Below are 288,358 nucleotides of genomic sequence, written 5' to 3'. Positions count from 1 at the left end.
AAAGCACCTTTGGGACTTACAGAATTAGTAGATAATCCATACATTGTTTATCAAAAACACTGTAAGCATTTGTGAAAGTTTAAGAAGTAGAACTTTTTAAAGACGAAAGAAGAAAGTCTTCATTTTGTTCCTCTTATCTAGACTCTAATTTATATTGAAGTCAGGGGATTACCAATCTATATATATAAAAGCGAAATACCATGCACGCATCATCACAAAATCTCCAGAACCGTAAAGCCTGAAAACTTGAAATTTGGCACATATGTTCTTCTTGGCTTCTAGTGTTCACTAAGAAAGGATTTTTCAAAATGACCATCAGAACATATATTATTATTAACACACTCTGATCAGCCTTGGGATCCTACCTGTTCCACTATTGGTTCAGTAAACGCACACATGCATGTACCTAACATGCACACACAGCTTTCTACACACGAGCTGAGGCCTATAGCACCAATCAGCTGAGAGTATAAAGAAGAGAAAAGCTCAAGGGCAGGTGGGAAGGCTGATACTGCACTTTTCTGTTCTTTCTCCTCTCTGCTGATTGTTGGGGGCTTTTTTTTCTTCCTCTCAGCCAATCCTCGGAGGCTATTTTTACTACTGGTTTTGCCGAACCAGTCTGAACTGGTAGCATACCACCACTGGCTCTGATGCTAAGGAGTTCTACTCCATTTCCCCACCTGAAAAGAAATCTGTTCCAAATGCAAAACACAAGCAGAGGAGAGGAATTTCAGTTTCAGTTTTAATTTCACAGCACCAAGTAGCTTTAGTACAGAACAGTTGAGCTAAGCCACGCCCAGGCTCCTTGCTATCTCCTTCTTGCTCATACAGCAAATACTATTTCAGTTTCCAAGCAGCCCTCAACTCTCTCACACATTGACAGGATGCTAGCCAGATTAATACCAATGGATACTAGTAGGCAGAGGCAGATTTTTTTTCCTTATTTTCCTTCCCAAAAACTAAGCCCAACTACATAATTTTGTAGCGAAGCATGGGTATTGAGCTCATGATCTCATAAATGACTACAGTCCAAAAAACTTCTAGGGACTCACCATTGCATATAACATAGTAAACAACAATCAATTCAGATTTAATTATTTCATTTTGAGGTCACCTGCATGCTATAATGAATGAAAAGTTAAAGGAAAAAAACAATGTTTCAGGAAAAGAAAGTATTCCAAAGATATGTTTGATTTCATTTGGGGCAGGGCTCAAAGCTTCAAAAGGAAAGATTGACTATGATCTTGCTGACATCCAAAGCAAAATTCTGTAGAGGTTCTCTGCACCTCTCCAAGCAATAAGCAGTAAAAAAAAAATGCTATCATTTCCTTCTCAAAACCATTTTTTTATGGAGTTCAAATTTTTTGATGTGCACTTCAAATGCACACATAAGAAAGTATTTTTTCATTAATTCCAAGAAGCGATAAAAACATGATTACCTGGAACTGATCATACACAATTGGTGTCAGTTTTTCTTAAATTTTCTTAAATGATCACTGTTGTATATAGATATTTGCATACTCGCAATACTACATTCTGATTGGACAGGAGAGACAGCGATCCCGTCCGAACCAGCCGAAGACAAAGCTGCAACTGAATTGCGCAGGTCAAGTAGGAACCATAAAAGCCCCACCTATTTATGTGACTACGTAACGTAGGATGGACCAAACCAATTGGGGAGGGGTGTTGTATATAGATACTTGCTTACTCGTAATACTACATTTTGATTGGACTGCCATTGCCGCCTATTGATTGGTTACTTAACTACTGTTGCAATTGGTCCGCCTGACGGCGGGAAGTTTAAAGAACTGTCATTGGCTGCGAGCCACGAGCAGCCGCTATAAAAGAGGCTGCCATGGCTCCGGTTTTGTTGAAGTTACTGATAGCTAATAAAGAGCTGAATTCACATTGGTCTCGAGTCAGATCTTTCCCGCGACAGAACAATCACCTGTAATTGAAGGGAAAAGAGCTATAAACTTACTAGATGCTCTATAATAATTTAGAATTGTTTAAAATGTAACTGGCAAAATGGACTTCACAGGTAGCTGTCAGATTGGATTCCAAGATCCATTGTTCATCTTCCATAAGTAAAGAATTTGTATTGCTATGGAAAATTTAAAAAAAAAAGACTTATATAAAGTTTGTTGTAAAACTGTGCTGTGGTTATAGGTAATTTACAATTTCTTATCATCATTTCCCCTTAATCTGTTTAGCACTCACATTATCTTTTCATCACTATACTTGAATAAGATTTTCATTGTATAACCAGAACTTACAAATTATATTAAAATATATTACTACAAATTTGGATAACTTTAATTTTTATCTCTGATTGCCTGATGCTTCATAAGTCCTGTATCGGTTTAGACAGTGGTAAAGATACTCATTTTATTTTCAAAGAAACAGTCACAGAATACAGCACCCTAATTTTATTCAGATTTCACACTAGCCTTGTAATCATCATTGTTGTCTGTCGGAAGTTAAATCTTAATTGCATAACTTAAGTGATTAATGAAGGAATGAAACCAGTCTTGTTTTAGCTTGCTACCTGAATCAAGTAATTTGTTCTACAAGTATTTGTTCTTCTGTCCACTTAAATTATTTCTGAGGGAAAAACATGTTGCCAAGATGCATGGAATGATTATATATGTATGTTACATGTATCTTTGCCAGTTAGCATGCATATTTTTGCACCATACAAAAATGAAATTTAATAAAATCATAGAGAAGTAGTCCTTGATTAACAACCATTTAAAATTATTCTGGACTTTCAATCAATTTTCAAAGTGCTGATGTTCCACACCTCTGAGGTTACTTGATCACATTTTTGGCAGTTGGCAACTGGCACATATTGACACCTGTTTGCAATGGCACACAATCATGTGAAACAGTTTTTTGGCACTTTGGCATCCATTGGTGAAAATGGTTTGCTTAACAACTTCCTTGTTCACTTAACAACTGTTGTGTTCACTTAATGAATGCTACAAAACATATTTCAAAATTGGATGTGGTAATCCACTTAATGACCATCACAACTTATTTCTGTAATTCTGGGCTCAGTTGCAGTTGTAAGTAAAGGACTTGCTGTACCCAAAAAGTATATGGAAAAAAGGAAATAAAATCTAGCTGCCTGTACTGAATATATCCTGATTTCTCTGTTCTGAGTTGTATAAAGTATATATATTTAGACATTAGGAATTTATCCCACTGTATAAATAATACTATAAATGATGTTTTAACATACATATCATTGTTTTATCACATGCTGTAAAACATGACTGGCTGGGTTCCTTTATATGTATATGTTTTAATTTTTTAAAATTATAATTAAAATTATAATTTATATTGAAATCATAATTTAAATTTTAAATAAAAATTTAAACTTTAAAAAATTATAGAAAATGGAGTTCCTTATTGCAACTGCTTCTAGTTATAGGTGATTCCATTGTATATAAACTCTTGCTGCAAAGTCACACATATATGATATTGTTATCTAGTTTGGGTATTAAAATGTCAGCAAGAAAACACCAAGCTCAGAGAGCAACAAGAACCCTTCTCTCTCCCCCACTCTTTCTCTCTCTCACACACACAGAGTTTTTTGCTGTGGGATATGCATGCCTGAGCATTTTCTGTACATAAAATAAAGTGGGAGAAGAATGAATAAATGTTCTAATTAAAATAAATGTTCTTCTCATAAAATTGGATTATATTTTTTTCAGTGATAATTGAAATATCTGATACCATTGTGTAAATGGCTGGCCTGGTAATTTTTACACCTTTCAAGTGGGCCTTGAAAGTGTGAGAACCTTTTCCTTAAGATATCTGTCTTGTAATTAATAGAAGTGTTGTGCCATGCCACACAATAGGGCAATAAGAATTTTTGCTGGTCCAAGGGACTCCATTTTTTGCGTATAGATTTTGCCCACAATATTTTAATTTCAAATAGAATGCTTATGTGAACAGTAGAAAATGTACTCTCTGTATAAATGGTGAAAATAGGAAAAGCATATGCAGGTTGCTTCATCCAGTCACTCATATGCTGTGGGAGCTAGAGCAGTTCTCTTCTCTTTGACTTCCTAAGAACATAACTGAGCTTCACTTTGATTAGGTTTTCAACATCTTCTAGATTCAGAGCAAATACTTTTTTCTAGCAATTCTTGAAGCACAGATTAGACCATTTGACATACTTCAGTCCCACTAATCAAGATCTCAGTGGCATGCTTCCGTACAATATTACTGTGGACCACTATTTGTTTTATGTTCTGAATCTATCTGCTTTTCTTGAGCTTATACTGCGGTATTGAAAGTAGCCATAGCTGCTTCTTTATTATGCTCTAACCTAGCTCCAACCTCTTCGTTTATCAGAACCAATGAACTTGCAGCTCGAGACTGTTTAGCTGCAGGCAACCATTTGAACGGACTGATGTTTTTAAATATAGTCTATGTGCTATTTGGTTTATGGAGAAGAATGTGACCAGGTGGTAAACCTCCCAAGAGCCCCTAAAGAACAATTTGCCTCTGACAGCTCCCAAACCATTGACATTGGAAATGACATTGGAAATGACATTGTGTTTTAAAACTTTTATATCTCAAAGGAGTTTTTATGTATCATTGCTAGACCACTTCCCAGCATGTTTAGTGAAAAATGCATGAAATCTAGGTAAATTTCCTAAGCAGTTTCTTTATCACTTTTATTTGGTATTGAAAGAGAATATGCTTTGAAATGATATTTTTTGAAATGAAAAACAACTACTATTTCTTCAAAAAATATCTCAGGGGCTTGGAATGAAAGGATTAATATCAAAATTATAAGTGTTAAAACTATAATGCAAGCCTACATAACTGAAACTTTGAAAATATAACACAAGGCCTACCTGCTATGGGCACACTTAAAAGGAGCTCATTCTTGGCTTGATCCTATTTTGTTCCTGTTTCAGAAAACTGAAGATCTGTCTCTCCACTTTTTAGCATAAAAGCTAAAAATCAAATGTTATAATATTTCTAATTTTTATTCCAATAGACCAGCATTTTCAGAAATTTAGCAAATGATTACATTTCAACATATTCCAGCAAAACCAGGCAAGAGTTAACATTCTTTTATAATCTGCAATATTATAGAGCTCTCATCTTCATCTTTTCAACTGAATAATAAACAACACTGAAGAAAGCTAATCCATAATAATATGAAGCCAGACAGGTAGTTGGCATTCTCTAAAATGACCCAATATCCAATTTTGCAAATTTAAGTAGCTGTCAGAAAACCATCCTCAGTTTGAAGAATTTCTAGGTGTTAATATAAAACTGAGAAGGAAGAACAGGGACCTGTAAAATGCCAATTATGATTAGAACATGGACAGCAGATTGCATAATCATAATAGTCTTCGTTAAAATAAAATAGTTGCATTTATTCATTTATAGCAGGGTCTCCCAAACTTTGAGGTATACCTCTTTTAGGTAGATACAGACAGAATCCAGGGGAGTTATTAAGAAACTTTTAGTTACCTTATTAGTATTTATCCACCATTTATCCTCACCACATTCCTAAGAAGTCTGTAAGGGGCGTGCATAAATGCACAATCGTGCCTTCCATCCCTGTCCTATGGTCCCCAATTATTAGTTCCTATTTCTTATATTTAAACTTATGTTTATTATTTTATATTGTAAGCATTTGACAAAATAGAATAAATAAAAACATAATAAATTATTTTTATTATTTTTAGATTAAAGCAAACACAGAGAGGCATTTATACTTCCATTCATTCCTAAATATATTGATATGCAAATTTGTGAACTTGTGTATCATTAATAAATTATTTTCATTGGTGAAAATTTTGGTGAAAATATAAATAAATTTTTATTTGTTTATTCCAAAGTTTGGACTTTATAGAGTCATCTCAGCATGATGAGTTGAAAAAGCAGTCTAGATTACTGAAGTTGAATGAGCTGTATTTTTAATAGAATTTCTACGTTCTGTTATTTCCAGTGCTTGCTCTGAATTTTTTTCCTAATAACTGGAGCAGAAGAAATTGTACTTTACCGTAATGCATCCAAGGGAATACTTTTAAGATACCTTATGTATTCAACAAAATAAGAATGAGGAGAAATAGAAACCATACTTGTTTCCAGGAAGAAAACCTTGAAATATTATATTGAAATAATTGATATAAATTTTAACTCTTGACCATCTTAATATTTAAAGCATGTGTATATTTATTTGATTCAAGAAATCCACATGTTTTGTCTGCCTCATGTATTTTTTAAGATTTCCAACTTGCATGTACACAAAATCTGTTTCCATGCAGCTGTGAATGAAATGTCAGAGCTTATCATAAAATACATGATTTACAATGTAAACAATGAGAGCTCTCTACCATCGTCCTCTCTGAAATTAGCTAGTGAGGCAAGCTTTTTAACTAATTGATAAAAATTGTTTTGTTTCCCAACCAGAAGGCAAAAACATAGATGTCAATGTACTTCCAGATCCCTGTTCTGCTCCATTCTATCCTTCAGACATTTAACGCAGATATTTCTCTTGACATATACAAATATGTCAGCTAATAACGAGGGGAGACCAGAGGGAAGGGGAGACACGAGGGGTAAAAGCAACAGCAAAACTCTAAATAATTTTTTCTAAAACTAGGCCAGATTAAATAGAAACTAAATAGGAAAGTCCAGTTTCAATCTGCTGTCAATGTTCAATAATAGAAAATGGGCAAAACAAATATTAGGATCAAGAATCTTTTCTTTTAATCATTTTTTGGGGCAAGGAACCATCTAGTAAAGTAAAAAAAAAAGAGGTTATGTACTGCTGACATTCTCAGCCTAATTTCCAATACCCTATATAAAGAGGTTAGTTAAGATTGCTCATAAAAACTCCACATCCCTTTATTTTAGTTATAAAGAAATAAAAAAGTTCTGAAAAAGACAAGATTATAAAGGAAGGTATTTTCCCTTGCTTTTGGTTGTGATGCAATGTTGTGATACATATTTGTTGCTTACTTTGTCAGATTAAAAAAAATTGCTCATATCATCTGCAATTTTTTTAAAGGACAAAGGAAGGCTTTCACCAAATGCCTTACCCATTTCCAAATCTATTTGGGTAATCTGGAACTATATAGTATTTGGACTTTTAAAGTATTAGAAACCTGAATTTTGCTGCATTCATAGAAATAAGAAAGTGAGATCATCCGAATTCAATAATTCAGTGCTATAGGATGTATTATTGAAAATGGATTGCAAAGCAAGGCATGAATATATTACTGAGTACTTTTGATCTATCTGTATATTGTTGAGGGCAGTTTAAGATGACAAAAGATAATTCAGTGGAAGAAATTTATTCCAATTCCAATTTTCACAATGTTCAGGTGAATCAAAAAGAAATCCGTATAGATTTAGGTAGTCTACAAAATGTTCTGAAAATGATTAGGATATTGATCAGAAACAGATGAATAAATATTGTCTAATAGGCCTAAACATTAAGACAATGAGAGAAAATAGATTTGGAATAGAAATACCATGAGGAAATTTGTTGCAGCAGATCAGGTGAAAATAAGAGAAAGAGGAAAATTTGGTAATTTTCTCAGTATGAACACAGTGCAATAGAGAGAAACATAGAAGATATCCAGTCATGGTTGATTTATTGTTATCTAAAATCAGAATGTAGGAGAGTTTTGGCTATTTGACATTCTTTGATTTACAAACAAAATTGAACTAAATAGAAGTAAATATTTAAAATGATATCTTCATGTATCTGTTTAAAGAAACTAAGGGTTTTTATGCCTGTTCCTTTCTAGATGTGCTGAATTTAACTGCTAAAATTTTCGACTGGTATAACCAGTGGTTGGATATTCTGATAGCTGATCCAATATATCTGAAAAACACAACATTGGAGAGAACTGTTGTGAGAGTATGCACATACTTGTACATTTGATTGAAACATAATCAGATTTATACATGTATTGTGCTTAATGTTTTATATCTATTTGTTTTAATGCCTGAGATTATCTGATTCAAGGCTCATCACAGAAATTACAGTCTTTACAATATCTAAAGATGATATTGCCCATACCATATTTTTAAAATTGTGCCTTGAAGAAATAAATACTTTTCAAATGGCATCAGGGTATGTCCTAAATCTATATCCAATGACAACAGGGTCATTTACAACTCTAAAAAATTAGAACCTACACTAAAAGCATGGAATGATTTAAAGATAATGACAAACACCCATATTTTCAAGGAAAAGAAATATTGTTTAGTTTTATGAATGAATGAAAACAGAGGTGGGGAATGTTAAAAAAAAGTGTTCCTCCAGAAATATTATGTATATCAGAAAATAATAAATTATGGGTGATTATTATATGAAGACTAGGACATAAAGTATTCATATCCCATAGAAAGCAGTTTCTATGCAGAAACACCAATCATATGGACAATGCAGAATAGAGCTAGGGCTTGCAGAGCTAAGCTCAAAGTTATCAGTAAGGTGAAACAAATGAAGCTACTGTCATGCTACTGCCCTCTCCTGGGTTATCTGCAATGTAATATTGTCTTTGTTTCTCAAATAACAACCTATGAAAAATTTGTTCAACCATGTAGTTATTAAAAGATAATATTAAAATATATAACAATGACCTTACCCTACAGCTTCTTAACCTGATGGCCAAAAGGAATGAAAAAAGAACTTAAAATTACTTAGTGATATACAACTCTCAAATGGTTTTGTGACAAGGGTCAGCCATAGATAACAAAACTTTTTGGTCCGATCCAAGTATAGTACATAAAATCATACATTGCAATGTCCTACCTGCAAATGAATACTTCAGCTTCAACCATAACAATACAAGAGCACACAATAGATACAAACTCAAGGTAAACTGCACCAAACTTGATTGCAGGAAATACGACTTTAGCAACAGAGTGGTCAATGTCTAGAATACTCTACCTGTGGTTTCTTCCCCAAACCCCCAAAACTTTAACCTTAGACTGTCTACTATTGACCTCACCCCTTTCCTAAGAGGTGTGTAGGGGGCGTGCATAAGCACACCAACGTGCCTATTGTCCCTGTCCTATTCTTTCTTTTTATTTTCCTTATATGTATTCATTTCATATATCCATAACTATGTTTATACTTATACCTGTTATCTTATAATCCCTTGACAAAATAAAATAAATAAATAATAAATAAGTTTTATTAAAGGCCCATTTTTTCCGTCTATAGAGTTTTCGGCACACATATCTTGATCAGCACCTGTTTCCAAGCCTTTGCAAAAAAGAATGAAAAGAAAGAGTGCCATCTGTGTATCACTTTAAGCATTCAAAATCGTTTTAACTGTTTCAGTAGCTTAGATGTGTGTATGTCTGGGTATGTGTATGTTTGGGTGTCTGAATATCTCTGTGTGTTATTCTGCAGATTTGGACGTTTGCTTTCATGTTTAAGAAACAAGATTTCATTCTATCACTTCTAATTTGGTTTTTCAGTCCAGCTGAAAAATGCAAAATTTCTGGCATTTAAAAAAAAATTGTAGCCTCTGCTATACTATCTGTTGCAATGACTAAATTTACAGTACTTGTAGATATGTCATCACAATTAAAACAAACCTTTGGGGTTTTTCTGCATTTGATAATTGTCTTAAAATAAATATATCCATCTATTCAGAGAATATTTTTAAAATAACCAGGCATACACAATTTGTTACCCAAATGTACAGAAACATGTTGGAACATAATGGGTATAGTTTAGGTATGCATATATGTATGCTGGAAATGGAATGTGCTGGGTGGGATATACTAGAAATGTTTTTGTTTCTTCTCCTCTTTCTAGTTGAAGAAAGGTAGATACTTGTTAAATAATGGATTGCTGGACATTCTAAGGGTCCAGCAGTTTGAAGCCAAAGAGATTTGAGAACAGATTGGCAGTCAGGTTGTAGTATTCATCTATGCTTAAGGCACAAATGATCATATGTCCAGTTATCTGACTACTGCATACTTCTGGAGTAACTTTGAACTTTAGTGTTGTAGAATATGTTTGAGAATAACATGAATATCCAAGAAAACAAACCAATGGATTATTGAACAAATCATCACAGAGTTCTTGCTCAAGGCACAATTGACCAGGCTTAGATGATCTAACTTCAGAAACATTACATGAAGATTCAGGTTTCTGGAAAAAAAAATGCTGAGAAAGGTGGAGGGAAAGAGAAGAGGAAGAATGTCTCTGAGCTATCATGGAACACAGCATATATGCATGCAAATCCTATCTTTTTCCAACACATTTGAAGCAAAGTGCACATCTCAATGTATTTCCTTCTCTTCCTAATTATTGCTGCACAAGTCTGCTTTAAAAAAAAACCTTACAAAATCAGGAAACTCCATATATTTATCTCTCTCTCTCTCTCTCTCTCTCTCTCTCTCTCTATCTATATGTGTATGTTTTCTTAAGTTTTCACGGATATTTATATGTATGGCATTCAGCTTTGTTCGGATATTTTCCCACGTCATTATAGTTGTGCTTTTAATGTTGTAGTAACATTTCAGCAGAATCTTATCTGCCATCATCAGGCTTCTGTATAGTGTTCGTCTGTGAGTCAGACTTTCACAGCCGTTTCTGTTTTAAATTTGGTGCTAGCCTACGCTGTGCCAGATGAAGAATCAGGATGAAGAAAAAAACCATTCTGGCACAGCAGTAGGCTAGCACCAAATTTAAAACAGAAACGGCTATAAAAGTCTGACTCACAGACAAACACAATACAGAAGCCTGATGATGGCAGATGAGATTCTGCCGAAACTTTGCTACAACTTTAAAAGCACATACATATACATACCATACATATATACCATATATATATATATATATATATATATATATATATATATATATATATATATATATATATATATATATATATATATATATATATATATATGGATCTTTGGTTGTTCGGGTTTTCTCCCGCGTAAGATTCAAGTATCTAGGCAACGTTTCGATGAAGTCTCATTCATCATCTTCAGGCTTCTGTCTCCAGCTCTGTGCTTCTCAGAGTAATGTGAGATTGCAGCTGCTTCCTCCTTTTAACTGCCAGTGGGGGTGGGACTTGATTGGGTGGGGGCTTGGCTGTGTTCTGATTGGGTGGGGTGTGTTCTCATTGGTAGGGGTTTGGCTGTGTTCTGATTGGTTGGGGGTTATCCATGTTCTGATTGGTTGGAGGCGTGTTCTGTTCAGGTGGGGCTTGGTTGTGCTCAGGTTAGTCTTAGTTGCTGGGGATTTGAGCTGGTGAGTTGTGATCTTGCTGTTTGGCTTCGAGTTCGTGGTTGTGCTGCATCTTCATAGTGGGTGTCGGTTTGCTTCATGTATGGCTCGGAGGGGTTTGAAGTGGGTAGTGATGCAGCTGCAGTGCAGCTTCTGGTCCATGGTCGTGTCTCATCTTCTGAGTGGGTGTGAGTCTGTTTTCTACATGGAAGTGTGGTGGTGGCATCTTGTGTGGCTCTCATGGGTGTGGGTCTGGTGTCCTTCTTCATGTTAGGTACTGTCTATTCATGAGGGCGGGTTTCCAAATGGCTGGAAGGCGGGAGGTGTCATCTCGTTTGTTCATGCTGTGTGGGCGTTTTTCTATCTCTATGGCTTCTCTGATTATTCTGCTGTTGAAGTGTTCGGTTTTGGCGATGGTTCTGGTATTTTTAAAATCAATCTCATGTCCTGTGGCTTTGAGGTGTTGGACCAGGGAAGAGGTCGTTTCTTCTTTTTGATTGAGTTCTTATGTTCTTCAATGCGTGCACTTATTCTTCTGTTAGTTTGTCCAATGTATGTGGTAGGGCAGGCAGTGCAGGGGATTTCGTATACTCCTTGGTTTTCTAATTCGATTTTGTCTTTGGGGTTTCTTAGGATGGTGGATATTTTTCTGTTTGTGCAGAATGCTGTTTTGATGTTGTGTTTTTGGAGGATCTTGCTAATTTTGTCTGTAGTGCCTTTTATATATGGGAGGAGGGCTTTGCCGTTTTCTTGTTCTCTGTCTTGGATTTTGGTTGGGGTTTCTTTTTGGATTAGGTGGGTAATCTTCTTTCTTTGGAATCCATTGGCTGTAAGTACGTTGGTGAGAGTGTGTAGTTCGGTTTTTTGGTGTTGTTCATCGCTAAGCATTTTGTTCTGGAGATGAGTGTCTTGGCTACGGAATTGATCTGTGCTGGGTGGTGGTGTGAGAGTGCATGTAGATAGCAGTTAGTATGTGTTTTCTTCTGGTAGATGGTGTGTCCTAGGGAGCCATTGGGTCTTTGTATACCAAGACATCTAGGAAAGGAAGTTGATTGTTGGCTTCTGTTTCCATGGTGAATTGTATTTTGGGGTGTAGACTGTTGAGGTGTGTGAGGAACCCCCAACCAATCAGAACACAGCCAAACCCCCTACCAATGAGAACACACCCCCACCCAATCAGAACACAGCCAAGCCCCCACCCAATCAAGTCCCACCCGCACTGGCAGTTAAAAGGAGGAAGCAGCTGCAATCTCACATTACTCTGAGAAGCACAGAGCCGGAGACAGAAGCCTGAAGATGATGAATGAGACTTCATCGAAACGTTGCCTAGATACTTCGAATCTTACGCGGAGAAAACCCGAACAACCAAAGATCCACATACAAATACCCGAGAACCTCAGAAAACTATATATATATATATATATATATATATATATATATATATATATATATATATATATATATATATATATATATATAAGATTCTGCTGAAACGTCGCTACAACTTTAAAAGCACAACTACAATGACATGGGAAAATACCCAAACAATATATATATATATTTATTAGGTGACAGGCATGCTTGCATAAAAAGTAGGTAATGTTCTTCCTAATTTTTTATAGCTATATGATATCCCATAATAGTTTATTATGCAAATATGAAATGATACAAATAGTTGTGCAGTTAAGTTCATAAGAGGGTTTTGTTATATATGAGCGCTTAACAGACTGCCTTCATAAAAATATTTCACCATGTGATTTCTTTTGTGCTCACAACAGCAATGACAATGATCCTCTTCATTTATGTCCGCCTATTACTGTATTTTGTTTGAAGATGGGTGCCAAATTATTAGGTTATGTATTTCTTTCCTTTTATCCCCTTGGGCTTTTTCTATCCACAAGTTTCAATAGAAGAATTTGTGTGCCTTTTTATTCATTTACTTATATGAACAGCACTGCTGGAAGCCATTAAATTGTGGCACAAAAGGGCTTCAAGCAATCTTATATGTGCAAGATTTCCACTTCAAGCAGGTGGTTCTATACTCATAAGACATACATTACTCTGCTAAACAAATAATTCCCTCAACACTGTCCAACTATTTACAAAGTCTGCACTACTATTACTATTAACCTTTTCATCACTCCTTATCACCCATCCCCTCCCACTTGTGACTGTATCACTGTAACTTTGTCACTTGTATCCTTATGATTTATATTGACTGTTTCCAAGTATGATTTGATTGCTTATTGTACCCTATGACTATTATTAAATGTTGTACTTTTATGATTCTTGACTCTTGATGAATGTATCTTTTCTTTTACGTATACTGAGAGCATTTGCACCAAGACAAATTCCTTGTGTGTCCAATCCCACTTGGCCAATAAAAAAATTATATTCTATTCTATTCTACATAATATGAGGTGTATCTCAAAGTGCATCTCCTGCTTAACATAAAAAGCAGGGAGATCCTTATGAACACAATCTTGAGCATCTCAAAGGGAAGAGAAGCCAGCATTAAAAAGTAGTAAACAAATGAATATGAAATGAAAAGTATGCTGTGTTCCCCAAAGACTCTATCTATAAACATTATCCCAATATTTACAGAAATTACATCAAAGACAAGTCCTTTCTCATGAAAGTAATAAGACTTTACTTTAAATTGGAACTTACTAAATGTACAGAAAATAAAAAGTGAATATTGAAGTAATACAATCACGACAAACAGAATGCTGGCAAGGAAAAAGCTTTACATGGTTAATACAAAGGTTAGAGAAGAAAGTGAATAAAAATAAAACCTTGTTAGGCAATGCCTAATAACTGGAACATTACAAAAAGAAACTCTTGATTTTGGATGCGCAAAAGCAAGATATTTGAACGAATGCAGTCAAAGCCAGAACTGAAAAATCATCAAATAATTCAAAGTGAAGGTTATGCAATGAAGCAGAAGAAACAGTAAATCATAAAGTCATCTATTACGAGAAGATTGCGAAAACTGATTACAAACAATGTAACACAGTTGAAAAAATGTTTCACTGGAACACCTTTAAAAATTATCATGTATCAATAATGAAAATTTTATAAGTATTATCTTAATAGCATGTGAAATAAGTACAATTATTTGGTAGAGTGAACTTTCTTAAATGATGTTTTCCAAGCCTTGGCCATTGCTATGTTTTTTCATACCTGCCTACAAATTTGAAGAACCAATTCAATTGCGTCACATTGCTAGATTTTAAGCAGTTCAAAAAATACTGTAACATTTCTATTAATATTTTGTAGGACTCATTTAACTGAATGTCTGGTTCTTCTTCAATGATAAAATATTCTTGTGTATTATTTATTTGAGGAACCTTTTATTATCTTTGTTGTAGAGCGATGGTAAGGAAGAGGCAGAAGCCAGAGCGTACAACGAACAAGGCTTTATTGCAGAGAACAAAGGGTTGTTGCGTCTGCTTGCTAACTAGCAGACTAGCTGGCGACAACGGGGCTGGCTCTGCTCGACAGCCGGCTTTTATAGCCGACTGTCAAACGGAGCCAGCCAATGGGAGCGGCTGGTGTTCCCGCTCAAACAGCGGACCTGGTTGGGAACTCCAGCCAGTTCCGCAGACATAACAATCTTCTTGGGAATATCTGTGCCGCTTGTTTTCGGTATTCTTTGTCTATCTTGTTTTTATCACACTCATCTTTGAACAAGTTTACTGTTTGTGCAACAAAGTAGTAGAATACTTATCTAATTCAACAAAGAATAGCAAGAGGCTCACTATAATGTGATTAGAAATTTATTTCATACTTGATTTAATGTTTCTATGCATTGCTGTTTTATTTTAATTTGCAGACTGTAATAAAAGATATTTGATTTGGAAATAAAGCCAGGTAAATTTACATAAGAAAGAAAAAGACTAGGGAAAATTGCTTTAAAACCTGGATTTTTATGGAAGTTATTATAACACACTAATATGAGTTTGAGGGAGTCTTTCAGATTGGAGTTTTGACAAGAGAAAGATAGATGCTGTGAAATTCTATTCACCACTTTTGATGGTGCTTTATGGTAGTTTGCATAAAAAGTTCACAAACCTTCTCTCTTATGACAGATATTTTTACATCTCTAATCATAAATGATAGTATCATAACAGATTTATTTTATTGGCAATAATAGATAACTTCTTTTTCACTTCTTTATAAGTCTTCAAGATGTGTGAAGGGAGAAATACAGATTTTTATTGTTTTTATTTTAACCTTTGGAATTCTAAAAGTAAAGACTTACTAAGAATTGTTAAATGTTTAAAGTTCATATCTCTAAATTTATGTGGAATGGGAAAGAAATTTTAAAAAATCCAAGTGATTATATCCTCCCATCTGCTCTGACGTGAACTTTAAGACTTAATGAGAGAATCCCAAGGTGATGAATCTGTCAGTTTCCTTTTCTTGTATAAAATGAACAGAAAGTAAAGTTAATTTTTCATACTGACAGTCATTTGTGAAAAATAATTTGACCATGGAGAAAAAGAAGATTACTCCCATTCTCCAAAGAACATGGAAATCTTTTATGCATTCAGAGAATAGAATGATGAAGACCAGTGGTGGGATTCAGCCAGTTCACACCACTTCAGAAGAACCGGTTGTTAACTTTCTGAGCAGTTTGGTGAACTGGTTATTGGAAGAAATCATTAGGCAGAGAACCAGTTGTAAAATTATTTGAATCCCACCACTGATGAAAACCATACTGAAAAATACCTTTGTCTATGCCAATGCTTCTTGAACTATGGTGTTAGGACAGCTCATAGTTCCCACAAATAATCCTAGGGCTAGGTCAAATTATCTGCCAGCCTATTTTGAAAAATGCAATATTAAAATTCAATGCAATATTAAAATTCTATTAAAAATTCTTGAGAAGTGTTAGTAGCAGTAAAAGAATCAATTATAATGTTTAATATGGTAAATGTTGATAAATAAAATCCATAAAAATGAAAGTTATTTTGGGATTCCATACTTTTTACTGGAAAGGGACAGTGAGAATTTTTTTTAGAAAATAATGGGCTATGCCACTGCCATTATTTGCATGGTGGCAAAGTAATAAAAAAAGGGACATGATAGACAGGTGCAGAAAACTACGATTACTTTATATCTATTGACTTTAAGTTGCCTAGCATGTGGTTTTCAAGGAGTTCTTTTGTATTCTTTTGATAGCATAAGAAGTGTTTTGGCACTCATCTTGATACCATGAATGCGGTTACGGATATGATGTACTGAAAATTACTCTGCCTGTTTATATTTATTTAGGGGACATTTTCATTGCTGTTTACCACTTGCCATATTTGCCAATGATTCTTCTGGAAGAAGCGATGTGTTACCTTAGCCAGATAAACAAATGAAATGAAAAATTATTACAATATGGGAAATGCATATATAATCTGTATTTGTTACCCTGTAAATTATAGAAGCCTCGATTCTATTGCTAGAAGTAAAAGCCTGTAAAAGAGCTAATAGACAAGGGTTAAATGTTTTAGTCAAGGGATTCCTTAATACATTATCTGTAATTTTAGGATAATATTTGGCGTAATTTAAATATATTTGCTAGATAGTGTAATTACATCTTGCATTTTATATGCATATTTAAATTGGGGAAGATTACTAGCTTTCTCTTATTTTCTGATTTGAAGCTGAGCATTTTAGCTTATTTTCAAAGAGTATTTTTAGCTGGATAATTTTGTATCAGGTAGATATGATTCGTGTAAAGGATATATTTATTTTGGGGCTAGAAGATAAATAGTCATGGGAAATTACTTGGTTCACTGTAAAATCAAGACCAAGCTATTATGCTATATGTCTAGATTTATTGTGTGCCATGGTTTAACTATAATTCATCTAAAAATCATTGCTTGACTGAGTTCATATGTACTAAGACATAAGTCATGGTTTAGAAACCATAATATGGCCATGCTTACATATATATGTATGTAAAGGTAAAGGTTCCCCTCGCACATACATGCTAGTTGTTTCCAGCTCTAGGGGGCAGTGTATCCCAATTACAAAGCCAAAGAGCCAGCCCTCTCCAAAGATGTCTCCATGGCCATGTGGCCAGCATGACTAAATGCTGAAGGCACACGGAACGCTGTTACCTTCCCACCAAAGTGGTCCCTATTTTTCTACTTGCATTTTTACATACTTCAAACTTCTAGGTTGACAGAAGCTTGAACAAGTAACGGGAACTCACTCTGTTATACATTGCTACACTCTGTTATACATTCAAACCACCAAACTGCCTATCTTTCTGATCGACAAGCTCAGCGTCTTAGCCTCTGAGCCACTGCGCCCCCAATATGTGTGTGTGTGTGTGTGTGTGTGTGTGTGTTTTGTGCAAACCCAGCCTATAACTACTATTTTTAGAAGACCTACTCTCTCTTTCTCATACTCTCTCTGTCTCTTTGTGTCTTTTTTATCTCTCTCTCTCTTACTCTTTTCCACTATCTCCCCCTCTCTCTCCCTCTTTTCAAGGATATTCTTGCCAACTTTCCATATGTGTAACTAGAAATAGAATTTAATTTTTTGTTCATCCAAACATTGCTTTTCCTGAGCATTTTGCCTAGGTGTGCTTTCTATCTTTTGAATTATGCCCTAGAGTGATTCATAGCCTAGCAACTAAAGCTACATTAGAAAAAAATATGATAAAGTAGCATTTTAAAAATACATGGTTCCTTACAAGATGGATTGTCCTAAGTTTCAATGGCTGGAATTGGGCTGAAAGCCCTAGCAAAATTTTAAATTGGTGACTATGTCTCAGAACTGAAATCCTAGCCATATACAGAATATTTGCAGTAGTAAGATTTAAAAGTATGCTTTTAAGCTTGGTTATTGCTAGTATACTAGGTATTTCTTCCTTCTGATAGGCATCTATATTTAACTGCAATGATGCCAAAATGATTAAATAAATATTATTCTGTCACAAGGCAAACTACACCATTTCTTACTTGTCAAATGTAAGTAAATGGGTAGACTTTATATTACAACATTGTGCACTGTGCTTTTTACTCCCTACCCCACATCACAAATGTTCATGCTTGGTTGTTGTTGTTTTTTACTGCTGATGGATCCATTTTCATATTACAGTAGATGATTGAATTGTCCCATTATCAAAAAATATGGCTTACAATCACATATATGAAAAAACGGATTTGAAACATTCACTCACATGACAGATGGCTTATCTACCATCTTAGACCATTTCACAAAAGAAAAAACAGGTCTTTATGACTCTATAAATAGGGTTGCAGTCACCCAAGCCTGGGGAGGGGGGAAGCTTATTCAAAAGGATAGTCTCAGCAACAGAGAAGGAAAATTTCCTAGGTCCCTTGAGATAGGAGCTCTGATGTTGCAGTGGTTAGAATGCAGCCTGGCCACAGTCTGGAATTTGATCCTGACAGGTTGACTCTACTTCCAAAGTTGATAAAATGAAGACTCAAATTGTTAAGTGAAATAAGAATGAGATTGTAAATTGTACTCTGAGGAGGCCATTCAGACATATCTCTCAGGTATCTCAGAGCAGAGCCAGTGCAAGATACCTGCAATTTTCTCATGACAATTTCTCTGAAATTTGAAAGAAATTCCAAAACTAAATTCTTTCAGCAAATGGCGCAAAGAAAATTTCACAAGAACATCATTGCAGATCCATAGAATTTATAGATGAAAAATTCTAAACTTGGTAATTTTTGTGAAATACATAATTTTTGGACCTGGTGTGGCCCATGGCTGGAACAAGATGGCAAACAGGCTAAGTAAGATGTTAATTCATCACAATTAAGTTTATGTCTTCATCAGCCTCAGTTCTCAGTTTAAAAGTAAGTCTGAAAATGAAGACTAATACCTGTGGACTAGTCTTGATTACCAGATGCAGTAACTTACGAATTTCTGGTTATTTACTAAAATAAAATCCTTCCAGCTGAATCTTTTTCTTCTAGGCCAAATAAATAATTACAAGGATAATAATTTAAAATTGTTTCCAAAAAGAAGAGATAAATCTTTTAAATCATTCAAAGAGGGGATTTGCCAGGATGGAAAAATCTAAAATAACTGAGCTTTATTGATCAGTTATTTATCATACTGAATTTCCTTTCAATCTTTAAAAAGATAGAACTACTCACACTGAGCACACAATAACCATCAAATTAGTTTAGTGAAATTTCTAGCTGACTTTTATTTCTCCCTTGAAAAGAGAATTGTATTATACATAAAGCAGGCAAGCCATCTTTTCTGGTCTGAAGATATAGTGCCATGAAACTTTATCACTATAAATGGCTATTAAAAGTGCAACTTCTTCACTAGGCAGTAGTAAGTTCCTTATCTGCCTCCTTTTAACAATGTTAAAGTAACAGGAATTTTCCTTTTAAACTGGAACTCTTTTTTTGTTTAATGCTCCCACATGTAGGTTTGACAGTGAACTTCCCAGTTTATCCCACAGTCCTTGGTTTTTCTCATCATCCATCATTGAAATGGCTGCCCAGAATCATCCTGAATCATGAGATGGTCAGCAAATAAATGTGATAAATAAATAAATAAATATGATAAATAAATAAATATTAACTAGATCCAAACCTTTGTAGCATTTGTGATCAACTAAGGCAGTGATCATCAACTGATGGTCCACAGAAAATATTGGTGGTCCACAGAAAAAATATTTGCATATTTTATATTGCACTAAATAAAGAATCTTCAAACTACGCGCCCTGGGCCAGATAAGTGCAATGAACATTTGTGTTGCTGCAGAGAGCCTCCCCCTGCAGAGTCTTTTTCTGTGGGTCAGAGGGAGGCAGAAATTCCAAGAAGAGGTCTGCTTCAGTCTCCTGGTGTGGGGCTTTGGGTGAAGGCTGGAGGGAAGCGCCGCTGGTGGCAAAGAGCCAGAGGGCCTTGTTCCAATGAGACTGTAACTGGATGACCATCTCAGCCCACTGAGCCTCCAGGGGCCAGTTCCTGGCCTTGTACTCCTGCAGGTCTTCCATCTGCTTGGAAAGCCCATGCTCATAGTCTTCAATGAGGTACTTCTGCTGAGCCTCCTTCTTGGTCAGATTCAATTTGAACTGAGCCAGCTGTTTTGCCAACTCTTTCTCATGGTGTCTGCTTAGCTCCAACAATTGCTTCCTGTTGAGGTCCTAAGAAGCAGGCGAGCAGGCAAGGAGTGGCAGGGAGGGGAGAGGGGAGTAAAGGCCGGCAAGGCACTACTTGATGTGAATGACATTGAGTTGGCCACACCCACCCAGTCACATGACCACCTAGCCATGTCCACCCACCCAGTCAGTAGGCAGATCATATTAGTGGTCTGCAAGATTTTAAATTATGAATTTAGCAGTCCCTGAGGTCCAAAAGGTTGTTGACCCCTGAATTAAGGTATATTATGCCACCTGCAGATGCTGATTGAAGGAAAAAACTATTTTGAGATGTAAGGCATATACACTATATGTCTCACTTGTTTAGGTTCTCTAAATTCTCTAGAAGATATATCAAAATTATAGTTTTGTTTTGGCCTAGCTTAATAAGATTGAGCTTATTGAGTTTTTAAGGGGCATAACTCTCATGATGAAATTGAAATAGGATACAAACACCTTTTGAAGCATTTCACTAATCTTTAGACAGAAAAACTGAGTGAATGGCTTCTGTGATTTTCTCCGGAGGAAGGTAAAATTCTCCAACCATTTTTAAGTGCAAAGCTGCCCTTTAATAGTGCAGTGTTTCAACAGAAATAGTTCATAGGAAAAATTTCCCAATTAGGAAATTTTCATCAGACACTGTGAAGGGAAAAACAGACAGAGGACTAGCAGAGCGCATCCATGAACACCTACTAGCAGTCAGAAGACATGACAAAAATTTCTTAATTTCATCACACATGGACAAACTTAAGCATAGTTTCAACTGAAAAATGTGTTCCTCCTAAATCAAGCCAAGTCTAAAAATGGTAGACAATTCCTGAAAGCCTGGCACTCAGACAAATCAATCATCAACAGACAGAGAGATTTATTTTATTTATTTATTTTATTTATTTGTTAATCTCTTACAAGATAATAGGTATAAATATAAACACGAGTAAGAATACAGGAAATAGGTACGAATAAATGGGGATAATAGGACAGGGACGGTATGCACAATGGTGCACTTATGCATGCCCCTTACAGACCTCTTAGGAATGGGGTGAGGTCAATAATGGATAGTTTGAGGTTAAAGGAGTGGAGGGGTAGAGGATGTAACAACAGAGTCAGATAATGCATTCCAGGCATTGACCACTCTGTTGCTGAAGTCTTATTTCCTGCAGTCAAGTTTGAAGTGGTTTACATTGAGTTTCTATCTGTTTTGTGCTCTTGTATTGTTGTGGTTGAAGCTGAAGTAGTCATTGATATTGTAGAACATTGTAGCGAATAATTTTGTGTGCTATGCTGAAGTCTAACTGTAGGCGGCATAGTTCAAGGTTGTCCAAGCCCAAAATCTCAAGCCTGGGGATATAGGATATTCTGTTGTGAGTGGAGAGGAGAGGAGTATAGTACTCTTCTAGTGAAATACTTCTGGACTCACTCAATTGTATTAATGTCTGATATACAGTGAGGATTCCAGACTGAAGAGTTGTATTTGAGTATTGGGCTAGCAAAAGTTTTGTACGTTCTAGTTAGCAATTCGATATTTCCAGAGGAGAAGCTTTGTAAGATTAGATTTACAACTCTTAATGCCTTTTTGACAATGCTGTTAGAGTGAGCTATGGCACTTAGGTCATTTGCTTTGAGAATTCCAAGGTCCTTGACAGAGTGAGGATCATCAACAAGGTCATATCCACTGAGCTTGTATTTGATGCATTGATTTTTTTTACCAATGTGTAGGACAGAGCATTTGTTGGTCAAGATTTGGAGTTGCCAATTGTTTGACCATTCAGACACATAATCAAAGTCGCTTTGAAGGAGAGTAACATTGTCGGTGGTGTTGAATAGTTTTATGTCATCCGCAAAGAGGATGCAGTTGCTTATAAGGTGATCATAAAGGTCATTTATATAGAATATAAAGAGTGTGGGTCCTAGAATGCTGCCTTGGGGCACACTGCTGTTAACTGGAGCAGGGTTTGATATAGCAATCCCTATTTTTACTATTTGTTGCCTTTTTGACAGGAACGCAGTAATCAATTTATGAAGGGATCCAGAAATGCTGTAAAAGTTTAGTTTTAACAGTAGTTTTTCATGTACCACTGAATCAAAGGCTTTGCGGAAGTCTATGTAAATTGCATCTGTAGCTTTACCCTGGTCAAGTAGTGTAGTCCATATGTTTTTGCAGTGTAGGAGTTGAAGATTGCAGGACATTTTTCTCCTGAAACCAAATTGTTAGATTGTTTGACTCTAGGTGGAGGGTGGTGAATTGGTTAATGATTGATTCCATGGGTTTGCACGTGACACAACACAGTGAGATTGGTCTGTAGTTTTCAACCAGGCTGGGGTCACCTTTTTTGAAGATAGATATGACCATAGCTAAGGACCATAGGTTTGGTAAGGAGCTGGGTCTGAATGATATCTCATATATAATGCTTAGGAGTTCCGCTATGGCAGAGGAGAGCTTTTTAAAGAAGTATGCACATAATTCATCAGGTCCAGTAGATAGGGATGGTTTTAGATTATGTAGTGCCTTTTCTACATTATCTTTTGTAAAGTCAATATGTAGTAGGTCATTACAGTTAGTTGTACTAGGAAATGTGGGGCATGAACCATTGCTATTTACAAAGACTGATAAACAACATCTACCTACCACACAAAAGAAACAATAAAAAAGCCAAAAAGGAAACACAAACACTTCCTCATCAGCAATCAACACACTGATGGCCAGAGATTAACACCAAGATTAACATTAAACCAAGGATCAAGAAGTAAACAATACTCCAATCAAATAACTTCCAACTCAAACAAGGTATCAGTCTAATAGTCTAATCAAGGAAGCAACAAGACAAATCCCACCAAGACTGACAGGACAAACCATTAGTATATAAAAGGAGAGCAAACCCCTCTCCTTTCTAGCACTGATGATGTTACCTAGTTTTGTTATGAAATATCTGCAAGAAAACAACCAAACTCAGAGAGCATCAACACCTTCAGAGTTCAAACCTGAGGTACAAATATTCTCTTCCATCGGCAGAATTTCTTTTACCAAATTGAATAAGAGCTGATAGGAAATGGTGAAGGAAATTGTACAGCTTAGTGTCTATGTAGATTCTCAATCATCCAAGTCATGGTTTTATCAAGGTACTTTTCCAAAAGGCAACTGAATAACCGAAGAAGCTTCTTGGATAAAAAAAATGAAACATTTTTTTCTTTTCAAATTTAATTTAAATTAATTAAATTTAATTTTTTAATTTTATTAGCCTTTTATGTCTTTTAAAAACAAAAAGATAATCATTACATTAACAGTTCTGTGACATCAGTCTCATACAATTCTATCTTTTGTGCATATTTACAAATATATACAATTTGTGTAAATATATACATTTAATCTATAAATTGCTTATCATCTGTCTTAATTCAGTCCAGTTATACCATTTTCGCCAGATTTTGTAATATTCAGACTCACATAAAGACATCTCTTGTGACATTAAGGTCAGTTTGTCCATTTCAGCACATCATAATTTTTTGAATGATCAATTCATCAGGGGAAATACATTGTGCTTCCAGCATTGAGCGTAAGCTATTCTAGCAGCTGTTAAAATATGTAATACAATATATTTTATGTTTTTTCCATATTTCTTTTTAAATATCCTTAACAAGAATCATTCTGGTTCCAATTCTATTTTATCCTTAAGAATTTCTTGCAGCCAACAAAAGTTTATAAATTTTTATAATTTTCTTTTTCATCTGGACCTAATAACATTTTATCCAATTGTAGTAATTCTCAATATAATTCAAAATCTTTTATATCTTTTTTAATATCTATTTTGTAACTGGAGATACGCCCACCAATCAATATATATCCCTTTTTTTTGGAGATCCTGATTCCATTTTAACTTCCCTTGTGCATCTAAAACCTCTTTCTATTTTGTCATTTTGCATAGGTCCAGATTGTTAGGATGTGTCATAGCTTCCATCATAGATAGCTAAATTGGAATGAAAATGAAACATTTTCAAGGGAAAAAAATCCAAGGAAGTCCAGTTGCCTTTTGGAAAAGCACCCTTGGGTGTACTGCTTAGTCTGCACTGGGTGAAACAATGCTGACTATAACTGTGATTAAGTGTGATCCGTGAAGGAACACACACATCATTTGTGGTTTCCTAGTTTCTGTCTGGCTTGGTTGCTCTATCCATCTCTCAAAAATCCTTCAAGATGTATGAAAAGAGCAGCTACAAAATGATTTTTGTACAATCCAGAATTGCCAAGTAATTGAAGATTATTTCAATCATCTGTAAGACTTTTTCTGCCTTGCATCTTTTCTGTGTAACACCAAGTGAGGAGGATTTGTTTATTAGTTTACCCTTTGAAACACATAATACATACAAAATATTCAGTATCAATAATTCTTTACTATAACAGATTTATTCTTTTATTCACTTCACTAACCACTTTCTGTGACAATTCTAGGAAAGGCAGTTTGGTAAATAAAACTTGTTCACATTCACCCTACCTCAGTAAAAAAAAAAAACCTGTACTTTTTCAAAGTATGTCTGCATAAAGATCTCTAAATGTTTAAAATGAAAATTTAAACTGTTTTATCAATTTGAAATTAAAAAGTTAGAGGATAGAGGAAGGCAAATGTGTTTTGCTATTACTGAGAAATGGGCTTCCTCTTTATATTCTAAAATGCAGTTTTATGGGACTGTATAGATGTGAGATCCATCTGTTGGACAAGCGCTTTTTTTCCTAGTTCAGCATCTTCTGTGGTTAGTCTACTACCATTTAACCCATCCATTCATTGATCCATATGGCCGTCCATCTGTCCACAGAGGTCCAATGCAGAAATATTAAAGAATAACAAATTATTTTCTATATAAAACTTGATTACATTATAGGGCCTATTTAACTTTGAAATGAGATGTGAGGAATTAAAAGTCAGTGAACAGGGATCTAATACTTCACGTCATTTAATAAAACGAATATCTAGGTCAAGTGAGATATTCCCTTCTCTTCTGTGCAGTTTTTTTCTGTGACTATTTAATATTGCATCATTTTAGTCAATTATTTTTCAGATATGATAAATGATATTTCCAAAGATAGTAAACAAAATTTTAAATTGACAATATATGCATGAACAGTCTGAAAACTGAACAGATTATGGTTACAACAGCTCTAACAAAATTAACACAATGAACTAATTTTCTAGGCTTCCATAATACATTTAACCACAAACTAACCATGCTATCCTAATCAAAAACCTTAATCAAGGTAAATACTACCTTAGCATGTTATATGAATGCAACTGCTAGAACTTTACCAAACATGATTAAATATGTTGTGTGAATATAAAATTTAGAGTGTGTGAGACAGACAAACAGACAGATTACAGATAGATAGATAGATAGATAGATAGATAGATAGATAGATAGATAGATAGATAGATAGAATGGAGTGATGATAGGAAATGTTTTATAGGATTAATAACTAGAAAAACAAAGAATTAGAAACAAATAAGAAAAGATAAAAAATAAAAAGGAGTAAAATCAAGAGGAAGGAACAAGAAGAAAAATATCTAAACAATTTATAATCTTCTTTACAGCACTTACAAACATAATTATTACCATTTCCACCTTCCCAAATTATATATCATGGTTCCTTTCTTCCCATAAACAGCCCTTTTTAATCAGTAAATCTAGAGATCATGAGTTTATTTTTGTCCATTTTTAGCTAAAGTCCATAAACCATTTCCAGTCTTTTTATAAAAGTAGTAGATGTACCTTCCATTGGGTGGATTTTCCATTTCCTAAGATCTCATATTTTTCTGTAATAACTGTCAAGGCTTTGATTATAACAAACTGGTATATCACCAAAGAACTTTGACCCTTTGCAATCATTAGGGATCAAGTATTAGGAATCTATTAAAAGTAATAGATATCCAAACATTAGTCAGGTTTGGGGTTTTTTTTTATTTAGCAAGACCACTTTGTATTTCCAGTTGCAGAATTTACTTATTATTTTAGTATAGTTAAATTAACTTCAGCTTTCTTAATACTTTTTGTGCTCAGTATTTCAGTTTATGGTTGCAACAGTCTTTCCAATCTAATTTCATTTTTATTTCAGATCACAGGTGATAAAAAAAAAAATTAAGTTCATGGTGCAATGAAAACTAAACATGCAACATTGTGTGCAATACACATAAAAATCCAGACAGAGCTTTAATTTCACTATCATCATCACTATCTAGTTTTTGTTATTGAAACCTGTGAGCATCCTCGCTGCAAACATTATGATTAAATTTATTGGAGCCCTTGGTTATTTTTTAGCCTTTTCTACTTCTTAGGCAAACACATCTAGTTTTGATGACTGAACCTAGGAAGTGTATAGTTAATTCTGTTGACTGTATTATTATAATTTCAATAAGATAATCTCAGACCTTGATATGAACCTGACCTATTTTTATAACTCTGCATATTTATATATCTGATCTGTTTCCTTTGGCTGTGCCAAAACAGAAAAGAGAAAGAACAAACATTTAAATCAAGACATTCACAAGCCTATTCTTGTACTAATTCAAACTTGTAGTAAATACTGTAGGCATTAAATATACAATTCAAACCCATTCAATTTTGAAGCTTATGGATTAACATCAGCTATAATTTTATTACATCTATCTGATTTACACAAATTCTGATTCTTTTTACACACTCCCCAAATTTATATTCCCCATTTATGCTTTCATGATGAACAGAAGGTTTTACAGAGAAAATCCAGAAGATCTGATATGGTTCATTTAAAAAAATGGCTAACATCTTTGAGATATGAATAGAATTGCAAGTTCACAGTATAATCATTTTGAGGATCTAATCTAGGTTACCTGTTGTTATTTAAAAATCTAATTATCCAAACATATGTTATTATTAATTGATTCTATTAGCTTCTTGCTTTGTTTAAAGTGACTTTTTAATAAATGAGATTGAAATGGGGAAAGCTAAATCCAACTATTTAAGTAAGATATTAAATACTTGCTTTTTCTTATGCACATGTATTAATAAGGCCAGAGGTGGTATTCAGCAGGTTCTGACAGTTCTGGAGAACCAATAGCAGAAATTTTGAGTAGTTCAGAGAACCAGCAAACATTCACCTGGAAAAGAGCTTATCATATATTTATTCTGGTTTTCCATGTAACATACTCCTGAAAGCAACTTCCAACAGAAGTAAAGCAAACTATTTTAAAATAATGTTACAGTCAATCATTAAGACTGCATTGTAAAATATACACTGTACAAGTAAACCCTAGGCAACAGTATCTAGAACATCTCCGTTCACAGTCACAAAACTCAAAGACAGAATAATTACAGTTTGCTTTTATCTAGTAATTACTAATTACAACAAAATGCTCCTTAAGGCTCAGTCTAAAAAACAAAACATTTCTAAAATACATCATTCTGAAGTGAAGTCTACAACTATATGGTCTGTCTTGAAAAAAATGTCTGTTTTCATGCTTGGACAATCAAAGATAACCTTTTGGTGTATGTCGCTGTCATGTTCTGTAATGGAATGTGTGGGTGACTTTGGGGGATGAAAAAAAGAAATGCTGTCTAGGGAATGATCAAATGAGGGAAGAGTCCATAGTCACTTAACAGTCAGAAAAAAAAACTTAAGGAAGACCGGACCTAACTGATTAGGTAGTCAAAAGTGGTAGTGGAACTTTGTACCTTCAGATTTGCAAGGTTCTGTTAATGCAACCTTACAATAAAGTAGATTTTATGAAACATCTCATGTAATTTTGTTTCCTATCTGGCTTACCCTGGAGGGCTGACAACTCCATATTTAGGAGCACACAAGCATTTTTTTGTAAAAGGTAATATCATCAAAATAAAAAATTATCATTAAAAAGGGAACAGAAGTGTTCAGTGTGCTATATTATTTGGGAATACTGTGTGGGAATGACTGTAGGACACCTGAAGAACATCCCAAAGGAGCTTTTTCAAGAGGCAACTGGACTTTCCTGTTTTTCTTTGAAGACATTTCACTTCTCATCCAAGAAGCTTCTTCACCCTGACTGGTTGAAAAAACAGAAAGTCCAGTTGTCTCTTGAAAAAGCACTTTTGAGACAGCCATGACCTGGATCACAAGAATCTGAGGAAAAATCAAAGACTATCAATCTGTATGTAAAAGATAACTCAATCCACAGAAAGAGTAGGGAATTAGAAGCATTTCAGAACATATACTCTTCTAGTTTCTGGAAAATAAAAGGAGAGGATGAGAGAAATATTCAAAGGGCTAAGCAAATACAGCTCAGACTTCCCCATTTTCAAAGGCTGTTTTTAATTTGATGACATTCAAGTTGAAAATTGTATTGGAGGCAATAGAGCTAGAAAAGGGATTGTTTGGCTAGAATGAAAAATATATAACATGTATTAAGGCACATGAGGTCCAATCTGTTATACCACCCATGATATTTCTAAGGAATATTGTGATTCCTGGTGGTTGCTTCTACATTTGGCTGCTTCTATAATACTGCATTTCAGTACAAGTTGCTGTTCTGTCTTCCTCTTAGCAAAACTATATGAGCAGATTTCACTGGAGAAAGCAGTTTTTGATAGGAAGGGTTATATGTAAAAGGAAACCAGGCCACCAAAGAACATGATGGATGGGCACCATCAAAGCTGACACCACCCAGAATATAGAAAAACTCAAAGAAGCAGTGCAAGATTGAGATGTGGAGAGTCCTGGCCCACTGAATCACCAAGAATCAGACAGAGCAAATATTACCATTATCATCACAATTGCATGAATTGGAAAACCAGTATGGTCACTTCTGTTTAAATATGATTTCTTTTTAAAAGTTGTCTACTTGGAAAATAAAGAACCCAGATGAGAAGATTAGATGAACAGCAGATGGAACAGGTATAGAGTCTCTATATATCTTTCTTGTTATGGTGAGGTGATTCTTAATTTTTTTTAGTTGAATGATAGTTACTCTTGTAAATCATTATTTATTTCTTTTTTAATTTTAATTAGTAATTCTTAATATTAAGGAATGTTAATATTAATACTTAATATTACTTAATTATATCATTTAATATTTACTTAAATTTTATATCTTCTTTTGGCTTTTACTTTTGAAATTATTTTTTTATTCCTTTTCCTTTTTTTGTAATGATAAGTAGCCATTCTGTTGATTACTGATTATGATAAGCCTTCAAATACCAAAAATAATAGAAATTTATATCTTAATGATAAATTCTATAGTTCTTCTAAATTTCAAGTTATTTTCTGGGGATTTTCCTGCTGAACATTTTTGAATATTTAGTGTAAGAGCACTCAGTCTTCAGTCCTCTTTGTCACCACTATATTTTATTTTAATGTCTCCTTTTATTACCTGATGTCTACAAATCTACTGTTTACCCTGTTTCAATCATATCTGAAGCAAATCTTCTTGGATGACTTCTGACAGCATATCCAAACAATCTCTTAGAATAACAATGCTAAATAAATAGCATCATACACAGTCATTCTTACTCTCCCCTCTACCCATATCTCTGCTCTATCTAATCACATCAACAAGCTCTGTGGACAATGGCTTCATGAAAAATCAAGCTAAAAGCTCTAGAAGGGCAAAGTAAATACAGATCTTCAATGTTTCATATATGTTTGCCCGGGTGATTGAACTGAATGGCATATCTAGTGATTTGCGAATAAAAATGCTTGTCTGTTTTATTTGTCAGTTTGTTGATTCATAACAGCACACCAAAATCTAATGACCAAGGAGTGCCTTGGTTCTTACATTAGTAGAAGCTACTCATTTTGGAAAAGTAAGCAGGACTGAACTTGGATTTACCAAGAAATACAAAAATGGACTGGGAAAAGGCAATGTTAAACTCAATAGCAGCTATAGATTAGCTACAGTCTATAGAATTTGAAACCTTGACAAACTATTAAATACATTGTATTGTATTGTATTTTTATGTGATTTTTTTTCTTGAAATTTCTTGATATGGTAAAGCACATTTTCAGGTGTTTTTGATATTTTGTACAATGCAACTCAATGGTTATTGTTAAACAAAAGCCATAGGCAAGGGCACAGTTTTACAACTCTTCTAGAAGAGCCTAGAAGAGTTTTGCTAAATATGACACTGATAGATTACAAGTTCTTAAAATTTGTCAGCGATACCAAGGGATGAATGCTAAATTTATAAATTGGTGTGTAGAAGGTTTTCCTCTTGTTTAATGTGATAATTGGTGCATTCAGTCTTTATCTGGTGGCATAAATTTTTGTATCGGCTTTTGAAGTTGGCAACGTGATCAGATTTGTTTTTCTGCCAAAGTGATCTCTTTTTGGATTGAAGCTTCCTTATTGTTATGGGTAATCTGTTTTTTCTGGTTTTTGGAGTTGTTATTGGTACATATAGTTTGATGGCTCTTTTGAGTTCAAGTAAAAATATGTTGCCTTCAACAGTATTGCATCCAGTGAATAGAAATTGCCAATCAAGGGATGAGAGATTGTTGTATATAAGATCATAGTTGCCTTTTTTGAAGTTATAATTGAGGATTCCATTGTTGATTTTTGTGTGGACGTATGTTGAGACAAAAGTCAATCATGCTGTGGTCACTGTTGGAAAAGGGTTCTTTAATTTGTATTCTGTAAATTGAATTCAAACTATTGCAGAAGATGAGATCAAGACAGTTGTTAAGTCTAGTATTGTTGGTTACTAGTTGTTCCAGTCCCAGGTTTGTTACAGCATTGTAGAAGGTTGCATGTGTGGGTTCAGTTTTACATTCATTAAGGGTCCAGCTAATATGAGGTAGATTGAAGTTACCGAGAAAGATAAAAGTGTGTGGGCAGGATGTTGCCCATGTTAGTAGTGAATTTAGCTTGTTTACATGTCATAATCAGGGGCTCTGTAACATAGTAAGAATTGAAATGTGATATTTAAGGACAGTTCACAGATGATGGTCTCAGGAAGAGCAAGCTCTTGGGTAACGTGGATGTTTTTAGATGTAAGGACTTTTTATAGAAGATAGCAACACCACCTCCTCTATGGATTTCACGATCTGATCGGTAAACATGATAGTCTCTTACTGTGGTAATGGAGTCAGGGAGAGATGCATTGAGCCATGTTTCACAGACAAATATGATGTCGAATTTAGCCATATTTAGTAAGAGGAGAAATTCAGGTATTTTATTCACAAGGCTTCTTGCATTGAGTAGCTTACATTTAATGACAGTTGTAGTTGGAATTGAGGTAGTTAGGGGCATGCATGCCTAGTTTTGAGTGATGGTGGGTTGGATGAGGTAGGGTTGGATGTGGAGTTGTGGGTTGTGTGACTTACTTTTGATACAATCAGAGTGGTAGTCAATGTAGAGGTCTTTCTCTCCATTGTCTAGATGTCTTTTGAGTTCCTTTTGAGTTCACAGGAGCAGATTCTTTTCAATATGGATAAGTCTGGTCTTGAGTGAAGTTTTTTGTGGTTGGGATTGGTTTTTGCAATGGTGTTTATTGTATGAATGAATATGCCTTTGCTGGACTCATTTTTGCAAACAACTCCACAAAATTTTGGGGCCACCAAGCTATCATTGTATTTGGACTCAGGGCCATCTCTGGTTACTTCAATGATATCTTCAGGACAGATGTTTGTTGTATTTGAGTTGCTGATGATATTATGAACTTTGGTGTCATCTGATTCGTTGGTGTATTCAAGACCAAATAAGATGGCATTTGGACGTTTCTGATCACGTTCTATGGTGTCTCTGATGAGTAAGGAGATATCATTTGTGGAATTATTTGATAGGATAGTAATTATTTGTGGTTGTGGTTTGGTGGTTATTTTTGTTTGGAGTTGTGATTGTAGTTGAGGTAGTAGTTGTGGTAGTGGTTGTTGGGTTGGGATTTGATTTTGAGCTGATAGGTAGTCACTTATCAGAGCTGTATTTTTTTTCTCAAGAGAAATTAGGCTTTCTTGTATAATTGTTTCAAAACATGTTGCTAAGCATTTTTCTATTGAGAGCATGAGTGATTCTATGCTATCAACTTTGTCAGGCAAGGCACTTGCTTTGTTTAGCTTAGGAAAACATGATGGACATAGACAAGGGAAAGTATCTGATGCTTTTAGAAGATCAGCTAGGTCTTTGTTTAAGTTTAAGCAGGCAAGGTGGGCTTGATTGTCACATAGGTAGCATTTGATGTTATTTTCACTTTCATTGATGGTTTTAAGACATCTGAAGCATGTACAGGAGTCTGGGAGGTCATTGATAGAGATATTATTTTTTGTTGTTGTTTGGTTGTGGAGGATTTGGAGTTTCCGGAGTTTCTGGCTGGCATGGTCAATGACAATAGTACACTAAACAATTACAATAGCTTAATTAATGTGATAGGTAGACAGTTATTTAATGAATGTTGGTAATTAATAAATGTTACTTAATAAGTTAGAGAACAAATCAAAAGTAAGGTTACTTATTACTAAAAATCAATCAACTTATTACTAAGAATCAATCAATCAATAGACTAGATAATCAATGATACAGTATTAAATCTCTATCAGTTCAATGAATCAGTAAATAAGTGGTCATTTAACAATTAATTATTATACTATTATATGATAAATCAATTATTATAGACAAAGCATTATCTATAAATATTTGTCTTGAGGTACTGAAATAGTGGAGGTATATAGTATTGGAGGTTTGTGGTGTAAAGTTCCTTTGTTTTTCCTTAAAGCCACGTTTTTTGGTTTTTGTTTTGTTTTGTTTTTGTTTTAAAGAGGAAGTGTTGCTGTTTGATAGATTTGAATGGAGAAGATTTGAATGAGCTCACCAATCATCTACTTTGGAGTTTGGAGAGGATGAGATTTGGGTGGGGTTTAGTGGAGGTTGTCCAATCAGCTGAGTGGGAATTTAAATTCAGGCTGATTAATCAGTTGGGTTGTTTAAACGGAGCTGGATGATTTATATGGAGACTATCAATTCTCCGCGAGTCTCATTTGTTTTCCGCAATTGGTGGCCATTTAGAATTATTTCTGGTGATTTGATTTAAATGGAGACTGTAGACATCATTCCAGTTCTTCCATCATCGGAATTCACAATCAATCTGTTTCAAAAGGCAGTTTTCCTGAATAAAAACCTTCTTCACACCTCTTCTTCTTGTCTAGTTCCCCCCACCCTTTTTTTTCTCCTTTAATCATTCTTTTCTCAAGCTGCCATTTAACTTCCAGATTTAGAGGCTAAAAACATAAATTAAGCCGCTGCCACTTAATCTCAAGGAACATCTCTGAGCGAACTGGTTCACTCTGATGATCAGCAGTTGGACCCTCCCACACACTTGGGCTCTATACTGACTTTTATTTCCTGGTTCTGAAGCTCAGCTGCTTCGTGCGGCACAGCTGATTGCCACACATCAGCTGTTGAATACACAGGAAGAGTACAGGATTGCAGGAGAAAGTCAGTAGCAAACTCTCTGAACACGTGCGTGTGCATTTGGCACGCACACATGCAAAGTGCACACATACACAAATTGCACCCACCAAGTCATGCCCACAAAAATGCTGGATAAAAAAAAGTTGAATCCCACCAGAGGGAGAGCAGTGTTCCAATATCTAAGGAGCTGCCACAAAGAAGAGGGAGTCAAGCTATTCTTCAAAGCACCTCAGGACAGGAGAAGAAGCAATGGATGGAAACTAATCAAGGAGAAAAGCAACTTAGAACTAAGGAGAAATTTCCTGACAGTTAGAACAATTAATCCATGGAACAACTTGCTTCCAGAAGTTGTGAATGCTCCAACACTGGAAGATATCAGATAAGTGGTGTAGGGTTTCCTGCCTAAGCAGGGGGTTGGACTAGAAGACCTTCAAGATCCTTTCCAACTCTGTTATTCTATTCTATTCTAAAATGCAGTTTCATGTGTATTTCATAAGCTTTTTTGCATGTTAACACTTAAGTAATTCTTGGTAGTCATGCCTGGCATTTTATTCCTCTTGCAGTCAAACTGACTTGTATCATTGTAATAAATTCCACTCTGAAGGGGAAAAATGTAAAACAGGGAACTTCATCATATAATGCTGCTCACTCAGTGCAAATTTAAAAAAAGCAATTTCTTAATATAATAAACAGGCAATTGACTATGTCCATTTTCTTTCTGTGTGTGATTTTAAGACATAGCTAAATAGTTTTACAAAGTAAGCTACTGTATGCTCAGATGTAAAACCTATTAAAATAAGTGGACTTGATCCCTATTCAATAAAACAGAATAACAGAGTTGGAAGAGATCATAGTCCAACCCCCTGCTCAAGCAGAAGACCCTTTATTATTTCAGAAAAGTGGCTGTGCAGTCTCTTCTTAAAAGCCTCTAGTGATGGAATACCCACAGTTTATTGTTATCAAAGTCAGGAAATTACTCCTTCATTCTAGATTGCTTCTCTCCTTAAAGGTTTTACCTAATCTGTACCTGTACATTTGGTTTTCTTTCCAAAATGTAAACTTTATTTTTCTCAACACTGATTTTCATTTTGTTTGATAGAGTCCAGTGTTCAAGTCTGTTGAGATCCATCTGGATCTTGAGCCAGTCTTCTGAACTAATTCTTAATTAATTATTCTTGCCAGTTTAGTGTTATCTGCAAATTTGATGAGTTTTCTTTCCATTCCATCATCTAAATTGTCTGTGAATATATTGAAGACTACTGAGCCAAAAATTGAACCTTGGGTTACGCTACCATTACTTACTTACTTACTTACTTACTTACCCTACTGCTTCTTTTGTGTCAGAAGACATATAGACAACAGAATTGCAGCTTGAATTGGAAATTTAAATGAAATATTTTAAACTAATGTGTTAATCACTAGACTGAGGTCACTGATTGAAGATTATAATTAATTACAGGAAGCAAACATCATGAAATTTTAGAATTTTATTAAAACCTGGAAAAAATTAAGAGAATAACTTAACATGCACTTATTATGATTGTCATCTGCTGATAATTTTGTATAGTGTGAGTCAGAGGTGATATTCAGCAGGTTCTGACCAGTTCTGGAGAACTGGTAGCAGAAATTTTGAGTCGTTCGGAGAACTGGCAAATACCACCACTGACTGGAAATTTTACGGTATCCTTACCTTGCCACGCCCACCAAGCTATGCCCACAGAACCAGTAGTAAAAAAATTTGAATCCCACCACTGGTGTGACTCACAAGATAAATCTATTCTAAATATTGTTCTCTAAAACATCAGTAGTATTAGAAAACAGTTTTTAACCTGATATCATTTTTGGTGAAAATATACAATTATACTTCTCACCTTACAGTTCTCACTTCATTTATCTGCGACAGAGTTCGCCCTCATATTGTAGATCAAATTCTACATAATTTTTTATTTCATACAAGAAAAATTGAATGATATATTGATACAGTCTATATTAAAATGTATGTAATTATCTCCAATTGTTATGATGTATAGCAATTCCTCCTTTCTTAAAATAATTCTGACATTTATTTTTGAACAATGCTTATATCTTGAAGATTTGGGTCAAACCAAATGTTAAATCATATTAAATCACAGAGAACTCTGATTGGTATAAAAAAGATTCTGCCAGCTTCAGTGACCTCACATGTTGCATGGAAATCAACAGAGCATTGGTTGTCTGGTGCAGCTGTGTTGCCATGGTGATGCAATCATATGAGTATTCCATCTATGGAGGTAGGGGTAGCTCGGAAACCCCCTTGCAGGTCTGAAAATAGGAACGCAGTAAACAAATGACTCATCTGATTATGAAGGCAGAATTTGAGGTGCAGTCCTTTGACAGATTCAGTCACGCTGGTAATAACAAAGAAAAGATCCTTGTTTTGATACATAGAATTAGTTTACAGAGGGGTTTTTTTTAATGTAAAAAAGAATTCAAGATATCGGGTTTAGACAAAGGCTGAACGGCTGCATATAAGTGCCCCTTGGTGCACCCTGCAACATTTCACATTTCATTGGCCAAATTCCCAGCTGTGGGATTTTGATGATAAAGGATATTAAGCTCAAAACATGCTCAGTTCTGCTGCTAGCAAATCAGGCAGAGGAAAAAGATAGTGAGTCTTAGGTTTCTTAGATTAAAGCATTAATTCTTGTTTAACTCTTCATGTTCAGTGCTGTTTTCAAAGCTGTTTATTTATAGCACATATTTCACATTCCTAGTTCTAATGTATTAGGATAGAAACAGCATAGTTTTATGTAACTGAAATACTAATATATAAATTATGACAAAGTTGTATGAAATACACATCACTTCTTCAAACATACAATGCTATCCTTTGCTGGTCTGGATGATGATGATGATGATGCTGACAATGACGATGATGACTTATAAATCAGGAGGCAAAAGTAAATAAATTCCAGAAAGTATAGTTAATGTTGATCATATTCACAATGCCCTTCCAACATCTTTGATGTATTTACTTATTGAGCATTTCTGTCCTATTAGCAAGAGTTTTCTAGGTAATGTGCAAATGTTAGTGCTGTCTGAGTATAGTAGAAAAAGTAGATATTTATCATTGTACCTCTGTTCCATTAACACTCAACACTGCCATGAACTTCTGGCCATATCAGTGAAGAAAGTTAAGCTTCTGGAGGATGGGGGGGGAAGAGGGGGGAGGGGGGAAAGGAATGCTGCAGTTGAAGATGAAGGTGATAGCACTTACTCATTTGGGAAATAATGAAGAACAGGGAAAAGCAGCATGAAGAGAAATACAACAAACTCAGTATGAATGCCTGGTCCCATCTTTCTGGATGTCAATAGATTGGACTAAGATAGAGGAATGTGTCTGAGTTATTCAGATAGATATTCTTTGTAGAGAGCACCAAAACTGAACCTGATGAATGCTGACCTTTAAAAAAAAAACAGATCCAGTGTGTGAGACAGGATAGACAATTTTGGAAAGTTATCCTGGAAGAGAAAATTAACAAATTTTAATCTTCATGCACAGACACACAGCTGATTCTTAAAGACAGTGGAAAAACTTCACACTTTCTAAAAACAATAAAAGAATTGGAAAGAAAAGGTGTATATAGTTGCTCTTGTTTAAAATTATTGCTTCAACAACTGTTAGCTGTCTGGAAAACTCTTTAAGTCAAGGGTTTTCAATTTGACAGCTTTAAGATTTGTGGACTTTAACTTCCAGGATTCTTCCTCTAGTCATGTTAGCTCAGGAATTCTGGGAGTTGAAGTCCACAAGTCTTAAACTTGCCAAGTTTGAAGACCTTTGCTTTAAGCGGTGGAATGTACATTATTAGATTTATCCCATAGTCTGGTGCTGATTAAAGGATTCCAGGGTTAATGCTTTCTCAAAACCTGCCAGCTTATCCGGATTTTCTTCTATTAGGTCTTGTGGATTTTTAGCCACTGCTGACAAACACATCCCCAGAATATATTTTGTCCTCCCCTGCAAATCAAATGACACCACAGAATATTAATATCAACATTCCACAGGGTAAGGCATCTTCACGTAGAAAATGAATGGTTGAATGACCCATAAAGCATTTTCTTCCATCACTGTATATATTTCTGCTCCATTCAGATACTGGGCTACAAATAATTTCTTTCTAAAAATCAAACTGTGGAAATTGTGCTGAAATTTTTGGTTTTAAAAATATTATTCTGCATGTCCCAAATTAGGTTTTGGGGTTGTTGGTTTTTTTTAACAAAGTGGTTACCTCACAGACAGCATTTAACATAAAGCAGAATCCATAATAAAACCAAGGAAATTGCTTAAATTTTCCAGCAAGACAACCTAAATGAAAATAGAGAATTGTAGGCACTGTATATGATCTGAATATAGTGATTTTTCAGTATTGTTCCCACATACGAAAAATCAACTTCAGGGAATAGATAAATAATAACTCGCTTCAGGTAATAGATAAATAGACAAATTTTCTGACATTTATTACAGGAAATTCAAAGATACAAAAAGTCACCTGTTGCACCAAGAGTCAGTAAGCAGTGAGAGTTTTTATAAAATATAGACTAGGGGAAAAACACACTATGTGATGTATTTTCTTTCTTTCTAAAATGCAGAATGCTTATTGCACAATGAGTGAGATATGCAGGACACCTACTCTTTTTCATCACTCCATGTCAGAGGAAGCCTTGCAAATTGCTCTTGTTTTATTTCTTGCCTATTGGACATACGAGGTGGTGTCAATAAGCACTATTCTTCTCTCCAGAAGTACACCAATATGAAGCTGCAATGGAAGTTGTTTGATTATAAGCACAGTCAGTTTCAGCATGCTTTGCTTAATGACCAAGTTTCCAGTTCCTGTTTGGTCACTACATGACAACTACCTGTATTACTGTAGTGTAGCTGATAAATGTAGTTACATCTTTCTTGCTGTTCCGTCCTGATTATAGGAAAAAACAAGAATCTATAGTTTTATTAAAATTGTGTATATTACATAAAAGTAATATAAACTAGATCCAGTTCTTAGATTCTTTTGTTTCTCTTTTAAGTTTTCTTGAATATAGAAATTACTTTAACTAATATTGATTCAATAACTTATTATATCTCCAACTAATTTTTATTAGTATAAGTAACAATGCAAACAAAGGAGAAGTTTTAGCTAATATTAAAACAAAATTTGAAGGTTTTAGAAAATGAATTAAAAAATTACACTATATATCACAAGCTAATGGAAACCAACATTATAATTACAGTATGTTGTGCTTTTCTTACCTGGTCTCTCTGAAAAAAATTTTTAAGCAACTTGTAGTTGTTTAATTAAATAAGTAGTGTACCAAACACTAGATAAGATAAAATGGATCTGAGTGAAGCTCGGGAGTATATATATATTAATCTTCTGAAGGCTGGAGTTTAGATATTAGCTCATAAACCCATAATGAACTCTTCAGTTGCACAAGGAAACTAGAAAAAAATCCTTCTATTGAAATAAGTTTAATTGGAAAAAAAAATCCTAACAAAAATAAGCTATATATGAACTACACATATTTGCAAAGAATAACATTTACTCATAGCATTTTATATATACAAACTCAATCAAAGCTATTATAAGTGATTGGTCTAGTGAGTCTCAGTGATTTAAAAGTCATTCAGGATAGCTTCCTAACCATCACTTAACTTGGATTGTCATTCCCTCCTTGTGACAATTGTTATGAATAAATTAATATTTAAATCATTCAAAATTAAATCATTTTTAAACAGTTTTGCTTTTAGGAAAAAATATCAAAGAAAAGTAGGATCTGAACTCTGCTTTGTCTCCATTATCTGCTACTGTAATATTAGCTACTATTATATATAAGAGAGCTCCCTCTAGCTGGCATGCCATCACAGAGTTTGTGCTCAGCTTAGGAACTGAACAAAGAAAGGAACATATTAAAATGTAGTTATTCTACACATCATGAATGTCTAGCAAGATACAGTATATATTAGTGTATGCATGACAATTAAACTTACATGATAAGATAAAAAGTTTCCTTATCACGAATTGATCTACAGTTTTCTTCTAGCAGGCTATCTGGCACAGCTTGTCTTTCCATAAAAAGGGTACCCACTATTCAGGAGATACATTATCAAACTACTTATGCTTATGGCCTGAGACATGTCGCAGTGAGATAAGTGACACATTGTTCATTTATGAGTTAACATCCTGAGAATGAATTACTTGTGCCAAAAAATATTTAGAAGATTCTGTTTTATATAGCCTCATTTTTATAATAAAATAACATATTTAGGAGACTTTTATATCTAGATATTTTTGCTAAGGACTTTATTTTGGGAAAAGGATAATAATTACAAATAATAAAATACTGGTTGGACAAATATATCTAGCCACCACTAATGTTTTTTACTTACTTATTTCACTACCGAGCTAAAACTTTTCATTGCAGCAGTTATATTGTAGGGACCTTATAATGAACAATAAAACTGACAGTTATTTTTGTGTTGTTCCATTATAGGAAGCTCTCATGGATAAATTAACTACGTTAATCTATAGAATTAGTACTTTCAGGGATTTTTTTTGGTGGCAGCTATTTAGTAAGTGTCTTTAATTAAAACAAATAGAGTATGCAATCTCTATACTTTTCTCAGTAAAATTCAGATTTTATTTGAATGCAAAAATAGCTTTTCATTAAGGTCTTAATGAGAACACATAGTCTATTATTACTACTAGGAGTTTCGCTGGAAGCAGAAGTATAGTCAAATGTTTTTTAAAAGCTGTCTACTAATATTTTTATTATTTTTGTAGCTCCAGCAGGGAATGATCTATATGATATAAAATCCATTTGATCTTTCTTTCTTTCTTTCTTTCTTTCTTTCTTTCTTTCTTTCTTTCTTTCTTTCTTTCTTCAATAAATAAATAAATTTGTTTGCTGCCCATGTTGCTTTGAGACAACTCTGGGAAACTTGCAAACAGTAATATAACTATATAATAACATAACATAACATAACATAACATAACATAACATAACATAACATAACAAAGCATAACATCATACATAACAACATACATAACAACTCCACCACACACTTCCTAAATGAACAAGATATTTTTATTTCTTTATTTATTAAATTTATATGCTACCATTCTTGCTATCCAAAGTTATTCTGGGAGGCTTACAGTGTAATTAAAAACAGAAACATAAAAACAATTATAAATATTAATAGCATAGTTATTACAGCATTGAATAAGACTCAAAAAAATGCATGCACAAATCCGTTTTCAGCCATGGAAAGTCATTGGCTAATTAGGGCCAGCTCTTTTCTCTTAGTCAAATCTACCTTACGGGATACCTATTGTTCAAAAAAAAATGAAGGAGTTGTATCTTGATCTCCTGACCTTTAAATTGGAAAGCCTTTCCACAGAGGAAGAGTGCTGTAGTTCATGATTATTTTGTCAATTTCCATTTCCATTAAGATTAATAAGGAGGAAAAAGATTCATGGAAAGATATAAAAGAGTTTATCTGGGATTCCTATATTCAAGGTGTTTGGGTTTTTTTAATGAGAAATTGGAAGAAAGAGAAATAATTCCATAAACTATTTTTATACACACAAGGCTACAATAGTTGTAGACTGAATACAACACACTACATGCATACACTCTAAGCATTGAATACTACTTGAAAGAATATTTTGATTTATTAAGAAAAACAAACAAAACAAAGTATTGATGGAAATCTGGAGAGCCAAAAAATTGGAATACAGAACACAGAAAAAAAATATAGATGTATGAATATGGTTAGAAATAATGAGATAGTAGCAGTTGTTAATTATTTTACAGGTTTTGTGAGAAGTGCAACAATCATGTAAATATACCCTCTGCCATTCATCCCACCCCAATTCTCACTAATATTAAGCACCCAATTCTCACTAATATTAAGCATCTTAAGCAGTTGAGAGATCAGTGCCTATTCTTGGTGCATTTATTTGCTTATTCTACAGTACCTTTTAGCAGAAAAACATATTTTGTAACTTTAACATCTTTTGTATTTTTAACATCTCATAAGTGAAAGAGAATAAAACTAGGCTCGTTTTAAGCCTCAGGAGGTTCACTCATGTGTACTTTTATTTCAAAAGAAACTTTGGGATTAATATTTGAAGAATTATAGGTTGTTAAGCGTAATATCATGTGATTGCAATCTGCAATTTCCTTCAGCTTCTCAAATGACTTTGTTTGTTGGAAGTGGGCTGTGAAGCTCACAAATAGCATTCATGTGACAGTGAGATGCTGTGTTTGTTATAAATGTAACTGGTTTCCATCTTCCTGAATCACTATCATTCAACTTCAGGAACACTGAAAAAGGAGATTTATGATTGATCCTTGATTTGACTATAATTTCAAGGACCAACCATAAATCTCCTTTTTAAGAACTATTGTAATTTCAAACAGTTGCTGTAGGAGCAACTGATAAACAAGAACTACCTGGGTGCTTATTTGAACTCCTGAAGCAGCAGCATAATATCAGTCAAATAAATAAATGATAGGGCTTCTTTTTCTCTTTGAATCTGAATAACAGTTCAGCCACAATGAGTTTTTTAAATTCTTTTCAGTGATGCCATCCATGCTGTGAGGCAGCTCAGATTAGCAAGTTTTATAAATCCATTTTCATATAGATCTATAATAGAGGTTTTTATTTTTCTAACTCAAGATCTCAAACTCTATTATAGCATTGAAAAGAATCTGCTAAGTTTTTTTCATCAAGTTTTTTATTTTTTACAAATATATCAATAGGTGAACAGTGTGACACCTGAGTGTCATACATTTTGATACAAATAAAATAGTATTAATCATGTTTGTTTCATTTAACAAGCTTATATAATTCTAGTAATAATACACGTATTTTTATTAAATTATAATCTTTCATTATTTAGTCATTCAATATTTCAATGTGTCTTTTCTATGCCAATCACCTAATTCTAAGTGTCATACCTTTTAATACAAATAGAATATTATTAATCATATTTATTACTTTTAGCAAGCTTATATAATTCTAATAATAGTGCAAACATTTATGCTAAATTAAAATATTCTATCATTTCTTGTTCAACTTACAATCCTTCATTATTTGGTTATTCAATATTTCAATGTTATTTTTATGTCAGTCACCATATTTTACATGTCATACATTTTAATAAAAATAAAGTATTTTTAATCATATTTGTTACATTTAGCAAACATACACATATTTATATTGAATTATAGTCTTTCATTATTCATTTAACCAATAGTTTGATATATTATTTTTATGCCAGTCACCATATTATTTAAGTATAGTAAAACCTCAGGTGATGACTGTAATCTGTTCTGAGAGTTTGGTCGTCACCCAAAATGGGTTGTTACCGGAAGCGCATGCACCTAAAAAATGGTGCAGTGAGGAAGGACAAATCAGTGCAGAAGGGCAAATCGCCACAGCTGTGTTTGGTCACCACCTCAGCACCCATTCATGACCAGAGGTAAAAAAATTTGGTCATCACCCAATTTGGTCGTGAACGGAAGCATTTGCGACCAGAGGTTCTACCTGTATACTTAGTAATACCATCATTCAAATTCTAATTGCCCTTCTTATTATTACTTCTCCTTGTTATATAAAAATGTGTGTTTTATTAATCCCCCCTCTAGTTTCCATCCCTATTCTAACTTTGATTATGACACTACTGTATTTAAACATATCCCCATTCTAACCATCATCTCTTATTCGCTTTAAAGTTTTAATTGTTTGTTTCTTCTTGCCACCCAGATTCCTCTCTTGGATCTTTATTTCTCTCTGCTTCTACATCTTGGCTATTCATTTTACAGATTTCTCCCCGCCCTTCTCCATTTTCCAAAATATCTACTGCTGCCCTATCTATTGTCCCAATAAAATATCAACAAGTTGAAATACATTAATGACAGCAAAACAGCTGATTTATAGCCTACTCCAGAGTCTCATCCTGCATGGATAAGAACTTGGCCATTTCCCTTGGCATGCAAACAAAGCAATATATCTTGCCAATTAATCTGAGATAAAGTTTCTAGTAAAAACAATAAATGCTTGGGTCTCTCCCAAGTTTCTTTTTCTTTTTTAAAGGCAAAGTAAATCATCCACTACTGTAACATAGAAATCAACATGTTATAGCTCAGAAGATAGCATCAGCCTCGGTCAATATTGTTTTGCAAAAAGTCTCTCCCAAAGAAGATAAGAAAAATTCCTAGGAGGACTATTTCATCAAAAATGCACATGTGAAATAACTCCCCCCACACCTGAAATCTGTCAATTAAAATATGAATAAAGAAAACATTTGTATTGTGTGGATATTTAAAAATATCCCCAGGAAGGCAGGTAAGAGCTGCTCTTACAGTCACTTGAGAAATTCATTTCAATTGTATCTGATAAATAAAGAAAACCAAAACAAAATCCCCAAACAAAACAAAACAAAAAATCTATGAAGATGACACAGATACTGTAAATACTGAATGTTGAGAGACACGACCTAGGATGGGTGGTGAGCAGGCAGACACATAAATAAAAACACTTCATGCTAGAACATTTTGTTGCAGATCCCAAAATATTGCCTGATTTATAAAGTGACACTAAATAAAGCAAATTATTGTTAGGGTTGTAATATTTCAATTTTGGCTTTTAATACACTTTGCCTTTTTTATATATAATAGGCTTGATTTATGTGTTTTGCTCTGCTTGAAAAGTGAAATGTACTGGTAAGTGGCCAATCTTATCCACTGGAAGGCAGCAGAGATAAGCATCGCAGGTCCAGTCTGGAAAAATAATAATTTTCTTTGGAGTTTCTTTTCAACAATCGGGGTCCCTGTTGTGGAATACCAATGAAGTTGTACAGCTGGTCACTCTGTAAAGCCTATTAGAGAAGCTTCATTAGCTCTTTTGTCTGATTTCACTAGGGGCTAAGCAGCACTCATTCTATCTTTGTCACTATTAATGCTCGGTCTATACAATCTAAATATAGGGTCGTATAGATACACAGTTTAAGGCACAGCTGTGAAGTTACTGCTTACAAGCAAATGAAACAAAAAGAACAATTGAAAGGATCAGACATCCTGATAAAAGCTATTAGAGACTCAGATTGAATGTGATACAGTTTTTTCTCTCTTTCTTTTTTTAAACTTCTCACATGCCAATATATCATCAATGGATAAAACAGCTGAATGTGAGCTTTATTATCAAAGTAATAATTGGTTTTTTACTGCCAAATTTGTTTCCCTTTTTATTACAAATATGGACCACTAATTGTTGCAAGAATACTCTTTTGCAAAATGACTATTTCCCTTTTTATCCATTCTTGCACCCTTTTTCCAAAATTGGCTGAATTCAGCCATTACAATTGGGAGGTATATTATGAAATCTGTGTTTGTTAGTCAAGCAAACCTCCTCCACTTACATAGCCTGCAATGTGCATGTCATTTTACAGTTATTTAGATCACACAAATTATTTTATATGTAATTCTGTGATCTTTCACATTTACTATTAAATCTTGAGAGTATGTATGCTAATATGCTATAGGTAAGTATGCTAATGTTGAATCTGCATTAGAGAATGTATGATTTGTAGCTTTAAAACTTATATTGCACAACTTAGAATGATATACAGTATTATATATTTCTTCTGGATTGCTTTGTCATACATATTTTGTCAAAAAAAAAATCACATGTTGCTCACCTTTTTTATAGTGGCAAAATTATTTCACTTTGACTTTAGCTCCCTATTGCAACCTATTGATGAATCAGAGAACTACACATTTCAAGTTCTTTTCCAATAATTAGAAGGATGTTTAGACTCCATTGGATCTAAATTGAATTTAAATTATATTAAAAAAATAATCTTAAATCTCATTGATTTAATAATAATCAATGGTGTAGATTTAGCAGTAAATGATGGATTAGATATTGTGCTTTCTCTCACAATGTGAAGAAAAAACTTGTTTCCATTTGCTTACATTTAAGAAGCTGTATACAGATGTTCCAATAACAAACCACAACTAATGTCACTGTAGATTTTTATGTAACCATATTTCCAACATTTCTCCAAATAATAGTTATTGATAGAGTCCACTAGAGTCTGTCTTCCATCAAATATTTGTACAATAAACCATTTGCTTGTGAAGATACATTGCAAAGGAACATATATTGTTGATTTCTAGGACAGGATGGGTAACAAAAAAACTCTTCATTGTTAGTTCCGCAGTCATGGATCAATTGTATGTTTTCTTTCTACTTATAAACTGCTTTTCTATTGATGTGAGCAATATTATTCCTTGTAATCAGTGTTTAATGAAATTAAACAATATTAAGCTAAATGATTTTCTACCTGAAACATAATATATTTTTGTTATTTCCTTTTTTCTTGATCTGATTATGTTTCTACTTCATTTCTTTCCTTTTCTGCCCACTTTTCTCTGTTTTCTAGTAGCTAGAAGCAATAAAAAGTGTCATTTAAAGGATAAACATTAGCCCCCTTCAGATATTAATTTATCCAGAATGAATGTTCTAGTAGCACATGAGTACTCCATAAGTCTCACCCTCCATGGAAATCACACAAATGATACTAGTTTCTTGCAGACATTTTTCATTTAGTGTAACTACAAGAAAAATAAAGAAACCTCAGCACATGTTGCTCCATATGAGTCTGGCCTTAATAAGAAAAAAGCCAGTGAGGAGATACAGATAAGTATCTGGAACATTCATGTGTTAGATATTACCGCATAATAGCAATAGCACTTAGACTTATATACTGCTCCATAGTGTTTTACGGCCCTCTTTAAGCGGTTTACAAAGTCAGCATACCGCTACCAACAATCTTATTTTACCGAACTCAGAAGAATGGAAGGCTGAGCCAGTCAGGATCAATAACCTCCTAACTATATTTTTTTATTTCTTTCAGGTAAGCATGCTCATTGAAAAAATATAGCAAGATAGATTTTGCATAATGTAAATATATAATGTAATATAAAGTATAGCTACCTAGATTTTGCTGAAATAAACTTCTTGATAGTTACAAGGGCACAAAACAAAGAACTTTGTATATAACAAAAGAATCTACACAAATGGATTCTTTAGGCTGGTTTTCCCTAATGTAGAGATTTCTGAATAGAATTAATACCAACTCACAAAACTCCTACACAATATGCATTTGAAGATGCCATGATAGGCTGAAATCTCCCCAAAGAAGCAGTTCTCCCTTGGGAATTATCCATTTTCACCTTTCAATAAACAAATCTACTTTAAGTAATAAAATATTGAGCATGAACAAATCTAATATAATTCCCAAAGTACGACCATAACAGGGACTGGAATTATTGTTGCTAAGTAAGACAGTTGTTAAGTGAGTCATTTTTTACTTTATTTGACCATTTTTTCCATGGTTGTTAAGCAAATCACTGCAAGTCAAACAAATCCCATTGACCATGCTTGTTGGAAACTGGCTGGCAATGTCTCAAATAGCAAATGGGATCCTAGGATGTTGCAGCCATCATAAATATATGCCAGTTGCCAAGCGCCCAAATGTGGATCCTGTAATTGTGGGGTTGTGGGGTTGCTGCAACAGCCATAAATTCAAAGACTGGTTTTAAGTCACTTTTTTCAGTGCGGTTGTAACTTTGGATGGTCACTAAATGAATGGTTGTAAGTCCTATACAGTTAGTGATGATGAAACTTTTACACAAGCAGTCAAATAATGGTATCACCTTAGCTATGCAGGAAATCCTAAGCTCTCCTTTAATGCATGTGCAATCAAAGTTGCTTCACATTTGGTCTCATACAATGGGTAGAGTCTGGCTTAAATTAATCAACATAAACTAGCATTACTTAATTAAATAAAGACAACATGGTAGGAGGAAGGGGCATTTTATAGGCAATAGTTGCTGAACAGCATATTTTAATTCATATAATAGTGACTATGACATACATATAGGGGGCCAAGAAACAGCTGTTTTCTAATTAGGATTTTTAATTGTCCAAAGTATGGAAATAGTTTTCCCCCTTTTGTTTAACCTGTCTAATTCCCACAAGATGTCAATCTATTTTTATATATATGATTGTCTGATTTCCCTCATTGTATTTTATTCAACCAACGTTAAACAAACTATTCTTAAACAAAGACCTTTTTTGCTCCTTTTACATCATTAATGTATATTTTAAATATTCTTCATCAAGAATAGCTTTTAAAAAATATGTGACAAGAGTGTGACTACTGTTCTATTACTGCTAACAAAACATCTCGAATTATCTCTGAGTCTCTGTGGGTGTTGGTAGTCCTTCTCTCTTTTATGTTAGCAGCATATAAAAACTGTACAAAAATAATGATAGCAACCTGGAAGGAGTAGTGGGATACAGAGCACTCTCAATATAATCATTTTAACTAATCAGCATATTTCTCTTCTCAAGAGTCATATTCATATTTAAAGCTGTCAAAAGAAAATGACCAAGGAGGAGACTGTGTCAAATGACACCTTAAGGGCTATCCATCACCTGCTCCTGCTGAATTAAAGTGAGAACAATTGACTAATTTCACAGAGTGTGTGGTCCCCAAACACTTATGAAGATTACTACCAGGAGGAAGAAATGTATACAGCAGAAACATACTGAGAAAGGCACAGCGTACAAATTCTTTGGCACTACTCTGATACAGAGATTTATTTAAACATACAGTATTTAATCATTAATATCATCAATGGATGTGCCTGTGCCAGAGTCTACTGTTACAACTTTAATGTATTAAAAATCCACCAGGGAATGATTTTAAGCTGGAAAGTAACGCTTCGAAAACAAATGACATTGAGTATTAGTTTGTGGTAAGTATGCAAGGTGAGATGGTAAATATGCTGCCTACGTTTTAAAAAAATTAAATTTAGAATTAAGATTAAAGTTTACAGTTGTGCTGAAGAAATTAGTCTCCATCAAGCCAGGCCTTAGTGATTTCATAAACATAGCCATGCAGGTATTTTGGCCTTGCTTCCTTCTAGCATTATTTTTAATTTCTCACTCGAAATACAATCTTGATATTCTATTCAAATACTAACTAATCCATGATTAGATAAGTAGTCAGGGATAATGTCATTTCTTCAGAGGAGAATTAGATTGAAAAAAAGGAAAATATATAAGCAAAAATTTATGAAACATTTAAAAATATTCAAGATATTAACAAATGACTTTAGATACAGAAGCAATCTAGATACCTGGTTAAAATCACTGAATAATTAACTAATAAAATTCAATTCCCGTATATATTTACTGAGTCAAAAAGTATATTGAAAGTGCAAAAATGTCAATCACCTTAACGAGAATGAGAACGAGAATCAACAAATAAGAGCTTCACCACCATTTTGTTTCAAAATATGCCTGCCTTGGTTATCATAATGACCTTCCATCAAAAAAGATAAAATTTTTGTTCAGATGGATATACCTAAGTGAAAGGAACAGCATTATAAGACAAATTTACTTAGGAAATAGAACTCTGGCTTTGCAAAACAATGGATCCTATGCCAAAACAATGCAACAACTACTGGGAGAATTGTCAGTTGGACAGATGCTTATGCTTCTCTTCCCACACTCAAATGTCTGCCTACACAACACACCTCTCACCCCTCTCCCTCCTGACTGACTGTATTCTAGAAGATATATAGAATTAATGCTAATTCTATAGCATTACAGAATATCAGCTTTCATCCTTTGTATTTTGGGTTTCATTTTTCATCCCAGCAACTGCTGTCCATGAATATACAGGTGAAACTCAAAAAATTAGAATATTGTGCAAAAGTTCATTTATTTCAGTAATGCAACTTAAAAGGTGAAACTAATATATGAGATAGACTCATTACATGCAAAGCAAGTTAGTTCCAGCTGTGATGAGGCATAATTGAGATGATTATGGCTTACAGCTCATGAAAATCACAAATCCACAATCTCAGAAAATTAGAATATTGTGAAAAGGTTCAATCTTCTAGGCTCAAAGTGTCCCACTCTAATTAGCTAATTAAGCTATAACACCTGCAAAGGGTTTGTGAGCCTTTAAATGGTCTCTCAGTCTGGTTCAGTAGGAATCACAATCATGGGAAAGACTGCTGACCTGACAGTTGTGCAGAAAACCATCACTGACACCCTCCATAAGGAGGGAAAGCCTCAAAAGGTAATTGCAAAAGAAGTTGGATGTTCCCAAAGTGCTGTATCAAAGCACATTAATGGAAAGTTCTTTGGAAGGGAAAAGTGTGGAAGAAAAAGGTGCACAAGCAGCAAGGATGACCGCAGCCTGGGGAGGATTGTCAGGAAAAGGCCATTTAAAAGTGTTGGGACTTTCACAAGGAGTGGATTGAGGCTGGAGTCAGTGCATCAAGAGCCACCACACAGAGACGGATCCTGGACATGGGCTTCAAATGTCGTATTCCTCTTGTCAAGCCGCTCCTGAACAACAAACAACATCAGAAGCGTCTTACCTTGGCTAAAGAAAAAAAGAACTGGTATGTTGGTCAGTGATCCAAAGTCCTCTTTTCTGATGAGAGCAACTTTTGCATCTCATTTGGAAACCAAGGACCCAGAGTCTGGAGGAAGAATGGAGAGGCACACACTGCAAGATGCTTGAAGTCCAGTGTGAAGTTTCCACAGTCTGTGTTGATTTGGGGAGCCATGTCATCTGCTGGTGTTGGTCCACTGTGCTTCATTAAGTCCAGGGTCAACACAACCATCTACCAGGAGATTTTGGAGCACTTCATGCTTCCTTCCGCAGATGAGCTTTATGGGGATGCTGACTTCATTTTCTAGCAGGACTTGGCACCTGCCCACACTGCCAAGAGCACCAAAACCTGGTTCAATGACCGTGGGATTTCTGTGCTTGATTGGCCAGCCAACTCGCCTGACCTCGCCTGCATTGCCAAGAGAAAGATGAGCGACATGAGACTGAACAATGCAGAAGAGCTGAAGGCCGCTATTGAAGCATCCTGGTCTTCCATAACACCTCAGCATTGCCACAGGCTGATAGCTTCCATGCCATGCCGCATTGAGGCAGTAATTGCTGCAAAAGGGGCCCAAACCAAGTACTGAGTACAAATGCATGCTTATACTTTTCAGAGGTCCGATATTGTTCTATGTACAATCCTTGTTTTATTGATCGCATGTAATATTCTAATTTTCTGAGATTATGGATTAGGGGTTTTCATGAGCTATAAGTCATAATCATCTCAATTATGACAAATCACAGCTTGAACTATCTTGCTTTGCATGTAATGAGCCTATCTCATATATTCGTTTCACTTTTTAAGTTGCATTATTGAAATAAATGAATTATTGCATGATGTTCTAATTTTTTGAGTTTCACCTGTAAGACACATTTCACTGAAACATTATGATTTGGATCAAAAAGAAAAATATTTCTATGAGTAGGGGTTGTGCTCACAGATTAATTATTGAAATTATAAATTGTAAAAAAATAATTAGGGATGTGCATGTTTTAAAAAAAGTATTAGTAATGCTTTGGATGCTGTGTGAACAGTGCACCACTGTGTGCTTATTAAAAACCACATTTTTTTTTCAGGTTCCTGGATGAGTCTGGAAAAAATGCCATTATTTTAAATAATCCAGGTGATTCTTTAAGATGCAATACTTTAATGAATAAGGTTATTAAAACAGCACCATATTATTTCAAGCTGGTATAGAATCCTGAAAAAAAAATATGTGCATGTTTTGATTAACTGCAGAGAGATGCTGCATTCATGAGATATCTAAAGCACTTCAAAGCATACAGAGCCTTAACAAATCAGTAACAAATAATAAGCCTGATACAAGTATTAGATTTACTGAAAAAGTGTGAATATGCACAAAGAATAATAAAATTTGGGTTGCAAAGAACACTCTGCTACTTGTAAAATATTTACCTTTGTTGAGCTGACTAAATATCTTTTTAAGCCAAGTGCAATATTTTTCTCTCTGAGTTGTGTAACATATTTTTTTTTTAATCCTCAATACCCTGATATACCAGCCAATGAAACAGAAACAGTTCATCATGTTTCCCTATATTATAATTTCTATAGGGATATTTGTAATCATTATATCTTATCCCTGCTGTGATTAATACACAGGAAGAATGTTTAATTATTTTGTGAACTTCATTCTATTGCATATAAAACTATCACCCATATGGTAACAAATTTTATATTCTAAAAACAAATTAACAACTGAGGCAACTGTTGTTTTTTTTCTTTTTAATTATATTTTTATGTAGTTTATTGATCAATGATTGAAATATAATGACTTCTCCTATGAACATTTATATGAAAGCTAACTCATAATTAAACCAAAATTATAATTATAGAACTTCCAAATAAAAATCAAACCAAATATTCCTGCTAGCTTTTTAAAACTTTCATTTTATCACATTATCACCAAGATACAACAACCTTGTTTAGAATTATTTCTCAATCAAGCAATTTTTCTTTTACTTGATGAAAAAAATAAGGACTTTTTTCCTTTGGGGAAATTATGCAGATAATTTAAAACAAGTTTCTGATTATAATCTGACTAATATATACTCTTCTATTCTAGTTGAATCATTAATGAAATTAGCCACCAGAGGGAGTCAGGAGTACATTCAATCAAAAATTAATACATTTTTTTAAAGGCTAGCTGTAATTGATACATTTTCATCACTGGAAAATGTTCATGAGAAACAATTAGGAATAATAATATTGTGATAACTTATTTTTTTAGATAATTAGTATTTTTCTGTAATAACTTCATCAGGTCTCTTTAGAAACATTTCAAATAATAAAGAGGCATAAAATGATGGAAGTGACTAAGTTCACAATTAGTAAATCTTTAAAAAGAAACCATCTCCATCCTCTCTCTAAAAAGTATAGCTAGTTACGCCTTAAATAGTAAGGTTTTCAAGGCTATGGAAAATATGAAACATAAATATATTGTTCATAACTTGGGTTTATTTGCTTCTGGAAAAGGGAAGGAGGGAGGAAGGGAAGGAGGGCAAAACTTGGTTTCAGTGTTCTATGAATTATAGTCTTCTACAGTATATTCATATTTTTTTCATGTCTGCAGTAAAGAAATTTATCTAATTATCTAATAATAATGAATAGGAAATTTCTGCAGTTAGCTGGGTACTGAAGGCAAAACAGAATTTCTGAGTAAGAAATCTGACATGTCTTAATTCCATTGCACTGGTCTCATCCTCTTTTTTTTTTTAACCAAATTTTATTTTTAAAAACAATACACAAACAAACACAATGTAGAATATAATAACATAAGACATCTTTTCTAAAAAAAAAACAAATAAAACATCTTATTTAAAGACAGGATAATTCCAAATTATCACGTTTCCATACAAGCACAATTTAATATGTATATTTATCTTATCTGTTCAACTTCATATCTTTTCCCAACTTCTCTTTATTTTTCCCTTTCCTTCTATTCAATTATATTTCTTTTGCCTTGGATTGTATATATTCATTATATCCATCTGTCTTATTTACAATTTTGTTATTCTCTTCCAACATTCTTCTAGCGTTTTATTAATTCAAACATAGACAAACAAAACACAAAACATAAATACATAACACTTCTTTTTGGAAAGCGGCTTACCCCGGGTTACATCTTTTTGTACAGACATAAATCAAATTCATGCTCACTTAATATGCTATTTCATATCTTATTTAACATTCTATATTTTCTATATATTTTCTCTCTTCTATTCACTCTCTTAATTCTATTTTATTTATTTCATCTCAATTTAGATAATTATACTTGCATCTTTTGTCCGTTCTCTTTCAATTATCTATTTATCTTTACTTTCTAATACAATATTTCTCCTGTAATCACTGGTTGAAGTATGACAACATTTTATCTTTCCCCTAAATTTAACACTTAAAATAGTACATACTTTCCATACTGATTCTGCTTAGTACATTCTAAGTACTACATTTTAGAATAATAAAACAAAAAAAGAGAATTAAGTTTATAATATAGTAAAAACAATATTCCATAGGAAGTTAAACTCTATTGTTAAATCTTAAACATTTTTATACATTCCCTTTAATGCATTATTAACTCATATAATATTTCAGTTTTCTAACTCGATTTGCAAGGTTTCGGCAGTGGCAGGAATCCGCGATCATGCGCGGTTCCTGCTGCACTCGCTGCCGAAGTGCCTTCTATCCAGCTGGATCTGGAGGATATGGTTGCCCCATAGAGGCAACCGAAGATAGAGGAGATCCGGGTAGGGGCTTGGGGGTACCACAAATCCCCTCCTCAGCTGGCTAAACTCCTTTTTCCCAAGGCGGTGGAGTGGCAGTCAGCAACGGCCGCCACAAAGAAGCCTGCAGTCGGGTAAGATTGTGCAGGAGGAAGTCGGAAAAAGTGAAAGTTTTTGGCTGAACCGGGACAACAAGGAACCTTTAAACACCCTGGAAATCTAACTGCTTGAATGATACATTGTTTCCCAAGAAGACTGTAAAAGTGGCAGAAGAAAATTGAAAGGGAAAGTTATTTTCTCTCACTCTCCCTCCCCACGGAAATAGCAGATGGAAATCTGAAAAACCTGCTTGGGCACAGAAGGTAAATAAACTTGAAATTTAAAGCCAAGGGGATAAAAGATTTCTGAACATTGGAATTAAAAACTAATTTTTTTTTTGCTATAAGTGGGAGGGAAGAGGTAAAGAACTTATTTTAAGATTGTACTGAAGGAGATTGTTTGGAGTTTATAAGACCAGAAATAAATGGCAATAAGACTTCTAAAAAATTACTTTGGAACTGTGTAATTGAATTCTACCCCAGGAAGAGAAAATATAAAAAGAAGAAAGTGTTAAATGAAACAGTTTGTTCTGATTTGGATTGCTTTGTGACTTTGGGATTTTGGGGAACTATTTCTTGAAAGATTAAAAACATTTGGGTTGTTCTTTAAAAAAAATAGCATTATCTGTTGAAGAGTTGCAAATGGAATTTCAAATGCTAAAAGAAGAGGAACAAGAAGGCAAGGGCTCTTCTGGATCTATTTTTCAGTTTTTAGAAATGGCGATTTCTACCTACCAAGAAATACAACAAGAAGACTGGGATGAAGAAGAAGAAGAAGCCATCTTTAATGGACAAATAATCTTAGTTGAGAAAGAAAAGAGAAAGGGGGGAAAGAAAATGGAGAACTCAGAACTTAAAAAAGCAACCAAGAAAGGGAAAAATAAGATGAAAAATCGATACAATGTTAGAAAGCAACAGAAAAGAGAAATACAACAGAGAGGGAAGATTAAGAGAGTGGAGTTTGAGAGATGGGGGTGGGGCAAAAAGGCTAGAACTGATAAGAAAGGAAGGGAAAAAGAAAAGAGAAGTCATAAAGGTTTAAAACAACATGTTAAAAAACAGGTTTTTTTCAGAGACAAAGGGTAAAATATAATTTAAAAAAATGATTCTCCAAAAGTATATAAGACTGTATTGTAGATATTAGTATCTGGTCTCTACCTCTTGATTTTAGAATAGAATAGAATAGAATTCTTTATTGGCCAAGTGTGATTGGACACACAAGGAATTTGTCTTTGGTGCATAAGCTCTCAGTGTACATAAGAAAAAATAAAATACGTTCGTCAAGAATCATAAGATGCAACACTTATAGTCATGGGTTACTAAAAGGCAATCAAATCATACTAGGGAACAAATAAAACAATATAAACTGTAAAGATACAAGCAACACAGTTATAGTTATAAGTTGGAAGACATAGTAATAGGAAGGATGAGAAGAATAATAGTAATACAGTCTTCATAAATAGTTTGACAGTATTATGGGAATTAGTTATTTAGCAGAGTGATGGCATTCGGGGAAAAAACTATCCTTGTGTCTAGTTGTTCTGGTGTGCAGTGCTCTATAGCGTCGTTTTGAGGGTAGAAATTGAAACAATTTATGTCCAGAATGTGAGGGGTCTGTAGATATTTCCACAGCCCTCTTTTTGACTCATGCAGTATACAGATTCTCAATGGAAGGCAGGTTTGCAACAATGTTTTTTTTTTCCTGCAGTTCTAATTATTCATTGAAGTCTGTGTCTGTCTTGTTTGGTTGAAGAACCAAACCAGATAGCTATAGAGGTGCAGATGACAGACTCAATAATTCCTCTGTAGAACTGAATCAGCAGCTCCTTGGGCAGTTTGAGCTTCCTTAGTTGGCTCAGAAAGAACATTCTTTGTTGTGCTATTTTGATGACATTTTTGTTGTTAGATATCCATTTTAAGTCTTGAGATACGATAGAACCTAGAAACCTGAATGTCTCTACTGTTGATACTGGGTTGTCTAGTTTTGTAACAGGTGGTAGTATGGGAGGATTTTTTCTGAAATCTACCACCATTTCTATGGTTTTCAGTATATTTAGTTCAAGATTGTTCTGGTTGCACCAGAAGGTTAGTTGTCTAACCTCCTGTCTCTATGCAGATTCATTGCTGTCTCGAATGAGACCAATCGCTGTTTAAATCTTATATTATTGGAAGGAATAAAGTAATTTTCCCAGAGCACTTCAATCTATGTAAAATTTTACCATCTATCATTTTACATACAAGGGCCAATGACCTTGATTTATTTAAACACCTTTGTAGACATAATTTTATGAATGGTAGCCAGTTTACCATATATTTCTTCTTTATGTATTATATTTAGCTAGCAAGATACCTTATTGGCATTTATTGATTGATTGTTAAATTTAAAGTTAAATGTATTAAATTTATTTGCTGCCTATCTTGCCAAAGGGCTACTCTAGGCAGGTTACAACAATAAAAAAGAATAAATGAAAGAGATGTAAACAGAAGTAAAATAATGGAACAATAAACTTGACAATGACAAAGGAACACAATGGGAATAAATAGCAACAGCACTTTAGACTTAAATGCTCCACAGTGCTTTAGAGCCATCTCTAAGTGGTTTACAGAGTCAGCATATTGCCCCCAACAATCTTGGTCCTTATTTTACTGACCTCAGAAGGATGGAAGACTGAGTCAACCTGAGAATTGAAATGCCAAACATAAGATAACCAAAAAGAAATGATGAGTGGGGAGAAGAGAGCAAGGAGGAGAAGTAGAGTCTGCTCTCAAACCAGCAGTCATCTTCAGAATGCAACTTCCCCATTTGGTCACCAGGCCAACCAAAAGAAACAGGTCTTCAGGCTCTTGTGAAAAGGTAGACGATGCAGGCAGATTTTATTTATTTTATTTTAGTTATTTTATTTGGTTTGTCAATTGCTTACAAGATAATAGTATAAGTAAAAACATAGTTATGAATGTATAGATACATATAAGAAAAATAAAAAGAAACAATAGGACAGGGACAGTAGGCACATTGGTGTGTTTATGCACAACCCCTACAGACCTCTTAGGAAAGGGGTGAGGTCAATAGTAGACAGTCTAAGGTTAAAGTTTTGGGGGTTTGGGGAAGAAACCACAGAGTCGGGTAAAGTATTCCAGACATTGACCACTCTGTTGCGGAAGTCATATTTCCTGCAATCAAGTTTGGTGCAATTAACCTTGAGTTTGTATCTATTGTTTGCTTTTGCATTGTTATGGTTGAAGATGAAGTATTCATTGACATGTAGGACATTGCAATGTATGATTTTATATACTATACTTAGATCGGACCGAAGGCGGCATAGTTCTAGATTTTCTAGCTCTAGAATTTCAAGCCTGGTGGCATAAGGTATTCTGTAATGAGTAGAGGAGTGGAGAACTCTTCTTGTGAAAGATTTCTGGGCTTTCTCACCTGTGTTAATATCAGATACGTAATGTGGGTTCCAGACTGATGAGCTGTATTCGAGTATTGGTCTAGCAAATGTTTTGTATGCTCTAGTTCAGTGGTCGCCAACCAGTGGGCCGGGGACCACTGGTGATCCGCAAGAAAATTTTGGTGGTCCACAGAGAAATGTCACCCCAAAAGCACCCCCAAAAGCAATTAATCCAGGCTGCATGGGAACACAAGGCTTGCGTCATTTGCATTGCGAACAACACGAGGTAGTGAGGGGAGAGGGGAAAGGGCGGAGTGGAGGAACTTGCCCCACTTGCCCCATGCTCCTTGGCCTGGCCACTGGGCTGCTTCTTTCTGCTTCTTTCTTCTGCTTTTGGATGCACTCAAGGAAAACAGCAAAACTCTTCCTCCAGAAATGAGTCTTTGAGACCCTGCAATCCTGTTCCAAGAGGCTGTGTCAGCAAAGACTCATTTTTGACAGAGTTTGGGGGAGAGAAAGAAAGACTTCAGCTGCTTCTGCTGCTTTCCTTGCATGAAGCCAAAAGTCTCTCTCTCCCTCTGAGAATGGAGCTGGAGACGGTATCCTGCAATCCAAAATAAATAATGATTGGTCAGTAGGAAAACGGGGTGGGAAATTTTCCTGCAGACTTTTTGGGGGATTTTCCCAGGGTCTCTGTTCCGCGGGATTTAAAATTATGAGTTTGGTGGTCCCTGAGCTTTTAAAGGGTTGATGACTCCTGCTCTAGTTAGTAATGTAATATTACCAGAGAAAAAGCTATATAAGTTTAGGTTAACAACTCTTAATGCCTTTTTGGCTATGTAGTTACAATGGGCTCTAGCACTTAGATCATTAGAGATGAACACTCCAAGATCCTTGCCATGTGACCATTAAACCTTCTGGAATCAGCCATCTATAATTCACCTCTTTTTTAAGTAGGATTTTAGTCAGGAATCGGTATTCTCTTCTCATCTCTCTCACTCTTCTGGGCACTTGTGTCAGGACCACAATCTCTTTATCTTTATATTTCAATGTTTTCTCTCTTGCCACCTGCAATATATGTGTTTTAATGGCTTTCTTTGTAAATCTGATGTGAACTTCTCTTGGTAAGCTATTTCTCATTGCATATCTTGTGAAGACTCGAAAAACCTCATCTATTCCATCCATCATCTTCTCTTTGGTTATTTCCAGAGCTTCAGCCAAGATTTCTATCATTATCTCAGCTAAGTTTTGTCCCTTTTCTTCCTCTATGTTTTAAAATCTGAGATAAAATTCTGATCTATCCATCTCCCATCTTAGCATCCCACTATTATCTTGTTCAACCACTGTTAATCTGCCATCAATATCTCCAATCTTCTTATCTCTTTGTTTATCTTCTTCAATTTTTTTGAATTTCTCATCATACTTCATCATCATTTGTTGAATATTCTCCACCTTCTCATCAGTTTTTTCTATTCTCCTTTCAATATTCTCTGTTCTTGCTTGTATGCTTTGAATTTCTTGCATTATCATTTGCAATGTCACCTTTTCCTGTTTTTTTTCTATTGTAACATTGTCCGTATTAAGCATTGTCCTCCAGATGGTGAAGAGGAAGAAGTAGGAATTGAAGAACCAGCCGCTGTTAGTTTCCTGCTCATTTCAGACAATTCAAAATCTTCAGGTTCTTCTAGACCTTAATCCACTCATGAAATAACCAATTATAAATCCAAGTAAAAATAGTGGAAAAAAAGAAGTAAGATAGAGAAAAAAAAGATTTCTTCAGGTTCTTGTATACCTTAATCCAATCAATTAGTTAAATAGCAGTAACAGCTCAAAAAAGAAAAAGAAAAAAACCATAAACAGAGAAAGGAAAAAAAATTGTTAAATCTTGTAGAAGGTAGAAAAATAAAAAGTAAAAAACTAAAAAAAGAGGAATTTCTTCAGGTTCTTCAACACCTTAATCCAATTACAAAGTCTCAGGTATGAAAAAGTATACCAAAAAAAAAAAGGAAGCCACAAAAAAAATAAACCAATATGGAAGGTAAATAAAAAAATGCAGGAGAGGGAGAGAGAGAAAAAGAAAAAGCCTACTCCCTAAAAAAAGAAAAAAAAAAGAAGGAAAACGTTAATACTAAGACTCTTCCTTTAAAATAAAATGCAAAAATAAAAACAAGGCTCCAAAAGAAAAAAAGAAAGACAAAACCAGGTTCCAAAAGTCCAGAAATCCAAATAACGATTACAAATGATAAGCTGTTAAGGAGGAGGTGTGAGGAATAGCCCAACTTAAAAAACAGAAAAAGAACACACTGCACCTATTTAGTTATCAAAGGCTTTTGTTAATTTTATAGCTCTCTTCTCTAGAATCTTATCATCTTTTTTCTGTATACTTCAACACCAGACTTCAGCTACTGATAAAAACCCAGAAGAGCATCTGCAATAACACTCTCCCATGCTCTTCCCTCTATCTGATCAGACAGGCTCAGAGTCCTTGAAAAGAAGTCTTGAGTTCTTTCTCAGCTTTGCCTGGTCCAGAGAAAAAAAAAGAGAAACAACATTTCTAAGCCTCTAGTTGGCAGTGTTACAAAGTTTCCTCTGTTTTCACTTTCACCCTCCTTTTCCAAACAAATTATTATAAAAAAAATAATTAAAAAGGAAAAAGGGTTTAAGAAAAAAAAAAAAGGCTAAAAGGGGATCTCTAGCCTAAAATATTGTAAAGACAAAAAGGAGAAGAGACAAAAAAGAAAAATAAGGTAGAAAAAAAGACCAGTCCAGTTCAAAGTAAAAAATCGTATACAGAGTCCAACAACAAAAAGAAAAAATTAATTTGACTTTCCATTTAAAATCGCCACTGAATTACTTCTGTCTGAGATTTTACAGATTCTTTCTTTTCCTTAGGGTGTCCTTTTAAATCTTAAAGTAAAGAACAAATTCTCACCAAACTGGCACACTTTCTTTCTCTATCCTCTTCCATTTCGGAGCTGTCCCAACTTCAGCAGCTTTAATGGCTGCCTCTCTGCCACTGGCAAAAAGAGCTTCTCCTGGATCTACCAGACTTTGCATTATCCCTGGGATCGACAGGATGCACTCTTTACATTCACCATCTCTTTGGTTTAGATCCGTTTGGACCGTCCAGGAGCAAAGATATCGGCAGCGATCTCAGACCTCCAAGATCTCATGCCATATCGTTGTGACGCTAGCTCCGCCCCCTGACAGTTACAGAATTTGATAGGACGCTCCCAATTTTGTCCATTTGTTGTCTGTTTGACAGGAATGCTTCTATCCAGTTGTGCAGTTGTCCAGAGATACCATAAGATTTTAATTTTAGGAGTAGTTTGTCATGTACCACTGAATCACTTAATTACAGAAGTCTATGTAGATTGCATCTATTGCTTTGCCCTGATTGAGTTGTGTAGTCCATAATGTTTTTACAGTGTAAGAGTTGCAGATTACAGGATAGCTTTTTTCTGAAACCAAATTGTTTATTAGAGAGTAGGTTGTTTGTCTCTAAGTGGAGGATAATGGATTGGTTAATAATTGATTCCATGACTTTACAGGTGATGCAGCATAGATTGTAAAATAATTTTCAACTAGGCTGGGGTCTTCCTTTTTGAAGATGGGGATGGCCGTGGCTTAAGACCATAGTTTTGGCAAAAAGTTGGTCCTGAAAGATTTTTCAAAGATTATGCTTAGAGGTTCGACAATGGCAATGGATAGCTTTTTAAAGAAGTAGGCACATATTCCATCCGGTCCAATAGATAGAGATGGTTTTAGATTGTGTAGTGCTTTTTCAACATTGTCTTCTTTAAAATCAATATGTATTAGATCATTGTAGTTGTCTGTGGTTCAACTAGGAAATACTGGGTATGATCCATTGCTGTTTACAAATACTGAGCCAAAGAATGTGTTAAAGAGGTTGGTTTTAATGGTGTCATCATTGCAGTCTTTACCATTAGGTCCTTTCAGGGGTGGGATGGACCTTGAGTCTTTTAGTTTGTTGTTTACAAAATTGTAGAAAGCGCGGGTGGAATTGATGCGTAGAAGGTTTTCCTCTTGTTTAATGTGATAATTAGTGCATTCAGTCTTTATCTGGTGGCATAAATTTTTGTATCGGCTTTTGAAGTTGGCAATGTGACCAGATTTGTTTTTCTGCCAAAGTGATCTCTTTTTGTATTGAAGCTTCCTTATTGTTATGGGTAATCTGTTTTTTCTGGTTTTTGAAGTTGTTATTGGTACATATAGTTTGATGACTCTATTGACTTCAAGTAAAATTATGTTGTAATGGTCTTCAACAGTATTGCATCCAATGAATAGAAATTGCCAATCAAGGGATGAGAGATCGTTGTTTATAAGATCATAGTTGCCATTTTTGAAGTTATAATTGGGGATTCTGTCGTTGTGTTGATTTTCGTGTGTACGTATGTTGAGACAAAAGTCAATCATGCTATGGTCACTGTTGGAAAAGGGTTCTTTAATTTGTATTCTGTAAATTAAATTCAAACTATTGCAGAAGATGAAATCAAGGCAGTTGTTAAGTCTAGTATTGTTGGTTATCTTACTTTAGAACAAACTTGTGGCATCATGTTGCTATGACGTGACATTTCGTGATGTTTTCTCCTTTTGCAAAGTTGGGGTGGGCATGGCCTGTGCATGATACATCCAGCCTGCAGGCCACCAGTTTGATTCCCCTACTTTAGAGAATAAGATGTTCCAAAGGGTGAGTGCTGCAGCAGAGAAGGTTTTTCTAGATCTCAATAGTTCGGGCTCTTTGACCTCTTCTGGATCTGTAATACACCCACTCTGCCAGCACAAGCAGGATGGGTTTGTTTTAAGTGAGACAAGATGTTCCACCAAGTAGTCTGGACCGATGCCATTAAGGGCATTAATGGTCATAACTAACACCTTAAACTGCACTCAGAAGACCAATAATCAGTGAAGTTTCCACAGCAGAGGTGTAATATGGGCCATCCTAGGAGCCCCAAAGACTGCACTTGCTACTTCACTTTGCACCAGCTGGATCTTTCAAATAGATTTCAAGGGTAACTCCATGTAGAGCACATTGCAAAAGTCCAGTTGGGAGGTCTTTTGAGTACCTGAGTACCTTATATCCAGTAAAGGTCGCAGGTGGTGCACAAACCAGAGCTGTCCAAAAGCTCCCATATTCATACTTACCTCTTGCTCTTCAAGCCGGAGATGAGAATCCAGGAGAACACCTAGACTGTGAATTGAATCTGAAAAGAATAATGTCACCCCCTCCAGAACTAAGGATGACATATTTGGATAAAGGGAAATCAAGGAAGCCTAGGCAGAGTCCTGAAATCCTGTTGCAGTGTTGTCAGATCTACCCATGCCTACCTGCATTTCTTCAGCTGCTCTGTTTTCTCCTGGTGATGTGTGGAGGGAGGAAAAAGCCATATGATAAAAATCACTCAGGATACCTCACTAATCAGAACAACTTTAATGGTATGTGGGAATTACCTTGGGAGACCAGATCCAGATCCAGTCAAATGAAAGACTGATAACGTGCAGCTGAATAGTGTCAGGGCAAGAGACTCGGAAGAGACTCTCCCTAATTTCTCAGGGTATAAAAGGAGGCTCCTTCCCTTGTGCCAGGTGCTCTCTTTCCTGTTTCTCCATTGCACTGCAGCACAGCACCCAGGATCCACTTTGATATCGGGGGAAGTGGGGTAATTTAACCGATACATCTGAACCGGTGCGAACCAGCTGAATCCCACCCCTGGAACTCCTATAGCGATATCGTTGCCATGATAGCAGGGGTGGTTTTCTACCGGTTCTGTCCACCTCTGTAGAACTAGTAGCTCTGAAGAGCAGCAGACATAGAACCGGTTCTATGTCTGCTGATGTTTTTGCCCACCCACCCACCCGGGCTCTTACCTGACCTTTATTTCCTGATTTTTCAACTTCAGCTGCTGAACGAGGTACAGTGCAGTTAAAAAAGCAGGAAAAGAGGGCTGTTTCAAAGGCTGCTTCTCTGCATGAAGCGTGCTAATGATGATTTACAGGCGCGCAGCTCGCAGCTTGCAGGGAAGCACATCATAAATCACCGAACCTCATAAATTCTGAACCGGTAGTTAACCCTGTAATATCCCACCCCTGCATGATAGAAATATTATTCATGTACTACTATTGGTTTTCCTGATCCCTTTGGTTAACCAGAGCTTCAAAGGAAGCAAAAGCGACAGTGCAACAACAAAACATTCCATCTATCTTTTTAATATAAATGACAGAAAATAGAAACTGATAATGGTTCTGATACATGGAATGAGAACACATTGTTCCATTAGGAAAAGAGTACAGTCTTTCCTATGAAAAAGCATACCAAATGGTCTGATCACAGATGGCACTATCTGAACATTACGAACCAACATGTTCTACTTTGTGGTCACCTTTTCCATCTTTGGTATTATTCACAGAAGGCTCTTGCAAAAAAAGAAAAACTGGCAGATTTGTTAGAAGAATCAACAGAAGGAAGAAATTTTGTAGAAATTTTATTTTATTCATCAATTTATTTTAAGAATGCTGCATTTTTATGGAACGGATTCTTCTCCCACCAAGAGAGATTTAATTGAAAGAAGGAAAAGCTAACAATTATAACAATATCTTATATATAACGAACATGCATTTGGGGGAAAATGACTTTTATATATTAAGTGCAAGATCTTTCTCCTAGGTAGAAGGATATGAATAAATAAATAATAATAAATGTAGTCACTTCTGAGAAGTGGCTACAGTCATAATCTAAAGTCATTTTATGTAAGGTAGATGGCCATATAAACATAATAATAATACATTGACAAAATCACCAACAGTCAATTGCAAAGTAGTTTTACTTGGAATAGCTTACATCCCGCAACAATACATCACAAAACATTGGCCAATCTCAGGTCCTTGGGAACAACTCCATAGGTGGATAAAAATACCAAATCCAGTCTAAACACATCTGGCTGACAAGAAGTATAAATGTCAAACAATGTAAGAATGTTTAGCAAAGATATGGCAGTAGAATTTGGGCTAAAGAAATATGCTATAGTAGTGTAAAATTACAAATAGAAATTACAAATGGAATTGAAATGCTGAATGGCTCAATCATCAGGAGTCAACAGGATGAACCCTACAACTACCTGGGGATTTTACATGTAGGTTTACCATTAAGCACAGACAAGTTAGGTATATACTGTAATTAGATAATAATATGTCCAAAGGAAAAAATGCTAAAGACAAAATTTAATGGTGGAAACATCATTAATTTCTAAATACCTATAGTACAAAATAGTGCTGGAATTATTAACTGGTCACAAGCTGAACTGGATGATTTGGACAAAAACCAAGAAAATTATGACAATTTACTACACATTATATCCCTAAAGTGATATTCATATCTGCTCCTCAGAAATGGAGACAGAGGTTTACTTCAGGTCATATAAACTGATGAAGGAAAGTGTGCATTGGTTGATTATCTAAATGACAGTGAAGAACAAGCATTGATGGAAATTGAACTTTGGAACTTACTGATTGTACAGGAAACAAATATGAGTATCAAAATAATGTAATAAACCCACAAACAGAATACTGGCAATGAAAAGCACTACATGGTCCATTTTTACAAACGTTCAAGAAAAAGTGGATAAAGATAAGCTAGCACTGTCTTACACCTGGGGCATTACAAAAAGGAACCAGAATGCAATCAAGGCCAGAACTGGAAAAAAAAAATCATCAAATGATTCAGAGTGCAGATTGTGCAAAGAAGCAGAAGAAACAGGGGATGATATATTCAGCTCGTGCAAGAAGATTGCATAAACTGATTATAAACAATGTCAGTCACTAGCACAGTTGCCAAAGTGTGAATAAGTGATGTGGAAATGCTGGAGGATAGTATAGTAAAAGACAAATAATTGGAGAAAAGCAGAAAATGTCTGAAAATCAAATCAAATTGAAAGATTATGACATAAATCAGCCATGGTGGTCTCAGTGGTTATTGGCATACTTGGTGCCATACCAAAAAAATCTTGGACGGTACTTAGGAAATCTACACATTAATAACATTTCCATCTGACAATTGCAAACCACCACCTAGCTTTGATCTGCAAATACACAGTACTATGCCAATGCATCCTAGGAGGTTCTTGGAAGAACTTGCTGCATATGAAGACTGATACCAACTAAAGAACTGGCAACTGTTATTTCATATTGTTGTGAATATAATAATAGTATAACGGAAGACACCATTTAGAGCATTGAGTCAATCCGCTACTCAGTGCAGGAATTCATCCAAATTTAAAGGCCATGGCAAATAGTTGCCTAAGCTCTGCTTACATACATTCAATGTATCTCACTACTTCTGTGGGTAATTGGTTTGATTATCAGTTATTGTTTATAAAAACTGAAACTAAAAATCTAACACAAGCTAACATACTGGTTTTATTTGGTATGCTTTCTTTCTTTACATTCCTATATTTCTTCCCACCCCCCCCCCCCCCCGATAGCTTTTTATATAATTTCATTGATTTTGTATGGGAATGCCTTATTAAAGCCTTATCCAAGTACATGAATGCAATTACCGTATTTTTCAGAGTATAAGATGCTCTGAAGCATAAGACGCACCTAGTTTTGGGGGAGGAAAACAAGATAAAAAATGGAAAGGGCTGAAAACAGGATGCGGATGCTGAAAATGGGTCCCATTGAGGTGGCAATAGGCGATGGCAATCCCTGAAGCCCGAAAGAGCTGATCGTTGGGAGGCCGATCCTATTGACAATCAGCTGCTTGTGCTAATCAGGCTGTGCTGAAGCTGACCAGGCTGTTTGCTGTTTGCTGCAAGGAGACAAATTGCTGGGAGGCAGAGGCTGAAAGTGGGGGCTGGTGGGTGGGCAGGGCTTCAGCAACATTCTCTGTATAAGACGCATAGACTTTTAGGGGTGGGAAAAGTGTGTCTTTTCCAAAAAATATGGTATATAGCTACTCCTTGTGTTTCAGAACAAGCACAAAGCTTCTTAAGATCTGTCTTTCTGGACTTTTGAGCCTGAACTAGTACTTTTTCCAATGTACAAGTAGTCCATGACTTACGACCACAACTGAGCCCAAAATTTCCATTGCTAAGTGAGTTTTGCCCCACTTTATGATCCTTCTGGCTACAGCTGTTAAATGCATCAATGCAGTTGTTAAGTTAGTAACATGGTTGTTAAGTAAAACTGACTTCCCCATTGATTGATTAGAAAATCACAAAAGGTGATCATATGGATACTGCAACAATCATTAATACATGCCAGTTGCCAAGTTCTGATCACATGACTCTGAAAATGCTGCAATGATTCTAAAGTGTGAATAAATGGTCATAAGATGTCCTATGGTCACTAAACAAATGGTTACGTTGAAAATTATAGGGGAAATATTCTTGGAAACAACGGTGGGATCCCAGGGAAAGACTACCCTGCCATTTAAAGCAGAATGGGCTTTCTCTCTTTTCTTCATTAAATTTATTAGCATTATTACTAAATGGAAAAATGAGTTTGGTGTAGTGGTTAAGACATCAGAATAGAAACTAGGACACCATGAATTCCAGACAGAGTTCTAGTCATTGCACAAAGCCAGCTGAGTGACCCAGGGCCAGTGACTCCCTCTGAGTTTAGGAAGGAGGCAATGGCAAATCACTTCCAAAAAAAATCTTGCCAAGAGAATTGCAGGGACTTGTCCAGGCAGTTATCTCAATTCAACACTGACTGGAAGTTGCACTTGATAATGGTGATGATGTTATCCACTCAGTTGTGTCTGATTCTTGGCGATTCCATGGGTCAGGTCTCTGCACATCTTCCAATCTTGCACTATTTTGGAAGGCACACATACACACTATATGGGGCGGGGGAGAGACCACCGGATTGAGAAAAAAAGTGAGAAAACAGGATTAATGCCAGCAGAGATCCTGATTTTTGCCAACATTTTGCCAACTGGAAAATAAGAGCTTGGTCTGGAAACAGCCAGAAGAATGCTTCGACACTGAAGCTCAGCACAGACCACAGCAGATTACAGGCTGGGTGGGCGCCATCTGTCCCCTGTGGCACATTAGAAGTGCTGAAATGAGGCCGAAGGAGGAGGGCGAGCAAACAGCATGGTGTTGAAAGAACAGCCTATTACAGTACTCGCTCGATATGTGGCAGTTAGGAAAATGCATTTTGAAACGGCGAGGGCTCCTGGTTCGCCTGCCTACGATTTTGGCGCACGGCCCCGTTGACTTTGACGAACGCCCCCCACCCCCACCTCTCCCTGATCGCTTGAGATGGCGATGGTAACGGAATTCAGCCTCTTCGCAGCCCCAAACCCAGCCTTCTGCAAGACCTGCGGGAAGGCTCCGGATGTCGTTCAACCAAAGCCGCTCTCGGGGCTCTCTCCGGAGCGACTCGCCGCCTGTTGCTGCTGCTGCTTCTTCCGTCGCGGTCGGGACTTCTCGAACGGCTTCTCGCCTCCACATCTCCCCACCCCCACCCCCACGCGCCCCTTTGACAACCCCATCCGTGCCTTTGCGGGGGTGGTGGGCTATCATGCTGGGCTGGGGAAAAATGTGAAAGCCCCAGGTTCCGCTTCCTGACAGAGTCTCGCCTTCAGTCACCCGCTAAGGGAAGGTTGGCTCTCCCGCCCGCCTGCCTCAGGCGCAGATGGCCGGGGAGAAGACGCGGAGGTTCACCCGGAGCTTGCTGAGACCGAGCATGGCAACTGAGGTTCGCCAGAGCACCGCTGCTGTCACCGCCACTACCACGAGCAGCGCCAATCGCAGCCGCTTCCACAAGAGGGTGAGTTCAGCTCTTCTCTTCCGGGCAGCGAGGAAAAGGCGCGAAGAAGCGTCCAAACGAATCCGTCGCGACTCCGCAGTTAGGGAGGGAGGGGAGATTAAGGTCCCTCGGGCAATTGCCCCTTCTTGGGGCGAGGTCGCAAGGTTGTGGGATGGTCGCTTTGAACGGGGAGGATTGCGGGGTGGAGAGAGGGCCGTTGACAGAAGACCGCTTTCTCCAGTACTGTCCAGAAAGCGGGGCTAGCAACTGGCAGGCAGGTTTTATTTCCAGATCTCGCCGGACACCAGCAGAGAATTGAGCTTAGAGGGTTTGTGTAGAAAACCGATGCTCCCACTGCTGGGCTATGTCTGCAATCCAGAGGTGTAAGGCACATCCCTCTGATGATGGGAAGGCATTTCCTTCACTCATCTTCCTGTGATTTTCAGCAATGCCAACAACTGAGCCTGGTTGTTGAATTATTATTGTATGATTATTGAATATATTTTAAATATGCACATGTGCACAGCACACACAGAGAGAGACACAGACACACACGCGCACACACACACACATCAAAAACACAGAATTAGCCAGGATGTTTTTAACAGGAGGAAAAATGAGGAAGGTGCCATTCTGTGGTCAACAGTCTTGACTTGCTCAAAAATGAGCAATGCACTGCAATCCAATCTTAGGTATGTTTTCGTAGAAGTTGTGCAGAAGGAACTTCCTAGTTGCCAGTTGAGGTGGTGAATTCACCTTGGCTGGATGTTTGCATTTAAGAGTAGAGAGCAATCTGTTGGAGAACCTTTAGTTTGGGTTCATGCTTTGGGCTGGAAGTTGCCAAAATAAGCCTCCCACGTCAGTCATCCTTCATTGTCACACACACACACTTGCAAGGCCTCAGTCATCATTGTTCTTTCTTTCTGTTTTGCTTTTGTAACATCATACTTCTTTTCAGCAGCATCCTCTGCATTGGAGAAAACAAACAAAAATAAACTTGATGAATTTAATTATATTACATATAGTATGACATAATAAATATCTACTGTCAACTTTTTATGGTTCACTTCATTATTAAGCGGGCAATACCATAAAAATATTCATGATAATATTTTTTTTGGCATTAAGGTACAACAAGATTTGTCATATAAATGATTCATTAGCCGTCCAATGCCATTTACCTTATTTTATCCCAGTATAATTGCTTTCTAGGATAACAGAAAACAGAGTTCGAAGGGACCTTGGAGGTCTTCTAGTCCAACCCCCAGCTCAGTCAGGAAACTCTATAGCATTTCAGACAAATGGTTGTCCAATCTCTTCTTAAAAACTTTCAGTTTTGAAACATTCACAAATTCTGGAGGCAAGTCATTCCACTGATTAATTGTTTTCTTGGGAAATTTCTCCTTAGTTCTAAGTTGATTCTCTCCTTGATTAGTTTCTATCCATTGCTCCTTGTCCTGTCTTCAGGTGCTTTGGAGAATAGCTTGACTCCCTCTTCTTTGTGGCAACCCCTTAGATATTGGAACACTGCTATCATGTCACCTGTAGTCCTTCTTTTCACTAAACTAGACATACCCAATTCCAGAAATTTTTTTTATATGTTTTAACCTCCAGTCCCCTAATCAGGTTCCATTGTGGTTTTCCCCGTTTTTTATCATTCATCTTTTTCTTCCAGTTATAACCCTTGGAAGTAGGGTTTTAAAATGATAAGCAATATGCTGAATGGTTTTTTTTTTCCATATTGTAAGATGAAGAAGAATTAGCAACGCAAAAACAAAATTACTGTTGTTTGCTAAGCATTCTAGAATTCACTGGTCATAACCAATAACCTTGAACTTGAACAACTTAAGGTATTTAAATATCTTGAAATTGCCTTTTGGGCCTCCAATGAGAGAAGTGCTCATTTATGTAATCCAAATAACCTTTAGTAATTGGAATATTAGGGTAACCTATTTATCCCTGTTACCTTAAAACTATTATCTGCAAAGTATGCTCTCAGTTTTTTTACAATGTACAGTCAACATTTTAAAGAATTATCTTCCAAATTCCAGTTCAGTGCTTCAAAGGTATAAGCTTGAAATACTGTAAGCCTGGAATAATTAAGCTTCACTCCAATACTTGTTTGTTTGCTGGGTTGTTTTCCTTATTGTTTAAAATTAATATTGACTCTTCTGACAGTAGAAGATCATTTCAATGCCAAATGGAAAGCTAAATTCTTATGGATTTCTCTTGGAAAATCTCTCTGTGGTACACACAGGCCAAAATCGTGTCCTGGTCATAGAAAAATAATTAGATCAGTCTCATATGCCCAGAAACATATTTCTAAGAAGTGATTTTTTTTTCCTGTTTAAACCTGTAAGGTTTTGAAAGTCTGACAGTCTTGCCATCAACTGTTTTAGAAGGTAGACATAAGAAAACATTGTATAACACCTGTATGTATCATGTGGCTTAGGAGCTATAGATACTTTGCCTGTATTCTTCTAAATTATGGGATTTATTGAGAGTTTAAAGGTCATTGTATTTATCTTCATATAGTAAAATATTCAGAGTATACTGATGTCTTTTATATGCAAATTATTTTTTTCAACCAATCACATGTCAACCCACTGTAGGTCACTAGGTTTCAGTAGACTCTTAAAAATAGCGGGATTTGGCATTTAATTATTTCACTCACTGATGAGATAAGAAATATCAGCTGATGGAGAGAACAGATTCTGTTGAAATATACTTCCTGCTAAGGAAGTTTATGTTTCTCCCTTGACTTTATACAGGAGTTTTATATTTAGAGTGTCAGTATGATCAATATCATCCTCTTTATAGTTTAACATTGAATGTTTAGTTTTAAAGCTGCTTTAGTTTTGAAGAAGGTTCATAGTTTTAGGTTAATAGTGCTTGGTCTCAATATTTATATTTAGGAAGTCAATTAAAGTATTGCTTGCTGATTTGTATTTATTTTGCTAGTTTGCCTGTTCTATTTTATGCTGCTCAATTCAACAGAAAGACTGAATGACTTTTCAAAAGAGTTTTCAGGAGAGCTAAGAGATACAGTGAATGCTTTCAGTTTTTGCATGGCTTAAAACTTTCATTTGCCCCTTAAAACTCATTTACCCAATTATGGGATCATTAGCAAGTTGTTTACAGCCCAGATCATACCTTTTACAGTGCTGCCTTATGGAATCACTTTCCATCCCCATTAGAGAACACATTTCTCTTTCACTGCTGAAATGGACTCAGCCTGTGCACATAAAGAACTGATATTATATTCTTACAGGTATCTTCAAAGAAATATTATACTCTTACAAAGATCTTCAGAGCTCTAGCTAGTTTTGGAACATTCTCAACCCAACTCCTTCTAAAACAACAAGTTGACTGACACAGTGAGTTTGTGTCAGAAATTTCTTAGTATAATCCATTCTGTCCCCTTTGAAAACAGAAATAGTTTATTAGCCACCCTAAGAAAATTGATGCTTTTGCATTTGAGACCTAATTTTCAATGAACAGCTGAACCACACATTTCAAAAGCTGCATTTTTGTGTAGTTGCAAATTTACAGGATGTTAAATGTTTAAAAAGAAGGAAATTAAAATTACGATGGGGGGGAATCTTTTAGTTGTAGTTTTATATACGGGTAGTCTTCAACTTACGAACACAATTGAGCCCAACATATATGTTGTTAAGTGTGACATTTGTTAAGTGAGCTTTGCTCACTTTATGATTTCTTGCCACAGTTGTTAAGTGAATCACTGCAGTTGTTAAGTTAGTAATGCGGTTGTTACTGAATTGTGGTGGCGCAATGGTTAGAATGCAGCATTGCAGGCTAATTCTGCTTACTGCCGGCTGCCAGCACTTTATCAGTTCAACTCTCAATGGCTCAAGGTTGACTCAGCCTTCCATCCTTCCAAGGTCGGTAAAATGAGGGCTCAGATTGTTGGAGGAAATATGCTGACTCTGTAAACCATTTGGGGAAGGCTGTAAAGCACTGTGAAGCAGTATATAAGTGCTATTGCTATTGTTAAGTAAATCTGGATTCTCTAATGACTTTGCTTGTCAGAAGGTGATCACATGATCCCTGGACATTGCAACTATCATAAATATGAACTAGATGCCAAGCATCCAAATTTTTATCATTGACCATGGGAATGCTGCAATGCTAATATGTGTGAAAAACAGTCATAAGTCATTTTTTTCAGTGCCCTTGTAACTTTGAACAGTCAATGAAAGAACTGTTATAAGTCAAGGATGACCTGTACACAGCTTTCCTTCTACGTGTGATAAAGATAGACTGTTACAGACTGGAAAGCTAGCAACTGCAAACTGATGAAAGAAGAAAAGGATTCAATAGAACTTTGTTTACATTCTGTATTGTACTTTGTGGCAAAGTGGGAGTAGGGAGTTAGGGAGCTAACAGATTTAAATAAATAAATAAACAAGCAAATATAAAGAATCTGGCAGGCCACCAGATGGCACTGATCTCCTTCTAATGAGAAAAAAGTTGCTTTAAAAGATTTCCTTTAAACATTTACTCCAAACTGATAGCAAAATATAATGCCTTAAAATGTGCAGGGAAAACAATGACACAGAGAATAGATATATCTCCACTTAGTGTGGTTTCTAGTTAGACATTTACATCTTTCTTCACAACTAACAGATCCGTGAATCAGACTTTCCTTTTGATTCAATTTGCCTGCATTAGTTTCTCTTTTTCTAGAAATTTGACTTGTGCTGAAAGGATACTGCTTTCGATTCTTTGCTCTGTACAGTTTCTTACTTGCACAGTTCTGCTTTCCATTTTCAGAGGAAACAGTAGAGGGTAAATCTATCTTTCTCTACATGCCACAGCAAGCATCTTTCTCACATAAAAAAGTGAATTCAAATATTGCAAAATCTGAGTCTGACTGACATGAGAAACTGGGAAGGGCTTGTTTGATGAAGGGAACGAAGGAGAGCCTTCACAACACCTCCAGAAGGTTCACTCTAAATGGCGTGAATAAGCTTCAGGTGGGATATGCAGCTCAGTATAAATAAGCATAGAACGATGTACACAGAAAAGCCAGCAGTATATTAATGGGATCTGAGGGGAACAAACATCTTACACCTTAATGGGATATACAGAGAGTCCTTGACTTACGACCACAATTGAGCCCAAAATTTATATTGCTAAGTGAAGCATTTGTGAAGTAAATTTTGCCCCATTTCACAAATTTTCTTGCCACAGCTGTTATGTGAATCACTGCAGTTGATAAGTTAGCAACCTGGTTGTTAAGTGAATCTGGCTTCCCTTTGATTTTACTTGTCAGAAAGTTGTAAAAGGTGATCTCATGACCTTGAAGCACAGCAATGGTCATAAGTATGAACCAGTTGCCAAGCATCTGAATTTTGATCACATGATCTTGGGGATGTTTCGAAGGTTGTAATTGTAAAAAATGGTCATAAATCACTTTTTCCAGTGTCGTCGTAACTTTGAATGGTCATTAAATGAACTGTAGTAAGGACTACTGTATTGCAACTGCTTTAAACTGTTAAAGACAAGTGCTATGTTGATGTTGTTACATGTTGCAAAGCACTGTTTGGTATCAAATCAGAAGTACATAGCCAAACTGTTTATTATCTTTAGTATATTAGTGTATCTTTTCATGTGACAACACTGAAGAAATGACATTTGGCTACAATGAAACATAGTGAGTATACAGCTTGTATAACAGTGTAAATGTGCTGTCACCTCAAAATATCGCAATACATAGCCATTAATGTCTAAACTGCTGGCAACAAAAGTGAGTACACCCCGAGTGATAATGTCCAAATGGGGCCCAAAGTGCCAATATTTTGGGTGGCCACCATTATTTTCCAGCACTGCCTTAATCCTCATGGACATAGAGTTCACCAGAGCTTCACAGGTTGCCACTGGAGTCCTGTTCTACTCTCCATGACGATGTCATGGAGCTGGTAGATGTTAGAGACCTTGCGCACCTCCACCTTCCGTTTCAGGATGCCCCACAGATGCTCAACAGGGTTTAGGTCTGGAGACATGCTTGGCCAGTCCATCACTTTTACCCTCAGCTTCTTTAGCAAGGCAGTGGTCATTTTGGAGGTGTGTTTGGGGTCATTATCAGGTTGGAATACTGCCCAGTCCCTGGAGGGAGGGGAATCATGCTCTGCTTTCGTATGTCACAGTACATGTTGGCATTCATGATTCCTTCAATGAACTGTAGCTTCCCAGTACTGGTAGCACTCATGCAGCCCCAGACCATGACATTCCCACCACCATACTTGACTGTAGGCAAAATACACTTGTCTTTGTACTCATCTGGTTGTTGCCACAGACACTTGACACCATCTGAACCAAATAAGTTTATCTTGGTCATATCGGACCATAGGACATGATTCCAGAAATCCTTGTCCTTAGTCTGCTTGTTTGCAGAAAACCATTTGTGGGCTTTCTTGTGCATCATCTTTAGAAGAGGCCTCCTTCTGGGACAACAGCCCTGCAGACCAATTTGATGCAGCATGAAGCATATGGTCTGAGCACTGACAGGCTAACCCCTCCCCCACTCCTTCAACCTCTGCAGCATACTGACAGCACTCATACTTCTATTTTCCAAAGCCAACCTCTGGATATTACGCTGAGCATGGGCACTTAACTTCTTTGGTCAACCATAGCGAGGCCTGTTCTGAGTGGAACCTGTCCTGTTAAACTGATGTATGGTCTTGGCCATCATGCTGCAGCTCAGTTTCAGGGTCTTGGCAATTTTCTTATAGCCTAGGCCATGTTTATGAAGAGTAACAATTCACTTTTTTCAGATCATCAGAGAGTTCATTGCCATGAGGTGCTATGTTGAACTTCCAGTGGCCAGTATGAGAGAGTGAGAGCAATAACACCAAATTTACCACACCTGCTCCCCATTCATACCAGAGACCTTATAACACTAACAAATCACATGACACCAGAGAGAGAAAAGGACTACTTGGGCCTCATTTGGACTTTATTACTTAGGGGTGTACTCACTTTTTTTGCCAGCAGTTTAGATATTACTGGCTGTGTGTTGTGTTATTTTGAGGTGACAGCACATTTACACTGTTAAACAAGCTGTATACTCACTACTTTACATTGTACCAAGTGTCATTTCTTCAGTGTTGTCACATGAAAAGATATACTTAATTATTTACAAAATGTGAGGGGGTATACTCACTTCTGTGATATACTAGTGTATATATAACTTCTGGATTTTGGAACCAAACATCAAAACTACCAACTAGAAGCAAGAATGTACTTTCCGTAAATTCCCTAGCTTTTCAACTCAGTCAGTTAGTTCTCTCTGTTTTATCCTGGACTCTTTATTCTACAGTTAAATTTATTTTTCAAAGGAATAAAAGACATGAGTGAGGAAACAAACAAATCAGTCTAAATATTAAAACATAACAAATGTAGGGAAAAGGAGAAATTATTACAGGAAAGAGAATAAAAAAAGATCTGGAACAGAAAGAAACAATCAAAAAAGATCTCAGTGTACTGTGAGTGTGTGGACAGATGACTAATGTCTGCATCTCTGGGTTATTCTGGATTCCAAAATTCCTTTCACATTTTGATTTGGGTAGTTTCTATATATTGCTTTACAAATGTGTGACATTTTAAGTAGATATGCTTTGCCCTTTGGTTTACACACATTCAGAATAGTTTCAGACCTGTTTAAATGTCAGAAAAGCATCAAAATGATCCTGCTGTCCTTCAGTTTTTTATTCTTCTGCTAGAAAAGCAAAACCTGAGAAAACCAAAAAGAGAACGACTTGCAGTGGTAAGAGAGGAGATTGACAAATTATTCTGTGCAATAACCTGAGCTAGCTGAAATTTAATTTTGTTCTAAGAACCATTGAGGGACAGGATGCTATCCCAAACCATGGCATAATATAACAAGCTATTATGCTGCTGTATTGAGTTTCATAAAATGTTATGGTTCAAAGGAACTATCAACACAAGAAATGAGAGGGAATCACTTAACATTTTGATCTTTATGTAGTGTGTAATACTGCTGACTATACCAGGGATGCTCTTTCACCTACACTGGCAGCCAGTACATTTCAATCCATGCTGCAACCTAATATGTTTTGTGCTAAAGCAGGCCATTTAGAATATCAGTTGGGGATCAGAATGGCTATGTAGCTTCCACCGTCTTTCAATAGAGACATACAAATTTCAGGAGTGCATAGCATTGTTTCAACAATACTGCTTAAATTTCTAGACCACCAATTGGCTATTTTTCATCATTAGCAGATTCCCCTGCTCCATTAGGGTAAATGAACTGGCTAGGGATTTTGTATCACAGCCAAATTTCCATTTTTTTCCAAAGGGATACTGTAGCTTTTATTTTATTTAACAGAATCAGTTTCCTTGATGCAAGTTAGCAGCATATTTATTGGTATCCTGGACAGACTATTTACTTTGATTTATATGCTGCATCAAACCTAGGATTATGCAGACAAATTAGTCAAGTTCTAAAGCCATGTTCTTAATCAATAGTTGTAAGACAATAGCAAACAGTCTTTCTGTTATTGTTATTTTATTTATATATTTAAGCTCCCAAGAGCTGTGTGAAGGTTGACCTCTAGAATATTCGCTTCCTTTTGTCCACGTATTTTTTGGATATATTTTGAAGGTATGTTATACCTGTTTGATTCTTATCACCCATTTTGGCTTTACAGCAACTATTGGTTTGTACTAAATTTCACCTCTACAGTTTGGCCATAAGTTTCCTGCGCTTTTGTTAATGCAAAGTTTAGTTTCAAAAGACATGTATTCAAAAGAAAGGAGAATACAAAACTAGTTTATCAGCAACATTGTTTTCTCAACAAATCATCACAAACAAGAACTCAAAAGAGAATCATTTCCTAAAAGATGTTTGCAGATGAACATGAGTGAATTGATAGTACAAAATATGGTTTAAAGATGCTGAATTGTACAACTGGAGAAAAAACTGCTTTGAAATAAATGTTTTTGGATGGCAACTTTTGCTCTCCTTGTAGTAATCCATTAGGAGAATGAATTGTCCTTTTCTGTCATCAGGGATGAGATGCTTAAGTTTGTATGAGTGGTTTGCAAATTCTCCCATGATTTATATAGCCGTTTAAAATATTATAAGTGAATAGATAATTGTTCACTTATTTAATAGCACAAGTGTCTTTTCTATATTTTAAATATTTAAATAATTTAATATTTTGATGGAGATAAGGGAACAATTATCTATAATAATTCCTTGTTTCATTTCTACTGAAATATGATTGTATTCAACTGTCCATAACATACAGAAACTTATACTGTTTCATAAACCCAATATTTAAAAATAATTAATTGCGAAGTTTGTCTTCATCAGAAGTTATGGGCCTCCAATCAATTATTACTTGATTTTGTTTTTATTAGTATTCCTGTCAAATTATTTGTAAGCTCTAATTAGATGAAATACTGAAAGTATATTGTCTGCTTTTTGGATATAGATGAATTTGTCGGACAGGACACTAAAATATAAGAGAAGCACCAGCTTGAAGAGTAGGTAATTAACTAGGTTGGATTCAAATTGAATGCCATACAGACTGAAAAATAATTGTGTTTTTATCGTACAGTTGGAATCTAATTGGCTTTTCTTAGTAGAACAGTTTATAGAATAGAATAAAATTCTTTATTGGCCAGGTGTGATTGAACACACAAGGAATTTGTCTTGGTGCAAATGCTCTGGGTATATTAAAGAAAAGATACATTCATCAAGAGTCAAGAATTATAAGGTACAACACTTAATAATAGTCATAGAGTACAATAAGCAATCAAATCATACTGGAGTTAATATAAATCATAAGGATACAAGCGACAAAGTTACAGTCATACAATCACAAGTGGGAGGGGCTGGGTATTAAGGAGTGATGAGATTAATAGTAATAGTAGTACAGACTTTGTAAATAGTTGGACAGTTTTGAGTGAATTATTTGTTTAGCAGAGTGATGGCATTCAGGAAAAAACTGTCCTTGTGCCTAGTTGTTCTAGTGTGCAGTGCTCTATCGCGTCATTTTGAGGGTAGGAGTTGAAACAGTTTATGTCCAGGATGTGAGGGTCTGTAAATATTTTCACAGCTCTCTTTTTGACTCGTGTAGTATACAAGTCCTCGATTGAAGCCAGGTTGCTAGTAATCGTTTTTCCTGCAGTCCTAATTATCGTCTGAAGTCTGTGTCTGTCCTGTTGGGTTTCAGAAACAAACCGGACAGTTATAGAGGTGCAGATGACAGACTCAATAATTCCTCCATAGAACTGTATCAGCAGCTCTTTGGGCAGTTTGAGCAGAAAGAACATTCTTCCTTGTACTTTTTGGATGACGTTTTTGATGTAAGGTGTCCATTTTAGGTCTTGTGATATGATAGAACCTAGAAATTTGAAGGTCTCTACTGTTGATACTGTGTTGTCTAGTATTGTAAGAGGTGGTAGTATGGGAGGTTTCTCCTAAAGTCTACCACCATTTCTATGGTTTTGAGTGTGTTCTGTTCCAGATTGTTCTGTTTACACCACGAGGCAAGTTGTACAACCAACTGTCTGTATGTGGATTATCACTTTACTTAGTGGTAGATAACTTTCTTATAAACTTCAGTTAAGCCCTTTTTTTTATGATAATAGCTTTATAGAGTTTTAGGTTTCATTGTTAGCCCTTCAGGGGAAATCCAAACAAGCATAATAGTGAATACTAGCTCTGTATTTATTATAAGATTATGCCAAGAGAATCTTATAAGTGTGAAAAACTTATAAGTTTTTCCTCTCCTCTCATTCTTTGAAAATGAAGAATACCTTCTGAAAATTTTCCCACCCATCCCCTTCCTTCTGGGAATAACTTTTACCTGATAGCTGTCCAGTCTCAGCTCTTTCTCTTATCTCTCAAGGTCATTCGTATATACCATTACATTTATAGTTGGGTTTACATATTTACACTTAGTCATCATTAGTAACTTGACTCATACATTATAGTAAGATATAACTTGACATTGTATGACATGTGTAGTTGAAGCTAAATAAATTGCTCGCTGTGTATGAATCTAGTCATTATCTGATTTATACCTCCTCATGTTCAGGACTTAATGTTCAAACTACCATACAATTGTACTCATTTCACATGCTCAAAATTCTGCAAGGGAGGCTATAGCAATATGTGAACAGAAAACAACCAGAAGTATAAGCTGGGTTTTAAAGAGGTAGAGGAACTAGAGATCAAAGTGCCAATATTTGCTGGGTTGTGGAAAAAGCAAGTGAGTTACATAGTCTGCTCATTGACTATGCTATAGCTTTTGATTAGGTAGATCAGGGGTCCCCAACCACCGGGCCGTGGACCGGTACTGGTCCGTGAACATTTTCTACCGGGCCGCCGGTTTGCTGGGTGCCGCCATCTTGTTTTGATGAGAAAGTGCTTCCGGTGAGCTTTTCCGGTTGGAAAGCGGTGTTTGGATCCTGAAGGAATCCTCGCGCCTTAGTTTCATCGAAGGGGGGGCGGCTTCGAACAAAACTAAGGCGTGAGAATTCTTTCAGCACCCAAGGCAAGGCGAGCTGAGCGACCGTCCCGAAGCCGTCCCGAAGCTGACAAAGGTACAAAGGAGGAGTTGAAGGAGGCAGGGAGAAGCAGGGGATGGCTGGCTGGCCGGTCGCTTGGCTCGCCTTGCCATGCATGCTGATGCCGGTACCGGGCCACAGATCATTTTGTGATGCCGGTACCGGGCCATGGCACAAAAAAGGTTGGGGGCTGCTGAGGTAGATCACAATAGACTGTGGCAAATTCTTCAACAGATGGGGAACAGGCCACTTTCCTGTCTCCTGAGAAACCTCTATGTGGGTTAAGAAGCAGCAATTAGAACACGACAAGGAACAATTGGTTCAAAATAGGAGTATTACAAGGCTGTATATTGTCACCCTGGTTAATTAACTTATATGCAGAGTAGTTCATGCAAAATGCCAGTCTTGATGAACCTCCATCTGGAATTAAGATTTCATGAGTAATATCAAGAACTTCAGATACATAGGTGATATCATTCTAATGGCAGAAAGTGAAGAGAAACTAAAAAGCCTGATGAGGGTGAAGAGGAACTAAGAAGCCTGATAAGGGTAAAAGAGGAGTGTGCAAAAATTGGCTTGAAATTCAACATTAAAAAAACGAAATCATGGCATCCAGTCCCATCACTTACTGGCAAACAGAAGGGGAAGACATGGAGGTAGTGACAAATTTTATTTCCTTGTTCTCCAAGATCACTGCAGGTGGTGACTGTAGCTCTGAAATTAAAAGATGCTTTGCTCCTTGAGATGAAAGCTATGGCACAACTAGAGAGCATATTAAAAAGCAGAGAAATAAGCTTGCCAACAAGGTCCAAATGGTCAAAGCTATGGTTTTCCCAGTAGAAATGTATGGCTATGAGTGTTGAACCATAAGGAAGGCCGAACGCTGAAGAATTGATGCTTTAAAACTATGGTGTTAGAGAAGACTCTTGAGAGTCCCTTGGACAATAAGGAAATCAAATCTTTTAATCCTAAAGAAAATCAACCCTATTGTTCCTTGGAAGGACATATACTGCAGCTGAAGTTCAAATATTTTGGCCACCAAATGAGAAGAGGTCTCATTGGAAACAAACTGACGTTGGGAAAGATTGAAGGCAAAAGGAGAAAGGGACAGCAGAGGATGAGATGGTTACGTAGTATCACCAGTGGACATGAGTTTGGGCAGACACAGGGGAAGCAATGGAGGATGGAATTGCAACTTAGTGAACAGCAATGACAACAACAATATTCAAGCCTTGGATAGTGATGTTTAACATATATCTAACAGGATCATATTTACGATGGTGCAATAAATAAACAAAATCACAGTACAAAGATAAACTGCTTGATTTGCCGCTGCTTGTTAATTCTATTTGATTGAGTGATGTTGGCAATAATGTACTTAATAAATAGTTTGAATTCCCCCTTCACTGTTTGATTTAAAGGAAATCATACAATAGTGCCTACAGTATATTGTTACAGTAGCTGAATATCATACAAACCTAAAAGTTGGCTTGCTTGATTTTAGTTTAACATGACTGGCTACTCTGGTCATTGTATTTTGTAAGCCTTGATTTTTGGCTTATTGGATTATATCAGTTCAGCATAGTATGATGCATTCATCAAGCCAATGTTTAGTGACAGTTTCTCAATCAGCAGTTGGTTTGTTTCACGCAAACAAAAAACTTAGTCAGAGAATAATTATGACCTTATTCTCACAGAAATACCACTTTACTTTTATTCTGAATTGTGCAATTTCAGATTTCTGGTAAGCATTCAGATGATAGTCACAAAGGTACTTTTTCCATTTTTCCATTCAGGTGATTCACTGTTTCATCTGCTAAAATGTTATTTCCCTATATATGCAGAGCTGACAGGTTTTTCTCACTGATAATTACAAGCTGTTTTTATGTGAAAGTCAACATTTGCAGCTCAGCCTAGTAAAGCAGAGAACTTTATTGTCTTGCTTTTGTGGAAGTAGATCTGTACTTTTCTTCCCTAATATTTAAATATGAATAAAAACTGGCTCAGATAGCACTATGAATTGAAGAAATAATATAATACAATGCCGTGGCAAACTAGAAAATAAATAATAATCAGACTGGCCTTTAACAAGGCTGTTAGCCACAAGGAAATTATAATGGTGATAATTCTGTTAATTACAAATGTATTGATATATTATGTTTTTTTTAAAAAAAGGTTTATTTCAATGGTGATAATTTTACCTCTGTCATTTTAAAAAACTATGTGAGTTTTATTATTTGTTGTCATTGGTCACCTTGAGAGCTATTAGATGTGAAATGCATTTTGTGCAGAGGACAAAAATCTATAAGTCCATAGTGTGGACTTCATTTTATAATTTATTTACCTAATCTATATAGATGCTTATTTCACAAGTGACTCTGGGCAATGTATAAGAAGACTAAACAATAACTATCTAAACTCATTACAAAATTAAAGCATTAAAAGCTATAAAAACAGATGGTAATAGTAATTGCATTATCTCACAAGTTCACCTGTCCCCTAAGATCTCCGGGCCTGCTGGTGTAACAGCAGAAAAGGTTCACTGCCTAGGTTCTGTGGAGTGTACCTCCCTAAATGACAGGACTGTGACATACCCATTCTGTCCAATATAGTGAGATGGGTCGATGAAATTGGGGAAAGGCAGTCGCTCAAAGAACCCAGTTCCATGCCATGTAGGACTTCAACACTAGGACTTTGAATTGGACCCAAAAACAAGTGGACTGGTAACCAAGTGCAGCTTATACAGCAGAAGTGTAACATGTGCTTTAAAATAGAGTCAAACATCAATGTGAAATTTGCTTCTGTGAAAATGCTATTTTTGGGTAAAACTATTGTCAAATGCTATCCTCCTCTGGTTTATAATGTATAGACAGTGGGTTTTTTCCAAATTATTATTTATTACAATTTCAGGTTATCATATCATTTAATTCTCTAATACTTACATATATCTTTGGAATTTGCAATTAACAAGATATTACGTGCCACTTGTAGTTTTCTTATCTTTTATAATTTTGGCATTGAATTACATTATACACTTCTATGGCTCAGTCAAATAGCTTGCTTAATATTTCTTCATACTTAAAAAAGACTGGAAGAAAATACGAGCATGAATGATTTTGACATGTTGACCTATATAAATGATGAAGATGAAATCATGCAGGTAGCTTATCAGCATTTCTGGGGAGAAAACAAGCAAACCAACCAAATCTTTCTTCTAACTAGGAGCAATCAGTATCATGATAACCTGCAGAATGAAAAGTGATAAGCAAGGAAACATTTCTGTGTATTGCTTTGTGTTTTCCCCCCACTTTGGTCCTTTATGCTTCTGTTTAAGAGTGGTATTTAAATATGTTTCCTAAAAAAAATCTGCATCTATATTCCTAATGAGAAGAGTAAAAAAACAATTCTGGTTTATATAAATGAGTAAAATTGGAATTTTCTGACACAAGCATAGATGCAAATGAGCAGTTTCTTAAAACACTAACTAGTTGGAGATTATCTATTACTGTTACAAGCTTTACTTCAAAAGTTTTTTTTTTAATAGTGGTGATGGTACGTTTTAAAAAACACACTTCCGGTGGCAGGACAGGGACGTCCAGAGGTGGAGAAGCCCAGCTGGGGCTTTCGAACACCTCTTCTCGCGTTTGGAGGGATCCCCAGTGGATACACGAAACCGTAGAGCTTCGTGTCAGAATAGAGGACCCCGGGTTGCTGTTTGGGGAAGGCAACTCCCCAGCAACGAAGGAAGAGCCTCTGAGACCAGCGATTGAGCCAGCTGCCAGCTAATGGCGGCTCCAAAGTCCGGTCTGCCACTGAACTGACGAAGCAAAAAGTGACAGTCTGAAGGGTCTGAGCGGAAAAGGGCAGAAGGATTACAAAGCCGTGAGAGTGATCGGTCCGATTCTCCCTGTTTCATTGTGAGTAACAGGGGGAAGCTGGAGACAAGCGGCTAGAAAAGCAGTTTGAAAAGTGAATGGGGGATAAACGCGTTTAGAGTGGCTCGACACTCAGAGTGAAAGTATGGATTGGAGCGTTGCTGAGGAGAGAAAAAGGCGGTGGGAATTTAAGAAACTCGGAAGTGGATTGCCATCCAGGATCAGTGCTTGAGAAGGCTGGAAGACTAGGAGAGGATTTTGGATTTTGGCTGTGAAGGAGGGCAGAGCGAGAGGTGGAGAGCCGGAAAACGTCGCACTGACTTTTATATGCAAGATCCTTTCCTCTTAGCATTATTGTCTACAAAACTGATTTTTAAAGTGATTAATCTGAGGCGGATACCCAAAGTGACGGTGGATTGACGGTTGCTGGCAGAGGGGAGAAGAGGAGGGAAGAAGAAGGAGGAGACAGACGGAAGCCTGGCCAAGACTGATCGCTGATCAGCAATTAGTCAGCACTTCCTCCCCCTGCTTCCTTGGTGCGCCCAGGAGGAGAGACTAAAAGACTAAACGCCAGCCCTAACTCAGACTTGTTTTTCTATGGAACTAATCCTACAGATACGTGCTTAGTGATTTCCTATAATTGGAAAGACCCCTTTCCTCTGGCACTCTTTCTCTCTCCCTTTCTCTCTGGTCTTTCTTTTTTTTTTTTATAATAGTTAAAAATACAAGTATAAAGTATAAAGCCAAACTGCTTGTTACAGGTATTAGGGTTTACAGATTAGACTCTCTTGGATATATAAAAATCTTAAGGACTGTTAATAGGGTTGTCTCAGATAGAATGGAATCTTAAATATTTATATATACTATAGGACAAAAGTATATATAGAGTGAGAAATTCTAGAGTTGGTTGTATGCTTTAAACAAGTATGATTTACTAGGGGTAAAATACAATTAACTCTGGTATTTGAATTTAATATAGAGAATAATACATAATACATAATATTTGATTTCATTCTATTGTATAGCACCTATTGTATAGTATTGTATAGTAACTGATAACACTCTATTGAATTGGAATTTAATTTGCCTGAATGATAGATTGGGCCAAAGAAAGAGAGCTAAAAGTATCTGGGGTGTAAGCATAGCAAATAGATTTGTAATCACACTTAAAGGGCTATTACATCGAATGGTGATTTGGGATAATATTCTTAACATTGTCCAATTGCAAAAACAAATCTTAGCAGAGATGACTTCCACAACAACCACGGCCCTGAAAACAGGAAGGAAGAACAATCAGACCTTGTTGACAACTCTGGCATCTGCCTCCCCAACAACGCAGAAAACTATAGAAGAGACCTTGAAAGGAGAAAAACAACCGACTGTTACGAATGCCAACTTACAAGTGACATTATTATCCCTGCAAGAATCAATGCAAGAATCGATGTCTAGAATGCAGGAGATTATGATTAGGAATCATAATGAGACCAGAGCAGATATTAGCGAACTGCAGGAAGAAATGGGTAAATTAAAAGAGGAGATGAGAGCAGATATACAGAGAGTTGAAGATAGGGTTGGGACAATGCAATTGGTCATGGAAAGAACTGAATTAAAAATAAAAGAAATAGAGAACAGGACGGAACAAGTGGAGAGGAACCTAGAAAGGACTGAGGAAGATTTCAAAAATGTTAATAAAGAAATGGAAGATTCCTTGGTCCAACTTGAGATGGACAGAGCAGCTGCATACTTAAGGTTCCAAAATGTGGAGGAATCCAAAAATGAAGAATTAGAACAATTAATGGCAGGTTTGTTGGCTGAACTAGTAGAAAAAGAGAAAGATGAATTACTCAAGGAATTTGATGAAATCTATAGGGTGAATACCAGCTATGCAAGGCGTCACAATTGCCCAAGGGAGATCCATATCCGTTTTCAAGAAGATGCATGAGAGACCTAATATATAGAAAGGCCAGAGATGAGAGAATATTATATAAGGGCAAAGAGATTATAATTCTTAAGCAGATTCCAAGTAAAGTGAGGGCCATGAGGCAAGAATATAAATTTTTAGCTAATTACTTAAATAAAAATGAAATCTCATTTAAATGGCTAATCCCAGAAGGGATGCTAATATCGTGGAAGGAAGAAAAATTAAAATAGACTCAATTGAACAAGCACAAAACTTCCTAGAACAGCTAACAACCACGGAGGATCAACTCACTAGGGAGAAAATCCAAAGAAATATGCAGGAGGATCGTAACCGCCATAGGAACAAAGAAGAAGGATTTGTCCAAATTCAAGGGAAAGACAACTTACATCGAGAAAGAGAAGAAACAACTCCATATCAACCACAAGAAGAGAGCCGAGAGTTACGAGACAAAAAGCGAGGCAGACTTAAGTAATGGACGAAGGAAAGAAAATTCTTTCCATTAATATAAACGGCCTAAATTCAAGAGCTAAAAGGAAAAGGACTCTAACCAAACTAATAAAACAAAATGTTGATATAATTTGCATAAAAGAAACACACGTTAGGAAAAGTGAGGAGAAATTCCTAGAGTGTCTGAAACTGGGAAAATTATTTACAGCACCAGCAGATAAACACAAAAAGAAAGGCATCGCAATCTATGTGAGAGATGACTTAAAAGCGGAGTTAATCTGGGCGGACCCTGAAGGAAGAACGCTGGTAGTACAAATCTCGATTAATGGCATTACACTCTTACTGGTAGTAATCTATGCCCCAAATGATGATCAAGGTAAATTTTTTAAACATCTCCATCAAAAATAACAGAATTCAGAAAATGGTAATATTATTCTGATTGGCGATTTTAACTCTATTGCTGACTACCGGAAGGATCATAGTAATAGGAGTAAGAACAAAAAAAGGAATAGAGAATTTTCTAAGCCATGTAAGGATATGTTGAATGAAATGAATTTGGTAGATATCTGGAGAAAATTAAATCCCAAAAAGAACAGTTTACTTATTATTCTAACCCGCACAAAATTTGGACAAGAATAGATATGGCTTGGATAAACGGTGAATTGATTAATGAAATCAAAGATAGCGAAATCTTACCAAATGACTGGGCTGACCACAATCCAATTCAAATAACCTGGAGAGGTAGAGGAAAACCAAAGAAAAGATGGACTTTTAACACTCATTTAACAAAAGAAGAAGAATATATTAATAAACTGAAAGAAGAACTGAACTTCTTCTTAAAGGAAAATAATAATGATCTAACTTGAAACAAAATATATGGGACACATTTAAGGCATTTATAAGAGGAATAACAATCTCTTACAATGCTATGAGAAATAAAAGAAAGTATGCCCAACAAAGTAATCTACAACAAGAAATTAAAGATTTAGAAATCCAATTACAAAAGAACCCCAAAAACCAAAGAATACAGAACCAGTTAATAACAACTAAACACAAATTAAATTTACTGGAACAAGAAAAATTGGAGATTAGTCTGAAAATGACTAAACAAATCTACTTTGAGCATGCAAACAAACCAGGGAGATGGTTAGCCCACAAACTTAAGAAAACGAAAGAAAAAGATTGATACACCAATTAATGGATGAGGGGGCAATATGCAGGAAGAGATAGAGAAGAAAAAAGAGATTACTTTTAATTACTTCGAGAAATTATACAAAAAGAAGAAGTCTCTGAGGATAAAATAATGAAATACCTGGAGGAAGCGAATGATAAAGCAATTGGAGAGGAAGAGATAGAATTATTAAATCAAAAAATAACATGGTCCGAACTGAAGTCAGCAATAGAGAAGCAAAGTAACAATAAAGCACCTGGACCGGATGGGATACCGGTAGAACTTACAAAATTATCATAGAACAAATTGGACCACTGATGCTGGATGTTTTTAATGAGGTACTCTTAGCAGCCAAGATGCCGGACTCGTGGAGGGGAGCCTTAATTCGCTGATCCCGAAGGAGGACCTAGACCACAGACTTATTAATAATTATAGACCAATTTCGCTCCTGAATGCAGATTACAAATTATTCTCTTCTATAATAGCTAATAGATTAAAACAGGTTTTAAACACTTATATCCATGAAGATCAAAATGGATTTCTCCCATTTCGACAAATTAAGAATAATTTAAGAACAGTGATAGACATTTCAGAATACTATGAAGCCCACCCGGAAAAACAATTTGCATTTATGTTCTTGGATGCTGAAAAAGCATTCGACAATTTAAATTGGCATTTCTTAATTCAAAAATATATAATATGAATCTTGGCACCAGATTTGAAAATGTCATCACAACAATTTACCACACTCAACAGGCAAACATTCTAATAAATGGGAACAAACTGGCCCGATAAAAATAGAAAAGGGGTAAGACAGGGTTGCCCTCTCTCCCTCTGCTTTTCATATTCGCCCTAGAATCTCTTCTGACGTACATTAGGCAAAATTTGAGAATTAGAGGTCTGAGGATCAAATCAGAAGAATATAAACTACAGGCTTTCGCTGATGATTTGGTTTTTTTCTGGAGGAGCCTATAGAAAAAGGACACAACTTATTAGAAGAACTAGAACGATTTGGAGAAGTCGCATGGATTTAAAATAAACAGGGAAAAACAAAATTAATGACTAAAAATTTAACAGGAGACCAGAATAAAAGCTAGAGACAACAATGGGAATACAGGTGACAAAAAAATTAAATACTTAGGAATTTGGCTAACTCCACAAAGTAAATCGTTAAAAGAAAATAATTATGACAAACTTCTTCAACAATCTAAGAAAGACTTGGATTTCTGGAGCAAGTTACAACTTTCCTTATTGGGCAGGATTGCTTTGATTAAGATGAATATTCTGCCAAAATTTCTATATTTATTCCAGACAATTCCAATCAAACTAAATAAAAATTTTTTTATGGAACTAAACAAGATAACATTGAATTTCATTTGGCAGGGGAAAAAAGCTAGGATTAACGTAAAAGCCCTACAAGATTTGAAAAGCAGAGGAGGGTTAGCCTTGCCAAACTGGGAAATATACCATACGGCAGCCACCTTACTATGGATAAAGGATTGGGTAAACCTAACCAACAAAAGAACACTAGTATTAGAAGGCACGATATGCAGAAAGGATGGCATGCCTTTCTGTGGGAATCAGGAAACCCAGGCAATCATATTTCCATAGGCATCTTATTAGGACGCTTTATTAACTAATTGGAAAAAAAGTACGTAAAAACTTTATCTAAAAATACCGATTTGGCTGTCTCCAATGGAAGCGATAGTACACCCTAATAATTTGGATATAACCAAAATGATTAAGTATGAAAATTTATTAGACCTACAAGGAAAGTTAAAAACACGACAAGAATCACAAGAACGAGGATTTATAATTGATCAGTGGGTGTACCTTCAAATTCATAGTAAATACAAACAAGACATTAAAGAATTTGGAATCTACAATAAATTACAGACTCTAGACAAAATTCTATTAGGACCAAGTAAAAAAAATATATCTAAATTTTACAAATATTTATTAGAAACAGAACTGGAACAAGAAATTGTCAAGGGAAATATGATTGCGTGGAGCAGAAATGTGGGTCGGAGCATTACCTAGCAGAATGGGAAAAGGTCTGGAACAGGAACATTAAGATCACGAAATCAGCAGCTTATAAAGAAAACTTATATAAAATGTTTTATAGATGGCACCTGCCTCCTTCGAGATTGGCCAAGATGCACCCCAACACGAGCCCCAAGTGTTGGAAATGTCAAAACATAGAAGGTACCTTCTTCCACATGTGGTGGTCATGCAAGGAAACCCAGAAGTATTGGCAAAAATTAGGCACTGGCTAGAGGAAATAACCATGGAACAGATTGAGTACAAACCGAGTCCTTCCTTCTAGGAATTTTTGATAAACGAATATCCAAAAAATCAAAGTATATTACAATCCATATCTTAACATGCCAGACTGGCATTTGCCCAGTGCTGGAAACTACCTTCCATCCCCACTGAACTTATGGTCATTCAGAAAATTTTACAATGTGCAGAAATGGACAATCTAACCCAAGCATTAAAAATAAAGAATCTTCAATTTATTCTAGCAATTGGAATCCTTTGTATATTTGGCTTAATCAAAGATAGTTCACCGCTAAGAAGACTAAGGCCGACGATAGCTTTGAAGAAGAAAAGACCTTACTGACAGTCACAAAATATGGTTTTATTATAATTGTCTTTCCTACCTTTGTTTTCCCCACTTTTCCCCCTTCTCTTCCCTTTCCCTCTTTCCTCTCTCAAACTTTCCTTTCTTTCCCTCTTGGCTTACGCCAAGACTGGTGCGTCTCTTTGTTGTATATAATTTATAGCTGTGTTGTTGTCTTTTTTTTAAAAAAAGTAAAATTAATAAAGTTTATTTAAAAAAAAAAACCCTTTTATTACAATGAGTTATAAAAGAAATTCTTAATAAAAAAAGATTTCAGTTCTCTTGAAGAGCAACACCTTTCTGAGCCCAGCTCAGAAACAATTGTTTAATCACCTACTTCATATCATTTTATTCTATCTGAGAGCAATATAGAAAGGAGAAGGAGGCTTCACAAAGAATGATATTAGACAGGTTGGTCTTTTAGCAAAATCATTCCTAAATTATCCTAATTAGAAGTCACCTATTGTGAAGTCACCTCTTCGCATTCTACTTCACTGCCAACTATATCCTGGTTTACTGCCTGAATATGAATATTAAATCTTGGGTTGAATCTGTGTTCATTCAGTAACATCTACAATACATTGCTGGTTTACATAAGTGTCAGAAGTATTTTTATATAAAAGAATTTGGCTGGCCAAATTAAATCCTTTCTGATAATTCTTACTAAAAGGCATCTTTTGTTAAATTATCATAGGTATTTCACTAGAAGTTTTTTCAAATTAAGTATTTAATTAGTCAATAAGATTAAGCCAAAGAGTTACGTATTTAACTAAACAAAGTTAACACATGATAAAAATCCTCCCCCCAGGGAAAATAAATTTGTATCTTTTACCATAAGCCTTTAGTGATCCTCTGCATTCTTGCACTCTATTTTATTATTATTATGGTTTGTTGCACAGTCAGCCAGATGTTCAGACTAGACCTGGGAGTGGAATAGGCAGATATGAATGTTTGATGGTATTATTGTTACTCTGGATGAATTATGGATATTGTCTATTCTTGTTCTTTAAGATTCAATTTTATGAAGGTAGAATGTCCTAAACTAAATTAAGTGCTTATTCTGTAATTTTCTTGTTATTAATAAATGTTATATTTAATCTCATTTGCTGTATATTTGCTAGTCAGCAAGCCCAGCATAAAAACATCCAAGCTAGTCACTTTTTAAACTTTGCTCAGTTAGCACTTGCTAGTTAGTGCTTTCTAAACGAAAACATCTGCAGTGTGCTCAATTCTTTATTGGTCAAGTGTGGTTGGACACACAAGGAATTTGTCGGTGCAAATACTCTCAGTATACATAAAAGAAAAGATACATTTGTCAAGAATCATAAGGTGTAACACTTAATGATAGTCATAGGGTACAATAAGCAATCAAATCATACCAGGAAACAGTCCATATATTATAAATCATAAGGATACATGCAACAAAGTTGTGGTCATACAGTCCCAAGTGGGAGGGGGTGGGTGATAAGGAGTGATGAGAAGATTAACAGTAATAGTGGTGCAGACTTTGTAATAGTTGAAAAGTGTTGAGGGAATTATTTATTTAGCAGAGTGATGGCTTTTGGGGAAAAACTGTCCTCATGTGTGCAGTGCTCTATAGCATCGTTTTGAGGGTACTAAGGAAAATATTATTTCTCTGAGTTCCCAGATTGGAAGAATATATTACTTTCAGATTAACAGTCTGATACAACATACTGCTTCACACAATCCATGCATTCAAGATCTTTCTGTCTATGTTATAGGTTATTAAAAAAAATGCCTTTGACCTTGCATTGTACATTAGCATATAATCCTATTACACTGTTCCAACTTGCTAACTATTTGCAATTAATTTTTAAAGTAGAAGCTGAACGTAAATAAATAGGTGGAAAAAGGACTCATTTCATATGAACAAATCCACAGCTTGGTATTTGGTATGGTCTTTGAAAAGCCTGCAGTGTACACTTATACCTGAAATGATTTTTTTCAACACTTTCCCCACATCAATTAGAGAAAATACAATGCAAAAAATACAATAAAAGCTTATTCCCAGCTTATTCACAATGGAGCTCCAGCTGTGCAATATGTGATTTGCTACTGATCGAAGCAGCGCTCTTGCATTATGTAAATTCTCAGAACAGGGAGATACAGATGTTACATTCTGTCATTGTTCTTGTCTACAGGATTACTTTTCATGTTGTTTTTATAGGTACATAGGTTTCCAGTCACATGATTTGGTTAGTCTCCACCCTTCGAGGAAAGACAAATTGTTTATGTGGCCAGAAATTGTTTGATACGTTTTGTGCAGTGTTAATTTTCAGTTTTGAAAAAATCCTCAATGCATTGTTGCAATAATAAGAAATCATTGGTTTATATTCACAAATTTGTGAATATAAAATGGGATAGTGCATATTTTATATAATAAACCAATAGAAACCAAAACTGATATATGTACAAAACTTGTACAATGGTGTGAAAATCCTGGACTTGCAAAGGCTAGGTTTCACATACTGCAGAGTTAATGGTCATCTGAAATATACTGAAATATAAGACTCAATTTTCCAATCGACTAGTATGATAGTCTTGGCAGAAGGAAATGGAGGTTTATACCAATCTACGTTAAAAGACCAAAACAACCCATAACAATAAAGCAATTTCTATTTATGTGCAATGAGCTAAACTAGAACGTTTGGTATGAAGTAGGTTTGTGCTACTTCTGGCTGGGTTGTTAATATTTTCAGAAATGCACTGTCCCATTGATGTTATAAACATTTGCAAGTTATGGTAAAGAAACATTGATACATGAAATGAAAATGTTACATTTAATTGAATTTAAATACATATTTTAGACAAGTGCATGAAATGTTCTTTCCATGATAATACATTTGTACTAATTGTACTAATGCAGTTCTATTAGAGATATAAGAGAGTAGTTAAGATGTAAGGTGCCAGATATCTTGCAGTGACAGAACCACAAATATTTTCAGGGAAAGGGTACGTGTCTGTGTGTGTGTGTGTGCATATACTAGTTTTCCTAGTGTCCATATGCATTTTATATGTGCTTAACATTATCTGTCTTCTTACTATGAATAGGGTTGTGTTGGTGTAAAGGCAAATATGTATTTTGCTATATGCTATGGTACTTTAAAAAACACAATTGCTGTGTCTGTAAGAGAAATGGGACATGTTGTAAAAGACAGAATTTTTTAGCTTTGCAAATGCAGGTTCCAGTTGCTTCCATACGTCTTGGCTTTTTTCACTAAAGTTTTGAACTTGTGAATGTCCAGAGGTTTGGTTTTTGATTGTTTCAGCTTGCCCATATGGTATAGAAGGAAGGAAGGGAAAGAGAGATTACCAGCTTTTTCTTTGCATAAAGGAAAAATAGGCTATCCATTCCTTTTGTCTTCTTTCCTTGCTGTCCTTACTGTAAGTGAAGCCAATAAAATATCTGTATATCTCTGCTCCAAATGTTGTTTTGCACTCTGTTCATTGAATAATTCATTTATCCTTTATTTGTACTTTATAAATAATTTGATTTATTAATCAAACCTATATTCTACCACAATCACAGTTCTCTCAGCAGTTCAGAAAATAAGAAGCATAAAACAAATACAACCTGAACATAGTGCAGGGCATCAGGCCCCAACCCAGGGATGGGATTCAACCAATGTTACTACCAGTTCATTGACTATGTTTTGTGTGCACACATGTGTGTATAAAACAACCTTAGGCTGTGCTGCCTGGATAGCTGAAAAGCACTGTGCGCAGTTGTGCAGCATTTGAAAAGCCTCTTTTTCCCTGCTTTTTCAGCCATGCCATGCAAAGCAGCTGAGATTGAAAAAGCAGAAAATAAAGGACAGGTAAGAGCCCAGGTGGGCGGGTGGCCCAAACAGCAGCAAACACAGAACCGGTTGGTGTCTGCTGCTGCTCTTCAGAGCTACCACTCTATAGAACTGGGCAGAACCGGTAGCATCCCACCCTTGCCCCAACCCTCTGGAAAGGCTCTACTGCCAGCTTTCTCCAGAAGATGGACATTGTTGGGAAAAAGACAATTCTCCAAAAGGGTACCATTCCAGAGTCCTGGCTCCATTATTAAAAAATAATGTTTCCAGTGTCAGTCATTCAAAAGCTAGAGGACAACCAGCTGCCACTCCGAGCATGATTTAAGTGCAGCGAGGAGATAAGTGCAGGTAAATGTGGCAATTTTGGTGTTACATTACAAATGGAATGCTATAAAGTGTTATTAGCCTTTGATTTGTCAAATAAACCACACTTGGCTGAATTTGCTCAATATTCTAAGCCACAAAAATCAACACTGGTGATTGATATAGAGATTTGTTGAGAGGGACACTTGAAATAAAATCTTCAATCAAAAGATTGTGACTTGATCAATCACTTAAATCTTCCTAAAAAGCTTCCTAAAATACTACATTGCTTTATCTACAAAGCATAATAAACGTGCATCATACAATGCATTGAAATGACTTTTACAAAATACTTATTTGCTATTAACTTGTCACTTATGTACTGTATTGTTTAGCAATAGGAAGAGCAAGTTTGGTTGGAGTTTTGACAAATGCGCAGCTCATATAAAACAGGAAGGGAACACGAAGAAATGCAGGATGGCAGCATGAAGTATAGCAGCACACAGCTGAGGAACAAGTGAACTACTTGTTGACTCTAAGTTATACCTATACAACTCTATGGACATATACTTAGGTAAATGTTTATTTCTTGTAGCTATCCTCCTGCCATCTAAAAGTGATCTAGCATAGTGATCGCCAACAGGTGAGCCGCGGACCACTGGTGGTCCATGAGAATATTTTGGTGGTCCGCAGTGCGCCCCTGTCTGCAACAGTGGCGATACTGGCAGCGGATGGACTGATGCGCATGAGGAGGGAGGGGAGTGCATGAGAGATCATGGCATTGGAGCCCTGAAAGGGGGTGGGGGTGGGGGAAAAGGAACCTCTAAACTGGTTCTGGGTGGTGGAAATCAGATGCCTGGAAGCCAACAAGCCACATGCTGAAGACCAGATGGCTGGCGGTGAGGTGGGGCAATTCTGTAGTCTCCCTAGCAAACCTGTGTTGTGCCTGCTGCCTCCTGTTTCCGCGTATCGTGGAGGCTGAGCAGCAGTGGGAAGAGTGTGGCCCTCCTGAGCCACAGGAAGTTTTTGCCAGCAATGCCCTCAGATGGGGAGGATCAACCCTTCTGTTCAGGACTGCAAAGCACTCATCATCCCTCTGGCAGCTGCCAAGCCTCCTCCCACCGTGCTTCTCTTCCTCCTCACCAGAAGTGCTCACACGTCCGGCAGGAAAGAGGAGGCTTGGTTCCTTTCCCCCAACCCCCACCTCTGGGGACAGATAGAGGGGGGGAAGATAGAGAAAGAGAAAGAGGAGAAAGAGAGAGGGAGGGAGGGAGGGAAAGACTGAGAGATGAGAGAAAGAGAGAGAGATATGAGAGAACCCGGTGTTTTGTTTTCTGTGGGTCCAAATGAGTCTTTGAGTATTTAAGGTTGCAGAAACAGGCAGCCAAACTAAGTGCCTGAAGGACCCCATCCTGTCAGTGGGAGTCCAGCGAACAGCATGCTGGATTCATATTAGTGGTCCACGGGATTTAAAATTATGAGTTTGGTTGTTCCTGAGGTCCAAAAGGTTGGTGACCCCTGATCTAGCAAGCTATTATAGTCCATAGCCAATTCTCTCTATAGAGAGCCTCACTTCCTTAGGCACAATTCATATATGGTAACCCCATTAAAATCTTCCTAGTAAGGAATAGGATGAGAGATAACAGTAGGGAGAGCCAGACAGAATACCAAGAATCCTACTATTTGGAGATTTATACTTATAACAGCTGCATGTTATACATTCATACATTACAAAGAGGAAATGTAAATACTAATATATATGTATATGTGTGTCAGTTGGAAATTCTTAAGTATCAGTACAAAGGAAACAATCCAACAAATATTTGGATTCACTCCCATCCCATATGTTTCTGTAGAAGCAAGTTGCATTAATTCAGTAGGAATTATATTAGGACTACATATAAGACTGCCTTAAATTACACTGAGTATAATTGAATAGGATTCTTTTCTTCATAACCTTCAGAACAATTAAATCGTATTGCAAGTAAATAAAACTTGTGAATAGTAACGTGTGAATAAAACTTGGGTAATTATTTGTATCATAAATTCTTTGAACAATTTGGCAATTCAAAAGATATAAAAGAAAAGGGAAAATAGAAATAATTGGTGTAGAACCCAATTGCTTATACATAAATAAAATTAATTCATGTAAAATCAATAGAGCAAAAGGAACTAAACCAAATCTCACTTGCACAACTGTTTCTTTACCCATCCAGTGTCTATTGATACACAGACATTGCAGGATTAAAAATCAATGGTAATTTTCTGGTAGACTTTTATTTCTTTTAATGATGTTTAATGACTGTAGAGGTGTCTCTGGGATATTGCCCAACCATATCTAATTTGTGGGTTTGGATGTTAGGTTTGAGAATTATTATTTTAATGTGACTCCATTTGTATTGGTTGTGCCAATTGTTTATCTTAATGACAAAGTTTTGCTTCTATATCTTACTAATGCTGTGAAATCCTTTGAAAATCTGTCTTGGAAAGTGAGATAGGGACTGCGCTTATGTTTTATTGTTAAGATTGAAAGGTTTGTACTGTATGTACAGAAACTACCACAATACAATTTTTTTAAAAAGATCTTACTTCAAATTTTTTAATGGCCACTGTTATTTTTCCACTTAGATCAAGAAGTTTGTGAGTAGGATCTTCAAAGAACTGAACATGTCACAATTGTGTTTCAAGGCACAACCTGAAAGCACTCTCTCCCTTTCTAATCAATCCTTATGAAAATGTTCAGAAAAACTGGCTTTGATCCAGTACTATTAACTTCTATAGGCATTTACTTCCATAGATTTTCAGGGATTTGGGGAAAAATAATCTGCATTGAACTGTATAGCAGTACTAGATATTGTAACCATAGAAACAAAACATCTTAAAAGCATTTTCTGAGCAGCCCTGTATGGATGAATAAAGTAAGTGCAGTCCCTAACATGCAAGACATATCAGCAATACCATACAGCAGTCATTATAACAGGAAAAGACATAAGCCGTGAAGGGAGTTATGGTGCCAGACTGATAATATTATGATTAGCCATGACAAGACCTTTGGTCTCAGTGGCTGCCAAGAATATGCCAAAAAAAGTCTGCTTCCTCCCAATGTTCAGATAGTTAGGGACATAATGGGAATCCAAATCATGCAGATGAGAAGCAGTGAAATCTCTTTATTTGAAACAGAAGCGATAACAGTTTTGTAGCTATGCTGCTGAAACTGTATTTAAGGAAATGAAATTATGAACTATAAAAAGCATGCCTTGAACTACTGTACTTTAATGCATAACTGTCAGAGTTGAAGGACATGGTGCGAATTACCTTGATACCGAAAAAGAAAATTGACAGTGAATGTGTTTTTTTTAAAAATCACTTCATTCATTTCATAAATATTTTCATTAACATGTTTCCTTCTTGTGACAGTTTCCAGAGCAATTAAAACCTAATCATCCCCTGTGCAAAATTGGTTTGAAAGAACTGTGTTAGCACCATGCTCTTTCTTGTTTTCTTAAGCAATTGGTTTCATCAAAGAGCTGTTCCAAAGATTACATCAGCTGGAATTACAGGCTTGCTCACATCCCCATGAAACTCAGTTGACTGAACTCCATTGCCACCCAAAACAGCAAGCTCCTTTGTATGTGAGTGACTATAAACATTTCTTTTAAGTGAAGGCAGATACAACTGCAGATATACCAAGAAGTCCTTGTTTCAGAAAAAGCCATTGGTATTTCTTATTGAGAAAAAGGCATTTGCAACAAATTCAGATTATTTAGAAGGAGAAAAGAATAATGAAGGGCAAATTTTCTTTGAGTCTCTTGCCTTGCTTATATAACATCATTTAGATCCTGATCTCTGTCAGAACTGGTTCACATGATTTGTCAATACTTTAGCTGCTGTCTGCCAGAGTCAGTATACTAAGTTGCTGTAGGAGTAGAACCTTGTTACTCTATGATAGCAACAAAAAAAAAATTAAAAAAATTGAAAGGATGCCTTTCTGATTTTTTCCCCCCAAAGACCAAATCTGGTCATCAGTCAGTTATCATGGCTATCAGTGATCCGCAGCTCGCAGAAACTTCTAACTTTTCATAAAATTTTTGGCTGGAAAAAAAATCTACTAGCCTCCTAATTCACTTATATCTGATAAACAGTCTTTTTATTTAATGATTATTAAATGCTTTTACTTGGTTTTGTGATGATGTGGGATTGGCATTTAATAATTTGGTTTTAACATGAGCTGCTCTTAGATTTGTCACATATATACTATCTCTGTATTGTATTTCTGTCTCTGCTGTCTGCTGCTGCCTGCCTGCCTGCCTACTTATCTATCTATCTATCTATCTATCTATCTATCTATCTATCTATCTATCTATCATTACAGTCCAATTCCGGGAAACAGCTACACTACCTGTATGGGATCACTGACAAAAGTAATTAGAAAACATGTTGGAACTAAACAGAGGTGTTTGTCATCTAGGGACTTGCATTGTACAATCCTTTCACTATTATTTTCATGTGACCATTTACTTTAAGATGCCAGCATGCTTGTTATACTCTGACTATGAAGGCTAGAGAAAATATTTCTGCTTCTTAGTAAATCAATGTAAAGATATTCTGTTTTATTCATTCATTCAAGGCCATTCTCTTGGCTTCCTTTATAACTACAGTTCCTGTATATGATTGTTAGCAGGCACTTATGCATGCTTTTCCAGCTTTTAATAAAAAACTAGTTTAAGCCTCTGAGTATCGTGATTAGAAGATCACAAGAAGGAATATTGCCTAAAACAAGCAGAATAGTTCTCATGCATTTTCAGAAACAGTCACCATGAAAAAGGAAAGAACAAAAACTGCCATAATTTTGTCTGTGTGCAAGTGTGTGTGTGTTTCACACAGTGGATCAAATCTTTCCTATATCTGCATCCAAGCTATCTGGTTGTGATCAGATGATTACAGCCCAAGGAAATGATTGGAGAGAGCTGGCTGGCTGCAGCTGCACTGTAGGCTGTTTGCAGGGACAACGAGCTACTGTTTTTTAAGCATAGCATCAACATAGAAGTTATTTTGTGGGTTTCAGGATGCAGCTATGGGCTGTGCTGCCAGCATTGTTCTGCTCCAAGCCTTTCGTTCAGTGGTACAAAGGAATTGTGTGCATATTTGTAGACGACGGCAAGAGGAATTGTCACATGAAATCCTGCCTCTGGAGAGTGATGATGAAATGAGCAGACCCAGAACTCTCAACATTATGGTATAGTATACTTTTATCAAGTGGGTACAGTTGAAAGGGTAATTAGGACAGAAGCTTTATTTTGTTTTCTGGACTTACAGTAGGGAAAGAGAATAATAGAACATCTGCTAACACTCCTGAAACTGTGAAAACCTCTCATTGAAATTTTGTTACCTATAGCGTGCAGCTGATTTTCACTTTCTTCTACAATGAAGGTAGGGAAGGCTTGTAGACAAGATGACATTTTGCTATTTCATTTGTTCTGTGTTTTATTTTCAGTCTAATGAAATGTAGTGGCTTGCGACCTAATCATCATGCATAGCATCTTCATTCTTGAATCCTAATACGTAGCCAATATGTAAAAACTATGCATCTACTACAAACTTCTCTTGCAGCACAGCTATGTTTTTGAGCAAGGGGTTTGTACTGCTTGCTATAATAGAAAATCATTCTTTCTTTCCTGTTATTAGATCTGATTTATTCTTGGTTAAAAGAGTCATGTTGATACAAGTGAAAAGACATACCTTTCTTTTGAATCCAGGCCTTTTATTGCCTTTGGATTTCATTAAGCACATTTAAGAGTAGAAGTCTAATGCATTGGAAGTTCACCCACTTCCAGATTTTGAAAGCATACCCTTTAACTTAATTACTTAGTTACTTAATATTTTGCTGGTCCGGTTATAACATAATATATTACAAAACTGATTCTTGGTGTTTTCCTAAATTACCATGATTATAGTATTGCATTAATATATTGCCTGAGTTTTCACAAAGCTATAGGTATGACATTCCTTGACACTGCTAATAATGTTCAGAACTGTATGCAATTCTTCATTGGATATATGGATATAAAGTTTCACTGAATATAACCAAGGTTCCTCCTACACTTTATCCTACAAATCTGTTTATAATTCAGACATACTTTGATACCTGAAGGATTATTTGTAGTCCAGGCTCATATCTCACAGTTTGTATTGTAAGAACTTTCTGTCTCTCTTGTATCTATATGCAAGGTGTATCATCATTCATTTGTATTATGTTAAATAAAGTTGTGGTCCAGATAAATTGTTCCCTAATTTTAGCAAATGATATTTCCAGTATTCAAGGTAATTGGCTGCTTAGGGACAAATTGTTGCTATGGAAATGATCCTGCTTTTTAATATATTTCTAACACTCTCGAGCCAAAATCACTAGGATAGTATATATAATGCTAATCCCAATAAACATAATAAATCTAAGAAAAAACAGTATGGCAGTCAGATTAAAAACTCTTGCTTTTTAGTAAGATAGGGAAAACGTAGAACAAGATGTAGGCCTGAATCGTATCATTGTACTGTACTGCTAAGCACCACTAATTGTGTGGCACATTTATGACAATATGCCAAATATAAATAAAGCCAGTTTTTACCCGTGTCCTCCCAAGTGAAAATTTCTACTCTAGAAATTATCTTGTAAAACAAGAAACAATTGCCCACATCCTATGAACGTACCTGAAAATAACCTGGAGTCAAATGCCATTAATGCAGTGAATAGATTCCACAAATAAAAAAAGCCAAACAAATTATGATATATATCTAGAATGCTGATATAGTATAGAAACCATGACTGACCAAAACCTTCACACAACCTCTCCCACTAAGACAATGTGTGAGAAAAAACAAAGCTGTAATCCATATAAATGTGATTTTGTTTTGTGGATTAGCTTGGATGAAAATACAGTATGCAGGGAAGTGAAGGTATTGGTTTAATCATGAATGAAAAGCCTAAAATATATGTTAAAATCTATACAACCAAGGTGTATGTCTGGGTTTATAAAACTAGAATCCACCCATCCCAAGTTGATGATCACTGCATGATACACTCCTGTAAAAGGTGATAATCAGAGATCCAGAAATGAGTTTGTGCAAAAATTGTGCAATGTTCTTAATGTGAATAGAAGAAAAATACTATCATAGGTGACATAAACTGATGTCTGGTAATGAGTTGAGAAAATGCAGAAAAAGTGACTGAATCTTGAGGAAACATAAAAAGAAATAAGAATGATAACTGGCTTAATGTCTAATTTGCTTATAAGAAAGATTAAAGATAAGCAAGGATATAAGGGTGAGAAAGTTTACTGAATATTGTCACAGTATTTTTAGTTAGTGTCAGAACTGGATTTCAGAGAATTGGTGGGAATAAAAAAAAATAAGTGAAAGAAAAGAGTGAAAATGAACAATTATAGAAAGAGATAGTACATGTGTGTGAAAGTCTTGGAAAATACACTAATCTCTTGAAATAATGAATTAAAAGCAGACATGAGGCAAGAGAATGTGGAAGTTGCTTAGAACAGGGTGCAAATGATGGCTCTATGTTTCACAGTGGCATAGAAGAGTGAGGATTTACAGTAATGAAGAAAGTTGCTTGGTGGAATGATAGAGTGAAGGTGGGTGTGAATTGACATAAGAATAATTGCTGCAAAAAGGATGAGAGAAAGATATTACATACATTAGATGAAAGATGATAGATGATAGATAGATACATAGATACATAGATATATAGATAAGAGATAGATGAGAGAGCGAGTTGCAACAAAGTAGTTAAAGAGAGTAAGCAATGCTTAAGATTAAAAAAGAAATGCAGAGTTACATGGATACAAATTAAAAATGTTTTGAAAGAGAATGAAGATGGTTAAGCAAAGAGTAAATATAATTACAGATAAAAGTGAGAAAATATTTGGGCTGAATATGAGATGATAAAATGCTGGAAGTAATATTTTGGAAATCTGTATGAAGATAATAATGCTTTATCTAAGAATAGAATTGATGGAATAATTAATTTCCAAGAAAAAAATCAAGGCTTATATATACATGTACAGGTTGTTGTTGTGGGGAAAATAGGAGGTCTGTTGGATATGTTTTCTGCCTTATGTTATTTGTAAAAACAATAAAGGCAGGATACAAATAAATAAATAAATATTCTGATCCAATCCAATTGATTCTGAGTTATTTGATTTACATGGAAGTGAAGCATGCAAAAGAATGCATGGAATATATAACAAATTATTTAATATATTGCACAATGTTAATATAAGAATGCATGGCATTCCCTTGGTTGTTTAATTGATCTATAGACATGTGTATAAGGAATTTTATAGCATTGTACAGGTATATTGCTTAAGAAATGTGAATATACTTTTTCTATGCAGTTCATGTTTTGTTGCTAGCTGAGAATCCAAATGATTTTCAGCAAATGCTAGGTAGGTTTCATGATTCACTTCAGAGTATAGATCTTAAAACTTGCTCTTAAAAAGACCAAGGTAGCATTCATAAGAAAGATATAATTGCATGTACTTTGTAGAAACATTTCTGTCATCTGGTGATTGTCCAGATTTTTGTAGTCTATATAATGGGAGTTGTACTCCTGGAACTGCTTTCAAATTGGAATTTGACCCTAATATTTTAGACTGGAGCCCTGTTAAGTAGAGCTAAATCTTACCTTGCTGTCTGGTTGTTTTATAGGTCACTCAAAAATTTTGTTGTATGATCATATTTATTAATTATTAAAGTTGATGTATTTTTGATTGATTTATAATGCATGCATCACTAAGCTATTCTAAGTAGAAGTACCTAATAAACAACATTGTGTACCTTCAATAACACATTCTTATTTATATAACTATTCTCATGTGAAACTCAAATATTGATTCCTGATATCTCAAATATTTCTTGATTTTATATAAATGGCATAGTACTATGTGGTGACCAATCAAGCTGATTAGCAGTTTGGTCAATTAAGCAGTTTGGTCAAAAAATTATGATTCATGATTTTTGTATTGAAACTATCATTCTAATCTGGGACATAATAGCAAATATACACAGCTAGCTCCTTTTGGGGTATCATAGTGATGAACAATTAGAATGTTATATTTAAGAATTATACATGTTCAAACAAAAATAGAGTCATGAATGATTGGATGCTAAAGGAACATTAATTGAATAATAAAATTGACTAATTTGAAAGAAGTATTTTGATGAGGGCTCGATTATATAGACAGCATGACAGCATGAATGAACATCAAATTACAAAACAAATATATAAAAGAAGAATAAATTGATGGAGAAAAAAAACAGACTGGGAATTTTTTAGTTGGATAGAGTTAATAAGTTCCTAGAAAAAAGTGAGGTAAGAATTTTAAAAAGTTAAATGCAATGTTTGATTTGATGTATGGAAATGTTGGAAGCAATGACAGTAAGCAAGAGTAAAGAGGTATCATGCATAGTGTTGATGTAAACTAGATTCTTATCTCACTTTCTTCCACTTACTATATCTTATGTGTTTTCTATGATCTGTATAATGTTGCTGTTTACTTTGACAATAAAGAGTGGGATGGTATGCACTCATTAGATAAAAATAATAAATGGACTAATGGGTAGTTCCATGTAGTTCACAAGCCATATCATAAACAGTCCTATTGTCAGGTTCCATAATGTTAAAGAAATCCCAAATAACACTGCAGAATATTAACCCAGTCACATATCCATGTGACATATTATTCTGAGCAAAGATGAGCAATTTTATCCATGAGGGATCTAGCAGCCATATCACTTCAATATGCCATACAATTGATTCCTTACTTACTCTTTCCTAAGATACCATAAACAGAACCATTTGATGAGAAACTATTCATATAATAGGCAATGAGAAGTGTGTTTTTACCACTGTAATTATCACAAGCTGGGTGTGGCTTCGTACCTGTTAATAGTCATATTCATTGTTTATTACCGCTGTCACTCTAGACATCCCTTCACTTCCTACATTTCACAGAGTTCTTCAGTAAATCAAGAAGCACATGGGATCACTGACTGAAGAAAGGCTATACTGGATTCCAATATCCTGGCCACCTCCCTTTTCCACCAAACAATTAGGTATATGATGGAACTACCAATTTTTACATTTTCTGAGAAAATCGCAAAACATAGCAGAACTTCTTAATTCACTGCCCTAAGATACAGCTTTGGATTTCTCTTACATAAATCCTTTTTTATTAAGCCCCTGATTAGGGGATCTCTTGCATACAGTATCTGTTTCTCTCACCCAGAGGGCAGATCTCCCACAATGCACCTAATCTCTTACTTAGAACCAGATTAGCTTTATTCACTATCAAATCCTTTTATCAAGGCTCAGACATAATTCATCCATGGCCATAGCTATAAAAATATATGTCTCAACTCCCCTTTTTCTATGTTGCAAGATTTGATTAATGCCAGCATGCAAACCAAACTTAGGACCTTGTGCTCCTTTAAGTACCAGCGTTATATCTTTGGCTCATGTGCTGCCTCATCTGGAGATGCCTTGCCTGTTTAGATCTGGGCCCAGGTTTTCCTTTCTTGACTATCCAATGAAAATGGTGACTAACATGTTTCTTGTTCATTCTCAAACATGTAATATTGGAGGAAAGTGCATCTACAGTGTCTTCCTTGTCGGTCCCACTTATTCTATAACATATAAATTTATTATTAAACCTTTGTTATAGGTTGATTATGTGTATGATTGTTTAAAAATATGAAGTTTATTATGTATTATAATGTATTATTGGTTATTTGTTGAAAATGACTACCTTAATATCAATTATTAAATCTGAAACACTGAAGCTTGTTTGGTCTATGGTATGTTGATGCAAAATTTATCTCTTTTTTAGATGCCAATTTTAAAGTATGCTGTATGTCATATCAAAAGATTAATAGGTGTATGAACCATTAATGCTCTAAATGATGATGACTAGTTACCACTGCAGAGTATATATATGAAAAGATTTTTATCAGACTAAATTCAATTGGCTTTTATGGTTATATCTCTCTTCTATGCTTTCTTTTTTGCTGATAAATAGTTATTTAAACTGAACAGCTTTCTGTAAACCTATTACCCTACCAATATTATGAGAAGAAAATACTGCTGGATCTTATTAAATGAGACCTTTTTAGAAAATAAGTATGATACAGTGCAAAATCAGGTGGCTACTGAACTATCCATACTGCAGCCTAAGTATAAAGATTTCACCAATGCATCCCATATAGAAACATCTTGGAAAAGGGAGTCAAGCACTGAGTAAATTGGAATCTATGGGACTGTGTGAATACAAAATGGTAGAGTGTGATATTGATGAAAACTGTATTTCAACATCCACTAGAAAAATAGGACATTTTTCTGGGTCATTGTTAATAGACTGCTGTTTCTTCTGGAAGCTGTATATAATGTTAGGTACTGGTGTCATAAATATGAATAGGTATGAATATCCCAGAAAAAAGCAGTATTTGAAAAAAGGACCAATAAAGGGAAAGATACTAAATGCCAATTGACTTAAAGATAATGCTAGAAAGAAAAGCTAATGTTACAGTTGCTGCTAGAAAGAAGAGCTACATAGAGGAACTGCAGGCAAATAAAACAGATGGAAAAAAAGGAAGTTAGAAGTGAAATCAGGAGCTTGATTTAAAAAAAAGTCTAACATAAAATGCTCTAATTAAATTGGCACTGTGCTGTTATTAGAATTCACTGTTTAACTGTGGTCTCACATTGACTTGTCTTAATACTTTTCTAATATGTTGTTATTAGTTTGAAAATTCCCCTCCCCCCCTCCTCTGTACAGAAAAAAATAAGTGACCAATAAGTGCTTTGCATTTGAGACCCATGAATGCTTTTATGTATATATATTCCTGAGTCAGGAGAGGAAGCTGTTCTTCACAGCAAGCAAATAGCATTCATTTATTTTAGGATCTATGCTAAGTATCCCATGTAAATATGTGGGCAAATATTACTGATATCAGTAACAGGGTTGGTGTATGTCTGACACACTTAGTCACAATAATTGTGCCTTTGCAATCCACAACTCTGAGCCCCATCAAATAGCTTTTACGTTCTATGGAAAAGTCGTTCCAACTGGGCCAAATGCTGGACCAAAATTTGTCTTTTTGCCTCCCAAAGGGATTGCTTCCTGCTGAAGAAATTTCAGCCACCCATCCTCATGTTATTTATAGAGTTTGTTTTAGGGCTGATTTTGATTCTACTTTATTGGCCTAGTTTCCTTACTTTTTCATTGTTCTACATCAGTGATTTTCAAATTTGGCAACTTAAGATATGTGGATTTCAACTTTCAGAATTCCCCAGCCAGCATGAAGTTCATACATCTTCAAGTTGCCAAGTTTGAAAAACACTGATGTACAGAATCCCAGAGCTTCTTGATCTAAAAAGCTCCTTTAGCTTTTGTGTTTCCTTGGGATTGCATTATAGTGTGTAAAGCCAAGAAGCCTGCAGATCGCCAGATGTACTGGTGTATACTGAAAGGATACTGATATGTACACTACAAATTGTTTTCTTTTTCCTTCTGGAAAACCAGTTTTGAAAGGGAATAATAATTAAAAAGAAAGAATAGCTTTCGGAGATTTAAAACAAACTTCCAAAAAGATATCAAAGTGATATCATAGAATGAAAACCAACTCTTATTGTTATTAGTTTATTATATTTCCATCGTGTTATTGCAGCAATTAGTCTAATATTGTACATTCCATGCATGTACTAGATGAGGTTATATGTAATATATTTGACAGTCACCAGTTTGGGAAAGACTAACTTGGTTGTAATGGATTTTATATTCTCAGCCACAGGTTTTTCTGTTTTTAGTTCTTTTCAAGTAATTTGTCACAGATTGAACATGTGATCCTCAAAGACTCTTAAATTAACTAAGCCACAGGCATATATTCCAGCAGACATTGCCAAAACAATGGCCAACTGGTTGTGTTTAGGAAGCTTGGAATAGAAAACAATAGTCTTTTTCTACTGCTGGTTCCCTGCAATTAGTATTAAGCTATCCTGCCTAGTATTCAGCAGTTAGTTATATCAATATTGATAGCCTCATCCTGAAAGAATCTGTCTGGTCCCCCTTTAAAGCTATCCAAATTGGCTGCCCTTACTAGAACAGCTGGCAGTGAATCTTTTGAATTACCCAAGTCCCAACAAATTCAGTTTTTCGTGTTCACTGCACTGGATGGATTTTTAGTTTTCAGCGTATACATTGTAAGGAATGCTAATTGGGGAAAATAAAAACTAACTTGGTTTGTTTTCATCCTTCTCACATATGATTGGTAAGGGGAAAGGGGCATTGTCAAGACATATCCTGCTAATTGTTACAGACAAAACAGCTTTTCAAAAAACAGTGAATGAGAAGCATTCATTTTATTACACCGACTCGAGAAAGGATATATGATGATCTTCTATGTTGCCTGACCAACAGTTTTTAATATTTTCTTAAACAGGATATTTTTAACTTTTTAACTTCTACTTGTAATCATGAGACATATGTCTTTTGCTATAAGTGAAATCTTCATTGTAAACTTAGCATTTTCCTCAATGTATTATTCCATAAAATGTGTTTGTTTTATAGCTTTAACAGGACGCCTTTGAACAATCTCATATTTAAGAACGATTCTCATTTATAAATTAGTGCTGTATCTTCACTTCACTCCACAATTGTAATGTATATGGTTGCTTTTCTTTTTCTCCTAATATTTGGAAACTTAGGTCTGAATAATACTTCCTTCAATTTGAGTGTTTTTATTAGGAGTGATCAAATTATCCTACTTACAAACAGATTTGGGAAATTGCGTATGAAAATATTTGGCTATTCATTCATACCCATCAAAAATATGCTCTAAGTTCAAGAATAGACAATAGCAATAGCACTTAGACTTATATGCAGTGTTTTACAGTCCTCTCTAAGCAGTTTACAAAGTCAGCGTATTGTCCCCAACAATCTGGGACCTCCTTTTACTGACCTCGGAAGGAGGAAGTTTGAGTCAACCTTGAGCTGGTGAGATTCGAACTGCTGAACTACTGGCAGTCGGCAATCAGCAGAATTAGCCTGCAGTACTGCACTCTAACCCCTGCACCATCATGACTCACAATCTGTACCCTGCCTGATGTTACTAAGCATCCAATCTCAGCAGTGCCAGCCAAAGACCAATTTTGAGGAATGATAGTTACAATAATTGAAATACAACTTCTGTTATGGTTCACAATTAGGCATGGTGGCTGAGCGTGCATGAAGTTTGAACATGACAAAATCTGGTGGGCCACAGAAGGAGATTCTGGTTCCTGAATTCCACTGTTACCAATTGTTTCTTATCCTCCTACTTCTTTGGATCTGGTGTTTGTCTTTGCCAAAGGAAGGGAAGGGAAAGGTTGGAATTCACTCCTCTGTCTTCTTGCAGAAATTGGCTGTCTTTTCCATGACACTCTTGTCTTTTCCAACCCATTTCAGTGCATCACTTCACATTTTCTCAATGGAGAAAGAAAGGAACAACTCTACATTTGAAGCAATTATGGTTGGCTCCATTAAGAGCAGGCACATTTTGCAGGTCATGGTGATGCCTACCTTGCTCTCCATGTTTTTAGACCCTTTGCTGCTAGCTTCCCTAGCAAAAGCATCTGTGGCAATCACTCTGTTTCTTTACTATACCTGTGTTCATCCACAGGCTGTTTCCCTGGGTGAAGAATAAGCTAGATTGAAAGAAAAGGGAACAAAAAGAAAAGGCTCCCTTTTACCTCCCTTGCCAACATCCATCCTGCTATCACTGTTTACATCTTCATCCTCACAATATTCTCTTTTTGCATAAGCAACATTATACAAAATGCAAAAAAGAAGTCGGAAATAGCAGGCAAAACAAATTAAAGACATGAAATAAAAGAAAAGGCTGCACCTTTTGGGAATATCCATGTTTTGGGATAGTATGTATTCCAGCTTTTTGTATTAAATTCTATGTGTGTTTAGTTTTATTTAATTTCCATGAAAACCACAGTCATTTTTGTCTCTTTCTGTAACATTGCAACACCCCCCTCCCCCAAAAATCCTAAATCTGGTTACCTTATGAGATCTGGTACTTTCCACTGTTTTTAGCTATTTTAGTGGATGGGCAATTTGGTTAGTGGGTAAATTATATTTTAAAAATCTACAAATAATATTTTTATTTTATTTTGGAGTCTTGATGAAGTTCTATCTGAAGTTGTACAGGAATACCTGGTGCTGAGTCTGCGTATGTGGTTATTCTTAAAAGCTTTTGCAGAAAAACAATGTTTATGAGCCTTTAATATAATGTAATAGAATGGTGCTGCCTCAATGATAAATATATAGAAATCTGCATTAATCATGAATATTGAAGTTGCTATAAGGACAGAATCAGAGGTGTCTGCAGGATCTGATACAAAAAAAATGAAGATGATGGCCATGATAGTGTTATATCAAGTCTGCCTGTTTGTTTGTTTGTTTGCATGCAGTGTATGTAAAAACAGGCAAAACTTAGTCACAAAATCAACCATATTGTACACTGCCTTGCCCACAGATGAAGTACTGCTAAAATGCAACATCATTCCACATTGTATTTAACACAATTTCCATCCAGGAGTACCAAAACTGATGAGAGAACTATTCTCCAAGTTCCGTTCTGGTTCCATGGATTCTAATGAGCCCATGATTATGATTGACTCCACACTTCTGATACTGAGCAAGAAACTCAGTATCAGAAATGTATCAGCAAGCAAAAGATACATTGGTGAAATTTTGGTGCAAGGGGGGAAAAGTAATGAAGTGATTGAAACGTTTAAGAGATTATGGGCAGCATAGGGAGAAATTATGAAAAAGGTGAACTAATGAATGAATAGGGGAGAGATGAATAGATTCCACAATTCTGAATGAGTTCTGGAACTGTGCACTGGCATTGTTCTGAGGAGCACTGAAGCTAGTAATGCTGAGGGTGAGTGATATGCCTCCAGATGTGCTGCTTTGGTCACTTGTCATTCTGCCTTGAAAAATTGCAGGAAATTTTAACAGCTTCTGTAACCACTGATGGTTTGTTTCTGTATCTGAAAGGAAAATGCAAAAATATTTTCATTTTAAGCAGATGCTCAGTCTGGCTACCTTTCTAGCCACTGCTAAAATGCATTGATTCAAAGCCAGAATCTGTCATGTCGACATAAATCTCCTTTTAAGAATCATTCATTTTTATAACTATGTAAATAATTATGTAAATATATGAATAATGAATATATGCTTCAAACTGAATGTAAAAATAATTATAACAATATTTAGTAATAACTTATATACTTAGGAATATGTCAATGTGAGTGAACACTATTATGAACATGCTGTAATGAGTGGAAATATGTTTTTAATTGAGAAAATATGACCAATAAAGATTTTTTTTTAAAAAAAGAATCATTCATTTTTATCTAAGACTAAGGGCAATATTTTGATGAAATGCCAAAAAATTGAATATCAGGAAATTAATCTTGTTCCATTCTTCATACTTGCAAAATAATAATAATAGTTGAATAGATTTATGATTAAACTGAACCATATAGTTTTGGGGACAGCAAACAGATACCCTTTAAACAATGTGGTATAATCCATAGTTGTTTATACAGTTCTCTTTCTATTTTTCTATTTTTAAAACTTAAAGCATGAGTGTTGTTGTCCTAAGATGATATTAGGTTGGAGAAGATTTTTGTATGCTGCAGTTAAGCTAGTGCAGTTTTTAAATCCTGTTTTTCATTACATGTGTTAAATTTCCTCATATCCTGTTATGCTACAGCTTCCAAAAATGAAAGAGAGAAAAAAAATTCCAGACTTTGCAATCTTCATGTTGTCCATACATTTAACAAATCTGTCACTCATAGTCATGCCTGAAAATGGACTAATTATTTGTGAAGACTAAAATGGGGATTTCCAGCTTAAAGACATCAGCTTTCTCTGATTTTTCAGGCACAAAATCATACTCATAACTTCAATGTTCATCTCCTTTAGTTGTACTCTTATCTTTATTCCACTTTTTTGTCAACACCACATGGAACCACTTACAAAACTATAGAATATTAATATAATCCGAATCATAAGTGCCATTTATAGCTTAACCAAATGAAATCAGCAATGGATGACAAGAAAGAATCAACATAGATGAAAAGAAATTCCTTTTGAAAACCCAGTCAGCCTCATTACTTTAGCCTGGACCCTCAGGGGACCTTTCTTGGTATAAGGCTGTACCTGTTTATTTGTTTCTCACCTGTTTGTTTGTTTGGATAGAAGCTACCAGTTGACCTACCTGGCAGCTCACTACAGTCATACCATGACATGATAAAAGAAGTCAAACAACCATCCTCCAGTACTGCATCTACTTTTTCTCCATCTAAGGGACTCAGTCAGCAGAAAAACTATCAGAAAGAAGAAATCTTTAAGAATATACTTTAAAGGCTTTTATACAAATGCAATCATGAATCTAGTTAGGCATGAGATGGTTCCTATTCAGATGGTTCCTATGCAGAGCTCTCGACTGGTCTTCAGTAAGAAGTGAAGAGATCATCTACCTAATATGACATAGGACTTTGCTATTTGAGGGATTATTACTTCTATAATTCCGTTATGTTGGCAAAGTAGGCCTGTTTTAGATTCCCTCAATTAAACAGTGTCATCTTTGGGAATCCAGGAAGGACGACTTCTCTGTAGCAGCAGCAGGAAGAATGAGGTTCCCTCTTCTCCCCGGATATTCCAAAAACCCTTGAAAACCTGACTATTTGCCTTAGATTTAGGGTTGTAGTTCTTTTCTCTTCCTTTTTTTTTTTTTGGTTACCATACACTATCATTAGAAAGAAGGGGAACTTAATTTAGATAGATTAGCTTGACAAAGGAACAGGAGAATTAACAAAATAAGTTCCAGTGACTGAAAACTGAGTCCTTAGTGCAAAATGAATAAAGCTATCCTGATCACTCAATATACTGTATATGTTGCTGTATTTAGAATTCAAGTTTTATTTTGAAAGTGAAACAAACTATTAATTATGAAAAGGCTTGGGTAAATGAAATATTAGTATGATGTGGTTCTCGTTACCCACCATGACACATTTCAAATATAAATTATAGATGATATAAGAACACATTTTTTTCCTGCTTTTTCATAATTTCTTCCCATTGTCATCCTTAAAGACATTTGATGAATTCTATTTACTATTTTCTTAGCTACTGTTTTATTCAGTTTTATTTTGTGCATCTAACCCATCCTGTTACCTGTTTTCATTGTGATATTTTCTACTGATAACATAGTGCATTAGTAATAATCAAGAGGTTCAATGTGTCAATGATTATTAACCCTTGAATGGCTTGTGGTTAGCTTTGGAATCTGTTGATACTTTTCCCTGATTGGTTCAACCAGGAGAATTATAGGAGAAAGTCCCAAATGCCCAACAAACTAATAATGTGAAATTCAGCTGGCATTGAAGATAGTTGTAATTAGATATATTGCGTGGGGTGTGCAGATTAAGCCTATTCCTGCAGTCTGGTGAATCCTTGCTATTGAAATTCTTTTTTCTTTTTGAGCTCATGTATCCATTGCAAACAGAAATGTATGCTTCTTGAGATACAAATCTTTATGTATAATATCAACAAAAACAATGCAAATGCTTTTCAATAGTTAGTTTATAAAATTGACAACAAGGGTGGCTATCTGTGAATATTCTGATTTCTGTGAAAGGTAGATAGAAAAAACTAATATGCTTATAGCAAGATTGAATTGGATTGAATAGACAGGATAAAGCTGTACTTAGATTTTAATTTTAATCAAGATGTTCCTGAAAATACAATCCATCACATTCTCCTCTCCATTTGTCCTTAAATCTCTCTTAGCAGTATCTGCCACCCTCATGGAAAAGCGGGATTATAACAGTTCCAGAATTCCAACAACCAAGAAAATCATGTACAATTTCTCTCCCTTAACAATTAAGCATTAGAAAGTTCAGGTTGTTAAAATCATGGTTCTTCATATGTTGCACTGACTCTTGTGATTTGAATGCTTTGTGGAACCTTCCTACAAACAGAATGTTTAAATAAATAGTTCAGTAATTACTACATTTTTCAGAATGAGTATTTTTCCTTAAATTACTCTCATAATATTTTTTTTTACTTTTTAAATTTTGTATGACACTCTTAAAAACCAAATTTTCTTAAGGCAGTCAACAAGAGACAAAAGTCAATAAATTTTAAAATGGTTTAATATACTATACCTTGACTGGAAATAAATGTTTTATCCATGAAAGAATTTTGCAAAAATAAGATTGTATATTTTGCTTTGTATACACCATATAAACATGTTTCAGTTAGACTCACAATAAATTAATTAGTATTGTCCAAGCACCAGACATCAAGAAGAAATGATTGCCATAGACTGGAACTTGGGTTGGAAAGCCCAAGTCAATTAAGAATCTAACTGCTATGAAACGTTAATGTAAGATTGTTACGCTTGTTTCAAGGCTCTAAGGAACAGGAACAAAATACCATTGGGGGCATTATGAGGCTTAGAAGGGTACAACATTCCTTAGTATGTTCGGAAGCATTTGTGGGATTAATCTGTTCTGTACTTTCCTGAGAAAAAAAGTCATACTGATCAAAATGTGAATGACAGATGAGAAAGAAATTACTATACTTTCTCTGGAAGTGCATGCATCAAGAAGCATTTAGGTTCAGCTACTGCTTGGTAAGCTTCTGTGCTGTGAATATCCTTTGAAAGGAAAAGAGAACTATTATTATCACATCCCTAAAGAACTATTCCAAATGACTGATTGTTGGCAATAATTAAGTATCTGGTTGTTAGTTAGGTCCTAGAAGCAAACTTAACAGTTTTAGTTTCTTACTATAGATGATGAACTCAAATGAAGAGGGAAAGTGGGGTGAAAGTAGTAGAAAATTACATTTTGATTCATGGAAGAATGGAAATATGGTAGTTAAAGTCTACCTTCCTAGAAGTTAATATCTTCTTTTTCAGTCTTTCTATCCTTGGAAGTGAATTGAGTCCTGGACCATATTAGAACCACTACAACTGAAGACATTTATTTTTAACCAGGATGTGAAGGTTCTGAAAACAGATTCTATGCATAAACTATCCTTAAACAAAAATCCTGCAAGAAGTGGAATTTATCCAAGTTTACCAAAAGGTCATTTGAACAACAGCAATCTGTTGTAGATTTGAAAGCATCAAGAGGGTGCTTTAATTCACATGACTTCGTCCTGTCCAGCAATGTGACCCTTACACAAAAGCACGCAAATGTTTAGAAGCTGCTCTATTTGTCTTTGAAATCATTATCAATCTTAGGAAGGTGCCATTTGGTGAAATTATCCTGTTAGAGTGTGTTTCTTGGTTACAAATTGTTCTTGTTACAAACTTGGAAAGATATATTTTCTCTTGGATTTTTGAGCATTTCAGTCCTTGTTCTTGGAAAGAAGCCTGCAGTGAATGCAGTGTTTGTGATTAATGCCAAATTTTGAGCTAGTATTTTTGCTATTTCAAGGATTTCTAAATTACCATTTAAAATCTATAGTAGAGCAATGTCTTAATTTTGCACTACCATAATGCTAAATAATAATAATAATAATAATAATAATAATAATAATAATAATAATAATAATAAATAAATAATAATAAATAATATTTTATTATAATAAAATATTATTTATTATTATTAAATAATAAAATAATATTTTATTATAAATAAAATTATTATTATTATTATTATTATTATTATTATTATTATTATTATTATTATTTTATTGTAAATAAAAAATAATGCTAAACTTTTTGGAATTTATTTTGAAGTGCCTTTAATTTAAGAAACTTTAATTTCGAAGCAGATGTAATGCAAAAATGGCCATTTATTCAATAGTCCTGGGGCTAAGTTGGTCTTAATAACCTTAGGGAGCCCAACTCTAAAAGTAATACTTTTATGTGTCATAGAAGACCGTTTGGACTTCAATATGACATACTTTACTCCAAACTATTATAAGTTAAATTTTCTCCATTTAGAAGATTCTTTTGCTTATCCTGCTATCTAATTCCCATACAGAACCCTGACTGAACACTGCTTTGTGCAAGAATGTGTGTGCCACAACAATGAAATCATTTGTAGATTTACAGTCCTCTCACACCAGTTCTTTTGTTTATATAGGATTTAAGTCCTCTTCTTTTAGTTTTATAGAATTCAGAAGTTATACAGCAGCAGATATCAACAAATATTTATACATACACTATCCTTATAAACAATTCAGTCATTGTAGGGTCAATCAATATCTCCCTATTAGTTAATTGGACCTGTTAAGTTCACTGGGAATTTTGTAATGTATTTTATTGTGATGTTACTGGAGTTCAAATCTTTGTTCATGTAACATTTTAACAATAGCTTTTAGAGTTTGGTTTTATCATGCCTTTATTTTTATAAACAACTCAAGACTGTGATCATATATTCCTTCTTCCTTCATTTTTCCCACAACAACCTTGTGAGGTGAGTTGGTGGGAGAGAGCAGCTGGCCCAAAGTAACCCAGCCAACTTTCATGTCTGGGGAGGAACTAAGACTCATGGTTTCCTAGTTTCTAGCCCAATGTCTTAACCACTAGACTAAATAGGCAGAGAAATAGTATTTTGCTTATGTTCTTTGCCAATGGCTGCACTGGCAGATTTATATAGAGAGAAGATAAAGTATAAGTTTGCAAAAACTTCAACTTTTTTTCCAACCTAAATCAATTTGAAATATTTTTAAATATGTTCATATCCCATCATTATATGAATGAAATCAGTTTCTATGTGATTATGTGTCATCAAGTCATTTTTTACTCCTATTAACCACCTGGTTTAGATAACTTCATTCATCTTCTATGTAGGGGACCAATATTCCAATGTTTTCTCTTTAAAGACAAAACATAATCATTTTTTAAAAATTTGGAGGTAGGATTTGGTTTGGAGGTAGAGAGCTATGGTGACACAGTGGTTAGAATGTAGTACTGCAGGCTACTTCTGCTGACTGCTGGCTTCCTGCAATTGGGCAGTTCAAATCTCAGCAGGCTCAAGGTTGACTCAGCCTTCCATCCTTCCAAGGTTGGTAAAATGAGGACCTAGATTGTTGGGGGCAATATGCTGACTCTGTAAATCACTTAGAGAGGGAACTGTTAAGCATTTTGAACTGGAATATAAGTCTAAGTGCTATTGCTATTTAGTTTTTGTTATGATATTTAGCTTTCTACTTTCCACTTTGCTACTTTCTCTCTTGCTTTTTGCCACAATTGTAGCCTTCATTAATGTGCACTTTGAACTGTTTCTCCTTATATTTACACCACAAAGACCCAGGAGTTTCATGATTTATGGTGGAGGAAAGGGCCTTGATTCCCTTCATTGGCTGCAGATGGGAAGATTGTTTAAAAGGGCAAACTGCGCACAGCAAAGTTGCTGGAAACAAAGCGTGAAATTATTCTGGTTTGTCAAGTCTTATTGGAGTTGTGGCATCCTCCCAAGTGTGTGTGTTTCATTATCTTTTGATGTCTTCAATCCCTTATCCTGCCCTGTCTCATTAATTGCTGCAGCCATGGTTTGTGTTGGTTTTTATTTATAATTTATATGTACTTTGAAATTATTCATGAAATTAGAATGTTAGAGATATACTTTCAAATCCTGAAAAAGAATAGTTTACAAAGTACGGCTAGAGTGATGGATCCTGTGGTAAGTTTCAATGCTGCCAGGGACATTTAACATTTCCAGTTCTCTTCACATCATCATATGAGAAGGTTTTAGGCATCTGTCAGCGTTGGTGGTATTAGAGAAATGGGTATTTTATTTACACTGTGGTTCTTTTGTGGTTATCGGGTCTGTCTGGGAATTGATTCTGGGATAACTATCTTTTGTTATGGTCTTTAAAATTTTATATTCTGCAAGCAGAAGCATAATCAGGCCTCCTTTCTGTGAGCTTTCCAAAACAGCCATTTAGCTTAAATAAAATACAGTTTGATTGCCCTCTGTTGAAGGCAGGAAACTTTTTCAGCTGATGAGTCTATATGGAATTTAAGATCCAAGATGCTCGTATGTGCTGGCTGCCATAATGGTTGTGTTAGCAATAAAGCATCATTTAGATTTATGTAGCTATGCATGAGAAGGACTGGAATACCACTTCTTCATTTGATTTCAAAAGGTTGATTTCATCAAAGTTTCAATAAATCAAAGAAGGCAGTTGGAGGGGTTACTCTCCTACTTTGTATGTTTCAGAATATTCCATTGCATCCCAGTAAAAACTGGGCAATTATAGGAGTTCCACTGGAAAGTTTAGAAAATAAAAGAGACAAGGGGCTACTCCTATAGTCATGGAAACTAGTGCTTTATTTGCTCCATGACTGACTGCACCATCAAATCATTGTTAATTCTTAGTTACCATCAGGTAGCTTTTCTCCATGATGATTTGTCCCTAAACTGTTGGTGGACCCATTTCTTCTTTCGGGGGTAGCAAGTGCATGTATGATTCATATTTATCAAATGACTATGTTACCTTGAAATTTAATCATAATTTTTAGGATAGGTTATGCCACTGCGTTCATTTTTATTGTTTCTGTTCTTTCAACTGCAGTGAGCTACCCTTGTAAGCTAAGCAGCTATACAAATTTAATTAATTAATTACAATAATAAGTTTAGCTGTTGTCTGGATTGTTATCAATTAGTATTTGTTCAGAGGTGGTATTCAGCAGGTTCTGACCAGTTCTGAAGAATCAGTAGTGGAAATTTTGAGTAGTTCGAAGAACCAGCAAATACCACCTCTAACTAGCCCTGCCTCCATCTATTCTCTGCTTCCCGAGACCCAGCTGATCAGCTGCGTCTTCTTTTGTTGTCTTTCACAGGAGAACGGAGCTGGAAAGCAGGTTAGTTGAGTGGGGAGTCAATGGGATTTTGCAGTAACCTTCCCCCAGGAGTGGGGAGGGAATGGAGATTTTACCTTATCCTTCCCCTGCCATGCCCACCAAGCCATTCCATGCCCATGAAGCCATGCCCATAGAACCAAATTTTCAAAAAAATTTGAATCCCACCACTGGTTCATATGTACTGAAATCATCTGATACATTGCATGCAGAATGTTTAATAATTAGCAATGAGGAAGAGAAAATTTCTGCCAGAAGGCCTTTTTTAAAAAAGGAAAGAAAAAAGGTTGTGACAGAAACCAGGAACAAGGCTTTATTCCCTCTACTCAGTTTGCTTGTATATTAATTGGTTGCATCAGGTCAGTTTGAAAAATTTGTTGTGAGCCAGCTAATTTCTTTGGAGTCTTTAGCAGAAATACTTCTTTTTTTCCCCATAGAATCTAAGAAAACAGATTCAAGACATGTAGTTCTGAACTTTGTGGGATTAAACTCTTAACTGTCTGATCTCTTAACACATCAATTTGATACACCAAACCTTGATGTTTTAAATAAAGAATTATTTAAAGAAAATTACATAAGATTGATGATAAATCATTTAGATATCTAGGGGCTTTGGTGGAGGGTTTCATTCAAGTCAGTATTAATTCCTGATCAGACAAGTTTCTGCAGTTTTCTTGGCAAGATGTCAGAAGTGGTTTGCTATTGCCTGCTTCCTTGAACCGTGAAAGAGCAACTGATCCAAGGTTACCTGATAGTTATGAAGGCTTAGTACATATTGCTTTGCACTCACTGAACTGACGTGTCAGACATTTATGCATTATAAGGCAAGATCAAGGCCATTCAGGGTGTACCAAATCCAAAAAGTAGATTTTTTTTAAAAAAGATTGCTTGGCTTTTACATTTTTATCACATCATTTTGAAAATTCAAGGCAACCTTAGCAGAACTTAGCATCGCTTACTGGATGAAGAAATTATATGGCATTGGACTCCTCAGCATGACGTAGCTTTCCATACTATCAAGAAGTTAGTCATCCTCTATTTGATCCTTATAATGAACTTTGGCTTCAGTTATCACTTATGATGCCTCAACTTATAGAGTTCATGTTGTTCTCAGCTAAACAGTGCCTGATGGTAGATATGTGCATAGTAAATATTAATTCTGAACAATGACTAGCTAGACTTCTGTTAGACAAAAAATGGCTATAATCCTAAAGACTCAGAAAATCCATAATTATGCATATGCTTATACTTTTGAAATTTGGGTAGATTACAGCATTTTTTCTTGTAATAAAGCAACTCTTCTCATTCTATCAACCCTTATGCAATGCTGAAACATCTGCTACTTATAACTGTAAAATCTGAACTTAATATATATTATGTCTACAGTATTCCAACAATATATTAAGGAAGTTATCCAATCAGAAATTGTATCAAGATTTCTGCTCAATAAATCATGCTAAACTTTAGTAATGACTGCATTATTTTGAAGGTGCTCATGAATCAATTGCATTACAATTTGCTCCAGAATCTTCTCATACATTTATGTGGTTTACAGTCACTGGATATTCCATTTTTCATTTTTTGAAGATAGGGATAACACTTATTTTCTTCCAATTTCCTGCCTTTTCTCTAATATTTGTTAGCACTTTGTCTTCTTCATTTTAAAGCTGATCAGTCCTTTTTGTCTTTTCTTTTGAGCTTATATCTAAAAGAAACTTTTATTTTTAGCCTTCTTTGTTGACCTCAGCTCAGTTCAGGTTTCAGTTTTTTGACAGCATTTTCAAAGGTCTGAGCCACGTGACTAGACTCTTATGATATGTGCTTTTTCCATTTCCTGTCAGCTCCCTTCCTTTTGCTAATGTTTCAATATCTTTAAAAAAGAAAGCATGTATTTATTAATTTATTTCATGTCATTTCATTTCTATGTTACCAGAACAGAAAGACTTAGCAATTTCAAAGCATAAAAAGTTGCATGTTAAAAACACAGTAAATGTAATAAAATACATTAGAATTTAGAATTATTAGAAGCTAGAACTATTTTGTGGGGATACAATTGAGCTATTATTGTCTGGGCTAGATTGATTCTCTTTTGAGTCAGATTAAGTTTTGTGTAATAGCTTATAGAATGGTATCTTCTTCACAAGTTCTCTAGACAATTTTAATGTCCACCCTCCTTAAAAAAATAATTAAGTATTATTTGTATTAATAATTAATTAATACATAATAAATAAATAATTAATTATTTATAATTAAGTATTATTTTTAAAACGGCTTCTTTCTTCTTTGTATTTCTTTGATTCACATTGAAAGATTTTGAGCCAGCCCTACACAGGTAAACTTTTGGAATATTTAAGAACAGCTTTCCCAAACTCAGCAACTTTGAGATCCATGAACTTCAATTCTTGAGGAGAAATTCTGGGAGTTGAAATCTACATAACTTAAAGTTGATAAGACTGAGAAATATTTCTGTAGAGTGGACAATTTTGCTAAAAATTCTGTGTATCCTGAGATGCAACTTTAGAAATGTAACTTACAATCATTCTCCTCAATTCTTTTCCAATCTCTAGAGAAGTAATCAATAAGTTCTTGAGAATAAAATTTGATCTCTCTTTGGTATATTGCTTGCATTTTTTGGCCTTCTAAGCACCATTCTATACGTGCCGAAGCTGCTGAAACAAGATGTCCCTGTTTAGCAGCTACTCATTTTGTTTGAGGGAAAGGCACATCACTGAAATCTGTCAGCCTTCAGAACTATTGAAATTTGCTTTTTTGTACTTTAGATGTCTTTCAGGAACCATTGGGTCAACTAATGTTTTAAGTAAGAAAATGGAGGAAAGCTTATTTCTAGTTGTGGCTGTTATGGGGGAAAAAAAATCAAAAGCAGACGTATTCTGAATTAAAATATGGTTAATGTATCTGCCCTTTCAATTGTTTTTAATTATTTCATTATGAAGCCACCATCAATTGAAAAGCCATATAAATATTTTAAAGCTTGATTGTTTTTACAAATTCTACCCTTCCAGTATTGCTTTCTCTCAGTATACGAAATATCAACCTTACCCTAATAAACAAAAGAAAATACCCAATCTACAACTAAGAGAATAACTTCTGGGCTGCTCTATATAGTAGCAACTGTCTTTCCTCACTTTCCCGGAAACTAGGCACTATAGGCAACAGTAACAGACTGTTTCATTATACAGACTGAGCTGACGGTGGTGGCCAAGGTGAGAAAAGCAGAAAGCAGACTATCCCACACTTCGCCTAGGTGCGGCATTAGAGAACCACAGTGAGACAAGAAGCAGTTCTGGCTCAGAAAATATCCACACAAAAGGAGACTTGAAAAAAAGGTTGTTTGTTACATTAAAGCCAGTTCTTGGTGGAAACCCCATGTTTCATATCTGACCACTACTGAATGAAATACAGGAGCCCAATTTGAGACATTGAGAAGCTTGAAGAGATAAAATATTATCCTCTTTGTTATACTTCTATTTCTTCAAACTAAATTTACAGATAGTCTTCAGTTTAGCAAAAGAGTGTGTGCTGTATTCTTTGTGAGGCAGAGTAGTTTTTTGTTCTATATCTACCCAGATTGGAATTCCTTATTCACAACAGATAAAGTTTACATGGTGTAATAATGTTCTTCCAATCTTAGGTGGGTGGGTAGAAATGAAACAGGTGATAGGAAACATTGTGACTAAGGCTTCAATCTTATTTGTCATTGAAGAAGCACAACATTACTCAGACAGGAAGTAATGATTTATTACTGAATTTCAGGTTCTTCTTTTTCTTATTTTGAATGCAATTTGTAGAGATAGTATGAGTGTCCATATGCTTTCTTTTCTCACAGCATAGATACAATAATCAGTGAATGAGGATTGTGTTTTTCTCATATGGATTTCTTTGCTGCTTGAGGTTCTACTAAAACAATGAGTTTCAGAGCAAAAGTATTTAAAAGAGACCACAGTGAACTTTGGAGAAAAAAGAGGACAATTAGACGAAATAATCACAGTGAAATCCACAGCATAAATTGTGTATGTATATAAATATATATGCTTGTACTTTTTGTCTTGTAATTTATTTAGTGTAGCTTTGGAGTGTTAACCTTGCGAACAGAATAGATTATACTACTCCTATTTTATCTCAGTGACTAGAACAAATTTTCTTAATGAAAGTATAGCAATAAATTTGTTGGTCAGGCCATGTTGGTTAGGAATTGTAGGAATGTCGCCTCATATTTGGCAGGTAATAAACTGTAAGACAAATTTAAACAGTTAAAATTAATCGGACAAAATCAGTGTATCTGTTAAATAAGACATCCTAATATGTTTGTGATTTCAGTGTGAATGGGAAAAAAAGAATGTAAAAACTAAGTAATAAATAAGCTGTTTGCCATTTATGATGTATGAATGATAGTTACTTATTCAGACTACTGTTCTGAATATATGAAAGAATTTATCAAGTTGAAATTAAACATTATGTAGTAAACTTATAGATGAGAGTTCCTATATATGTGATAAATAAAATGCCTTTTCTTCATCGTTTACATCATCTGTAATTTTATCATAACATGATAGAATGTATAATTTATATTCACAGAAATGGAGTCTTTCCTTATATGACTTTTTGGGGTGGGTGGGATCCAATTTGTTAGAAGAAAGCTTGAAAAAGACGAACAGCCTCAAATAGACCAGACTTTGAAGACACTCATGATTTAATGAGTCTATATGTGTGTATTAAAGTATCTATGAAGCAAACTTTCAATGATTTCTAATGTGAAAGCTACAGGATTAAACAATATTGGTTAAATGATGTGGTAAATGATAGTTAACAGATTTTACCTTTCTGTTTCAGGGAAGAGTTTAATTTTTTTAAAAAAAAGATAAGGATGGAAATCTTTAAAAATCAGAAAAAAATGTTTCTAAAGATACAAAGTATGTATTAATGGGAATGATCATGTACTAACAGCAGAGTATATAAGTTTCCAATGTAAGTTCAATTTTGAATCATAACGTAAATATTAAGGTAAAGCAAAGATTTAACAAAGGAATCTAGAAAGCCAGTACTACCAAGGTATTCCTATATTGTCACAAGTTTTACTTCTAAAAATCTTAATGACCTCTTAATCTCTCAGTGGTGATATAGGTAAACCTTAAATTGTGCATGATCATTCAACTTCAGTTGTTAAATGATAACTGAGTTGTGTCCAATTTTACAGTCTTTTTTTTTTTTTGCCATAGTGGTTAAGTGAATCATTTTGGTTATTAAATTAACTACATGGTTCTTAAGCAAATCTGGCTTCTTCCAGTGATGTTACTTATTGGAATTTTGGTTATGTGACCATGGGGATTCTGGAATGGTCATAAGCGTGACCACTAGTTGTAAGTCACTTTTTCACTGCTGGAGTAAATAGTTGGTAAACATATGGCTGTAAGTCAAGGACTTCCCATCATTGTATTCTTTTCATTCCTGTACTAGAGCCAGGTAAAAAGAAAAGAAAAACCAATTATTGGTAGTCCCCTTCATTCTTCCTTTACCACATTTGGGAGGGAGGGAGGGAAGGAAGGAAGGAAGGAAGGACCAGACAGTCATTCTGGGTACAGAAAGGCAAATAATCTCTCAGCCACATCTTGATTCTAAGAAGAGTAGAAGTAGTAGTTCCCACACTTGGAAAACTTCCTCTTCTGTTACAAATGCAGGAGAAATGCTGCAAAATTTTCTGTGCTAAGTTTCCCCAGAGCAGCTAATCCAGTCAGTTTTCTAAGAGCCATGCGAAGTCCATGGCATCACAGGAATAAAGGGCGTCTCTGGTATAGATCTCGGCTTTTTAAGCGAAAGGTTGAAAATTTTGTAATCAGATAGTCACTATAGTGCACCTGTCTTTTTTATACAGTATATATCAGTAATGACTTGTTTCCAAGAAACCCCATGGCTATTTTACTTGCATTCATCATTCATTTAACTCCATAAACTGTTATGTACAATTTATTTGTTATGTACGTTTGTTATGTACAATTTATTTATTTATTTATTAAATTAGTTTGCTGCCCATCTCATTGAATGCTGAAATAATGATTTTATGGGAAAATAAATTCTATATAAAACAGAATCCCAATCTGGTCAGAAAAATCACTGAAAAAATGGATTTTTATAGGCAAATATTACAAAAATTTGTGAGGCTTCAGCTACAATATTCATCAGGCTTCTACTGCCTGAGGAAATGTGTGTTTTCTTGCAGAATTGTTAATTCATGTAATTGCACAGATATGGAATAAAATATTATCTATATAGATTTCTTCTTTCTAAACAGCCACATCCTGTTTTAAAAACTCAGTCTTTGAGTATTTGCATGAAGCATATTGTTTTTAGCCATAGCTTTACTTGAACTGAAGTGGATTTTTTAAAAAATGATGCTGTTTAAACAGGAACTATATTCTGAATCTTCTTCCTCTTAGGTTAAGATTAAAGAATTAGTCATTGTGGTGTTCTGTTTTCTTGGTGTGTTTTTCAGTGGCATATTTAATTTCGAAGGCAGTACAGCTTCTCTTCACTTTTGCAGTTAATAACCCATCCCTTTCCAACTTCACAACTGAAGCACACTAAATTCTAGCCTTAAGTATGGCATAGTGGTTAAAACATCAGGTTAGAAATCAGCAGGCTATGAGTTCTTCTTCTCCCTTAGCCAGTTGGGTAACCTTGAGCCAGCCACACTCTTGTAGTCATCTGAAACAGGCAATGGCAAACCACTTCCAAAATCTTGTAAAAAAAACCTGTACGGATTTGTCCAGGCAGTCACTTGGAATCAACACTGACTCAAAGGCGCACACATGCGCACACGCACACACACACACACACACATTATCCACATAGAAGCAATCATTCTCCTCCCCCACAACAGCTAGAAATAACCTATGTTCTTCAACGACATGTTGCACATGAACCAAGACATGCCAAAAATAGAAACATAATTTCTTAGTTTTATTTGAACCACTTTCATCATGTAAGCAGTGTTGGGCCAGAACATTTGAGATGATTTTTTTACAAAAATTATGTCAGTTTATAAGCTGAATAAGATCTATTTTGGTGAACAGAAAGAATTCCCTTTACAAAGCATGTTGCATGACAGTGAAACAATGCTGGAGTGTGTATGTGTGTAGGTGAGAAGTCTTCTACTGACACAGTCCAGCTGCAGCCCTGTGCCTGTGCCAGATGTAGCTGCCTTGTACAAACTCCGTTGCCATGCAGCTGCCATTGGTCTTTTCACCTGGAAAGCACTCTCATTGGCTGATTCTGTTTTTCAATTATCTTGCCAGTTAGCTCAGGTACAAAAGCTGATTTTTAGACCAGTTTGAAGGCCTTGGCAATAAGGTGAAGTAATAATGAATGTGGACAGAGAAGTTCTGTTGGATTAATGTTTTGTACTATTCCAGGCAATATAAGCATTAGCACCCTTTGGTGCTAATGAAGAAACAATCCAACTTCTCAAGTGAAGAAGAAAATATGCCATACGTGTAAGAAATATATTCTCAAATATATGAAACTTTGAAAAAATAATCTGTAAGAAGGAATATATGTGTAATATCTCCCAGGTTGCTATATTTTAATGATGAGAGAAGTGCTGGCAACCATATTATTTTTATTAATTACTTAGTGTATCTATTTTTAATATCTTCATAGTAACATTTCTTCATATTTGAATCTGTTGGTTATGTGTATTTTGATATCTTCAATCATTTTAGTATTTTGTGACAATAAAATTGACTGTTTAATATTGCCAATATTATAGCTTTCGTGTATTTTTGTAGCAAATCCAAATTTCTGAGAATTTTTAGTTTTGAAAAGCTGTAATGTGATCTTTGAACACCCTTCCATCAACATGCTTGCAATGTTGCAGAGGTATATAACTCAGTTCCAATTTTCTTCCTTTATCATTTTTCTTATTATTCACACACACAGACACACACACACACACACGGAGTTTCAGACATAATATTCAATATAAATAATATATTTATATATTATAAATATATAAAGAGAAAGGAACAGAGATGACTTTAATTTAATCCTATCTACCTATGCCATGGCATTATGATAATGTATTTTCTACATGCAGCAAAAAAATGAAGCAAGCAATACGACAATCATTCCATGGACAATAAACAAAATTGCATTTTTATGATGGGAGTGGAGAACAAAACATAATAATCAGTTTTGTTTTGCAGCTGCCTTCAGTATGCCAGAACTCTAGCCCAACTGATGTTTATTGGTCTCTTCACCAAAACTTAAATGTGTATGTGTGTAGGTGGGTGTGTTTCTTGATAGTCTTGATAGTTTACTTTTTGATTTTAGGATTAACTGTAAAATTACGTAAGCACTGGAATCGATTAGGGTTATCATTCTTCAGGACAAGCTAATGAGTTTCATATGTATTATACTGTATGGTCTTCACTACAAAATATTTTTTTCTATTTCTCAGCTAAACATTATTAAATAGTGCTTTGCATAGAAGAGATGCTTTGTAAGCCTTCAGGAGCTAAGTTTTGAAGTAAAGTGGCTATGCTGCCAATTGGCACTTATGAAGCCAGTTGCATAAGCCTTTCAAATGATGAAACTGCTTCAACACTTTGAAGAGATGCTCCTTTTGCGCTCTTACACACTGCAAATAATCTTTTCTGAGTGCCATGCACAGCGCCAGTATAACATACTGTATATTATCGAACTCTTTCAAGACAAACATCTACCAGGTATAATCTAAGTTATGTTTCCCTGTTTATAGGAACAATCTTCCTATCAATTTTTTTGTCTTTGAGGGCTCAAATTACAGTTTATTCATTTTCGGCCAGATACCACTTCCACATTTTAATTGTATTTAGGTTTCCTGTTTTTTGTCTACTTCAATCTTAGCAATACTTTACTTGTTTTAGGTTGCTTTCTCTGCAAATGTGCGATGCACAAATCACACAGGTACTCTCTGTGTCTGTGTGTCTAATCAGTTCTGTCTGAACAGAAAATATGTACAGCTGTCAACCAATGGCTTGCTGCTGCATTGCTACAAGGGCTTTTAATTATTCATAATTATAAAGTATTTCCTCTGATATTAAATTTCAAAGCTAGAGACCAAATTTTTCATTCATCAGAATTTTCCAATCAGAGTAGTTTATTTTGCATTCTGTCTATAATGTATAACTACAGATTTGCAGATTCTCAGTGTTTCATCATTATTTAACAATATTTCATGAGCCAATGTTGCAGTAATATCATAAAACATCCATCAGGTGTACATCAGGGTTTTGTTTTTAAATAAATTTGGCAATCTACATTAGTGTGGATTTCAATTCCCAACATTTCTTAGTCAGTTCTGGTATCTAAAGTCCATAAAAATTGAAAAAAACACTAACATACATAATTCTAAATTACAGAAAATATGTAGGTTGCAGCAGAGAATTTGGGAGTTCTGAGTTAAGGATATACTTTAACTGAAACTGAACATTCAGAAAAAGGGCCTATTCCACAGCACAAAAGAAACAAATCCGTACCAGGATACGGATCCTAAAGCAAAACTTCAGTAAACCACACTTCATTTTTCTTATATTTTAGAGTTTGTTGTGTGGGCCCCTTCTTTCTCATTTTTTCTCCCGTGGGTACTAGGGTAGACAGCATTTGAAATGATGCCATTATTATTATCATATTTCATTCTGTGCCATTTTTCCATCAGTTTAATTTCTGAATTGACAGCTTATTAACAGATACACCCATTTTTGGATACTTGTTTTAGGTTAATTGGTTCTAATCCCAAGTCTGAACTGTTGCTGAAATCCAATTTTGATAATCAGCTGCAGATGATGAAAATATACCAGAACTTGGTATACATGTCATGCATTTTTCTTCAATCACTACATTACATCAAGACTGGGTGGAAGTACTAAGAACTTCTTTTAATTTACATCATAGGCATTCATTTATGTAAGTTGAAGTCAGTAAGATTTGTCAAGGCACAGAAACAAGAACTAAGTTTATTTCCTAAATTAAATATGTTTAATTTGTTCTGTGAATCTAGCAATTGTGAGTTATGTGACAAACCATTGTTAACTGAATCATGGCCTAGAAAATTGTGTCAAACAGTCTGTGAGCAGACCCCTATATGTCAAACATAATTGTCACTTGACTGTCACTATTTATAGTTTCATGAAAGGTTCCTCCACACTAAGTCATAGCATTTGAATCTGGATCTCCTGTGTAGAAAAATGGGTTGTGTGCCCATCTTTCTTATATGTATTCCTTTATGATGAATCCCACCAACTAGTTTGCCTCTTTTCCAAATATTCTGTTTTTGATTAATAATCTAGGATGCCCGAAAGAAAGTGACAACAAAGCAATCAATGTTAAGATTTGTTAAAGCTGCTAAGACATTGTGGTTGTACTTATATGATTGTCCAGCCAATTTCTATCCTGGGGAAAATATCTTTGTCTAGCGTTGGTCCAGGACCATAGAATCTCCAATCAAGCAGAAAAAAGTTGTCTCTGCTACCCACTAGCTGCTGAAAATATTTGTAGAAGGCCACTACTTCCTGCCACATTAAAAACAAAAATCTTGAAAAGAAAATATGCATGGTACTCACATCAGTGTTACTACATTGCAGCATAAAACAGTGATCAGCTACTTGGGTTTGCTTATTTTGCATTACGTTTCTCATAGCCTGCTAGGCTGTTCTTAAATTTCAACACATTTCCTAATATACTATAGTTTCAAAAATCTTTCCGAGGGTTCAACACCAAAAGTGTAGAATAAGAGTGTGATGGGGGGCGGGGGAGAGATCTAGTTTGCACTGTTCAGCATTGTGTGTTGAAGCCCTCAAGAACTGTTACCAACTTAACATTACATCTGACAGTGCTTTGGATGCTGAACTCTGCTGTTTTTCTCTTGATACTGAAACCTCAGGCACTGTGACTGTTCTGTGAAATCAATTATGAGACTATTTTTAGTCATTGCTAGAAGAAACAGGATTGCTACCAAATGAAACAAGATAAGTTTTTAGGAGGTGATGTTATTTGCTAATCAACATGCTACACACTGACAGTAGTTAAGGCACTAGGCTGAAAACCTGGAGACAGTGAGTTCAAAGCCTGCCTTAGCCAGCTGGATGGCTTTGGGCCAGTCATTGTCCCTCAGGCCAGCCACCATACAGGTTGTTATTATGGGGAAAATAAGAGAAGGAAGGAATATTATATATGTTCACTGCCTTGAATTATTTGTAAAAATAATAAAGATGGGATACAAACAAACACCAAGGAGGCAAAACTGCCTCCTTGCCATTGTATGTCATCACATCACTCAAGTAACAAAAATTACATGCCATATATTGTTGTTGAGTTATGACACATGGCACATCAATGAATGTTACTACCAGATACAATTTTTTAGATATTCTATAGCTGTAAATTCTAAGTATTTCCAATTCTGGCACGAATTCTGGCCAGGTGCACGTTATGTTCAGCCTGTCTAATGAAAATAAATCAGGAATTTTGAAAATAGTCTGTAAAAGAAAGGAAGGTGACAGAAGAAATATGAAATACCTTTTTTTATAATCCCATCTTTTTTTGTACCTAGCTGACATTATTTATTAGGCTTTAAAAAAATAGCATATTTTTTAAAAAAATTAGAATAACACTGTCCGGCACCATTTAATCCTAGTGCATAGATTGTCTAATAGGTTCATTTCCCTTATAATTATATTTGGGAAAGATAATCCTGAGACTGTTAAAACTTTAATTACCCCGAAACGTTATAAATCTCCCATCAGGCCTTGCAAAGGAGAATGGACTAACACAACCTTTGTGACTATTCTGAGAAATCTTTTGGAGTAAAAAATAAAACTCTCCACTAAAAATAATAACAAAAAAATCTAACTATGTATTTGAGGAAGGTCCCTCTAAAATATGTAAAATGAAATTCATTTAGAGGCTGAATGTGTCAGATCTGAAACTATTGCTCATGCAAAAAAATAGTACTGAACCTTCAATGTTAACGAATGATAAACTCTTAGTAATTTAGAATAGTGTGACTAGGACATTGGGAAACAACTCTTTTTTCCCCCTCATAAAATACAAATATGACAATTTAAGAAAGAAGTTATGTTTTTATTACAAAATATGTTTCTGAAGCTCTCCATATGAAGCTGTGGATGATCAAAGTGATGTGAGTGTATATAATTTACCTTTTAAAGAGCAATGTTCTTTCTCACTTGGTTGCCATTTTAGTTGTATCAAAGCAAGTCAAGAAGCAGCAAAATTTTAAGAGTTCAATTTAAAAATAAAATACTTTCATTTCCCTTTACTACTTAAAAGGAATTAAATGTGTTTTTGTTCAGATGTGTAACAATAATACATATTATGCAAATGAAGTTTCAAAACCTATTTTAAAATTTATTTAATATATTTTGTCACTAATTACATTATATCAGGATTATGGCTAAGAGGAAATACTCCAAATCCTGAGATATCGTGGTGATATAACATTGGGTCTGTTGAGCCCTGCAAGGCTGGTGAATTCAGGAAACAAGAGCCACTTGCACTTCTGGAAAGATATTTATTGTTAATAGAGTAAGGAATTTGAAAACCTGATAAAACAAGTTTGGGCCTAGCATAATTAAAGCAGGGTACTTGGGTCTCTTTTTTCTTATTTCTCTCTTCCCCTGGTTTCTTACAGCAATCCCATTTTCCTGCCTTCCAGACATTCTATCCGAGAGCCAGATACTGATGTTGAACAGATATTCAAATGCTACCTTTTCAATAAAGATCTGTAGAAATTGATTTCAAGAAGACGTTGTGGCAGTGCCTGGATGTGATATACTTGTACATTTGTTTGCAGATAAATTTTTCTTTTCTTTTCTTTTCTTTTCTTTTCTATTTTTTCTTTCTTTCTTTCTTTCTTTCTTTCTTTCTTTCTTTCTTTCTTTCTTTCTTTTTCTTTCTTTTTTTCTTTCTTTCTGTGTACTCTCTCATTCTTTCTTCCCTTTCTCTCTTTCTCTTTTTCTCTTTTTCTTCATCTTTGTCTCTTTCTCTTTCTTCTTATCTCTTTCTCTATAATTCTATCTCCCTGAAAAAATATTTAGGAAAAAATGTTTATATATTCTTGCTATCTAATAATAACTCATAAAGGTGAATAGTTAAAGTCCTTCTTTTCACCTTGCAGGAAGTCATTGGTTTGTACAATCTACACCTCTACATTCAGCTTTTGTCTTTGTTCCTTTTTCTCTACCCAAGTTAATAATAAGATTCCTTCTGTTTTTCTGTAGATACATATAGTCAGTGAGCAAGACAATCTCTTTTTTATGTAGCATATCAAAGAATGTGCAATTTTACCTTTTATTTGGCTATTTCTTTTGAGTGCTTTTTAAAGGGTTCATAATGCCTTTCAGCAATAATAGTATTTTCCTGATGGCTGAAAAAAGTATAATTCAGCTCTTTACTGGGAAAAGTATGGGGTTGACTGCCAAATAGTTTATCCTGACAGAGACAAGGATGAATTCCAAGTTAAACAGAGCAATAGTACTTTTGTTTCTAGCAAGCGACTTGAATTTAAAATGTGGCTAAGCATAAGAAAGTAATGGGAATGAATCAGCACATAGCTCATGGAAACAACTGAAATTAAAACACACCATTTGGCATCAAATTCATTTGGAAGATAATTGCATATAGTTATTCAGGACCGTTAAAAGAAATCTGGATATGTTTCTCTGCATAAAGAGTACGTAAATGTAGCAACGTAGTATGATTCAATATTACCTGCATAATGCATACTATTTACCAGGTCTCCTCATCAGGAAATAATCAGACTAATAATGAACATTTTGAGCAGACAAATCCATCTGGTTATATTTTTAGCTTCACCATACCAACCTGTACATAGCAACTGCTGTGTGAAAGGATAATGGAAATGGAACCTCGACTACAAAAAGAAATACAAAACAATTATAGAAGTTAACTCTTTTTTTATGTTTTTGTCTCCTCAGCAGGAGAAACCTAAACTTTTGGAACCTTTGGATTATGAAACAGTAATTGCAGATATTGAGAAGAATGTTGAAAATGATCGTCTGAAAGACCTCTTTTTGTTCCCTGAAGATGATTTTTCAGTGAGTGATTGATGTTTACTAATAAAGCTAAGTCTCATCTCAAACTTTGTCAAGAAGTTCCAGTTTTTATGCCTTGCAACATATGAGCCAATATTGTGCTCAGCTTAGTTTCATTTTTTTTAAAATTCAAGACACCTGGCTTGATGTAAAAAGAGGATTGATTTGGCCAAATCAAACACAAACACAGTAATTTCTTGAAATGTGCTTTTGACCTTTAGATTCAACAATACTGAAATAGGTATGAAACTGTAGAAAACTAAGAAGCTTTCAAGGTCGATGTTAATCCATCAGAATAGGCCAAATCATGAAATAGATTCCACAAGTTTGGCTGGAATCCACTGTATTGCCATAGGCTACAGTAACAGATTCTAGAAAGCCTTCTCAAATTTTCCCCTCCCTCCCTCTATACCATGGGTGTCCAACCTTAGCAACTTTAAGACTTCTGGATTTCAACTCCCAGAATTATCTAGGCAGCAGGTTAGACACTACTGCTTCTATACTCTAATGAATTAAAGAGAAGTCAGTCTTATTTCTCATGTTGGTAACTTAGTTGGTAACTTAGTAACTTGGTAACTTAGGGAAACAATTTCTTGACTATACTAAGCTCAGGGGTGGGATTCAATTTTTTTAACAACCAGTTCTGTGGGCATGGCTTAGTTGGTGGGTGTGACTTGCTGGTCATGTGACTGGGTGGGCATGGCCAACTCAACGTCACTCACATCAAGGGGCACTTCTCCTCGCCTGGCCTCTCATGACAGTGGAGATACTGCAACAGTCGTAAGTGTGAAAAATGATCATCAGTCACTTTTTTCCAGTGCCATTGTAATTTTGAATGTCACCAATTTTAGGCAAAAACTCAAAAAGGGTATGTAAACTCATGTTCGAATGTCAATCTTACTAGCTAGCCAAGAAGCCTTGCTGAATGTTACTCATCTTGGTTCCTTGTCTGCTTCATTATTCAATTATTTCTTCAAAGTGCTAACTCCAACAGCAATGTAAAAAGCTTAAAACAACCCTTCCCCTGTAAGAAAGTACCAGCAAAGAAAAAGAACCACCTTTGGAGACAATAAGTCTAGGCATACTGCCAAGAATGCAAGAAGGGTGGAAAAAAACAAAAGGAGATTTCTTCCAACAACCGGTTGTCCGAACTGCTTAGAAAGTTAACAACCGGTTCTAGCGAATAGGTGAGAACTTGTAGAATCCCACCCCTGACTAAGCTTATTAGGTTCAGTCCTCATAACTCCTAAGGTTAATGGGAATAATGCTTCATAGATTCTTTTACATTCTATAACATTCTTCAGCTATCTTTTATTCCAATGGAGATTATGAATGGTAAAATATCATTCTTTCTAAACGTATGAAATGTACACTGGTACAGTATATGCAGAATCCTCAGTTCATAATACAACACCTAGATTGTTTTTTTAAAAAAATCCTGTGCTGCTGACATCACAGTTTAACTGCCATTGTATTTATCACAAGAAAACTTATCAACAATTGCACATTGTTGTGAAATAAAGGACACAGAAGACAGGAGATGATATTTTTCAGTCATAACTCCACTTATCCATTATAGAATAGTGTCTTGTTAGATATAAGATTAATCCTTATCAAAGCAATACAAAGGGATTAAAAATATTAGTTTAAATGTTAAAGCATTTTTGTGATTATTGATTGGTTTATGGTACTTTTTTTAGATGTTACAGTATACCATCATGGATTTTTACTTACTTATATTTTAGATTTTAATCACATTTAAGGATCCATAAAATAATATTTGTCATAAATACTAATACAAAATACCAATGTCAACCCTGAAGCTGACGTGACCAAGGCCATTTTGAGGCTTCAGTGTTGCCACACTGGAGCTGAGGCAGAGCGAAGGGGGAATAGAGATAGTTAGGGTTTGTAGCCAAAACAAAATACTTTGTCCTGGGAACCAAGGACATTCCCATAGTTGCAGAAGAGGGGAAGAGTAAAATCATCAGGCAACCAGACAGGCCCTTGATTTGACCATGTGACTGATTGTTTGGGAAAGGGGAGAAACTTTTAATTAGGTGAAAACCTTGGGAATATTCAGAATAGGTTTTCACCGGCCTGTGTCAATATCATATGCCAAATAAAACTATTATTTGAAGAAACATTTTGTCTTGGAGTTCTGTTTGCTATGGGTGCATTACTTGGAACCCTGACAATTTTGTGGATCTTTTAACTGAGTTTCTATAAGCCACCATGCATCTGTTTGGATCTGACAACATATATATCTAATATAAATAAATAAATAAAATTCTTGCACCAACTTATTCCAGGTGTCTCTCCACAGTAACATTACTTAAAATAACATTATTTTATGAACAATTCTGTATGAAGAGAATGCTTCTGCTAAATTCTAAGAAGAGAAACTTCTTGAAGCTCGAAAATTTCTATGAAATTCTTCACAGAAATATTCATTATTCAAATTTTTGTAACATTTGAGATTTGTATTTAATATTTGCACATTTTGAGTAATATTGCATGAATCAGAATATTGGATATTTTTAAAAATAGCATTTTTTCATGTACTTTTATGGATTATAGGTTATTTAAGCAGGAATTTAATAATTGTTGTATCTAATCTTTTCATTAAAAATTGGACCTTAGCCCCTGTTTATTTTTTTACTGTGGTGCTGCAAATTTGGCAAATAGTTTGTACCTGGCTTCTCCAATACTTGTGGTTAACACTTTCCCTTATTGCCAATATTCAGCTTAGCATTAGCATTGGTAAGAATAATTATGTAAGAAAAAGAACAACAGAAAACATTTCCATCAGCTCCTTGGTGGTTTCCAGATTCTGCCCCATGTAACTGCACCCTTGCTCCAAAGCACCTTTACAGTGAATACTTAATTATAATAATTCCTGAATACAAGTAATACCAATAAAATAATTCTTGAATTATATACAATGTCACACGCTTTTCTCTTTATTGGTAATGCCATTTTGGAAGAAAACTAATTTAGCCATTACTTTGACTGTCATCCCCATGATTTTATTTCAGCAGTTTTTCATTGGTAAAGGTTAATCTTCATATGAGCAGAAGTGTTTTAGCAACTGGTGAGCTAAACTGATGGTGTCAAGCATGTTTCCACCAACCCATTTTCATATCAGCAAAGGAAGAAAATTTTAAAATGAGCATGTGGGATTTTCTTGCCTTTTCATGTTTTGTTATTCTTGAGAAAACATCTTCTAAAACAGTTTTTTCCATTCCTGGATTGTGTTTAGCATTAGAGCTATGAAAAGAGAATAATATGTATAATAAGCTTTGCATTTAATGAGGTAGACAAAGATGGTTTGCAACAATCTCTTAATATAAATGCATCAACCATTGGACTTGCAAAACAAAAATGAAATTATAGTGATGCATTAGGGAACACACAGGACAGAGAGCAAACTGTGTAATTCACTTTATTGTAACAGATGCCACAACACGCTGAAACTATAACAGTTTTTCAATTTCCTCCTCAGATTTTACAATCAAAGGTAGCATTTTTCCTGGCAGATCCAAAAGTTTAAAATAAATAAATTGTACATCTTGCTTTCCTGAAGATTATAATAATCTCTTTCAAATTGTATGTGTAGACATATACACATGTGCATGTGTATAAATCTCAGTTTATATAGAATTATGTACACAGTTTGATATTATGAAAATGGTTTGCAGAACTGCCTCTTAATTGTAACAGATTTGCTATTAACAATATTTTACTGTTACTATGAATAAATAGTAAGTGAAATGTATTTAAAGTAATTCCATTACAGGTTCAACTTCAGCAGGAAGTTAAAAAAAACAGCAGTTGTTTCCAGGGTTATTGAATTCATTTTTCCATGAAATTTATGCATTGACAGTTAAAAAGAAAGCTTCATTTTCCAGCTAAGCTAATTTGAGGCTATTAACCCATCTAATATACTCTGTCAAAAACTGAAGCAGCCTGTTTGTGCTTCTTTTGATAAAAGTTACCCATCTATGAAAGGTATCTTTTCAGAAACATAAAAATGCCCTGGATGCTTGACTAGGTTTATGAGCAGGAATAAAAAGGAATCAATATTACCAAAACTCTCTTATATGCAACTGATAATGCTGAAATTTTGTTAAAAAATATATCAAGCATTAATATTCTTAAAATATTTATATCTTGCCATTTTTCAATTTAAAGCAATGTACTATAATAATGTTGGTTTTATATATTTCAGTAAGATAATATAAATTAGAAAAATGACAGGTTTTACTATACTACCGTGTTTCTCCAACAACACAGCCTCCATCAATAGGAAGGCCCAGCATGATTTCTAGGCATGAGGTGAAATTAAGCCACACCCCCAAAATTTAGGCCTATTTAAACCATGTGTTTTCCCGCCATTTCTCACATCGTTCGTTAGAACTACACGAGGTGAAGAGAAATGGGGGGAAGGGTGGGTGGTGGGTGGGGAGAAAACTTGCCTTTAGGAGTGCCCTGCAGGTAGTCTAGGCTAGAATACCCTGATCTACTACCGATAGAACAGCAGCTGATAGAAGCTCCACAAAGGCAGAGTCACCAGCCGCTTCGATCAGCCAGTAGAAGAGGCCTCGGGGCGAGCGCCCACACACAATCCCCTCTCCACGAGGCCATTTTTATTGGCCAACAAAAGCTCCCCAAAGGCAGAGTCCCCAGCCGCTTCGGGGTGAGGCATGGCTGCCCATGTCCCCTCACCATTTGGCAGTGTCTTTCGAGCAATGGAAGCTTCCCAAGGGCAGTCACCAGCCACTTTGATCGGCCAGTAGAAGTGGCCTCGGGGTGAGTGCCCACGCACCCCTCACCGCAAGGCCACTTCTATCAGCTGATGAAGGCAGAGTCCCCAGCCGCTTTGGGTCAAGGCGTGGCTACCCGTGTCCCCTCCCCATTAGGCAGTGTCTTTTGGGTGATGGAAGCTCCCCAAGGGCAGTCACCAGCCACTTCGATCGGCCGATAGAAGCGGTCTCGCGGTGAGGGGTATGTACATGGGCGCTTGCCCCAAGGCTGCTTCTACTGGCCGATCGAAGTGGCTGGTGGCTGCCTTTGGGGAGCTTCCATTGCCCAAAAAACACTGCTTAATGGTGAGTGGACACGGGCAGCCATGCCTTGCCCTGAAGCAGCTGGGGACTCTGCCTTCAGGGAGCTTTTGTCAGCCGATAGAAATTGCCTCGTGGAGTGGTACGTGCACATGGGCCGCTCTAGGTGGGGAGGAATTAAGTTACCCCGAAAAGATGGCCTAGCCATTTTGGGGGAGGGGTCAAAAAAATAAGGCCCAGCCTTATTTTTTGAGAAACAGGGTATTTCTAAAAAGGCTTGTCTATCAGTGGAGGGAAAAAGCTTTCTCTCCGCCCATGAAATTAAGGTTTGTTCTTATGCTCATACACAGTAATGCTCTATCTATGCATTACTGTGGTTCTATTTAGGATTTATATGAGATGGTACACTTCCAAATGCTGTATAATATTCTGTCTGTTGGTTACATTATTTTTACATTTTTGTCTTCAGGGAAAGGCATTGTGAGTATTGCAAAACTCACTCATTTCTAATAATCTCCCTCCCTCCAAAATAGATGCAGAATTATTTCTTATGCATTATTCCAATATAGATCCTTTCTTTCTGGCCATAGAACATTCATGAAAATGAGATGACAATTGATGCATGATTTATTTGTGATGGTTGAAAATATACTTTGCATGCAAATTCCTTAGTAAGATATCTAATGATACTGTAATAATTTAGATAAACTTAGCCCTTAATTACCCTATTTGATTATTTATGTTATTTCTTATTCTTTGATGCTCAGGTATGAACTTTTTTTTCTCTTTGTTGACTTCTCATTAGATAGCCACAATTCCCTGGGAAATAAGAACACTGTACTCATCAGTTCCTCAAGATGCAGAACAAAAGGCAGAATATTTATTTGTTAAAGAGGTAAAGTTATCATTCTTTACTCTACTTAATCTTGAATATACATTTTGTCAGGATATTTATTTTTTAAAAATAATATAGTGTAACTTTCAACATCATGATCATTTTTTTCTCTTTTTTTTCTCTTTTGTTTTTCTGCCTTAGACATTAACGCTATGTTGTATCTGATACTTGTAATGTTTACTTCTTAATTGGGATTGGATTTGAATTATTTGAAGAGAGAGATTAGCGGGAATATTTGGTGGACTGTACTAGACTGGTTGCATAGGAAGAGGGTACATTCCATAGCAGTAAGTGACAGCTCAGTTCAGATAGTTTGCCTGAGAAAGAGGGTGAAGACAGGCCCTCCCTAACAGTTCTCTGAGTATAGGCTTATGAAGATAGCAGAGGGCTTTAGTTAGGCAAGATTCCATCTATAGGTGTAGAAACAATAAAGAGCTTGGAAGAATCATCACATGTTTTTCTTGATTCTGGGGTCTTGAAAGAATCTGCTTATAAGGAAATGGAGATATAAATATTTAGCTCCTTATATCTCTTAACTTTAACTGGACTTTTGCTGATTAATAGGGAGAATTGAGGTTTTAGATATGGGTTCATTTAAAAAAGGATGAAATCAAGAATGAAGAAGTATTTAGATGTATTTTAAGAGACAACAATAAATGCTAATGTTTCTGGAGATAAAGGGGAAAGTTTCTTTTAATTTTTTTTATACATGGGATGTTTTCTCTACACTAACGCAGAGTTCCCAACCTTTCCAGTTTTGCGGACCTGTCCTATGCTGTATGGGAAAAAAATTAAAAATTGCAAGATAAATTAACAGGAACTCAAATTCTAGTCAATTGCCTTATTCTAGTTCTAATTATTGTGTGGGGGGGTTATGTTTTGCAGACTGTGATAATTACCCTTACAACTATCAGATTTTTTAATACTGCTAATTTTTATACTGTTATAAAAATTTAGAAAATAAACATGAGACAGTAGATGGGGTACTCTTAGATCAGGGGTTGCCAACCTTTTGAACCTCAGGGACCACCAAACTAATAATTTTAAATCCCGAGGACCACTAATATGAATTTTGACGGACAGTGGCTTGCTGACATTGGTTATAAAAGAAAGAGAGGGGGGAGAGAGAGGTTAGATCAGATAACTGTCTCTCTCATACACACACATACACATACACAAACACACAGAGGCAGGGGTGGGATTCAAATTTCTTAACAACTGCTTCTGTGGGCATGGTCTAATTTGTGGGTGTGACATAGTGGTCATGTGACTGGCTTGTATATAAATATTATAAATATTGATGTAAATATTGATTTTTTTAATAAAAAATAGCAACTTTTACCCAAAATCAGGCAAAGCAGGCAAGCAGATTGAGTTGCTCACAGAATCACAGATTCACTCAGAGATCTATCTTTCTGCCATTGGCTACCTGGGTCTGTCACATAAAATTTGCTTGCAAGCAAACCCATAAAATTTACTAGCAAGCAAACTCACAAAATTAACTCACAACACACCATGTATGTAAATATTGAATTTTTTATATAAAAAAGAACAACTTTTACCCAAAATCAGGCAAAGCAGGCAGGCAGATTGAGTTGCTCACAGAATCACTTAGAGATCTGTCTAACTGAAATCCGCTAGGTGAGTCTGCACTGAAAATAGAAGCTTCAGTCCTAAGAAAGATTCAGCTCTGCTTTTAGATTAGCTAGAAAGCAAGAAATCCAGTGGTTTCCTGCTTTCTAGCTAATCTAAATCTCCCAGCACAGCAGAACAGCTGATGGTTGGTGGGGGGGAAGGAAAAATAGCAACTTAGCAGGCAAGTTTGCCAGGTAAGGAGTGAGTAGGCAGGGAGGGTTCCCACAGGCCATGTGAGCAGCGCAGCCTTGTTCCCACGCAGCCTGGATTAATTGCTTTGGGGAGTGCTCTGGGGATGACATTTCTTGGCAGACCACCAAAATTTTCTCATGGACCACCAGTGGGCCACGGCGACCACTGTTGTAGATGATTAATATCATGCATCCTTGATATATGAACTCCCATGCAAGCTTCCATAATGCAGTCTTTTATGTTTAAGTAATATATACAACTCTTATCTTTCAAATTGTGGAGCAATTTTCATGGAACACTTAGAACTTATTTTGATAACAACATAAATATAGCCTCCTTCGAACCGAGGAAGTATTCTTTGCACTTACACAGGACAATCATATTTATGCTTGAATAATAAAATTAGTTTAAATTAATCAAAGGTTATTAATAAAACTAAGAGTTAAATTAATGATTTTATTTATCAAGTGAAAATAAAGAATGGCCATCAATAAGAATATTTTAGTGTTCTGAATCAACAGGTAGAGCATTTTATGGAATAAAAAAATGTTCTCCAACAACACTCAAAAAAATGACTTACATCTGGTCCTTGCACTTATGACCATCACAGCATCCTCATGTTTATGATCAAAATTTGGATGCTTGACAATCTGTAAGCATTTATGATGGTTGCAGTGTCCCAGGGTCATAGGATCACCATTTGCGATCTTCCCAGCCAGCTTTTGACAAGCAAAGTCAATGGGGGGAGGGGATCTGGATTCACTTAACAACCACATGATTCACTTAGCAACGGCAGTGATTTCGTAAGAACTGTGGCAAAAAAGTCATAAAATTGAGTGCAACTCACTTTAACAACCACATTGCTTAGCAATGGAAATTGTGATCTCAACTGTGGTAGTAAATCAAGAACTAACTGTACAGGACAGTAACTGAGATAAATTGTTATATGAGTTGGAGAGAAACAATCTTACTATGCTTACTGTTGAGCTAGACCAGGAGTCCACCAATTCCTCAGCTCATGATGCCTTCATGAGCTTTCACATTATTCAGACATTTATTTTACGAAAATAAGTTAATAAATACTACTTTATGATTAGCAATATGAATAATACTAATAATAAAAGTTAATACATTGATCTGGTGGGAGAGGGTCAGTAGTGACCAACTGAGAGAATTCTGAGCTAGACTATTACCATTCATGTGCTATTCACAGGCCAGATATGTTTCAGAAGCTTATAGGCTATATATTGCCTCCCGCTTTTTCTCTTATTGAAGCAAAAAGCATTTTTAGAATGTGCATATCTTAAAACAGTGATCTGACTTAACTCTATTGAGGAGTCTTCCAATGAACAGAATGTTGTGATTAGGACCCCAAATAAGAATTCAATAGAAGAGATTCACACATCATGACTTTTGTACACTTATGGAAGCTGTTTTCCTGGTTTTGCTGAATTCCTGATTTAGCAAGGGCTGACTTTGACAAAGTATCCTGTTTCTGGCTGTGATCTTCAGAGAAACAATTGGGAAACTTCAAAAACTAATGCTCAGCATAGTAGCAAGGACAATTCTGGCTTCACTGTCTTTCTTGGAGTAGAGATTCATTTCAGAGTAGAACTCAACGTGTTTTTTAACTGGAAAATATTGCAAACTGGCAAGGTTACAGTTCAACTGAACCTTTCCATAGAGCCAAAGGAGGTATGAGAGTCATGATGCAAATGGTAAATGCTGGAAAAGGGAATTATGATTTCAGTGAGAATTTGGTTAATGGAATTATGCCAGGATATAGTATTAAATTTTCTGCTTAAACTGTAAGGCCCATATTTCACATACCATCTCCAGGCCTGTATCTTTATACTGTAGCCAGGGCAATCCTATACCTCAGCACAAAATATTAGTTGTTCTCTTTCCTTTTATATGGTGGTCATAATTGCCTATAGTCAGAATGAGGATATTCTGAATTCCATCACTGTTCCCAGTGTGTTCTTCTAATAATAAAATAGTCCATTATTTTAATTATTCCATGTATCTTATTTCATGTATCTGAAGCAATGTATGTTGTGTGGCATTTCCCAGATAAGCTATATTTTCTTCTTTTATTTTATTCTGTCTGCTTTAATTTTCCTCCTATTTCTGAAACAGAATCCTTCTCCCATTTATAATAGAAATAGTATTAACATTTCTTGCCAAACATTCTGCATGAAGTCTACCTTGTGATCTCATAAAGAAAAGAATGAGCAAGGTCTTGTATGTTTGGTATGGAGGCTGTAGTCCCCCTTTTCAGATTCCAAGTAATCTCAAAAGGTGATGAGATACCTCAGCAAAAATACAGAAGTAATGCTCTAAAATATCCTGATTATGCAAGCCATGCAAATTAAAACTGAAATTAAATTAAAGTATTTAAATTAAATGGCATTGCACAAACAGCATTATGTTGTTTCAGAGTAGAAAGATTAATCTGGTCAGTGAAACCTTAGAAAAGCTAGAAGTCAGAGAGTAGAAACTCTGCAAAATTTAGTGAGAGCTTACTTTTAAATTGGTTTTGAAATATATTATTTTTAAGGTAGAGAAGGACACTTCCTGCCTTGGTTCATCACCATATCTCTGTGACGATGATGACTGAAAATCCCACATCCCTTCTTTTTCTGAATTAATCATGTTTTATGGGAGATACTTGAAATGTTATTGTAGTGATTTCTAATCTTTGAGGTTAACAAGTTGAAAGAGTTAGTGTTGTTTACAGTTCTCATTATTTCCATCAAATTTACCAAAAATGAAGAAACGGCTGATATTTCCCCATGATAGCCAATGGTTGAATCTTTTATTAAGTTGAATGTCACAAACTATCAATTTAAATGAAATTTTATTCTCTTTGGGTCTTGGATATTAAATGTTACATGTTTATTTCCACCTTTAAGTCTGGAATTTGAGCTGCTGCTTAATTAGCTTTATATCAAATTCTCCTTCAACTCCATTTGTTTAGCTTGTGAATTAAACACATTGAAATGAAGACATGATTTCATAAAAATAATATTTAGGGTTCTCTGCTATAGACTTTGTTTTCCGTTTGTATATAATGAATTTATTATACTTTTTCTGAAAAACATGCAATCTCTCCTTGCCTCAGTTTTTGCCCCTGAAAAACTGGTTGCATAAACCCAAGTGAGATGGAGCACACAAAAGGGAGGAGAAAGTAAAAAAGATATACCACATCAGCTTCATAGCTTCTAACCGCCAAATCTATCAACCATAGGACCCACACCAATCTTCTCTTGTCAGGGCGAGAAAAAACACATCCCAATGACTAAAAAGAGCTGACAGAGATATCAGTGAAGCACAGAGCTGCTTTTGTAGAGAACTAGAAATAGCCATGTGATAGCTTTAGTTCATCTGGGGGAAAAATCCCAGACAATACTAGATGGCAGATAGGAAATATTGTTTAGAGAAATATCTTGTTCTTTGTTGCCAAGCTGTCTTGGCAACATGATCTTTGCAATCTAGATCTGACAGCTACTGTGTGACTTCCTTGAACCTAGTCTGCTGCCTGCTCTTTCTTTCACATGGGCTTGGAGTGTGGCACCTGAGATTTTTCACAATTGTGGATAGACGGGTCAGAAGGTATCTAAGAGGCTTTGCTCAGATCCTGAAATGCTCTGTGTATGTTACTGTTCTGTGACTCTGTTGCAGGAAAATATTTGGAAATAAATGATATATGAGCCTCTAGGCCAAGTAAGGCAAAATAATTGAAATAATATCACACTTATTCTGGTTATATGTGATCACATGCTGTTAACAGAGCCAAATATGCCATTGTAACATGCTTTTCTTTTTGTATCCCTAACCCTTGGACGCCGAGGGTGACCCAATTTTGTCTAGAGAATCTGCGGGGGAACACAGCTGTTTTATATGAAAAAAATAATTAGTTTTATTTTCAGTTCTTGAATTGTGATTCTAGTATTTATCTGTAAGGTGTTTTTTTCTTTCCCAGGATCTCCTGGTTGATATATGCCATAAAAATATCAAAGGGAATTTCAGAACCAGGGGCCTTTTCCACCTAAGTCTTGGATAATGATTTGCATCAGCTTTATTCTTACTGTATTTTATAAATGTTGATAGGTGCTAAGTGGGATAAGCAATTTGTCTATTTCTACTTCTAGGATTTATAGCACTTCTAGTTTCTCGTTAAGTAGACTGGCAGGAACAGCTTTCCTGAGACATTTTTGTGTATATTATGGCAGAACAATCCAGCTCTATGAAATCGTTCATACCTTTTTTTAAGTTTAAGCAAGGCAGTTAATACTGTTTACGTGTTCTTTTTATTCTGCATACACAAGCTGTGCAACTTGTATGAATGCAAGTCCTTCTACTAGCGTGTAAGAACTGATACATTGTACGTGCCAATTTTGAATCTGTTTACAAATACACAAGCAGGCAAGGATATAATTGAGAATTAAGTTATTTTGATTCCCCACTTTTGCATAACTGTACCATTGTCTCATATATAACACCAGCAGCAAACATATCAGCAATAGAGAAAGAGGGAGAAAATTGCCTATTTCTTTAATAATGTGCTTTTTGTCTATCGCCTACTAGAGAATGAATAAAATGTGGGTTCTGTTCTATTCCAGAACCAACTCATTGAATGAGATTTCTTACAGGCTTAGATAGTAGTACATGTTACTGATAATCAAATGTACATACGATGTAACCCAAACTTTTGACAAACTGAGAGAAAAGTGTTCTTGTTCTGCCAATCAGCATTGTAAGGGCTGGTCCTGTTGCATTTTATTAAATTCAGATTGCACTTCTTAGAAAGAAAATAAATGCCAGAAAACCAATATTGGATTTTTTTTTTTACTTCTCATTAGTTTGTAATTGATCAGGCCACATTTATGATTAGATAACAGTATACATACTTAGCATACCACAAATTTTGGTCTCTTTGTCACCTAATTATTTAAGTATTATAGTATTTTTGTTTCATAACTTGCAAAAGAAAACATAAAAATTTCTTCTATAAATGAAGGTTGACAAATGTGATGGTTGTCATTATCAACATACTATATTCTCCATAGCATTTAGATACAAAATGTGTGACAGAAGCTCCAGTTTTCTTATCATGAGCAAGGCTGCTTTAGGGATTTGCAGTGAACCACAGATTTATATTTGATTGATGCTTCAATACATTGACATGAGATTTCAAGAGACTCAAAAAACCAATTCATACTCTGGAAAGCAAAACCTCTGGGGTGATGTAGAATTGAGTAATTTTTACGTGGGAGAAAATATGACAGTTAACTTACAACTGACTGCATTATAGGCACAGTACACATTATAAGGAAAACTGGAATGTTATTGTTGTTTTCAGTGAAATGATATGTAGAAATAATATGTAGTACTAGGTAAACAAAGACAATAAGCTTTCAAAAATATAAGAAAATGCTTGGAAGTTTTTTTTGATAAAACAAAACTGTGTTAGACATTAATGATTCTATGACTATTTTATCAAAATTTTATCTGGAAAACCTTTTTAAGCCATGTTGCTCAGTCACTTAATCTCATATGTACTTCCCAGGATTGAAACACAATTACTTTTTGGAATTGTTTTTATTTTGCATAATGTTACCATTCAGTTCTTAAGCCTATAAACTGCATAACAAAATACTTCTAGAGAAATGTTTATATTGGCAACAGATGCATGTTAAGAGTAAACGTACATGTTTGTCACCTACATACAAACGACTATTTTTCCAACCAAACCTAATTGATTTTCCTTCTTATTCTAATATTTTCTTCTGTATTGTTTTAGGCATGTGAATATTACAGTTCCCAATGGCATACTGTAGACTACAAATACGAAGAGTATTCAGGAGATTTTAGACATCTACCACAGTAAGACACTATACTTTCTTACTTTTTTTCTTTTAAAATATTAAGTTTAAATATAATTGTCCTGGTCACACAAAATAATTGCCTCTATCTCTAATAAATTATGGCCCAGGGGGCTGGGAGTTTGACAAGCACTGATCTAGAAAGTAAAGGCTTTTCTTTAAAGCAAACTGTTTTTCACATGGAGAAAATATTGGCCTAGGACCAGCATAGACTTGAAAGTATTAAATATTTCCAATATTTAAAAATATTAATCACACCTTGTCTTGAATTTTGAACAAGAATAATACGAATTAGAATTGGGCCGTTGTATTATGATGGTAGTATAACTGAAATTTGAAACATTGTACTTGGGTGATTCAATTATTTCCATATCTGGAGGCAAGTTGTATTAGCCAATACACAGAAAGAAATATAGATTTGGAGCAGTCAGCTATGCTTAGAAGCATATTTTAATAGATAGGAAGCTTCTACTTTTCTAAAAATACATTTATGAGGAAGCAAGCAAATGATGTGGCTTGTTTGGAGACAAAAAGTCTGGCATAGATTTTAAGGACCCAATTCATGCATGATGTTTTATCCTGTAAGCTGAGAAGTAAAATCTAAGTATTTAGTTCACTTTGCATTCTATGACTCAGTCATGTGTTTAGCAACCAGCATAGAACTTCCATTAATAGCTGACTCTGGGCTTTTTTTTTTTTTTTAACAAACTTCATTTTTAAAAGGAAGAAACAACTCTTCATCCTATTTTTAGCATTAAAGGTGCTTGTAATTAAGGCTAAATAGAACTCAGTGTTTCTAATGTTTCTAACATAATTCAGAAATATTAGTGAGTTGGTCTTTTTGGTATCAGGAATTAGCCCTTCAATAATACATAAAATGGTCAACCATAATCCATACTGTCATGCTTTCAAAACATAAGAAAAAAACATGAACCATTTACCACTTTACAAGCAATGTGTTAAAACTACACATTAATTTGCATTTACTAAAATAAAAATGCAAATAATTGAGACTCCAAATCTGTTGATTTGTTATGTTGATGATACTTGGCAACTGGTATAATAATTAATTAAAGACACATGACTTTAGTGAGAATTATTTAATACATGTTTTTTGAAATATAGTTTAGTTAAATATTTAATCAAATGTCTCAACTGGAATTCAATAATAATTCTGGCTGTTATTCCCCTAGTCAACATCATTTTCCCAGATGAGAAAAGTGAATTTTTGTTTAGCTTCTCCTCTGAATCTCTATGATAGATATTTGTAAAACGGCTAGGTTGCAATATCATTTATTTGTTCGATTTATGATACATCTTTCTACTCTAGCAAGAAGTCAGGGTGAAATACAGAATCAATCAAAGTTAAAAGCCTGAAGAAAGGCATGCAGTATTGTATATGTTGTGAAAGCTAAGAAAGTGGAGGCCCAATGCAATTCCCAAATTAAATGCATTCCATAGCCTAAAGAGAACTTGGAAGACTCTCTCCCCAATGTCAGAAAGAAAATCTGACAGTGAGGGAACCCTCAAATGAGTGTCTTCTAGGGATCTTAAGAGCTAGATAAGTTCATCAAATAAAAGGTGGTCAAGATAATGAACTTTTAAACTATGTATTTTTCTGTGATAGTTTTTCCAGACTGATTGGCCCAATTTTGTAGAGATCTCCCATTTAATAGCTTGAAGAAAAGTTTGTGTCATCTAGCCATTTTGAGAAAAACATTCGGAAAATATTCATTTCTGTTGCAGAATGCATTTGCACTCATCAAAGTAGTATGGCGCTTTCTGATTAATGTGGTGGGTTCTGCTTTGCTTGGGGAATTAAAGGTTTGCCTTTTTCTGTAAATAACTATTACACTGTATCTTACATTTTTGGAGTGACTGAAAGTCACACACAGAAGGGAGCATGGGCTAAGAAGCAATGTAAAATGCATTTGGATTTTAATTAAGAATGTATTTTTAACTCTTCTGTTAATGTCTCTAGAAACAACTGAGGTGTACTTCAAATATAATCAGATAATATTTTTCTCATTTTGAATCCCTTTTCTGTATGTTTTATTACACTCATAAACCCATATCTAATACTAAGATATGTGATCCATGCCCCACTCAATGCAAGAAATCCAATATAGGATGCAACTAGATGATCCACTAAGGATTATCCTTTTGTCATGTAGACCATTTTTATGTTGTTACGTTGTGTTATGAAATTAAACTATTGTATGATGTGCCTTGTTGGGTTTCACTTTTCATTTTTAATTCTTGTAAGTAATCAGTGATATCAGCAATAGCACTTAGACTTATATACAGCTTCATAGTGCTTTACAGAGTCAACATATTACTGCCAACAATCTTTCACCTACCTTAGAAGGATGGAAGGCTAAGTCAACCTTGACCCAGTCAGGATCAAAGGAATCAACCTCCTGGGAGTGGGCAGCGTTAGCTTGCAATACTTCATTCTAACCACTGGATCACCAGGGCTCCATAATTCTTTATGTTGCAGGAAAATATTTTGGCACATATATTAACAGCACCACTAAAACATATTCTTCCTTAGGCATGAATATAAACCAGAGAAACTTCCTTCACATTCTTTTGAAATTGATCATGAAGATGTTGACAAGGATGAAGTAAGCATATGACTGTATACTTTCTCGTTATTATTCCCAAATGTTTCTAATGCCCAAATCAGGCAAGGTCCAAATCCCCAACAGCGTCATGTGATGTGGCTTAGGAAGTATGCCTTCTTTGTTACAGCTCTGCCTTTGGAAAATCAATCCACCCGAAACATTTTGGCTTACCCCAAAGACCAGTTTTTTTCCAACACCGAGCCCAGGATGTTAATGAAACCCAGGGTGGAACTATATGATATATGTCCCATGTGGGTTTTTAAAATTTATTTTTGCCCTAAGTTTTGTTGTTGTTGTTGTTGTTGTTGTTGTTGTTGTTGACTCAGAATTCCACTGGTAGATAGATATATATCATAAATTTGTTGAATAAATAAATACATTTTCAGTTTTTGAAAGGAAACACATTTTCTAAAGAAAATTATATATATAAAACAGACCTGAGAGGTGTTACCATTATTGGAAAATGCATAACTAAAAAATTTCTACATGTTCTAAGTTTTTGTCTCCCGGGGAAAAAATATCAAAGGGTATTAATGTCTTTAAATCAGGATACAATGTCTCACTCATCTTCGAAAGGCGGTGGAGGAGGAGGAGGAACTGGAGTTTTCAAATCTGGATGGCTTTATAAAGGGAATTTTAACAGCACAGTAAATAATAGCATAACAGTTCGGGTAAGAAAATTACTGTTATTTTCTATTGTAAAAGGAGAGCAATGTTATTTTGTGTTGGCAAAACAATCAGAAGAAGCCTAATACCAAACTCCTTTTCATTGTTTAATATTTGTCCTCTGACTTAATTCTCATCATAATTTTTTTTCTTTGTATTTTCACTTGTTTGCTTAGCTCCAGTATGTAATTAAAGAAGCTATGTTTCAGCAGTAATATGAGCTTTTGCCTGGACATAAGCTGTATTAAACTCCATAGATGGTTCAAAGTAAACATGCATACTGTTGCAGTGTAAATGACATTAAAGTGGCCAGTTCCACTGTCATTCAAAGATTATTGTTCTTTATGATTATTAGTGGTGTTTCATTTTCTGTTTTCTCTGAATTAAGCATCTGGTCAGAAATAATTTGTGTTACAGCCAATTCTGTTTCTTATTTTCACATAGTCGTTCAAAAAGCGCTATTTTCAACTGACACAATTGTCGGACCACTCATACATAATGAACTTTTATAAAGATGAAAAGATCTCAAAAGAGCCCAAAGGCTGCATCTTTTTGGATTCCTGTACAGGGGTGGTACAGGTAAGTCAACAGTTTTCAAAATATTGATAGTTTTACTGTATGAAATATCTTTATTGCGTCTGCATTTTCCCAGCCATTTTCATGTTAACAGTTCTTTGCTCTTGAAGACTACAATCCTTACACATATCACTTCTCTTCTAAATACATTGTACCATATGCTATATTCAGAACCTCTCATTGCTCCCTATGCTTATTCCCAGCTTTTCATTGCAAAAATCAAATCTAGTATTCATCCTAATTGATCTTTCCATGTGTATAAATAAAAAGACTTGCAATTATGCCACATACCAAAAACAAACAGGGCTTTTTTTCTCAGCAAATATTCATAAATCAAATTCTCATTTTTTTAGTCTCTGAACAACTTTCTGTGTTTTAATCTTCTTCCACCTATCCATGCTTGTCATCTAACAGAATAGCCATATTTCCCAGACGGTCTCTATTCAGAATGTTGAACAATATATTCCAAGATTCATCTTCTTTCATTATCACCATTTCTTAGAGTACAGCAACCTATGAATTTTTGCTCCTTTAACTGGAATCTTAATATATAAAATGAAATATATCTTAAAATTGCCAGTTTGGCTTTTCTTTCATGAACAAAATTTCTTGTGGCATCTGAAATGTACCACATGATGCTTTGTTTTTGAATGAGAAGTTTAATATAGCTCCTTAGTCTAAAAAAAAATTAACTTACATTTTTGTTATTGAATGGTTGAATGTTTGAAGTTAATATCAAGTTTGATTCTGGCAGAATGGTAATTCTGAGAGAGACTTCAAACACAAGATCTGCTTTGCTTTATCTGAATTCCAATACTAGAAAAGCCCTTTTATACAAAACAAAAACAAAACCCTTTTCTCACTATTTTCCTCTTTAGTTCAAATGTCCAGCTTTTGTTTGTATTGATGCTCTCTGTTAGGGAATAAAACTGGAATTCTGTTGAATTATCCATGCTGTTTGCTGCGAGTTCTGTTTGCTGATAGAATTGAATAGAATACTTTATTGGCCAAGTGTGATTGGACACACAAGGAATTTGTCTTGGTGTAAATACTCTCAGTATACATAAAAGAAAAGATACATTCATCAAGAGTCGAGAATCATAAGGTACGACACTTAATGATAGTCATAGGGTACAATAAGCAATCAAATCATACTAGGAAACAGTCAATATAAATCGTAAGGATACAAGCGACAAACTTACAGTCATACAGTCACAAGCGGGAGGGGATGGTCGATAAGGGGTGATGAGAAGATTAACAGTAATAGTAGTGCAGACTTTGTAATAGTTGAACAGTGTTGAGGGAATTATTGGTTTAGCAGAGTCATGGCTTTCAGGAAAAAAATGTTCTTGTTTTTGTTCTGGTGTGCAGTGCCCTGTAGCGTCATTTTGAGGGAAGGAGTTGAAACAGTTTATGTCCAGGATGTGAGGGGTCTGTAAATATTTTCACAGGCCTCTTTTTGATTCGTGCAATGTACAGGTTCTAGATTGAAGGCAGGTTGGTTGTAATTGTTTTTCCTGCAGTCCTAATTATTGTCTGAAGTCTGTATCTGTCCTGTTGGGTTGCAGAACCAAACCAGACAGTTATAGAGATGCAGATGATAGACTCAATAATTCCTCTGCAGAACTGTATCAGCAGCTCCTTGGGCAGTTTGAGCTTTCTGAGTTGGCACAGAAAGAACATTCTTTGATGTGCTTTTTTGATGACGTTTTTGAAGTTAGATGTCCATTTTAGGTCATGTGATATAGTAGAACCTAGAAATTTGAAGGTCTCTACTGTTGATACGGTGTTGTCTAGTATTGTAAGAAATGGTAGTATGGGATGGTTTCTTCTAAAATCTACCACCATTTCTATGGTTTTGAGTGTGTTCAGTTCCAGATTGTTCCAGTTACAGCACGAGGCAAGTTTTATAACTTCCTGTCTATATGCAGATTCGTTATTGTCTTGAGTGAGACCAATCGCTGTTGTGTCATCAGCAAACTTCAGTATTTTAACAGATGGATCATTTGAGATGCAGTCATTGGTATATAGGGAGAAGAGAAGTGGAGAAAGCACACGGCCTTGGGGGCCCCCTATGCTGATTGTACACATATCAGGTGTGATTCTGCCTAGCTTCACCTGCTGTTTCCTGTCTGTTAGGAAGCTTATGATCCACTTACAAGTGTGTTCAGGTACCGCTAGTTGGTTTAATTTACTTAGAAGAATGTCTGGAATGATGGTATTGAATGCTGAACTGAAGTCTACAAAGAGGACCCTCGCGTAGGTATTTGGAGATTCAAGGTGTTGTAGGATGTAATGCAGAGACATATTAACAGCATCATCTCTCGATCTCTTTGCTCAGAATGTGAACAGCATGGGATCTAACAGCAGATCTGTGATGGTTTTCAGGTGGGACAGCACAAGCCTTTCAAATATTTTCTGTAACTACAGATGTTAGAGCAACTGGTCTGTAGTCATTCAGTTCCTTGATGCAGGGCTTCTTTGGCACTGTATGATAGTAAAGCATTTGAAGCAGGAAGGAACAGCACATCTCAAGTGATCTATTGAAGATTCGAGTGAAGATTCGGGTCAATTGGTCAGCAAAGACTTTTAAGCAAGAAGGACTTACCTTGTCTGGCCCTGGTGCTTTTCCTGGCTTTCATCTGTGTAATAGATCTTGCACTTCTTTTTCTGTGATCACCAGAGGTTGTGAACTCAATGGTTTGGGACCAGTTGTAGAAGGCTTGGCTGTTGTTGATGTGTTTGAGACGTGGGTTCTGGAGATAGCTGGCTGTAGTTTCCTTTCAAACCTGCAGTAAAACAACCTAAACAATCTTCTTATCACCCAGTGTGGGTCTACGTGCTTCTTTAAGAGAGTTCTAGGTAAAATGGCTCAGTCTGATCACTTGATTAAGAGACTTTTGAGATAATTCTGGTGTGCATACAGAAATCAGTGTGCATAACCATTTCTCATTTCAATTACACAGAAAAGCTACACAAATAGCTTTTTAACGCATGCCTAATGAGATTTTCCATATCATGTTTACATTTTAAAACTAACCTATTTGCCTTTGCCAAATGGAGAGAAAAGACACAAATATTTCTTGGTCCCATGCATTGCCTCTGATTCATTACAGTATGTAACTTAGTTATAGCTGTTATTCATAGCTTGCAAATACATATGACGCAGAACAGGTTTTATATAGTTTGCTCGTAAAAATTCTTTATTCTGATTGCTAAAAATGATGGAATTTTGTAAAAAAGTGGGTCTTATGCTCAAAGATTGTTTTTTTTTCTTTCTTCTTTAAACAATGCACAATTATTTATTCAGTATTTAATTTTTATATTACTGAAAGTACAACATCCTTAGCAGTATATAGTAAATCAAATATAAATCAAATGCACTAAACTTGATGCCAAGCCATTTAGAACTTTATAAATTAAAACCAGCAACCAGTACTTTAAATTGCACCAAGAAATATTTTGGAAACTGCCTAGCCTATAATACCACCATAATCCATTACTGATGTCTATTGCTAGTCATCAAATAGTGAAAATCCATTTTTACAGCATATACCAAAGGATAGTGTGGTATATCATTTAATTCTATAGTTTATTATTATTAAGAAAGGGTTTTTTTTTGTCCTGTTAAGAATTGGATAACATTCATTTTAAAAGCCTTTAGGCTAGTACCTTGACAAAAATCCTTTCTTCAGTTTCTCAATTTTATTTCTCCAGTGAAAGATGCTTTAGTTTTGCTGTCTTCTTTTCAGCATGCTTTATTATTTTTCAGATATTCTCTCTTACCATTTTTGTGTTTCCTTTGTAGTTAAAAGTAGTAGAAATGGACTTTTATGTCTCTTATTAAATCATTAAATTAACACGATGACCATATTTAATTAATTTGATCAAATCTTAATTACATTTAAATTAAGTTTAATATTTTTGTCCAAATCTATCTTATTTTTCTCCAGATCTTTCCCACTTCTTAGGGTATTACCCTCCCTCCCCCAGTATTATTCAAAGATTATACCCTTGAAATGTTAAATCTTCCACAGTTCTAAAGGACCTTGTATCCATAGCTGATCCACATATTATCAGAAGAACTAGACTAAAACAAACATGAAGTATAAAAATTGAAGAAGACCAATCACTCAAATTAGTGTGTGGTTTAAGGAATGGGTAATTCCAACTCTAATTTAAACTGATCCAAGTTTGGGGTAGCTGCTGCAGCCTATCTTATGTGGTATTTCTGGCATTCTTTTTGCATGTTCTAATGTTGAAGTTTAAATTAAATGTGGGAAATAGCTCAGTTCCCTTTTCAAAAATGCTTTTGAGAAATTAACATAGCTGCAGAAGGAAACATTTTGCTAAATATTTGGGAATGTGAAACTTTTGTGTTGCATCTCTTATTCCTTTAAAGATGCTAACTTCTTGCTACATTATATTTATAATGTGCTATATGAAAATGCATTTTTTTAAAAAAAAGTTCAATCACATTCTACTGTTGAATTTGAACTATTTCATAAACATGAAAAACATTTGAAATAGACATTATAGAATACATATTCTATACATATTAATGGTATATGTTTTGGAATGCTATTTATGCATTTGTTTATAGATTGACCAAGTCTTGGTTCCTTTCAGTTATTGTGTTTTCTTCTCTATCAGTTTTCTTATGATATTAGGTCATTAGACAGGACATTTCTTTAAAAAATAAACACACTTAAGGTATGTTAAATATGAGGGATATGCTTTATACTGTAGTTTTACAGATACTTTGCATATTTTATTTGCAGATTTTACTTGTCTTATATTTTATTGTAATGGAGTTTGTTGGTTTAAGTTCTTTCGATGTTTTGCAAGCAGATATAAACCATACAGCTAAAATAAAAATTCCTTAACAAGTTAGAGACAATGTAGGCATATTTTTAAAAAAATAATAATTGATTCAACCATGCAAATGCTACCTAATGCTTTGCCATCAGATGCTATCTTGCAAACTGACATTTCTGACTGATGTCTGGCCTGCTATTTCTAAATCTACTTTAGTTTCCTCTGTATCTTTCCTCTGTCTTTCCTTAGTTTCCTCTGTATATAGACAATGCTTGTTGCAGGCATGGGGGAAAACATAAAACATCACCTTCCTTCTAATATATAAACTTACCCAGAGACTAGAATTTTTATCAGACTCTTTCTTCCATATACTTACCATGCAGAGACTCTTGGTTATAAAGTTAATATTTTCCTCTGGAACTCCTTTTTACATGTCGTTTCATTATTTTAGACAAATGATAACATTGGGATTTTTTTGTCTTTGATATTCTATGATTAATTTTCAAACTTTTTTGACTCATTTGAATAATATTTTGTTTTTATCTTAATTTTTAAAACTTTTTAAAAAACGTTTAAGCTTAGGTTATTTTATCCATATTTTTATTTCTATATAATCAGTTGATAAATACTGAAATAAAGGTAAATAAAACAGTGAAAAATTCAGAACAGGAAAAGCAATTCCTCCTCCCCATCAATGATTTTGTCCTAGTAACTTTTTTGTATCATTTATTTTAACCCACTGAAACTGATAACAGAAGTTGAAATGGAATTGTGAATATGAAAGACTGAGAAAAACCAAATTGTACCAATTCAATATTTTCCTAATGAACAGAATACTTTACGCCCAAAATTTAATTTTTTTTTGGAATTCTTGCAATTTCTAACAAATTCAGAAATTTCAGACATTTTAGATTGTTTTCAAAGTTAGGCTGTAAGTATAAAAAAGGGATAGAGTAGATAATTATGTTGCAATCTACCAGTTTTGGAACCAGCTTGTGAGAACTCTGGTGGTTCAGTTTGCCTTTCCTTTGCTATACTGTTAGATCAGTGTAGGGGAAGAAATACATAGGATCCAGCTGCTCTCTTCAGCTGGCAGCAGCTGAAAATATTTATCAAGTATCTAAGCAGCTGTCTTACTTGAATAGTTTCACGTGGGACTTTCCAACATATTAAATTGAAACCATTTTTTAAGCAAATATTTGACAGTTCTGTGAAATAAAAAGCAGGTGCAAAAACATAGTATTGAACCTGCCGATGATGTTTCAGACATGTGTTGTCTCTTAACAAAGCCTCTGCCTGCCCATGAAGCAGTAATTGGGAATCTGGGAGCCCTTAAATCAAGGACTTTCCAGAGACAGTGCCAATCCTTCAAGAACCATGTAGTTGTCAAGAGTACCTTGATAGAGAAACGACAACTCTTTTCGGGATTCAGATTTAACCTGTTTCACCCAGTCCAGACACCAACAGCCTTCAGGCACTGGAACAAAACATCAAAGGAATGTCCTGCAGGTGTTTGGCATCAAAATTCTATTCAACACACACATAGGCGCACACAAATACACATTGTACATGTGCTTGTGTGTGCATGTGGGAAAATATAGACTTTAGAGCAAAAAGATAGCAATAAGGAATGCAGCTGTGGAAGGACCCATATGCATGAAGCATGCATGCCCTGGCTTAATTTTAAAATTGTCTTTTAAAAATGTTTATATGTTGCTTTTCCGATGTTCAGAGAAAAGCTCAACTACTACAGTAATTTTGATGGAGAACTCTGCAAGATTAAACGGATATGAAGAGGTGCCATCTGGCATCTCTGCCCTCTTTTAACATTTAATAGATATTGTTTGTCACCAGGCACACTGACATATTTCTGAGTATTACCACATTTCCCTTCCAGAAAGCTTCTAAAATTAGAGCACTCTCTCTCTAAGCTGAGTTGCTATTGACAGAATACAGAATAACAGAGGTTGGAGAATAGGCTGACCTCCTTCTTTCTGTGACAACCTCACAAATATTGAAAGATTGCTATCATGTCACCCTTAATCCTTTACTTTATTGTGTTAGACATTCTCAGTTTCCCCAACCGTTCATCGTACAGTTTAGCCTCCAGCCCCCTAAATATCTTTGTTGCTCTTTACATTCTTTGTAGAGTCTTAACATGTTTTTCCTATTGTTATGACCAAAAACTGGATGTAGTATTCCAAGTATGGTCTTTTGCTGGTGCAGTATAAAGTGATACTAACATTTCACACGATCTTGATACTATCTCTCTGTTGATGCAGCCCAGGCCTGCATTAGATTTTTGGGCAGCTGCTGTACACTATTAGCTCATATGAATGCTAGCTTAAATGCTAGAGTCAAGAATGGTATATAAGTATAATTGTGTCTTTTCTTCATTGTCCTTAGCCAAGCATGGCCAATCCATGTTGATCAAATAATGTTCCTGTACATCTTATTTATCAACTTTTCCCATGAAATAACGTACTGCAAAAAAGTCTTACCGGTTTCCAGTAGAAACATAAAATAAGAAAGTTTACTATGCCCTTAAATAAATTTTAAGTATAAAAAATTACAATAATTAAATATCTATGACAAAATATCTGATTTACTTTTATGATGACACAGAATCATTATTTTTTTTACCCTGTGTTGCCTCTAGAATTGAAAATAGTAAATAATACCAAGCTGCCAAAAAAATCCTTAGACCTTCATTAAAGGATAACAGATTAACAGTTCTAAGTAATTAATTTTTTCCGGATGGAGATATAGATTTCCTGCCTTCTGATTAATTGCTATGAGAATATTTTTAGTTACATTGCATTTAATGCAGCAAAAAAATTTAGGATGTCTGGCTTTTATGCATGTCTGTATGTGAATCTCAAGTAGTATTTGAATTCTTGAGATTTTTTTTTAACCTTCAAGAAAGTAACATAGACAAAGATGTTTTGTTGTTTCTTCTGAATAACATAAGATGAAGAAAAATAATCTGAACACATGTTGCTTTGCTTTTATGTGTTTCAATATTTGTTTTCTATTTTCTTGACTAAATGAAGTCATTTTAGCACTCCTCTGAATACAGCTTGGTATGCCTAAAGTTAATGAGTATGAATTCATTTGTATCTTCAGAGTCATAAATATAAACCAGTCTAAGCAAGACTGGGTACGATATCAGATACTGTAGTTCTTTCCCCTTGATAAATTCAATGTAGCAATATACTAATCAGAAAAACTCTTTGATTAACTTTTTTGACAATATGATTGAAATCTTAGTGGTAGGATTACTATATTGAACGTTCCAAAAAGAAGACATTTGGGAGTGAAAACTGCATCATTTTTTATCTCACAAATTATGGTATTTAAGAACACACAACCACACCACAATAAATACTTTTAACTTAGATATATGTGTATGTATCAGTATGTGTGCAGGAAAAACATATGCACACGCATGCACACGCTGCTGCTTATGTGGTAAATACTGAATGTTATCATACTAAACTTTCCATGACAATATAAGTCATCTATTTGTGAAATAGAGAGGAAAGGGCTTTTAGTGTTCTCCCACTTCACTATAACTCTTGAACCACAAAATCTCCTCCAAAGAACTTCTGTTTCTGGTGCACATCTGAAGTAAACCCAGGAATAGATAAGAAAAGATTGCTGAAATCAAATAATCTTCATGTTCCATTTACCAGAATGGAGTCATTCATTTCTCTGAGAACACTATTGATATATTCTATTCATAACATAGCTAGCCTTCTCACAAATAAAATTAATAAAATTAGGAAACAAAAAATGTTCTGTTCAAATGGCATTAAATTTGTATATATTTGTATGAGTGTGAAAATATTCTGGTGTGCCTAAATGAATCATATTTCTAAAGAAGCATGCATGAATAAGTGGCTTTGGTGCTGTACAAAAGAGCCTCTTTAACTTGACCTCAGCCCCACAGAAGAATCTTACCATAATCTCCAGAAATCTACAGCTACAAACCCCCACCTAAAAGCACACCACCATCACCAGGAGGCTGATTATTTCTAACAGCACAAGCAGGTTTGCAGGTTCATCATCTCAGTCCTCCAAGTAAATTTCAAGATGGGGAAAACAAGCAGCTAGCAAAAGAGTGTGGTTGCTTTATCACAATGTTTTTAACCTTGACAACTTTAAGTTGTGTAGATTTCAACTCTTTACAACTCTTTTGGAAGTTGAAGTTCACACATCTTAAAGTTGCCAAGGTTAAGAAACACAATTTTATCCAATAGGGAGTTATCTGACTCTTGGCTGTTTTTTTAAAATTATTAACAAATATGATAAGATAGAGATTTAGAACCCATAGAAAGGACATGTCTAGGAAAAAATAGATGAAGAGTATAAATGGTATGGGTCCTGTGGAAAAAAAATACAAAAGAAAACAACAGTGCATATACAAAGATAAAGTTAGTATGTTTAAACATCTTTTATATACCATGATCAAAACATTTGCAACCTAATTGCAACATTTGCAAGTTCCAATCCTGTTTGTACAAGGCTTCGAAAACACACTGTTGAATTCATGTCTCTGTGTTAAAGGGTCTTTTTTTTTCATCAGAAGTCTTCCTATTCGTAAAATGCATAACAGTTAAAGAAAATATTCACTCTTTATTTCAGTGAGGATTATCCAAAATAACATATTAACATTTTCCAAACAACAAGTTATGGAAGTATTTAATCATTTAATATGGAATTTGCCATATTTCATTGCTGTAACAATTCTTTCTTTCTTCCTTCCTTCCTTCCTTCCTTCCTTCCTTCCCTCCTTTCTTTCTTTTTCCTCTTGAACCAATAGAATAATAGGCTTCGGAAACATGCCTTTGAGCTGAAAATGAATGACTTGACATACTTTGTGCTGGCAGCTGAAAATGAGCAAGATATGGATGAATGGATTTTTACTCTCAACAAAATCCTTCAGATAAATCCAGAAGGGTCCATCCAAGAGAGGAAAAGTGCTGACATCAGTGATATTAGGTTTGGTTAGTAGGTTTTTTTTTATCATTCAGGATGCAGAATTAAACATTTAAACTTCATGAAGCATTATATATTTAAATCCCCAGGCATTTTGAATCCCATTGCAGATCAATGCATAGTGTTAAGTATTTTTGTTTTTAAGCTGCAAAGATGCTCATGGTGCCAGCTATTCTTGAATGCATTTTATTTTAGCCTTCTTTTATAACACATATTATGTCAGGAAATCATACAGCATTCATACTCTAAAGGTTTAAAATACTATATGCAATAAGCTTTTACTGTGATTCAAAATGAATCTGTAGGACACAATGGAAGAAATTGATGCTTTCATATGAGCCATACTTTACAAAAAGTTCTCTTCTCTTGCTCGATCCTTTGACTGCCACAAAGAAATTTATTTCTCAAAAGGATTATATTACAGTCCTATGTTCATTGATTTTTATAAAATAAGTTTATTAAAATGGTTTGTATTATGATTGGGAGCTTTTAATGTACATCTCTATTTGCTTGAGAATTGTCCTTTTTTCTGCAAAGTCATACTATAATTGCAGAACAGAAAATGCATGATTTAGCTAAGCATGTACTTCAGTTCATCATTAAAACATTTGGAAGCAAATAATCTTTCCTCTTTTGAATGTGTATATGTATTTAAGATTCTGAAGACATTTTCATGAATTATGACTGCCCTGAAGAGGAAAATGGTTCTTCAGAGAATAATTTGCATCCAGATATTGCTAAAGTAAGAGATTATTGTTTTTACAGCGTGAAAAATCTTTGTATATAATAAATATTATTATGCCACATGAAAACTTGAAAATAAATTTTAAGTTACTAGCATTTAAAAGCATACTACTGTATGTCACACACAAAAAAACAGCTGTCTCTTTATTGTGATGATATATCATGGTGCTTTACTTTTTCAAGGCATCACATTTTAGGGTGAAAATATTAGAATTAAAAAACCCATCAGATCATTTGAACTAAGAATTATTACAAAGCCAGTTTGGTATAGTAGTTAAGATTTCAGACAAGAAACCAGGATATCTTGAGTTCTGAGACACAAAATTGGTTGGGTGATATTGGGTCAATCACTTTCTCTCAGCCCTAGAGAGCAAGCTATGGCAAACCACTTCTGAAAAGTTTGCCAAGAAAACTAAAGAATTTCTTTAGGCAGTTTCCAAGAATCAGCACTCATTCAAAAGCATGTACAGGATACAGTATATATATATTTGTGTGTGTGTGTGTGTATGTATATATGTATATATATAATTATTTATCAATTTATATAATATAATTTATATCGACCTCTTATCCATTTACCTATCACAGTGATTGTATATCAGAAAATTCTTATCTTTGCAGTACCTCACAGAAACAGAAAAAAGTGTTCAAGAATGTCGGAATGTAGATCGGCTAAACCTTTTTTCTTTAGACCCTGACATTGCTGTAAGTAAAGTGTTCCTTTTAATTGCCGAGAAAGATTGAATAAACGCAAGTAGCATAGTGCATTAATTACTAGCCATGTAATTTTAAATGCTTTTATTGCATATATTTCTACTTTAAGTCATTCTGTATGGCTAGCTTCCAAGGCTAGAGATTTACTCTTGACTGATTATACATCTGTATCCCAAAACATTTTCTTCTACATTTGTAAGATGCTTTGTATATTGATTTCAAAGAGCTAATTATCTCAATGTCCAATTCTAGAGCTTGAACACTCAAAGAAAGGAGTTCACAGAAATGGATCAATTGCTCAAACCTTTTGAAGAAAAAGAGACAAAGCAAATCATGATAACGTGCAAATCCCTTAGTCTCAACCTTCAAGCTTGTGTTTCTGATAATGAAAATGATCCAGTCACCAACGTAAGTCTGAAGCAGGTTGCAGAAATCTATGCTTCTCCAGTGAGACTCAGCATGCTTTAAATATCAGTTACTGGGAGGAATAGGGAAACTTCTCTATGTGAACTTTCCAGAAGCACTTTGGCAAGAACAGTGGTCATTTTGTCTGATCTAGCAGGGATTTTATGTCCCTATGTTTTTTTCTAGTAAACAGATTTCCCAAAGGTGCTTTTTCAAGAGGCAACTGGACTTTCTGGTTTTTCATCAATGATGTTTGGCTTCTCATCAAAGAAGCTTCTTCAGCTTCTTTCTGCTAAGGGACCTTGGCATGAGCAACAAAAGATCAAATTATTCCAATATATAATCTAATATCTAATAACATTCATCGTAGTTGATATAGTTTTTCCACAGAATAATTTCTGGATTTTATACTAAAATGACAAAAACCCTGACATCTGTTGGACAAATGGGTTGTTTGTTGTAAACAATGTAAATAAAAAATGGGGAAAATCTGAGTATTTCTAAATATATCACTTGTCAATATATATAAAAGAAAATGTAATGGATGGAACTGTTTAAATTATGAACAATTTATCTTACATTGCTTTTGGCCAATGTATTGATTTCATTCATTGGAAGATAGCAGCAGATACTTTTAAAGCCTAGTTTTGCTAGGAAATAAATAAATAAAGGCATAAAATAATTCCAGAATGAGAGTGGGAAAAGTACATACAGGGAGACATATTGAGAGTAGTGTTTGAATAATACACACACAGCACACAGATACACTGTAAAGTAAATCTAGGTTTTTACTTCCAGAAACATATAAGCAAAGTTCAGAATAGGCAGTCCAAAGTCATTCACAGGTTAAATCAATTTAACCCGGTCAGCCAAAACTTTCACTTCTTATCTTCTTCCTGCACATTCTTTTCCGGTCGAGTTCTCCTTTGTGGTGGCCATTTCTGACCACCGCTGCAACCGCCTTTGGGAAAGGGAGTAATGGCTAGCTGAGGAGGAGAGATGCAGCTCTTCTCAACCCTGCTGGTGGTCTCCCCCCTCTTCATCACCTCTATGGGGTGGCTTAGCCCCGAAACCAGCCGGCTCGGGCCACTCCAGTGGCGAGCCCAGACAGAAACCACGCACGATCATGCATTTCTGTCTGTTGCCGAAGCCCTTCAAACCAGAAGTCCCAAGATAATAGCTTTTTCTTAACTGCAAAGCATATGATGAAACAGTCAATATTAATGTATGTAATAGAAGATAAATATATCAGTAGTACTGGCTTGTATGATCATGATTCAATTTAGTAAGTTAAGATATGAACAAGTATTTTCTCATGTATTTAGTCCCCTATTTATATGAATTAAATAAGGAAAATTATTTAAATCTCAGTTTCCAAATTAGGAACATGGCCTACTATCTTAATAGCAAGCCATTAAATTAAATGAATTCAAAATTGTGGCTAATTTGTAGTTTTCTTCAAAGTTCATATCTGTTTCCATAGTTTGAACAAAGTAACATGTTCTTAGTTTGATAACCATAATTTCCCAATTTGAACCTTCTTTGTTTATGTAAGACTAAAGAGGCTATATGCTATCTGAATGTTTAGCATTTTAAAGTAGCATACAATTATACACAATACTCTAATGGTTTATTGAAAAACCTCTCGAATTCACAGCTTAGAAATATATTAAACTCAGTAGACATATTTGAGATATATTTCAGTTTTTATTTTATTTTTTATTACTTTTTATATATGTTATTTAATGTTGTTATCTTATTAGATGTGTGATTTTAATAAATTATTAGCCATTATTAGAATCATATTTGTGAGATGGCTGGCTAAATAAATAAATATTTTTGTTTTCAGATTGAGCCCTTTTTTGTGAGTGTGGCTCTTTTTGACTTAAGGGACAACCGAAAGCTCTCTGCTGATTTCCATGTAGACCTGAATCATATTATTGTTAGACATATGATATCATCCTCATCAGAAAATGGAACTGTTGAAACAACTGGCAACAAAGATGAAGAACCTCAGGTTAAAGGATTCCCAGAAGAGTGGCTGAAGCATCCCAAACAGGTTACAAAACTGTTTTGTTCACAGGCATCTGCTTTGTGAACATCAATTGAAAGTTATCAGTAAAGAAAATTGTATGTCATGTTTATTTGGGTTTGAATGATTACAAAGCAGTAGATGGGTAGTTATAAGTACTCTTCCAATCCATGAGTAAAATCTGATTATTTTGGAATTGTAAATCCCACCATTCCTTCATGGAATGATAATAATCCTAGAGAACATCACATTGGAAAACAATTTTTTTTCAAATTTTCTTAATGTTGCATATCCCCACACAAGCTCAACATTTCCAAATAAAGAAATGGGGCAAAATATGAAATTATGGTTATCTGTAATAAGAATAAAAACTTTCTATAGTCTGCAATTAAGGTGGTTAGAAAGGTTATATTTGTCATCAGATTTTTCAAGTAGGCCTCTTATTGGCTCTTAGTTTATAATAATCCATTATCTCATTCTTGCTGCTTATGTAAAACTTGTCAGAGTAAAGAAATTTGCTGCTTCATGAAGAACGACATTAAAGATTTCTATACCATCAGCAAATGCCCTATGCATCGTTCAGCCACAGGTTTCAAACTCCTTAATATTGTCAACTTCTTAATAAAATATATCCAGTCCACAGAATGATTGACAAAATCCTTGTTGCTTACCAAAACTCTTTCAGGATGCTTATAGGCAGTAGCACATTTTGAAACCTACCATTGGTTCCTCATAACCTCCATAACTCCCTTTTATGCCATGCTTCCAAAAATAGAATAAAATCTCCATTACACATCGGTGGAACCAAATTATTCTAGAAGGAGTTGGAAATTTACCCATCAGTGGAAGAAAATTACTCTAGAAGGATTTGGATATTTTGTCAGAAAAAGGTAGAAGTTTGGGGATTAATGGAAATTAGAGTTGATGACATTTTTATGTTACAGAATAATTCTTTAAGTAAAATAACTTGTTTGTTGTATCTAGATTGCTACTTACTGATTTTTTTTCTACCCTCAGGGAATTTTCTCCATTAGTAACCCCCATTCTGAAATTGTTTTGGTGGCAAAAATTGAAAAGGTCCTCATGGGAAATATAGCTACCAGTGCAGAACCTTATATAAGAAACCCAGACTCTAACAAGGTAATGTAATTGGGAACATAAATGGCTTTCAAATCCTAAGGGTCAAATTAACTATTGACAAGAGAAGCCATCTCTGGAGACAGCATTGGCAATCTATAGGAGCAGGAAGCATTGTTTGTTTATGCAATCTGTTTGTGCTTCTTCTTATTCTCAATGAAAGAGTTAATTTTTAACAATAATCAACTGAAGTGCTTCCAAAAATAAGTAATGTAAGTTGCACTAATATCAGCCTTACCAGGTAGACTAGACAGGGAACATAACCAGATGAACTAATTCTACTTTATTGTAAGGCTAATTTAACAGAATCTTGCAAAAGTGAAAGTACAATTTTCCCCCATTTCCTTTGCACATACATTAGGGGGGGATCTTTTCTGAGCCTTTTGCCCTGCCTACTGTTCAGCTGCAGACTATGCTGTCTCTTATCTGACCACACCCTAGGGACAGCCTCTGGCTCAGTCTCCCAAGACCATTCCCACGTACTGTTACAGGTAAATGTCTGATCTGCAGATAGAAGTATGATAGCTAGGAGATTTTAACTATTCAGCTATAATATTTTAGATTAGAAATATATCCCTTTTTCTATGAATAAGCAAAACCCCTTAATGAAGTCAAAATAATAGAATCAATTCCCTGGGAGTTTAGTTGGATTCTCCATCAATGGGTATCTTCAGGAATATTATGTCTTTCTCAATGCTATACCAAGTATATACGTACAACTGTATTGTACAAATGACAGCTAATTGGGATTTAAGCAACCTATTATTATTTTTCCTTTGCTTATGTTACATCATTTTATATTTTAAATTTTCTTCCTAATCTTTAACATTTGTTGTATATGTACTACTTCCGCTTTTATCTCAGCAGTTTAAGCACTGAGCATTGTGTTCATTAAAATAAAAGATTTTTCTAAAACTTAAAAAAAACTAGTATATGTGAGACATCCATGTTCATCATGAAATATGTCTATTGTTGTTCAAAAATTTCTCAGTGATAATTCTTAGGAAGTGTTATCAGGCTGAAATTATCTGGCAACCTGCTGTGCTGCTCTAGTTCTGGTTTTTCTGCATCATTTTAAGTGGCTAGGTGGCCTAGAAGAACCTTTCCAATGATGATACTATAGTACTTCATCATCAAAATGTCACCAATAGTCTAAAATTAAATTATTCTGAATAGAGTTTGAAGTGACCCTTCTTTAACATTTTCTTTGATTTTATCTAGTGGGCCCTGAAAGTATTAAAATCCAACAAACAATTTTGCAACAAGTTGGGAAAATATCGGATGCCCTTTGCTTGGTCTGTACGGTATGTAATTACTAAATGTCTATCAAGTCTTAGCAATCTTGCACCTGGTTAGAAATTATAAAATGCATTGGTTCATGCAAGGCACAATATGCCCTGTTTTCATATATGTGAATTGATATAGTTTCTAACAGAAAAATTAAAAGGTTTCCAGTATTTGCTATTCACTAAGGGAAATCATATTTGATTTCATTCTATGTTTTTGGTATAAAGTATATATTATAAAGAATAATAGAGTTGGAAGGGCCTTGAAGGTCTTCTAGTCCAATTCCCTGCTCAGGAAACCCTATACCATTTCAGACAAATGGTTGTCCAATCTCTTCTTTAAAACTTGCAGTATTGGAGCATCCACAATTCTGGAGGCAAGTCATTCCACTGATTAATTGTTCTGACTGTCATGAAATTTCTCCTTAGTTCTAGGTTGCTTCTCTCCAACAAGAAAGGGATATATTTTGATATACCAGTAAAACAATAGTTTTCATACATTGCAACTTAACACTATGGAGTCTACATTCATCATCATTATGCAAGCTTGTGAGAAATTATAACAGCTATGACAGCACTAACCAGCTTTATCTGGGCTCAATACTTGAGTAAAGTCAGTTTGTTGTTTGGATAGAATATTGCTATGAAACACTAGGGAAACAGGTTTGTTATTGGTCTGAATGTATCTTCACTATTGAACATGACTTGAGTTGTCTATTCCTACCAAACTAGAGAAGTGAAAATTATAGCTCTCCTGGTTCCAAAGCAAACTTTTCAGATGGCACAAAGAATTAGAATGCTCTACTGTCTGTCTTTACTGCCAACAACTGCTAGTATAGATTTTTAAAGCACAGATATGGCACCACTATTCTTTCTTGTCTCTTGTCTCAAAATGATGACAACAGGAATAAAGTGCCCAAAACTGAAGCCACCTCAGTTCAACTTCCAGCACATGTTTCTGCTGTTCAGATGACCACAAAAGAGATTGCAATGGTAGTAATAGCAATGGCAACAACTCTTCTTTTACCTCTTCCTTTCATCTTTCTGTGTCTGCTTTGGCCTATGTCTGGACTAAAAGAAATCTACAACATAAAAATATATTTTACAACTGTGTATATTTATGTGGCTTTATTTCATATGATCAGGAATGTTGAACTCATGAAGTGAGGAGCAAGGTGAAATTGGAGGGGTTCATGCCTGCAGGTGGCCGCTTTTCATCCCTATACTATTTTCAATAGTTCAATTACTGTATTTAATATCCAATAGCATTTGTGTAACAAGCCAATATGTTTCCCGACCCCTGGTGCCCATGAAGCACCTGAAGACAAATAGCAGGATAACTTCTACCCTTTGGACTGAATGAATATTAGTACCTTGTTCATATTTTTATTTAATTGTTTACCTGTTTGTTTATTAAATTTATATGGTGCCCATTTCACTTTGCAAAGCAACTCTAGGCAGCTAACAATTAAAATGTTATATACACATACATACTACATACATAAATGCATACAGTACATTCATACACATGCATACATACATACATATCCTGTATTAAAGATACAAAAGTTGAGCTTTTCTTTATAAAATCTTACCATCTAAAAAACATTTTTTCCCTTAAACACACACAACTTACTGCATAAAAATTGGCCTAACTGATGAAAAGCAGAAAGCTTGGATTGTGAATTTTGTTTCCAATATTTAATTTCTGACATCAAACACTGCTCTTGTTTTAAATGTTTTTTAAACAAGAAAACCAAATGAAATAGCCTAAATTGGACACATTTAGAGCAATCTTTACATATCCTTTCAAGATTCCTGATTTTCCAGACTTGGAGCTAAAAGTCTTTTTTTTATTATTACAATGCGTATTTATGTATCCTGAATTTGGGGCAGATGCCATTTGTACTTTGCCGAGAGTCAATAATTACAACATGCCTTAGCATTACACTGTGACAAGTCAGTCTTCCATTCTCATATTCCTACCACAGCTGCCAGAATTTGCAAATACGATTTGGACGTGGAAAGTTGATTTTCCCACAAAATATTTTCCACATATCTTTTCCATTCTATTATTCTCATTCAAAAAGATTTAGAACCCTGTCTGCAAAAGATCTTAACAATTTACAAAATTAAAGTGTTCTTTATGGCAGATATGTATCCTCCAGTTCAGCTATTGTCCTGGTTTGCAGTAATAGAGAACCTTGCTCTATATTTTAAAAGGAAAAGCTTAAAAATAAAAGATGGAGAATAAAATCCAAAATCAAGAATTAATGGGGCTGAAAATTTATATGAAAACTAATTTTTTTAATCTACACTGTTTTTTTATTACATCCCACTGGATTCAGTGAGACTGGTTCCTAGATAACTACACATACAAGTAACTTTAGCTATATTCTCATCTATGAAGGCTATGGCTCTTGATTTAATAATGTTATGTTTTAATAGGTGACAATTGTTGAACACTGTGCAAACAATTTTACCATCACTATAAAATTCATAGTGTTCATGAGTCTGTGGAAGCTTACTTTGATGTCATTTTCATGGTATTTCATATTGGTGTTAATACCAGTGTTAGTACATTTAATTTGGTATTACTGCCTCATTTGATTTCTGGAACATGGATAATTAAGAAACTATGGAATTAGTAAAAACCCTTGGCTAGTTTTTACTAGTTTGGTATACTTCAAAGCTTCCAGAATGATTATATAAGAATTAATTAGCAAGTGATTAATTTATCATTTTCTGTATTGTTTTTCTTTCCTGACAGGCCTGTCTTTAAGGATAATCAGGGAAATATTGACAGAGATTCCCGGTTTTCACCTTTGTTCCGACAAGAAAGTAACAAAATTTCAACAGATGATTTAATTAAACTTATAAGTGAATACAGAAGGTAAGATGTCCTTGGCTTAAGTTTCTAAAACTACAACATAGTACTAACTACTATTCATCAATAGCTTTGTTTGCTCAAAAAGTGCCAATGCCAAAATAATTTATTACAATGGAACAGATTTCACATTAGTTACTTTTCTGCCAAAGTGAGCTTCCAGAAAACTTATCCAAGAAAACTGGAGAAGTGTTTCATACAGTAACAAATATAATGGCTGCTTGAGGAAAAGAAAAGAAAGAACAATAGAGATGCAGAACAATTTACTGGAAAATTGTTAGATTTGATTAACCAAGGTGATTCCACAAAAGGATTTGGAGCTTCTTTGAAGGCAGTTTGGAACTTCTTCATCAACAAGTTGTTGGAGAGCTGAGCTCAACTGAGTGCAATTTCTTGCTCAACTGTGTTATAGCTGAAACCAGAGCAAAGTTAAATATTGTAGCTCCATTTCGTTATTGAAGGGAAACACTGCCCCCAAACTCTTATCCCAGCATATAATTCTTCCTCTTATGAAATGGATGAGGGCATTTTTGTTGCTGCCTAACCTGCAGCAGTTTAGAAATGGGCAGCTATTTTTCACTTCTGATTGTCAGCATTTCAAGCTGGCAAAAGTGAAGACAACCACAGATTATGTTTAAATTGTGTCTATGAGTTTGATTAATGAAAAGAGCATCGGTGTGGAAATGTCCTAATTTCGGCTTCTGTATTCTGTTATACAACATCTGTTTTGTTTAAGATTCATCCTCCCTGAACAATATATCCTTTCTGTATACTTGCTTGGTGACTTATAAAAACTCAAAAAAGCAAGATTTGTTAAATCTTAATTTGTTTTTTTAAATTCTAGACAATTGTTCCATGGAATAATTCTAAATACTACTGTGCAGCAGAATTTCTCTGACTCTAAAAAAAAGATAATTCAGTGTAATTCAAGCATACTGTTGTTTGCCTTCATTGTTTGTTTGATGTATAAATCATTAATAAACAATGGCTTATTTGGCCAGCATTTAGTATGTTTTCCCTTTTTTAATTGGTCTTATTTTTATATCTATGAATTGGTTAGAGGCTTAGGTCAGACATAGAGATGAATCAGATATGAAGAGTACTAACCAACAATTATAGCTTGTAAGCAGTGGTGGGATTCAAATAATTTAACAACCAGTTCTCTGCTCTAATGATTTCTTCCAACAACCAGTTCACCAAACTGCTCAGAAAGTTAATAACTGGTTAACTTTCTCCCAAACTGGTACGAAGTCAATAAGAAACCATGTAAGTCAATAACAAACCATGTTTTATTTATTGATCCCATTTCCACTTTTGGCACAATGTGTGAATCTATGAAAAAACCTATTTGTCTTATAAGTCTCTGTTCAAGTCTTATTCATAATTTTGCCTTAAAGACTTTCAGTACTGTTTTGAGATATAAGCAGAATATCCATTTATCTCTTCAGCCATTCATTTTTCAATAACATGAGGACATAAACCTTTTGTTTAGAAGGCACCAATCTAATCCCAACTCTTTTTGTGAATATACCCAGCAGAGAGCTTCTAACCATTTTCACTAAAAAGCTCAGTTGGTTCTCACTTAGTAAAATAGATGGTATTTTTAAAAATTATTTATATAAGCACACCTTGACTTACAGCCACAATTGTGCCCAAAATTTCCATTGCTAATCAACAGTTGCTAAGTGAATTTTGCTCCATTTTATAATTTTTCTTGCCACAGTTGTTAAGTGAATCACTGCGGTAATGCAGTTGTTAAATGAATCTGGCTTCCCTATTGACTTTCTTTGTCAAAAGTTCTCAAAAGATTATCACATGTACCTGGGACACTGCAACAGTCATAAATATATGCCATTACCAAGTGTCTGAGTTTTGGTCACATGATCATGAAGATGCTGCAATGAAGAATGGTGATAGACACTTTTTTCAGTGCCATTGTAACTTTGAATGGTCACTAAATGAAGTCTATCTGTATTTCATTTTTCAGGATAACAGTTTTTACTATATTTGTATAAACAATTATAATAGCAATAGCAATAGCACTTAGACTTATATGCCGCTTTATAGTGCTTTACAGCCCCTCTAAGCGGTTCTACAGAATCAGCCTATTGCCCCCAACAATCTGGGTCCTTATTTTATCCACCTCGGAAGGATGGAAGGCTGAGTCAAACTTGCATTTGGTGGGATTTGAACAGCCAATAGTCAGCAGAACTGGCCTGCAGTACAACACTCTAACCACTGCGCCACCACGGTAAAAATATAATAAACTTTCTGAATCACACAGTCAAGCTTCTGTGATCTTTTCCCCATGAACTTGGTGGTAAAGGCCTTGTGGAACATGAGGAAGGATTCAGCTGAGCAGGTTTTGAGATGGATTTCATTTGCTTGGTTTCCTAGATCAGAATTTTATAGTGTCTCAATTTTAAACCTGTCATTTTAATGTGTTTATACATTTTCCATCGCTGCCATGAATTTACTTCATTTTTATTTTATAACTCTTTTTGTTTTTATGCTGTTTGAATACAGTGTGTTCATCTATTGTATACTTCTGCAACTCTATTGAGCTAATAGAAATATTAAAATAAATAAACTATTTTTAAAAAATCTCATATTTTAATTACTTATGGTATTCACTTTACTTTGATATCAATAAAGTAAACTTTATTCTTTTTATGTTTGCAGAACTGAAAAAATTAATAAAATTCAGATCATCCCTGGAAGTTTAGAAATTGCTGTTGATTGGCTACCTTTGGAGCATTCAAGTATGAACTCATTTTATAAAAAGTCTACAATGCATAAACTGTCCAAGAAGACAGTGCATATTTTTGTTTTAAGATTGTTCCTTTATAATTTATGTGCTTTAAATTGATTTTTGTGGTTGCTGTGCTCAAGAGCAAAGTTTAGGCAGAAGATCAAGAGACATATAGATTTTACTTTGTTAATAGGGCAGCAGTTGAAATCATGATACTATGCATAAAATATATAATGGGATTTTCTAATGAAAGGTGGTTAGAAAGACTACATTTTCTAATTCAAAATGTGCCCTCTTCATGATCATATTTTATATTTTGTCATCTATTTCTAGAACTGGGACACTATTTTAAGAAATACTTTTCTAAATTTCTTAAATATAAGCTGAAATACTGGCTTGATTTCCACTGTTAATAGTATTTTTTTCATTTCAACTTTCAATTCCACATAAATATACATGATAGAAACTTTGTGGCTTAAAGCATTGTATATTATTGGGTTCCCCCACTGGAGGATCACGTATAATAAACAGAATAGAGAGTGATGAATTTCAGTGGCAATCCCTCTGTCATAAAATCATTGTACACCTCCAGTGGTTATTTGGAACAATGTGGAAATTATACATGTGACAACAGGGGGAAAGAAGAAATTTCTCCTTTCATTCTGCTGACAGATACCTGGTGTTTTATATATATGTTTTCTGAGGTTCTTGCGGGTATTTGTATGTGGATTCGGGTTTTCTCCCACATAAGATTGGAAGTATCTAGGCAACGTTTCGATGAAGTCTCATTCATCATCTTCAGGCTTGTGTCTTCTGCTCTGTGCTTCTCAGAGTAATGTGAGCTTGCAGCTGCTTCTTCCTTTTAACTGCTAGTGGGAGTGTGACTTGATTGGGTGGGGGCTTGGCTGTGTTCTGATTGGGTGGGGGGTGTGTTCTCATTGGTTGGGGTTTGGCTGTGTTCTGATTGGTTGGGGGTTGGCCGTGTTCTGATTGGCTGGAGGTGTGTTCTGTTCAGGTGGGGGCTTGGTTGTGCTCAGGTTAGTCTTAGTTGCTGGGGGATTTGAGCTGGTGAGCTGTGATCCTGCTGTTTGGCTTCGCGTTCGTGGTCATGCCGCATCTTCGTGGTGGGTGTCAGTTCGCTTCATGTATGGGTCAGAGAGGTTTGAAACGGGTAGTGATGCAGCTGCAGTGCAGCTTCTGGTCCGTGGTCGTGTCTCATCTTTTCTGTGGGTGTGAGTCTGCTTTCTACGTGGAAGTGTGGTGGTAGCATCTTGTGTGGCCCTCATGGGTATTGGTCTGGTGTCATTCTTCATGTTAGGTCCTCGTCTGTTCGTGAGGGAAGTTTTCCAAATGGCTGGTAGGTGGGAGGTGTCATCTCGTTTATTCATGCTGTGTGGGCGTTTTTCTATCTCTATGGCTTCTCTGATTATTCTGTTGTTGAAGTGTTCGGTTTTGGCGATAGTTCTGGTATTTTTAAAGTCAATCTCATGTCCTGTGGCTTTGAGGTGTTGGACCAGGGAAGAGGTCGGTTCTTCTTTTTTGATTGAGTTCTTATGTTCTTCAATGCGTGCACTTATTCTTCTATTAGTTTGTCCGATGTATGTGGTGGGCCAGGCGGTGCAAGGGATTTCATATACTCCTTGGTTTTCTAATTCAATTTTGTCTTTAGGGTTTCTTAGGATGGTGGCTATTTTTCTGTTTGTGCAGAATGCTGTTTTAATGTTGTGTTTTTGGAGGATCTTGCTGATTTTTTCTGTAGTGCCTTTTATATATGGGAGGAGGGCTTTGCCGTTTTCTTGTTCTCTGTCTTGGATTTTGGTTGGGGTTTCTTTTTGGATTAGGTGGGTAATCTTCTTTCTTTGGAATCCATTGGCTGTTAGTATGTTAGTGAGAGTGTGTAGTTCGGTTTTTAGGTGTTGTTCGTTGGCTAAGCATTTTGTTCTGGAGATGAGTGTCTTGGATATGGAATTGATCTTTGCTGGGTGGTGGTGTGAGAGTGCGTGTAGATAGAGGTTTGTATGTGTTTTCTTCTGGTAAATGGTGTGTCCTAGGGAGCCATTGGATTTTTTGTATACCAAGACATCTAGGAAGGAAGTTGATTGTTAGCTTCTGTTTCCATGGTGAATTGTATTTTGGGGTGTAGGCTGTTGAGGTGTGTGAGGAAGTTGTTAAGTTTTTCTTTCCCATGTGGCCAGATTATGAAGGTGTCATCTACATATCTGAGCCAGAGTTTGGGTTTGTGATCATATTTTTCTATAGCTTGTGTTTCAAAGTGTTCCATGTAGAGGTTTGCAATGGCAGGTGAGAGGGATGATCCCATGGGTGGTCTTTCTATTTGTTTGTATTTTTGTCCATTGTAGGTGAAGTATGTATTGGATAGGCAGTGGTTGGTCAGATCTAGGATGTGCTTGGGGGGGGTTGTATTTGTTTTGGATGGCTGTCAAGGCTTCTTTTATTGGCACTTGGGTGAAGAAGGATACAACATTGAAGCTCACTGGTAGGTCGCTGGGTTGTAAGTTTTGTTTCTTTATGATCTCGATGAACTGGAATGAGTTTCTTACATGTGAGTTGATGGATTCTGCATAGGGCTGTAGTTGTTTGGCGAGAAATTTGGCTAGGTTTTGTAGAGGTGAGCCCATGGAGCTGACTATTGGTCTAAGTGGGGTTCCATCTTTGTGTATCTTGGGGAGACCATAAAGCCTAGGGCATCTGGATGATTTCTCTCTGGGTATGATTCTTTGCTGGATTTCTTCGCTGATGAGGGAAGCTTTTATTTTGGATCTGGTGGTTTTTTCTAGGTAGGTGGTGGGGTCTGTCTTTAGGGGTTTGTATGTGGGGTCTTGGAGTACGTTGGTTAACTTGGTTTGGTAGTCAGATGTGTTCGTGACCACTGTCACGTTGCCCTTGTCTGCTGGTAGTATTATTATGCTGGTGTCTTCTTTCAGGTTAAGTAGTGCAGTTTGTTCTTCTTTGGATAAGTTGCTTTTGGGTGGTTTGCTAGTGCAGAGGATGTTCGTGATTTCGAGTCTGATTCTATTAGCATCATCAGGGTTGGTTTTGGTCAGGCTGGTTTCAACTCCGCATATGATGGTTTCTGTGGGGATGTGTTTGGGAGCGACAGCAAAGTTGAATCCTTTTGAAAGGATCTTAGTTTCAGCTTCGGTGAGGATCTTGTCTGAGATGTTGTGCACTGTTTGTTTCATGTGTGGCTGTGAGGGGGGAGGAGTTTGTTTCTGACGTTGTTGTAGTTTTCTGAGTTTGTTGGTGTGTGTGTCTGTCTTGAGGGTGGTCTGTGTTTCGGCTCTCCAGACAGCGAGTTGTTTGGATTTGTCCCAAAGTAAGGGGTGAATCTTGTTGTTGAGTCTGAGGTGAAGTGTGAGGAGATCTTTGTTGATTTGGTCTAGGAGAAATCTTTTTGTGTGAAGTTCATTTCTAATTAGGGCCAATTCTGTTCTTTTTAGGATGCGTTTGGTGGCTGCTGTGTTGGTGTGGAATTTCAATTGGAAGCTTGTTTTTCTTTTGTTTTTCTTTCTACAGACTCTGTAACATCATCTTTTATACCAATCAAGCCCTTCAAAAATGTCAAGGACTATCAACCAACCGTAGAAGTGGAAGAATTTGTTCAAGAATCTACCAAATATTCTCAGCCTTATAAAACATATAAAAACCAAATGTATATCTATCCCAAGCATCTGAAATATGATAACCAAAAATGCTTCAACAAGGTATGACAATCAATAGTACAACGGCCAAGCAAACTTTAGCATATTTAATTAAAAATTGTCTTCATAAGTTCTATAGGCAATTTGGAATACAGATAGTCCCCAACTTAGAACTGTTTTTAAAATTACCATTCAAAGTTATAATAGCACTGAAAAAAAGGTCTAGGACTTATGGCTAGTCTTCACACTTACAACCAGTGCACTTTCACCCCAATCACATGATCAAAATTTGAGTGCTTGGCACCCGGCATGTATTTTATCATAATTGCAAAGTCCCAGGGCCATGTAATTGCCATTGTGGTCCTTTGCCAGACAGCTTCCAAGAGGCAAACTCAATGAGTTAAGCCAGATTCACTCAAGTGCAGTGATTCGTTAACAACCATGTCAAAAAAGATTGTCATGCCAGGCATGACTTACATAGCTATCACATTGATTAGCAATGGAACTTCTAGTCCAATTGTGGTCATAAGTTGAGAAGTACCTGTACAATGCTGGAGTGGTTTAACCTATGGGTTATCCCAGTGAGAGAACAGTAGGTAGGCAACAGAAGTAATGAATGCTTTTTCTGATTCATTTGTTTATTGTTCCCTATTGAAGACCATCAACTTATCCTGTTAAATCACCTAAGGCTGATTTTTCCAACATTGAGAACATGAAACTTATTGTTTTTAAAATCTCAGTCATGTGTACATATTTATATTAAAACAACCTGGTTGATCTTATTGCTCGTATATGAATTACTATTCCAGATGGACATTTTTCTCTTTTTGCTTCCCTCAAATTAACCTTTCATGGCTATTTCAATATTAAAATTGAATGACAATATAGTAGGTACTATAAAGTAATGGAATATGTACTAGTGATTCATACTTACAGCAAAATAGGTTTCATTGAAAACCTGGGACTTGTTTGAAAGCCATCCATATGAAAATTAAACAGAAGCAGATTGTCCAGTTTTTATTTTCTGTTTTTTTTCTTGGTAATCATTCACATTTATATGCGCATACATGCACATGCTATCTTTTAAATTATTTTTGAAGCTTAAAGTCTTCAGTATATTTTCATATGTACTAAATTCTTAATATATTTACTTTTCAAATAATTCAGCTGAATTGAAGTATCATGAAGAAGTCAAATCTTTCCATTTTTCCACTCGGGAATTTATTTCACTTCTGGGTTTTACTCTCAGCTGGCAGCATTATGACAGTTCTGGAAAAGACTGCATGTTTCACAGAACTCTTAAGTGGAAAGCTAGTGAGCTTATTTGCATTTGTATTACAGGCACGGAATATAACAGTGTGTATTGAATTTAAAAACTCAGATGAAGAAGGAGCCAAGCCAGTGAAGGTGAGTCAATATGAATTCCAGCTGCAGCATAATATGGTGGAGCAGATTTCTTTGGATACCCTGTGGTGAAGTGATTGTGATCTATAATTTTTACAAAATCATCAGTCTATTATTTTCCATCATTTCCATAACAGTTGTTTATAACATCAGTCAATGCAGGGCTTTTCTGGCAAATGCTAGTTCTGCTGACAAGATTTTATGCAACATGATGAAATGTAAAATTCTTAATAAATCTCAGTGTACTTTCATAACTGAGGTAAACATCATGTTGATGAAGGTGAATGATCATCAGGAGAAGTGCCAAATTCAGGTGTTCTGCATACCGTGTATGAATGTATTGACCATTGTCACTAGCTTCTGCGTTTCAGAGAGCTATATAAGCTCATCAAAGTTTTTTTGTGTTTGTAGCATTTTTTTTGTCTTTTCCTTTTGATGGAGTAGGTAGATGGAATCTATTGCTGGAACTACTAGATAAAAATATTATTAATAGTTATTTAAGAAGTAAAATTAATATATTTACTAATTTGATTCTTGTCATTTTTGACTTCTGATGTCATCAATTTTCCTCTTGGTATATACCATGTAGATCAGTTTTTTTACACTCTGTGTACAATCATGTAATCTTGTAGGGTGGCCTAGAAAAAATATTCCCTCCAGTTTAAAAAAAATACTCCAAAATCTTGTGAGTTTGCTTGTCAGATCTTTTTTTGGCATTCTCCACATGAAATCTCATTAGATTTCAGACATTTTTAATTTTTTTATATGTTTTTGGCCCAAAGGTTCTGCGGTGCTATGAGGCTGAAAAAGTCTTCTAAGATATGACTTCAGAATCAGTTATTTCTAGTAAAGACACAAAACTTAAAGCAATGTCTCTTTAAACAGTGTATCTATGGGAAGCCTGGTGGACCATTATTTACATCAGCAGCTTATACAGCTGTGCTACATCATTCACAAAACCCTGATTTCTGCGATGAGGTCAGTCTTCTTTATCTATAATTTTACATGATGTTATAATAGACAACTATATCAAAGATATTTTTGAAAAAAATAGGTTGTTAAGGACATTAGTGTTGCCTTTAATTGTTTGCAACTGAGGACAACAACTCCACTACATAATATGTCTTGAAAACAACTCTTAGAGCACAATAACTCAACATACTGACCCATAAGAACAGCCAGGTTTTCAGTTGCTTTCAAAAGGCCTTCTTGGTAGGGTCATCATCTTTCGGAGGTAAGTTACTCTACAGGACAACATGTCAGAAGGCATATTTCCTCTGCTCCATCAGATGTCATTATGTGATAGAAGGAATTCAGATGATGCAAAATCTATTGATGGGGAGCAGTTTAGTAAGACACATGAAATCACAAGAAATCATAGAAATAGCATGACTGCCTCTACAAGGAGCTTTTAATTTATATTATTTCTTTATTTTTCAAATAACTCTCAAGGTAGAAAAATAACCCACACACCTTCTTCCTCCTATTCCCAGAACAACAACCCTAAGAGGCGGGTTGAGCTGAGAGAGAGTGACTGGTTTTCATGGCTAAGGCAGGAATTGAACTCATAGTTTCCCACTTTCCATCCTGGTGCCTTAACCATCAGACCAGTTGGCTCTTGAACATAATAAGCCTGTAATAGAAGAGTGTAAATGCCACCCATTTCCTCAATTTTTCAAGTTGGCTTTATAGATGAAATGGTATACCATGGGCATGCCAATAGCTACTATATTCTGGACGAATTGCAGCTTCCATGTTGAATACATTGCAGTTATTCAAATAGGGAAGACTAGAACATAAGCAACCATGAACAGAATCATCCAATATCAGTAGTGGGAATCATTGGAACACTATATTAATTTGTACAAACACCATTTTTGTCACAGCTACCACCTGCTTCTCAAGGAGAAGCCAAAAATCCAGGAAATTTCCCAAACTATGCACTAATTCCTACTGAGGGATACATAATGTAAGGTCTCTGATAATGGAAGGCCTTAAAAGCCAGAATAACTCAGTGTTGGATTGAGTCAATGAGTTCATGCAAATCTTAAACAGGAGTGGGAAGAATGTAGAGCGCTAAGTAACTCTGAAAACCAGGTGCCTAGGACTTGATCTTTTCTCCCACCTACCAACACTGAATGGACCAACCTTAGAAGAAGAAAAAGAAGTATTGCAGCACCATGCCTTTCTATTCCTACACCCCTAAATCAGAAGAATATATATATTTAATATTATCAAAAGCTTCTACTAGATCCAAGTAGGCAAGAATACCATTTCCATTTTGAAGTCTGAATACTATTTCCAGGCCTGAATCTGATTGAAAATGGTTCATATAGTAAGTTTCTTCAAGTTCTCTGAAAACGTAGGCTGAACACCTTCTCCAGAACCTTCCCTAAAAGAGAAGATTGAAAACTAGACAAAAATATATCCAGGTACCTGATGATTTCTTGAACAAAGTGTGGACCACTATTTCTTTAAGGCAGATGGGATTGCCTATTTGCTCAAGGAACAATTGACCATTGCCTGTACTCACTATACTTTACCTCCTAGGCAGAGTTAACCAAGAAGATTATGAGTCTAGTATATAGGTGACTCAGCTTACAGTTCTGAGGATTCTATCCATTTCCTCAAGACCAAGAGGCTCAAATACTCCTCAGATATTCTAGCAGATTATTGTTCTGATCCAACCCTCAAACAAACGCAGCAACTCAAACCTTCATAGCTTTAATCTACAAATAACTTCTTTGTAGATAAAAGATGGCTTGCAGCCAATTAGTCCAATCAGAAAAGCCTTGACAGAATTCTTCAGATAAGCTGAGTCTCTACACACAATGCTGAGTCCTTAGAGTGTTTTTGCCTTTTGCAAAGGCAAAAACCTTTTGAAACCAGGCTTATATTCCCTAGAAGGAGGGACCATTATGTTGCATCCTTACTCCTGAGTTGCCTGTGCTGCTCCAGCTGTTCTCTTCTATGAATCATCCTGAGCTCACGTACACTTGGCACAGACTCTTCGGGAACCTCCTCATCACTGCTGCCAGCTCCCACAATCCCTGAAGGCAGCAGTCGACTCCCTGATGGTCCTGGCCCCTCATCTGAGTCTTCGCTCTCCTCCACTGTTTGCACCTGCTGCCGGCTAACCACAACAATTATACTTCAGATTACATCAAAGGCTCTGCACAGTCAGAATCCAAATACAAGTCACCATGTGGCTTGAATACTTCTTACAATGACCTTCCAAGGTGGATTTATCTCCCCAGGAGGATCTGAGCCAATCCTAAACAAGTCCACTAGCTAATTAGCTGCATATGTGTTACAAGCAGAACAATGTTTATGTTTTGCTACTCTTTTCACCATGAAGTAGTTCTTAATAAAGCCTCTTTGATGTGTTTAGTAGGACAAGTGTTATTTTCTCAAGTGATGCTCTAGAGACCTGAACCACGGGATTCACAGGCAGAGAAGGGCTATAACTACCATTCCCTCTCATTCCAAGTGGTGAACAAGACTTCTCACACTGAAGACAAAGCAAAATAAACTACAAAAAGATAAAAAATAAGTTAAAAGCAGATAAAAACATCTAAAAGACAGTAATAATAAATATTAAAAATCAAATAGATAATCCCTTAAGAGCTTATAATAGAACAGAAAGAAAAAAGATTTTTTTTAAAATGAAAGGATTATGGATGGATATAAAAAAGATGCAGCGGGAGATAAAGGGTAAGGCAGAGGGAACAATTAGTCTGTGCAAAAATGCCAGAAAGACATATAGGATTCCAAGAGAGAAATATAAAGAATCCCCCCCAAAAATCAATAAATGATGAAATTCTAAAAAGACTGAGAGATGATGGATAGAGATATAATCACCTATAATACAGGGATTATATTGAAAACCAATAGAAATAAGTGGAAGTTTAAATTGGGAAAATATTACCACATATATAGATATATAATAGAATTTATTACAACCATAAATATATTAAGATTAAGAGATGTAAGACTAGGACTAGGTATATCTAAATGTATTATTATGGTTAATAGGATGTAAAAATATATATTGGAAAATATAGTTTTCAAGGGCTATAAATTCAGGGGATTTATAGATACAATCTTGGGACTGATTAAAGTTTATTGACAACTGGTTGTGTTTATAGAAAATTGAGATATTGAAAATATGGTGGAATACTGAGTGATATTTATAATATTAAAATATTAGTGACTTAACAGAAGTTAATAAGTATATTGTATAAAGAAATGTTATTGATGTTTACATATATTTTGGAGAAAGTGATAAAAATCATAAAGAGAGAATAGTATTGCTTAAAGATAAAGAGGTGAATATAGAAGAACTCCAACAAATGGGAAAAATAAAGAAGTGTAAATTGGGAAAATGGTATAATATAGACTGATGCATAAAATAATATGTTATAATTATAATGAGTACAGTAAGGTTAGAAGTTAGAAGTTAAAAATTCTGTATATGTAACTGTATTATTACTGTGAGCACTGTGTGAAAAATATGTTAAACCAGTCATTACATTCTCCACAAAAATGTTGGTTGTTAAAGGAAAACTGAATATAAAACATATACAAAAAACTCCTACAAGACTCCTCACACTATGCATCAGAGACTCAAGAATAGTGGGGATCAGTTACAGAGAGTGATTCCCATAGACAACTGACATTGGTATTACCCAAAGACAAAAATTATGTGAAATTGCAATCCCTGCTATATATTAGGACCTCGGTGACTTAGGTCAAGTCTATGGCTGCCTCTATTCCAAAACCACTTATCTTCATGTACACTGACAGCAGGTCTAGATCAGTGGTGGGATTCAATTTTTTTTTACTACCGGTTCTGTAGGCATGGCTTGGTGGGAGTGGCAGGGGGGAAGGATACTGTAAAATTCCCAGTCAGAGGTGGTATTTGCTGGTTCTCCGAACTACACAAAATTTCTGCTACCAGTTCTCCAGAACTGGTCAGAACCTGCTGAACACCACCTCTGGTCTAGATATTCCACAGCATTAAGGTAACTTCAGAACAACAATCCCATTTGATATCAAGAGCTCAGTTTAATATACAGAATCTTATTTATTTGCAGAGAGGTGTCTTTGTAAGCCACCTACAGATATGTGACTATGGCTGGTATTTGTCCTGAAGCCTGAATAAGCACATTACTTATGGGATCAAGATTGGTGTCTCTGTTAAAGTCCAAATAAGCACATTGCCCCTCCCTCCCCCTCCTATGTCAACCTTGGTAATATATTGTCCTTGGTAATCCTGACATATATTATCTGTAATGAATTCCTTTTGACCTTCTTGGCCTTTAAGAGCACTTATAGAATAATAGTCCAAGATCAGAATTAGGCCTCACTACCTTCTCTTTGCTTTCATTCAGTTAACATTTAAGATGAATGTAACGTTTTACATTTCAGATAAAAATTGAACTGCCGACACAACTTCATAAGAAACATCATATTCTATTTTCATTTTATCATGTTACCTGTGACATAAATGCAAAAGCTAATACCAAAAAGAAAGAGGCCCTGGAAACCTCAGGTATCTATACTGGATTTTTGCTCATACTCATTGTCTTTATTATTCCTGTATACTTTCCCTGATTTAGGTCAAGCATTTGAGACAATATCTGTTTTCTGATAACTGTTATTTCTTTATATTTAAAGATATCAAAATGTTTTAGTGTTAACATCTATTTTCAATACAGTGGGATATGCTTGGCTGCCTTTGCTAAAAGATGATCAACTAATATCTCGAGAACATAACATACCAGTGGCAACCATTCTACCTCCCTCTTATTTAAATCTTCAGGATCCTGCAGTTGGGAAGGTATTGTTTTACTTCTTTGTTTTATTCCTTGAAAAGCAATCTTATAGCTCTATCACATACATACCATGTCATCCATAGGATTTTGTGCATATCTGAATCCTAACTTGTTTGATTGGAACCAAGAAAAAAAACTGATGATAAATAAATAAATGCATCAATACATACATCCTTTTCTTATAACAGACCGTTCTGAGTATTTATAATTTTATATGAAAATACCTTCCTTTATCATACAGTTTTGATTACTTGATTTTTCTTTCATATTTTGCAATGATTGTTTGTTTGTTTTAGAGGATTTGTATGGCCATCCATTCACTTTCAGTGACCCTAGGCAGCTTACAAAAAATAAAAAACCCAATATAAAAAGAGTAAAAACAATAATCTTCCATCCCTCTGATAACAATAAGCAATGAAATAAACCACTTGACAAGCTCAGTCCTGCCTTGGTTTCACAGGCCCGTGACAATAGCTGGCAATGTAAAGACACATGTTTTTATATAGCTTATTAAAATACATCTCTTATATGTATAAGCTTATAACTGATACATCTCTGTAATATGATGGACTGCTGTTCGTTATGAATATCTGCAAATAAATACATCATTTCAATTTGGAAAATTTGTAAATTAGGCACATGTGCACGATCAAATTTGCATTGCATACAACATAACGAAATCTATTTTTTTAGTGTTTTAGAAATTAGAAAAACTCTGAAATGCCCTTGGAATTATTATTATTATTTATAGTGAATTGAGCAATTTCACTTTCTACGTAGAATAATGGTGGGAAAAATATATCCATTGTTTATTCACATACTGCAAAAGCATTTGATTTCATGATACGTTTCTTGACTGATTTGTTGGAAGAAATCAACAAAAGCAGGTTTCTTACTGAACAGAATTTTTTAAAAGTCTAGCTATTATGGCTTTATATAAAATGTAGAATTCACATCCAATAAGGACTCTTTTGAGCCAGTATGCAAAATATGGAACCCTAATAAATAAAATACATTCTGCTGTATGCACAAAGAGAGAAAGAAAGAGGCAGAGACATAGAGTGGGGGAAAAAAAACAACTAATACAATCTATAAATGATGATACTAATGATGATACTATGCTAGTGCTAAAATATTTTTTAGTGTTTTAAACATAAAGTAGGATCATATGCTAGAAGAAGAATCCATTTCCGCTAACTTGAGTGTTTCTTTTTTCACAGCAGAGTGGAAGTGATGTTAGGTGGGTGGATGGAGGAAAGCCCCTCTTCAAAGTGTCACTGTTTATTGTATCTACTGTTTACACTCAGGTAAAACATTGTCTATACTAAGGGGGGGGGGGGAGTAGAAGCAAAAGAAATACAAAGTTTTTAAAAAGTAGTTAATGTCTGTGTGTGAGTTTCATGCAGAATTTTTTATTTGGATTCCAAGGATTCCAAACCTTTAGTTATTCTGACATAGAAAATCACAATCAATGTGATACTTACAGAAATATTTAGGAAAGATTATCCTTAAATATTCAAAACAACACACAACAAATCTGACATATTTGATTTTTTCAGCAAAAACAGTCACATTTAGAATGTAAATAAAATAATAAACAATCCATGGCTATATTTTTGGAGCCATGTATTACAGTTCTAACAAAAGACAAAAAAACGATCAGTAGCCAGCACTTCATCTGCAATCTACCTAAGTTTTCAATTTTCATAAATTTGGTTTATTTTTTTAACAAAAAAGATGCAGTAACGCTGCAAAGAACTGAATACTTCTGTATACCTGGATTAGCCCAGAGGTCAATAACCTTTGTTATGTGCCCTTATACGATTTCATGTAATAGGACAGGTGCCCTGCTTATTTTTTAAATGTATCATTGTTTTAATAATAATTATAATTAACTGATATCATCAAAGTTCAGGAAGTTTTGACTTTTAACAACTTTCTTAAACTTCATTTGATAGCAATTAATTTTGCAAGATTTGGCAATCTTTCAAGTTTTTAGAAAGTAAATTTTAAATTTTTAAAATTTAATTTTGGAGTGCACAATTGAAGAGTCATGTGTACAATGGCCATTATATTTCTAAGCCGAGTCCCTTATTATTTCAGGCCTCAGATCAGTATTTAATATAACTCATATTGAAACAAAACATAAACACTGTATTTAGACAAACTGCAGAGTGTTCTTCTATAGATCATTGTTATTCTTATTGCACAGATGCCACACTGGATTTATTTATATTGGCTGATTGATAGAAAAGAGAATGGAGCAGTTTTGGAAATAAATTTGGCTTAGATTGTATCAAAAGTGGAAATATTTTATTTATTTTAAACAATTGCTGAAAAATGTCTCTTAGGGGACTGATTTACTTTTAATGTTATCTGCTAACTATTGCACAGTTATTTTTTTTAAACTCTGCATGCCACATTTGTTGAGACTAACCCGTCTTTTTTATATACATTTGCTATAGGATCCATATCTGAATAGATTTTTCCTGCAGTGCCAGAAAAGAAAGAGAGATTTCTCTCAGCCACCTACCTCAAGTTTTATCATCTCCTGTAAGGTAAGTTAAATAAGAAATTATGTAGGTATTGATTGTGCTAATGGATGAATATTATATATTTTAATTCTCCTTTTGAATTGTGTGCATTTGTTAGCATAATGCTAAATTATACATTGCTAAAGAGTGCAGAGTAGCTGAAAATAAAATTGACTGAACATAAAAATAAACATTAACCCAAAAGCCAGCACGTAAAATTATTTATGAACTCCTATATATCTATGTTCATTATTGATAGTATGGATTTTTAAAATAGAAAAAGTCATTTCCAGAGGTATGCCATAGATCACCAGAAACATGGTTTTAAAAACAGAATTTTGATTGCATATTTTTTCATCTTTATTATCTATTTTTTTTTCTTTTTGTCATGACTAAGCATTGCTTTTTCTTGGATGATAAATTCTGCATTATATTTGTCAAACTTAATTTCACTGAGGACCGCATCAGGGTTGTATATGACCTCAGGTGGCTGTGGTGGGCGTAGCCATGGTGGGCGAGGCCAGCTCAATATCACGCATGTCAAGGGCATCTGTGTTGGCCTGAGTGCTCTTGCCAGCAAAAATGGGCTCCCAAGCTCTGTTCCTGGCTGTGACGGCTTCCTGCAACCCTCTGCTAGCGAAAAAGCTCAGGAAGGTCACATGCAGCCCTTGCATATGGCCCTCACGAGCTCTGTTTTCATTGGCAAAGGCATCGCAAGCTGGTCCTTTGCTGTTTCCAGGGAGGCCCCACAGGCCAGATCTAAGCACCCCGCAGACCGGATTCAGCCCATGGGCCTTGAGTTTGACATCCCTGTTCTACACAATGTTTAGAGTAATTTTAGCATTATTTATATAATCATGATTTAAAAGGTATAATTAATGCCACTGTAGCCATTTCCATGCTGAAGAGATCTTGATTGTTTTTTCTATGTTTGCAAAAAGTTCAGTTTTGCAAATGTAGAACTAGACCCAACCATTATGTTACTACCTTATTCTTCAAAGCAAATAACTGATAGTAATTAACTAAACCCCTTAGATGGTCAATTTACCATATGTTGCTGGCTCAAATAGGAAATAATTCCTATAGCTATTATTCCAAGTATCCTCTTAAAAATTCTATTTCTCTCAGGAGACTTTGGTAAACAATTTTTAACCAATATAAGAGATAGAAATAGAAAAGGGCCAAAAACATTTTTTTTATTTATTGATACATTTGATTTATATGCCTGATTTATATTTTCATTGGGATCTCAAGGCAGCCTATTACACATAATTTTGTCCCCACAGCAATTACAATCTGAGATAAATTCATCCAGACATTTCATGCTCAGTTCTGGACTTGAATCACCTATAATCACCATTAAAGATTATCCAATTTGTGAACATAGTTTATAATACAGAAGATTTTGATGTATATTTCTAACAATGTCCAAAAATAGATTCGATTAGTTTAAATCAACAACGACGTTGCACAACTCTATAACTGTTTCCATGAACTTATTTAAAATGAAGGTTGAGTTATATGTAACCTGAGTTAAACTGCTTTTACTTTGAAATATATTTGACATCTCCACCAAATCAGAGTTCATTCATGATTAACATTTCTATGTAATTTGTATGACAACAAGATGGAAATGGTTTGCCATTCCCTTATTTTCTACTCAATTTCCCCAATTAGTCTAATCTCCTGGAATTTCCTGGTGATTTCTTAGTCCAGAATCAGGAACTCCAGCCAATTTAGCTTTAGCAAGACTTTGCCTAGGCTGGCTCAGTGCTGCCACCTGGGGTACCCTGATTTAAATGAATTTATAACAGTCATGGAAGTTTACAACATCATTCTCTGTTCATGCTTGATTTCTTAATCAGAATTTACTTAAAATTGAAAAGATCCATGTCGTTGTGAATTTTCTTCCTGTGATTCTGAACCAGCTGTTCTGGGTTCTTATACAAAACAAAGAGGATGAGGTAACAACTACTGTGACCAGGTATTTGCTGTTCTACTTTCTGTTCGTTGTCATTTAGTTTGCCTTATGAAACAGTTATTGAAATCTATTTAATTGTGGTCAAACCATCTTAACCTTAAGTGTTTGTTTAAAAAAAAAACACATTCAACCAATTATGCACTTCCTTTTTGTCTTCAATAACTCAAGACCACTTAACATATGCTAAAGAAAAGTTAATTCTAGAGAATTTTATGGAACTCTGTTTGAAGCAGCAAAGGAGTCTCTCTCTCTCTCTCTCTCTCTCTCTCTCTGTGTGTGTGTGTGTGTGTGTGTGTGTGCGCGCGTGCATTTATGGGACTTTAAGTTGGTCTTCGCTCCTGGCATCTCCCTGGGCAAGTCTGTGCAATTTCCTTGGAAGCATTTTTAGAACTGGTTTATTATTTCTAGGGGTGAGGGAGAGTGGCCAGGACAAAGAAACCCAGCAAGTATCTGTGCCTAAATCAAGATTAGAACTCCTAATGTGGATTTCCCATTCCTACACTTGAAGCTTAACCATTAGATTACTCTGGCTAGAGAACAATATATGCAATGCATAATTCAACACCCAAGAAAGGAGGACAAATCCCTAGAACTCAAGGCTTTTGCACATTATTTAGAAACACTCCGTGTGTTTAGACTGTAAAATAGGGCCATTTTTTAAAAATAATAATAATAATAATAACAACAACAACAACAACTGAAATAAATAGACTTACTTACATTTAGTTGTACTACTTGTGAAATGAAACTGCCATCTTCTTTATCACATTATACTTTTATTTTACAGGGTCTTTGCTGATATTGTGGCCAAGTTCCATGAAGAAAAATTAGATCACTATATTCAATCATATGTAAAGGTAAGAATATTTAACCTGTTCTTATCTCTTTATAAAATTTCAGATTTATGCCAGAATTTATTTTTTAAAGCCATTTTGGCAAAGCATCATGTGTTAACTGCCTCTGTAAACTACCCATGGTAATTTATCAGTTGATTCTCTTACAAGAGTTTGCATGAAGCAATACAATATACAGTGAACATAAACAGTAGTTTGTAATAAAGAGAGCATTGTTGGAAATTGTTCTGTGTGCTTTCAAATAGCTTGTGCATAATATTTTTTAGCCTTTTTATTATTTTCTCAAGAACTTTTTTATTGTCTAAATTGCAGTGGTTTTGTACCTGTTCATGGTATGTGGAACATTTTTAATCTTCCAGCATGATATTTTGCACATATTTGTGAATTGGCACTGCTTGTTCTGTTTCTTTCCATTCAGTTTTCATTTTAAATCCTTCATTGTACTGAATCAATGTGTATTAAGATTAGTTATAGATACTTTAAAGGAATATCCTTGTATGCAGTATCAGTAAAAATGCCTTTTGAACTAGTAAAGTGCTAAAAAGCTACTAAAATATTTGGCACACTTTGCACAGTGAAAGAAACTAAGCAAAACTTGATTTTAAGGACGAAAAACACAAAGCAAATTAAGACAATACCTTTGTTTTGTAAAATCACATTAAAAAGTAAACTCATCAATATTTTTAAATTAATTAGTTATCATTGGGTATGATATTAAAAGGGAAAATAAGGAAGTTGTTGATATCCACAATTTCAGAGTTGCATTTAATTTATGTTTAAAATAGGGATGTGGTGACTCATTGGCTTGTCAAACAGAAAGGTTGGCAGTTCAGCGGTTCGAATCCCTAGCACCGTGTAACAGAGTGAGCTCCCATTACTTGTCCCAGCTTCTGCCAACCTAGCAGTTTGAAAGCATGTAAAAATGCAAGTAGAAAAATAGGGACCACTTTGGTGGGAAAGTAACAGCGTTTTGTGCACCTTCGGCATTTAGTCATGCCGGCCACATGACCACAGAGACGCTGGCTCTTCAGCTTTGCAACAGAGATGAGCACCACCCTCTAGAGCAGGAAACGACTACCACGTATGTGCGAGGGGAACTTTTACCTTTATGTTTAAAATAGATTTTAACAATTATTGAAATTAGTTCAATTTATACAAGCTCAAATGTTTGCTAACGTTTTTTGATGTCAAAATACTGATACAACCATTTTTATACTTCAAACTCTGATCCTGAATAACTCCCATTTTTTAAAGCAGATTTTGCATTTGTATAGGGGTACTGGAGTTATGATAGGAATAGGGAATTTCTGCTATGATTTGTACAGCTGGATATACAGATAGAATTTGTAATGGATGGAATGCATTGAATCTCTCTCTTTGTGATTGAAAAAGCTACATGTAATTTTCCTTCTAACATTATGTATCCTGTGGCTTACCAATAGTTACAAATAGACATGACAAGAAGCAATCATTTTAAACTATGGAGTGACAGATTCAGTTTAAATAGGGACACTTAATAGAGAATAAAGATAAGATTAACAATGAAAATTAAACATATGAGTATTTTCTGTTCTGGTATTTTAATTTTTTTATCAAAATTACACATAGTACTTTGGTTTTTTTACTTAAAAAAAGAAATAGAGATTTTATCTGTTGCCTGAAAAATGGACTTTCAGATCTATTTGTGTAGAAGTATAGAGTCAAATAGGATGTTTCCATATATAATCTCTTATACATAATTTCAGTAATTTAACTACTCAGGTACTGTTGAGCTTCTTGTACACTTATTCATACTATAAGTTAATTTGCTTAACAAATTAAATATTATGGAGAATTGAGGAATGATATCAGTAATGACATGAACGAATCAGAGATGCATGTACATGGCTCCAGATTCATTCCTCAATTAATTTCTGCTTCATTACTTTAAGCGAATGTGTGAAATGCCTTCATTTAAATACAGTGTTTCAGAAGATGTCTCTAGATGTTCTAGCTGTACTATATAACCTGTTTGATCCCTGCAATTCACCATCTGATAATGCTCCATTTTAGCTATTAGCATATGTATGTCACTTTACAATTATGAGAACGTCATTTAAAATATGTAAGAATAATAACAGATTTATAATAATATGATTTTGAGAATTATTCTGAATACTTGTTTTGAAATTTACTGAATTTCACATTAGTAAAATATCACAAATCTGGTAAGATACTGATTGTCCACACATAATTTTTCCATTAGTGTTTTATTGTATAGCTTTTTCTAGAATCATTGTTGTACCAAAGTAGCAAAAATGAAATTGAGTTTTTCATGCTTTCCTTGGGGACTGCTATGAAGATGCTGTAGATTGCTAGTGGAGAAATGGACATATATAAGTCAACATGAATGCTAATTATCAGAACATATATCCAGGGGTGGGATTCAAATTTTTTAACAACCGGTTCTGTGGGTGTGGCTTAGTTGGTGGGCATGGCTTGGTGGTCATGTGACTGGGTGGACATGGCTTGGTGGGCATGTTATTGGCTGGGCATGGCCAACTCAATATCACTCACATCGAGGCACGCATCTCTTCCCCTGGCCTCTCATGACTGTGGGGGTGTTGCAACAGTCGTAAGTTCGAGAAATGGTCATAAGTCACTTTTTTCAGTACCATTGTAACTTTGAATGGTCACTCCACACAAGCAAAGTACCAACAAAGGAGGGAAAAAAACTCCAGAGAAGTTCCAGAGACAGGAAGTCTAGTCCTGCCAAGAATGTAATAAGGGTTAACAGAGAGGCAGTTTCTGTAAGCAACACCAGAATGTTTCCTTCCTGCCTTCCTTACAGGATTAGGCTAGTAATTTCTTCTAACAACTGGTTCTCCGAACTGCTTAGAATGTTAACAACCGGTTCTAGCAAATAGGTGCAAACTGGTAGAATCCCACCCCTGCATATATCCTTTTCCATTTTCTACAGTCTAAGTGTCATAACATAAATTGAATTTTTTATTGCAATAAAACAACTTCTATTGTGCTTTTTGCATAATGAAATTCCAATCATATTATATTTGGAAATAAGTCTCCCAGAATTCAATAGGCTTTCTCCCAAACAACTGCCTATAACTTCAAAATGTTAATTTTGTTGTTGTATTTTAACATGTCATTTTGCATGTATGTATATGCAAAATGCCTCTCAGGAAGAAACTTAGTAACAATTTAATGACCTTAAATTGTAATCACTGCAGCTTTTAATAATTTTGTAACTGAACAATTACAGTAGAGAACTATGATATAGCAAGAATTTTTTTTAAAGACAATTAGAGCCGTGGTGGTGCAGTGGTTAGAATGCAGTACTTCAGGCTACTTCTACTGATCACCGACCGCCAGCAGTTTGGAAATTTTTTTAAAGACAATTCACCATTCATAAGAGCTGCGGTGGTGCAGTGTTGGGAACACACTTCAGGCTACTTCTACTGATCACCGACTCCATAGTTTATGGATCAAATCACCAAGGTCAAGGTTGACTCAGCTCTTCCATGCTTCCAAGGTTGGTAAAATGTGAGGACCCAGATTGTTGGGGGCAATATGCTGACTTTGTAAACTGCTTAGACAGATGTAAAACACTGTGAAGCAGTATATAAGTCTAAGTGCTATTGTTATTCATGGGAGAAATGAAAAATTTAAATGATAACCATCCTGAAATTAAACAGTATAGTATAACACAGTTGAAGTATCTTAACATGTTTAGATTAATGAATACTGATGATGAATTTGAGCTGCTTTGGTAGAACCTCTCAATTTTAGCCATCATGCTCTCTCTATACTCAAATAAAAGCCAGAGATATTATTAGAGTAAATATGTTTGAACACTTCAGATGTTGTAGTAGTGATAGTAGTAATGTACTCTAGATTAAATTTGAGGTCCCAGAAGAATAAAGAATGCTGCTGGATTCAAATCTACTTTTCTGCTCTTCCAAGTAAAGCATGATCCTGTAATTCTGCATGATGGCATCACGTCATGTGTTGAATGTCTCTAGTCACCATGAATGAGACAGAAGTAGCAACCTTGCATTAGTTGTAGCATAAAATTTCATTCAAAACATTTTTCTCTGTATCTTTCTTAAGATGACACAAGATTAATGCTACTTCAAAATATATGTAGCACAGAATTCTTATTTACAAGTCCCTTTCCTAGCAGCATTATTTTGGGGATAATGCTGATGAAAATCCAAACATGTTGTGGACAATGCTCTACACATGTAAACAAACTAAAGTGTATGATTGCTTAACTAGCTGTCACTAAATGTATTCTCTTATTAATACGTTCAGAACAGCATTGATCGAGTGATTGTTTTGCTTAGTCATCCTACATTCAAGAATAAGACTAAATGTCACCACATTTCATACATTTCCAGATTGGCTGATGTTTAGAGCAAAGAATGGTGCATGTGCAAGATAACTGCAGATGCTAATACTTCCATGCTAGCAGGAATAATGTTTCAATATTTATATGTATTTTTTCCCACATCCCACGATGTATTCAGCCTCATTAGGAAAGTGTTGAATGTGTTATTAAAAAAATAAGTAAATAAGCAAACACAAAAATAATGTCAAAGAAACTTTCCCATGATAGTTTGAACCTATCAAATATAATGATCACAGTAATAAACTTTAATATAAAAATGGAATAGGAATTGTGCCTATACAGCAGTGTTAAGAGGCTGGGAAATTCTGGGAGTTGAAATCCATTCATTATAAAATGCCAAGGTTGAGAAACATTGCTGTGCAGTTGTTATCATCTTGCAAAGCATTTGTTGACAGGTTAGAGTATTTATTGCCTGAGATATGTATTTTTGATTTTGATATAGACCATACCTTCCTGCATAATGTAAAATGTTTATAACACAGTTTCATATATATTTAATCAGAGATATATCTCACTGAGTTCAGAAAGATTTATTTTCAGGCAAGTGATGCAGACTTGGGCATGAGTTCATTATCCTTAAAGGGATGTATTTCTGAATGGTCAAGGAGAAGATTGTGGTACAAAGTATAGTTTCTTAGCTTCATTACATTCAAATCAATAGAAGGCTAGATGCAAAAGACTAATAGTCTTGTACCATAAATATTTTCCAAGCATTGACCATATAACTGTCAGGTACTATATGATGCAAATTATTCGTGTTGCATAGTCAATGAGACCTAATGTTCTAACCATTAACATTTTTTCCTGCATTTTATATTATACTTTTAGTATGTATTCAAAACTAAGACATTTGAAGAACAGACTGTTCATGAAGAACTGGCCAAGAATATAACTAATCTGTTGCAATCAAATGATCAAAGGACTGTGAAGCTTGTTCTAAAGGTGAAATTTATTCTTATTCATGAGCTAAAAGGGAAGTTTTTATAAGCTATTGATTTCCTCGCTTTTGTTCCTATGAGTTAGGTTTTGACTCCTGGTGACTGCCTGGACTAGTCTTTGGAGTTTTCCAGGCATTTTGGGGGGGATGAGGGGTAGTAGTTTGTCAATGCTTCATTTCCAGGGCTGAGAGAAAATGACTGGCCGAAGGTCAGTTAGCTGGCTTGTGCTTCAGATACTATTAAAACTCACAGCCTCCTGCTTTCTAACTTATTCACCAGATCAAACTGACTGTTTTGCTATATGTTCTTATTTTATGATGTAGTTGGGGAAAGAATTGCTTAGTGTACAGAGAGTCTATTCAGAAGTGACTCAGGCTCCATAGATTCAGTTCTCTCTTTTCTAATCTTATTCCTTCCAAATATTTAGGAAATACAGCTCTAGCAAATTTTAGCCACTTTGGTTAGGTTTTATGGAAATGGTAGTCTCAGCATATATGGAAAAGCCCACTTTTGGGAAGCTTTTTGTAAAGAAAAAATAAAACTGCAAAGTATAGGTGTGTTAATACCAAAGAAAAATAATATATATTTATTTATTTTTAGCACTCCTGGTTCTTTTTTGCAATTATATTAAAATCAATGGCACAGCATTTGGTTTATACAAAGAGAGTACAGGTAAGTCTATGGTATTATGTACTACATAATAAATGTTATCAGTATTTAAACATGTTCTTATTTAAGAATATTTTACTGATCTAAGTTTTATCATATTCTTTAATGAGTGCAATACTTTAGTGTATGTATGTATGTATACATTAACTTTAGACTGTACTATATTTAGTTGTTATTATATTATATATACAGTAAAGTATCTGGATTGTAGTGGTGTACAAATTTATATAGGCATCTTGAGGCATCATAAATGTTGCTGTAAGGTAAAAAGATAGCAGGCCTTTTAATTCAGTATTAATTAGAAACTGTCAATATGATATAGTGGGTATGGTAGTATTAAAATAATTTTCGTGGATCCCTTTCTCCAAGCCAGGAGAATGCGGGAAAATAAGACACAAGGTATGCTGTTGGTAGAAAGGAAGTTGATCGATTTATTTCCCAACAACAAAAGGGTTTGTTTTGGGGGCTGGTTACAGAGAAAAATGGGATTCCGTGACTTTTTATAGGGGAACTGGACTTGGGGAATATGGGTTGCATATGTGCTGGTTCTAGTGGGGTTGGATGAGTTGGATTGTTGGATTACCTACAGACTGGTTCTCGCGTGTGCTTCTGTCAATAGGTCAATCTTAACTGATAAGTAGACTTCTGGGGGAAAAACCTGCAATGTGTAGATACAAATACAGTTATTTCTCACCGTACAATGGCACTAAGTGATGTAGTCATAAAGCACAAACTGCATCATTTAGTGATAGCAATCCCTGCAGTCCCAGCTGCTGTTGTTAACTAAATTCCATTCTCATTAGATGAGGCAGCTTCTTGCCAGCTTCCCACAACCAAAGTCAAGGAGGAAGCTGCAAGTCACAGCCAAGCAGGTAAAAGTGGCTGCAGCTGGATGGTGGAGGGAGCACAGAGTATGGAGAAAGTGTAGAAGGGTGAGGCATGAGGTGAAGGGGTGCTCTAGGGTTATGATATTGAGGGGTGTAAGAATGCAATACATGTTGGGAAGGGTGTTCATGACAATAATGACATGAAGGGTGCATGAAATGTGTGAGTGGCTAATATGGTGCAAAAGCAGAGGGGGTGTGGGAGGATATATGGGTGGGCAACAGTTTCTGCAGCTGGTGATTGTTAATAATGCTTCTGTAGTTATATCAATGCAATTTATCTGGACAAGAAATCTGTTCTGAACATTTTTGAATCTAAATATCTAAAAATAAAATTTAGACCAACTGCTTATGGGACTGCCTAATTCATACAATCTGTGCAGCACGTTAAGTCACCATTTAATCATTTCCACAGTGATTTGGCTTTCCTCATGATATAGCCATGAAAGAAATTGCCACTGGAATTGAAATAAGTGATCCTCTGGGTCAGTGGTGGGATTAAAAATTTTTTACTACCAGTTCTGTGGGCGTGGCTTGGTGGCCGTGGCAGGGGAAGGATACTGTAAAATCTCCAGTCAGAGGTGGTATTTGCCAGTTCTCCAAACTACTCAAAATTTCCGCTACCAGTTCTCCCGCACTGGTCAGAAACTGCTGAATACCATCTCTGCTCTGGCTACAAATTAAAAAATTTCTCAAATCAGATTTATTTTCCTACATCTTGTTTTAACAATAGCATTTTAATTGAGGCTTAGTTGCATCCTCTTTGTAATCATCCAGTTCCATGAAGGCATTAAGTGTCAAAAACATTTTCTGAATAAATAAATACCATCATTAAACTGTACATCAGAATGATGCCTGTTATCATTTAGTCAGAAGCAATTCCAGTAACTCCCCCAATTTTGTTGTGTGGCGAGGGGAAGGAAACATTTTGGAATATTGAGTGTTGTCTAGATCAGTTTCTTATTTTGAAGAAGCCATTTGCTGTCCCACCAGATTCCTCGTGCTCAGAGGTTTCCAGAATCATACAAAACTAAACTAGATAAACTTGTAATGAACATATCAGATCATGTTATTTGGAAACACGGAGAAGCTTTTGAAGAGACAAAGAATGCAAGTCACAGCGTTGGCAGGTTTCTGAAGGTAAGTTGTATTTTGTATAAATAACCATTAACCTATTTGACCCTTGCAGATTCCACAATCCTTGTAATCATTTTCATAGTAAATATTTCTCTTTGCTTTTGGCATAACACAAAACATTAATTATGTGCTTCTTCTACATTGATGAAGACTGGGTATAGTAGTGCTGAAAGTTCATAACCAGAGAGTAAAAGAAGAAACATTTGAATACTTGTCACCAAAAAAGAATATACAGTAATCACACTCTCTATAATAAAGAAGATAACTCTTTGTACTGTAGCACTGTTAATTAATAAAGGATTGCCATTCAGTTTTTAGATTTGCAGAAGGGCATTTAATAGCCAAAGGGCATTTAATAGCCAAAATTTCAAGAAATACAAACAAATCCTATTTGTTCTATTCTTGACAAATAAGATCTGTTTCATTTGAACATATTTACATTTTCAGTAAGTTTTCTAGAGGATTACTTTATACTGGTTATTTATTCAAAACATTACAAAATCTTTTAATTTCATATTGCTACTTACTTAAATTGATATTTAGATTAATCAGAGAAATATTGAATTGAGTATTTAACATTCGATCTTCATGATTTATTGCCAGTTTGCCAAGATGATACTAATTCCTTATTAACTTTTTTCTGTTAAAAGTCTTTTCTTAGGGAAATAATTATAATCATTTTGATTTTTTTCTCTTAGCGATGTTTCACATTCATGGACCGTGGATTTGTATTTAAATTAATTAATAATTATATAAGCATGTTTGGACCAGGTGATGACAAGGTAAATAAAGTAAATGTATGTTTGCAATTATACCAACTTCTCCTTTTCCTTTAGAAATTATCAGAATCAGTTAAAAAAGGGAATAGGTCTTCCAAGAATATTTGTTTCCTTTTGTTGGATAAAAGTTTTATGATCACTTTACAAAGCAGTTAATAGAAAAAAAAAATCTTTGTAATAAGCTGCTTCCCCATAATATGTAGTTGATGTTGGTTTGCTATGACCTTACAAAAATAAAAAGTCAGTCTATCCAATCATATGTTTATCAATGTTTATCGTTATTGGAATTTGTTTGTTGCTTGCTCATTTAGCAATCCTTTAGCAAGGAAATGCATGTGTTTCTTATTCAATCTAATTTAAGCAATTATCTACTGGATTCCCTTTCCCTTTATTAGTTTAATATTGCTACAATCACCTTTCTCATTTAAAAAAATATTTTTGCTCTTACATGAAAATAATATCTTCACATAAATATAAATAAACATGAGCATTCATTATCCTGCATAACTATTATTTCATGTAATGCAGATAGATTAATGAATGTACATGCATGTAATAAAAGAAGATCAATCACCTGATAATCACCTCAAACTTTCAGATTTTATTCCAGTATAAATTTGATTTTCTTCAAGAAGTATGTAACTATGAACACTTCATTCCTCTCTGCCTACCCATGAAATCTGCAAACATTCCAGGTAAGCATTTATGGTCTTACATAATATTTATTATAAGACAAAATAATCTGTATTCAATTTTAAGTATATATACTTAGTAATAAAGCTCATAAAATATTAGGGGTTTGTATTATATAAATACATTTAAGGTCAGCATGCAAATTTCCCATTTTCAATAAAATTGTTTTATTACAATTGAGAGTATGAGTAAATGTTATTTTAGTAACTAAGTTATTATGTTAACTTTTAAAAAACAGCAAAATATGTATAAATCATAAATTTAAAAAATGCCTGACAACTTTTTATGGTACTAAAATAAAAGGTATTTTGAAATTGAAAACCTTACATTTGATTATTAAAATTTGACTCTTTCCATCAAATAAATGAGGGACTTTAGATCTAAAAGAGAGAAACTTTCTCTGTGGTAGATGCAGTAGTTAACAGAATAACCTTGGAGTCCAACCCCCTTTTTGAGGCAGGAAACCCTATACCATTTCAGACAGTTTCCAATCTCTTCTTAAAAACTGAAGGTGTTGGAGCACCCACAACTTCTGGAGACAAGCCATTCCACTGATTAATTGTTCTAACTGTTGGTTTGCGTTGTCTTGGATTTTTATCATCAACTTTCTGCAAATCTATCAAACTGTTTATTTAGGTGGGATTTAATGGTGAGCTGGGCCACTATTTCAGTAACAGATTACATTACTTCAGCTGCTTTACATTTATATTTACTTTGCTTTTGTTTGTGGTATAAACCACCAGGAATTGTAGCATGCAAATTCTTGTAATCAGTACAGTCATCACCACTTTTACTTTAGGCCTCTTAAAAATATTTGCAATTTGTTTTTAAGAAGCTTATCTTTATCTTCCTTACGGTTGGGTGAGCAATATTAGACACCAACAACAGCATGGGTTTTATGTGATTTTCTACATGTATAACCCAAATGTTCTTTTCAGTATCTCAACTGATCTTCATTTTTCTTGTTAAGTCATTTATCTTATTTTATGTCATGTGCAGAAAGGAAGGAAGGATGTGAACTTTAAAACTTAATATTGTTTCTGATTTTTCATTCTCAGTTTACTTTGTCCAAGAAACAATACTGTTTTTCCTACACTGCACAAGTATCTATGCATGGTTCTTCTTCCTTTTTTTTTTTGCCACACAGCCCCTTCAGATCCAGTTTAAAGAGTTCCTGATTAAGTCTGCCTAGTCTACTAGTTCTTTGAGGTGCAGCTGATTCCATGCCAACAATTTAATTAATTGTTCAGTTAACAATTAAACTAGTTTACAACATGAATAGAAATGGTCTGTCACTGTCACCATTTATATTTGTATTTGGGATTGTATCTTGAATAGTCACTTACAATATGCTTCTTTCTCATTCCTGGAAGAGTGTCTGTTTTAGACTTTCAATGTTCGCACTGATATGCTTGTAGCAGCTTTCTGCAGTATCATTTGACCCTAGATAGATAAACAGGAAAGGATCGTTTCATTGGCCCTGTTGAATCTTAAATGTTTGCTTTGTCTTTAATACTTTTACACCATCAGTTTCATACAAACCACTGTGCAAAGTCCATAAAAAGATAAAGTAACCTATTCCTTTAAAAAAGCTTAGCATCCAATAACTGGAGTAGATCTCAAAATAGCCAATCCAAAAGCACTATTTCTAATCAGTAATAGTGCTTTTGGATTCACAAAGTGTGAATGGATAAATATGACACCATAAAATTATACCTTCACAATTAGCACTGGCATTTATTTAAATGTACCTTTCTTTCTTTCTTTCTTTCTTTCTTTCTTTCTTTTTCTTTTTCTTTTTTTCTTCTCCTTTTCCATATATTTCTATCACACCATTCAAGATCCAATCACACCATCAGAAGCAACCCAGCAGTTTCGTGCATCAGGTAAGCCTAAGTACAATTTGCAATCTTCGTTATTAAATGTGGCATTATCAAATTCCATTTCTAGCATTTTAAAAATTATCTACTACTCTGCCCTGTACCCAAGTTTGAAGTGGAATTATTCTGCCATAACTTTGGCTGTCCAACACATTTGGAGTGATAATATACATTGCATTAATTGAAGGACCTCTCAGTGAAGAATAGAAAACTTGTTATTTCTAAATAGTTAAAGTCAGAAGTAAGTTCAATATCTACTTCATCTTGCCAAGTACTAAAGACAAATTGCTATAATACATCAGGTACAGATTAACAGCAGTTACTACTGATTTATAAGTCAAACTGCAACATTAGCAGACTTATCAGTTAAAACATTGAGTTCTACAAAACTGCAATCGTTTTCCTAATATTTGTTAATTAAATTATTTGAATGCCAATTAATTATATATCATATATCATATATCATATATCATATATCATATATATATATATATATATATATATATATATATATATATATATATATATATATATATATGGTATTCAGCTTTGTTCGGGTATTTTCCCACATCATTATAGTTGTGCTATACAGAAGCCTGATGATGGCAGATGAGATTCTGCCAAAACATTGCTACAACTTTAAAAGCACAACTAGAATGACGTGGGAAAATACCCAACAAAGCTGAATACCGTACATGTAAGTACCCGCAAAAACTTTAATATATATGTATATATTCGTAGATTTTCATGGGTACAGGTATGTAGGTCTAAGTGTGTTTGGGTATTTTCCTGTGTAAGATTAAGAGTATCTTGGTGACGTTTCAGCGAGGTCCCACTCACCATCCTCAGGCTGGTGCTATCGATTTTGTGCCAGTGCAAGCTGAAATGTGGCCAAGCCACATCATCATAGTTGTGCTTTTAAAGTTGTAGCAATGTTTTGGCAGATTCTCATCTGCCATCATCAGGCTTCTGTATAGTATTCATTTGTGAGTCAGACTTTTCCAGCCTTTTCTATTTTAAATTTGGTGCTAGCCTACTGCTGTGCCAGAATGGTTTTTTCTTCATCCTGATTGGTTGGGAGTCTTGGTCTGTGTTTATTGGTCTTGGAGTTTGCTGTGTTCTTCTTGATTGGTGTTTCTAATATCTTCTGTCTGTTTTGTAGCTTTTTTTGTCTTGATTGGCTGGCAACATTGTGTTTCCTGTATTGGAGGCTTTTAGTGCATCTTGGCTCCGAGTAAATGGACGGCTATCATTTATTAGGAAGCTAGGTTTCATCTGGGTGCCTGGTTGGGGTGTGTTTGAGCTGGAGGTATCAGGGGGGATCTGTTTGTGCCCAGGTGTTTGCCTGGCTTGTGGTGTGGAGATTTTTTTTGTTTGAGAGTGCTGGCTTCCAGGTAATTGACAATCTGGTGGAGTCATCTATTCATGCTTTCAGGTCTTTTTTCAATCTCTATGGATTCTCTGATAATTCTGTAGTTGGGGTTTTCTATAGTGGCTAGGGTTTTGGTGCCATTGAAGTTGATGCTATGACCTGTGGCTTTCATGTGTTGGACTAGTGAGAAAGTGTGTTCCAGCTTTTTTACTGCATTTTTGTCTACATATGTATATATGTTAGTGAAGGATATGTATGACAAGTTTTAAACACACAACTCTCTTGACTGTCTTAATCCAGATGTTCCTGAATATATTGTAACAAATGAATTTTGCCGGAAGCATTTTTTAATTGGATTACTTCTTCGAGAAGTTGGATTTGCACTCCAAGAAGACCAGGATATCAGACACATGGCCCTAGCCATGCTCAAAAATCTGATGGCAAAACATTCCTTTGATAATCGATATAGAGATCCGGTATGAATGTTTAACTTTTTGCCTTGATTGAATAAACCAAGGGTCCTCAAACTTGGCAAGTTTAAGACTTGTGGACTTCAACTCCCAGAATTCCTTCTCCAGTTATGTTAGCTCAGGAATTCTGAGAATTGAAGTCCACAAGTCTTAAACTTGCCAAGTTTGAAGACCTTGGAATAGACCATTCCATTGACTGTACTGAGCCATCTTCTTTTAATGTCTTTTCTGCAGGAGAAGCAGGCAAAAATAGCAAACTTGTATATGCCTCTTTATGGGATGCTTTTGGACAATATGCCAAGGATATATCTGAAAGATATGTTTTTATTCAGTATAAATACATCTAATCAGGTGGGTTCCAGTAATGGGCAATAATAATTTTAGTTTTCATAAAACTATACTGCTGACATTTTAATTATTCTAGACTAGATTAGTTCAGGTTAATTTATCAGTAAATAGAGTATGATAAAAGCATATTAGTGTAGAGTCACTTAGCTATATTGCTGGACTTGTTGTCTATGACAGAAAAAAAACATTTAGTCTGGATTCAGACTAAAAGCATACCTAAAATCATTGCAATGAATTATTGGGAGAAAGAAAACCCAATCTGAACTTCTTATCACTTACAAGCTTACTAGGTGGCCATAAACAGGTTAGTTTTAGTATCAGCCTCCCATCTGCAACTAAAGTTGTCTCCCTAATTGATTCACTAAAAATCTGCCTTTCCTTAAGTGATATGTTAAGATTACCACATTAAGGTTGGTTTAGAATTAAGGGAAGGCAAGGGGGGGAGGAAATATTTTCTTAAAATAATTGTACTGTTTTGGAAAAGAAATGTATTAATATTTACAAATATTAAGATTTCTAAAGTTGACGAATTAGCAGAAATAGATTAATGTGTGGTGCTGGTAGTGATGATGGTGAAGATAACAAATATCATTGTCATTAGGCTGCAAAAGGCAAAAAATGTGGTTCTATGCTAATGTCAAAGCAGTGGCTATATAACTATAAAATTAGCAATAAGTGGCAGGTTTTGAAAATTGATGTAATACACACATTTGTTCTCTGCCTGTCATTGAAATCTAGGGATCTAGAGATGATTTGAGCACCACTGTAGGATTTCAGAGTCAGACAACAATGAAACATGCAAATTCAATAGATACTTCTTTCTCCAAAGATGTTCTTAATTCAATTGCAGGTACGAAACTATATAAAAATAACTTTCTGTCTTGTTCTATTGCAAGTTTCATTATTACTAATTTTTTACATGTAAATTATCTTCTAGTATTTCTTGCAGGAGTGTGATCTGACCTTAGAACAGAGATCCAAAGTGCTCTAATTTCCTGAAATTTCTTGAGATGTCTGTGGCTGTTATTGGGATACAATTTTTAAAAATGTGTAACTAGAAAAGAAAACAAAAAAGAAAAGAACTGTAATTTCCTTTGAACTAACACAGCAATCATTCACCTATATATAGTTCCTACAGCACTTTTATAATTTGATTTTATTGTCCTTATTAGTTGAAAGAGATTTTCTAATAAATGGCGATATATCCGTATTTTAGATATGCAAACAGATGTATATGTGTGCAAAATCTAACCCAATTTATAGAATACAAATACAGACAATACTCTGCTTAAAAGTAGATTATGTTTCAAAAGTCTGTTATAAGCTTGTTCGTTTCCAAGTCCACCAAGCATAAAAGAACATGTGCAGAGCATGGATGGTGGCATTGTAAAACTTGACAAGGATGATCTAGGCTCATCTTCCAGAATTGAAACAGTCCATTTTCCACCTTCCTGAAGAAGTGGTTCAGTGGACTTTGGATGGTGACAAGAGTGAATATGGTGGAAGTTAGGAGAGGATGAGATGATTGGTTTCTAGTATAATGCATACCTGGATATGTACTGGAAGCTAGACCTTTCCTGCCTTCTCCCAACTTTGGGTATAAACAGATTTGTTTGTATCACAAAAGTTCACCAACTTTATTAGTAGAGTAATGTTTATACTGTATACTTTACAGATGGATTTCAAGGTGTCATACTAATTGCACTCAATAAATGTTTCTACTTCTATGGCTTTTGCTCCATCATGTATGAGAATGTGTCTGAAACCATCTATCGCAAAATATGTATCATTGCATTTGTCGTTATAAGTCTACTCTGTTTCATGCAATCAGCTCATAACCATTCAACATCTTAATTAAATGATCTGTAGCTTTTCTTAACAGTGTCTAGTCAATGTTACATACTGTTCTTTGGTTTTCATCCTGTTAATTGTTGTGTCCATAAGCATCATTTTAGCACATTCGTTGTGGCTTTTGTTTCCAGCTTTTTCATCAGTAGTTATTCCTGCAGCAAACCGTACTGACTCCAGAGGTTCCCTAGGAAGTCTTGACTCTAATCCAAGTACCAATGAAAAGAACAGTGAAATAAATGAAGCCTGTGAGAAGGTATATATTTCTATGAACTAAGACAGCACAGTACCTCAGATTTTAATGGGAAAAGATGATTCAGAGCACGTGGAGGCATTCATACAGCACTTGATGGCAGCTATCTAATGCAGCTGCCTCTGGTCCACATTATGCTATATTTATTTTATGTTATGTTTGTGGGGGGGGTTATTTATTTATTTGTATTCTACCTTCATTATTTTTATAAATATTTAAGGGAGCAAGCATATATTCCTTCCCCTTCCTATTTTGCTCACAATAATACTCTGTGAGGAGAGTTAGGTTGAGAGAGAATGACAGAGAGAGTGGCTGGCAGCTGGATTTCATGTCTAAGGCAGGAGATTTCTAGCCTGGTGCCTTATCCACTGTACCAAACTCGTATATTAAACTTAACCACTAGACCAGGGGTGTCAAACTCAAGGCCCAGGGGCCAGATCCAGCCCATGGGGTACTTGGATCTGGCCCACGGGGCTGCCCTAAAAACAGTGAAGAACAGCCTGCAGTGCTTCTGCCAGCGAAAACAGCAGAGCTCCATTTTTGGCTGCCACAGTGTCCTGCAACCCTCTGCCAGTGAAAACAGAACTCGGGAGGGCCGCAACCACCTGAGCTCCATTTTCACTGGCAGGGGGTTGCAGGAGGCTGTGGCAGCCAAATGGGCTGTGCAGGAGCCCATTTTCACTAGCAGAACGCTTGGGCCAATATAGGCATTCCCAACATGAATGGTGTCGAGCTGGCCACACCTTCCCTGGCCATGCCTACCTCAGCCCTCTGAAGTCAAATACAACCCTGATGCAGTTGAAATTGAATTTGATATTCTTGTACTAGACCAAACTGGTATAACCAAAGAGAGGTGTGTGTGTGTGTGTGTGTGTGTGTGTGTGTGTGTGTGTGTGTGTGTGTATAATATTTTGGAGGTAAAATTGATTTATTAAGACTCTTCATGTTTTGCCACAACAGATTGTAAGGCCATTGTCTCTGATTGGATCAGCTCTTCGTTTTGACAAATTAGATCAAGCAGAAACAAGAAGTCTCTTAATGTGTTTTCTTCATATTATGAAAACAGTTTCAGAAGGTAAGTGAACATTAAACTATATCTGTGTCCGCTTTCTTACTTTTCTGCTGAAGATTATGTTCTTTTGGGAGAAATCTCTTGGTTGTTAGGTTTACAAGACAACGGAGAGTGGGTTTAAAGCAGCCATGTGCATTTTCTTTTCTCTACTAGTGCTACTACCTTTTCCCTGTTTTGTCTTTCTTATTCTTCCTTCTGCACAGCATATCTATTAAAAAATCTTGTTACTCTTCAGACAAGTTGAAATAAATTATTTGCAAAGAGCTTTTGAAATAAAATATATCCAAGTATGAAAAATTAAGGTGATCTGTCAGTCCTTCAGAATAGGGAAGCTCAGGGAATGGGGTCTCTAAAAGAGTATAGGTCAGGTTACTGTAACAGAATCTTAAAAGCCTGTCACAATGATTTTTTACTTCTACATACATCTAACATAATAGCAATAGCACGTAGGCTTATATACTGCTCTATAGTGCTTTACAACATTCACTTGGTGGTTTACAATGTCCGCATATTGGCCCCAACAATCTGGGTTCTCCTTTTACCAATTTTGGAAGGACAGAAGACTGAGTCAATCTTGAACTCCTTCAGGGATGAACTCCTGGCTGTGGGTAGAATTTGTTGCAATGCTGCATTGACCCCTTTCTAAATTCTACTGGTAGAAAATATCACTTTGAAAATATGAAAATAGGATTACAATAGACTTTGACTAAATGAATTATGGTGGAGATTTTTTTTAGATTTATTTTTATTGGTTTTAAATAATGACAAAAACAGAAAATATCAAATCAGCAAATTAATTATCCTAACACATTATCAAAGAAAAGAAATAGAAGATTTTTTTAAAAAGTACAAAAACACAATGTAGAAAAAAAGTATTATGTGTCATTTTAGCGTAATTAGCATTTTAGCATAATTACAATTCTTTATATAGTTATCTAACACAATTATAATTCTAGTACATATATGTTTCTAAAACAGTTATGTAACTATACAACCATGTTTAACCTACTATATTTTGTTTAAATTAGTTCTATATTTCATTACATTTGTCCATTCAAAGTCTATATTTATAATTAATCCACTTATAGATGGCAAGTATAATCAGGTCTTCAACCCAATGAGTGAAAAGGGCCATACATATATCTTTCCAATAGCACAATATCAGTCTTTTGGCCATAGTAAGGACGCAGAAAATCCATCCGCTCTCCTGTTGTCTGATAATATAGGAATTTCAAATTCTTTATTCCTTTCTTTTTTTAACATCTGCAAATAAAATTGATTTATTGATAACAAACATCTATAAAAACTAATCGTAGGTTTTGTTTTTTTAAAGATTTAACAGGGTGGTTTTAGTATTTCAAATGCTGAGAATGCTGATGATCCGTACAATGTTGATAACAAAACTTGTTACTATGAATATTGCATTGGGTTCCATCTGATGGATTATATTCACTCTTAACACAGAGTATGATTACTTGATGTAAGAATAAATAATATATTTGTATGTTTTCATTGTCTCTTTCTAGATACACTGATCTCATACTGGCAGAAGGCACCATTTACAGAAATAACAGATTTTTTCAGCATTTTAGAGTAAGCTCACTCTGAGGTTTGTTCTTCCAAGGCTGTTGTTGGTATTAATTAAAACAGAAGAATAACTATCCATTTCAATCCCCATATTTTTAAGTCTTTCAAAAGAAATGCATCTCTCATCTAACTTTATTCAGCTTCTCAATCTCTCTAATCTTCCATGATTTAAATTGTGAAATGTTAATATTTTTCTTTACTGAATTAGTAAAGAATAAAAGAAAGAAATGAGGTCCCAATGGGCGTGAATCATTCTGGAAGTGGTTAATAGACTAAGATAAGACCCCTACCTCCCTACCATGCTGCTCCCTTCCTCCCCAACTTTGTCAATTTTAAACTAAATTAATGTTACTATTTATCATTTTAATGTTTTTATTGGAGTAATGATTGTTAGCCATTATTGGAGTAATGATCATTAACCGTCACATCCAGTAATATGGATGGCATGTAAGCTTAATAAATAAAGAATAAAAGAAAAGAACTCATTAACATTGCAGTCAGTGTTTAACTTCATTGCAACATTGATATTTAACTGCTTAGGAAATGCAAGGTTTGAGTCACAGAAATGCTTTGTGGTAAAGGTAACCTGCAGAAAATGAGTAATAGCTTCACTCAAGGGCATTCCAGATACTATTATGAGTGGACAGTTTTCATGCAATCACTTTTGATATTGTACAAGAACAATTTAACAAAACACGCAATTGGAGTTTGTAAAAGCATTTCTTGGGAAATCTATAAACTATTTATAAAGCAAATATCTGTCTGCTAATGCAATAGTGAAGTTTGGTTTTTGTGGGAAAAGGGTAGAAAGAACAGTTGCTGCATGAAACTAGCATGATTGTGGTCATTTACCTGAATAATTTTACTAATAGAATTACACCATTCTTATTATTATATTATATTATTATTATACAATAATAGAATTACACCAGGACTGTACCAAAATCTAGTGTGTGATGTTTTGTGAAAGAAGTAAATTAATGCTGTGAAAGAAAACCATTTGAGATTATTTAATTTTTTTTTATCTTTTAGGGTTTGCCTTCAGAATTTCAGATACTTAGGAAAACGAAATATAGTAAGGTAATGTTTTATTCATCAAACAAGTAGCAAAATATTTGAAGGATATGTGGAATTTAATGTGTAACTGCAAGAAACTTTAGTTTGTGTGTGTATTAATCTAGATGAGTGTGAGTATGAATTACAATGAATCCTAGATCATAAAGTTCCAAAATAAATGCTTTTTGTGAATTTTCATTAGATCCCTATAAATGTTTATATAAGAACTAGGCTGCAAGTATAAAACATAATTGACTTTAATCGATGGAAATCCTACTATAGAGTTAGAACACAAGACCTTTTTTGATAAATTTGCCTGATCTTTATAGTAATAAATTATAATACAGTTTTATTTCATTTTTCATTTTTTTATTTTCATTCAGGAAAATTGCTGCTGTAGTTAAGTTTTCTCAGACCACCCGAAATAATGGAACATTGAAAGGCTCCAGTTCATCCTGTCAAACCTCTGGGCTTCTTCCACAGTGGTAAGATTTACCAAAATAGATGGAGGGTTAATGCAAACCAGCCATGATGGCCCAACAGAGCAAAGTAGATATACCGTTGTTGTACTCCATTGAGAATCTAGAAGGAATCAGCAGCAGGTAGATGCTAGTGACAATATTGATAATATTATTAATATTTCCCCTAAAATGTGAAAAAACATATTCACTAGTGTCCAAAATCAAAAGTAAAACTCAAGTACTAGACTTTTTTGACATGCTGAAATCAGACGTTAGAAAGTGCTGAGCTTTTTGATTCAGTTGTGTTTGTACTATGATATTTAGTTCTTAGAAAACTAGTTTGTTCAGTGACAATTAATGTAAAAACAACTGTTGCCAATATAATCTCCTTGTGTCATGGCATATGGATGCATTCAAAGCAGCAGGAGGAAAAATAATGCATTGCTTTGCTCTGCAATTCAAAATAAACACTGTTTTCATTTTCATGTCTAGACATGGGGGTGGGCAGAAGGAAGTTTTCCATAATGATGCATTATAATTGCTTCATCTACTCATCAGTATCAAATCTCACTGTAACAAAAACGTAGCAGCTGCAGTGTCAAATTTCCACCATTACTTCACTGTAAGAAATCACTAGAATAAGCTCTTAAAACATTATTACCAATCCATTTTATAAGAGCATGAGTGATTCTTATTTTAAAAATCCACGAGGTTAAATATTAACGGCCCAATTGTATTTTTATTAAGATGTTAAGAGATGTGTATATATACACCCAAAATATAACACTGTAATTTATTTGTAAACATGTCAAGCATTTTCTTAAATGTGACCCTAAAAATTCCCACCAAAATAGGTCTTTTTTAAAAGCCCATGCTGAAATTTCTAATTGGACTCCATGATGCCAAATAACCTTTTTAATAATTTACCTTTCTAGATATCTTATACCTTCAGATGTACATAACTACAAATTATCAGATTATCAGTACCAGATTATCATTTCAGCATTGCTAGTGAGCCTAATCAAGAAGACAATAAAGAATTTTTTTTTATTCTCCTAAATACCACAAGTTAGCTCTCTACTGTTCAAAAGAATCCCTTGGTATAACCACAAGAGTTTTGATTGGGATACCATTGCCTTGGTAGAGCTTTGTTTCACTAACATGTGGACAATTTCTATCTAGTTAACTTTTTTTTAGCAAGGCTTAGTATAATTCTGTTCCTATATTGTGTAATAAACTTTAAACCAATCTACTACTTACTTAGAAATATTCATGTCTGGAAATGATGCAGTGCAGAAGATAGAAAACAAATTGTCTAAAGATTTGGAAAAGTTTTGGGGTATGCCTGAAGCACTGTCTTGTCATTTTGCAGGGGACATTCAGCTTCCAGCAGTGAGGTTCACAAGCATCATAGATCTCAAACTTTACCAATAATCCGTGGGAAAAATGCCCTTTCCAATCATAAACTCTTACAGATGATAGATAGTACCATTCCAAGTAAGTATAAAGGGAGATTTTGTAGTTGAACATTTAATGGAACTATTGTGGTACTTAATGAAATAGCATTCTCCATTCAATGTTATGTAAATAATGTGAGATAATGCTATTATGTTTTGTTGTCTCATTATTCAGTTTATGTATACACAGTGAAAACATTTACTAAGTCTCAATATCTATAGAAAAGTTTTTCATATTTTCCTAGATTATGTTGTATATTCTTGTGAATGTTATGCTTTTGCATATGTATAAATATTCTTTTTATGATCTCATCCATGTTCTTATCATTTATGCTTGTTCAGTTGTTATGGAACATTAAGAGTGAAGGCCAGCTGTTGTATATGATTAAGACAATTTCACTCTATCATTTTTAGCCTAAAAATTAGACATAATAGCAATAACTAATATAGTTCTCATATGTGTACTCATTACCATAAATTCTTTCTATGCATGTAATTTATAAAAATGATAAAAATTAGGTTGATTAATTAGCATCCCATTATTTATGGATAATCATGTGCATTAATTCATAATCATGTGTGTTAAAAAGGGAGATGGAGGTGAAATATATGTCCAAAACCAAATCCAAAAAGTAAATAGGAAGGATTCAAACTGTTATATGAAAATAAGATTTTTAATGTGAAAAATGATCAGTGAATTTCATTCACAAATATATTATGATTTATTTAAGCATATTTTATAAAACAATTTCTTAAAAATAAGTCCTTCGAGAAAATATTGAAACCAAATATTGAAATCCAGTAGCAATTTCACGGTAAAGCTTCTAAGAAAGCGTACTTTTCTGTAAAAGCATATTTAAGAGAGGTGATATGTCATCAGTGACTATTGTCATTTGTAGATGACTTAACATTTTTTCTGTAACATTTATTTAACTGTAGGCACTTCTAATGAAATAGATCTTGTGAGTTACGTAGATACGGAAGCCAACATTTCAACAGAAGTTTGCCTTTCTATACTCGATCTGTTATGTCTTTTCATTCAGCATCATCAGGTAACATTTTTCAATGACAAATTTTTTACATGAAAGTCACAATGTCCACAATTTATGCTAAGCTGTTATTTTTTGGAAGCACAGAATCAACAAGGAAATGTTTCATATATGCGACAGCCTGTGAATGAAGCTTTCAAAATGATGCAAAGATGGTCTGATGCAAAAACAAAGACTTTCTAAGAACCTTTGAGAAACTAAACTAATATTAAAAATGTTAAAAATGCCTGCTCATATCTGGACAAAAATGAAAGGAACAAGAATAGTCAGGGTGGAAAATAACAGATCCCAACAATTTAAATTTAAAAATCTGTAATGTATTTGTTACTTTTCAGAGACAACTGCAACAGTCAGATTGCCAGAATACAATGATGAAGAAAGTCTTTGATACTTACCTGTTATTTTTACAAATCAGTAATTCTGCAGCAGCTCTCAAGCATGTATTTGCTGCTTTGAGATTGTTTGTGAGTAAGGTAAGACCATATATGGCATCTCATTTGTAGGAATCCCTTCTTCTCTTTCATCCTTCTCAGTTGGCTATTGAGAAATAACAGACCTTTTCTGAAAAGATAACTTGCAGCAAAGGGCAGAGCCATGACTTCTATATCTAAGTTTTATGATATTTTGAGAAGAAACTGCAGTTTGGCCTGTTTAAGAGGAGATAGTGTAACATTCTACAGATAATTAAAAGGTTATCATCAGCAAAACTGGATAGATTTGATCTGTGTTCAAACTAAGGGCAATACAAGGACCAAGGGGTTGAAATTAAAAACGAGGAAATTCCAGTTGAAAAACAGGAGGAGTATAAGGAAATAAGGTGTTAATCAGTGGTACAATCTGTATAAAACTCCTAAAAAGAGACGTTCAAACATTCCTCGCCACTTATCAGAGATGGTTTAATGGATTCCTGTACCTACCTACTTAGCTGAAATATATGATCTAAGGTCCCTTACAAGTTATATATTCTGATTTTAAAGTTGTATACCTTCGGCAAAAACAAATTCACTTGCTATGTAACCTGTTTGTAAAAGTGTAAGAATGTTAGTAATTTCTACTGGGGGCAATTGTGCATGAGATATATGTATTGATGTTTTTGTTTTTATAGTTTCCATCAGCATTCTTCCAAGGTCAAGCTGACTTGTGTGGATCTTTCTGTTATGAGATACTTAAGTGTTGTAATCACAGATCACAATCAACACAGATGGAAGCCTCTGCTCTGCTTTATTTTTTCATGAGAACGAACTTTGAATTTAATAAGCAAAAGTCAATAGTAAGGTCTCATTTGCAGGTAAGCAAATATTACTGTGGTAACACCTTGGAGCAATTACTACCTGAAATTTGTCATTATTTTATAGTGTTACTGCATTTATTCATTTGAGAGAGGGGACAAAATATACTTACAGATCACAGAATGCTCTCGTCTGTTTTATTTCATTCTTATTTTAAATTTTATTTTAGACTGTTAGATCCTCAGAATGATAATGCTAACAATAATGACCATAAAAACTACAGTAATAATAATGCCTTTAAAAAAAATGTTATCTCAACTTTGATATTCTAGAGAAATATCTTATGTTTCCAGGTCTTCAGCCGCAAGATTCAGAATTAGTTTAGAAATGGCAATTCGTAGCACAAAATATTCTCCTTCCTACTGAAAAGACTATTTAACAGAATGTATATATTCATTCATAACCATTCATAACTAGTATTGGGCAAAAACTGTATCTGATTCATTTGGGGTAGGGAATAGTTTACCAAAATTTAAATTTCTTCATACTTAATATAGAAATATGTTTATTTTGTTACTATTTATTTTATTCTTATACTATACATATTTTTAAGAGAAAGATAATAAAGATAAGAATTTGAGAAAAAGGGAAAACTCAAATTACTAGTTTTCTCCTTGACCACAAATAGAGATTGAGACAACAATCACTATGTAATAAATTTTGCTGGTGGTTCTTCTGACAAGTAAGTTGTTCTCTTTTCTTGTCATCACTTCAGCTCATCAAGGCTGTAAGCCAACTGATTGCAGATGGAGGGATTGGAGGTTCTCGATTTCAGCATTCTTTGGCAATTACAAATAACTTTGCTAATGGAGACAAACAGATGAAAGTAATTTATTTATTTATTTAAGCTGCTTATTTATTTATACTTATAGTATATTTTTTTTTGCATTCTTATGACAATGGATATTTCCCCAGTAGGGACTTATAGTGTCTTTAAGAATTGGTCTGCCATCTTTGAATTATATGGAGCTCATCCTCATTGTTTCTGTATCAACAAAATGAAAGCTTGATAGCCATAGGAAAAAAAAATAAGTTACTAAATATCTAAATGTGGTTGTATCCAAAGTATATTTTCCTTTGTTGCTATCTGAGATAATAATATGATAATTGCTAGAAAATGAATTGCATATAGCATAGCAATAGCACTTAGACTTATATACCGCTTCACAGTGCTTTACAACCCTCTCTAAGCGGTTTACAAAGTCAGCCTATTGCCCCCAACATCTAGGTCCTCATTTAACTGACCTTGGAAGATGGAAGGCTGAGTCAACCTTGAGCCAGTGAAACCTGAACTGCCAAACTGCTGGCAGCTGGTGATCAGCAGTACTGCATTCTAACCACTGTGCCACAGGGGCTCTTAATATTTATTCATCTGTCATTAAAACCATAGTAATAAGAATTCTTATCCCAAGTTTGATATTATAAAGAAATATCTATTGCAAGTATGTTCAAACATGACAAGCCAATACTGAAGAAAAAGATAATGTGCAGTGAAAGAAAAGAAAAGTTGTTTGATCATAGACAGCTAGGAAGAGGAAATAGCAAACAATGTATTATAACACTGTTATGATGTATGCAACAGTTGTATTTATCAGGTTATCTGACTTATTCCAAATAGATGTCATTTAACATGATAATAGAGATTTTATGAACTTAAATTCCCTTATTTCTCTTTCCCAAAGAACAGTAACTTCCCAGCAGAAGTGAAAGATTTGACCAAACGCATAAGAACAGTTTTAATGGCTACAGCTCAAATGAAAGAACATGAGAAGGATCCAGAGATGCTTGTGGACTTACAGTACAGCTTGGCAAATTCATATGCAAGTAACCCTGAATTACGTAGGACCTGGTTGGAGAGCATGGCCAAAATTCATGCAAGAAATGGAGACTTATCTGAGGTAGCTTATCTGAAACTGATAAATTATTTTATATTTGAAAGGGCTTGAAATAAGCCCTAAAGAACAAGAATTCAATGTCACCTTTCTGTTTCAACCAAGAATGACTATTTGCGGAACTCATTTAAGAAACTTGTGTCCTAAAGCAGGATATTTTCTACAAAATATCTACCCAAATACATACTGGTGGGTTTGCATTCAGAACAGAGAACCATTTAATCAATAATGGACTTCGGGAAATTATTACATTCAGGCACTATGTTAATTTTCAGTGTAGTTATCTTGGTACTACAACATTATACAAATCTTAAGCTCTTCCACAATTTCTCTTTACACAGGAGCATGATCTTGTCATAATCTATTAGTAGCTTTAATGCTAATGTGGAAAGTTGGAAAATATGACCTAATTCTGTACATGTTCTCTGTTTTTCATAAGGAATTGAAATCAAAATAGCACGGGTAGCCTATATAACTTGTGACCTAGTAAGTTGTATGCAGTTGTCATAACAGCCATGCTGACCTTCTGATGCCTAACATTTCTTTTATTATTGGTACTTTATTCTAGAACTTTTATGAGAATCTATTAGGACATATGTAATGTACTGAATCAAGAAAAGTAGATCTACTTTTGATTAATTTTTGTTATTTTTTTGTAATTGAAATATTTTGTTTGCTATATAGCTGAACATTTTTTCTTTTTCAAAAGAATAAAAATTAAATTTATTTCCTGTGGATTTCAAGCACATTCCACTGATGTGTCTTTCTTTCCTTCCAGCAGTCCTATAACATGAGTGCTTGATTGTAGCAGTTGTCCAAAATAGAAATCTTTATTACAGCCTTTAAGCCAGAAATGTTATATAGAAACTACATGTAAAATATATAGGTATGACTAAATAGCAAGTATAAAATAACAATAATGTTAATATAAGAGAAATCATAATGGTAATCACTATGATTGTTCACTAATCTTCAGTTGTATGTGGGACAAGTAGAACGAATAGAAAAATAGAATTGGGAAGAGATATCAGTGATCTGGTTGAGTAGAAGTGATAAATAAGCACTGTAAGGGCGTTGATCTCAAATGGGATACATGAGTGTCACCTCACATTTCCCATAATGACAGCAGCAAAGGAACATGTAACTGAGGAACTCCATGGAGATAGATCCGCATGACCTTATGCTTTTCAGTAAATGGGTGTTTTTATAATGCCCCCTACATGTACAGAGATAGCACATGTAACCTAGCCATGGTGAAGGAATAGTGAAATCCTATAGCGATATCTATAGGATAGTGGCATGTGATCCATATACTGTAGTGTTGAATTCCAGGCTTAGTTTGATTTGGAAACCAATGTGCCAGATACACTGCTTAAGATAATTTCTGGCGTTTTCAAACCTTGCTGGACAGGGGAGATACTTTAATTACCAGTTTTCACACTAATACATCGATCCAGATGAGCTTTTGTTGTAATTGTTTTGCAAAGACACACTGGTATTGGTGAAGATTAAGAAGATCTACATCCTGTAACATTTTTAACAAAGACATTGTTTTTTAAAATAATAACAGAAAAAAATCTAAAGGATTAAGCACAGATATACCCTTTATAAAAATGTATAAGTGGTTTAAAAATAAGTTTAAAAATACAATAAAAATGGTATACTATATGTTGAACAATAATAGCAATACATTTAGACTTATATACTGCTTTACAATGCTTTACAGCCCTCTCTAACCAGTTTACAGAGACCACCTATTGCATCCAACAATCTGTATCCTATTACAACAAACAGTTATAATTCTCTCTATATAATTATCTAATATAAAGATTATTTGAGAATATATGTGTCCATATGTGTGGTTTATATAATATATGACCATCAGGCTTTTTTTAAACCTACTGTATTTTGTATAAATGAATCTCATATTTCTTTATATTTATCCATGCAAAATCTACTTCAATAGGCAATCAGTTCGTCGGTGGCAAGTTAATCAGAGCTTTAATCCACTGAATAAATGGGGCCATACATTTTATTACCACTGTTGCAATATCAGTGTTTTTGGCTATAATAATGGAATCCATTTACATTGTCCAGTTCTTAAATTCTATATAATACATGTGCAATTCAAGAGAATATTGTGAAAATTTTAGCTTTTGCTTCAATTCTTTAACATTAAAACTTATCAATGCCTTTTTTGCAGGCTGCTATGTGCTACATCCATATAGCTGCCCTTATTGCTGAATATCTGAAGAGAAAGGGTAAGATAAAGTACAATTAAAAGGTTTGATTGACTGGAAAACAGCAGGGTGTGAACAGAAGTGATTAAGAACCTACTTTATGCTATTTAGAAAGTTTTGTATTTATTCTTTAAATTGCTTTAAACAGATATTTCCCATTAAGTTAGCAGAAGTAAAAATATTTCATGTTGCAGAAATTTTGTATTTTGCTTAAAACTTGAGTTTCATATATTTATGTATTATTTTTCTTTTCTTTGAGATGAGAGATTTATTATTGTTCCATACCTTGGTTTAAATAAATAAACTTGCATGTATTAACTCATACAAATAACCAAATGCTAATAACATCTCACAATACCATAGGTTACTGGAAAATGGAAAAGATTTGTACCTCTCGTCTGTTCCTGGAAGATGCTGAACTCTCTGATAATAATATCTTACTAACAACTCACCCTGGAGGAAGTGAGTGTTCTAACCATGACCATTTATGGGTTGGACAATGTTTGAAGAACCCTATTTGTTATTTGAACCCCATATATTTAATGAAAGGAGACTTTTCAATAACCCAATCCTAAATCTGTGATGCCAGTCAGCTTGGAAAATGGAATTTTCACTTCATCCTGGTATCAATTCCCACAATCATAAACATATACAACAATGTCCATTGACACTGGGCATTGTAAGCAGTACCATTGAGATTCCGGAAACCTTGCTTGAGAACCAAGCGATGCTGCTGTTACAGACTAGATTTCCAAACATCTTCCTTTGCTATCATTATTCTTTGTAAAATAAGTTTGGGAAAGGCTAATGAGCTGAAGGTTTTGTAACTTAAATTATATTGGGACCAAGTTTTAATAAATTATGGCTTCATATGAATCAAGATTAATATCAATACATACTTATAAATTTATAACCAGACTTAACTTAATGTATTCCATATTATATGTTCTTTATTCTATTGACAGATATTAATTTAAAAAACTTTATAAGAACTTTGAGAACACTACATATTTCAGAATCATAAATACTTTAACACATAATCCTTATCCTTTTGGGTCTCATTGGGAGGTTCTCAAATTATGCCTTTGGACAAGAAGATTTTTTTTTTCAAAATTAACAAATTATAACTACTTAGCTATAAACTACAGTGTTTACAAAAAAGTTAATAATATTGATAGGGTTTGTAATAAGCTATCATATGTAATGTCTTCATTTTTTAACTACAATTACTTAAATGATTGCTACTGAAGCATTGATAGGACTTTTTCTCTTGTTTGAAAAGGCTTGTTTTCTATGGGATGGCCAGCTTTTCTCAATATTACACCAAATATTAAAGAAGAAGGAGCAATGAAAGAAGACTCTGGAATGCAAGATACACCATACAATGAGGTTTGCAATGTTATTCTTCTTAATTGACCTGAAGTATGTTTTCTTCATAGTTTTCAGATATCCAGAGGAGCATAATTAGAGTCTTAATTACCTTTATTTCTTTTTTAAGGAATTGAAATTGCAAAAAAAAATAATCTTATTTTGCATCACGGACCTAATGTTCCTTCTTCACCTGCAGGACATCCTTGTGAAACAGCTGGAATTATGTGTCGACTATCTCTGGAAATGCGAAAGATACGAACTCATTGCTGAAGTTAACAAGCCAGTTATTGCTGTATTTGAAAAACAAAGAGATTTCAAAGTAAGCTGAACTAAAAATTAGGAGGAAATCACACTGAGAAAAATAGTATAGGATGTCAGTGCTTTAGTGACTTTGGCAACTACATTCACCTTTCTATATTAACTCCTTTTTATACTGTATATATATAATACATGTGCTATATGTATATTCAAAATTAGATTATATACAAAATCTACAATTAACTGACAATTAACACAACTGGCTAAAGTCTGATTGTGTTGTTCATGTGTACCTTTTTAATATGAGACTTTTAATATAAGACTGCATTATAAAAAGATGGATTTCCATCACACACAGGACAAGTAGGAAAATGTGATCTCACTTCCATACATTGTAGATGAAAAATGCAAATTTGATTTGCCCTCTCTAATTATTTATTCAGCTATTTCTTTACTTTATACCCACATTTATTATTTTCACAAAAAATTCAAGGCAGATAATATAACCAAAACAAATCTTCTTTCTTCTATTTTCTCCATAAGAACAACTCTGTTAGATGAACTAAGAGAGAATGACTGGCCCAAGGCCACACAGCCAGCTTTCCTGGTTAATGCGGGACTTGAATTCATGATCTCCTGCTTTCTAGCCTAGTGTTTTAACCACTATATCAAATTGCTCTTTATATGATTATATATAATTCATGCTTATAATTATAAATGTGTTTGAATATCTGCCTCCTAAATAATTCCTGATGTAGGACACTTAGCACTACCAATAAAAGCATTCCATATTTATTCTGCCTTCCCTTTTTAATCAGTATTAAAGTATTTTGTAATATGAGAAAAGATAGAAAAATTATTGAGAAAAAAAATGGGAATAATACAAGTGGAAGTTGATACATTGATACATGATACATGTTACATTGGGAAAGTTACCTTTAATCAGTTGATTTGAAAGCTACTAGCAATATTGAAAACAAGTTGGTTACATGACTTGGTTTAAATACCAGGGTTTTTACTTTAAAATGTACTTCATTCTATCACTCCAGAGGCTGTCTGAATTGTACTATGACATCCATAGATCTTATCTGAAAGTCGCAGAAGTTGTGAATTCTGAAAAGCGCTTATTTGGACGATACTACCGGGTGGCATTTTATGGTCAAGTAAGTGACTACTGTGGGTGAACTTTCAGCTAAACTACACATTTCCCAACAAATTTTCTTTTTAGAGAGAATGCAGTAAAAAATACATTCCACAAGTGAATAACATAGGGATTAGTTGCCTGGTATGCTTTCAGTATTAAACATTTATCTATAGTAAAGTTCATGGAGCAAAATGTAGATTTAGAGTCATATAAAAATAGAAGCAAAAGATTATCAGTGGCAATGGGCTGTAATAATAGTTTTAGAGGTTTCCTCACATTTAGGTTTTAACTTCTTCTTGCTGATTTGGCAATGTGCCATTGAAGTGAATAGACCTATGTGTAAATAAATATACACTAGATTAAGACCTAAGATTACATTATGACAAAGAATTAACTCCCTCCAGTTTTAGGTAACAGTGTATATTTATGATTAGTATCTTTTGATCTTCTGCAAGATATTAGGTAGTAAGACACAGAAGGTTATCCCAACTAAAATCCCACAATACAAATTTAAAAAATATATATAACCAACGTTATTATATACTATAGCCTAGAAAGGTAACAGACAAGTTCATATTTCTTTAAAGCAGAGTTCAGAAGGAGCCTCTTTGTTATAACATCTTGTCATAGTTTCATACTGTTGATTATTAAACAGATAAAAGGAAAATGAAGATAAGGCAGTGTGAATATACCATCATTATATGATGGTATCCAAAATCATTCCTGAAAAAAAGCTGCAAAATAATTAAAGACTTTTTTCTCCTAATTGATTTGAAATCCTTAATTTTATTACATATTAGTTTGTGTAGACATACTAGCTTTGCTTTCTAATTGGCTTCTGAATCTTGTAGCTTCATTGTAGAATGCTTACACATACTCCGTATTTCTGCCTATTTATTTTGGTTATAGTATGTGTATATGCTTGCTTCCACAAGACACATATGGGACAGCAAGTTCTTTGAGGACGAACTTTCCAGGGAAACATTATCTCTTTAAAAAAATGTATAAAATCAGTTCTGAATAATGTCTGCCAATTAGGTTTTAATGCAGAAATTTGCTCTTTTCCTCTTTTGAACTTATTCAAGGCTGTGGTAAGTTGTCTATTCTTTTGCATGCTGTTTTGTTTAATTCTTCTTACATCATCCTACTTGTAAGACCTTGGTTAACCTTGATTTCTAGCACTTTTTAATATTCACTGTAAGCGATGAAATAACATTGCTTTCACTCATTTATATACTGTGCTGCATCTAGCAAAATAATGCTTTTGTTCTGCTTCCTTGGATTATAAATATGTATCTGTTCCTGTGGCGTTCATGTACTTGAAGCTTAAATCTGTTCCCATTCTAATGGAAGCAGGTTCAGCTATGTGTTTCTTATCTGAAATGCCCACTGCAAACAGCCTTGCTCCATATGTCCTGGCAGAACAAGCAAGGCTTCCCAAACTGCAAGGTGTACCTCTCTTGGCAAAGCATAGGAGGTTAGAAGAACCTTTTAGCCGTACACTGTTACAATACATTCACCTTTCCCAAAATTTCAATCTATTATTTTAATTGCTCATTTGTCTCTATTTTGGTGTTTGGGTTTTTTAGGGGAGGTCTGTACATTAAAACTACACAGGCAGGTGTAATGGCAAAAAGTGGAAGAACTCCTGCAGTACATTATATTTCCTTTCAGTCACAATAAAAGTATATTACCTTTTCCCACATGCCTGATAGTTTTGCCCTTGGTTTACTACATTGAGGTATACGTATCAGGTTACCCCAAAAATGCAAACCTTTGTAATATACCTTTCATCACCATGAAAGCCTTTCAGTTGATTGAGCCACATAGGCTGGCAAGTATCAAGATGTGGAAAACAAATAGAATGACACTACATAAAGTAATTTGTATTTCCCTGCAACTAAATATGAAGGTCTATTCATATGTAGGTAGACAGTCTAGTCCTTGTGGGCATCCTTATGTGCACCAGTAGCTCTCCCAACACACTTTAGTATATTATCTTTCTTCAGAATTGAAAGATCTTATTTCATTAATTGGCTATAGTGGTTTACTTAAAAATCCTGTTACTTTGAAATTAACTTGAATGTGTTGACAACCTTTGTTCAATTAGTATCTTTATTTTTTTCCCTTGATCTATGTATTGTATTTTCATTATATAGTATATTAAGAATTGATCATTATCTAAAAGAACCTACAATTTTTATACTAAGGCAGGTGCTTCAAACTGTAACCTATGTCCCACCAGATCTGGCAAAGCAGGCATGCTCCAGGTCCCTCCATGAGACAGTATTACTTGGTGACTCCTAGGAAGTGTGTCTTCATAGTACTTCCCCATTAAAAACTTCCCTTCAGAGATACAGCTGCAGCTTTATGAATTTTTCATTAGGCCATGAAGATCTGCCTCCTCTCTCAGACTTTGGGGCCAGGCTGGAATTTTTAGAACTTTGACATGGATGTACATTCATTTTTATTTTTTTTTGCAATTAAAATAAGTCAGGCTTGATCTGTTGTGTTTTTGAATATGTTTTATCATTGTTGATGATTTCTACTTTTGATTGCTGCTCAGAGTTACCGTGAAACATGGGTGACTTTGGACTTCCAGTTTGAAGGGCTTCGGTGACAGACAGAAATCTGCGATCGTGCGCAGTTTCTGTCTGGGCTCGCCGCTGGAGTGCCCCGAGCTGGCTGGTTTCGGGGCTAAGCCACCCTGTAGAGGTGGTGAAGACAGGGGAGACCACCAGCAGGGTCGAGGAGAGCTGCATCTCTCCTCCTCAGCTGGCCATTACTCCCTTTCCTGAAGGCGGTTGCAGCGGTGGTCAGAAATGGCCACCACAAAGAAGAACTCAACTGGAAAAGAATATGCAGGAGGAAGATAAGAAGTAAAAGTTTTGGCTGACTGGGTTAAATTGTAAAAGCAACAACCAAGGTACCCTGGAATTTAAACTTACAAAAAATACATCTCTCCCAAAGAAGAGTTGGAAGCAGTGAAGGAAAGTGAAAAGGGAAAGGTTTGGCTTTTTTTAAATTTCTCTCTCCTTCCCTATACTGACAACTAAGAGACTTAAATAAGAAATCGGAAAAATCCGCTTTGACATCAATAGGCAATTAAGCTGAAAATAAAACAAAATGCCAAAAGGATAATAAAGATTTCTGGACATTAAAAACTTTCTTTTTCATAAGCAGGAAGGGAGAGAAAAAGAATAAGGGCAGGATCTGGAAGAGGGAGCAGACTGCCTGGAATTAAAAAGAATCTAAAGTAAAACTTCAACAAAACTTCTAAAAGATACATTTTAACTGAAACTTTGCAACTAAATAGTAACCCCAGGAAGAGAAAGTGAAAAAAAAAGAGCAAAAAAGAAACAGCTTGCATGTATTTGGATTATTTGGTGATCTTTGGATTTTTGGTTATTTTATTTGAATGACTAAAATCAATCAGGTAGTTGTTTAAAAATTTATACAATGGCACCACTTCTGGATGAATTGAAAATGGAACTTAAAAAGTACAAAGAAGATGCACACGAAGGGAAGGGTTCTTTTGGCTTCATTTTTCAATTCTTAGAAATGGAGATTTGGAATTATGAGAAACAACAAGAAAGGACTGCAAAACAAGAAGACTGGGACAAAGAAGAAGCCATCTTTAATGAACAAGTAATTCTATGTGGAGAAGAAAAAGAAAAGGGGGGAAAGAGAATGGAGAATTTAAGACTTAAAAAAAACAACCAAAGAAAAGAAAAATAATTTGAAAAATAAGTATAATACTAGAAAGCAACAGAAAAGGGGAATACAGAAGAGAGAAATAGAGATAGAGAGACAAGGGGGTAAAAAGGGGAGAGATAAGAAGAGAGGGAAGAAGGAAAGGAAAAGAAGTTACAAAGGACCGGGGCAAGATATAGAGAAACAGGACCTATTTAGAGATAATGGGTGAAAATCTAACTGAAAAAGGGATTCTGTAAAGGTACATAAGATTGTATTGTTATATTAGTAATAGAAATAACTTTAGAAAACTGGAAACAACATATGATTAAAATGGGGGATAAAATAGTTAGTGTAATTTAGTGAAATGTTTGTGAATAAAATAAGTGAAATAAAATAAATGAGAAAATTGAATTAGGAAGGAATGGGAACATTTTAATTAATGTTTTATAAAATATAAGTGAAGGGGGGGGAATTAACTATGGAAAGCTAATAATTGTTCTCATAGAAGTATGATATTTAATTGAAAAGTAATGTTAAAGATGTTAAGACTTTAATGAATATTAATATTAAGGATAGAATTGAATTGGAATGGAATGTTGTTTTAATTATATACATTTATATTTTTTTCCTTTTTTTTAAAGAATACAGTGTGTATTTTAAGAATGTACCAAGCAGAATCCGAATGAAAGTTATGTATTATATTGAATGTTACAACTTCAGGGCAAAGATATAAAGGCGTCATACTCCAATCAGAAACTACAGGAGAAATTTTATTTAATGAGAAAAGATAATAGATAATTGAAACAGGACAGACAAAAAATATAAATACAATGATTTGAATTGAGATGAGATAATTAAAATAAAATTGAGAAAATTAGAAGAGGGGAGAAGCTATGCAGAAAATGTAAAATAGTAATAAGAAATGGAATAGAATATAAAAATGAGCATGAACCTGAATTTTTGTCTGTACGAAGAAATATAACCCGGGATTATGCTGCTTTCAAAAAAGATGTTTTATTTGTATTTTTTTTTCTCTTTGTGAAAACTCAAATAAAATTTACAAAAAAAAAAGAAAAGAAAGAAAGATAGGTGACTTTATAAATTAGTTCAATTCTGAAGATCAATAGATTTTCTGCATTCACAGCAATACTTTGCACCAACTTAGATCAGGGTATTGAACATCATGTAGATCAAGGCTGTCAAACTCCCGGCCAGTGGACCAGATGCGTCACACAATGGCCATGGCCACACCCAGTTTAGCAAAAGGGAAAAAAGTTCCAATACATCACATGAGGCTGCCATGAGTTTGACAGCCCTGATGTAGATGAACCATCAAAGCATTCCAGGTAGAGGAGTCCTGGTGATTCACCTCAACCTGATCCAGGTAGTTTCCTGGCTCTACAAGTAGCCTCACTCTTCAGGAACTCACTGACTCTTCCATTCCACGGCTTCCACAGCTGTGCTTCCCTTAGTATAGAGTTCTGAAGAAGTAGGGACTTTATGGGGAAGATGGATCAGGAGTTTGGTCATGCCTGAAGGAGGGAAGGAGGAGAGGGTTCAAGGAAGAAGATCAGCTCTGCCACACTGTGAGTCTGTCTTCTGGGCAAAGTACCAGTATGGGAGGAAAGGGAAAGAGGGAGGGAGCCAGGACAGTAAAGAAAAGGGAAATAAATGGGGGGAAAAGTAAAAGGAAGCAAAGATCTTCCTGTTTAATGGGACAGAGAAGAGCTTAAAGTAATATATGTTCCTATATTATATTATCCTTGATATGATTTTGAGATATATATATATATAAATCCAGTAATACAACCATACAACCAAATAATGGTTCCATTAGTAAAAAGTACTGCCATTAAATGATCATACTAACAGAGTTGGAAGGGATTTTGGAAGACTTCTAGTTCAACATCCTGCTCAAGCAGGAGACTCTATACTATATCAGACAAGTAGTTGCCCAATTTCTTCTTAAAAATTTCCAGTGATGGAGCACTCACAACTTCTCAAGGCAAGCCATCCCACTGATTAATTGTTCTCACTGTCAGTACATTTCTACTTATTTGTACGTTGGTTCTCTTTTTGATAAATTTCTATCCATTGTTTCTTGTCCTGTTTTCAGGTGCTTTGGAGAATAGGTTGAATGCCTTTTCTTTGTGGCAGTTCCTTAGATATTGGAACACTGCTATCATGTCACCTAAGTCCTTTTCTTCATTAGACAAGACATACCCAATTCCTGCAACTGTTCTTCCAGTCCCCTAATCACCTTTGTTGCTCTTTTCTGCACTCTTTCTAGAATCTCAAAATCTTTTTTCATGGTGACCAAAACTGGATGCAGTATTCCAAGTGTAATCTTATCAGCGCATTATACAATAGTATTTCACAAGTAACTCAGATTTTAATAAACTGACTCCATTTATTTTAGCATTATTCCAGGATACTCTTCATTGTATTCATTTTTGATTCATTGTGTGCAGACACCAGACTAACAAAATAGTTTTATGCAACACCTTCCTGTGACAATTTGAGTTTGACAGCACTGTCCTAGATAATTGAAGCTTGAGTATAAGTAACGTCACCTTGTCTTGAAAAACAATCTATCAATCAGAATGGAGCTGGGAGACCCTATACCATTTCAGACAAGTGACTATCCAGTCTCTTCTTAAAAACCTCCAGTGATGAAGCATTCACAACTTCTGAAGGCAAGCTGGTTAATTCCACCATCAAGGGAGATAAACCTTCTTAACAATCTGCATTTTACTATCCCAAAGCATATTACTCACTATATCTTATAAGAAGCAAATATCTTTCACAACATTTCACAGTGGTATCTTTTACATAAAGATGCAGAACTGGTATTATGTGACCTACTTAATATTTAGGACACATAAACAGCATTTGCCTATATGTGAAACTAATCCTTTCCAAGGAAAAAAAGTGCAATGAAAAGTGAATAGAAGACTGCAATTTCATGGTTCATTAAAATACTGCTGAAATCCAAAATTGTAAATGAGAATTACAGGGATTCTTAAAGAAACTGTTAAATTCCATGAACAAAGGACGAACACAGGACTACATCAAATTAAGCGAAAGTAATAGAAATATGGAAGCCTAAGGATGTTGTGAACATTGTGTAGTTTCACAAAGCTCCTGTTTTTAAAGCTACCTCAAAATATCTGGCAACTAGTAAAGATAGAAAACATGAATTGTTTTATAATGAAAAGAATTATGACAACAAATAGAATTTCTATAAACATCAAGATTCTTTCTGATAACCTAAAATGAGCTTGTAGAAAGAACAACACAGTAGTTATGCAGCATTCCTTTTCAATACAATTAGGGCAATTTTAAATTGACTTTGACAATATAATGATCTGAATTTTAAGGTATCCAATTAAATAAGGACCATATTGGCAAAAATGACAGTATTGTATTCTCTTCCTACATTACCATGAAATTGAATTAATATTCCTCCATCTCCTAATTTTGCATTTGTGGATTTGAATCTTAACTTTTTTTCACATATTCAAAAAAGCTTCAACTGAAGATGGGAAGGGGAAGCAAGTTCTCTAGTCTCCTTGTTTCATGTTATTTTAGGACTTTCCCCAGTTTTCTTTTTTTTTTAAAAAAAAAAAGCTTTATTAACATTAAAAAATATATACATAATACAAAAAAATTCATAAAATACAAAACCAAAAAGTTATACATCACCAATAAACATAAAAACATAAAGACATCTAATTTCTTAGACAGTGTGTTTATGTCCAACAATGTTCCAATACTTAGTTCCGATATCTGGCATATACTCCTATCATGACCTCTTTGTGTTTTCTCTTGTCTGTTTACTTACAGTTTTCTATCTTTTATCCAATTATACCAGTTTTCCCAAACTGTAAAATATTTTGAGTCTTACTATCTTTTAACTTTTGGGTGAGCTTCTCCATTTCCGCACAGTCATAGATCTTCTGGGTTATCAAATTATCTGTTGGCATCTCATCTTCCTTCCAACAGTGAGCTAGTGGTATCCTTGCTGCCATTATTGTATGTAAAATTAAATATTTGATTTCTTTTGCGATTTCACCTTTTATTATTCCCAACAGAAAAATTTCAGCCTTAGGTTCTAATTGAATGTTTGTGATTTCTCTTATCCATATTCATATTTTTCCCAATACTTTTTGCTCTTCAGGCAAAGCCACCAAGTGTGGAAGAAGGTACCTCTTGTTTCTTTACATTTCCAAGAGAGTGGGCTTAAATTTGGATATATATTGGCCAATCTCAAAAGTGTCAGATACCACCAATAGCACATTTTATATTGGTTCTCTTTATAGACCGTCAATTTCACTACTTTATAGTTTTGCTTCCAAATTCTTTCCCAATCTTCCAAATTGATATTATATCCTATGTTCCTTGCCCATGCTATCATTGGGCCCTTGACTATTTCTTCTGCCAATTCAAATTCTAATAAGTAGTTGTATATTTTTGAAATTTCTTTTTCATCTGTTCCGTCTAAAAGTTTATCTAATTGATCCCAGTTTTCTGCATGCATTTTGAGAGAACTATTGAGTAAAAGAAGAATCAGTGAAAATGATCTTCCAACTCTAGGAATACTCTAAGAATATATTTGTAGTTTGTTATCTATGTATTTGAATAAAATAAAAAGTACTAAAAAGGTTATTAAGTATGAACCTAGTAAACATCATCTGGCAAAGTATTTCAGAACTAGGTTCTATGTGTCATTAGCTTGACCATTTGCTGGACTCTGCCCTTCCTGTTTTGATGAGATCTTCCAAAGAGGCAAATTGTGTCAGTGGACTGTACATGCATCCTTTGGTGCAGGGATGATGCCATCTGCCTTTATGTGTCTAAATTTTGTTTCATAGGGACTTACAGGTTCAGCATCATGACTTCAAAGTCAGAAAGAGAATGAGAAACATGAACAGTTTGGTGTAGTGGTTAAGGCATCAGATTAGAAACTGGGAGGCTATAAGTTCTACTTTTGCCGTAGGTAGAAAACCAGTTGGATGATCTTGAGCCAGTCACTCTCTCAGCCCTAGAAAGGAGACATTGGTAAACCATTTCTGAAATTTTGCCAAGAAAACTTTTGCATACACAAAAGAGGCGGCAGTGGGGAAGTTTACAAAAATGCAAATGGAAAGTGATATTAATCTAGGCTATTGTTTATCATCTGTGAATAAATGAGTCTAGTTGAGCTGAAGATATTGGCAGCCAGAAATGTTTTCTAAAATAAGAAACAATTATTTCTAATTATAATTTAATGTAACCTAGTAAGATATTGGACTTGGCTGATCATTTCCTATCTTACTCCATGGCTCTGTCTCCTCATATCATTAAGTATAACGGTGGTTGGGCCAGACTTTTTGTAACATGGGGCCTCTGAATGCAGAAATGTGATAAAGTGTTCCGTGATAAAAGCTCAAAAACATAAGCATGGCTGGCATCAGATAAGCAATCACCTCATACCATCAGTCTCTTCCCATACCGCTTGGAATGTCCTCAACAGAGTTGGAAAGGGAGCAGAAAGTTCAGTGGGCTGGCACTGGACTTCTCTTCAGTTAATGTCCCTTCCTTTGGAAGCACCACCACTGACCATGTATCCCAGGAAAGGCATCCCAGAGTTCTAGAGCAAGTCATGCAAAATGAATAAAAACACTACTTTCCTGATTTTAATAAAAAATAACAACAGCAGCACTGACAACTAATTTTCATTAACTAGACTAAACCAGGTAAATAACACCTGATGTGTACAGTTAAATATGAAAACTATGGATTCTAATTTAATTGTCATTTCCCAATACAAAAAGGGAGTAAGAATTCTAGAATTACCTCATTATCAGGATCATTTCCCGCTTGTTTAAGTCATTTTGAGACTATCTAGGGGTTCTTAGATAGCATTGTTGTATTACATAAGCTCAGAATGACATCCATGGTGACATGAATATGAAAGGATATATATGTGTACCTGAATCATAACCAAAATCTGCATATGCAACAAAACTTCATAAAGTACTGGATTTCATCAATAGTTCATACAATGAATAGTCCATACATGAGTGATATGTTTATAGATTGGAACCTACTATGCAGCTTGTTATTTTAAAAAGGCACAATGCTAAAAGCTATATCTTAAAAAGAATTAGTACTCCCTATGGGTATAGCTGACTAACAAACCAATTATGTGTAATTTTTTTTCTGAAGCAAGCAGCCTTTTCATTGAGAAACACAGATTTCTGCCTAATAAAAATAAATTCACTTTAGTTTCCCAGAATCAACTAACAAGTAAATACATGGCTTCAAAAGCTAATATATTATTTTAATTGTAGAGTTGTCACATTCCCCACCTACATACAACTGTAGTTTTGACTGCTGTTGTGTTTTTAGAAAGAAAGAAGAAACCACTAATTTTCATGATCCTTTCTGAATTGTACCACATGGTGGCATACTTGCTGTAAAATATGGATTATATGTATGTAATATAAAACTCCAAGGATGTTTTCAGTCTCATTTCACACAGGCTTTTTTTCCCTATTAGTAAAAGTTGATATTCATCCTGTGCAAATGTAGAAGTTTGGTTTTTAATGCATTCCATTTCTTCATCATGCATAAGCTGCAGTATTCAAAAAAATTAATTTTTTATACTTAGCAGTTGAGTACCTTACATTTTTCACCCACAGTATGTTCTTGAAGTGTTTTTAACATACTCAGTTTATTGTAATTGTTATGATTTATCTTTTAATCAGGGCTTTTTTGAAGAGGAAGAGGGTAAGGAATATATTTACAAAGAGCCCAAATTAACAGGCCTATCTGAAATCTCTCAGCGACTGATGAAACTTTATGCAGACAAGTTTGGAACAGACAATGTAAAGATAATCCAAGATTCCAATAAGGTACGGTTGGAAATGTCCACAGATCTATTTTTTTTTAAGAAAGCATTTGTGCTAGTACAGAGTTTTTTGTCCAAACCCACTTAAAATAAATGAATCATTCTTTTTTTTCTCCAACATTCTTTTTTTCTTCAATGAGCCATGCTCACTGTATAAATTCAGTTAATATCAAAGCACGAATAACTTGGAACCAATGAAGTAAAAAAATGAAGAGGAGTATGGTTCAGGCAAGGCATAACCTCTTCTGTGGCCATGCAATTACATATATTCGTCTCTCTGATCAGAAGAGTTATAATAACGCCCTTGATAGTAATATAAGCATTTGTTACATGCTGTGGTGTATAAACTTATGTACATTCATTACACTGCTATTAATTGATTAAAGGTGGAAGATCCTGGTAGGCATGCCTTTTTGGGGGAGTGGGCTTTCAAATTTCTGAAAGGGAATTCCCAGCAACAGAGGCTTTCTTAGAAATCTGTTTTGTTTGTCTAAGAAAATGTTTTTGGTCCTTTTTTGCTCAAAATATCTGAATACAAAATATACAACCATCCTGTCCAAAGCAAAGAAATCTATGAATATATCCTCTTTTATAATGTCTAAAGCAGCATTTCAGTAATATGCTGTAAAAAGCAAGAGTTTAGTTTCTTTTCTTGTCCTTGTGCTGCCTCTAATTGATGTATTGTCTCCCCTTTTGTTTGTATAGGTTAACCCCAAAGATTTAGATCCTAAATATGCATATATCCAAGTAACCTATGTCACGCCCTTCTTTGAAGAGAAAGAAGTTGAAGAACGTAAGACTGACTTTGAAATGCATCACAATATCAACCACTTTGTGTTTGAAACGCCGTTCACCTTGTCAGGAAAGAAGCACGGGGGTGTAGAAGAACAGTGCAAGAGACGGACAATTCTGACAAGTATGGACACTGAATTCTTCTTCACAACAGGACAATATCTCAGGATGTTTGGGCCACTTCTCAGCCTCTGAACCTCCTGAAAGTCCACAGGAGACCATTTGAATAACCACTCCCTCCAAAAAAACAGTGACCTAAATTGCACTGTTTTGTTTCAGTGTCAAGATTTTGAAGTGTTAAGGTCCACAAAGAGAATGAAAGAGAGAAACAGTTGGGTGTAATGGTTAAGGAAGCACAGTAGAAACCAGAAAGCTGAGTGCTGGTCTTGCCTTAAGTACAAAACCAGTGATTTTGGACCTGTCTCTCCCTCTCAGTCCTAGGTAGAAGGCAATAAATCATTTTCAAAAAATTCAGGTAGTTCAGGAGTCAACAATAATCAACATTGACCTGAAGGGGCACAAAAAAGGGGAAGGAGGAAGAAATTATTACTATTTCTTCAATCAGTAAAGCCACCCTTCTCAATCCAATTGACTCAACACAGCAACTGATGATTTATTATTTACAAAAATAGTTACAAATATCTTGTAACATATTGCTAATTATCTAAGGGATAGTTATTGAATTGCCAATGGATATGCTTCAAAAGATTTTGGTTTAGAATAGAATGTCATATTTAAAACTATGTTTATTTAGCATTTTTCTTGTCCCAATAATATTAATTTATATTTACAAACTGTTAAAATAATTTTAAAATTGTTACTGAAGCAAGACCTTTCTTGTTACTTATTTATACTTGATTTATCCATTATATACCTTATGTTTCTACTTCAAATACACTTGAGGTAACATGAAAAATGGTATCCACAAAGTAAGAGTGATATTCTTATACCTGTTCTGGAATTTGATTAAGACAAGCAAGTAATCCTTTTATGATCTTTTAGAAAACTATAAATATACACTTACACACATGAACACACCCACACATACTGTAGATACAAACATACAAAGAATGAGAAAATGGAACTATTCATGGATATATTGTATGAATTATGGCTTTGTTTTAATTATGAATATATTTTACATTAAATAAACCTTCCTTAGATGTATTTATCTTGTTTTTTTACTGCAGCTAGCCATTTATTTCCATACGTGAAAAAAAGAATACAAGTTATAAACCAGACCAGTATAGAACTGAACCCCATAGAAGTAGCTATTGATGAGATGTCCAAAAAAATTTCAGAACTCAAACAACTTTGCACAATGGATGAGGTAGATATGATTCGACTCCAGCTGAAACTACAAGGAAGCGTCAGTGTCAAGGTAAGTATGTTTCAGCCCTTTTCTCGGGTTTAAAAGATTTGACATTTAGGATTTTATAATAGGAAACAGAATCTTTATCTTCTTCTGTTGTTACAACCTCACCTGCTGGAAATTCAAAAGAAGCATTATAATATTAGCTAATTCATTAAGTAAATTAATTAATGTTACAAGCTTATTCTTTTGAATCTGAGATTTAGCTCCCATTTCTTAATATCCTTGCTAGGTTTGCCAAACGGTAGAAGGGGAGTATGGTACTGATTAAAGCATCATTATCCCTCTCCCAGAAAGATTGATGCTTCTGCCTTAGGATTCAGTTACCTCCACTGCATCTCCTTCCACAGAGAATAAGTTTTTAATGCCTGCTACAGGCTGTGCATCATCATGAGAGATTCAACATCAAAAAACAGCTTCCTTTTCAGGAGTCTGAAAGCAGTGGAGGAGTGGGAAATGTATCTTAGAGGAAAAATGAAGACCAATGCTGATAACATTGTGTGAGACTCAGAAAAACAGAACTAAAAGCCATGTTAATGATTAGGGTTTTTAAGAGATATCTAGCTTCATTTCAAATTAACTTTTATTTTGATAGCTGCAATTTAGTATACTACACTGTTTTCATATTTAATTTTATCTATTGTGCTTTTAGTGTGATAATATTTTTATTTGATGCAGTGAACTTAAGATAGCTACCCTTTAATTACTTCCCAGAGTTTGAAGGCCATATTTTTTGTTTTTACTGCATGTTGGGGGTTGGGCTCCAGTTTAGGAAATTTATTAAAATTGTTTTAAAGAATGAAATGGATGCCTTAATATTGGGCCCAAACATTTTGATCACCCAATCTTGGGAAGATTCTGGTAATCACTAAAGGTGTGCTAGCAATCCTTCCATTTTGCACACCTGATCTTCAAGTGTTTCCTTTCCATAATGTATCTGCAATTTAGAAAACTCTTCAGTAACAGGTGTACAAAATCAGGACTTCAGGTATTGACAGAATAATTGTTTTAAGCTGCCTTTGCCAGTCCTGATCTCGGCCCTCAGTATAACATAGCACACTTTGACTTGCAGGTAAATGCAGGACCAATGGCTTATGCTCGAGCATTTCTTGAAGAAACCAATGCTAAGAAATACCCAGATAACCAAGTTAAACTTCTGAAAGAAATATTCAGGTAAGTTTTACAATATGTTAGATAGATGAGAGAGAGAAAAAAAATATGGAGATAGAGATAGAGATAAACAAATACAAGGGTAATATATTTCTGTGTCCATTATGAATACACCATTTTAATCCATAATAAAATCGAAATGCTATATTATATTTGAAACAATAACACATTGCCTTGACATTAAAGATATGAGATTTTTTGTGCTATGCAGACAATTTGCAGAAGCATGTGGACAAGCTCTTGAAGTTAATGAACGCCTTATTAAGGAGGATCAGCTGGAATATCAGGAAGAAATGAAATCTCATTACAAGAACATGCTCAGTGAGCTGTCAGAGGTTATGAATGAACAGGTTAGCCATTCTCTTTCAACACCTTGTTTTCAGCTCCAAAGACATTAGGGTTGTCACATAAACAATGCCTAATCCTAATTGGGGAGCCACCTTGGGAAATTAAAAGTCCCACAAGGTTCCTAATTTCCAAACTTCTTTTCTTGGTCTAAAGTATATTCTCATTTCAAATACTCCTATCTCTTTTACCTTCCTTTATCTGTGAATCCCTCCTATTCTGATTTCTATCATTTAAGAGTAACACTAATCAGAAGAAAAAAAATCTATCATGCTAATTAATTCTTATAATCAATAGAGATTGAACCCTTTCTTCTTTCCCTCCTTCCTTCCTCCCTCCCTCCCTCTCTTCCTCCTCCTTTCCTTCCCTCCCTTCTTAAAGCAAATTCTGACAAATATTTACCCACTTGGTATTTTTAAGTTGATATTATTCAGAAAAGCATACAGTGATTCTTTTTAGGCCAATCATACCATGAACGGCTTAACAATATAAGGATATACTGGGATTTGATATGCTATTGAATACATTTTGATCTTTGTCCATACAGTATGTGAAAAGTAGAAGCAGGTTACATTGGAATCTATGAACACAGGATAACATTAAATTGGATGCTGGTCTGTTATTATATCTAGAAGTAAGAGAAAGTCATAGGGTACAAAAACCCAGAATACTTATGGATAAACTTCCATTTTCTTCTGTCAGAGGCTATATATGACACCATATACCCACACAGGGAGAGGTAATAAATTCAGACAAAGGGAAATACAATCTCAAGAGCAAAATGGAGGAGGTTTCCTTGATTCTTTACACTTTGAGCAGACACCACAATTATTCTATCCTGGCATATCAAAAGGGCATTAGGCTTTTCTCCTTCCCAATTATATATGCCAAACACTGATGGATTATAGGATGAACCTAAGCCTGTGAAAACAATTGAGAACTCACTATGAGGAGATCCTGTTATACATTCAAGATATTTTTTTAAAACTGCTTGGGCAGAAAATCCCATATTGGGAACAGGACTAGATGAAGAAGATTTTCAGGTTTATATCTTAATTCCTACATAAATTAATTAGGATTTTATTGTTTCCTTATCAATCCTGTGTTTTGTTGTTGTTGCTTGGGTTACACGAAGTTATGTTTCACACCTCTCTATCTATATAAACAATAAAAAACAGTGTTACTGTTTCATTTATCACTATTTGTCAATGCTCTCAAGAAGTATCTTAGGAGAACTGATGGATTTTCTGTGACTTCTGAGAAGTTAATGTCTCCCACCCCATTCGGTTCAGAGAGAACAATACAAGAGTTCTGTGATTACTTCCCTCCATAGTTAGTCACCTCCAGCACCTTGCAAGTTTCCTGTTGTGTTTTTTCCACATCAACACGTATTGTATACACTGTGTCCTTAATGGTATTTTACATAAAGGCATTGAAATCCTATGTGTTATTCATTATTGTTGTGTTTCTATGTCCACTGACTATGGCATTTCCATCAACATCTTTCTTTCTCTTTTTCTGGCAGCTCTGTCATGCTCAGTGTTTATACAACTTTTCTGCTTCACTGTCTAACATTTCCCTCAATACTATAGCCAAAAGTGGTATGTTTGATTTTCTTTTTGCTCTCTGTACCTTTACTGTCATGAATTCTGCATTTCACTGGTGATGCTTAGCAAAAAAGTGGGGGCATAAGCCATTCTTTTGGGAAGCATGAAATATAATACAGGGTCAGGGAGAACTGTTAATAATATGCCAGGCTTTCTTGTCTAGCACTTCATGGGTTAATAGCGACAGTCCATTTCTGATGATCCTTTTTAATAGACACTTAAGTTTCATAATAGTCCTACTTAGGCATGATGTTTCTTCTTCAGCACTTACAGTGGGGTTGCATGCATGAAGTAGACTTTTCCCTGGGGCCTTCTCAGCAGATGTGCATGATGTACTGTATGTCTCTGCAGTACTGATGTAGGAATAAATGCTTAAATACATTCATGTTTATGTTTAGACATTAGAAAGAGATGCTTGATCCATGTGGGGTGTAGGTGTCAACTATTTATTATGGCCACATCTGGCTTCCATTTGCAGCTAAGTGTTAAATGTCCCAAGTAAATAGGTGATACACTGTTTATTTATGATGTTAAGAGCCAGCAGAGCTAAATTCATATGTGTATTTACTTTATAAAAGTGTCAAAATATACTTTCACAGATATGTTACACAATTGGACGCTAAAGAAGAAAGTGTTTTTTTTTAAAAAGTTGGAATACTGTTGGAGGAAGAGATCAAAATACAAAACAAAATCTTTCTTTCATATGGCAGCTGTTAAAAACCTTAACAGGATAGATAAAAACAGCTGATCAAGTTGTTCCTAAAAGTATAATTTAGAGCATGGATGTCAAACTTGGCACATCACATTGCCATCAGTTTGACACCCCTGGTTTAGAATGAGCTTAATTTTTCCACATGTTTACTTATTTACTCAGGTTTACTTATTTCTTTTTGTATGCATCTGTTTTAAAGATCACTTACAAGGAGGATTCTGCAAAGCATCCAGGAGTGGAAACACATTATTCCCATGCAATCAGTAGAACAATCACTGCCCCACCTGGATCACTGCTTTCATCAAATGCAGATATTTCATAACTGCCTTTGATTATGAACTGGAAAATTTCGGCGTTATTTTGCAAAACAATGTAGGCAAATTCTGGAGGATACCATAACTGTGTTACATTATTATTTTTTATTTATTGAACAATTTTATGTGTCAATTTAAGAAAAATAGTCAATTTGATTTTTTAAAATGTTATTGTCTTTCTTGATATTTGCACATTTCCTATAATTTTCTTTATTATGGCCAGTCTTTAGTAAATAGACTGAAATGAAATATCCATTGAACAGTTAGTTTCACAGCAAACCTTATGTTTGCTATAAATAATAATATAATCTAATACAGGTTCTAGTATACATATATTTTAAAAGTCAAAAGTGGGTGTTTTATAACATTTAAGTATATTAAAGTTGTAAATAAAAGATGTGTAAAATACGTCATTTTTACAAAAAATTAGTTAATATTTGACATGACTAAAATGTGGATAACATTTCAAATACGGCTATATTAAAATATTTGTTTATGTGTATAAAATTGTGTGTGTGTTATTGGCTAAATCATTTGGGGTTGCAGTGGGATATAATTTGAATCACTACTTTTGCTACTACCATTGCTTCAAGATGTTCTCACATAGCTGGTGATGTGTTTGAAATCATGTTTTTTTTCCAAGGAGCTGTACATTTTCTACCAACTGAAATAGAAATGGAAGATTTTAATGGCTGCAATTTAATTGACTCAAACTTGTCATTTCTGAAGTAAAAGGTTGACATACAGAGTACCAAATCACTCTTTTCTGACAGCATAGAATCTAACTCTCATTTTCGTTCTGTTGTGTCCTTTATTTTTTAACTACTTCAGAATTTCTCCAGAAAAGATACTATGGCATCATATATACAGTATTTAAATACAGCATATAATATAGTACACACTTTCATTTCTTACCACTCTTTATGGTATGGGTGTCAAACTCACTGGGCTATGTTGCCATCAAGTGATGTTTCAGACATTTTCCCCCTTCATAGAGTTGGGGTGGCCATGGACTACACATGACACATCCAGCCCATCAGTTTGACACCCTTGCTTTGTGGATATCCATGTTAAATCCTTTGTGATAACTGATAATAGTATAGATATAGACCAGCCTCACTCCAGTTTACTTTCCTATTTGTATTGTAACATCATGAACTTGCTTAGTGCTGTTATAGAGCAGTATTTTAGCTTTTATAAAACAATGTTTCATCTTTTACAGAACAATATACATGGTTAAGTGCTTAATTGACAGGAAAATCAGCTTGCATGTCACATTATCTTGAGCTATATGACCAGATAAAAGATGGATGGATCTAGTTTTTATGCTGGTGAGGAAAAGTTCTGTTTATTCATAAATAAATGGGGAAGAAGGGGAGATAAACACTGCTTCTAAAAAGAAATGCCTTGCAAAGTAACTTAAAAAAGACCTAGTAGAATTGTAATTATAGCATCTCTACTATTGACGAAAATGTAAAAAAAAAAACACCTATGTGTCTGGTTTAATTTGTTATATTGGTAAACTAATAATACTCTATTGTTTCACAGTATTTTTCCTGACAACTTTTTGCATCATGAGTTTAATTCTAAAAGCATTATTTACACATTAGGAATAAAATCCTTTTCATCATTATTACTGTTTTCATTGAAGCCATAGAGTATTTTTCTAGTTTACAATAAAAAATGTGATATAACTGATTAATCTTAAGTAGAAAAATAATTTAAGTTGATGGTACCAATTTCAGATTTTGAAGTTTATTTTTTACCGGTATAAGTGGGAGTTTTTTCCCCTCTAATATTGGTAGCATGTCAAAAAGATATGGGTTCTTGACTGGAATCAATTTTTTCCTAATCCCTTTCCAGTACAGACTAAGAATGAACATGTAATTCCATTGAATTTAAGAGGATTTGTTTCTGAATAAGTATGAAAAGTAAATACATATCAGCAAATAAAAAAACATAGCTAACAAATATTGATTTCAAAAACTCATGTGGCATGCCATATTTGAAGTCTTAGCTATAATCCAGAAGTGGACCTTTCTTCACATATTGAATTTCCCTATCTCTGCCAGGTAATTCCCCATACTTCAGGCTGCTAATTTGTAACTTACATGTGTTAAGGTATAATTCAGTCTATTAAATTATAGTAGAGTCAATCTCATTTTGAAGTTCTTCTGGAATTGATAGTTGATACCTTGGAACCTTGGAAGACCCAAGAAAGGGCTGCAAACAGGGTAATGATCAGATGAGATATCTCAGCCCACAAAAGAAATGGGGTTGAATAAAGTATCTTAGAAGAGATACTACTACCCTAGTTCTCTGGAAAGTAAATGTAAAGGAAGGGACAACTGCTTTCAGATATGCAAGATATGTTACTGTAACTGTACAATAAAGTGGTGCTAGTTCTTATGACTTGATTTCCTATCTCGACTGATGAGCTGACAGCAACCTTGCATGTCTAGGACATTCCTAACATGTTCTGAAAACAATTCTCAAATGAGTAACAAATCCAAAGCTCCTAGAGATCCAAGACCTTGGAATATGTGATAAGTAACTTCAGTTATAAAACTAATTTGGACAATACCACTAAAACTGTGCTCTTTCATTTTTCACTCTATCTCAGACAATAAAAATTAATGATAATCAATGTATAAAAGCTGTTTGTTGCAATCATGATACTTTTTCCATTAAGTTCACTTTTCTGTTCACACATGGGATCTAATCATATCTATAACGATGTTGTTCTGATGAGAAATTCTGTCACACTCTAACTTTATTAATGATGAATAAGCCATTGTTTTGTTCAAATACATTTCTAACAATCAAGAAACTGGTGTCAGGAAATACTTATAAATCTACTGAATAGATTTTGCGTACCTGTATAGCATTAAACATCAGGCACAAGCAATCAGATCCACATGAGTAAAGGTAAAGCTAACTGTTTTATTATATTATGCCTATAATACAGGAATTTCTCCAGACTTCTTGCCTTCCCATGGGAACAGATAAATAAACTTTCATGAAGTTGAAGGAGGGGGAGTGAGATCAGTCCTGGGTCTCTTGCAGCTGCAAAATGATTCAAAGCTAATTCCACATTGAGTCCTCCTCTCTGCCTGCCTGAACATTCCCCAACATTAAAGGACCTGCTTTGAAGTGTAGATTTTTATTGGGAGAACAAGACCTCTAGTAGATGTATGTGGGGATATACAGTCTTTCAGGGGAGAGGGCTTGGTAAACTGTTTATTACATTTGCTCTACTTTAATTGAAAATTAAATTAAATTTAAATAAAAATTGATTAATATGGTTACAAGGGTGATAAAATCATTCAAATGAGATGTTTCATAACACATGGGAGTTTAAAATAAACACCTCTCCATGAATCATTAAAGCTAATGCAGTTCTTTGCTTCCAATATTTTTTGTATCTTTCAAAAGGAAACTGAAAGCCATGCAGTAATTATAGGAAATAAAACTGGATTAGTAAACATCAAGTCTTAAGTTTTCAAAAATGTGCAATTAGCAAGCTGCGTTCTCAGAGTTTACTAATTGCTCTTTTTAAAAAGTAGACACAACATATTTTATATCAACCTTTCATGATGTAAGCCTGAGCCATGTCAGGAAACAGATAACATAGAACAATCAGAAATCTATTGCTGAATTTTGAAAGCTTCACCACCAGAGGTGGTATTCAGGAGGTTCTGACCAGTTCTGGAGAACCAGTAGCAGAAATTTTGGAAAACTGGCAAATACCATTTCTGACTGGAGATTTTACAGTAACCTTCCCGTGCCGTGCCCACCAAGCCACACCCACAGAACTGGTAGTAAAACTTTTGAATCCCACCACTGTTAATCACCAGGTCTTACTCCCTTCCTCCCTCCCTTCCTCCCTCTTTTACCAAATAAGTCAATTCAAGAAGGTTTCTTCCTTAGATTGTCCTGACTTTTCAGACTAAACTGGTTTTTTAAAAAATATCTGTTGCCTACTTACTTCAAGTCTATCTCCATACACCTCTACATTTTGATTTTAGCAAAGTATTTGTCAAGGCAATGCATGGAATTCTGATCAATAGTTAAATATAGGCTACATGGCATAATAGTTAAAGTGATATGTAGATTTAAACTCATTTTCAAAGAGTGCTTATTAAAGATTCCACAACAAATTTATATAATGTTAATTAATCACTTGGATAAGAGATGAAGGGATTAAACTCATTTTCAAAGAGTGCTTATTAAAGATTCCACAACAAATTGATATAATGTTAATTAATCACTTGAATAAGAGATGAAGGGAATAATTCCAAATTTGCAAATGATACAAAATGCTAATATTCTCCCACACGCCCCACAACAAAAATCCTGCTATGATAGGTCCTGCAGATCATATAGTTCTTAAGATGCTACAGAGGAAGAGCTGAGGATGTTTCAGAATAGTGTTTATGTAATGGCTAAATTAAAACTTTCAAGATACCTACTTGCTGATGCTGTGAAGAAGGAAAAAAATCCAAAAGTTCAAGACCAAATTCTAGTAAGAACTTGGAATATAAACGCAACGTATTGAAAAATGAATTGACTACACATTGATGGAAGTATGCAGTGGGGTAAGTGGGGTGAGACTCTGTCTTAGGTCCAGTACTCTTCAATATCTTCATCAATGATTTAGATTAGGAACAGAACAGGAACTCATCAAATTTGCAGATGATACCAAGCAGGTAGGAATTGCCAATACTTCAGAAGGTAGTCTCAAGATACAGAAGAATCTTAACAGACTTGAACACTGTGTCCTATCGATATAACAAAATCAAATTCAGTGGTGAGAAATGTTTTACATTTAGGCAAGAAAAATCAAACGCATAGGGATGAATAGGTGGTGCGTGGCTCAATAGTAGGAACTGTGACAGGGATATTGGAGTCCTAGTGGACAATCACTTAAATATGAGCTGCAGTTTGTTGCAGCAGCCCAAAAAGCCAGCATACTCCTAGGATGCATTAACAGAGGTATAGAATCAAGATTACAATGCCTTGGTAAGATCACATTTGGAATATTGCACCCACTTTTGGTTACCACTATATAAAAAGATGTTGAGATTCTATAAAAGGTGCAGAGAAAAGCAAAAAGATGATTGAGGGACTAAAGGCTAAAACATGAAAAACAGTTGCAGGAACTGGATGTGTCTAGTTTAATGAAGAGAATGACTAGGGGTGACATGGTAGCAATATTCTAATATTTGAGGATCTGCCACAAAGAAGAGGGAGTCAACTTATTTTCCACAGCATTTGAAGGCAGGACAAGAAGCAATGAATGGAAACTAATCAAGGAGAGAACCAGCCTAGAGCTAAGAAATTTCCTCACAGAACAATTAAACAGTGGGAGGACTTTCCTTCAGAAATTGTGGGATCTCTGACACTGGAGGTTTTTAAGAGGTGATTGGACAACTATTTGTCTGAAATGGTATAGGATTTCCTCCTTGAGCAGAAGTTTGGACTATAAAACCTCCAAAGTCCCTTCCAACTTTGTTCCTATGTTCGAATTGGAAAATTTCAGTCAGAAGAACGTATTACTTACAAATCAAGACATGAAAATTATGGAATAACGTTGCATTCATAGTCAGTAAAAATAGAGCAAATACGACTGAATGACTGAATAAAAACAATTAGCCAATTGGGTTGCTGGGCATCCAGTCATAGGAAGACATATAAATGACATACACACACCCCAAAAAAGTGCCAGGTTTTGAACTAACATGTCAGCAACGGACAATCCTGAATAGGATTTGCACCTCCCACGCTGTCTATTGGGACTCTCTTTATAAATGGAGCACAGTATCCTACCCTCAGTGTGACAACGGGATCCCACTCACCATAGATCACATTGTGACCAGCTATAAACTGAGGTCATATACTTGTCCAGTATCTGATATTTTTTTAATATAAACAACACTATGCTTCAATGGTTAGATGGCCCAGGCATTGGTATTTTAACATAGATCTTATATCTATCTTATATTTTATTGGGTTCTACTAATCTAGATGGAATCTTAATTGTGACTATTTTACATTGGTTCTGTCTTGTATTTTTCCACAAGAAGAAATCTTGCTGGAAAGCACGTATTCAGCTCAGCAGGAAAGCACTGACAAGAAGGAAGTTAAATAAAAGAATAACCCCAGACAAGAATGTGTATTCCAAGGAGATATGCCTGTCTATAACAGTTACAAAATAGCAGCTATAGAGTATGTGACTCATGTCACGTAAACTGGTCTAAAAAGATTAACATTGTATTTCTTTACCTTTCTGTAAATTTCCTCTCTGACCCCCTCCCTTGAATTAGCACAATAAAAGAGGACAGCAAAAAGCCTGGGGGAGGAAAAAGGAGAAGAAAGGAGCAGGAGAAGCAGAGAGGCCCGGATTTTTCCATCTGTTCCAGGGCAGCCAGGGAATCCCATCTCCCCCAGGCTCAAAGTGCTGCCTCATTTTGAAGATTTCTTGTGTTTTGTGTGTTTTATTTCTTGTGCTTGCTTGGCAATCACTCTTGTGAGAGTCTTGCCTAGCCTCACCCTTGCGAGGGTCCCACTCTATCTCGCCCTTGCGAGTGCTATTTTCTCACCCTTGAGAGGGTTACTTTAAACTTCGTCCTTGCGAGGACTAATTCACCCTTGCGAGGGTCCCACTGTCTCGCCCTTGCGAGGGCTACTTTAAATCTCACCCTTGCGAGGGTTATTCTTTGAGAGGAATTCAGCAATCAACCAGAAAGGCGAAACAACAGACCGGTCGCTCAACGCGACACTTAATATATATTGCTAGTCATTATGATATGAATAGGCTAAATAAATAAATGTCAGACATTTTAACATTAACAGATTAATAGATTAACAGAGTTGAAAGGGACCTTGTAGGTCATGTAGTCCAACCTTCCCACCCAAGCAGGGACCCTAGACCATTTCTGACAGATGGCAGTCCAGTCTCTTCTTGAAAACTTCCAGTGATGAAGCTCCCACAACTTTTGAAGGCAAGCTGTTCCATTGGTTGATTGCTCTCGCTGTCAGAAAAGTTTCTCCTTATTTCCAGGTTGAATTTCTTCTTGTTCGGTTTCCACCCACTATTCCTTGTCTGGCCTTCAGGTGCTTTGGAAAATAGCTTGACCCCTGCCTCTCTGTGGCAGCCTCTCAAATATTGGAAGACTGCTATCATGTCTACCCTGGTCCTTCTCTTCACTAGACTAGCTATGCCCAGTTCCTGCAACCGTTCATCATATGTTTTAGCCTCCAGTCCCCTAATCACCTTGGTTATCCAAGTTTGTATTGCTATATTAGAAAGCATAGTCTTATTGCAGCAATTTGTAGTTTTGGAAGTCTATTAAAAACAGAATTTCTGTTTAAGAGTTCTTCGATTTCTAAGTGTTATCCTGCCTTGCTTCAGTACTATGGATCAATTAGGAAGTAAAGGCACTAGGTTTGAAGGGAATATTAATAGATTAATCCCATAGGCCAAATAATCTATCATGGGAATGGGGAATGAACAGCCATTTTTATGTGGACTGAAACTGATAATTTTGAGTACTTTAAATTTTATATAGCGTCTTCTTTCCTTAGACTTCCATAGCAAGAGCTTTCTGCACACAGGCAAATTAGACAAATGCAACTTCTCTGAATCTGCTAAGTTATTATTTATGCATTAGTTGATGTCATCCCAGCACCCCTAAAGGAGTTAAGAATTATGCATATTTTATGTTCAATTGCATCTTCCATGACACCAAGCCACAAGCAAAGGTTTAAATTTCAAATTAGAGGAAAATGCATTTAACGTTTAATAAGATTCATTCTGTGCAGGCTAATTATACTCAACGTTTACTAGGAAAGTTTATTAAATTACAGGGTGGCTTGGACAGGTATTTTTCTGGCTTCATTCAGCAGTTTTCACAATCTAATAACAGTAACATCAGTAACATCAGGTGTCACTCACACATAAACATATGATATGTTTACCCCAAAACAAAGCACAATTCTGCATTTAAAAAGATTCCCTACAAATAATACTAACATAACAACCGAGACTGAACAATTGTTGATCAGAAAGACAAAAAAAGTCAGGGTGTTGTAATATCTGGAGACAGCAGAATAGAAGAGAAAGACAATAGCCCAAGGTATGTTGGGTCCAATCCCAAAACAAAGCACCATTTGAACAACACTGGCATTGACATAATCATCACCAGTCAATTGCAAAAGACAACTTTACTTGGAGCAGCTTATATCCTGATATATTTTAACAGTATCAAATAACAAGATCTACCTATTCCAAGTTCTTAGGAAATACTAAATAAAAATACTGGATAAAATCATCTGACTGTGTCCAACCATAGTAATAATAAGAGTAGACTAAAAGAAGTAAAATTTATTTTATGTGAGAGTTCTTTGGTGCTCAATATCAAAAGTTTGCTTCAATTAGAAAGATAATTTGAACAGAACAAATGCTAATTATGTGGCATATGTAGGAGATCAGTTTGGGAAAATCCGAACTGTCTCAATCTATTCTCTAATTATAGAAATAAAATGTGGAGAGAGCATGGAAAAGAAAATGAGTTGCAAAAGTGAATTGTGCCTGTTTTCATGACCTTTTTTTGCCATGGTTATTAAGCGAATCACTGCAATTGAATGAAGAGGTCATTAAGCAAATCCAGATTCCCCCATTGACTTTGCTTGTCAGCTGTGAAGGACCTGACTGGCTATCTGGGATGCTGCAACTTTCATAAATTGTGATCATGTGACTGTGGGGATGTTATGTAAATGTGAGTACCTGTTGTAAGTCATTTTTTTCAGTGCCATTGTAACTTCAAACAGTTGCTAAACAAATGGTTGTAAGTCAAGGACTACCTGTAGGTTCTGACATTTGGGAATTCAGTGCCCAGATAACAATAGCAATAGCACTTAGACTTATACATCGTTTTATAGTGATTTACAGCATCTCTCTAAGTGGTTTACAGAGGCAGCATATTGCCCTAACAATCTGATCCTCATTTTACTGACCTTGGAAGGATGGAAAGCTGAGTCAACCTTGAGCCTGGTGAGACCCAAACTGCTGGTAGCTGGTCAGCAGAAGTAGCCTGCAGCACTGCATTCTAACCACCACAGCTCTTATGATAGTTCTATTTATTTTAAGAAGCCAAATGCTTAACTTAACCACAATGCTTCAAGGCATGTCCCATGGTTTCCCATTTCTTCCTCAGCTATTTCCTAACCTGGTGTTCTGTTGATATGTTGGTTTACAACTCCCATCAGTTCAGAACAACTTTCATCGATTCTATCTGTGTTGAATTGTACTAGGAGCAGGAATATTAATGCACCCAATAATAAAAGGGTAATATAAGATTATAATATAAATAATAAAAGAGTAAAAAACACATTTCCCACCGCTAGCCCTACTACATGTCAATTAAGTCTGAAATTCTGCATAATATATTGTCAGAAGAACTTGTCTCACTTTAGAGGTTTTTACCATCAGAATGTGTGCATTCACCATTTGTGAGAGTTTTGCAATGAATATGTTTGAACAATGCAATTATTATGTGTCAAGTGATGTAGTTTTTTTATTAAAATAGGAAAGGGTTGAGCTGTCTAAACTATGGAACACAGAGCTAGGCTTGGCATAGCAAATTGCTAGAAGTAGCTATTTAGCAATTCCAACAGCAAAGTGACTGTCACTGTCTACAGAAAACATGCTTTTAGGAACCACATTCCAAATTCGTAACACATCCTCCTTTAGTTAAAGGCTACAACATGAACCTAAAATGCTAAAATATGGACTGAAGGTATATTGTGTCTGTCTATGTATGTGTGTGTGCCTTTTTTTAAAAAAACTATTTATTGGAAATTTTGATTCTCTGTAGGGAAATATCTATTATGACATCAACTTCTAAGGGACTCCAACTTGTGGTTTCATTGCGGGGGGTGTTGTAGTCATATATGCAGAGACTAGAAGAAGACATTACCATAACAGCAGAAAGAGCTTGAAAAAAAGGTGCCTCTGCTTTCACAGTGTCAAGAGGTATTTTATAAGTGTTTCTTTTAAACACTTTTTTTTAAGAGATTGTGTATTTTTTGAAAGGAGAAGTTAATCAGAAGGGTTAATTTGCAACTTCCATGTCCAGGCAGTACTGAACCCTACATTTTTCTAGGGTTGTCTATTATATAAAATTATTTGTTATATTCTATAGACTTTCTTATTTCAAGTGTTATTTTTCATTGCACTGAGTGCCTCATGGAGTCTACAGCAGCAGCAGGATAACTCTTAAATCCCTTCTAGGATCATGTCAATTTGAGTAGAGTGTAACTAGATTCCATATTGCACTAAGTCATAATCTTTCAGGCAGGAATTGCTGATTAGCCACAACTGATTAGATTCACTCCACATGAGGAGACCTGCTATAATTTATAAGTTACGGTATTTAGGTTCACTTTGCATGCTAAACCAAAGATGCTGTGCTCCTGAACTAATAACATGAATTGTGACAACCTCCTATGATTAAAACTAATAAGCTTCTTCTTGATGATATGGAGAGTGCCAGTTACCAGTTTATCTCAATGAATTCTTTATCTATATATACAACCCAGAGTCCTATAAGAACGCAGAGCTGCTTCAGGCACAACCAGACAAATCTGTGCCACAGTTCATATCTGCATGCAGAAGTCTATGCAAAAGGGAACGGGTTGTGGGAGAGATCAAGCTTTTCATTGACAAGCCATTGATTTGGCAAATGATAGTGAAACTGAATCTTTGCCTCCATAAGCCATCAGTTGGCTTTTCCAGATAGAATGGGCGTAATTTCTTGCAGGGTTTCAGCTTGTGTCCACAAAGATGATTCGCAGTTACGGTGATGGCTTTGCACAGCAAAACTGGACCTCTACTCATAGGAGAGGCAATACTCTTGTATTCAACATTCCAGCCTGATAAGATGGCAGTGCACATATCTGGAAGCCAAGGATTCCTACTGTAGGGCCTGCAAATTTAAAGCATACATTTCTGCAAATGCATCAGCATGCATCTACTGCATACATACAGTATGCATCTATTGCAATCTGCTCTTCAAAATGCTTTATTAAACCAAGACAAAAGAGCTACATGACTTCCTTGCTATCCCCCCTGACCTGGCTGCTTCCAACACAAGATCAGATCAACTTTTGAACTCCTGCAGGCCAAAACAGCTGAGTATTGAGTTTTCACATATGCTAATGTTCTCTGGCCATCACAGTTGTGTGTACACAAAGCTGGAACCCTGAAAATAACTCCATCCTGCTCTCCCTGCCAAGCCAAGCAGTGCTGCTGCCTGTTCAAACTATATCACAGTATATTTCCATGGCAGCGTTTGATTATAAGGTAAGAAATTAAGAAAAAAGAAAGCAAATAGATAACCAAGTATTCATACATAGTCAGATCAGGAGCCAAGCAACAAGCTGAAATAAGGTGGCTATATAACACATGACTCCTGTCCCTTCAGAGCCCTGAAAAGTAATTCTGGAAAACTAATGGCTTTGAACAAAGAAACATGAAAATCACACCTAAGCATTCAGCACTTGACAGAGTCCGGTGTGGCCCTTGTCGACCAAGATTTTCCTCTTTCCACCACCTACACCTCAGTGGTATCAGCATACTTAGTAAACTTTCTTTCTGGAGGAAAGCCTCTTTCCAAGAGTCTTAGAAAAGGAAGAAGGTTGGGACATATCACCACCATAGTGAATGAATGAAGCAGAGAACAGTTCCAGGGAGGTGTTCCACAGTGAAAGCAGCATTGGGCACATTATGCTGTTACAATGCAAATGAAATGCAACAATAAGCATGTTGTACAATGATGATATTACACTACTTATTGCTTTGCACTCAAAGTTCCTTTTTACATTAGACAAATAAATTATCTTATTCCACAGCATGCCTTCACAATCTTGTCACACATCACATTTCCTTATAATTTTGTCCACATCACATTTGACAGCAACTGAATTTCTTCTGAGGAAATTTTTCTCAATGCTGCAAATATACTGTTACTACTAATTTATGTGTAAACTTTCAGTCATGTCTGTATGAACATGATAAATCACTGTGTACATAGATATGTTCTATTAATGTTCCTTGGTATTTAAGCCATGATTTTCATCATGGTCAGATGTTTTGCAGAATAAATCAAAATATATTTTTCTTGAACAATTAAATAAAAAAAATGAAAGATTGCCTTGGAAATAACTTTTGTACAAAATGTTAATAGTCATGCCAACTTGAAAAAGGAAAGAGATGAGTCTTAGGACTGTACAGGATATTGTGCTGCACCTACACAGAAAGAGTAAGTAACAGGAGCTGCCTCTGATATTGTCTTTCAATTCTAATGCAAGATTCATGCTTGATCTGTCTCCCCTTACCTTCTATGCACATTTTTTTTCAAGCAAATGTCACAAATCATACCAACTGGAACAGGCTAGAAAGATATTTGTGCGTAATACATGAGTGGTTATTGTCATGCCTTAATGGGAATTGCTGGTCCTGCATACGGGAATACTTCTGTTTCTATGGAATAAAATCTTAAAAACAAACAAAGAGCTGAGCAGTGAAGCAAATGTTCAGTGTGGATATAAAAAGGGGCATGTGGAATAAATTTGCATTCATCTCAGAATCATGCTGAACCTAAAACATTCCGTACTTCTTAAATCAGGTTTATGTTAGGGTAGAAATGCTCAGCATACCCACTGAATCTGAGGCTCAAAGCAAATGCAGAGGGCATACTTCTATGACTATGAATAGTTCTCGTAGTGACTGTTCTACACAAATCAGCTTTGTGCTACAGGAAGGGCTTCCATCTGACTTTGCACCACTGTCCACTGTCAAAGTAAAGCTCAGTTGGAAAAATGAAACCCTGAATGAATAAATCATGGAGAGGCTCTTCAAGCTTGACAGTCTATCCAAGCTCTTCTAGTGGTGAAAGATGGCACAATGCTGAAAGCAGGATGACAGTGTTTTCTGTTGGGATGCATTTATGTGCCACCTGAGCCCTTCACTATGGATTCCTGGTCTCTTTTTAAAAGAAAGCTGTGTTGGACCTGGGAGTCTAGCATGTGGGAGGAAGAAATGGAGGGACACAAAAGGCTCATGCAAGTCATCCACGAAATGCAGTCCAAGATCATCAAGCTAGTACAAGAAAACCAAGCCCTCCGAGGGGAGTTACAGTTTGGTGGACAGAAGGAAACAAAGGGAGAAGAGATTGTCAGAGAAAACACTCAAAAGGGAGAATCCTGGAGCCACTCAAAATCAGATGAAGAGACCACTGGTTCTCTAGTGGCTCTGCGCAGGAGTGTTTCAGCTGACTCTGCTTTGATTCTACAGGAACAAAAAGGTACCATGTAACTAAAACTGCCAATGAACAATATGTGACTCTCTGATTCGTCTTCTTCTTTTGTTGGAGTAAGAGAAACAAGGCCAAGAACTGGATTTGTACATGATGTTGATTTATGCTTTATTAAATAATATTTTCCTAACTTTAGTGGACATATTTCACACAATCTAGTCAGCTAAAATCAAACAAATCACATTATCATGGCTTAGAATATTGTGTGAACTAAGTTATCCATTTTCAAAATCCAGTTCCCAAATATTATTGAGCTGGAAATTCCATCCTCCATATTTCCTTGTATGATCTGGAGACTAAGATTGTCATCCCTTTAAAAAAGATCTCATAAGAAGTTGAAAAATGCTAGTTTAAGTGATAACCTAAATTTTCTAACAAAGCCTGAAATATATCACCCAACCCATATTTCCAGTTGCATGAATAATCTGTGAAACTGCAGATGTTAATGAAATAACAATGTTTTGCAACAAAAAGGTTCTAAAGGTTGTTTAGAAATGGTAAAAAAAAATTAGACACCAGGCAGCATAGATTGCATGTCACAAGAAAATCTCTACTGGCTTGAACCCATAAAATATTTTTGATTCCTCTGAGATCTCTGAAAGAAGTGTCATTTCCTTTGTTCCATTTATTCTTCTATAGTTCAGATTTCCTTTATCTAGCACTGTACAAATAAGAATGTGGAATACAGTTGTCACCCAAATTTAAAAATAAGGAACAGTTGAAGAAAAAAACAGCAGATGGTGATCTTGTGAGATCTGTCTCACATAAGAAATTGGGAACTCATGCAATTAGATTTACAATCACCCAGTCTACTTGAAGGATAAGACCTCAGCCTAGGTATGTCACAGTGGTTTACTCTATTCGTAGTGGCTTAAATTAATGTTCTCACTACACCAATAATATTGACATTTCCTTCAGCAAGTTTTTTCAAAGAGCTAATATGTACAGTTTCAAATCTGAAATGTAATCTCCCTGAAAAGTTTATGAGCACAAATAAGCCAAGGGAGTGAGAAATTGATATGTACTTTTTAAAACTTGAACTTGGTCACAGTCAGTAGAAAGCTATAGAAAGTAACAAAGCTGTGCATCATGTTGGTTTGGATCTGTTATGGTATTTTCAGATACTTATTACATTATATTATCTGATGTATACTTAATAAGCCTAACTCTTTGAAATAGCAAAGGTCCAGGAGCAACTCTGAAGGTGGAGCAAAGTACTATAAATAATAATTCTGGTAGTACAAATAAGATTTTATTCCATGGGATTTCTCCTAGGTATGTGATAATAATAAATTTATGAAATAAGGCTTACATGCTCCGATAAGGGAAGGCTGCAAATCCCAATAGATTTTTTTTCAAATTGATGTTTTCATATGTGTTGTATTACACAATCAATAATTCAAATCAAACATACCCAAAGTCCATTATGCCTGCTAACTGTGAAAATTGTAACCCAAAATATCTTAAAGGCATTAGAGTGGCAAGGAAATAATCATAAAGGTGTTTCCTTGGAAGTATCACTGAAATTAAGAGGACTATTTAAAAATAGTTTCTCAATTGCAGTAAATGTTTCACTGTTGCTCTTTCCAAGTATATTGAATAATTAGGTAACCAGAACTTCTAAAGAAATGTGAATCCTAAATTATTTATCTAAACAAAACCACCTTTATGAAGAAAAAAATTCACTTGATTTCCTTTTTTAGATAAGAAATGACCATCACAGAACTATCTTAACAGGTTGGATAACAAATGATTTGGAGGCAGTGCAAATCATTATTTACCATTTAGATTACTGTAGTGACCATAGTATCCCATTCCAAAACTGCACTATCCAGTTTTTCTTAGAGAAAGGAAAAAATTAAAATGGATAGACTGGAATAAATATACCTATATTATACTTCACTTGCCTCTTAACATTGCTCCCAACAAAGTGGGATAATTCCCCCTAACCAGATGAACTCCAGGTTTGGATTATAATTTCCATGATCCCTAATTATTGGTTGTATTGAATTGCAGTGCAGTGCAAGAATCAGAATCAACAGCAATAATAGAATTATAAATTCTCCACATGTAGTCTATTGCTTTTTCCACATCAAATAGATTGTTTTGATTTCTCTCTTGTAGTTTGTCACATTTGTCATGCTCATATGGTTTCTGGGTATGGTGGTGAGATATCCATCAAATTTTGGACTACCTACTGTTTATTGCTCACACATGGGTGGCTATTTAACAGATATACAACTATATATGCAACACAACACAACACAACACAACTCAACCAAGTGACTCTTGGTTGGCTTACAATTATAAATACAATACTATTTATTTTCTATATGACTGGAATAACATTTATACTGCTTGTTCTTTGTGCAGATAACATTATGACCGTCAGGCGTTATTCCATCTCATCTGTGCCTTCACTTCTCAGCAATAAACACCACAAAAGTGATAAGAAGAATCCTTTCAAGACATCTCTTGAATTTAAGGGGATAAACAAATCACCAGTCTTTACTACAGATGGACCATTGTCTAACAAAGAAGACAAAAGTTTTGGAAAAATCTCATCAAGTAAAAACAGTTCTTTCCAAGATCAAGTTTTCAAGTGCAGGTAAGTTGGATTACATGACAAAATGTTGAATAAGGCTCAGTTTAAAAAAAACTAATGATAATGATTTGAAAACATCTGGTAAGCAAGATGAGTAAATTTTGGTTTATTAGTTCTACTTTTAAAACATTTTGAATGGAAAGTTAATTTTGAATCAGCATATTGTTGAAAATTTCTGCCAATCCTACTTACAATCTCCCAGCACCCTGAGAATGTGCTGTCAAGTTTAGTAACAAAATGGGCTAATTGTTGACAGACCAATTTCGGACTATGGAGACATGGAGGTTGGTAGAAGTGGGAGAAATTGGCCTCTCAAGAATCTTCTCTTATATCCACCTTTTTAAAATCTATTTTTAACAGCTCTCAAATGAGCATTTGACATTTTTTGGTTGTTAGCAAAGGTGAGAAACAGACTGATTTTTTCTGACTCTGTATAGTTCTTAGTACCACAAACCAGAACCTGCAGCAAAAGGCTTCAGCTTAAGCATTAAAGATTTTGACTCTAGACATTTGTTTTGATCACTTAAAATGATTGATGCTTTACAGTCCTTTTATTTCCAAAGATACTCTTTCTTACCTCAGTTTCTTCATGTCAGCAGTGTTTTTCAAGGTAGAAGACAGGTATTTAATTGCTGCTACTATTAAACAGTTGAGAATTTTTTTAAAAAAGCTTCCTGAACTATTGCAGATCTTCCAGAAGTCTTTCAGTAAATTCACATCTGTATTTTGACCACTTCTGCTCTGATGGTATGCACTATAGACCTATTTACTATTGTGGGGAAGGGTTGAACTAAATAAACATAACAGGATTTCATTCCTAGTGTAGCATCCCGATTTTCAGGTAGAATCAATAACTGATTATAAAGTGGTATTGCAGCCTAATTCTGCCCACAATTTGAAGTTCAATCCTAGTGGGCTCAAGGTTGATTCAGCCTTTTATCCTTCCAAAGTCAGTAAAATGAAAACCCAGATTGTTGCTGACTCTGTAAACTGCTGAAAGGGCTGTAAAGCACTATGGAGCAGTATATAAATTATATTGCTATTGCTAACTTATTTATTTATTTATTTATTTATTTATTTATTAAATTTTTATGCCACCCATATCACTATCAAAGCAACTGGGTAACCTACAACACAATATTATATATAATTGTTCTTGATTCATATACACAAAAGTACTGCAGGTATCTTAGATGTTGTTGGCTTTGCGGGTCACTATCAGGGTATCAATGAGCATTTTCCCCTGGATTGGATAACCTGGCCCAAAACATATAGAACTGCTCTTCCAATCCTGAAGATATTTCATAGAATTCCCTATCTTGCATGACCAAGGAAGATATCCAGTTTCTTGAAGCTATACATGAATGGAATCTTTATTATGCAAAAGACAACAACATGCTGATGACTGTTGAATTGAACATGACTAGGATGGTTTGGGTTTTTTTTAACTTTCCCAACATAGCATTTCCTAATGGATTTCCCATCCAAGTATTACCCAGTTGTAACTGTTACCAGACTTTATTTAACTTTTTAATATCAGCCAAGGTTAACTAATATTTTGGAAGACATATTTCCAAATGGGAATTCTTTATAAGGCTGAAGTGCAGAACATAATGGCTCCTTTGTGGAATATAATTATCATTCTGTACAAGTGTATATTGAGTACTTTCTTACTGAAACAAGCATGTGGCCTGAAGCTGGAGACACAGCATACCCCCGATGAAAGTAAAAAAAACAAAAAACAGTTGGCATATTTCACTCATTGCTTTTATACAGAACATCTCATTTTCCACATTTTCTTTTTCCAAGCACTAGGCCATCAAAACCTTTCTACTGGAGATGAGTGTTTGAGGTGGGGTCCATTTGCAGGAATAAATCTAGTGCATTGCATTGATAGGTTTTTGCTCAAGAAATTAAAACAAGGCTTTTTTACTTAAAATCTTTTGCATGCATTTCTTTTCTAGAGGGAAAGTAAAGGCTGTCAGTTTCTTGTTGTCGCCTTATTCAGGAAATCAAGATTCTTTCAAATGCTTACAAAGTGAGAACCCAAAACAATTAAGCACCATTATTGAAAAGGACATGTGAACTGGGGACTATTTAGAAGACCTGCAGAGATTTGGGGAATAAACTGTCTTGATGTAGCCCAGGAGTTGGGTTATTTCATGCAAAGTACTTTGGCAAATACGTTCAGAGAACCTCCCAAGCAAATAATGTTTCAGATCACTGGCTGACTTTTCTAGCAGAAGACAAGAAAACATCTGACAGACACCATCGGGACAGCTTTCACATCCATGCTAAAAAAAAATCCAGTGTGTTAAAGGACTGCATTAAACAGCACTTAACTAGAACAACAGTTTCCTCTCTAGCTTTTTTTTTAAAGTGCTTAGTTTGTTCATCTAACATTCAAGTCATAAATATTGACATATTAAAATAATATTGCTTATATAGCAAAAAAAGCAAAATCACAAAAACTATATGGACAGAACCATTGGTTTCACTAATATATTCATGTTATTCTATTCAAAACATTTGCATAGAAAAAAATGGAAAATTAACTATTTATCATATGTGCATTTCTAAATAACCTTCCAAATGGGAAACCTTGCAGGAAAAAAAAACATGTCTTTCTAGCATTGTTAGATTTATTTATTTGCAATCATAAAAATATGCCATATAACTTTCTTTTGTGCTCCATTGGTTTCAATCTTATTGGTATGTGATTGAAGAGATATAAATGGCATAAATATGTGAATAAAATAACATCATTTTATTTTTCTTGGTTTTGTATTCTTACCGTAAGTATCTTATCCAGAGGATGCAATAGATATATTCCTTATTTCAGGGGATAAAAACTTGGATATTTTTCCCATTGCATCTGAAGTCCTCTAACTTGGAGTCTGTTAATTCAATGTTTTACTGTACTAGAGTTATTTTAGGAAAATTAGTAGTATTCAATTCAATGACTAGGCATTCTATTTCTTTGTTTCATGACTGACTGTACATTTTATCTGATTTTAAGCAATTATAGACTATTTGTAAATCAGAACTATAGTTTTATTATTTTGTAAATATATGGTTAATAAAACTGTGAAAATGCAAACCAACCTTTCTCAGATTGGTAATCTTGATTTAATTTTAATGTTATTTAGATTTCTAGTCTGCACCTCAAAAGAGTTTCATCTGGCACTTCAAGGGAGTATACTCATATTTTCTCACCCAATATTTTCTCCTCAACACAAACTTGCAAGGTAGCATTGGCTTTGAAAATAATACAAAATTGTCCGGACAGTTTCCAGGCTGAATGTGAAGTTAAGTTGAATCTTAGTGGTGTCAGTTTAATATACACATCCCTCCTGCCAAATATAGTACCTCGCAATACCATTCTTACCACTACATTCATTTCTCCCCCTAGATGGAGGAGGAGGAGGAGGAGGAGGAGGAGGAGGAGGAGGAGGAGGAGGAGGAGGAAAAAGAAGAAGAGGAAGGAGGAGGAGGTTGTGTTCTGCAAAGCAGGGCCCAACTTTTCAAGGGTATTAATTCCCAAACTGTTTCTAGGCTTCACAAAAATCACAAGATTATTCTTAGAAAATAAATAGAGTGGCTAAAGTCCAGAAAAAAACACAGAAGTGGTGGAAAGCATCCTGCCTTGTGAAAAGGATGTCAGGAAATATTTTCATTGATTTGCCTCTAAAAAAATATATTTATTGCTATTATTTGTATCAGCCTCACTAGATGTTTTGTGAAAGTGTCCATATCTCAGACAAAATTTGATGACCATTGGCACTCTAATTCTTACTGATTCAATGCGTTGCATTCAATTACATTTAAAGCTGTCTATATTATGAGGATGCACACATTTGTATTTCACAGCAGGCAACGTTCTACCCAAGGATAAGAAATATAAACAATGCTACAGATCTCCTTTTTGTTTTGCCCAGTCATGTGTACTGCTTTTAAACATCTATTTTCAAAATGTGGAAATAAGAGCTATGTCATCCATGATCTAAGCTGATTGATACATGCATTAATTGTCTTATGTGATCATTATGCTATTAGCAAGAAAACAAAAACAGCTTCCATGAATAATTACAGGTTCTGTGAACTCAGAGTATCAATGACTAGTGTTTTCTGATGATAGGCTGAAAATGTATGGCCATAAGAGGCGTGTTGCATCAGAACTACACTTGGTCTTATCCATTTGGTCTCCAGTTAGAACATCCAGGATGTTTCAAGGACAGGTAGAAAAGGTTACATTATACTTAACTTTTATTTAAACAATATGGCTGATTGATACAAAAAGATCCAGCCTCCTATGTTAGTTTTTGCTTGGTCGCTCAAGATACTAGCCATCACTAACAGTATATCTTGAAGCAATCCATTATCTATATATCTGTCCCACAAGTAGACTATACATAACAGCAGGCAAAGCTGCATATCATGGTATGGGCCACGGTGACACAGTGGTTTGAATGCAATACTGCAGACTACTTTTGGTAATCACTGGCTGCCAGCAGTTTTTCAGTTCAAGTTTCACCAGCTCAAGGTTGACTCAACCTTCCATCCTTCTGAGGTGGGTAAAATGAAGACCCAGATTGTTGAGGGCAATATGCTGTCTCTGTAAACCACTTAGAGAGGGCTGTAAACACTATGAGGCAGTATATAAGTCTAAGTGCTATTGCTATTGCTTTTCACAACAATTAAAAAGAGGCTAATTTAATATCTCATATAAAACATTTATTGCCCAAATAGAAAATACCATAAATCATGAAAATACATTTATAATGATGGCCATACAAAGAAATATCTCAAATGAGTAGATAATACATCTAATTGAGAAACATGCTCCTTGCTTAATAAGTTGTAGACTACAGCCACAGTTATGGACCATGCTTTGTTTTCATTTTTTAGTGATGCAGGGTTAAATAAGGAAGTCAAAAAGCTATTAATAAAGTCAAAAACATTTCATCCATTTTCAGTGAAAAGATGCCTTCCATGATGTCTTCCTTCTGCCCTTATTTCTGTCAGTACTGAATATATTGTCAGATTAATTAAAGGGCTAGGGAAACCCTCTAGCTCCAGATTAAAGTATTTTTCTTCCTAAACTCTTAACAAAGAAGATACTTTATGCTTATACATTTTGGAGTGTGTGGAGGTAAGAAGAGGAGAGGACCGGGAAGCTGATGGGATTTCATCACAATTTTAAAATATGCATCATGAAGTCATAACATAGGTTAAAAAAAAGGTTTGAGGTTTGCTCTGTGGCCTTGGGATGCATGTTTCCTTATTTACTTCCTTTGGTCAATTCTGTACATGTCTTTAGGTGAAAATATTGTACATCTAGACATATATATGGATATTGGATTTTTCATAGTTAAAAAAAAGATCAGGACAGCTGTTCCAAAATGAGTATCAGGGCCTACACAGACAAAACAGTTGTACACTTAATAAAGACAGCAGATTCTGGGGGACTTTGAAACCGTACGTGAATATAAAACTACAAATAAATGGGAAGCATATTGCTCAGAGTCAGAAATGGGAAACAGTTGAATTTGTTCGTATGAACTGTTGTGTTAATTGACTTCAACAATGATTTTTTGCAATATAACATATAAGAGAAAAAGCATTACAAAATATGCTGACTGACTCCCCCGTGTCATAGATGAGGCAATGTTATACTCATACATAAGACAAGTCAATACTATGACCATAATAATATTGACATTTGTTTTATTATTGCTACCAATGAAACAAAGAAACACATACTGAATCACAGTACATTGAATGAGGGTTCCAAGGGGGCAACAATGAAATATAATAACATAGGATACAGAAATACTCTAAACTGAACATTAAAACAAGTTACAGAAATTAGACCTGACATTCCTGATCTGTGGTGCCTCTGCAGCTGGCCTATGTCTTCTTTGTATGAAATTGTATGGATTTTGGTTTGGCTGCTGGTCACCATGGAGACTTGCATAGGTCTCTGCATCATGCTGTTCACCTGTAAAGACATGTATGTTCCTTTGGTGATCATGAATCTGGTGGCAATAGTTACTGTACATCATAAGCCACTATATGCTTAGAAACTGGGTTGAATTTAAAACTATAGTACGAACTTTAAACTTTATAGTAACAGTATAGATAAATCATTTGCTGTGCAGCACAGTGTTCTGATTCCAACAGAGACATGCTACATGACAGATGTCTCCCCAAATTTTTCTTTCACAGTCAAGAATCATAGTCAATCATACACAACTGATGGCCTCAAGTGCTCTGTTATATAAAGAGTTAGAAAGAATTCTCAGAGCCAAATGCAATGTTTCAATTTGACGCAAACAAAAAATTATTAAACACATGAGGAGTGACTACTTAAGTACATTCAGTTATTTTACTTAAGCTTATGGTTAAATTAAATTACATCAAAACATTTTTAGTTATATTTTTCTAAAGCAGTGTTTCTCAACTTTAGCCATTTTCAGAAGTGTGGACTTCAACTCCCCAAATATGGTGGCAGGGGAATTTTGAAAGCTGAAGTCCATGCATCTGAAAATTGCCAAGGTTATGAAACATTGTTCTAGTGCACAGCTTTCCATGCTTAATTACAAAAAAAGGTTTTCATTCTGATATAAGTCTTGTTTTTCTGGCCATCTTAATTCTTCTTCCTGTTCTTGGGTTACCCTGATAGTTAAGTTCTAATTATGTTAGTAATGAGGTCGAGGAACCACAAAACTACATACATATCATGAATGTTGAAGCTATGATGGATGGTGGGGCTGAAAAAGCTTTAGGGTTTGGGTAGAAGATAAGACTAGCCCTGTGACCCCATTGTTCCATTTACCACACATATACTACTCATGCAAGTTATACATGAATAGCGATATAGCTTGTTAGGTAGAATATTTTCATAGCAGTTGAACAAGTGCCTTTCATTCCAGTAGGTTCTCTATAGACTCACAATGAAATGAATAAATAAGCAAAATCCAGTAAATATTTAAATCATAATTCAGTTGATAATTCCTAATGCACAATCTCAAAACAAAGTTTTGAAGGAGACCTGAAAATGAACATGATTATAAAACTAAAAGTCAGAAAAACTAAACTTTTTCTCTCTTATTCACAATTCACCATCACCCCAAAAGTGCTTTTTCAAGAGGCTGGTTTTTCTTTGAAGACATATCACTTCTCATCCAAGAAGAGTCTTCATCTCTGACTGGGTGTGATTTATTGTATATTTACTGTATGATTTATTCTCCTTGTAGACAGCTGCTCATTTGCATTCTTTTACTGAGTCATTAAAACCACTTGGAGGTTTATCTTTGTCCTCAGGGTATAAATCCTTTCATTCCCCATCATCCAGTCAAAGCTGAAGAAGCTTCTTGGATGAGAAGTGAAATGTTTTCAAAGAAAAACCAGAAAGTCCAGTTGCCTCTTGAAAAAGCAAATTTGGGACAACCATGACATGGATGATTGAGAATCTCCATAGACAAATTCACCATTACCTTAATTCAGTTTCTCCTCCTCATTCACTCTCTTGAGTATGAGTCACTAGTTTAAGGCACAGAATGGTGGAAAAATGGATATTAAGTCCCTTAATGAAGAGGAGATGGAAATTAATGACTTTATGATCCTAATCTCATTAGTGTACTTTTCTTATTACCTGTTAAATCCTTTGTTCTTGATTCATGCCTTCCTTTAACATTGGTGTGGTTTTCTATGGGTCTATCTGCATATTTCATTGCTACGATAGGAGGCAATTCCTTGTCTGAATTTAGTGGGAGATCTTTAAAGAAAAGACAAAAAGAAATGATCGAAAATTTACAGTTTGAAATTCTCCATTTCAGTCAGTCATGCTGTCCACAAGGATGGCATTTCCAGCATCCTGTCACTATTCCAAGGCCAATGAGCTTTGTATTGTACAGTATTCAAATGCCCTCTGTCATTTCTGCAGCTCCTGAGATTCCCTCCTAAACTAGCTAAAATTTCCATTTTATGCATGGGTGGTACAGACTTGGATACATAAACCATGGCATCAGAAATTGGGTATCAGAAAGAGAAACCAAATTAAATAAAATAATACATTGCTTTTCATTTCCTGCACCTTGTGAGAATGAGTTTTGCATGCCATCAGCCATGCAGTCTTGAGACAATTGAGAAGATTCGTGGTTGAGTCCAGCATCTTCACTTGGTCTTCCCATGATCTCATTCTCAGTTGCAATTGTATTTTGGACCAGAAAATAAGTGTGCATTTTCCCTTTGCCCTTCACATCAATTTCTCCTCTTTCCTTAATGTCAAAATTCTTCTCTTTGAGGCATCTGAAACATAAAAGTGGTAACAGGTAATGTTTTTCATTTTTTTTACTACAATAAATCAGTAATCAACCTTTTTACAAATAATTTATGGAAAATGGTATAGTTTTATGGAAACTGAAAAGTTTTGTGGAAATAGCTTTCTCCTCCTCATATTATTGTTCTAGAAACTTTAGATCTTAAGGTTTCTCTTTACTAAAGCAATGACAATAGTGACAATCACCTTTACTATACAACTGACCATTTTACTGGTTGACTTTATTGGTAAAACTGATACAGTAAGGTCTGCTATAATTCCAGATGCAGGAAATGAATCAAGACTCCAGAAAAATAGAGAGAAGCTTTTACAGTTATAACTTTTCTGCCAATCCTGCCAAGACCATCCATCTTCAGCACCAGTAGTTCAGTATTAGAAACCTAGCATACTGTTGTGAATCACTATGAATATTGTTTTAAATTGTAAAATGGAATGTGATATACAGAAATATCATTTTGATAGAGGTTGAAATATGGTTGCAAGAAAAGTAACAGGAAAAATGGTGGTGGAGAAAAAAGGAAAGAATGCATATTATCCCTAATCCAATCTATATAACTGTAAAACCATTTCCCCCTAATCCAGTCCAAACTGATGTTTTCTAGTTTTCTTAAATTCCTTTCCCTAACTTCCAACCAGGCCAGGCAATAATAAATCAACGGTTTAAGAACAATAACATTACTCACTGATAAACACTGCCACTGAGGTGAATTTTGTTTGGCACTCCATGGCTCTCCATCCGGGATGCTATATTCACTGTATCTCCAAACAAACAGTAACGTGGCATTTTTTCTCCAACAACCCCTGCAAGGACAGATCCTGTGTGGATTCCAACCCTAATCTGAACAAGAGTTCAAAATAATAAATAAATAAATCAACTTTCTGCTGAATCTATTTGCTCTTTTTAAATATTTACTTATCAAACCATAGAATCATAGGGTTGAAAGTGATCCTGGAGGTCTTCTAATCCAACCCCTACTCAAAGCAAGAGAGCTTATACCATCCCAGACAAATGGTTGTCCAGTCTATACTGGAAAACTTCCTGCAATGGAGTAGCCACAATTCCAGAAGGCAAGCCCTTCCATTGATTAATTCTCCTCATTGTCGGGAAATTTCTCTTTAGGAATAAGTTGTAACTCTCTTTAATGAGCTTCCACCCATTACTTCTCATCCTGTCCTCAGGTACTTTGGAGAATAAATTAACTCCCCCACCCCCGAAAGCTTCAAAAGTACTGGAAGCAGCTATAATGTTATTCCAATCCTTCTTTTCAATAGGTTAGATATACCAAGTTACCTTAATTAGCCACCAGACCCTTTATTGTCTTTGTTGCTTTTCTCTATAGGTTTTCTAGGGACTCCCAGCATCTTTTTTTCCTATATCATGGTGACCAGAAATAGGCCCAGTAGTCTCACTAATGCTGTATAAAGTGATACTATCACGTCTTGTGATTTTGATGCTATCCCTCTGTTGATGCTGCCTTTAAAAATCATGTTGTTGCTGTTTTTTGTGTTTCTATTGTTTTACTCACTTGAATAGGATTCCCAGAAACAGGGTTTTTTATTTCTTTGGCTGCTATGATCATTCCCAGGGCAAAGTTGGCAACCCGTTCAGCATGGGTTGATACAGGGACAGGGACACCCCCTACAACCATGTAGGCATCCCCTATGGTTTCAACCTAAACAAAACAAATAAACAGATAGCATCTTTTATTTCAAAAGATTGTGTTGAGTTTCATTAAATATATTATTTGCAGCCTGATTGCAGATGGAACTGGTCAGGCTTTCTTCTTCTACAAATGGAAAGAAAAAGATTGCTGTAGAGCAGGGCTGTCAAACTCCCGGCCCATATGCTGGATGCATCGCGTGTTGGCCACACACATGCCTGGTTTAGTGAAGGGGGGGAGTCCCAATTCGTCACCATGACACTGCCATGATGATACCAGTTTGACACCCTTGCTGTAGAGCGGAGGTCTCCAGACTTAGCAACTTTAAGACTTGTGGACTTAAACTCCCAGAATTCCTCAGCCAGCCAAAGCTGGCTGAGGAATTCTGGGAGTTGAAGTCCACAAGTCTTAAAGTTGCCAAGTTTGGGGACCCTTGCTGTAGAGGTTCTCTCGCATTTTGCAAGTGAAGTTTTATGTAGCAAGATAAAACTTCCTGGCATTGCAAAAGGAAACATTTTATTTGTTCTCTTACATTTGTAATATGATATTTTATCAGCATGGAAATTTCACATTTTAAATATTAATTATCTCACCATGCATTAGTGTTTTATTGAAAAATTGTGTAACTATATTAACAAATGTTGGGAATCCTTTGTACTCTCTGAGCTTGGTTGCTTCTCTGGTGTTAATCCCTGATTATCTTGGTGTGGCTTGCTAGAAAGGATTGTTTACTTCTTAGCTTTTTTATTGTCTCTTTTGACTGGTATATAAATGTGGCTTATCTCTTATTTATTTATTTATTATTTTATTACAAACAATCAAGCAGAAAATAATATCCTAATCAAGGAACTACCAACAAGAAATTCCCACCAACATTGGCAGTGGTCTGTCTAGATACTTTATATTTTAATTTATGCTTGACTTTCCAGAGATTGTTTAAGAACCTATAAGTAAATACAGGATCCTCAGCTAAATCAGAATAGGGTTACAAACGAGCTATTTTTAACATCTCTATTCCTTTCTCCCATAATATCACTTTCAGGCTACCAACTGAAAATACCTTGTAGACATCATGTACTGTGGTTAGCCTGTCAAATCGTAGATACATTGCATTTAACATGAGGACTATCTGAATAGGCTCACACTGGGCACAAATGTTGGTAAAAGTCACAACATCACTGAATAGTATAGTACATTCTTTGAATTCTCCTATAGTTAAGGAGGAAAAAGAAGAGAGGTGAGTTTTAGAAATCACATCTAGTTTCATAATGAAATTGATCACAAAACTTATCAATACTGCACAAATGTATTAATATACTTAGTATTTTAGTATCTATTTATAAAATATCAATTGTGAGATGTTTTTCAAAATATAGTAACCCAGCTTCTTTGTTATTTTGAAAATAAAAGCCAAGAAAATAGGCAAATGATAAAATTTTATAAAGCTATGCAAAAAAATTCAAAGCACTGTATTTTCTAACTAATGCTCAGATTCAACATAAAAAATACCAGCTTTGCAAAAAAAAAGGTATGCATTCCATAAAAAAGCCTAAATATATTATATCAATTATTGTTTGCTGGAAATGTTAAGCAAGGCTTTTAAATCCCATCATGTGAAGTGACAGAAAGTAGCATTTTTAGAGTGAAGGCCATGGGATTTTAAAACAAACATTACTGGAAGGAAAAATAAATCAGTACTGAGATGGAATCAATATATCAAATATCTTAAATAGCAGTGCATTCAAGGGGGTTGAAGGACATAGCTTTACTCGAGGCCCATACATTTTGAAGATAAAAACATTTCTGCACTTGCTGTACATTGTCCTTTAATGTCTACCACTGATTCCAAGCAACAGATATAGTAATTACTGATCACCATCTTGAACATATCTAAACTTGTTGTCTGTATCTCATTGCATTCACCTGCCTCAACTCGTTTCCCCTCTTTGAGCTGATTGGCAACATGTTTAGGCAGCATGGCATACAGGAGGGCTTCTGTTTTCTTCCTTTCTTCCTCCAGGTGTTTAGACAGGATCCGCAGCTCCTCTTTTTTCCTCTCCAGTTGATTGGAGAGCTCCATCTCGGCCAACCGCTGTTGGTTGAGCAAGATCAAATCTCTAGTGACATCATGGGGAGCTATGTCAGAAATGTGCATGTGTCTTTCCTCCAACTCATGCAATGTACGCAGTAGAGGGGAACAAAGGTACAGCATGCATTGAACAGACTCCATCCAGATCATCTGCCCTGGTTCAAACAAATGAATAATGATCGGCAGGCATTAAATATTGAATATATTATACTCGTCCCAATCTGATTCCTTTCTGACCCACCCAGAACATTAAAAAAAATCACAACCATCCACTGGGAAGGCAATCAAAGGCCAAGGCAACATATAACAGCCATAATATTGTTTCCAAAGGTCTCCCAAATTTAGGCAAGGACATCAAATTGCCACTAATATGTAAGGTGTCACCAAATTGTCACTGATATGTAAGCTTTTTGTGCAAAACCTTTTTTCCATCAAAAGGCCAAGTCACATGACAGCTATGGCTTCCTGGCACTTCATTCTCTTTTTTTTTTATAGCGTATATGCAAGTGCACAGAATACTCACTGGATGGGCATTTTCCCACCCTGCAATGGGGCACCAGGCTACTACCATGCTCATTATTTGCTGCCCCTGGGACATGGTTATTTTCCACAGTGTGCAATTTACACACTTGCTTGTGGCAGCCATGCATCACCATAATGTGTACCACTGATTTATATTCATATCTGAAAGGCCAGCTCAGGGCTTGTCTGTGGAAAAGGATCAGGAAGGAGGCCAGATTCTCCATAATATAAAATGTTTGTGTTCAGAGATTTTATATTTTATGGAGAAGCCTCTACCACTTGTAATAAAGCAATTCAGCCTATGGAAACAGATGTGTCACTTTAGAGAGAAACTGTATTTTCCCATGACAGAGTTATCTCTTCTCTGTGTTATTGCCTAATAGCTATTGAGAAATGGGAGTATTACCTCTTAGCTCTAACATAGGACGCTGCTTCCAAGAGGCCGGCATCATTTCTCTCTTGGTCTGGAAAATGAATTGGCTGTTGATGAATCTCTGAACACTGGAGATAGTAAATTTCACTTCAGGGCGTACAATAGTGAAGTACTGATTGAGACGGATGCCCAGTATTTGAAGGCCAGGCACAATCTTTTGAATACTAACCCCAGCTTGTTTCACTCTGAGCTTTAAAAGAAAAGAAAACAGGATTCTTGCTTGTACTTTCCCTATTTTCCCTATTTACTGTCAATAAATTTTCATTTTGTAAACATTACATGTAGCTTTCTATAACTGTTACTAGTTGGAAAAATTGCTGGATTGTATTATCAGTGTTATCATTGCCATCTTCATCATTACATCCAATACATCTACAACCAAAGGACTCATTTCTTCCTTGAATCCCTACAGAAGGGATGAGCCAGTGGGCAGACCTAATTAACTGCTCTATATGCATGTTGCCTAGCAGCAGGAAGAACTAAAGATGTTTGCGCAGGACTTCTTCCACAGTCAATTGCAGGGCAGGCAAGCATGAAGCAAATAACAAGTTCATCATGACATCATCACAGTAATGATGCAATATATGTACTTGCATCAAACATCATAAGGCAAATGCATGACTGACTCATTCATTTGAAGTTGTCAGGATGCATGTAATATATTGATATCTTTATACTTTGTTATGCAAGTCTTATGCCCTTCTGTGCATATATAAAAATAATTACCATTGCTGTTTTACAATACTGCGTGCTATAGATAATTTGTGCAGCTAAGCATATTTTGTCTATTGTGATATCAGATTCTCTTTGAATCTGTTCTCCCTGTTTTGAATCTGCTGCTTGGTTTATTACTGTGTAAAATAAAGTCTGCCAATTTTGAATTTAAGGGATCCAACCTGCTTATATTGTTGTAATGAAAATAGTTCTACACTTGTTTTCTTAATCATTCCTTCATTCTATAGCTGTTTTCTTAAACTTTCTTTATCCTTTATCTGGCATTCTGCAAAACTACATCACCATGTTATGCATAACTATTAAGTTGCATTAGTGTAAGAAAATGTAAGCTAGACATGTGTATGTATTTATGTATGTATGTACTCTAGTAGATAATTTGGCAATACAAATAGAAATGGGATGAGTGTATATGGGATTATTATCCCAGAATAAGTAATATTGTAAATAAGCTTGTAGTTCTCAGTAATATAAATATATGCTAGATGGTGGTTTGGGTGGATGGATGGATGATAGATGAATAGATAGATAGATAAAGTCCAATGTTAATTTTCTTACCTGTTCATCAAAAACAATATGGAAAGGAAGCCCAATGCAAAATGTCTTTGGGTCAATCCAGAGAGTCCTAGGATAGACAGGATCAAATCCTTTAAGAAGTCGACCTGTAATAAGAAAAAATTATATTTTCATTGTCATTTTAATTCATTGACAGAATCAGCAGGAGCCTAGTGTTTGTTGTTTATATATAAATATTCATCCTTCTAGTCACTCCTGTCTTTCAAGAACTCAGATCTGTCGATGGGGATTTTTTATGTATATGAATATGGTTCAGTTTAAAGTACTGAAATACTATTTATTCTAATGTTAGTGTCGAATTGGAGCATTAAAAGAAAAACATACATAATTTGGCTGAAATGGAAGACTAAGCCTGTAAAAATGAACATACAGTACATCCCTTTACCGCTTTGCATATCAGCAGTCATATCATTTATTTTTTAAATATATAACATCTCATTCTCTGCCCTATTGAGCTTGTACTACCAACAATTAACATTTTAAAAATAAATGTATTGGTTATATAATCAGAATGTGATTATATAATGGACCAGTGATACGATTCCCTGTAAAATGCTTTGAGTTTAGTTTTTTAATGGAAACTATTAAAAAAACTAGAGGGATGCAATGGTTCAGTGGTGAGCTTGTCAGCTGGAGAGCTGAAAGCTTGGTTTCAAGTGTATTACTTGCACCAGCTCCTGCCAACCCAGTAGTTTAATAGGGACCATTTTGGTGGGAAGGTAACAGCACCTTTGGCATATAGCTATGCTGGTCACATGACCATGGAAATTGTCTTTGGATAACACTGGCTTCCTTGGCCAAACTCCAGCTTCCAAGAGTTGGACATGACTGGCAGGGTAACCTTTACCCTTTTTTATTAAAAAACAACTGACATTATAGCCAACCCATTTACCTTTTCCAATTGTCACAATTCCTCTGATTGTTTCCCAGTGGCTCCTCTTGACACTTGTTTTATCTCTGATCTTATTCATGGTTCTTTCAAGCTCCTGTGGGATACATCAAAAGCAGTCCCAAAACTTTTAAACATATTGTTTAACCAAAGAAATAAACTATTTCCTAACAAACGAATAAATGTAATTGTGAGACACAATTACAATTTAAAATGTCATGCTTCATATTTGTAACTCCCTGAAACAAGTACAAATATGCCTCATTATTTCAAAAAAGTAAAGCACTTTTGGATGTACTTATCTATGTATACCTACAGATTTGTAAGCATGTGTATTTGATCATTCAATTCTGTACCATATCCTGCTGCAGTGGTGGGATTCAAATTTTTTTACTGCCAGTTCTGTGGGCGTGGCAGGGGAAGGAAACTATAAAATCTCCGGTCAGAGGTGGTATTTGCCAGTTCTCCAAACTATTCAAAATTTCCGCTACCGGTTCTCCAGAACTGGTCAGAACCTGCTGAAGACCACCTCTGCCCTGCTGCTGTCCAAATGCCATCATAATTACAAGTACATTTTTCAACACTCTGCCGGCCAAAATGCCCTTTGACAACTATAAAACGTGTATACAACATGTTTTATGAGTTGACTTCTAATAAATCCTTTTTAGTTTCAGGAGTGTGGCTTGAGGCTCATGATTTAATTGGAGTAACTGCTGGAATCCTGACACCCTGTTTTGGCCAGAAAGGTGCTGCAGGAGGCTATCCAGGCTGAAAATGGGACAAAGGGGGGAGCATGTATGCCCCCCATGCTCTGTTTTGGCCAGCAGGGTGCTGCAGGAGGCATCTGTCCCATCTCCTCACCCCCATCCCCCACCAAGAGCAGACAATGGAGGAGAACTACAATGCTGATTCAGCCCTGGAAGAAATCCAGTTTGACACCTCTGCTCTAATCTCTTAGAATCAGGATGATTGGAATGGAGCTGAGGTGTTTATTGGCCAGGTGTTTTTCCAAAAACCTATGTGGAGTTTGCAGTTCATATTATCTCTTTGCATCCTGACAGAGAGACATCTGCTGCTGGCTATGATTGAACTTTCAACCTTCAGAGTGGAAGTTGAATGTCTTCACCACTAGACTATCACACCATTCTTAAAAAAAAAAAAACATTATAGTACCTCTTTATTCAGTCTTCTTTCTGCCTGGGCTCCAGAATTTGGAAGGTAATGTGTGGAAGAGAACTTGTTTCTTCTTAGGTAGGAAAATACAGGTTTTTGTGTTACAAGAAATACAATGTGTTCTTTTTTTCCTGTTCTTTCTTCTTCTTCTGTCTGATTGACAATTTCCATTGAAATTTCAGTATTGAAAAAGTCCAAAGCTGCTGCACCAATGATTCCTGAATCCAAAGAGAAAAAAAAAATCCAGATGATATTACACATGTTTATACTAGCTTGATTCCCATGCTTCGCTATGAAACTATGTGGTTGGGCTTAGTTTTTGGAGAGGAAAATAAGGGGGGAAAATTCTGTGACTCCCTACCAGCATCCATGGATATTCATCTGGCTAGCGTCCTCTCAGTGTGTGAGAGAGTTGAGGGCTATTTGGAAACTAAAAGAGTAGTTGCTGTGTGAGCAAGAAAGAGACAGCAAGGAGTTCGGGCATGGCTTAGTTCAACTGTTCTGTACTAAAGCCGCTTAGTGCTGTGAAACTAAAACTGAAACTGAAACTGCTTTGCTTTGCTTGTGTTTTGCATTTGGAACAGATTTCTTTTCAGGTGGAGAGGGGGAATAGAACTCCTTAGCATCAGAGCATGTTAATAATAATATACAAAATACTAATGCCCTGATGGTCATTTTTAAAAAATCCTTTCTTAATGAGCTAGCTAGAAGCCAAGATGAACATATGTGCCAAATTTCAAGTTTGTAGGCTTTACGATTCTGGATATTTTGTGATGATGCATGAGTAATATTTCACTTTTACATATTGAGAGTATCTTTAGGATATTTACTCAAGGACTCAAACAATGTTTGTTTCCTTACACACTGAGTCTGCCAACAGCAACAATCTCAATTGTAAGCCTTAATAAACAGATTTTATTTCAAACAAACATAGGTTTTATTGGTTCAAATCTCATACAATTTCTGGTGCTCATTAGGTTACTTTAGTTCAATCTCTATCCTTGAGACTGGTGGTAGTAGAATAAATAGCAGTGAGCAATCATGAACTCAGAAAAATGGGGAAAATGTTATAAAAATATTCATTAATCCATTAATTATTTGGTTATTGTTGTTATCAACTTCTTCTGCCCCTTCAACATTTTTCCAAGGCAAAAAAGTATAGAATAATAATTCTAAGGAAATAAAAAAATACAAAATACAATTGAAAATACAATAAAATAAAAGCTGCGATAGCTTAGATCTGATGGCCTACCACAGAAGCAGGACATTTTGTAATTGTTGAAATTTGAACTTAACATACCTAGCTAGCTTGCTAATTTGCTATCAAAAGGAAACTATACAAACATTTATATAATCATTGTTGAATAAAACCTCAGCATTTCAAAGCCCATATTAAACACATGCACATATATTCACTTACCTGGAACTATGTGGCATAAGCCTCTTCTGTCTGAATAATAATGCAAATACATTGACCCATCTTCATTCTTTTCTACCCTAAAGGAAGGAGCGTTCATCTCCTGAAAAACACTCAAAAGGAATAATGTTACACTTGCTGCAGAGAAAGGTATAAAGGTATAAAGAAGTGGCTTCTGGTGTTCTTCAGAACAATTATAAGTACAATTATATTTTAACCTCTCTCTTTAAAGTTACATCATGAATCTCTTCTTTCTATAATATATCCTGTCTAATGATCAAAACCATAAATCACAAGTTCAGGGTCTTTTTTCATTTTTACACAAAATGCCCATAAGGAGTTTCCAATCACTACTAAACATAGGAATTGTCCTTTTTCTCATCAAAACAATCAATGTGTTCATTTTAGCAAGTTTTGTCAATCCATCAACTATTCCTCCCTGATGGTCCACATGCATATTTTTATGACTGATACCATAGTATAAGACATGTTGCAATTGTTGCTCATTTTGAGACATCAGAAATCTGCTCCTTGATAGCAGTGTGGAAACATTACAACATCTTTCTACATGTCCATCATCCTTATGATACATCAGATTATTTTTTCATCTAATCAACTATCACATACCAACTTCTAGAGCAGGGGCGGCCCGCAAGCTGGATGCATCATGTGCTGGCCCCACCCCCGTCTGGTTTAGCAAAGGGAGGAAAAGTCCTGATATGTCACATGACAATGCCGTGACTACATGAGTTTGACATCCCTGTTCTAGAGGCTCTCTTCCCCACTACATACTACAATTTTTTTAAAAAATGAATCCCAATAGTGGAAGTGCAAGCATGGTGTCAGCTTTAAAATTCAGCTGCCACATTTTTTTTAAGAGAGTTGAAGGAGTTGAAAAGTTCAAAGTTATTCTGTATGTCGTATTAAGAAATTCCAGTGGCAGTTAATTGGTCCTCGTGATTTATGAAGTGTAGAAGTGGGAAAAGAGAAGGGAGAAGAGAAGGTGGATTCTGTGTAATGCACGAAAATAATTTCACTTGGGAAATTGCCTTTGACATGCCAGAACTGTTCCTAAATAAATCAATTGGAGTGATTGATATCATGGATACTTTCTGGATACCTTACATTTATTTCCAAAGTCAAACTTTTATTTTTGAAGGGGCTTGGCTGATACCCTGGAGTTCTTTCTACTGAGATGGAGAATTATCAACAATCAGCTGAAGTTGGAGACATGGATTCTGCAACTAAGTCTTTAAATTCTTTCTGTCAAACAGCTTGCTGCTTGTCATACAGATTTCCTTTTGGAAGATAAGCATTCATCACCTAGAAAGTCTTTATGTATTGTGGGAATTTAATGTTTTCCTGTCTGTTGCACTCTTAGGAAAAATCTATCATCTGAAGCTGGCATTTAATGGAGAGTGAGGGAGACTGTAGTATCCCACTGATGTTTCTTGAATCCAAATAGAATTTCCAAAAATTAATCTTTTTAGGATTACAACAGAAGTTCCTCAATTCTAATGAAAGTAAGGTCACAATAATAAAAAAAATATTATTTCAAGTTGTCTGATGGAAAATTTGATTTGATAAAAACATGCATATTTAAAATTGGAGTCAGATTTTGGCAACCAAGTAAAGCATCAGAATTCATAAAATACATGTACTGTATATATATATGTGTGTGTGTGTGTGTGTGTGTGTGTGTGTGTGTGTTATGTCTCCTCTTGGAAATTCAAACGAACAAACATAAAGCAGCCATTTCACAATCAAATCAAACTGAAGGAAATAACAAGATAACGACTGGCAGAAACTGTTAGGACTCCCCTTCGAAATTCAAACAAACAGAGAGCTCTTTGCTGTAACGTCCTCATTCAAAATAGTCATTTTGTTCCTGGCGAAATGCACCAGCTCAGCTGTGTCCTTTTATACCCATTAAGGCAACGTGCTAATTAACTGGCTTGCCCTTCAGATTAACGTTTCCTGGTTCTGACATCAATCCATGATCTAACAGTCATCAGAGTCAAAACTCCCAACAGGACCGATCCTTCCAATCACAACACTATCCCACACCGCAGGGCCCTTCTCCCGAGTCTGATGATTAACTTGACGATGTTTCGTTGACAACCCCACTCTGTCTCCCACAGCCAATGGAGGCGTCGCTTGTTCCAATTGTCTCAGGTGGTCTACACATTGGAGACTTGGAAAAGAAATACCGTTCTGCAACCAAGCCACCAACAGATTGTGCAAACGCAACCAGGACATTCCGAGCACCAAAGGGAGATGAGGGTTTGAGGTGATATAAAAACTTATCGCCTCCTCATGATCCCCAATGATCATACACACTGGCTGGGTGGCGAAACAAATGGGCCCAGACTTGAGCTCACGCCCATCCACGGTTTCCACCTTAATGGGTGGATGTACAGCAACCAATGGGATCCCATAGTGCGTAGCAAAAGCTCGGTCCATAAAGCTGGTTGTAGCCCCTGAGTCCACCAATGCAACAGCGGGAATTCCCTCCTTCTGTGACTGTAGAAAAATTCGAGTGTCCAAAAGTAAATGCCAAGGAGGACCAGGATTTACTTCAGCAATTTGAGGTGGGGATGTGAAATGTGTCCGACCTAGGGTTTCCTTGAGGTCAGGTCTACCCTGTTTTCCCGACGAGCCAAGAGTGGTTTCAGGTACGGGTCTGCGGGTCCCTCTCCGTTTGCAGGAATTAACAAAATGTCCCAGACCCCCGCAATAAAGGCACAAGCCTTCCTGAAACCTTCTCGAACGTTCTCGCGCCGTTAAGCGAAGGCGGAGTGCTCCCAACTCCATCGGCTCCTCCATCTTAACTGTAGCTTGTGAACGAAAAAGAGAAGGTGGTTCCACAATGGGCCATCTGCTTCCGCGCTGTTGTAAACGGGCTTCAATCCGTAAGCACTGAATTATTAATGCATCCAGAGTTAAAGCCCGCTCTGCATGGACCAGCTCATCTTTGATGGCATCAGACAAGCCTTCCTGGAATGCAGCCATATGAGCCGGTTCGTTCCAGTTAGAGTCCAAACACAGCAAACGAAATTCTGCAACGTATTCCTGCAGGGAACGTTTCCCCTGATTAATGTCCCGTAACCATCTGTCCACAGTTTGTATCTTAATTGGGTTCTCAAACATCACTCTCATTTGTTGAAGAAAACCCTGGAAATTATTCAACAACGGGCTATCTTGAACTAACAAGGGAGTAGCCCAATTAGCAGCCTGCCCAGATAAAAGACTAAGAATAAATCCTGTCTTAGCCCAATCATTTGGAAAGTTTTCAGGGCTCAAGGACATAAATAATTGCCCCAGAAATGCCAGAAACATGTCCATTTGTCCTGAAAATTTCTCCGGCATGGATACTGGGCTTTTCCTCACAGGAGGGGCAGGGGGAACAGCAGCAGGGCTTGGTAAGCTGGAAACATAATTCAGCAATTCTGTTACCTGATTCTGAAGCGTCACATTGCTTTGCAGTAGCTGATTAATTTGTTGTTGTTGCTGCTCTACCAAACGCTGCAGTTGATTTGAATCCATCTTGCTTTAAAGATGGTTTGTTTGGGCCAGGAACAATAATGTTATGTCTCCTCTTGGAAATTCAAACGAACAAACATAAAGCAGCCGTTTCACAATCAAATCAAACTGAAGGAAATAACAAGATAACGACTGGCAGAAACTGTTAGGACTCCCTTCGAAATTCAAACAAACAGAGAGCTCTTTGCTATAACGTCCTCATTCAAAATAGTCATTTTGTTCCTGGCGAAATGCACCAGCTCAGCTGTGTCCTTTTATACCCATTAAGGCAACGTGCTAATTAACTGGCTTGCCCTTCAGATTAACGTTTCCTGGTTCTGACGTCAATCCACGATCTAACGGTCATCAGAGTCAAAACTCCCAACAGGACCGATCCTTCCAATCACAACACTATCCCCCACCGCAGGGCCCTTCCCCCGAGTCTGATGATTAACTTGACGATGTTTCGTTGACAACCCCACTCTGTCTATATATATGCTCACAGACACTCATCCAGCCATGTGCACACACACACATATACATAATAATTTTCCTATATTATTATTGACAAGATGAATGAATTCATAACAAAGAATCAGATTTCTCTTCTATTCATTTCCACTTGCCTGGTAAGACAGACTGAGGTAACTGTGTAATGCATCCAGGTTCTCTATAAATTCATACAGATTTCCTCCCAGCGTTCTCAGCATATGGTCATAACCTGACTGTTTACAGAATTCAAAAAAATATTCTCCAAATTGTTTTAGGACCATATCTGGGGAAACATCTAGGAAAATAAATATATGTTACAATATTACATGTTCATATTTCAAGATTAGAAACCAGTTAATTCAAGTTAATTCAGAACACGTTCCATCACCACCATTATTGTCCCCCAATTCTTCAGAAGAAGTTTGATGCATACCCATAATTTAATTTTCCTGATCTCCAGACTTTGAAAACATGCAGGGAGCATGCCATGCCAATTGGATATGCCACACACATACACAAACATATATACACATACATATAATACATGCATACACACAGAGAGAGGGGGGAGGGAAGGAGGGAGGAGGAGAGATTTTCCTTTCAATCTATGTACATGTGTTCAGTTGTTTGTCACAATTTCTCCATATCTGACATGAGAGGAAGCTTCTTTGCTGCAAAGTCTCAATTTGCCTGCATTGAAAACAGATTTCATTGTAATGTGGGAGAAAAATGACAGCATTTCAGAAAAATGTAACTGAGTTCCTGATAGTTCTAGCTTGTAACAATGGTCAGGGGTTACAATAGGGTAAATGGGAAAATACATTAAAAAAATACTTCACACAGGCATCAAGAAGATAATAGTGGTATTAGTGGTAGTGCTGCTGCTGCAGCTGATGATGATGATGAAGAAGAAGAAGAAGAAGAACACCAGGGTTAGGGTTCAAAACAATACATACCTAATATTTGGCATGCCTTGTCAATTAGTTTCATTGTGATCTCATCTTTATAAACTTCAAAAGTAAAAAATGTATCCTGTACTCCAGTTTGTACTCTATAACAAAAAGACAAAACAAACGAACAATTGGAGTTTGTGTGTGTGTGTGTGTGTGTGTGTGTGTGTGTTAGGGGGTTAAGTTTTCAGATCTTATGACAAAAGTAGGACTGCACCCATTTTCTCAGATTCAGAATTCTTTTGTTACTACCACTTGATTTCCAGTAAAAGATATCTTTTCTCTGATTAATGGAGTCTAAGTATTTCTTTCTTGGATTTTGAATGGAGCACCAGCTGACATTATTCTGAATCTGAGAAAATGGGTGTGTAAATCACATATACAAAGTAATGGCAATGGTCCCACCCCCAATAGTTCAATTGGCTCATCCAATTAAAAGTTGTGTATATCATCATGTGGGCATCTCCAGGTGGTGATGAGGCCTCTGTCCGTTGACCCTGACATATTTTGATAAAGAGTTGCAGCTGCACATAGCATAGGATACAAGCCTAAGCAAGAATCTACCCCCTCCCAGCTTATACAGTTCTGTTTTGTAACACCTCCAGCTCACTTCCCATAACCATATCCCCCCTCCTCCACCCATTACTTATGACAGCCGAAAGATGCAAAGCAAAGGGAGAAAATCTTGAAGGCTGACAATTATGTACAGAATTCAATTAAACATAGACAATGTACAGTGATATACAGCAGAGGTGGTATTCAGCAAGTTCTGACCAATTCTGGAGAACTGGTAGTGGAAATTTTGAGTAGTTTGGAAAACTGGCAAATACCACCTCTGACTGGCCTCCCCCCCACTCTATTCTCTGCCTCCCGAGACCCAGCTTATTGGCTGGGTCCTCTTTTGTTGCCCTGCACAGGACAACGGAGCTGGAAAACAGGTTAGTGGGGTGGGGAGGGAATGGTATTTTGCAGTAACCTTCCCCCAGGAGTCAGGAGGGAATGGGGATTTTACAGTATCCTTCCCCTACCATGCCCACCAAGCTACGCTCACCAAGCCATGCCCATAGAACTGGTAGTAAAAAATGTTGAATCCCACCACTGATATACAGTATTGTATTAACACTATTTATGGAACCAACAAAACAAATTATTTATGACCCATTAATTACATAATTATAGAATATGTTTTCCTCAGAATCTGCTATTCAGTATATTTTTATCAGTCTAAGGAATATCACTGAAGTTCACTATCAGTCAGAGGAATGTTTCTGTAAAAACATTTTTCAACAAGCAAATTGATGGAGACAAGACAGGTGTTTTTTTTTTTAAAGAAATCCATTCTAATAGAATAAAAATTGGCAAGCTGGAGAGAAAAGGCCTGGTACAGAGAAAATGGCATTTATAGCCTCCTCACCTCACTCCCTCTTTGATAAACAAGAAAAGTTTGGGCCAATGCTTCAGAAGTAGTATTCAGCAGGTTCTGACCAGTTCTGGAGAACCAGTAGCGGAAATTTTGAGTAGTTCAGAGAACTGGCAAATACCACCTCTGACTGGAGATTTTACAGTATCCTTCCCCTGCCAGGCCCACCAAGCCACGCCTACAGAACCGGTAGTAAAAAAATTTGAATCCCAACACTGCAATGCTTGTATTTAGAATCCAGAGGGCTAAGCTGAACTCCCTATTGGGAAGTCCAGTATGGAAGCATCAATTCAACACAACACAAGAGAGAGATAGTTAAGACAAGGTTCATTATACAGAGTTTATTGAAGTGATCTATCTCATTAGCAGGCATGTCATGCTATTGTCAGAAAGTCTATTCCACTATAGGTAGTCCTTGGTTAATGACCATAATTGGGGCCAGAATTTCCATTGCTAAGCAATATGATTTGTAACTTGCAACATCAAGTGATTGCACTTAGCAACAGCAATCCTGGCATTTCTCATTGTCATTGTTAAGCAAGAATCATGGGTCATTAAGTGAGTTCAGATTATTTACAAGTAGGTCAGCAAGCAGGTAACGTATGGTATGAAGCATGGCATGAGAGTGGCAAGGCCAGTTGTGGCTGCTGCTGAGCGGGAGAGGGTGTGAGTGACTTACTGGAGCAACTCACAACTTTCTCTGCTGGTTTCCCCAATGACTTTGCTTTGGAAAGCTGAAAGTTACAAATGGCAATCACATGACAAAGGGACACAACCACTAAGTACAAGCTGGTTGCTAAGGACCCAGACTGTGATTTCAAGTGGCTGCTGGGATGGCTAGTATTTTGGGAACCAGTTGTAAATACCACTAGCCCAGAACTGTTGTAACTTTGAATGGTTGCTGAGCAAGTTGTCAAATGAAGACTACCTGTACACAATCACTTTCTCATTGTTCTTCATATGTGGAACTGAATTTGCACCATTGTAATTGTCTGTAAGAGGAAGATGATGCTATTTTAAAATTAGCCATTTTGCAGCAGCAAAAGCAATGCCTTCAGAAGTTCAGGGGGATTCCTTGATGGTTGTAGCTTACCATTATCACTCTTTAGCTTATTTCTGCTTGTAAAGGAAGTGGAATGAGAAAATACAGTAGACCTATCATGTCTGGGCTGAAAAATATCCAAACAATCATTAAATGCTTACAAAGAGATATGGAAAATTCCCATAACCAAAGTATAGTACGAATATTTTTTAAGTAGTGTGAAATCTGGTTGGATTTAGGTATATATATATGCCTTGTGTTCTAGGTGACAGAGGGAGAACAGATTCTCCTTGCACAATGGTCAAGAGAAGAAGACATTTAGGTTGACCAACACAGTAATGGGAGACCCTCATTGGTATCAAGCCTACTGTTGCTGCAGTAGTGGCAGCCATGTGACATAACTCTTCCCTTTCTCTTACTTATCCTCAATTACCGTACAGCAGCAGGGTTTGTCATTTGAAGATTGGCAATGAGACCCAGAAAATTCAACTTAACAAGTGGGTCTTTTAGAAGGGACTTTGTTCTGCATCAAGGCCTTGCCTCAAATCACACTGTCATGGTGAGCCTTGCTTTAGTTTGCAAAACTGAATTGCTCTGCCTCGGGTGCCTTGAACCAAAACAACAAGGCAGAAGGATTAGATTTAGCTGTACCCTTTGACTGGATTGAAAAAGAGGTGTTTTTTGTTGTTATTGTTTTTGCTTCTGAATTGAAGCAGGATGACTGGTCCAATCTCGTGGTTCAAAGGGTAATAAAGTTCAGCATTTCCCTTCAGAAGAGCACTTCATTCAAAATTTTATCAAAGTGCCCCATCAAAGCTTGGCACAACCATATTAATAAGAGATTAATTACTGTATAATCTGTCAAGCCTCATTGTATAAACCCATGAATCTAATAAATCTATTAGTCTTTAAGGGAAGGCCATTGCTTAGACTATGTCAAAGGATTTGAAACATCTTATTAATCATGGCTTTAAGCAATTCTAATATTTGAACTTTTTGAATAATTTTTCTAGGAATAACTTACGTACCTTAAATTTTCCCATATTTCTTCACCATATTTTTCAACCACCAGAGACTTTAGGCATGTGTTTATAAATCCATACTGTAGAAACAGAAGTAAGAAACATAGAGAAAGAGAATGAACATGGCACTATGTGATTCTCTATAATTCTTGCATTTGTATTACATTTCTTTACTTACTTACACACCCTATACCTGGATCTTTTAATGTAGTTGAATTGCTATAGAAAAGTTATTAACATTTATCAACAAAGCCATTCCAGTAGATTAAAACACCAACATTAATAATAGTTTTTCTTAGTATGTTATCTTCCAGAAATATTTTGCTACATTCTCCATGATCTGTAACCAAGGTGGCTATTTCTCCTATATTTATTGTTCAGTGGTAAAAGTTGTATCAAGAACAGTTTTTTATACAATTTTTGCTGAGACGTCAATTTTTGCTGGCCGTTTATTTTCTAAAATATGTCTTGCCCTCTTGGCTGACTTCCAGATAACAGTAAACTGAAGCCTATTTACATTTTTCTAACCAAGGATGTAAGTATGTTGAATAAAGAGCTGATGGGTCATCTAATTCTAATGCTTGCTCTGCTACTATGTATATTTTTGTATCTTATTGTTTCTGTACCTTAATGTATAACGAGATCATATGCTTATTATATAATCTTTGCAAACTTTTCTTAAGTAAACATATGTAAAAGATTTTATAATTCATGACTTTGCTATTCCAATGCACTCTAATTGGGGCCGCCTTTAAAGGCCACCCAAAAGTTTCAACTGGTCCAGAATGCAGCAGTGGAAGCAGTAATGGGCATGTCTCAATATGTTGATGTAACATTTTTGCTTTGACAGTTTGCTTCAGATGCAAGTCAAGATGCTAGTTACTACCTACAAATCTTTACATGGCACAGGTTTGGTGACTTGATGGATCTCCTATCTTTCATAGTACCTGTCCAGCTGGCTCGATCTGGCAATATTGGATTCTGTCAACTAAACAATACTATCTTTCTGTAGCCCAAAAGTACACCTTCTCTGTGGCAGCATCTGCCTTCTGAAATCAGGTTCCTGAAATTTGAATGTCTCCCATCCTACTGCTATTTCAAAGGGCCCTAAAAACCTGGCTATTTACCCAAAACTTGGAAAGGACAACTGACACCCCTTTTTTCCTGCCTTTTCTTCTCCGAGTTTGTTTTCTTCCCCAATATTGATTTTTTTTGGGTTCTGCTATTTTTGTTTTTTTTTATTGTTTTTTGTTTTTAAATCTTGTAGCAATTATAGACCACACATAATTGCTCAGGCTCACAGAGCATATGAATTTAATGAATACTTATTATTAATACTCCTATTACTTAAATGTTTTCTTAATCAGTATTTTGTCACATGGTTTCACCCAGATGGTATTGTCTGCTGCTACTTGGGATGAAAGTGGATGTATAGAAGGCTGTATTGGGAAAGAGTGGCTCACAGTCCCTGGACTAATCCTTAATCATCTGAACAAGAACACTGGACCTTAGAAACCAAAAATTTATAAAGAAAAATAATAAGCTGATTTGGCTGAGCTGTGGCTCCATCTTCAAGAATTCATTGCATATATCAGGGTATGGTTTGACCACTCTTTGATACTGTGATAATTCCAAGGCATGCTTTTGTTTAGAGGCAAATTATATACTGCACAAACATTGTTGACAGCAGGAACACAGTGTTTAGTAGGATTATTAAGAATGTCTACCAATAAAGGCATCATATCTTGCATGAATGTGTTTACTGTAAACTGGGAAATGTCTTCAATTTAACACTTCACTTGAGAATGGCAAGAATTTCTATTACAGGCTGAGTTGTAATAAAACACTCTATGTGGAGCTGCCATTAGTACCAGATTAGAAGCTAAATATGAAGTCAGTTTATGTGACTATATCATTCCAACTAGTTTTTTCTGAAGGAACAGTTTTCCATGGGTCTTGAACATGGCCAGGCCTGGGTTTGTTTGTTGTTTTATTTCATCTGCTTATTTTTGCTTGCCATAACTCAGCACAGGCACTGCACATGGGACAACTTTTTCAGTAGATCTTATAAAAAGTCACATGAATTCAAAGAATTCCTTCGATATTGAACTATTTAGCACTTGAAAGGTAATACCAAACATAGATAGATTATGAACTGGTAAACTCATTGCAAATTATTTCACTAAATTGCTCAAAACAAAGTATTGAATGCTATGTACAACTGAAAAGGAAGTGGTCAAATAATTGTTTTGATGAAGAAGAAAGTCTTTGTGCATTTCTTTTTTGTTGATTATATTCTTATTTTTTTCTTTTTTCTTTTCTGCATTTTCTATTTTTTGTTTGTATTAGGTTTACCTTTGTAATTGTACTTTTTAATAAAATTAGTATAAAAAAGAGAAGGAATTAGTCAAATAATAATAATCTTATTTTGTTTCAAAATTATCACCTAGGATATTACTAATTCTAGTTCCATTTTGTCCTGATTTGTGAAATAGGAAAAGGTACATAATTTTAATTTTTTGATATTTAGTATTGTTACTACGAAATAACTTTCAATTTTATTTCAAGTGAGCATATTTAAGTGAAGGGATATAGCATTTGATTTTTAAAACAATAGGAAAATGAATTTGAAATTAGGACCATTGCAGCATCTGTGCTTCTTAGCTTCAGGACCTCATTATGCCAGGTATACTATCAATTAATTGTTTCTTAGAGCAAGCTAGTATAAATGCATTTACACTAAATTCCATATTACAGCTCTGTCAGTAATGAGTTCAATAACTTTTTTAAGAAGCTTTACTTTGCAGCTGGTATTGCAAGCATTTGAATGGTAGAGCTGAGCTACACTACTGTGTTTTAGAGATAAAATAATGCTATATATTCCCATTTAAAAGCACAGTGGGGCAGAGAGAGGAAGAGCATTAAAGAAAAACCATTAGGTTTAAAGTCTTAAATTATCTAGCATATAGAACATAAACAAGTAGCAGCTGAAAAATAAACTGCCATTTTAAATCATAATAATAGAAAATAGTACATGTTTACATAAACAGTGCACATTTACATAAATAAATCCCAATGTATTTTAGATGCACCTTTTTAAAACTGCAAGTCTTTCTGTTTTAATAGAAATTTTTAATTGTAGTATTTCTACAATTTTGATATCAAAAATAATTGGAGGTATATAAAGAAAAACCCTTGAAGCCATTTGTATGTTAAACATATTATTATTGTTTACATATATTCTGCATATGCACATTCTGCAAAAAATATACAATACATACAGACTTTGGTGATGAGTTACCCTGATGGGGAAGTCAATAAATCTATAAATAGATTTATAAATCTAAGATGGGGAAGTCAATAAATCTATAAATAAATAAATATGCTTTTGCTCCATTAATCCAGTGGGAATATTTGAAATACTTGTCCTATCTAATTATATTGTGATATGTTGGCTGGTAGGGTTGTTTGCTTTGAAAACAAAATTCATATTATAAGAAGTGATCATAGAAAATATAAAGATTTATATTATTGGTAGTACAATTTAGAGAATATTACTTGATTTTAGGTATAGATTCTTTCAGCTAGTTGAATGAATCAGTGTAGGTTCATTCTACAATTCTGATCCCTCAGTAGCTTTTTTTTTTTTTAATAAAGTTTTATTTGGGTTTTCACACACAAAATACAAAGTAAAACATCTTTTTTGAAAATAGCGTGGTCCCGGGTTGAACATCTTTATACAGACACAAAACTCAATTTCATGCTCCTTTTTGTATTCTATTCCATATCTTATACTAGTTTACATTTTCTATATAGTTTTTCCCCTCTTTTAATTTTCTCAATTGTATTTTGATTATCTCATCTCAATTCAAATCATTATATTTATACTTTTGTCTGTCCTGTTTCAATTTCATATTATCTTTTCTCTTTAAACAAATTTTCTCCTGTAGTTACTAATTGGAGTATGACACCTTTATATCTTTTAATTACATCCATTCAACTCTTATTTAAACTTCAATATATACCTTAAGTTTATGACCTTCAATATAATACATAATACATAACTTCCAATCGAATTCTGCTTGGCACATTCTTATAATACACACTATATTCTTCAAAAAAAAGAAAAGAAAGAAAGATTGTAAATATATGTAATTATAAACCCTCATTCCATTCCAGGTCAGTTCTATAATTAATAATCATTAAAACCATAACATCTTTAACACTTCAATTAAATATCATATTACAGCTCTGTAATATGATAAAAACACATGTAATCTCCATAATTAATTTTTCCCTTATTTCTTTTCACATATGTTTTATAAATCATTAAATATACCTTTTGTAACATTTATTTCTGCTTCTAATATAACCATACTATCTTATATACCTTTGCAGAATCCCTTTTTCCATTAAGTTTTCACCCATTATCTCTAAATAGACCCTGTTTCTCTATATTTTGCTTCTGTCCTTTATAACTTCTTTTCCTTTCTTTCTTCCCTCTCATCTTCTCCATCCCCTTTTTACCCCCTTGTCTCTCTAGTTCTAATTCTCTCTTCTGCATTTCCCTCTTCTGTTGCTTTCTGATTTTATACTTATTTTTCACTCTATTTTTTTTTGAGTTGTTTTTCCCAATCTTAAATTTTCCATTCTCTTTCTCCCCTTTCCTTTTTTTCCCCCATCTAAGATTACTTGTTCATTAAAGATGGCTTCTTCTTTGTCGCAATCTTCTTGTTCTGCAGGCATTTCTTGTTGTTTCTCATAATTCCAAATCTCCATTTCTAAAAACTGAAATACAAAGCCAAAAGAACCTCTCCCTTCTTGTGCATCTTCTTTGTACTTTTTAAGTTCCATTTTCAGTTCTTCTAAAAGTGGAGCCATTTTAAACAGTTTTAAACAACCACCCGATTGATTTTAGTCATTCAAAACAAAAACCAAGAATCCAGAAATCATCAAGTAATCCAGATAGTCCCGAGTTATATCTTCTTATTTCTTTTTTGACTTTCTCTTCCTGGGGTTTTTGTTGGAAGTCTTGTTGAGATTTTGCTGTAAGTTCTTTTTTAATTCCAGGCAGTTTCCTCCCTTCCAGATCCTGCCCTTTTATTCTTCCTCTCTCCTTTCCTGTTTTCAAAAGCTTTTAATTATCCAGCTTTTAATACCCTTTGACTTTTTATTTTCAGCATTAATGCCTATTGATGTCAAAGTGGATTTTTTTTCCAATTTCTTGCTTAAATCTCTTAGCTGTCAGTATAGGAAAAGGAGAAAACCAAATCTTTTCCCTTTTCTCTCTCCTTCGCAACTTAAAAATCTTCTTAGGGAACAATGTTATTGTTTTTTAACAGTTTCAATTCCAGGGTACCTTATTTGTTGCTTTTGCTGTTTGACCCGGTCAACCAAAACTTTCTCTTCTTATCTTCCTCCTGCACATTCTTTTCCGGTCAAGTTCTTTGTGGTGGCCATTTCTGACCACTGCTGCAACCGCCTTCGGGAATGGGAGTAATGGCCAGCTGGGGAGGAGAGATGCGGTTCTCCTCAACCCTGCTGGCAGTCTCCCCCCTCTTCACCACCTCTACGGGGTGGCTTAGCCCCGAAACCAGCCGGCTCGGGGCGCTCCAGAGACGAGGTTTCGGTCTTTCACTGAAGAAACTCAAACCGGAAGTCCTGATCCCTCAGTAGCTTTTGAGCCTGTTCTCTTGCTATTCATTTTTAATTTAGTTTAATAACAGATTACCTTACATCCATCTGGCTCATTGATATTTAAAAAAGGAAAAGAAAACACTAACTTTCACACATACAAGATCAACAAAGCTTTCATATTCAAATTGTCCACCTCTCAATATAAAAAGTATCTTATTACAATATCCCAGAGATATGGAGCAATTTAGATGAGTTAGACTACAATCTCTTTTATCCGAAAAAAGCTTTCTGGAGAGAATTGTAATTTAAAAGGTCTGAAGGACACCAGGTACTTTATCCTGAAATGAGCTCCTTCTTTTGTTGCTGTTTTAAAGATGAATAGGTAAATATTCTCCTTAATACCATGGACTCCCTCTAGAGATAGCTAAAAGTCTTAAACCTTAGCGCCAGCCCTTCTCAGACTTTATAACCTTGACACGTAATGAGAAAAGGAAACGATTATTTCCACCACGCTTGCTTATTTGCGCTTCTCCATCGCCGTCCCCGTGGAGGAGATAAAAATTATAAACATTCGGAGGGACGACGCTCGACGCCAAGAATTTCAACCAGCTGCGAGCTCACGTAAAGCTGTGCTTAGGAATTCAGCTTTATTATTCAACGTGCCACGGCACAGCGCGTTAACTATATAGCCCCCTATCCTGGCTAACACGTACTTCTTCATCGGGAGCAGCATGCAGAACAGATAATTCCCTGCTATAGCTACTCCACCTACTCGGAATTTGATGCGAGCAACTAGGATAGCGAACAAAACCTTCGAACGGGGGGGGGGAGGGGGAGGGGGAATATTATCTCCAAGAAGAATGTGGAATATTTCTTTGACTTCAACTCGCGTGAGCAGACGCTTCTACTACTCGTAGTACTTATATTTGCTCTCTCCGAAATCTAAAAAGATTGACCCCACGCCTTCTCTTTGACATCAGCAGCATTCCCTCCGACTTTATTGGAGATTGGGCTGAAATGGGGTGGGAGGAACAACTCCACATCGGCCCCTCCAGAGACCACTGAAATGGGATCGCAAACCACTTAATGGGAGATAGCACTGACAAAGAGGCATCAGTTTAGGATGCTCAAAGAATTGGTCCGAAACTCTAAAGTTAATAGAGCTGTTCTGGAGTGACAGCTGCGAGGATCGAGTTTCCATCCGCCCTTCTCTCCTAGAAAGATAACTGAACTACACCGGCATATATCTGCATAAAGTCTATGGCTTCCTCTTATCCTTAGAGTCCCTCTCCAAATAGAAATAAACCCACGGGGAGTAATGGTGGTGGTCGCAGAGCAATCGCTACTTACCATTCTGACGCATGACTCAAATGAACGAATTGTGCAACACTGTTATATTCCCGAAGATCGGGATTCTTGGTCTAGACGGAGAGCTAGAATGTCTACTGTTCTGTATATGGTGGAGATAGCCTTTCTTTTTTCGAAAGATGTCAGATGATATCTAGACATCCCCCTTAACCAGCTTCTCCCGCAGACTGGGAGGTTGGAGTCAGCAGCTAGTCGGGGAGTCAGCAAGCTGGCGCGCCTTGCTTACAATCCCCATACTCTCCCCCACCCCAACGCGCTCACGCATCCTGCAGCTATCTAATGACTCTGTTCTGGGATCCGCTGCAAGGTTGTATTGGCCTGTCTTGAGGAAAAGACTAATCAGAGCAACTAGATTACCAGAGCGGAAAGATCATCTTTTTGAGCCTTCTACCTCCTCTCAACTTTCTCTGATATAAGCTGCAACACGCCACGAAATGGATATCGCTGTCCAGGGGTCTGCGGTGCTGAAGTTGAAAACCGAAGTATAGGGTGGCTGGGTGTTTTCCAATTAAAAATCCAGATGAATGTCAGTGTACCTTCAATGGGGCGAGGAGAAACTGCATGGCCCACTTAATCCTTTGGTCAAATTGAATCTTTTTGGTAAGATAATTGTAATGAGCAGCCAGCATACTATGAAAGCAGACAAAATTATATACGAGTCAGCTCAAAACCAGTAACTAAACAATAGTTTTTCATGCAGAATTAAACTATAGAAACATACTTAGTTGATCAAATGCCAACAAGCTAGGCTTGACTCCTGGTGGTTGTAGAAGCCATATTTACATGTCACCAGCAACAACTTTTTTCCACTATTGCTTTATTTCATTCATCCATCTTATTTATTGTCTTCCTCTTCTTCTGCATCTTTTAACCTTAACATGCATATTATTTATTTTGGACTATCTTCCACCTTATCAAATATTATATAAATTTCTGCTTATAAAAAACCTTAAGGGAGTATTGAACCATCTGAAACCCTTTTGTAACACAAGTCATAAACCATATGGAATAACAAATCAGTCTAAACCAAAACCAAAAAAATATTAGGCTGCAAATGATGTAAACATGGCCAAAATCCTTCAACTTTACTTGATGATGTTCTGCTATTATCATCCAGCAATAGCAAAACAAATGAAGAAAAAATGACTGTATTTTCTTTGCTTGAATCCCATTCCTTTTTAAAAGTAATATTTACATATATCATACAACTTGAGAAACATTTAACTCAAATTGCAAAATAATCCACTGTAAACCAAAAGATAAAATCGGATTATTTCCTTCTTAAGATTGTTGGTGAAAAATAAGGCACAGAAAATCACATTTTAATTTGGATCAGGAGTGTGTAGATCTTAGTTGCTGAGGAACATAGAAGTCTTGCTTCTAATTCAAAGTGCACATACTGGGCATACTTATTTTGAACAATTTTAAACCACTTGCCTCCAGACTTTTCCTTTCCTTTCCAAAGTGGAATTGCCCTCTCTACCATTTCAGTTGCAAGTTAAACAGTAACACATGGATTCTGGAGGAACTGCATTAGAAGAAGTTCTCATCTTGTCATATTACCCATGCTCAATGAGTATCCATCATCTACATGATGATAGAAGGTTTGTATATTGAATTGGAAATGGAATGGAAAGGGTGGCCAGCAAGTTCAATGAAAAGCAATATGGGCAACATAATTGGCCTCTCCAGCTTTCTATCAAAGCTTTCTATCAAAGCTTTCTATTCTTAGAAAAAGTACAAATTTCCTCACAAGAAATTATTTCAATTTCCATCTTTTTAAACAAAACTAACAGTTGTCTATGTATAGCAGGGGAACTCAATCCCTTAACATTCTATCTTACAAAGGAGAATGCCCCAAAGTGGAAACAGTGAAGAAACAGACCTACACCACATATCGCAATAGCACTTAGACTTATATGCCACTCACAGTGCTTTTACAACCCTCTCTAAGCGGTTTACAGAGTCACCATATTGACCCCAACAATCTGGGTCCATACTAATGTTACGCTCTTTTCCTTTGATTATACCAATAAATAATATTTAATGTATATGCCACCTACCTCCCAGCAACTGAATGGTCCTAGCAACTGTATGGACTACACATTTTTTGTTATGTGCCAATATTTTATCTTTGTTTTGCATACAAGTATGATAAAACATTGGAAACTGCTACAATTTGCCCACTAGAGGGAGAATTTCCAAAATACGCCTTTACGTGTATCGCAGATTAGAAAAGTATCATACTTTTAATAACATAACATTTCAACATTGTAAAACATGGCAGTAATTATATGTTCATAAGAAAATGTTTACTTATGAATATAGTAAAGGCTCTGCCTGTTACCATTCTAAAACTAAAATCAAATAGTTTATGTCTGAGCCAAATTAATGTTACTATCAAATTATTTGCTTAAATTATAACCTTAGACTACAAAATAATAATTGGTCCTTCAGTGAATGTGGAGTGTGGTGGCTTAGCAGTTAAGACTGGATGGATGGCAATTTGACACCCAAGCACCATGTGATGGGGGGAGCTCCTGTTCTTGCCCCAGTTCCTGCCAACCTAGCAGTTCAAAAGCATGCACATGCAAATAAATAAATAGATACTATTTTGGTGGGAAGGCAACAACATGCTGTGCACTTTGGCGTATAGTCATGCCAGCCCTTATAAGTTGGTTTAATCAGCCATAGGCAGTTAAAGGGCTGGCTGAAAAGGCAGGATTATCTGTGCATTCTTAATATTAATTTCCTATTACAAAAATTCCACACTGCTCAGTTACAGTCATCTCTCTCATCTGCAGTAGTGTCCTTAATATCCTTTGAACAACTGTTGGGGAATAAAAATAGGAAAAGGCTAGGTAGGAAATTATCCTCTTAAGATTGTAACTGGTCAGTATGGGGAACATGAAGTTGGATTATATGTCTGTCTAATCTGTGTTCTTTGTTCTATCACGTGTTTGTATTTGGGTTTTGTTATATAGCATAAAGGTGCAGAGTTCCCAGGCTATAGGAATGACAACCCCGAAGACTACCAGTATCCATCTTCATCTCTCTGATTTGTAGTAGTGATGTAGTTCATTATTCTTTCATTATTCTGCATTTACAAATTTATCTATCTTCTTCCCCAACTACTATTATAATAAAATCTTTGGTACTACAGCTGTAATAGCTGCTCCCAAATTGTCATTGCTCATGTTCTAAATATTTTAGTTTGCAGCCTTAAATGCTAGAGCTGTAGGAAATATTTCCTCCAGATGATTTCCAAGAAAATACTGACAGATACTCTGGCTTTATTTGACACATTGAGCTTCCAAGGTAATTTAAAGCAAGCTTAGTTCTGACCTTCTTAGGGAACTACTATTCTCTGCTGACACCTAAAGAGACATGTAGTATTTCAATCATGGAACAAGTACTTTTAAAATTATGGAACTTTGAATCAAAGACCAAAAGAATATATAAAACACAATAAAATAAAATAAAATAAAATAAAATAAAATAAAATAAGATATAAAACACAATACGGGTAGTCCTCAATTTACAGCAGTTCATTTAGTGACTGTTCAAAGTTCCAATGCCACTGAAAGATACACTTATGACTGTTTTTCACATGTATGACCATTGCAGCATTCCCATAGTCACGTGATCAAAGTTCAGATGCTGATATTTGTGGGGGTTGCAGTGTCCTAGGGTCATATTATACCTTTGGGACCTTATGACAAGCAAAGTCAATGGGGAAGCCAGATTCATTTAACAACCGTGTTACTCAATTTAGCACCCTTTTGTTCTTTTGTTGGAAGATGTGTAAATGAAAATTACCGAACCAAACCTAAGCAGATTGAAGGTGAGAAAAACATCTGAAGTTCAAATGTGTCATTTTAAAAGTGGGTGGATGCATGGATGAGCAGATAGATGGATTGATGGATT

The 288,358-nt window shown here is 35.2% G+C and overlaps 3 protein-coding genes across 12 annotated transcripts; 2 read left to right on the top strand and 1 right to left on the bottom strand.

The window, feature by feature from the left end:
• The first annotated feature begins 67,934 nt into the window (after nucleotides 1–67,934).
• Nucleotides 67,935–235,660, top strand: DOCK10 (dedicator of cytokinesis 10). Of its 10 annotated transcripts, none has more exons than XM_087933217.1 (57): nucleotides 67,935–68,327; nucleotides 131,991–132,110; nucleotides 137,979–138,068; nucleotides 145,702–145,784; nucleotides 148,338–148,410; nucleotides 148,959–149,081; nucleotides 149,521–149,655; nucleotides 159,296–159,479; nucleotides 160,128–160,213; nucleotides 160,837–160,920; nucleotides 161,182–161,337; nucleotides 163,184–163,393; nucleotides 164,384–164,506; nucleotides 165,725–165,807; nucleotides 168,560–168,682; nucleotides 171,359–171,438; nucleotides 174,966–175,153; nucleotides 176,432–176,497; nucleotides 177,380–177,472; nucleotides 181,925–182,048; nucleotides 182,215–182,336; nucleotides 183,552–183,638; nucleotides 184,797–184,889; nucleotides 186,731–186,849; nucleotides 187,634–187,703; nucleotides 192,937–193,050; nucleotides 193,647–193,718; nucleotides 195,593–195,739; nucleotides 196,435–196,518; nucleotides 197,114–197,210; nucleotides 199,050–199,094; nucleotides 200,761–200,936; nucleotides 201,165–201,281; nucleotides 202,017–202,128; nucleotides 203,261–203,382; nucleotides 204,340–204,454; nucleotides 205,978–206,044; nucleotides 207,071–207,118; nucleotides 207,478–207,579; nucleotides 208,928–209,052; nucleotides 209,952–210,064; nucleotides 210,397–210,534; nucleotides 211,167–211,349; nucleotides 212,066–212,176; nucleotides 213,033–213,248; nucleotides 215,446–215,503; nucleotides 215,846–215,944; nucleotides 216,765–216,871; nucleotides 217,050–217,172; nucleotides 218,161–218,274; nucleotides 228,704–228,850; nucleotides 229,552–229,762; nucleotides 230,829–231,019; nucleotides 232,083–232,183; nucleotides 232,392–232,530; nucleotides 234,051–234,126; nucleotides 235,044–235,251. In XM_087933217.1, exons 1-57 carry the CDS (start codon nucleotides 68,193–68,195, stop codon nucleotides 235,109–235,111), a joined length of 6,588 nt encoding a protein of 2,195 aa, XP_087789343.1. In that variant the 5' UTR covers nucleotides 67,935–68,192; the 3' UTR covers nucleotides 235,112–235,251. The 10 variants fall into 10 exon arrangements, with proteins under 10 accessions (XP_087789343.1, XP_026557307.2, XP_087789345.1 ...); XM_087933219.1 differs by lacking the exon at nucleotides 67,935–68,327 and adding an exon at nucleotides 99,027–99,268 and having other exon boundaries at nucleotides 229,552–229,639; XM_087933213.1 differs by lacking the exon at nucleotides 67,935–68,327 and adding an exon at nucleotides 99,028–99,268 and having other exon boundaries at nucleotides 183,555–183,638.
• Nucleotides 235,661–248,245: 12,585 nt separating this feature from the next.
• On the top strand, nucleotides 248,246–254,097 carry CCDC195 (coiled-coil domain containing 195). Its single transcript, XM_026701657.2, has 3 exons — nucleotides 248,246–248,525; nucleotides 250,911–251,145; nucleotides 253,107–254,097. Exons 1-3 carry the CDS (start codon nucleotides 248,246–248,248, stop codon nucleotides 253,225–253,227), a joined length of 636 nt encoding a protein of 211 aa, XP_026557442.2. The 3' UTR covers nucleotides 253,228–254,097.
• A 2,757-nt stretch (nucleotides 254,098–256,854) lies between these two features.
• Nucleotides 256,855–284,490, bottom strand: LOC113436937 (guanylate cyclase soluble subunit beta-2-like). Its single transcript, XM_087933211.1, has 16 exons — nucleotides 284,414–284,490; nucleotides 277,433–277,506; nucleotides 273,949–274,043; nucleotides 273,127–273,287; nucleotides 268,982–269,081; nucleotides 267,562–267,779; nucleotides 266,392–266,485; nucleotides 265,482–265,585; nucleotides 264,165–264,381; nucleotides 263,071–263,391; nucleotides 262,208–262,356; nucleotides 261,013–261,159; nucleotides 260,170–260,324; nucleotides 259,220–259,455; nucleotides 258,800–258,922; nucleotides 256,855–257,143 (listed from the first exon to the last, which is right to left on the bottom strand). The coding sequence occupies exons 1-16, from the start codon at nucleotides 284,414–284,416 to the stop codon at nucleotides 256,992–256,994; spliced, it is 2,349 nt and encodes a 782-aa protein (XP_087789337.1). The 5' UTR covers nucleotides 284,417–284,490; the 3' UTR covers nucleotides 256,855–256,991.
• Between the last annotated feature and the right edge of the window lie 3,868 nt (nucleotides 284,491–288,358).

The sequence above is a fragment of the Pseudonaja textilis genome, chromosome 4 (genome assembly GCF_049901715.1).
Source record: "Pseudonaja textilis isolate UNSWEBS1 chromosome 4, rPseTex1.2, whole genome shotgun sequence".
NCBI lineage: Eukaryota > Metazoa > Chordata > Lepidosauria > Squamata > Elapidae > Pseudonaja > Pseudonaja textilis.
This window is presented reverse-complemented; position numbering and strand designations above follow the sequence as displayed.

What these genes read in the sequence shown, in the direction of transcription:
- DOCK10 (XM_087933212.1), top strand. Translation starts at nt 99,107, where the DNA reads ATGGGCTGTGCTGCCAGCATTGTTCTGCTCCAAGCCTTTCGTTCAGTG. An exon ending in TGCATCCAGATATTGCTAAA is followed by an intron (nt 160,214 to 160,836) that starts GTAAGAGATTAT and finishes TTATCTTTGCAG; the next exon opens with TACCTCACAGAAACAGAAAA. An exon ending in GGAAAACGAAATATAGTAAG is followed by an intron (nt 207,119 to 207,477) that starts GTAATGTTTTAT and finishes ATTTTCATTCAG; the next exon opens with GAAAATTGCTGCTGTAGTTA.
- CCDC195 (XM_026701657.2), top strand. Translation starts at nt 248,246, where the DNA reads ATGTGGGAGGAAGAAATGGAGGGACACAAAAGGCTCATGCAAGTCATC. An exon ending in GATTCTACAGGAACAAAAAG is followed by an intron (nt 248,526 to 250,910) that starts GTACCATGTAAC and finishes TTCTTTGTGCAG; the next exon opens with ATAACATTATGACCGTCAGG. An exon ending in GATCAAGTTTTCAAGTGCAG is followed by an intron (nt 251,146 to 253,106) that starts GTAAGTTGGATT and finishes TTTCTTTTCTAG; the next exon opens with AGGGAAAGTAAAGGCTGTCA.
- LOC113436937 (XM_087933211.1), bottom strand. An exon ending in ATATTGTTTTTGATGAACAG is followed by an intron (nt 264,382 to 265,481) that starts GTAAGAAAATTA and finishes TTTCTTTTAAAG; the next exon opens with CTCAGAGTGAAACAAGCTGG. An exon ending in CTCAGTGGCAGTGTTTATCA is followed by an intron (nt 259,456 to 260,169) that starts GTGAGTAATGTT and finishes TTTATGTTTCAG; the next exon opens with ATGCCTCAAAGAGAAGAATT.